The 288358-nt window shown below is 33.1% G+C and overlaps 13 protein-coding genes across 19 annotated transcripts; 8 read left to right on the top strand and 5 right to left on the bottom strand.

Moving 5' to 3' along the window:
• Positions 1-32153: 32153 nt before the first annotated feature.
• Positions 32154-33164, bottom strand: LOC131623305 (uncharacterized). The gene is made up of 2 exons (XM_058894303.1): positions 32834-33164; positions 32154-32224 (listed from the first exon to the last, which is right to left on the bottom strand). Exons 1-2 carry the CDS (start codon positions 33162-33164, stop codon positions 32154-32156), a joined length of 402 nt encoding a protein of 133 aa, XP_058750286.1.
• A 14228-nt stretch (positions 33165-47392) lies between these two features.
• Positions 47393-48375, bottom strand: LOC131623276 (uncharacterized). Its single transcript, XM_058894277.1, has one exon. The coding sequence runs from the start codon at positions 48307-48309 to the stop codon at positions 47659-47661; it is 651 nt and encodes a 216-aa protein (XP_058750260.1). The 5' UTR covers positions 48310-48375; the 3' UTR covers positions 47393-47658.
• A 33043-nt stretch (positions 48376-81418) lies between these two features.
• LOC131623275 (uncharacterized) lies at positions 81419-82826 on the top strand. 2 transcript variants are annotated; one of them, XM_058894275.1, is made up of 2 exons: positions 81419-81572; positions 81927-82826. In XM_058894275.1, exons 1-2 carry the CDS (start codon positions 81468-81470, stop codon positions 82650-82652), a joined length of 831 nt encoding a protein of 276 aa, XP_058750258.1. In that variant the 5' UTR covers positions 81419-81467; the 3' UTR covers positions 82653-82826. The 2 variants fall into 2 exon arrangements, with proteins under 2 accessions (XP_058750258.1, XP_058750259.1); XM_058894276.1 differs by having other exon boundaries at positions 81420-81572; positions 81922-82826.
• Positions 82827-110564: 27738 nt separating this feature from the next.
• On the bottom strand, positions 110565-148373 carry LOC131623372 (midasin-like). 2 transcript variants are annotated; one of them, XM_058894390.1, is made up of 77 exons: positions 147980-148373; positions 147070-147389; positions 146185-146251; positions 145861-146096; positions 145564-145773; positions 145173-145342; positions 144430-144539; positions 144200-144319; positions 143228-143303; positions 142570-142692; positions 142362-142458; positions 142190-142283; positions 141973-142107; positions 141841-141897; positions 141567-141743; positions 141347-141472; positions 139471-141204; positions 139101-139168; positions 138825-139020; positions 138591-138695; positions 138087-138398; positions 137599-137792; positions 137444-137519; positions 136372-136522; positions 135124-135197; positions 134610-134757; positions 134168-134266; positions 133778-133878; positions 133320-133409; positions 133171-133236; positions 132816-132980; positions 132353-132560; positions 131340-132226; positions 129502-131004; positions 129256-129427; positions 129096-129161; positions 128351-128439; positions 128019-128270; positions 127605-127740; positions 127430-127515; positions 127244-127338; positions 126449-126590; positions 126246-126335; positions 124912-125035; positions 124639-124799; positions 124344-124457; positions 124016-124165; positions 122329-122508; positions 122067-122249; positions 121864-121962; positions 121539-121763; positions 121319-121441; positions 120293-120374; positions 120065-120195; positions 119793-119957; positions 119497-119572; positions 119302-119414; positions 118663-118724; positions 118447-118560; positions 118123-118185; positions 117864-118020; positions 117266-117354; positions 117074-117186; positions 116757-116968; positions 115905-116150; positions 115343-115564; positions 115082-115240; positions 114771-114992; positions 114385-114690; positions 114165-114311; positions 113789-113992; positions 111979-113688; positions 111588-111869; positions 111294-111473; positions 111116-111214; positions 110912-111037; positions 110565-110815 (listed from the first exon to the last, which is right to left on the bottom strand). In XM_058894390.1, exons 1-77 carry the CDS (start codon positions 148082-148084, stop codon positions 110783-110785), a joined length of 16200 nt encoding a protein of 5399 aa, XP_058750373.1. In that variant the 5' UTR covers positions 148085-148373; the 3' UTR covers positions 110565-110782. The 2 variants fall into 2 exon arrangements, with proteins under 2 accessions (XP_058750373.1, XP_058750372.1); XM_058894389.1 differs by having other exon boundaries at positions 111294-111869.
• A 13045-nt stretch (positions 148374-161418) lies between these two features.
• LOC131623274 (U-box domain-containing protein 35-like) lies at positions 161419-164977 on the bottom strand. Its single transcript, XM_058894274.1, has 9 exons — positions 164688-164977; positions 164247-164350; positions 164017-164144; positions 163666-163923; positions 163281-163563; positions 163075-163182; positions 162547-162975; positions 161958-162312; positions 161419-161871 (listed from the first exon to the last, which is right to left on the bottom strand). Exons 1-9 carry the CDS (start codon positions 164854-164856, stop codon positions 161528-161530), a joined length of 2178 nt encoding a protein of 725 aa, XP_058750257.1. The 5' UTR covers positions 164857-164977; the 3' UTR covers positions 161419-161527.
• Positions 164978-167615: 2638 nt separating this feature from the next.
• On the top strand, positions 167616-170260 carry LOC131623273 (large ribosomal subunit protein eL20z-like). 2 transcript variants are annotated; one of them, XM_058894272.1, is made up of 4 exons: positions 167616-167789; positions 169319-169445; positions 169541-169658; positions 169781-170047. In XM_058894272.1, exons 2-4 carry the CDS (start codon positions 169327-169329, stop codon positions 169823-169825), a joined length of 282 nt encoding a protein of 93 aa, XP_058750255.1. In that variant the 5' UTR covers positions 167616-167789; positions 169319-169326; the 3' UTR covers positions 169826-170047. The 2 variants fall into 2 exon arrangements, with proteins under 2 accessions (XP_058750255.1, XP_058750256.1); XM_058894273.1 differs by lacking the exon at positions 169781-170047 and adding an exon at positions 170075-170260 and having other exon boundaries at positions 167623-167789.
• A 5311-nt stretch (positions 170261-175571) lies between these two features.
• On the top strand, positions 175572-180186 carry LOC131623371 (large ribosomal subunit protein eL20z-like). The gene is made up of 4 exons (XM_058894388.1): positions 175572-175793; positions 178746-178878; positions 178974-179091; positions 179869-180186. The coding sequence occupies exons 2-4, from the start codon at positions 178760-178762 to the stop codon at positions 179920-179922; spliced, it is 291 nt and encodes a 96-aa protein (XP_058750371.1). The 5' UTR covers positions 175572-175793; positions 178746-178759; the 3' UTR covers positions 179923-180186.
• Positions 180187-185433: 5247 nt separating this feature from the next.
• LOC131623272 (aminopeptidase M1-like) lies at positions 185434-191141 on the top strand. Its single transcript, XM_058894270.1, has 19 exons — positions 185434-185727; positions 185802-185944; positions 186062-186164; positions 186253-186439; positions 186588-186681; positions 186805-186958; positions 187049-187153; positions 187242-187358; positions 187678-187791; positions 187884-188066; positions 188158-188449; positions 188553-188674; positions 188772-188869; positions 188962-189139; positions 189226-189340; positions 189464-189531; positions 189624-189701; positions 189820-189897; positions 190208-191141. The coding sequence occupies exons 1-19, from the start codon at positions 185503-185505 to the stop codon at positions 190388-190390; spliced, it is 2637 nt and encodes an 878-aa protein (XP_058750253.1). The 5' UTR covers positions 185434-185502; the 3' UTR covers positions 190391-191141.
• Positions 191142-192633: 1492 nt separating this feature from the next.
• LOC131623304 (uncharacterized) lies at positions 192634-194433 on the top strand. Its single transcript, XM_058894302.1, has one exon. It carries the CDS (start codon positions 192634-192636, stop codon positions 194431-194433), a length of 1800 nt encoding a protein of 599 aa, XP_058750285.1.
• Positions 194434-197954: 3521 nt separating this feature from the next.
• Positions 197955-200883, top strand: LOC131623369 (mitochondrial import inner membrane translocase subunit TIM23-2-like). Its single transcript, XM_058894387.1, has 2 exons — positions 197955-198750; positions 199451-200883. Exon 1 carries the CDS (start codon positions 198193-198195, stop codon positions 198745-198747), a length of 555 nt encoding a protein of 184 aa, XP_058750370.1. The 5' UTR covers positions 197955-198192; the 3' UTR covers positions 198748-198750; positions 199451-200883.
• A 7952-nt stretch (positions 200884-208835) lies between these two features.
• Positions 208836-215410, bottom strand: LOC131623368 (dihydrolipoyllysine-residue acetyltransferase component 2 of pyruvate dehydrogenase complex, mitochondrial-like). 4 transcript variants are annotated; one of them, XM_058894384.1, is made up of 19 exons: positions 215196-215410; positions 215015-215111; positions 214723-214799; positions 214556-214635; positions 214407-214447; positions 213268-213323; positions 213112-213186; positions 212911-213003; positions 212493-212738; positions 212315-212387; positions 211385-211485; positions 210814-210899; positions 210662-210737; positions 210093-210160; positions 209939-210005; positions 209757-209852; positions 209570-209672; positions 209374-209469; positions 208836-209234 (listed from the first exon to the last, which is right to left on the bottom strand). In XM_058894384.1, exons 1-19 carry the CDS (start codon positions 215226-215228, stop codon positions 209164-209166), a joined length of 1635 nt encoding a protein of 544 aa, XP_058750367.1. In that variant the 5' UTR covers positions 215229-215410; the 3' UTR covers positions 208836-209163. The 4 variants fall into 4 exon arrangements, with proteins under 4 accessions (XP_058750367.1, XP_058750369.1, XP_058750368.1 ...); XM_058894386.1 differs by having other exon boundaries at positions 214556-214614; XM_058894385.1 differs by having other exon boundaries at positions 214407-214450; positions 214556-214614; positions 215196-215409.
• Positions 215411-239145: 23735 nt separating this feature from the next.
• LOC131623367 (seed linoleate 9S-lipoxygenase-like) lies at positions 239146-243056 on the top strand. The gene is made up of 8 exons (XM_058894382.1): positions 239146-239462; positions 239925-240211; positions 240304-240544; positions 240676-240978; positions 241076-241161; positions 241267-241679; positions 241778-242041; positions 242135-243056. The coding sequence occupies exons 1-8, from the start codon at positions 239225-239227 to the stop codon at positions 242886-242888; spliced, it is 2586 nt and encodes an 861-aa protein (XP_058750365.1). The 5' UTR covers positions 239146-239224; the 3' UTR covers positions 242889-243056.
• A 19613-nt stretch (positions 243057-262669) lies between these two features.
• LOC131623366 (seed linoleate 9S-lipoxygenase-like) lies at positions 262670-267402 on the top strand. Its single transcript, XM_058894381.1, has 9 exons — positions 262670-262983; positions 264163-264449; positions 264527-264767; positions 264997-265317; positions 265427-265512; positions 265586-265693; positions 265795-266096; positions 266199-266462; positions 266547-267402. Exons 1-9 carry the CDS (start codon positions 262752-262754, stop codon positions 267298-267300), a joined length of 2595 nt encoding a protein of 864 aa, XP_058750364.1. The 5' UTR covers positions 262670-262751; the 3' UTR covers positions 267301-267402.
• Positions 267403-288358: the final 20956 nt, after the last annotated feature.

The following is a 288358-nucleotide window of genomic DNA, read 5'->3' as shown; positions in this document are numbered from 1 at the left end:
AGCATTACCAACCCCTAACCCGATAATAGATGTTAATCAGACAAGTCCCCCCTTACCTTAGATAATTCTGGATTCTTGGTCTCTCCCTCTATCGTTCTCCTTCACGTTCCTCGTTCTTCAGACTTCTTTCTTTCACGCTCTTTCTTTTTCCCAATTCCAATGTTTATGAAATAATAAAATTAGAAAAAGGTTTTTCAGAATTACCCCCCCTTCTTCCTCTATTTCCACATATGGCCCAAAAGCCAAAACCTCATTTATTCATTATTTCCACAATTTCTTTAATAATTCTAATTATTAATTCAATAATAAAATTAAATTAATATTAAAATTATACAGGCGTTACAACTCTCCCCCACTAAAAGAGTTTTCGTCCTCGAAAACATACCTCAAGCAAAGAGCTCCGGGTAGGAATCTTTCATCTGGCTCTCTAGCTCCCAGGTAACATTCCCTTCAGCTGGTCCTCCCCAAGCTACTCTGACTAAAGCTATTTCCTTGCCACGCAATTGCTTCAGTCTTCTATCTTCAATCCTCACAGGCAATGTTTCAACCGTTAAGTTGTCTTTTACCTGTACATCGTCTACTTGGATCACATGGGACGGATCTGGAATGTACTTCCTCAATTGAGACACATGAAACACGTCGTGCAAGTTTGCAAGCATCGGCGGCAAAGCGACACGATATGCCAATTCTCCCACCTTTTCAGAAATTTGGAACGGTCCAATAAAACGCGGAGTCAATTTCCTTGACTTCAATGCCCGACCAATTCCTGTCATAGGAGTAACTCTCATAAACACATGATCTCCCTCTTGAAACTCAAGTGTCTTCCTCCTTTTATCATAGTAACTCTTCTGACGACTCTGAGAAGCTCTCATCTTCTCCTGAATCATCTTAATCTTCTCTGTAGTCTGTTGTACAATTTCTGGCCCAATCACAGCACTCTCACCAGATTCATACCAACACAACGGCGTCCTACATCTCCTACCATACAAAGCCTCAAACGGAGCCATACCAATGCTCGAATGATAACTATTGTTGTAAGTAAACTCGATCAAAGGCAGATAGCTATCCCAAGTACCTCCTTTTTCCAGCACACAAGCACGTAACAAATCTTCTAACGACTGTATTGTCCTCTCCGTCTGTCCATCCGTCTGCGGATGATAAGCAGAACTCAACCTCAGTTTAGTACCTAAAGCCTTCTGCAAACCTTCCCAGAACTTAGACGTAAACCTCGGATCTCTGTCTGACACGATACTGGAAGGAATACCATGAAGACTAACTATCTTCTCGATATACAACTGAGCTAGCTTCTCCATCGGATAATCCATCCTCACCGGTATAAAATGTGCAGATTTCGTCAACCTGTCTACCACGACCCAGATAGCTTCATAATTCTTGCCAGTCCTCGGCAAACCCGACACAAAATCCATTGATATGCTATCCCACTTCCACTCAGGAATAAACATCGGTTGCATAAACCCAGACGGTTTCTGATGCTCAATCTTTGACTTCTGGCAAATTAAACAAGAGTACACAAACTCGGCAATTTCTTTCTTCATTCTCGGCCACCAAAACAACTTTTTCAAATCATGATACATCTTGGTAGCACCAGGATGAATACTCAACCCACTACGGTGTCCTTCTTCTAAAATACGTTTCCGGAGTTCAACAATATCAGGGACACACACTCGATCACCAAACCTCAGTATACCATTTTCATCAATTCTAAATTCACCACCCTTGCCTTGATTAATCAAAGTCAACTTATCTATTAACTCAACATCATCTTTCTGACCCTCTCTGATCTCTTCAAGAATGCCACTAGTCAACTTCAACATACCCAATTTGACACTAGTAGGAGTACCTTCACATACTAAACTCAAGTCTCTGAATTGTTCAATCAAATCCAATTCCTTCACCATTAGCATAGACATATGCAAGGTTTTCCTACTCAATGCATCAGCAACAACGTTTGCCTTACCCGGATGGTAATTCAAACCAAAATCATAATCTTTCAGGGATTCTAACCATCTTCTCTGCCTCATATTCAACTCTTTCTGGTCAAAGAGATACTTCAGGCTCTTATGATCACTGAATACCTCAAATCTTGAACCATACAAATAGTGTCGCCACAACTTCAAAACGAACACTACAGCTGCCAACTCCAAATCATGAGTCGGATAATTCCTCTCATGCGCTTTAAGTTGTCTCGACGCATAAGCAACTACTTGCTGATTTTGCATTAACACACCACCTAAACCCATTAGTGATGCGTCACAATAAACCACAAATGATTCTGTCGGACTTGGTAAAATCAAGATAGGAGCACTAGTCAATCTCCTCTTGAGCTCTTGGAATCCTTCTTCACACTTTGCATCCCAAATAAAGGCTTGCCCCTTCCTGGTCAGTTTAGTTAACGGCAATGCTAACTTTGCAAATCCTTCAATAAACTTCCTGTAATAACCTGCAAGGCCAAGAAAACTACGAATCTCTGATACTGACTTCGGAGCTTCCCACTGAGACACGGCTTTTATTTTTGTAGGATCAACAGCAATACCATTCTTAGAAATCACATGTCCAAGAAAACTAACTTCTTCTAACCAGAATTCACACTTCGACAGTTTGGCAAAAAGTTGCTTCTCCTTCAACAGTTCTAACACAGTTCTGAGGTGTTCGGTATGTTCTTCCTCATTCTTAGAATATATCAGGATATCGTCGATAAATACCACCACAAACTGGTCGAGATAAGGATGAAATATTCTGTTCATATACTCCATAAAAACACCAGGTGCATTAGTAACTCCAAACGGCATTACAGAATACTCATAATGTCCATACCTTGTTCTAAAAGCAGTCTTCTGAATGTCATCATCTTTTACACGTATCTGGTGATACCCAGACCTCAAATCAATTTTACTAAATACTCGCGCTCCAACCAACTGATCCATCAAATCATCAATCCTCGGCAATGGATACCGATTCTTGATAGTAACCTTGTTCAATTGTCTGTAATCTACGCACAGCCTCATCGAACCCTCTTTCTTCTTTACTAGTAACACAGGCGCACCCCACGGAGAAACACTAGGACGAATAAATTTCTTCTCCAGCAATTCTTCCAACTGCTTCTTCAGTTCGGCTAGCTCAGACGGCGACATACGGTACGGTGCCATCGACACTGGACTGGTTCCCGGAATTAAATCAATAGAAAACTCCACTTCTCTTTCCGGTGGTAATTCATTTACATCTTCAGGAAAAACTTCTGGAAATTCACACACCACAGGTAATTCGCTACTAGCCACCTTTTCTTTCACATTCATCATTGCGAACAACATAAATACTGTTGCACCATCTCCGATAGCCTCATTCACCTGCCTAGCTGTCATTTCCAGATTATCAGCACAACCCTCTTCAGGAAAAATTACCGTCTTCTCAAAACAGTTGATATGAACACGGTTGAACTCCAACCAGTTCATTCCCAGGATTACATCAAGTTCTTTCAACGGAAGGCACACTAAGTCCATCCCGAATTCTCTACCAAAAATGTCAACCGGACAATTCAAGCATGCAGACGAAGTAGTTACTGAACCCGACGCAGGAGTGTCAATAACCATACTTCCATTTATATCAGATATCCCTAGATTCAACCTCATAGCACAATCCAAAGAAATAAAAGAATGAGTTGCTCCCGTATCAATAATTGCAACTAAAGGTGTGCCATGAATGAAACACGTACCTTTAATCAATCTGTCCTCTGGAGTAGTCTCTGACCCGGTCAAAGCAAAAACCTTTCCTCCCGATTGGTTCTTCTTTGGCTTAGGACAATTAGGACTGATGTGACCTTCTTCACCACAGTTGTAACAAGTCACAACCCTCTTCTTACAATCAGCCGCGACATGACCCACTTCCTCACACTTGAAGCACTTCTTCTGGTTCAGCTTACACTCATTCCTACGATGTCCCATCTCACCACAATTGTAGCATCTGATACGAGCACTGGAATCTCCCCCACTGGGTTTCTTCCAATCAACAGGTTTACCTCTACCATATGGTTTACCTCTGTCCATAGGCTTCTTCCCCTTTCTGTCAACCAACTCGCGAGAGTGAGATGACTTCAGCTTGACGCTATCTTCCTCGAAAATCCTGCTACAATCCACCAGATCCACAAATCTCCGGATCCTCTGGTACCTGATACCCTGCTTGATCTCATCACGAAGGCCATTCTCAAACTTGACACATTTCGAGAATTCACTGGCTTCGTCGTTGTTGTAGTGCACATAGTACTTTGCCAGTTCCACAAACTTGGCAGCATACTCTGGTACAGTCATGTTACCTTGAACCAACTCCAAAAATTCCACTTCTTTTTTGCCCCTGACATCCTCAGGAAAATACCTCCTCAGAAACTCCCTTTTGAATATAGCCCAAGTAACCGCTATACCGCCGGCATCCAGTTCAGCTTTTGTTGTCAACCACCAGTCATCAGCCTCCTCAGACAACATGTGGGTACCAAACCTCACCTTGAGATTCTCAGCACAATCTATGACTCGGAAAATCCTCTCGATCTCTTTGAGCCATTTCTGAGCACCCTCAGGATCGTGCGTGCCTTTGAACAATGGAGGATTGTTCCTCTGAAAATTCCCCAGTTGCCTATCAGCACCAATCCCTGCTCCTACAGTCCCTCCTCCAAGCACACCAGCAATCATGCCCAGAGCCTCAGCAAGAGCATCATCGTTTCTTCCTCCTCTTCCAGCCATTTGTTCTGCTTAAATGCAACAATCCAGTCAGAACAAAGCATCGACAAATAACTCGTATTAGTCGTATACACAGGAAAACTGACACTGACACTAAGACTCTGGTCACAACGACCGACTATGCTCTGATACCACTATTGTAACACCCCTCTAAATAACCCGCGGCAATTAAACAAATTATTAAATCAGAGTAACATGTAGAGAGGTATCACAATTCATAAATAACAAATTACACGTCACATAAGTCATGCATCATTGGAACACCTGAAAATCATAACTCATTATCCAAACCATGTTCTACGCAGCGGAAAAATACCACATCAAGTCTACATTATTATTAAATGTATCAGACTCCAACCAAAACAGATAAATATAGAGTTACAATCAAAACTACAAACAAACGTTCCCAGTGTTACAACTACCAGAGCATGACACCTGACGCTAACTAAAACACGGACTCATGAGCTAATCCTCACCGAGTCGAACAGCCGCTATCCTCAGTCTGAAAATGACAACATGTAAGGGTGAGTCTCGTCATAATTAACAAATGTTATAAGGTTATAAAGCAATAACACGTCACAGTTGCATCATTCACCCAATTGTTTCATAAACAGACAATCAAAACAAAATAAATAACAACCAACGCATCATCAGCATTTACAACACTGGAATACTTCCAATCATGTCATAAATCGTGCATATGAATGAACTGACACTATGCATGTGGTACCAACGTCATCCAATGGGAATGACCCATGACCGATCTATCATCATCCAGATACGGCCCTGCCAGCACAGATTCCACACAATGGGAATCATGCCCTTCACTGATCCAACACTTCCCTTATGGATACAGTATCAACAATGCACATGAATGAATGCAACATATATAACATACTTATATCATTATCATCATCATCCTCAATAATCATCATCATCATTCAAGTATGTTCATATATATTAACATCATTCAACCACAATTCTATCATCATCATGTCGAAAACATGCACATATTTACTACAATCATCATCATCATCAAGAAATAGCAACATATATTATCATCATTCTAAAATCAGTCAAATCATCATCACATAGATCGTTTAATAAGGTTCATTTAGCCCAAAACGGCGCATCAAATGAACCAACGGTTAGAAAGTTATGCCTCTTTGAACTTTCTTAAAAAAATCACAAAACATCAACAGCACGCGGCGCCATCACACATTCGCGGCGCGGAACGAATCGAAACAACGCCATCGCGGCGCGGCCACATGTTCGCGGCGCGGAACGAATCGGAACAACGCCTTCGCGGCGCGGTCACCTGTTCGCGGCGCGTACTGAACGCAACAAGACTTCCTTACCTTATGCCTTCAGGTTCGCGGCGCCTCCCCTATGTACGCGGCGCGAACCGCGATTCTAAAAACCCCAATCTGCAGAAAAACAGCATTCCATGTATCCCAAACACCCCAACACATACCAGTGCGAACATGGAGAATTAGAATGCACAAACAACACAATTTACGTCTCGTAATGCACCAAATATACATCAATTGAGATTATAACAACACATACATCATAGATTCAAACACAGGGGTCAAATATCATACAATTGACACAATCCCTAAACCTATCATATGACTCAATTGATCCGAATTCTACATCTATTCAGCATTACCAACCCCTAACCCGATAATAGATGTTAATCAGACAAGTCCCCCCTTACCTTAGATAATTCTGGATTCTTGGTCTCTCCCTCTATCGTTCTCCTTCACGTTCCTCGTTCTTCAGACTTCTTTCTTTCACGCTCTTTCTTTTTCCCAATTCCAATGTTTATGAAATAATAAAATTAGAAAAAGGTTTTTCAGAATTACCCCCCCTTCTTCCTCTATTTCCACATATGGCCCAAAAGCCAAAACCTCATTTATTCATTATTTCCACAATTTCTTTAATAATTCTAATTATTAATTCAATAATAAAATTAAATTAATATTAAAATTATACAGGCGTTACAGTTCTTGGCCACAAGGTTTCTTCAAAGGGGCTTGAGGTCGATCCGGCAAAAATCGAAGTTATTGAAAAGCTACCCCCTCCGGTGAATGTGAAAGGCATAAGGAGCTTTTTGGGACATGCTGGGTTCTATAGAAGATTCATCAAGGATTTCTCCAAGGTTGCAAAGCCTTTGAGCAATTTGCTCAACAAAGGTATGGAATTTAATTTTGATGAATCATGTCTAAAAGCTTTCCTAGAACTTAAAGAAAATTTGACCACCACACCCATAATTGTCGCTCCTAATTGGTCGCTTGAGTTTGAACTCATGTGCGATGCTAGTGACTATGCGGTTGGTGCGGTCTTAGGCCAAAGGAGAACAAGCAATTCCATGCTATACATTATGCGAGCAAAGTTTTAAATGAGGCACAGGTTAACTATGCCACCACCGAAAAAGAATTGCTCGCAATTGTATTTGCATTGGAAAAGTTTCGTCCTTACCTCATTGGTTCTTAAGTTGTGTGTTATACTGATCATGCCGCAATCAAATATCTTCTCACCAAGCCTGATTCAAAACAGAGGCTTATTCGGTGGATTCTTTTGCTTCAAGAATTTGATCTTGAAGTGAAAGATAAGAAAGGTACAGAAAATTTGATTGCGGATCATTTGTCTCGGTTAGTGAATACCGAGGTAACAAACAATGAAAAAGAAGTGAGGGAAGAATTCTCGGATGAAAAACTGTACATGGTACAGGAAGTTAGACCCTGGTTCGCGAATATGGCTAACCACAAAGCATCCGGCTGGATACCTGAGGATCTAACTTGGAATCAAAGAAAAAAGTTTTTGAACGATGCTAATTTCTATGTTTGGGATGATCCTCACTTGTTTAAGTTGAGTAGTGACAATCTTTTGAGAAGATGTGTCGCGGATGAGGAGACAAAAAGTATTTTGTGGCATTGCCACAATTCGCCTTATGGTGGTCATTTCAATGGTTTGCGTACGGCCACAAAAGTCCTTCAATCGGGATTTTGGTGGCCTACTTTGTTCAAAGATGCTTACCACCATGTTGCCTCATGCGATAATTGTCAAAGAACTGGTGGAATTGGGAAAAGAGAGGAAATGCCCCTCCAAAGTATTGTAGAAGTTGAGGTATTTGATTGTTGGGGTATTGACTTTGTTGGACCATTCCCTTCCTCAATGTCAAATGAATACATCTTGGCAGCTGTGGATTACGTGTCTAAGTGGGTGGAAGCGATTGCTTCACCCAAAGCGGATGGTAAGACCGTGATAAAGTTTTTGAAGAAAAATATATTTTCGCGGTTTGGCTCGCCAAGAGTGATAGCGCGCCGCACCCATATGCGCGCGTCGCGCGCTGTGTGAACTCAAGGACCCCTTCCAGGCAGAGATGAGGGCGCGTCGCGCGCTGTACATATTTTTGAAAATTTTTTTTTTTTGGTTTGGGCCTACCCATGCTGGGCCCGACCCGGTTTCGTGGCTGAAGAGGTTCTTTGGGTTGTTGGAGGTTTTGCCTCCATTCTTCCCTTTCTCCTCTTTGTTCAAAGAAAAGAAAAACAACACACACACTTGCTCTTTTAATTCTTGCATTTTCCTCACTCAAATTTTGTCTCTCTACCATCATCAATCATCAAGGTTTGTTCTTCTTCTCTTATCTTTCCATTAACTTAGGTTTTAGAAGTTTAGGTTTTAGATTTATGATTTTTTTTTATAGAATTTGAAAAACTAGGGTAGAAATCAATCGTATTATGTATATATTGCTTGCTGGAACCTTTAGAAGGGAGGAGAAGTTTGTCTCCTCGTCTGTTTTGCAGTTTTAATGAAGAAATTTTCTGGGTTTCGCAGAGCGCGCGTCGCGCCCTGTTCAGCGCGCCTCGCGCCCTGGGTTCAATTTTGAATTTTTTTTATGCATTCTGTGAAGTTGTATAGGGTCTGTTTTGTGATTGATGATGAATGTGGATTGATGTAGGCTATTAAAATAGAGGTTATGCTAACTTTGTTTCAATTTGTGTGTGTTTTGTTTGATTTGAAATTGTGCAGGAATGGCACCCTTTTTGAAGAGAAAGAAGACTGGTTCTGGTGAGGGATCTTCCTCACAGTCTGGCAGGTTTGATCGGATGAAGTTTCTAGGTCCGGAGCAAGAGGCGAGGTACCATGAGCTCGAAAGCCGAGTTGTGTGGAGTGAACGCACTGTGGTTCCTATTGACCACGACATCTTCCAAAGGGCGTGGGCTGCTTTGTCTGAGACATGCTGGGACAAGTTGTTCACTCCACCACAATTCTATCAGGTTGAGATTGTCAGAGAGTTTTATGCAAATGCCTTGCCTCCGAGCAGTTGGTCAGGTACTGAAGCTTACCCGTTTAAAACATGGGTGAGAGGTAAGGCCATTGATTTTAGCAAAGAGGCTATTTTTGATTTTCTGGATAACCCTCTTGCTTTGGTAGAAGAGTGTGAGTACCATCCCAGGTTGAATAGAGGAAATTGGGATGCAGAGAGCATTAGGGAGAGAATTTGCAGGTCTGGTTTCACCTATACTCTGACTAAGGCTGGGCTGCCAAAGACTTTTACTCGTAGTCAGTTGACGGAGGAGGCTCAGTTGGTGACCTCGGTGGTGCTTTACAACATAAGGCCACGAAGTCACACTTCCTCCATCACCATTGATACGGCAGGTCTGGTTCAGGGTATCTTGAAAGGTGATAACATTGATGTGTCTCGGATTGTGGCGAATGAGCTGAAAAGAGTCGCCCTGAATGGGACTCTTCATGGAGATGGGGTGAAATGTAGGTTGATTTTTCCTGGTTTAATAATGGGTTTGTGCAGGAAGGCTGGTGTCTGGTTCCCATCTGGTGGGATGATCCCCATGGATGGTGTTATAGATGATATTTTTGCTAACAGGTACTGTTTGCCTGGAGGTCGTCCTTTCGGTGCTGCTCGAAGTGCACCTGACCTTCCCGATGCTTCCGAGGCAGTTCCTGTTGCTGCTGCACCGCCTGTTGGTTCTCAGTTTGGTGATGCAAGTGACTGGAACTATCAGATGCATATGGCGCATCAGAGAGCATTTATGTTTTTGCAGGATTCTATCCGGCAGCTTTCTCTGCAGCAGCCTGTTGGTACCCGGGATGATTTATCTGCTTATGCTTTATGGCCTGAGGGCAGGCCAGATTCAGAGGAGGGGATGGAGCAGGATGATGATGAGACTTCCGATGCTGAGTAGCTCTTCTGTTTTATTTTTATTGTTTTTAGTTTTATGTTAGAACAATTTCTACTTTGTTTTTAATTTAATTTTGTTCCATCCTGTTGGTTGAGGTACTTTGAAAGGCTAAGTTTACGCCTTTGGATAGTTAACACCATTTGGTGTGGTTTTTGCTTTATTTAAGTTCAGTTTATTTTATTTTTGCATTTATTTATTTTAAGTAGTTTTAATTTATTTAATGTTTTTAATGAGTTGCCCTGATGATGAATTAGCTGGAACACGACTTTTTGTTGTCACGATGAATTTGGGTGATTCAACACAATTTGAGTGGTGATGATATAAGTTGAAAACTGTACGTGCAAGGTACATCCTTTATCGTTTTGTTTATCAAGTACCGTTGATTCTGATGCTTTTAAATTGTACAAATTAGTTGTCATTAATTTCTGTTGATAAAATTAGTTCAATTGTGAATCATTTTAGCCTAGCTGTAGTTGTGAGGAGACTTTCCACTGTGTAGATATATAATAAATTGTGCTGGATACCAGCAATGTGCGTTTTAACTCGTTTTTATTATGATTAATCTTGCATTTATTATTAAATTGTGTTAAGCATGAAAGTGATCAAGGCGTTTTGTTCTGCACTACGAGTATAACTTCTCTACCATATATAACCTACCCGGTGAGTGTGTGAGCATTTGATAACCATTTTGAGCCGTTTTTGCCAAGATTCAATCGATATCAATTCCTTGTCTATATTTGCCGATTTTTGATCTGAATCTTGATGATTTTCTTTCAACCTTGAAGAGCACCATTAATTGTGGTTAGGAATGATTCCTTTTCGCCTTAGAATAGAGAGCATTCGTGATTATGTGGTGGTAATATTCAAGTTGGGGAGAATAAAAAATTTTGGTTGTATTGGTAATGAGAAGTAAATAACTGATTGCTCAAGAAAAAGAAAAAGAAAAAAAAAGAAGCTTTGTATATAGCTAGTTCCTTTATAATAAAAAGGTGAACTCTTGAGCAATGAAGTTGTGTGATCTGTTCATAAGGTGGTGTGGATGTAAGTGTATTTGAATGTTCTCTTAGGTATTTACCCTTTCGATTCAATGGCCGTGAGATATGACACTTCGTTGTTAACCAAGCCAAGCTACAACCCGAAAGTCCTTAGTGATTCATGCTTATATACTTTTTATTTATTTTGTGCTTAGATGAGTTCATAATTAATTCGGTATGTTTGCGTCATTGTCTGGTGAGTGTTAGGATCCTCCATTTTTGTTCTCTCAGAGGGAAGTGCTTAGGTGTGATTCATTTTTGAACTTCTTTTGCTTGTGGAATTTTTGACATAAAATTTGTATATAGGACTAGCATTGTTATCATGGTGCTTCGATGGAAACTGGTAAGGATTGATCTTTCTGTATTGTTGGAATTTGAACCACTCAATTGTTCTTGTTTCTGCCTGATGGTTTCATTTGTGAAATTTTGTGTTCCCGGTAAGTTATCATTGTTTTGTTTGAGGACAAACAAGAGTTTAAGTTGGGGAGAGTTGTTAGGTGCCAAATATTGTTAATATTTAGTTAAATTAGTGGCACCTTTTAACCGATTTTATCGAGTATGCTTTTAATTCTCTGAAGTTTTAGATAATTATTTATAGTTTATAATTTTTAGCTTTCATTTTATGTTAATTTGTGTTTTTAGTTCTGATTGTGTAGGTTTTGGCTAATTTTGGGATGTTTGGAGCTTACTTTGAGCTTGGCAAGAGAGTTCCTGGCAGAAGTATGCGCGCGTCGCGCGGACATGTGAGCGCGTCGCGCCCTGGGAAAGATATTTTGGAGCTTCAAAGTAGAGATCTGCGCGCGTCGCGCGCATGGGCGGTTTATATTTTTAAGTGTAATGGCGCGTAGCGCGCTGGAGGGCGCGACGCGCCCTGGACAGATTTCAGAAAAACTATATAAAGAGATTTTCAGATATTTTAGGTTGTGTGGTTGATTTTGAGAGCTCAAGAACACTTGTCTACTGTAGCAAACATAGAGTTGAAGATTGGAAGCCTTGATCGTCGATTAATCGCCTTTGATGCTTGTTGATCTTCATCCTTTCCTTCTTGTGCAAGCTACCATTCTCATGGATAGCTAAATCCCTTTTGTATCAAGATAAGATGTAATCTTCCTAGCCTTTTGTATGTTTTTCTTGTGAATATATGTGTATGAACAAGTGATGATCAATATAGATGGTTTAGTTTGTTTATTAAAGCTTTTCTTTGGTATAAATGTTTGAGACATCAATGTTTGTATCTAGACCTAACTCATCATCTTTCAAACTATAAGTTGCAGACATGGATTTAGAGTTTGATGTTTACTAAGTATCGGTTTTAAAACGTTATTTGTATTGTTTAAACGGTGGAGAAATCGTCGGTTAAACAATACGGTAAATCTAACTATATCGTTGCGGACACGGACGATATAGGTGTCGATACGTAATTATATTGATCGTTAGCAAGTTCATAAGCATCTATTTATAAGGAAACATACAAATTTAGGTCGATGAAATCGAATCTTGATACATTTTCTTTAACTTAGAACTTTCATTAATTTACTCTTTGCTACTAAAGTGATTGAATGATCTTTTGCAAACCTAAAACTAAAAGTAACATTAACTCAAGACAAAATAGGCTATAGAACGGCGGTGATATCGCAATAATCCCTGTGGATACGATATAAACGAAAAGTAAACCACAATACTCTTTCAACACATTGATGTGAGGGATATGTGGTGATTCTGACGAGTATTGTAGATTGAGTACGGCGGAGTGATAAATCTAAGTTTGTGAGGAGTAGTTTAGATTCAAACCAAATAAGCTATTCTCTATCAAGAATGAATTCTTTTTATGTTCATATGTTAATTTTTACTTGTTTGCTTAAAACCCATTTAACCCAAACTCAAGAACTAAGAATCCGTCGAACGGCAGTTCGGTATCACCAATCTCTGTGGACACGATAATTCCCGGATAAATATTTCCAAAACTTTTGTTGCTTTCCGCTTTACCGCTTCAACAGTGATCAAATTTTTGAAAAGGTGAAAGATGCGAGCACTCATTTTGGCAAGCCTTTTGCACATTTACTTATTAAGGGTGGGTGGAAGAAGAAGTCAATTTTTTTTGAACTTCCATATTGGAATTCGTTGTACGTAAGACATTTCCTCGATGTTATGCATATTGAAAAAAATGTATTTGACAGCGTTATAGGTACGTTACTTAATATATAAGGAAAGTCTAAGGATGACCTTAACATAAGGAAGGACATGGTAAACATGGGAATGAGAACTGAATTGGGACCCGTGACGAAAGGAAGACGAACACATCTGCCACCTGTTGTTTACACTCTATCTAGAAAGGAGAAGAAAACATTGTGTAAGTTTCTCAGTGAAGTTAAAGTTCCAGAAGGCTACTCATCAGATATTAGAAGACTTGTGTCCATGAAAGACCTCAAGTTAAAGAGTTTGAAGACGCATAATTGCCATGTTATAATGGAGCATTTTTTACCAATAGGTATACGTTCTATTCTGCCAGAAAAAGTAAGAAGCGCAATAACTAAACTGTATTTTTTCTTCAGGTCAATTTGCAGTAAGGTGATTGATCCCGCGATCTTACCAACATTGCAAAAAGAGATAGTTGTTACTTTATGTGATCTTGAAATGTATTTTCCTCCCTCCTTTTTTGACATAATGGTTCATCTAGTCGTTCATCTTGTGAAAGAGACACAATTGTGCGGACCAGCTTATATGAGATGGATGTACCTTGTTGAACGTTTTATGAAAATATTAAAAGGGTACGTGAAAAACAGAAGTCGACCGGAGGGTTGTATTGCCGAACGATACATTGTTGAAGAAGCGGTTGAGTTTTGTACTGATTTTCTGTCAAATGTTTAATCAATTGGACTCCCCAAATCTCATATTGTTGAAAAAAAAGAAGGAAAAAGGCTAATTGGAAATAAAGTTGTGACAGTATCAATGGTCGAGCGGGATCAAGCGCATTTGTATGTTCTACACAATGAGATTGAGGTTGAGCCATGTGTTGAAATGCACAAGGTTGTTCTCCGAGATTTAAATCCGAATAGAAATGAGAATTGGATAGTACGAGAGCACAATCGAAGTTTCCTACCGTGGTTTAGAGAACATATTTATTCAAAGTATCGTTCAGACCCTGCTTCAGTAACATAAAGGTTGAGATGTTTAGCATATGGTCCATGTATAATTGTGTTTTCTTAGAGCGCATACGCAATTAATGGATACACACTTTATACCAAAGAACAGGATGATAAAATTACTATGCAAAATAGTGGTGTTACCTTGGTAGCTGAAGCAATGCACATATCAAGTGCGAATGACTTAAATTCGAAATTTGCAAATTTGTCATATTTTGGGGTTATCGAGCGCATTTTGGTGTTTGATTACGCGAACTTTCAGATTCCTATATTTGGTTGCAAGTGGGTTGAAAATAATAATGGCATACGAATGGATAAGTCCGGATTTTTGCAAGTGGATCTCAATAGGGTGGGGTACAAAGATGAGCCTTTCATTCTAGCCTCTCAAGCTAAACAAGTGTTCTATGTCAATGATCCGACAAGTACGAAATGGTCTATAGTGCTTTTATCTAACAAAATAATTGATGAAAATATTGGAGATCAAGATGATATTGGTGTTGGCATTGAATCTTGTACAAGAAACAATCAAAATGAGAATGAATCTTGTACTAGAAATGATCATAATGAGGGTATTTGGACCAATCCAACCGCCCGCGTTGTTAAGAGACGAGTAGAACACAATCCTACCAAGAAAATAAAGAGACGTTAGTGAAAAAGATAACAGTATACATATTCCGACTAATGTGCTTTATTCAATTTGTATAGTTGTTTTCAATTTGTATTCCGATTGTTACAATACTTATTCAATTTTGGTGCATATTTTCATTTTGTACATAACTTTTGAACCATAAATCCGTACAAAAAAAGGCGTTTGGGATATGCACGCTTAGAGGAAAAAATTGTAAGTAAATAGAAATGCGTTTTAATTAATTGTCTAAATGTGTTTTAATTGACGATTCTATCATTTGTGTCAATGCATAGTTAGAGGAGACGAAAAGTGAGGAAACCTCACTTCCAGTATATGAGTTGTGGAAGGAAGCTCGTGTGGGCAAGAATCGAGCTGTCGATCCCGATGTTCAAAAAGTTTATGAATCAGTTAGACAACACTTAGTCGATAGATTCCTGTCCACCGGCAATACAGAAAGTCTGTTTCTTTGGGCGTATAATACCCGACCAGTAGGGTTAGTTTCTCATTCTTGATTCATCTAATCTTTGTTTCTTTTGCGTAGCAAAATTTTCATATAAACTTTTGTTTTAATTTATAGAGCACACTAGTTGTTGCTTGCTATCAACCCTATAAGAGAAGTGGTATATTTTCTGAATTCGGTAGATGGTGAGTGGAGCAATTATCCGTCTATGAAGTTAATGATTGATACGTAAGTGGAATCGTTCTAAATATTCGTGTATATTTATATATTTAATTATTTGTGAGATAGATCTAAATATATGCTTTTATATTTTTGTTAGATCAATACAAGTGTTCTGAAGTCAAAGAGACGCACATGTATCCCGGACTAAATCAAACAACATTACTTGGATCAAAGTGCAGGTACATTAAGTTTCACAATTTTGCTTATAATAGTTATGCTACTTGATAAAACAAGCCAACTATAAAATCTTATTTGTTTTTCTATGTAGTGTCTGCAACAGCGAAACAGTTCAGATTACAGATACTTTGTTTTGAGGTTTATGAAAGAAATCATTCAAACAAATCAATTAGAGATTCCAATCACGGTATGAATTTATAACTTAAGGTAATTTCTTATAATTTATTACATTTAACTAAATCATTCATATTATGTTTTTGTTATGTAGTACTTTGATGACTTCTATGCTGCTTCTTACACGAGACTTAAGTTGGAAGAAATCAAAGAGGAATTTTGTTAATTTTATATTCAGCAACTATTCATATAGGTATGAATACATTATTGTGTGAACAGTTTTATGAATACATTATTTTGATAATGACTTTGTGTTTGAGTTTCTTTGGTGGATGTTGGTTCATTTGCGTAATATTAGTTGACGATGATGACGTTGTTATATGAATCAAGTTTGTTTTTGTTGTTGTTAAGTGGTGCTGATAGTTTGATTTGAGGCTGGATTGGTGACACATTACATTGGTGGATTGAGTTGCAAATCACATGAAATTGTTGCTAATAATATTGTTGATGTTACTGAATGACAATTTGTTTTCTTGGAAAATTTGAAGTATAGATGTTGGAGCCTTTAATTGACCGTGTTGTTCTGTTCATACTTTGCAGGACAAGTCTGTGCGCTCGTCGAGTTTTTTATATTTCGGGCTTATATTCAGATTTAGTTATTGTTAGAGATGAGTTAGTTATACGTATCTGATTTAGTTTGTTTGACATGAGTTAGTTACATGTGAATTGAACTATAATGATGTATATATATTATTTTGGATTATAATGGTATTATATTAGTGTGTATATATATATATATATATATATATATATATATATATATTCCTAGCTATGGTTGAAAATATTACTGGTTAAAAATATATTATAGGTCGAAAATAAATATAGATTGAAAATAAATATATTTCAACTTGTAATATTTTCAAAAATTCACCATCTTCAAAGATGCTTTTTCCATCGGGGAACATTCGTCTCCTTCAACATGCCACTAGACTCGTATTCGTCTTCTTTGCAAATCTAACAAAGGACCAAATCTAAATATTTCATCAATGATAAGTCATATTTTTTTTATTTAATATGAATTTTTTTATGAATTTCTTCAAATCCTTATTTCTTCATTATTTGTATGAATTTCTTCATGGTTGTGGAAAAGTTCAAAATACCCTTAATTGATTTTTTGCCACCACATTAAAATTGTAATTTTTTTGTCTTTGTACCATAAAGTTCTTAATTTTATTATTAAAATAATACAACTCTTATATTTTATCAAACTTAAGAAATCTCTCTCTATTCTCTATTTTTTTCCTCTTTCATCACTTTCTCACTTCTTTCTTCCAAAAAAATCTATCAATCTATAATATAAGAAAATGAAATTAATGGTGTAGAAAAGTCTAAAATACCCCTATATGATTTTTTGCCACCACATTAAAATTATGGTTTTTTTGGTCTTTGTACCATAAAGTTCTTAATCTATAATATAAGAAAATAAGTGGCTCTGGTTTTTACAAAATTACTCATCCTTACTTTTTGTACACCTATTAAAATTGTTGGTTTTTTGGTCTATCCACACAATTGTCTATTATATCTTAATATTTTATTCAACTATATTATAACTTATTTTCATCATTCTTTCTTTCTCTTCACCTTTTTAGTTTTCTACCCTAATTTCTCTATACTCCATTTACTCTTTAAAAAAATGGTATTTATGATCCACAAAATTTTAATAAAAAATAATATAAGTTATTATTGATCGTATACAAAAATTTACTATTCATTCAAATATTTTTGTAAATGATACCTAAACATAAATAATATTTGTATCAGAAAAATCTATTATTGATCTAAATATTTTTATATAAGAAAAATATTATTTATGATTAAAAAAAATGTATTAAAAAATGGTATACAAGAAAAAATCTATTATTGATCTAAAAATTATTATATACGAACATTTACTATTAATCCAGATATATTTATAAACGATACCTAAATGTAAATAATATTGTATACGGGAAAAAAATCTATAATTGACCTAAATATTTTTCTATATGAAAAATTAGTATTTATGATCCAAAAAAATTTAATTCAAAAATGGTATACGGGAAAAAATCTATTAATGATCTAAATATTTTTATATACAAAAATTTACTATTGATCCAGATATATTTATAAATGATACCTAAACATAAATAATATTGTATACGGGAAAAAATCTATAATTGACCTAAATATTTTTCTATATGAAAAATAGTATTTATGATCCAAAAAAATTTAATTCAAAAATGATATACGGGAAAAAATCTATTAATGATCTAAATATTTTTATATACAAAAATTTACTATTGATTCAAATATTTTAGTAAACGATACCTAAACATAAATAATATTTGTCTACGGGAAAAAAAAATTTATTGATCTAAATATTTTTCTATATGAAAAATGGTACTTATGATCCAAAAAATTTAATTCAAAAATGGTATACGGGAAAAAGTCTATTATTGATTTAAATATTTTTTATCCGAAAATGTACTATTCACTCAATATTTTTATAAATGATATCTAAATAAAAATATTATTTGTATACGGAAAAAAGTTATTATTGATCTAAATATTTTTATATACGGAAAATGATATATATGATCCAAAAAAATTTATTCAAAAATGGTATACGGAAAAAAAATCTATTATTGATCTAAATATTTTTATATACGAAAATTTACTATTGATATAGATATTTTTGTAAACATTACCTAAACATAAATAACATTTGTAAGCGGAAAAATCTATAATTGATCTAAATATTTTCTATATGAAAAATGGTGTTTATGATCCCAAAAAGTTTAATTCAAAAATGATATGTGGGAAAAAATTTATTATTGATCTAAATATTTTTATATACGAACATTTACTATTGATCCAGATATATTTATAAACGATACCTAAACATAAATAATATTGTATACGGGAAAAAAATCTATAATTGACCTAAATATTTTTCTATATGAAAAATAGTATTTATGATCCAAAAAAATTTAATTAAAAAATGGTATACGGGAAAAAATATATTAATGATCTAAATATTTTTATATACAAAAATTTACTATTGATTCAGATATATTTATAACCGATGCCTAAACATAAATAATATTGTATACGGGAAAAAAATCTATAATTGACCTAAATATTTTTCTATATGAAAAATAGTATTTATAATCAAAAAAAATTTAATTCAAAAATGATATACGGGAAAAAATCTATTAATGATCTAAATATTTTTATATACAAAAATTTACTATTGATTCAAATATTTTAGTAAACGATACCTAAACATAAATAATATTTTTCTACGTGAATTTTTTTTTTATTGATCTAAATATTTTTCTATATGAAAAATGGTACTTATGATCCAAAAATTTTAATTCAAAAATGTTATACGGGAAAAAGTCTATTATTGATTTAAATATTTTTATATAAAAAAATTTACTATTGATTCAGATATTTTTGTAAATGACACTGAACATAAATAATATTTAAATACGGGAAAAGTCTATTATTGATCTAAATATTTTTATATACGAAAAATGGAATTTATGATCCAAAAAAAATTTATTCAAAAATGATATACAGGAAAAAATCTATTATTGATCTAAATATTTTTTTATACCTAAATTTACTATTCATTCAAATATTTTTATAAATGATACCTAAACAAAAATAATATTTGTATATGGAAAATAATTATTATTGATCTAAATATTTTTATATACGTAAAATGGTATTTTGATCCATAAAAAATTTATTCAAAAATGGTATATGAGAAAAAATCTATTATTGATCTAAATATTTTTATATACAAAAATTTACAATTTATCCAAATATTTTTGTAAATGATACCTAAACATAAATAATATTTGAATACGGGAAAAAATATATTCTTGTCTACATATTTATATATAAGAAAGATGATATCTATGATTCTAATATTTATGATCCAAGAATATATAAGAGGAAAAAAATTATTATTGATATAAATATTTTGATATACGAAAAATTTATTATTGATCTAAATATTTTTTTATTTTAAATATTCTATTTAAAATAAATATATTATGTAAATAAATGCGCGTATCAGACCAAAACCCGTGCGTATGCACGGGTTTGTTACTAGTTTTATTATTAAAATAATACAACTCTTAAATATTTTTATATACGAACAATGAGATATTGATCCAAATATTTTTGTAAATGACACCTAAACAAAAATAATATTTGTGTATGGAAAAAAAACCTATTATTTACGAAAAATGGTATTTATGATCCAAATATTTTTATTCCAAAATGATATACGGGTAAAATAATCTACTATTTATCTAAATATTTTTATATACGAAATTTACTATTGATCCAAATATTTTTGTAAATGATATCTAAACAAAACTGAGGTCTGTATACTGAAAAAAAAATCTGTTATTGATCTAAATATTTTTATATATGAGAAACAGTATTTATGATCAAATATTTTTTATCCAAAAATGGTATACGGTAAAAAATTTATTATTGATCTAAAAATTTTTTATACAAAAATTTAATATTGATCCAAATATTTTTGTAAATGATACCCAAATAAAAATAATATTTGTATTATTATTTACGAAAAATATTATTTATGATCCAAATATTATTTATTCAAAAATGGTATATGGGAAAAAATCTACTATTGATGTAAATATTTTTATATACGAAATTTACTATTGAACCAAATATTTTTGTAAATGATAACTAAATAAAAATGAAGTCTGTATATGGGAAAAAAATCTATTATTAATTATTTTTATATACGAGAAATTATATTTATGATCAAATATTTTTGATCAAAAAATGGTATACCGGAAAAAATATATTATTGATCTAAATATTTTAATATAAAAAAATTTAATATTGATCCAAATATTTTTGTAAATGATACCTAAACAAAAATAATATTTGTAAACGGAAAAAATCTATTATTTACAAAAAATGGTTTTTATGACCCAAATATTTTTTATTTAAAAATGATATACGAGAAAAAATTTTATTATTGATCTAAATATTTTTATATACGAAATTTACTATTGATCCAAATATTTTTGTAAATGATACCTAAACAAAAATGAAGTTTGTATACGGGAAAAAAATCTATTATTCATTTAAATATTTTTATATACGGGAAATGATATTTATGATTAAATATTTTTAATCCAAAATTGGTATACCGAAAAAATCTATTACTGATCTAAATATTTTTATATATGAAATAATCAATTATTTATCTAATTTTTTTTTTCTTTTTTAACATTTTTATTTAAAATAAATGATGTATCCAAATTCGCGTAACCGAGTAGAACCCGTGCACATGCACGGGTTTTTTTACTAGTTTTATTTTAAATTAAAATAAATTATAAGGATTAAAAATGTAGTTTAATTAAAATAATAAGGATAAAAAAGGAAGAAAAAATAATAAGCTATAAGACATAAACTAAAACGCTATTTGAAATAACGTCTGAAAAATAAGCTATAAGCTAGTAAAATAAGCTATAAGCTCGTGATGAAAATATCGTTTTCAAACGGGTCTAAATTATCATATAAGCTTATAAGACATAAGACATAAACTATAAGTTCAAAAATATGTCTTACCAAACAGAGCCATTAACAAACCACACAGGACTTAATCCTAATTGGTTATAAATGAAATTATGAAAATTAATATAGTAACATCTAACAGAAACATTACTCACGATCTCTGCAACCATAGACAGTACTTCAGTAATGATTACAAACTTACATGAAATTATACTGAATTTCACACAATTATATTTCTTATCTTAATTAAATAGGTACAATGTACAACTTCTTGACATTGATACAAAATATTACATTCCAATAATCAAAACATTTGATAGTAAACTACATTAAATTCAACTAAAGATACTAGAGAATCATCATTCACCTGTCTGATGAAAGACTTCAACTCTAAATCTCTCTAGTTCCATAAACACAACAACCCTTGACATGTAACAACAAATTTCATTCAAGCTCATAAGATAAAGCAACCTAACACATGCTTCTCTATTTATGTATAGCTTGCATTCTTTGAGCAGCAACAGCAACACAATTTCAGTAGCCAAAACACAAAGCGACAGAAAAAATAGAGAAGAAGCAAAACAATCAACCCTCCCCAAAAATATCCATAACCAATTATGATATTAGAAATTGGACCACCAAGTGGACCTAATACCATGTTTATCGAAATAATATATGCCCCTGCTAAGAAAAGCACTGAAACACCAGTTACCATTCTGAGCAACCACACAACAAACCTATTACCAAATCCAGATATCAGCAACAAGATTATTGTCAGAGAAGCAGAGAAAGATATGGTACATAATAATATGAAAATTTCATATTTAGCTTCTTGGTTATTATCACCAAAAGCAAGTACTGAAGTACCAGCTATGCATGTTTTGTTTTGCTTTCTTCCACATCCTTTCGAGCTATCTGTGTTTTCTTGCCAAACACCTCCTGGTGGGTTTATTGCAATTTGAAAAGTTAAAGATGCAATAACTGTTGCTACCACCATAAGTGAACCTCTCATTTGTTCCATCCAATTTCCTCTTTTGTTTTGATACCCTGTGAATAAATGTGCTCCATTCTGATTCGCAACACCCTCCATTTTCTTCTATGTTTTTTTTCCATGCTAGTAATCTTCTTTTATAATGATAAGTAGACCATTGGGTTTGGGTCAACATGACTTAGAATTTTCCACATGGGTCAGAAGAATCAATTTGGGGCAAAATTTTAAAATGAGATATCATATCATTAGTATGGCTGGATGTAAATGGTCCACACATAATTATCAACCCCTAAAATACTTCAAGAATTTAACTTGTATAACATTGTAATTTTCTTACACCTCATACTTGAATTATGTTCACACTATGGTTGTTAGGGAGTTAATAAATTGAATAAATTTAGAGGTGATGTTCTCATATTTTCTAAACTTTTAAATATAATTTAAAAAATGTTTTTTATTTGGAAGTCATTCATACACTAATTTATAGATATTTTTAACTACATCATCCTTTTTTTTTTTAATTTCTTTGGTTCTAATTAAAATAATTTATCGATCTAGTTACACTATGAGAAAAGATAATCACAAAATTAAATTAATATGAATAGATACATTATGTCTACATCAAAATAAAAAATGCTATGAAAAGATATATGAAATTTTTGAATGCATATGGGCCAGAAAGCTTGACGTTTTCTTTTCTCACTCATTATGTTTCTGAAAATCTATGTATGCATACTGTCCTACATAAACTACATTATTGGTACTTCTAGTTTATTTCTTTGCTTTGGCAGAGAATAACAAGTAGAATAAACAAACAAAAAACAATTATTTTCCGGTGCCTATCATATATCAAATTCATTTGTTTGCTAGGGGAGAGACGTCTAACTGACCCTCACATGCCAATGTAAGATTTCTTGTATTAGACCCTCACTCGCCAATGTAAGATTTCTTAGGAATATTTTGTTGATACAGTGTTGCTAATTAATTAAGAAAAATGCTATTCTTACACTCAAAACATACACTACATTGTATTTGTATTTACTGTATACCAATACATGAATAATATTTTTATTAAAAAAATAATTTTTTTTCTTCAAATTCAATGCCAAGAACAAAGTATAATGCAAGGAAAGAATAAAGAACAAGGAGGAAGAAGAAGAACACAAGAATTGGTTATAACTGCTATTCTTTTACTTTCTCTTGGAAAACAAGATTACAAGTTTACAAGAATAACCAATAACCTCTCTCACCCTAAATCAGGATTTGCTGTGTACAATGATGAGAGACTAGTATGCTATTTATAATAAAACCTAACATACTAACTAATGGGCTTTTTCCACAAGGCCCATTACACAAGCCAACTAAATAAACAAGCTAACTTAACAAATTAGGGTTTAAACACTAAAACCTAATTTAACATGCTAACAACCCTAGCATCTTCGACACAAGCATGTGAACATTAACCTTCGACTTCATGCTTAATCCTATCGAACGAAGAAGCTACCCTTCGGCCATACTAGAGTTTGATCCAATTTCTCACAAATCTCCACCTTGGACCTAACTCTAAAACATCAAGGGAACAACTAGCTTTCTTCATGCAGCTTTATCATCTGCATACAGTGGAAAAACTTGCAACTCGGCAATGTCCTGGTGATCATATCAGCAGCAATATCCTCAGTCGAAACCTTCAGCACTTGGACTTCTCCACGCTCGATTACTTCTCTGAGGAAATGCAACCTCACATCAATGTGCTTAGTTCGCTCATGATATGCTGAGTTCTTCGACAGGTGTATTGCACTTTGACTATCACATTTAACAGTGATACCTCGACCTTGAAGTTTCAGCTCCTTCGCAAAACCTTCAAGCCAAAACGTTTCTTTCACAGCTTCAGTTAGGGAAATATACTCCGCTTCAGTGGTTGATAGAGCAACAACCTTCTGAAGTGTTGCTTTCCAACTAATTGTCGTGCCAAACATAGTGAAAACATATCCAGAAATAGATTTTTTAGAATCCATACAACCTGCATAATCAGAGTCGACATATCCTTCGATTACTACTTTACTATCTTCACCTAAGGCTCCACCATAAATTAGGACTATGTTCAGAGACCCATTTATGTATCTTAAAATCCACTTCAATGCTTGTTAGTGAGCCTTTCCAGGATTCGCCATGTACCTGTTTACAAGACTTACTGCATATGCTATGTCGGGTCTAGTACAGACCATAGCATACATCAAAGAACTAACTATATTAGCATATGGGATGCTATTCATATAAGCTCTTTCGACATCAGTACTGGGACACTGATCAATACTCAGCTTGAATTGAGGGTTTGTTGGAGTCACAACTGGCTTCGAATTCGACATACCAAAATTTTCGAGAATCTTTCGTAGATATGCCTCTTGAGATAAGCATAACTTCGACTTCTTTCTATCTCTTCGAATGTCAATTCCAAGAATCCTGGAAGCAGCTCCCAAATCCTTCATATCGAACTCCTTATTGAGTTCAGCCTTCACCCTCATCACATCTTCAACATTGTTGCTTGTTATGAGAATATCATCCACATAGAGCCACAAAATAACAAATGAATTACCCGGTCGAAATCTGAAGTAAACACAGTGGTCGAACTGACTTCTAATGAAACTTATGCGTGCCATGAACTTATCAATCTCCTATTCCACTGCTGAGAAGATTGTTTCAGTCCATATAAAGATCTCTTTAGCTTGCACACATAATCGTTCTTTCCCTTTTCGACATATCTTTCAGGTTGTCTCACTAGGATTTTTTCATTTAGATCACCATACAAGAGCGCACTCTTCACATCCATCTGTTCCAGTTCAAGGTCGAACTGTGCCACCATGGCAAGCAACATTCGAATGGACCTATGCTTCAGAACAGGAGAAAACACATCATTGAATTCGACACCTTCTTTTTGAGTGAAACCCCTTGCAACTAACCTTGCCTTGTATCTTTTCGAAGTTACTCCTTTGATTCCTTCCTTAACTTTGAAAATCCATTTACAGCTAACTAACCTTGCCCCAGCAGGTTTCTTGATCAGTTCCCAAGTGTGATTATCATGAAGAGATTTCATCTCATCATCCATGGTCTTCAGTCATTCAGTCTTATTTCGACTCCTCATAACTTCCTTATAGTCTCCAGGTTCTTCGTCTAGAACCTCACTTGTAGAGATTAAGGCATAAGCTATAAGATCTGCATACCCAAGTCTCTGAGGTGCCTTGATGACTCTTCTCGACCTATATTTTGACAATAGGTAGTCATCGACAGTTTCCTCATCCTCAGCATCTTCTGCTTCTTCTTCGACTTCATCAGGGATATGCAATTCAGCATCGACATGCTCCACCTCAACAGGAATCTCTACCTGTTCCAGCTCTTCATCAGATGTTTATGTACTTTGACCAACATCATCAGTTTTCTTAAAATCCATTTCAGCTTCATTGAAAACTATGTCTCGACTGGTGATACACCTTCTGTGACCTGGCTCTAGGCACCATAGCCTATAAGCTTTGACTCCTTCAGGATATCCCATGAACATGCATTTCAGAGCTCTAGGTTCGACCTTGTCTTGCCTAATGCGAGCATAGGCTACGCAGCAAAATACTCTCAGTTTGTCGAGATCTGGTGGATGTCCCGACCAAACTTCTTCATATCTAACGTTGTCGAAGGACATCTGTTTATCAGATATGTTGCTGTCGAAACAGCCTCAGCCCATAACACCTTCTTTAACCCCGCACTAGTTAACATGCATCCGACTCTCTCCAAAATAGTTCGATTAAACCTTTCAGCCAAACCATTTTGTTGTGGAGTACCTGTAGTAGTTCTGTGCCTTGCAATACCAGAGGCCGCACAAAAACTGTCGAATGCCTCATTGTAAAATTCAAGGCCATTATCAGTTCTCAACCTCTTGACCTTTCCAGTATGATTTTCAACCAGAGTCTTCCAACTTTTGAAATTCTCAAAAAGTTCATCCTTAGTCTTCTGGATGAATACCCATAATTTTATGGAATAATCATCTACTATGGATAGAAAATACCTTGCTCCTGAATGTGATGGACACCATACAGGCCCCCAAAGATTAAAGGAACATGGGCCTACGCACCCTTTTTCACCCTGCCCAGGCCCACTTGAGGAAAAAGGAAGTGAGTCATTCAGTGTTTGCCCAACTTTCATAGGATAATTAGAAAACAAGCTCCCCACGTCTCTATCCTTGGTCCCACCATCATAAATGTTGTTAGCTACACACTCATCCTCTCCTGAATCTCCTACGTCCCCTACATTTACGTTCTCCATAATATTAGGTAAATCAATAAATGCCTCTGCTTCTCCTTGCATAGAACCCGCCTCCTTATCCAAGATTGATAAGTCAAAAGACTCCTTTTTGCCTTTATGCTTCAGTGACTCCTTAAAAGGTGAAAGTTTCCTAAAGACTGTTGTACAAGCAGACTGTGAACACTCCTCTTGCCTATGCCCTACTTGAGTCGTCTTTGTCAAACTTTCTGAAAACTTTTTAGAGATTTCTTCCTCGGTATTTTCCTTCTTGTTTCCCATGCACTCCTCATCGGAAAAATCACCGTCCGATGAATCGTTAGAATCCGAACCATCTTCATCCATTCTCCTTCGCACCGTCGTCATATCCTTAAGCGAAGAATAATCTTCTCTTAAGCTTATAAGGAATTGGACGCCGTCAATGACTGCCTTAACTGATTCATTGATTAACTCCCTACTCCCTGTTTTGATACAGACTCTCGCCTCGTCCATACTAATGCGTGCCTCCGTCGTCTCTTCACATTTGATGTAGGTTCCTACGGATTCTGCTACCACCTTAAAGAAGCATTCGCCCCAAGCCTGGCAAGGAATACCAGATATTCTCAACCATGTGATTCTCTCTACATCTACATCATTTGGGGCCCAAGGTCTGACAGATAAGAACCAGTTCTCCCACCACCCTCTTCGATCCTCGATAAATGCTTCCACCTCACCACACACCAAGTCTTCGAGTAAACATAAGTTAGGTCCTAACAAAGTGATCCTGATGGAGAAGAGACTTTCTTCATGGAAATTCTGTTTGATCTTCAGAGCAACTTCCGCTTCTTTGATAACACCGATAAACGCCTTTTTATAACATTCTGTCTCTTCCTTAGCAGCCGCGAAGAAAACTGCTTTGATCCCCATTGCTTCTGCACCTCTATTAACCTTCGCAAGACGATTGTGAACGACATCCGCAAAGGATCTCTTATCCACCTAAGACTTAGAACTATGACCTTGCACCATACCTTCATTCATCTCCATGACGACCTCGTTACCTCCCCTACCTTTCTTCCAAGACATCTTTTCCGTCTCCTTCTCTTGACGTTGAAACCTTGGGGGATTCGTGTGCAGTTTTCACCCTTCAAGAATCATACTATCCAGTTTGATAGCTAGAAGTTTCTCATCCTTAACGTTGAAGAAACGTAAATACCCGTACCTCCTTCCAAATTTGTCCCTCTTCGGTGGAATAACAACTTCATCGATATCCCCTATTTCCTTGAACTCATACATCAGGTCCCTAGCCTTCCATCTACTCCCGAACTCTGTAAAGAAGAACGATGAAACCACCGCTCCCTCCATCTTCCTTCCTTCTCCTCTCGCAACATCCCATTTGCCTACTCATCCCCTTCTGAAAGAATTCCTTTCTACCATCGTCCATCCTCCCCCGAAGTTATTCTGCGTCCTCATCCACGACCTACACGTAAAGATCTAAAAGAGCTAGAGAGATGAGAGAGTTTCTCTCTCTAAAGGCATTTTTTAAGCAAGTTCTTAAAGTTTGTTGTCACCACGAAGTATTGATGAACCGTGATGATTTTGGCGTTGTTGTATGTGCGTTTTATAGTAGTGATATCTCGATTCCGAATACGTACACCTTCTATCATGTCCGATTTAGTGTCTCAACTCCAATTACCTGCCTAAACTCCCAATTATCAGCTTAAGCTCTCAGTTTGTTCGATCATACATCCCTTGTCCTGCTTATAAAGTGTCTTAAGAATTTTAGGTTATTCAAAGTACACATGGAGGACATTTTTTGTTTCCAACTTCAACCATAGTAAGGGGTAGCAATAACATCATATGTTGGAAGTAATTGTATATCCACAATGACTCTGACAAAGTCAAAGTATCAAAAATAAGGTTGTGAAATTCCGAAAAATCATGTAATACTGTGTTACAAAACGAACGTACATCAATTGTTGAAAAATCTCGATGGAATGTTGAAAATGATATTGAGAAAAATAAGTGGTTAATGAAGTAGTGAAAGAAGTTAATGAATTATAAGTAAAATAAGTGGTTAATGACATACATTTTTGTGGTTAATGCAATTGTGAAGTTGATTAACGACACAACCTTATATTTTTGTTATAAAAAAAATTTAAAAATAATATATTTTTAAAAAATAATATTATTTTAATAGAAAAACATTGTTCACTGTATAAATACGGTGAACAGTGATACAGTCTAGGTATTTGTTATAAGAAAGTGTGTCAAAATAGCATTCGAACCACTACCACTTTATACATTAAGTCCAAAATTTGTCATTGCACCAATAACACAGTCCTTTGTCTTTTCATAATTGCATTTCAGCATGCACAATTCTTTTGATGTTTGGGTTCTTTGGTCTACGAGGACGTGTTTGTAGTAAGGGTGGGTTGTTTGGTATATTTGGTTGATTTCTTGTTTTTTGAATTGAAGTGAGTTATATTTTGGTATTGAGTTTTTTGTTTTGGTATTTTTGTGGTTTGATGGTGGAAGTGTATTTTGTTTCTCATAAACTTTGGCTACGGACATAACTTTCACAATTTTAATAGGAGTGTGAATCATAACATCTATCCTAAAGTCAGGGTTTAAGCCACTAAAGTAGTCTACAAGAGCATCGATGCTGAAAAGATCATGTTTGCTAAAGCAGTAAATTGCAGATAATAATCCCTCACAGTACTAGTTTGGATAAACTTAAACAACGTCGCTCTAAGACAATCATAGATTAAAGGTCCAAAATCTAGTTCCAAAGCTCTAGTGAGTGCAACCCAGGAATTAAAAGGATTTGTTATCTTAATCATTTTAAACCAAGGGACAACATCTTGGTCCAGATGAATAGATGTGATAGTCAATCAATCCTCATTAGAGGTTTCATAATAATCGAAAAATTGTCCAGCGCTAAAAATTCATTCTAACACATTTTTTCCATCTAAACCGAGAAATCGAGCTTGATATTTCTTACTTGAAATGAAGCTTTGTTTGAGTTCCCAACACCATGGAAAGAACTCTGATGAGTGTTGTGCAAAATCATAGAAAGAGCTTCATTGATTTGATCCAATTTGTCATCTATTGACGATTGTAGATCCTCCATATATTGAAAACGAGCATGATTTGCTGCACCAAAGTGCACAAGTTGGATCTAGAAATCATCATACACCTGGCAATGTACTCTCTCCTTTTTAAGTGAATGTCGTTTTAGTAAATAAATTTTATTTTAAAATGAATGTTATTTTTACTTAATAATAATTGTTATTTTTTCAATTCTAGTTTCAATCTTGTTGTAACTGACTCATTTAATTATTATTCTATACCCTGCTTCCAATACATTTATAAAATTTTTAATACATTTATAAAGTTAATATAATAAAAATACAATGTCTTATAACAATGTTATTATATTTCTTAAATTGTGTGAAAAAATCTTAAATAACATTCATTTTAAACAGAGGGATATCTAACATCTAATACACAATGTTGAGAAAAACTTATTTGGATACCATTCTAAATTTTTAGTGTTAAAAACAATCAATTAGAAGAGAGAAAATTTTAAATTTATTTTAAATTTAATGTCTTTTAACTGGATTCGTGGGGTGGTTGTGATTGAGTAGGAGAGAAAAAAAATTGTTTTCCAATTTAATAAAAATTGTGATTGTTTGTTTGTAAAGTTATATATTATTTTGTTTTCGTGCAAGTATTTTTCCACAATATTTATCAAATATAAAAATACAATAACAAACCGTATAGGTCATAATCCTAATTGATTATCAATGAAATTAGGAAAATCAATATAGTAACATCTACCAGAAACATCTCATGATCAGAGCCAGGGCCGTCTCAAACAATTTAGAGGCCCTGTTCTAATATTTAAAATGATCTCTAATAAAAAATCCTACATCAACATTAACAATATTTTTATTTTTAACAAAAAAATTATAATTTTTTATAATAAATTTATCAATTTTTTTTTTAAGATTGAGTAAACTCATCGATTTTATTATGCTTTTCATATTTTGAATCACTCTAATTTTAGAAGACAATTTAGGAGGCGTCGAAAAGGAATAAAAAGAAGACGACAAATTAAAATTGAATTTTTAGTGATTTGTATCAAATTTGCAAAATCAGAAAGACAACATTGAAGTTGAATCAGTTAATAAAATTAAGAGATAATCAACGATTAACAAATAATATTACAAATTAAAAATTAACAATAAAAGAGAAGAAATTACTAATTATTTTTTTTATATAAAATAGAGACAATGAGAAATTACGATGTAATATAATATTAAAAAATATTAAAAAAACTGAAGTTTCATAGGAGCACCATAATATTTTTTGCAAAATTGTGCAACCATCTTAGAAATTAAAAATTTAAAAGATAATAAGAAATTAAAATAATAAATTAAAAAATAATAATAATAAATTAAAATTGATTAAAATATGATATGAATTAATTAATTGATGAAAAAAGAAACAATTAAAATAGTGCATTGATATTCTATGATAAAAAAATAAAAGATATTGATATTTAAATTATCTCAATTCACAACCCCTATACATATGGATATTACACTAATTAAACTCTTTAGAGAAGAATTAATTATATGAACCTCTATTTAGAATTTCTGGAAGAAGATTTGATAGAAAAATGATAATAAAATATGTATTAGTTTAGGATTTTGCTTGATCACTAGATTTGATTTGAAGAAGTAATTTGCTGCATATAGTACCTATGTTGTCTAGGAAGAAGTTGTATAGAAGTCAAATTAATTTTGGCTTAATTTAATGCAGTACAAAGCTTTATCCCTCTCTTTTTTGGTTTTTAACATTTTTAGTTGGACTAGCTTACGAGAATTGTGAGGCCCTTATTTATGTAGAGGCCCCGTGCAGTGGACCAGACTGCACAGGCTTATAACCGGCTCTGATCAGAGCTGTCAAATGGGCTGGCCCGGCCCAGCTCGCTCTGGCTGGTGGGCCAATATGTTTAAATGGGCTGGTCCAGACCAAATGCTTAATGGACTACATAAAATGAGTCCGGTCCATTTTTCAAAAGTTTGTGCGGTCCGATAGGCCAACCCAGCCCGTATTTCAATATTATAGTTTTAATTTTATAAAAAGAGATGTAATAGATAAATACAACATAACATAAGTAAAGAGTCATCATAAACGAGTGATGTTTAAAATATTTATCCATAAATATTATGAATACCACAAAAACATTCATATAAAAGTACAAAATAACTTAATATTATCACCAATACTTATCAAATTTTCTCTTCATCTCACAACTATTTCCTTGATCACATCATCTTGAAAATATATATTCATCCTTTTTAACTTTTCTTTATCATTTGAAAACACATTTATGCAATCATATCTTATCTAAATCTTTTTTCCCCAAAATTTACCAAAATCTTTTTTTAGTGGGCCAGTCTGAATCCCGACACAGCCCATGAAAAACATAAGCCTGATGGGCTGGTCCAAAAAGACAGGATCGTGTTTTTTGAAGATATTTTACGACCTAACTCGTGCCAAATTGTTGGACTTATGGGCCGATCCCATTTTGACAGCTCTACTCGCTATCTCTGCAACAATAGACAATACTTGATTACAAACTTACATGAAATTATATTGACTTTCACACACTACTAAAATTACTAACATGAAATTATATTTCTTATATTAAATAGGTACCAACGATGAACGAACAGCTTTTGACATTCATACAGAATAAAATTACATTCCAATTATAAAAATATTTGATAGTGAACGACATTAATTAAATTCAACTAAAGATACTAGAGAATCATCACTCACCTAAATGATGAAAGACTTCAACTCTAAATCTCTCTAGTTCCATAAACACACAAACCCTTAACATGTAACAACAAATTTCATCCAAGCTCATAAGATAAAGCAACCTAGCACATGCTTCTCTATTTATGTATAGCTTGCATTCTTTGAGCAGCAACAGCAACACAATTTCAGTATCCAAATTACAAAGCGACAGAAAAAATAGAGAAGAAGCAAAACAATCAACCCTCCCCAAAAATATCCATAACCAATTATGAAATTAGAAATTACACCATCAAATGAACCCAATATCATCCATATAGAAATAATATATGCCCCTGCTAAGAAAATCACTGAAACACCGGTTATTACTCTGAGCAACCATATAACAAACCTATTACCAAGTCCAGATATCAACAACAAGATTATTGTCGAAGAAGCCGAGAAAGATATGGTACATAGTAATATGAAAGCTTCATATTTAAGTTTTTCGCTCGCAGCAAGTACTGAAGTACCAGCGTTACATGTTTCGTTTTTTGGACATCCTTGCGCGCTATCTGTGTTTTCTTGCCAAACACCTCCTGGTGGGTTTATTGCAATTTGAAAAGTTACAGATGCAATAACTGTTGCTACCACCATAAGTGAACCTCTCATTTGTTCCATCCAATTTCCTCTTTTGTTTTGATACCCTGTGAATAAATGTGCTCCATTCTGATTCGCAACACCCTCCATTTTCTTCTATGTTTTTTTTCTATGCTAGTAATCTTCTTTTATAATGATAAGTAGACCATTGGGATTGGGTCAACATGACTTAGAATTTTTCACATGGGTCAGAAGAATCAATTAGGGGCAAAAATTTAAAATGAGATATCATATCATTAGTATGGCTGGATGTAAATGGTCCACACATAATTATCAGCCCCTAAAATACTTCAAGAATTTAACTTGTATAACATTGTAATTTTATTGTATGTATTTATAAAAAATTATGGAAGTTAATTTATGCTATAAATTGTATGAATAGAAAAGCAAGAGAGAATTTTCTTATTGATGTCCAGTAGTAATGTAAATGAATAAGTCAAAATAAACTACACTTAAAAACATGATTTTTTCTTTACCCACCTCCCTATGGGGGTCACCCCCAGCGAAAACCCCATTTTACCCCGCTTCGGAAATGCATTTCCGAAAATTTTTTTTTTTCTAAATTTTTCTAGAATTCGGAAGTGCATTTCCGAAAAAATCCCAAAAATTGGGATTTTGACTAATTCGGAAATGCATCTCCGAAACAACAAAAAAAATCTAAAAAAATCCCAAAAATTAATTTTAGGATATTAATTAATTCAATTATCATAAATTTGATATAATTTATGAGTAATGAATAATAATAATTATATATTTTGATATAATTTATGAGTTATGAATAATAATTATTATATATTTCTATTTTGATTCATATTTTAAAATTTAAAATAATTTTAATTAAAATAATTAAAATAATTTCACTTACAAAATGAGTTATAATTTTTTATTTATATATTTATATATTTATATATTTATAATAATTATTATATATTTATATATTTACAAAAATAATTAAAAAAAATGAGTGTTTTAATTTATATATTTATATATTTATATAGTAATTATAATAATTATTATATATTTATAAAAATTATTATATATTTATATAATAATCATTATATATTAATTATAAATATATTTATACATTTATATAATAATTATAAAAATTAAAACAATGAGTGTTTTAATTTATAATATATATATTATATTTATATTTATATATTATATTTAATTTTAAATAATTCAAAATTTACTTATGAAATTAAGATGTTTTTGATTTATATAAGTTAGTAAAATAATTTTTAACTTTAAAATTGTTTAGGAAATTTTTTACCTATTAATTGTATTGATTCACCTTGATTTTATACCTATTAATTGTATTGATTCACCTTGATTTTAATTTTTTAATAATTATTGAATTCTTTCGGAAGTGTATATCCGAAACATTCCAAGACCAATTTGGTTTTGGAATATTTTGGAAGTGTATATCCGAAGACACCCCCTCCCAAAAAAAATTAGGAAGTGTATATGCGAAGACACCCCCTCCCAAAAAAAGGTGTTTTCGGAAATGCATTTCCGAAAACCCAAAAAAGGGGTGTTTTCGGAAATGCATCTCCGAAAACACCTTTTTTTCGTATTTTCGGAAGTGTATTTCCGAAATAAGACAAATTTTGAAAAATAAATAAGTGTATTTTGGGTTTTTCACCAGAGGTGACCAAGAAAAGAGGGAGGTGGGTAAAGAAATTTCAAAAACATTCGGTAAGATCTTTTTCGGCATAGTTAAAAAGAAGTATCTAAGAAAAAGACATGTGTATTGTAACTTTTAGATTCACAAATTTGTGGTCACAAATTTGTTTTTCTAGTTATATACAATATTTGTGATCTGTACATGTAAAGTTAATAAACAACAAAACCGATTAACTTGTTGTTTGTTGCCTATGGTTGATGTGATTTGTTGTCTGCCCATCGGTCATTTAAATGCGTCACTGAGAGACGTACTAGTTATTTGCATTCTGTGGTGTTAACATTTTTCATATCAATATATAAATATGAATATGATAATATGGTGAGAATTATTATAATAATAAATTTGTTGACAAAGATACTTATGAATGATATTAGAGTAATGCTATTCTTACACCATATTTATACACCAATACTTACACCAAACACTGTTCAACGTATTTATACGGTGAACAATGTTTTTTAAAATAAAATAATAATATTTATAATTTATTTTTTAAATTACGAACAACACTGTTCATGTACGGACGTGCATTAACCAACCTTATTACTGCATTAATCAAGTTTTTATACTGCAATAATCAAGTTTGATGACTGCTAAAAAATGTTTTTAATACTTGAATGTTGCATTAGCCAACTTCATTACTGCATTACTCAAGTTTTTATACTGCATTAACCAAGTTTGGTGACTGCTAAAAATTATTTTTAATACCTGGATGTTGCATTAACCAACTTCATTACTGCATTAACCATGTTTTTACACTGCATTAACCAAATTTGAGTAATGCTATTTTATTTTTTTATTTCTAATAAGCAATGATATATATATATATATATATATATATATATATATATATATATATATATATATATATATATATATATATATATATATATATATATATATATATATATATATATATATATATATATATATATATATATATATATAATAAGGAGTACAAACTGTACTCGAAGAAAACAAGTACAACCAATCGAGATTTCCTACACTAGATCCAAACCAAGAGATTAGTTACAAATTACAATACTCTAATGGTGTATGAAATCATTCATACCAATTACACAAGACTTTCTTCTTCGATCCAATCCCCAACCACCACCATGTATGCATTTTTATCTTATGGACAGCTTTGCCTACATCTAGAATACCGTTCTTGAAGATAATAGTATTCCTTTGGTTCCATATACACCAACAGGTAGCTAACCAAAAGGCGGCAACTCTATTTTTGTCACAATAACCCTGCAACTTATACAGCATACAAACAAAGTGTGAAACACACCCATTACCTTGAATGCTGCCTATCCCCAGCCAATTATACACCATATCCCAAACTTTTATGATCACATGGCAAGATAAAAACATATGATTACTATCCTCAATATGCAGAAAGCAGAAAACACATACACATTCGACGTCCTCCTGCAGAATTCCTATATCAACCAGCAATTCCTTTGTTGGCAATCTGTTTAACACCAAACGCCAGTCAAAAATTCTAACCTTTGAAGGAACACTTGTCTTCCAAATCTTCCTTAAAGCCTCCAAGGAATCAACATCCTTCGACTCCGCTAGAAAACGGTTGTTTTCACGCTATATGAGAATATATTGGGAAGAAGTTGAGAAATTAGAAAGCATTTACTCACGTTGGATGGAAGTTTTTCATAAGTGATATTGTAGTTATTATTCTATTTTATTATTGAAAAAATTGTAGTTAGGAGTATATTTGGAAATGTAAAAAAGAGCCGAACTAAAAAGGTATATCTCCTTTATGTATTGTTATAGAATAGAAAATATGTCAACGTTACGTATGAATTAAGAACAATTTGTAATTGTTGAAAAAATAGAATATGAAATAAATTATATGAAATATATTTTTAAAATAATAAAACATCAAATACACAGGAAAAACAAGATAATAGAGAATACACAAATGAATATAATCACTACTAAAAAGTTCGCTTTTAGTGACCGGAAAATTTTGGTCACTGTAGTGACCGAATTAGCCACCAAAATTTTATATTCATGAGAAAATTTTAAGAGGTCACTAAATCAGTCACTAAAATAAATCAGCCACCGATTTAGAGACCAAAATTTTGTGACCGCAATTTTGGTCACTATAGTGACCGAATTAGCCACCAAAATTTAATATTCATGAGCCAATTTTAAGTGGTCACTAAATCGGTCACAACAAATATTTTTATATACAATTTAATTTTTATATATAAATTAGAGACCGAAATTTCGGTCACTAATATTTTTTATTTTCTTTTTCTATTTTTAATCCTCTTTATTATTTTACTATTTCCTTTCCATTTTTTTAAAGATTTTAATTCTTTTTCAAATTTAAATTTTTATTAAAATTTTTATATTTTTATTGTTTTAACATATAATATATTTAAAAAAAAAACTATATGTATATATGTTTAAATATAAAATATAACAATAGTTGTTAAGTGGTATAGTGGCAAGTTGTTATTTAAATACACGGAGGTCACAAGTTTGATTCCTAGGTATCATAATTTTTAATTTTATGTTATGAAAAAGAACACTAAAATCGGTCTCTAAAATCGGTCACTGAATTCGGTCACAAATTCGGTCTCTAAATTTCGGTCACTAAATTTGTCGCAAAAGCTTAGCGACTAGTACATTTTCAACCGAAAAGTAATGGTCGCTAAATCGGTCTCTAAACATTTTAGTGACCGATTTTTAAGCTTTTTCGGTCTCTAATTCGGTCACTAAAAGCGAATTTTCTAGTAGTGAATGTTATAAAAAAATTGTTAACCAATCAAATAATCTTTACAAACCGAATTCGATTTCATTTTTTAAAAATACTAAAAACCAAATCAAAACAAACCGATGGAGATATCATAGGATCATTTTTTTAATAAAAAATGGTCCAAAAAAACCAATTACATTATCACTATACCAAATAAGACCTTAGGCAGTGCTTATTTGGACCTCATGCAGCACTTTTAAGCGTTGTCTATTCTAGTGCTGCTATAGGTATAAACAATGCTTTTTTTAATGTAAAAGCTCTGGCTTAAGTGCACTTTACACATTACTTTTTGTTAAAAGCGTAGGCTTAAGTGCACTTTAGGCTGCGCTTCATGTTAAAAACGTTGGCTTAATTGCACTTTATGCAGCGCTTCCTATTAAAAGCAATGGCTTAAGTGAATTTTAGGCAATACTTTATGTCAAAAGTGTTAGCTTAAATGAACTTTAGTCAATGTTAGATGCGCTGGCTTAGATGCACTTTAGGCAGCATTTTCTATTAAAAATGCTAGTTTAAGTATACTCTAGACTACGGGTTTTTGTTTAAAAATGCTGACGTAAGCCCTCTTTAGGCAGCACTTTCTGATAAAAGCGCCGGCGTAAGTTCTTTTTAGTTTCAATATCAAATTTTTCTCTTCTATTCAAATATCATAAATTCTACAATTCTCACAATCATAGATCAATATTATATCGTGATCAACAATAACCACAAGTGAACTAACTTGAATTTGCATAAATTTCCTAATCTCTATAATACAAATTCAAAATTACATATATGGAGAATAATGATAACCTATATTTATTTAAAATTATATAATCTCCATGATATATTGAAGTATAATTCATTCCTTTTAGATAATACAGTATGTAATTACTTCAATAATGTCTTCTTTCAAATCTTTATTTTTATATACATTGCACATAAGATATTAATGTGATCAATCCGCTTATGTCATATATATATATATATATATATATATATATATATATATATATATATATATATATATATCATATTTATTATATTTCAATCAACCTTTGAGTGAGCAATCATCATATGTGATAAAGAAATTTTGAAACTAGTGAGTATCATATATATATATATATATATATATATATATATATATATATATATATATATATATATATATATATATATATATATATAATTTGAAAATTTTGGCCTATGCATATTTTCAATGGTTGCATTTAAAGTGGTGGGATATTTTTTTTTGAAAGTAAGCCAAAATTACACTCATATATTATATTAGTATGATATTTTTTTTGAAAAACCTATTAATTATTCTTTAAATTCTAGGATCACAAATGATAACTTACAAACTTCTCTAAATAACTATTATATGACTTATCTGTACTCATTCCAATCCTCCTTAATTTCATTCAATTTATATTTCGAGTAAGAAAAACCTGAAATCATCAAAGTACTGCATATTACCTATCAAGTTTTCTTTGAAAAATAAACGTATCAGCTGAGTTGTCATATATACATATATTATATAATTAATTAACTTAATTATTAGCTTAAAAATTAAATGTATAAGTTAAAGTGAAAGGTCAGTGTTACATACTGTCAAAGTAAAAAAAGAAAAAGCATCTGCTACACTGTCACAATGAAAAGAAAAGACAATAAAAAAATATTGTGATATGAAATGTACTTTAATAATCTGACATGTTGAGACTTCGAGTACATAAAGAAGTAATGCATATACATAAAGAAGTAACGTATATACATAAAGAAGTAACCCTTACCCATCATATATACTGCTCTGAATATCTGAGTAGTATCACTTCCAAATCTCACATCACATTGTCCTCGCCGCTTTACCCATCCACTCCCCACACAGTGTCACTTACCCGTGAGTGAAACGATTGCATGCATAGAGTTTTCATAATTACTCCTTTCTTAGGATAAAATATATTATTCAAAAAATAATTTAAATTTAGGTACCACGTTAACCAAATCGTTTAGTTACATATAGAGTAATAATGAATAAGAAAATTAAATTAATTATTAATCAATAATTCATTCAAGAGTAGATCACATTTATTATAATTATATGAATGTTTATGTTATTTTTCTTAATATATTTTCTTCAACTGTCTAATAAAATAAATTTTTGTATTGTGGTCAACTACACTAAAACCTCCTCTCTAATCTAAGATAAATTGTTCCTCTCCTTATTAAAAATGGATTAAAATAATGCTTATACTAATATTAAATCATCATGGTATATAATTTTCAATCTCTTCTTTATGGATCACTACATATAAAAATCAATCAAATAAATGAAATCATAACTAAAATTTACAAAATCATTAAAGTTTTCTTGGATGTAAAAATTAATCTTTTCTACACAAAGTAAAAAATTGATAAGAAAAAAGTATAACTTATAAATTAAAAAAAAAAGGATCATCCACTCATAATATCATCACCATTTTCTTCTATTTTCCAAAATAGTTTAGGTTTTGTGTGTTGTTATAGATCTATCATCCCCTTTGCATCAATATTCTAAATCACTTTCCACACTTTCCATAGCCTTCAATTCTCTCGGCCTCTGCATTCAAAACCCAAAAATCAAATTAAAAAAACAAATAAAAAAGGTTTTTAACCTTTAAAATACTAAAACACAACACCATTAACCATTTACCTTGTTGTTACTTTTCTTCTCCCTAACTTCATATCTTTCTTGACACATATTTGTCATATACTCGGCCGCAGGAGTCAGAACAACCATGTCGGAATTCCTATACACGAATTTTTTCATCAAAATTAGAAATAACATATAGAAAAATAACATAAATAAAAATAACATATTTGATCTTATGTTTTCACAAACACTGTTGATGTTGTTTTACTACCCGTTTTCGTGTTCTTTTCGATAGATCTATGTTGAAACATATTTTGTTAATGTTTTGAATATTAAAAACTATTTTATCAAAGAAACTCCAAAGTTATTTCATCATCTAATCAATCTAAACATTTCAATTAACATTGTGTTTCAAGACTTAACTATCAAAGAACAAAGCTTTCAATACATAAGTAATCCTCATAATCTATATAGTAAGTCTCAGCATCAGACTTAGAAGATACAAGAGTTACTCTCCCAGAAGAAAAAAGGAAAACGCATTGGGTTAGTTGGAGTGATGTGTGCTTACCGTTTGAGAAAGGTGGTCCTGGAATGAGAATAATGGAGGAATTTAATATGGCACTTCTGTACAAATGGAGATGGAGAATTTTGGAAGAGAATAACTCTTTATGGTTTCATTTGTTGAAGGCGCGTTATGGCGATGTAAAATTACAAGCGATTAAGGAGGGAGGAAAAAAAATAAATAAGAATTCTTGTTCGGTGTGGTGGGAGGACCTTTGCTCTTTAGGGAAAAACCTTCCCGAGGAAGTTTTTGCAAAGCATTGTTTATTTCGTTTGGAAAATGGTCATTTGACATCTTTTTGGCATTCTTATTGGCTTGAAGGAGGCTCTCTTAAGGAGCGGTTTCCGGCATTATACAATGTTTCTATTTTACAGGATGTTTCTGTTGCTTCGATGGGTGGATGGAGAAATGAATCGTGGTGGTGGAGTGATTTTGAAAGGCAGCCCGATGCTTTTCTCACCGCTGCAGCGTCGATACAGAACCTATAGCAGACGTTGTCGCTGCTGGATGTTATGGGAAACATCACCGATAATGTTCGGTGGTTGTTGTCTGAAGATGGATTTTATTCGGTTTCGTCGTGCTATACGGCGTTATGCTTGAGGTACGGGAATTTTGGTCCCTCCAATTGTTTTGATCATGCTATTAATTCAATTTAGAAAGTTGAAGTTCCTCTTAAAGTTAGAGCGTTTGGATGGAGATGTCTCCTTAATAGAATTTCTACCAAGGATTCTCTCATTCGTAGAGGAATCATTCCTTCTTCTTCGAATTTTCATTGTGTGTTTTGTGAAGATTTTTCCGAATCTCCGTATCACTCTCTTTTGGCTTGCCGCAATGTGGAATTAATTTGGAAGGAGATGGCGGATTGGTTGGGTTTTATTGAAGTTTGGTGATTGAATATTATTCTTGAATCTCTGATTCATGTAAAAGCAATCACAATTTACACTCTGTGTAAAGTATATTATTCTCACTTACCATTCCAATGGAATAGTGCAGAACTATATAATAAAGTTGTTACAAGAGATGGGCTAAACTAGTACAATCTTATTGGGCCTACACAATAGTTGGTTAACTAAGTTAACCCCCCTTATAACATATACTCTAACACCCCCCCTCAAACTGAACAGTAGTGCTTAGCATGAACAACTTTCAGTTTGTTTCGCAGATCTTGAAAAGCATTTGTGCCTAGAGGTTTGGTGAGGGTGTCGGCAATTTGTGTTGCAGCTGGGATATGTTGTATCTTCATATTTCCAGCTACTACTCTTTCTCTAACAAAGTGGATATCGAGCTCAATGTGCTTTGTTCTAGCATGCAGAACCGGATTGTGTGAAACCATCACTGCGCTGAGATTGTCGCATAACAGAACTGGAACATGAAATGGAATCCTGAGCTCATTAAGAAGAGATTCTAACCATGATAATTCAGCAGTAGAGTGAGCTAGAGCTCGATATTCAGCTTCAGTGCTTGAACGAGCTACAAGTGTCTGCTTCTTGGAACTCCAGGCAACGAGATTTGAACCAAAATAGAGGCACGATCCTGAGGTGGATCGTCTGTCATCTGGGTCGCTTGCCCAATCTGAGTCACTGTAAGCACGAATGGAAAATTTTGGAGCTGAGGCAGACGGTGATAGAAGCAGACCATACTGAAACGTGCCACTAAGATACCTAAGAAGCCTTCGAACCATAGCCCAATGAGTGTCCAGAGGGTTTGCCATGAATTGGCAAGCTTTATTTACACTATATGCGATGTCTGGTCTTGTTAGAGTAACATATTGTAGAGCTCCTACAATGGACCTGTATTGTTGAGGATCTGACATGAAATCAGTGCCATGTTTGCTCAATTTGCAAGTGCTAAGCATGGGAGTAGGTACTCCGTTGGCAGCTGACATATTTGCTCTTGCTAGAAGGTCTTGAATGTATTTTGACTGTGTCAATATCATAGAGCCATTGTTGCAGAAGAGAACTTCAATGCCAAGAAAGTACTTGGGTTTACCAAGTTTCTTCAGTGCAAACCTGCTGTGCAGTTTACTAATAAGATCATGTATGAGAGAAGAGCTGGAACCTGTAAGTAGAATATCATCTACATAGACCAGAGCATAAATAGTAACCCCTTGCTTATAGTACACAAATAATGAAGTGTCACATTTTGAAGAAGAAAAACCAAATTGAAGTAAAGCTTGAGTAAGCTTTTCATACCAGGCTCGTGGTGCTTGTTTAAGACCATAGATAGCCTTATTCAGTTTGCATACCATGTTCTTGTCACTACTCACAAAACCTGGAGGCTGTACCATATATACATCTTCTTTCAGACTACCATTCAGAAAAGCATTATTGATATCTATTTGTTGAATGTCCCATTTGTAGGTGATAGCTAGAGTAAGAATTACCCTGATAGTAGTTGGTTTTACAACAGGAGAGAATGTTTCAGTGTAATCAAACCCATGCTCCTGATGAAAACCTTTTGCTACCAACCTGGCTTTGTGTTTAAGTATAGAGCCATCTGCATTTTCTTTAATTTTGAATACCCATTTGCAGCCTACAGGGGTTCTGTCAGGTGGTAATTTAGTGAGTGTCCAAGTGTTATTGATCAGGAGAGCATTGTATTCATCTTTCATAGCTTGAAGCCATTCAGGTTTGGACATTGCTTGTTTAACACTAGTTGGTTCCACTTCTGTGTGAGCAAGAAGGGCTTTGGGTTTGGAATGCCCTGTCTTAGCTCTAGTGAGCATGGGGTGAGCATTCTCCACAAGAGGCTCTATAGCTCTACTGGACTTGATTGAGGGAGAGAGAGATGAAGTAGACACAGGGCTGACTGAAGCAGGGGGTGTCTTAGAAGTCTGTTGACTGGTTGTCAACTTGGGGATGTGAGGGGCATCAAGGGTTGAGTTACCTGAATTTTGGTTAGTTTGTAGATTTGTCTCACCTTGTGGTGATATATCTGTGGGATAGCCCTCTGAATAGTGCAGCACCTCTGGTGCATGGGGGTTTTTATTTTGATCCACAGAATTATTGTGTTCAGAGGGACTGAAGTTCTGGTTATTGTCCAGCAGTACATCTCCATATGCTGAGACAGTAGTACTGGTAGGTGTACTTTTGTTTGTAGACCTTAATGCAGTACTTTGGGCAGACTGACCAATGGCAAGACTGGGACTGGACTGGTCATGATGGCTAACCTGAGTTTGATTGCCAGCATCAATATTGATGTGTTGTTGCTCAGGGGTATCAGGTATAACCAAAGGTTCATAAGTGGTGTTTCTATTGGACTGTTGGACTGAAGACTGCTTGGGATTTTCAGTAGTGACATTAGTAGGAAAAGAGAGAGACAAGTTATTTGCTGGACTGACAGAGAGTTTTGATGAGTTAGAGCAGTTGGATGTGGGAAAAAGTTTAGAAAAGGGAAACTGTTGTTCATTGAAGGTTACATCTTTAGAGATAAAGATTTTTCCTTCCTTGCTAAGGCATTTGAATCCCTTATGTTGAGGTGACAGTCCTAGATATACACATTCTTGACTTCTCAACTCAAATTTGTGCTTATTGAAGGGCCTGAGTAGAGGGAAACAGGAACAGCCAAACACATGCATAGCTTTGTAGTCTGGTTGGGTGTTATATAAAGCATGGTATGGAGAGTTAGATGTAGGGAGAGCTGAGGTGGGTATCCTGTTTATGATATGAACAGCTGTAGAAAAACTATGGTCCCAGTATGTTAAGGGAATTGAAGCATGAGCAAGTATGGTTAAGCCCATTTCCACTATGTGCCTATGTTTCCTTTCAACAGACCCATTCTGGTGTGATGTATGAGGGCAAGTCAGTCTATGTGTGATGCCTAACTCAGTTAGGTATTTAGTGAATGGTCTATATTCTCCTCCAAAATCTGATTGAACAGATTTAATGGTGACTTTGAACTGTGTTTTGACAAATTGGTAAAACAGTTTGAAAGCATATAAAGCCTCTGACTTTTGTTTGAGGAAATACAGCCAGGTGTATCTTGTATGGGCATCTACAAAGGCTATATAGTATCTAAACCCAGACTTAGATGGATTAGGGGTAGGTCCCCACAGATCAGTATAGACCATGTCAAAGGCTTTGTGATAGATAGTATTAGTAAGTGGAGCATGTATTCTATGTGCTTTACCAATATGACAAGAATTACAAAACTCAAAACTTGATTTATTAGAAACATCAATATTACACAATTTGAGAACAGAAGCAACTGAGGAAAAATTAGCATGTCCTAGCCTATGGTGCCAGATAGTACTACTGCTACACTTATTTGGTGTGTGCATTTGTGAATGAGAAGCTACATAGGTATGTACTTTAGTACCAGTTGCAAGGCTTTTATTTGAGCTGGTTTGAGTTGCTGATTCCAACTGGAGCTGGGGGAAGCAGTAGAGACCACTAGCATCTAGGTTTCCTTCAACAAGTACTTGCTTAGAAGCCTGACATTTAATGTAGCACTTGTCAGCCAGAAATTCAAAATTGACATGATTATCTGCAGAAAACTTGGAGACAGATAAAAGATTCTTAGTTATAGAGGGGACATGTAGAATGTGTGACAGTTTGAGTTTGTGACTTGAATTAAATTGTGAGTGGAACTGAGAAGAACCTATAGACTTTATGGCTAGAGTTTGGCCATTGCCAACATACACACATTTTGAGCCATCATAGGGCTTTTTGTGTTGCAACAGAAATTCATGAGGAGTAAGATGGTGGGATGCACCTGAATCTGCAAACCAAGATTGAGACTCCAGTTCTGTTGGGAGAGAGTACTCTTGAGTGTATTCAGCTGGATGTCTTGTAGTTGCCATCATTGCCATTGCCTTTGACTTTTGAGCTCCTTCTTGTGTTGAGGCATGGTTTTGAGAGGAGTTGGTGTTAGTTCCTTGTGAGTTGTCTGAACTTTGAGGTGCAAAATTCTCATCGAACCTGTGCCAACAAGATAACACAGCATGGCCATATTTGCCGCAAAGTTGACAAGTAGGACGATTACCTGTGGTGCCAGTGCTGCTTCTGCCTCTGCCACGGCCACGGCCTCGAGTAAATCTTTGTCCTCTACCTCGATTGCCATAGGAACCTCTAAAACCTTCATCTCTTTGACCAGCTTGAGCTACATTAGCTGAGACTGTGGTGGCTGCTAGCTCTTGACGAAATTTGTCGAGTTGTGCTTCTTGCACATAGAGGAGAGCTTCGACATCACAAAGCGTTGGAGGAATAGGACACCCATACATCTGCATCACAAAGGGGCTGTATTCTTCCGGGAGGCCATTGAGGATGGAATCAATCTGATCTTGTTCAGTGATGACATCTCCTACTGCAAGTAACGAATTTGCAATGGCTTTGATACGTAGCACAAACTCAGTGATATTCTTGTTACCTTTCTTGGTTGATTTGAGTTCAACCCTCAATTGACGTACCCTAGCCTTCATCTGCGCATTGAAGTATTGATGAATGCGATCCCAAACTTCGAAGGCATGTTTGCAGGCAAGAACCCTAGGTAGAACTGCTTCAGAAATTGTGGATAGGAGCCATATGAACACAGCTTGATCTTGAACTATCCAAGCTTCATATTCTTCAGAAATCGTATCTGTCATACGATCTTGATCCGTTTTGTACTTCTGTGGAATCTGAGGATTGACAACGAGCTTATGCATCTTCTGAGTGAGAATAACTCCTTCTACTTGCTGATTCCAGAGTAGGTAGTTGTTTTCTTGGAGTTTGATTGACAATTTTGGTCCAAACATATTGCTTGTTTTGGTGGAAGCAAAGATGGTGGAGACTTCTGTATCTTTGACACCGGATCCATCACTTTCAGAGGACGCCATTGATGAACCTTGATGCGCACCAAATCTTGAACGCAGAGAGAGCTTCGAGGTGAAGACGACGACGTGGTGATGAATCACTGATAGCGGAAGCGAATTAGATCGGAACACGCGAATGATACCATATTGAAGTTTGGTGATTGAATATTATTCTTGAATCTCTGATTCATGTAAAAGCAATCACAATTTACACTCTGTGTAAAGTATATTATTCTCACTTACCATTCCAATGGAATAGTGCAGAACTATATAATAAAGTTGTTACAAGAGATGGGCTAAACTAGTACAATCTTATTGGGCCTACACAATAGTTGGTTAACTAAGTTAACCCCCCTTATAACATATACTCTAACAGGTTTGAAGCTAACCAAGTCTCGTGATCTAAAAAAAAGTTGTTGTAGGTGGAGTTGCAATAGTGGTAATTTGAGGATCAAGAATAGTAAAGCAAGAAGAATTTGGTTGGCCAGCATTTGGAGACTTTGGTTAAGCCGGAATGGTATCATCTTTAAGGGTCATGGTTGGAATGCTAGAGATGTCGTATGGGATTGTAAAGCTTTGTTATGGAGGTGGTCTTATATAGGGAAAATTTCTCATTCCAATTATAACTTTTATGAGTTTTGCAAAAACCCTTTGCAATACTTAGGATAGGTTTTATTTGGTGAGCAATTTTTATTTGTAGGGCTAGTCTTTTAGATCCTCTTTTGTAATCGTGTTTTGACTTTCGGTTCTTTAATACAACTTGATTAAAAATAAATAAATTGATTAAATATTTGCATGAGAAAATAAGGGGTGGAGTACTAACTATAGTCAATATTAAAAAATAGCTATGAATTATATTGTAAAACTTGAAAGTTTCTCCCATTTATTCCACTAAACATTTACATAATACAATTACATGATTCTTTTTGATAAATAAACCGAATTAGATTACATAACATAGGCCTATTTTAACCAAACACTGAATTCAAATTACAAGAAGTACTAGTACAACATCAATGAAGTCTTATCGACTACATGATACAAATTACAACCAATACAAATACATAATTGAATTTTTTTTAATAACATAATTGACACTCTTAAACAAACATATTATTGTGAAACAATCTGAAACCACAAAGACTGGATTAATTCAAGTTTCTCAGTTGCGAAACTTTATGGACACCCCTTACAATAAGGCGAACAATGAAAAAAGCAGCAAGAAGTACAACAAACGAAGCCCAAACAACAATAACAATACCAAACACATTTTCTAAAAGAGAACTCCAAATGACTTTTGGTGTGACCATATAAACAGCAAACATGTAGGTAAGAGCAAAACTTGTGAGTATGACACACATTCCAAATGACAAAAGCCATAATAGAAACGTTTTTCTTATAGGAATTCCACTAACAAGCAAGAGAAGAACACTAAGTGATGAAATGAAACAAATTGTATTGCATACCAAAAATGCAAGATAATCTTCCTTGTTTGAAGTAGCCAAGATAGATTCTCCAGCACATATACGATCTCTGGACGTCGTATTCAATTTCAAACAAAATGTATCGTTTGTAGAAAAGGGAAAATCGTCAGGACCCGCTTGCACGACGCCACCGGGTGGATTAGTGGCGAGTGAAAATGTTACGGTTGCGATTATAGAAACTGCTATACCTATGCTATTTTTCATATCTTTTATCCATTCTCCTTTATCTTTGTATTCAAACCACTTTGCTGCACGCTCAAAGAACTTCTTACCACTAGATTTCTGAGAATTCTCTTGATGAATATTCATACTCATTTTATTGATTTGATTCTTGATTATCAATATCAATTCTCTAACCTTGCTTGAATGTTTGTTACAAGTTAGAAGATAGCATGTATATATAGATGATTTAATTTTGGCTGGTACAATATGTAGTGTCATATATGTTGGTATTATGTGACAAGTTGAGAATTATTAGTTTATTACATGCATGCATGTGAGCTTCAACTTGTATTTCCTGTAACACTATTATTATTTAACTTTGTTCTTTATTATTACGAAGTCAAAATTTTAGTGACAAGTTGATTAGGAAGCAAATTCATTTTTTGTTCAAAGTAAGTTGAATAGAAGAAAGTGTGTTTTTAATTTTATATTTACAAGTGTACAAGTTGTATTTGTTTATACTTGTTTTAATCATAGCAGCCCAGTTTGAAAACATCAATCATATAGTATCAAAATGAATCTTTTCCAAACAAGTGGAGTTTAATCTAGTTCTCATCTGCCCCACTTCAAATCAGTGTGCTTTGCGGTATTATTGCCATGGTATGAGACCCATGAGTAGTGCAAATTGATAGGTAAGAATAAGATAATGTCTTCAGTTTTATGGTAGTGATTTTTTTTGAATGAGTGAAAAATTAAATTTAGTGAATTAATTGTGTAAAATCAATTTTAATCATACGTAAGTTAAATATAAATTTATCTATGTTTAACTATACCAATCGTTTCTTCTAATGTCAACTATAAATTAATTTAGAGTGTTTAATTTAATTTAATTATAATTTTTAAAATTAGTAAATTTTATCAAAATTATTTATGATCTTATATAATTAAATAAATAGAGAAATAGAGGAAATTGAGCTTTGGTGAGGAAAACAAAATTTTAATTAGAATTAAGGTGGAGAGGTGGAATTAGTGAGAGTTGAGGGAAGTTAGTAGATTTAATAAAAATAGTAGGGTTTTATTCAAATAGAGAAGGAAATTAGAGTTAGGAGTTATTTGGAAAGAATAAGTTGTCAGCAGAGTCAGAGAGAACCGTAACATAACAAGAAGTAGGAGAAAAGAGAGATCTCATTGCTGTAACTTGAAGTTTGTTGCGAATTCGAGGTAGGGGACTATTCATACCATGGGTGTTTAAGCATGAAGGATAGAGAGGATTCCTTACCCTCTTATTCCCTTTTCTCTTTCTAATTGCTTTCATTGATGAGTTTTGTGAATCTTGAGATGATTTGGGCAAAACCTCTCTTGATTGTGTGATATGATGTCAAATTCGTGCTCTGCTAATAATTGATTTTTGTGCAAATCTACTTGAGTAGTTCTGAGTTTGATGTTCATGTTGATATGTTTTGATGTGATGAACTTGATGATGAATTTGTCGCTTAATTGAAGAAATAAATGATTTACCATTGTAGTATCATGTGTAAAATGTTATTTAATTGATGTATGATGTTTAATCCATGGTGTGAAATGCTTAGGCATGTTAGAATATGATTGGATATGATTTGAAATGGTTGGAGGTTGAAGAAGATGAGTTTAGAAGTGAGATTTTTGAGAAAGTTCCAAGTGACAATCGATTTGTCCCCTGTAACAATCGATTAGCTCCCTACTTCGAGTAAAAAAATGTTGGAGAAAATGTTCATAACAATCGATTAGCTCCCTACTTCGAGTAAAAAAATGTTGGACAAAATGTTCATAACAATCGATTACCCCCTACATCATTTGATTTGTTCCCTTGTTTTCACCATAACTTAAATTTCATGACTCCGATTGAGGTTAGTTTGAAGCGTTAGAAAGTTGACACGTATGACTACCTTATGGTAATGTCCTAAGAGGCTAAATATGCCCTGGAGGACGTGAATTCAATGTTTTACTTATTTTGTGATGTTATGTGATCGTTAATAACGATGAAAGAACTTTTAATAGTCGTGATTGATTGAATTGACGAATACCTCATGAGGAGTGATGTTGATGTTGAGTTGAGTATTGATGTTGAGTTTTAGGTTCTAGAGGAACTAGTGATAAGGATTGTAGATGTTTATTTTATTGTGATTTTCATGCATCATATATATATATATATATATATATATATATATATATATATATATATATATATATATATATATATATATATATCGGAGTTTAAGTTGCAATGATGGTCCTACAATGATGTACCTGACTTTGCGATGATATTCCTACAGTAATGGATTTGGCTTTGCGATGATGGTCTTATAGTGATGGACCTACACTTGTGATGATAGTCCTACAATGATGGAATTGACTTTGTGATGTTAGTCCTACAGTGATGGACTTCACCTTGAGATGTTGGATGTTTGAGTAATACACCTCTGAATATCTGAATTTTGGTGCCACATGCATTGTATGATTGATTAAATATATATGTTATATGAACTATCTTTGTTGTTGTATGCACCGTTAACATATATGAATGTACTCTCACCTGTTGTTTGTTTCATGTGTTGTTCTTTACGCCTATGATGCAGATACTCAGGTAGAGCCTGAGGAGCATTAGATGTTGCTTGTTAGGAGGATGGCGTAGTTGGTCTTCTTTATAGTTTATCTTCTATGTTATTTAGTTTGTGTGTCGCTATGATAGTGTAACACTTAGTCTGTGAGTTATTGATGTTATTTGATTCGTGATTTGAATAAAGTTGATTTGATTTTATGAGACAAAATAAAATGTGTTTTAATTGTTTAATTCCCCTGCTATCTTATTTTATGTCGAGAAAAATGTTTATGCTAAAAAAATTTAACACCCTTTTTGAGTAATTATTTTTGGCATGTTTTATAAATTAAGCGCTTGGAGTTTAGGATGTTGCACTCACAACTAGCATTTGTAATCTTCTTCATACTTCTCAAACAAAGTGTGTTCATAAGAATTTGAAATTTGACCAAAATATAACTTAATCCTTCTATACTAGGACCTTGGGCCTGTTTAAGCCCATATAATACGTTGTTCAGCTTGTAGACCACCTCACTATTTTTCACATTGATATTCCATTGGCTACTCAACAAATACTTCTTCATGAATCTTAGTGTAGGAAAACAATTTTGACATCAAAATGAAATACATGTCATCTCTTGCTAGGAGCTAGGGACAATTTAATTCTAATAGTATCCCACTTTGCCATTGGCACAAAAACTAAATTGTATTCAAACCATATTATTGTGAATAGCTTTTAGCAACTAGTCTGTCCTTGTGATTTTAAACTTTTTCATTCTTACTGTACTTCGTATTATAGATCCATGTGTCCCAAATTTTCTTTGCTCCATAGGGAAACATAATAATCATTTGTTTCACATGCAATTGAGGTTGTACCTAGTGATTTATTCCAATTCCAGAATTTTGACTCCTCAAAGATAACATCACTTCTCACAATCATCTTATTTGTAACATGATTATATATTTTATAGGCCTTTGATTCACCACTCACACCTAGAAGGAAATAACTTGTGCTTTTCCCATCCCATTTCTTTATTTGTACATAGGGGTGGAAATAGATTAGGCCAGACTAGACTTTATAAGGTTTGGGTCTGGCGTATGATAAATTTGAAAGGCCTAAGTCTGGCTTGTGACCTATAATAGACTTTTTTTTTTGTCTGACTTGACCTTTTTAAAAGTTTGGCCTGCCCCGAAAACCCATTTAAAAGCCAATTTTTTATTATGGTTTTCAATTAATCCATATTATTTAAGGAACTATATAAGTTGTCCTATTTAGCCTATTTTTAACATACATGAAAATATAGACCGATCTATAAGGCTTCATAAGCTTTTTTAATAGCTTAAACTTGGTCTATTATATTAAATAAACTTTTAAAAAAATCTAAACTTGACCTTTTTATTAAATAAGTCTGACCTGACTTGATCTAATATAGGTTAGATCATAGGCCCCTGTAGGCCGCCTGACATATTCCCACCCCTATAGATACATCAGAAATATGTATATTATACAACCAAAAAATCTAAAATGATGCAAATAGAGATTGACTCCACCTTAGGCCTCTTATGGTGTGACATCTTTGACGGAAAAGATGAGACATATGTTCAACATATACACTGGCCACTTCAAATTCAAAGCTTATGACCAAAACACCTTTGGAATATTTCTCCCATATGGCATACTCATATTCATCAGTCTTATTATTCATTTCATATACTCCATTTTTTTGTATAGTAACACTACAACGAGGAAGGGCTTTTAAAGCGCTTTTTTTGGCCTTTAACAGCGCTTTAAAGCGCTGCCAAAGCCAGCGCTGGCATAGGCTACGAAAGCGCTTTTAAAAGCGCTCTGGTAGGCCCCCCTATAAGAGCGCTTTTCTGGAAAAAAGCGCTCTTGTAGGCCCCCCTTTAAGAGCGCTTTTCAGGAAAAAGCGCTCTGGTAGGCCCCCCTTTAAGTGCGCTTTTTCCAGAAAAGCGCTGTGATAGGCCCACCTGTGAGAGAAAAAATTAAAAAAAAAACGCAACATACTAAAGCGCTTTTGTAAAAGCGCTCTTATAGGGTGGGCTTTAAGAGCGCTTTTTCCAGAAAAAGCGCTCTTATAGCCCCCCCTATAAGAGCGCTTTTACAAAAGCGCTTTAGTATGTTGTTTTTTTTTTTTTTTTTTGCTTTTTTAGTAATCTTTGGCAGCGCTTTTAAAAAGAAGCGCTTTAGTATGTGGGCCTTTAAGAGCGCTTTTTTAAAAAGCGCTTTAGTAGCTAAATGAGGTATTTTAATGTGCAGCCTGTAATTTAATCCTCCCAGTCGACCTGTAATATTTTCGACCTGTAATATGTTTTCAGCCTGTAATATTTTCGACCTGTAATTTATTTTCGACGATATTATTTCAGCCATCAGTAAGACAATATATATATATATACTAATATAATACCATTATAATATCCAATATTATATATACATCATTACAACATCAATAATATTATAGTACTTCAATTCGACACAAATCCTACATGAAAAAGCGCTTAATATAAAAATGACACAAATCCTCTTTTATTTCTTCCAACTTAAGTCTCGGGTATCCAGTGGCACGGAATTCGTCAAGGTACTACAAAACAAAAACAAAATATGAATGATACATTTAGTTAAATGTAATAAATTATATGAAATTATCTTAAGTTATAAATTCATACCGTGATCGGAATCTCTAATTGATTTGCCTGAAGGATTTCTTTCATAAACCTCAATACAAAGTATCCGCAATCGTAACTGTTTTTCTGTTGCGGGCACTACATAGAAAAACAAATAAGATTCTATAGTTGTGCATTGTTTTATCAAGTAGCATAAATATATTATAAGCAACATTGTGAAAAATAATGTACCTGCACTTGGATCCAAGTAATGTTGCTAGATTTAGTTCGGGATACCTGTGCGTCCCGTTGACTTCGGAACACTTGTATTGATCTAATTAACAAATATATAAAAGCATATGTTTAGATCAATCCCACAAATAAGTAAATATATATATAAATATACACGAATATATATTTAGAACGATCCCACTTACAAATCAACGATGTCCTTCATGGCCGGATAATTGGTCCATTCACCATTTACCGAATTCAGATAATACACGACTTCCCTTATAGGGTTGATAGCAAGCAGCAACCAGTGTGCTCTATAAATAAAAACAATAGGTTATATGAAAATTTTGCTATACACAAAAGAAACAGAGATTAGATGAACAAAGAATGAGAAACTAACCCTACTGGTCGAGTATTATACGCCCAAAGATGCAGACATTCTGTATTGCCGGTGGACATGAATCTATCTACTAAGCACTGTCTAACTGATTCCGGTTCCGAATCAATTGCCATTCCGCTGCAGTGGGCGGAAGACACGAAACGGAATCTGTTAGACAACGGAGTCCCGCGCAACACTCTGTCATACAACAACCTTAAATAAAAACATAATAAACATTAGATTATTTTCATTGAAATGTGTAAATAAATTATATTGTGGGACTAATTAAATAATATATCGGATGAGGGAATATTACCGAATGTATGAGTGCATGTTATTGACGCCTAGTTGATCATGCTTAAAAATCTCCTCCAAGTCATCAAGTGTAATAAGTGACTTGAATTCAATACCGAAGACACTCTCATCCATAACGATTTCACGTAAAGCACCATCCGTCAAATCGGACATATCAACCATTGTTGCGAGCGTCGACCGGTACCGAGGCACAAAAGCACCGCCTTTTTTTCCCGCTGGCTTCGGAGGACCAGTGGGTGGTACGGTACGAACTTGCTGCGTCACTTGTTGTGACTCTCGAGCGGATGCCTAAAAATCATATAAGTTATGTAAAATATAAAATCATGCAGATTTAGATTCAGATTAATTATTAACACTTTAAATGTACCTCTTTTAGTGATGCAACGGACTCCTCCTCCTGTAAAATCCCTTTACCCTTAACTGTGGGTTTTATAGGAGCAGTCTAAAATTAAAATGTAAAAAATAATTAATAAACGGTTTAGAATTGACATTCGAAAACTAAATGATTCATAATCGTTTTCAATATACCTCATCACTAATGGTAATGAGCTCCGAGGGCCATGCAACAAATGATCCTATTGCATCTCGCAGCAATGTCGTCTCTGAGACCATGTCAGGTACCGGTAGCATCGCATCATGATCTACTACAACATCCACCGATACTTTCAGGTGTCCATCCGGGAGCGGTCTATGGTGAAGTAAATCTCCCAAAGTGTTGTGCACTTTTCCCTTGCCAACTAGTCGATAACTCGGTTCCGATAAGTATAGTTGGCAAGATGAAATGCCCTAAACCAATAGTAAATATAAAGTCATTATCATTAATAAAATAGAACAATTTAAAAGGAAAAAATGATTATAATTACCTCGGGAAATTTCCTTTGATAGTTGATACTAGCCTTATCACTAGTTTCTTTCACCGATGAAGTGTTGCACTTTTCTCTCATATACGCCTCTTTATCTCTTTGCAATTCAGAGACTTGTGCTTGCAATTCCGCCAACTTTTGCAACACTTCTTCATTTGAAGGATTTCTTCTCCTAGGACTCTTGTAAAAAGAGGTTGGAGTCACACCATGACCCTTACCCCTCACCCGACCGGGATACTCAGGAGCATCTAGTGCTCTACTAAGTATGCTCCCCTCACCGGTGGATGCCGATTGCGACAAGGTCTCCTGTAATTCATTTACATTAAAAAATCATTTATATATTAAAAAACATTTGATTTAATTAAAGACACAGTATTATACTTACACATTCAGTAAAAACTCTCTGAACTTCGGGATCGACAGCATGATCCTTGCCCACACGAGCTTCCCTCCACAACACATGTTCAGGAAGTGAGGTTTCCTCACTTTTAGTCTCCTCTAACTATGCATTGACACAAATGATAAAATCATCAAATAAAACACATTTAGACAATTAATTAAAACGCATTTCTATTTACTTACAATTTTATCCTCCAAGTGTGCATATCCCAAACGCCCTTTTTTGTATGGATATGCGGGTTTGGATGCTCTCTCACTATTCTTGGCACTCCTTTTCCGAAAATCTTCATCTCTTTGCTCTACAAACTTAGCCCAATCTTCTTCACCAATGAAGATCTCATACTTTTTTGGCCGTCCCGGTGCCTCTTCAAGAAAGTTTCCATCTTTATCCTTAAGATAAGTGTTTGTCAAAAAAGCTTTCCACCCTCTATATCTTTTGCCGGCCAAACCAAGTATGTAGCGTCTACGATCATCTGGTATCTCAAAAGTCCTCTGCAAAAAAACATACGCATAGTGTGTTAGTATAAGTAATTTAAACAATTTATCGTCAAGATAATAACAACAATTAACCATATATGATATATACCTGAAGCTCGTCCCAAATCGCGTCTTTTTTCTCATCCAAGTCTTTGCTTTTCATATTCCATCTAGCTACGGAGACCGGAATATGCATACGAACAAGTGTACCAATATAACTTGTCAACTTTGCAGAATTAGGACCAATTGCTTGTTTATCAGAATTCCATTCCAATCGGTATACTAATCCTTGGTCTCTATGTCGAACGATTCCCTTCATGATAGTGATGCCTCGTGCAACTTCTTTTGCTTCAGTATCAGGTGGAGCATTTGTATCCGTGGCATCTCTTTCTTGAGCATCTCTTTCTTGTGAGTTTTCAGGTGGAGCATCTCTATCCGGAGCCATTTAACCTGTATCAAACAAACTAAAGCACATTAGTACACTATTAATAAGCTAACAATCTATACAAGTAAAATGGAAGTCAAACCATGCATGTACAAGTAAATCGGAAACGAAATCGGTACAAATCAAAATAAGCGTCAAAAAATAAAGTTGTCGGAATTGAACGAAATTTACATGGCTATGGTAAAACGTCCCCACGGACTCAAAAATAAAGTCGGTTTTCCGAAATTCAGACCCTAAGCCCGACTTTTGATTACGGGCAGAAGCAAAACCGATAAAAAAACAGTCCCGAAATGTAAAGATAAGTGCATGAGCAGCTCCGGAGTCGTCAAAATAGTATATTTACATGTAAAGAAGTCGACAAACGGATACATGGTTCAAAACAAATTAGTCAGTAAAAATTGAATAAAATAATCGGTACAAATTGAATAAAACAATCGGTACAAATTGAATAAAACAAATTGAATAAGTACTATACTATTGAATAAAACAATCGGTACAAAGTGAATAAAACTATTACCTTTATCACTAACGTCTCTTTCTTTTCTTGGTAGGATTGTGTTCAACGCGTCTCTTAACAACACGGACGGTTGGATTAATCCAAATACCCTCATTATGATCATTTCTAGTACAAGATTCATTCTCATTTTGATCGCTTCTTGTACAAGAATCAATGCCAACACCAATATCACCTTGATCTTCAATGTTTTCATCAACTATTTTGTTAGATAAAAGCACTATAGACCATTTCGTACTTGAAGGATCATTGACATAGAACACTTGTTTAGCTTGAGAGGCTAGAATGAAAGGCTCATCTTTGTACCCTACCCTATTGAGATCCACTTGTAAAAATCCTGACTTATCCATTCGTATGCCACTATTATTTTCAACCCACTTGCAACCAAATACAGGAATCTGAAACTTCGCGTAATCAAACACCAAAATGCGCTCGATAACCCCAAAATATGACAAATTTGCAAATTTCGGATTTAAGTCATTCGCACTTGATATGTGCATTGCTTCAGCCACCAAGGTAACACCACTATTTTGCATAGTACTTTTATCATCCTGTTCTTTGGTATAAAATGTGTATCCATTAATTGCGTATGCGCTATAAGAAAGCACAATTACAGTTGGACCATAGGCTAAGCATCTCAACCTTTCTGTTACTGAAGCAGGATCTGAACGATACTTTGAATAAATATGATCCCTAAACCACGGTATGAAACTTCGATTGTGCTCTCGTACTATCCAGTTCTCATTTCTATTTGGATTTAAATCTCGGAGAACAATCTTGTGCATTTCAACATACGGCTCAACCTCAATCTCATTGTGCAGAACATACAAGTGCGCTTGATCCCGTTCGACCATTGATACTGTCACAACTTTATTTCCAATTAGCCTTTTTCCTTCTTTTTTTTCGACAATATGAGACTTAGGGAGTCCAATAGATTGAACATTTGACAGATATTCAGTACAAAACTCAACCGCTTCTTCAACAACGTATCGTTCCGCAATACAGCCCTCCGGTCGACTTCTGTTTTTCACGTACCCTTTTAATATTTTCATATAACGTTCAGCAGGGTACATCCATCTCATATAAGCTGGTCCGCACAATTGTGTCTCTTTCACAAGATGCACGACTAGATGAACCATTATGTCAAAAAACGAGGGAGGAAAATACATTTCAAGATCACATAAAGTAACAACTATCTCTTTTTGCAATGTTGGTAAGATCGCGGGATCGACCACCTTACTGCAAATTGACCTGAAGAAGAAACACAGCTTAGTTATTGCGCTTCTTACTTTTTCTGGAAGAATAGAACGTATACCTATTGGTAAAAAATGTTCCATTATAACATGACAATCATGCGTCTTCAAACTCTTTAACTTGAGGTCTTTCATGGACACAAGTCTTCTAATATCTGAAGAGTAGCCTTCTGGAACTTTAACTTCACTGAGAAACTTACACAATGTTTTCTTCTCCTTTCTAGATAGAGTGTAAACAGCAGGTGGCAGATATGTTCGTCTTCCTTTCGTCACGGGTCCCAATTCAGTTCTCATTCCCATGTTTACCATGTCCTTCCTTATGTTAAGGCCATCCTTAGACTTTCCTTGTATATTGAGTAACGTACCTATGACGCTGTCAAATACATTTTTTTCAATATGCATAACATCCAGGAAATGTCTTACGTACAACGTCTTCCAATATGGAAGTTCAAAAAAAATTGACTTCTTCTTCCACCCACCCTTGACAAGTGAATGTGCAAAAGGCTTGCCAAACTGAGTGCTCACATCTTTCACCTTTTCAAAAATTTGATCACCTGACAAAAAAGGCGGGGCTGTACCGTGTTCGGCCTTTCCGTTGAATGCTTTTCTCCACCCACGGTAGTGATGATTAGAATTTAAGAATCTACGATGGCCGAGAAAGACATTCTTCTGACAAAGCTCCAATCGTGTCGTATCGGTTTCATCTTCACAAACGGGACACGCCTTTTGACCTTTATTGCTGTACCCGGATAGATTTCCGTATGCTGGAAAATCATTAATTGTTCCAAACAACATCGCCCTCAAGTTGAAACTTTCCTTCCTATACCCATCGTAAACCTCCACACCGTTCTCCCACAAAAACTTTAAATCTTCGATTAAGGGTGCCAAGTATACATCTATGTCATTCCCTGGTTGTTTAGGCCCAGAAATTAGCATAGATAACATCATGTACTTACGCTTCATACATAGCCACGGAGGTAGGTTATAGATCATAAGAATCACAGGCCATGTGCTATGCGAGATACTTTGAATACCATGCGGGTTCATTCCATCAGTAGACAATGACAACCGATGGTTTGTTGCTTCTTTTCCAAATTCAGGATATTCAGTATCAACTTTCATCCATTGTGGTGAGTCTGCCGGATGTCGCAACTTTCCATCAATAATTCTTTCATCTGCATGCCAAGTCAAGTGTCTTGAATCGGTATCACTACGATACATGCGTCTAAATCTCGGAATTATAGGAAAATACCATAAGACTTTAGCAGGAGACAACTTTTTCTTATATCGAGGGGCACCACATTTAGGACACTCATTCAACGCTGCATACTCGTTTCGAAACAAAACGCAATCGTTTGGACATGCATGTATCTTATCATAGCTCATGCCAATAGAGGACAACATCTTTTTGGCTTCATACGTTCGATTGGGAAGAACATTATCCTCTGGTAGCATATCTTTCATAAGGGCTAATAACTCTGTGAAACTTTTATCCGACCATCCATTGTCCGCCTTTAAGTTGTACAACTTTAACACCGCAGACAATCTTGTGAATTTTGAACAACCATCATACAACGGTTTCTCTGCATCGCTTACCAACCTCTCAAACATTTTGGGACAATCCGCAAGATCTTCTTCAAGCGCTTCTGCAATCTCTTCGACTCGATCGCAATCGTATGTGTCTGTGCAATCGTCGTTTGAAGCATACTTCCTATTACAACTCGACCCAGCATTCCCGTTACTTTTCTCACCATGCATTGTCCAACATGTATAACTTCTATCAATTCCAAACCGTAGTAAATGGGATCCCAACTTTTTCCCGTCAACCTTATCCCCATAACAGCAACCCAAGCAAGGACACGGCATTCGAAGCGGGTCTTCGGAGTGCGCAACCGCAAACTCAACGAATTTCCATACCCCTTTCTCGTACTCTTTCGACAATCGGTTTGATCTCATCCATGTCTTATCCATGACTTAATTAAGCTAAACAAATGCTTCTTGGTTTCTCTATCAGGTACTAAGGAATTCTGTCAAGATAATAAATAGCTATCATCATAATAGAATACCTAATCAGAATACCTGATTTCTTAAAGAAGACATTACCTTATTTCAAGGTAATATAAGTCCACAAACCAAAAAATTGGTTGAGAGACACTAAATTGATATTAAAATTTAAAAAGAAGAAAATAACAAACTATAACAAACTATAAATTTAAAAAGTGAAATTTCTTTTTATATTAAAATTCAAACATTTTCTCATGAAAGCAAATTTGAACTAAAAAATAGAGAAACACATGTTCCTTATATTATAAATAAAGATAGAGAAACACATGTCACAACTCAAACCACCTAAACTCTCATAAAACTAATAAGGAAGATTCAAAACTCATAATCATACATGTAAGATTTACTAAATCATAATTCTACCATGATTATCCAAACAACAACACAAAACATGATCATCCAATTTCATCAATTCACCATAACTATGAAACTCCCCAGAATTTCAGAATTTCCTCAATCTTTCCACCAAAACTCAGTGTTGTTCCAAATGTCAGTGTTGTTCTAAATGTCAGTTCTAAAGATTCTAAATGTTCCATATAAAATTCCAAACAAATTCTCATAAGCATATTCAAAAACATATAGCAGTATGAATAAGAACATATAGCAACCCACATACAGCATATTCAAAAACTTAGAAATTACCTAAAGGGATGCAGGGAGAACGGAGAACGGAGGGAGAACGGAGAACGGACGGAGGCGGAATCGGCGAACGGAGGCGGAGACGGAGGCGGAAACGGCGGCGGAGACGGAGGACGGAGGAACTGAAATTGATTTAGGGAAGAATCTGAGATTTAGGGATACTGAGAATAAATATACACAAATATAATTGCATGTATCTAGTTACATATAAATAGACATTTATATAAATAATGCATATATGCTCCACTGTACCAAACAAAACTCATGTAACTAATGCATGCTAACATAAACTACAAGATATTTATGTAAGAGCATCAATACAAAAAGAATAAGTCACAAATCTATAACATTGACAATACTAGAAATTGTGTCAATGGAAAACTATAATTTCAATTTAAAATAATGCAACCAAATTTTAGTATATCTTCAATCCATTGTCAATAACATGTACTTATTAACAATAACACATAAATTAGTAGAATCCATTGTCAATATCATGTTCTTTAACATCTTCAAAGAGAGTAATTAATGCATAAATTCATCTTCAAAAACTCCAAAACATATTAGAAGTTGTATCTGACAGAGTTGAAAAGCTTCAACTCATTGGAGAACAATGTAACTACTGGAACAACCTTCTATTAGACTCAATCAACATGACTACTCTAACAGTTACAACCAATGTATGGTGTTGCTGCTGTCACAAGTGGGGAAGGTGCACCACTTTTGGCTCTGAAATAATCTTCTACTCTAAATTGTTGAGTAACTTAATAACTCAACATAACATGATTATCTAAATTGATAAATTTGACACTGACAATAAGCTTGAACAAAACCCTAAATATGGAGAAGAAGATTTTACCTGAAAACAGTGATGCCGGAGAAGAGAGGTAACGGCCACGACGGCTGGAGACGGACGGAGGAGAGACGGACGGAGACGAGACGGACGGCGGCGATGAGACGGACGGCGGTGACGAGACAGAGCGAGTAGACAGACGGAGTTGGTACGAAGAGATGAAATGCTGGAGATCGAAGATAATGAACAGAAGCGTATCTGAAAGAATAAACCCTCAATTTTATTAATTTTAATTATAACATGGGGTACCAAAGCGCTTTTAAAAAGCGCTCTCATAGCATGGGGTACCAGAGCGCTTTTAAAAAGCGCTCTCAAAGCATGGGGTACCAGAGCGTTTTTTAACTACAAAGCGCCGTCGTATCATGGGCTATAAGAGCGCTTTCAAAAGCGCTTTCACAAGTCAGTCTATAAGAGCGCTTTTCAAAAGCGCTTTCGTAGGGTATGCACATTTTTAGCGAAATTTTTTTAAAAAGGCTATGAGAGCGCTTTCACTAAAAAGCGCTTTTAAGTTTCCACCTATAAGAGCGCTTTTCTAAAGCGCTTTCGTAGGGTATGCACTTTTTTTAGCAATTTTTTTTTTGAAAGGCTATGAGAGCGCTTTCACTATAAAGCGCTTTCGTAAGGGCGCTTTTAAAAACCATTTTTGGCGTAGTGTAAGCATTAGTCAATTGAATTTTAATTCCATTTAGAACTTTAAAAATCACTATATTAGTTTATGTGGACTACTCATACCCTCTATTAGTTCTTAGGTATTTGATTTCACAATTTGATTCCCTTTTTTCTAGGACATTAAATTTTTCAGAATGCTTCAAAAGAGCTTGACTTATCATAAACATCACAAGCATTCTATTTGGAAGACAGTTTAGTGGACTTGAATAGCCCTCTTTTTTCATGACACATTTTACATGTATCTCTTAGAAAAATTAATACCATATTCTTTTCTTGATGTTGACCAATAACTAGTAAATTGTTCCTCAAGAATGAAATATACTACACCTTAGTCACAACTTGAAAATTCCTTCAATATGAAGTTTCAGATTACCTTTTCCCATATTTTCTATATTTGATGCATCTCTTAATTTTACAGATTCATACAAATTGGTCATCAAATTCAAATAACCATTCTTTATTGCCCAACTATGAGTGATTCATCCTAATTCATGAAACCAAACTTCTTCTTGAAATCCATATCGAACACCTTTGTGAGAAATATTTCTTCATCATCAAACACAACATAGTTATCATTTTCCTTCTATATCTAAGACATTTGTTTTAATGGTGTATCCACCTTATGACATTTGTAACATTCCACAACCTTGTTACTTCTCCTTCCTCTACCACGATCTCGTGAGGGCACCATATCATGAACAAAATAATGTCCACCACTTATCATCTTAAGGAATTGATTTTCTTTTCTATGACACTTCATATGTAACTCATGAACTAGTAAGCTACTTTGGAGTTCTTAAAGTAATAAGGTGGTTACACTGTGGGATTCGTTAATTTAACAAATAACTTAATCAAATTTTGATATCATAGACCTAAGAATCTTCTCCATAATCAATATTTTGGTTATTTTTTCACTTGAACATTCACAATTATAAGAGTTACTCATCCCCAATCCATCTTTTTCATAGCGGGAACTTAAAATTCTTGTCTCAAATATTGCAATTGATCTTCTGAAGTTACTTTTGAATTGGACCTTTGGATTGAGTGCATTTTGTAAAACAACAACAATGGAAAAGTGTTCAAAGCGTTCAAGATTATTCTAACTTGTTTAAATTGTACGAAGGTGTAGAAGGGACACATGTTAGACACGATGTCCCAACATGTGGGTCTTGCGCATCAGGTCATTGTTGTTGCGCTTTGGAAGAGTTTCTGGTTAAAATGAATCAAATTTTATTGCTATTGATTTAGCAATTTGATTAGATATTTTTTTGACAACTGGAAAAATATTAATTAAGGTTTAAATGGATATCTAAATTTGAATTTGAATTGTAACAAATCATATTTTGTTGGAGAGTTTTATGAAGCAAATAATATTCAACACATTCTGCATTATTTCTGGGCGAAGTCAAATCAAATATCAATGAAGAAAAGCCTAAAATTATTATGCTTTATAAGGAGCTCAAACCTACATTGGAACTAAAGCATTCACAATGAAGATTTTAGAGTGTTATAGGTTTACAGAAGTCCTTGTTATTTTATGTAAACCACATTATGTTTCGGTAACTTGACATAGTTGTAGGTTTGTCTAGTTGAGTTGTAAATTCAACATCGCTAATCTTGTTGATTGAAGCTGATCACTAATGTTTAGTGATTGAAACCCAAACACTAAGGGGTTAGTATTTGAGAGAAAAGAAAGTGAGAGGGTGTCTCATATTTAGGGAGAGTCATAAATAGAAAATCATTGGATAGTGTTAGGAAGAGGCATTGAACAACATAGGATTTTTTTGCTTGTAAGACTGATTGTACTAAACTACTAATAGTGAATTTTCTTTCTTGGGTTGGAAGCCAACCCTCTTAACGTAGGTGCAGGTTGCATTGAACTGGGTTACCATTTGGTTGTGTTATTTATTGTTTTTTTGCTCCATCATCTAGTACGAGTTATGGTGATTCTTATTCAATTTGTCGAACCAATTGTGAAGACATCGTGTTCGACATTTGTCCTCTGAGGAACATAATTTTAGTTGGCATCAGAGTGGTGAGGTCCATGGAAGATAAATTATGCTCAAATGGACAAAATGAAAGATGAAGGATCAGTCAACAAACCACATGTTTTGGATGACACTAACTATGATTATTGGAAGTCTATGATGATTGTCTTTCTCAAATTCATGGGCAACAAAGCATGGAAAGCTATGATAAAATGATGAAAACATCCACTAGTTACTGATGATTATTTTAAAGATTGTTAGAACTTGTGTTGGGGGTCTGCTGCAAAATATGAACGAGAAGAAGATGAAAACGGTACGATGAAAGTTGCACAAAATAAACTTCAAAGCGTGTGTTTACACTAATCTTTAGGTTCGATTTTGATTTTTTGATATTGATCCATACTTTATTTATAATTAATATTAAACTATGCAACTTTAAAGAAGATGATAACAATTTTCAATGAAGGAGTAAAGGTACTTGGATCATAAGAATAAATGTGGTAGGATGAAGTTTCTTCTTAATAGACATATAACATATGTTTGCTGAAATGCATAATTATGGGTGCATTTCTGATATAGTCTACTTATATGGGAATGAAGTGGTACCGGCTTCAAAGAGTTCAAGGGCTTAACTCTTAAATTCTCATGAAAAGGATATGAGACACAAGGCCATATTAAATGTGTCATATTAATAATTCGATCAATGGTACCGAGATTTCATGTGTGAGTTATGTACTCTTGTTATAGTGAATAAATTGTTTAAAGCTTGTCTACCAATCTATTCGGGGATGAGTGAAAACTTAACTTACTAAGTAATAGTTCAAATCGTAAGATACCTTTATTTGAAATCATGAAATTTTCAAAATAATGGATTTAGATATATATTGAAAATGGTGGGGGATTGTTGGTAAATTTTCATAATATATTTTAAAAGTTGCAATGGTTAAAAAAGACCTTTTAGAGAAAAGGTACTGTAATACTTTACAATTGAAGCAGTGTAACCACTCATAAACAAAATCTTTCAAAGAGTTGTTTCCCTTCACCAATAGACATAAGTTTATCTATAAATAGAAAAATTTGTTAGGCATTGAAAACATACGAAAATAATATATTTCAAGACTCAAAAATCATGTCTAAGTCATTTCTTTATTTTTCTAGTGCACAAGAATAAATGAGAAAACTTTATTCGGTAAAATATCGTTGGTCAATATGCTTAATGTGAATGTTCGATTCATATTAAGGTTTCCAAAGTATCCTAAAGGGGATTCGCCGGTTAATCCATTTGCATCCAATTTAGATTAATTGATGGGGCCGAATCGAAGCTAAAGCTTAGTGTAAACACACGCTTTGAAATTAATTTGTGCAATTTTTATCGTACCGTTTTCATCTTCTTGTTCATGTTTTACAACATACCTCCAACACAAGATCTAACATTATTTGATTTGAAAAGTTGTATTATATTAGTACTCGGCCCAAGTTAGAGCATTGTAACATGTTTAGAGATTGGCTAAAGTGAAGCATCATAGAAACATTTCTAGGAATTCATTTAGCATCTATTACTTCTTATTTGTTTGGGAGTGATATACAAAACTCATGGAAGTGTAGTACGTATCATTAAGAATTAAATTAGGCAAACCATGAACTTCTACAATCATAATGACTTCTGGCACTGACATACTTATAGTCATTTTTTAAAGAAATAAATTATGCATACTTTGATAATATATTAATGGGTGGCGTTTAGTCTAAGACATGTAAAATTTTTCTCAAAATGGGCTAGTAAAAACCATGAAACAGTCCTTGTAGGTAACCTTGCTTAAATAACTAACTACAATGGCATCGTTTCAGAAGGATGCTAATTTAACCATCACTTCATCTTGGATACAAAAAGAGTAAAATAAATGTAAGGAATTGGTAATTCAGTTTTGTGCAATAACACCTATGTCTAGAGGACGTTAACTCAAGAAAGAATTTCACTCGTAATAGTAAAAGTATACATTAGTTTTTGAAGAACTCTTATAATTCATTGTCTTTTTTCTTAATACTACCAGTAAATTTCTATTTAGGATTCTCCCTTAATATGAGACCCCTCTTATTTTCTCTCAACAATTATCTCTAGTGTTGGACAAGAACATAACTGTTTGAATGAGAAATTTGTTATAACTAAAATACATAACTATATTCCTTAATATAGGAATGAATAACGAAGAGTTTTACAATGTAAACCGCAAAAACACAAAGACTCAATGAATACAAAACGCCTTGTTACTCTGTTAAGGTTGAGTCTTCTGCCAAGGAATATAACTTCTTGAATAACCAAAACATAAGCTGCAACGAAATCTTAGGGTTTTTAAAAATTGTTGCTGAAGTAAAGATATAAAAAAGCGCAAATTCACATAGTGATGTAATGTGATTTTCAATCTTCCATAATTAAAACCCAATCACTGATTTGGTCTCGTTCTGTTATCATTTGTACCAACCAAAAAGTACAGTTATGTGTGTGTTCCCCTTTTAAGGGCTAGGAGACTCAGAGGCCCTAATAGGTATATTACATATTGGGGGTGAAAGCTAGCTATCGGAAGCGAGTAGCCATGTATAGTGGTTTTTGAGGTTGTTTAAGGGACCATCTCACGTAATGTGAGATACCCTGGTGGCCCGGCGAGCGGCCGGATTAATAGTGTTAGAGCTACTAGGAGCAAAGTGCTATCTGAGTAGTTGTGGGTCATGTAAAGTGTGTATGACTTTTGGATCCCTCTATCCCTTTAGGGGATTGTGTATTTATAGGATTCCCTAATCCCCAGGGTTTTCTTGGAAATGATCGCCTCCCACCTAGTCCAAAGGTGGATATAGTTGAATCTCTATTCTCAATGTAGACGTGAGTCAGTGATGACGATTACTCTCTCTTTATCTAAGACACGTCTTATCCCACGTTTTTCCCTTCCTTTGGCGAGGAGAACTTAAGGGCGAGGAGACACCTCCCTTCTAGCGGCCTCGTGACATCGCCTTTTTCTAGGGCGGTCACAAGTTATCACCCTAGGCAGGGTTATTTGCAAATATAACACTACATCATTTTTTAGTATTATTTCCTTATTTTAAAAAGAGCTTAAACATGTAGACAAATAAGGAAAAAAATCTGGCACTTAATCTTCGCTAGGCTCAATAGCTTCTGGTGCAGAATATTCCAACATGTGTGGAACATTTCACACCACATATTTACAATCTATTTTGAGTGCAACAGAGACCATATGTCTCTGTAGCATGTCATGACATCTTGCATCACATGTTGACCATAAAAATGTGACAATCATTTGTAACAACAAAACTGTTTGTACATATCTCATTTTATAGATTTTATGATACCTCATATTTTTAGAGAAGGCAATGCTTGTGTTATCAAGCTTGCTAGACATGGCTTTAATGCTATGAAATTTATTTTGTTTTAAAATGTCCATGATAAAATTTTAGGGACTTCTTAGAAGACAAGTAAGTGATGCTTAGGCTTAGAATCTCTTCTTCTTATGGGCAAAGTCAATAAGAGCTTTCGTCTCCTTTTTTGACTCGCTACAGTTTGGTGAATTTGGTTAATTAAAATCATATTCTTTTTAATAGGGGCATAAAGGCGTGAATGAAATTATATCTCTGAATTAAATCTCTTTCTTGGAAATGGTTAGGTGTTAGATCTATGGGGTTAGTGTTCGTGATAGGATGGACTGACTTTTAAATTTGTTAACTTGCACCTGTTTAATATTTGGTCGGACTTTTTTGTCTCGGTTGCTCTCCTTTCTATTAGGGTAGAGTACACCTCTTACTCGCATTGATACATATAATTGCTTATATAAAAAATATTGTATTAAACATTTAATCATTGAATATCATATTACACTAATAAAAATATTATATTTTATGACAATACTTTAACGTCATCCAATAAAAACCGAGGTAAAATTTTTAGATCCGTTGTGTTTTTTTTTTCAAAAAATATCATCTATTCCCTTAGTTATAGTACATAATCGAAGGATAAAATAATTCTGGGCACATGATTCAAATTCCGACAACTGAAGTTTTTGTTTTCAGTTCTTTAAAGAAGACATCTTTCTTTTTATTTTAGTTTTTAGTTAATTATTAAATAATTTATTTCATCGGTTTCTCTAATAATCGAGGGGTATGATACCCATATTTATATATAAAAGAGTTCGTTCACTAGTTTTACCTTAAATCTAACTTGTATATATAGAAACTTGATATTCGTGAATGTCGTTCATTGGGATTCTAACACCAATTTTTCGGTTATGTGTTATTGTTATTCTAACACCAATTTTTAACAAATCATTTTTCTATTCTTGCAATCTATCTCACTTAATGGTATTGTTTTTGTTGTTGTTGTCAATGTTGTTGTTGTTGTTGTTATCGTTGTTGTTGTTGTTTCAACCTCTTTCTAATGTTGAATGGTAAAAGAAAATATTGTTTTATTTTAAAATAACTTTTCAATACTCCCAATCGAATAAAACATTTCATATAACATATTTCTTTCTTCGATTAACAACATTGACAACTTTATTTGTAATCATACTGCAATGTTGTAGTTTCACAAAACAAGATGTTAAAAGTTTTATTTAAAATATAATCCTCTGTTTGACTATTGCAACACATAAAGAAATTGGTGAATGGTAAAAAATTGAAAAAGGAAACAATAAATGTTATTTTTAATTTTTTCCATTCAGCTTTTTTTTGGATATAGTTAATCTATACTTCGGTGGATTTAAAAACTGATGGGAAAAATCTCTATTTTATTATATTTTTTATTTAAAAAAGAAAAAAAACTTTTTGTTTCGATTTTTGTCACAACCGAAGGATAAAATAAACGAGTTTATTGAGTTTCTTTGTCACTCATAAATAAATCTTTGTTTTTTACTTATTCAATATCAATGCTCAAGACATTGTCAATACATTAATTTATAAAAAATATTAGTGGTGTGTGTGAAACAGTCACGACAACTATTTAAAATGTTAATGCAACACTATAAATGTGAATCACAAATATTTTGAATATCAAATATTAATAATAAAAATATTAAAATTGAGTAAAATAAAAACAAACTTTGTAATAAATTACATGAGAAAAATAATATTGGTTAAAAATTTGTGTTATTTACATAATCTCTTATCTATACGGTAAATTCATTTTCTTATTTAACTTTGTTAATTTTATATATCACAATCAATTGAATGAAAAGTCATTGAGGAGAAGTCATTGAAGGTACTAACTATACTAAATAATTGTCCATATAATTGAGTGTACTACTAATACGAACAAAACTAATAATTGTCCATATAATTGAGGGTACTATTAATAAGAACAAAACTATACTAAATAACTGTTCATATAAAATTAAAGACCAAACATAGTACTGATCGATCGCCTATAAAAATATGACACGTGGTATATTCCTGAAAAAGGAATGTTTGAAGGTAGTGACTAGTGACTATCTTCTATCTGTATGTACAGTTAATAAATTAACAACAAAACAGATCAACTTGTTGTTTGTTGCCTATGGTTGTTACCTATGATTGATGTGATATGCTGTCTGCCCATCGTCATGCAAATGCGTCACGGAGAGACGTACTAGTTATTTGCGTTATGTGGTGTTAATATTTTTCAAATAACATATAAATATGAATATGATAATATGGCGAGAATTATTAGAGCAGCCCAATTTGAATATTTTCTAAACATGTGGAGTATAATCTAGCTCTCGTTAGGTCCACAGACTTCGGTTTTATGTTTGTGATATTATCTATTTTTGAATTTATATGAAAAATTATATTTAGTAAATTAATTTTATAAGATAAATTTTAATTATATTTAAGATAGATAAAAATTAATTATATCAAGAAGTAAAAATCATATGAAAACTCATTTGTATAATTCAAGTCAAACAATTTATGATTTAAATCGCATGATTCGAATCATGATAAATATTGATTCGAATCAGAGTTCCATAAGCAAATCAGAAAACTTTTAATTTAGTGTGATTCGATTCAAGTAGTATTGTGATTCAAAATATGAAAATGATCCTTTAACTTCTTGTAAGTGTGATTCGAGTCAATAGAATAGTGAGATTTGAATCACCCTACCAACATCTCATTTTTATAAAACTTCATGTGTGTTTTGAGATTCCAATATAGTCATGACTTAAACCATTCTTAAATATAGTTTTTGACCTAAAAACTTAATACATTGACTTGAAACATATTGCTTAAACTATAACCAAATATTTTAATTTATGCATGCTTAAAAACGGATTTAAAAATGTAATCGGAGAGGATACTCAATATCTAAATATAAAAAACGAAAAACTTAAAAGACAACCAAAAAAACTTTTAATGCATGAAACAAAGACATGTGACATGCAACTTTTAAGGTAAATTAGTCGTATCGATTAAGTTTATAATCTCATAAGAACTTAAGTTCGAATTCTACCAGTAATGTGAAGACCTTATTGATAAATAATATGTAAGTATTTCTGTAGATATTGTTGAGCTTTGGTGTTTTTCTTTGTTCTATGAATCCGGGAAAATGTATGTGAAAAAGAGAAAAAAAACATATTGCAAAAAATTATATCACCTTAATGACAATTGAATAATCGTTGGGAATTTCTTTGTACTTCTTGTAGGGGTGAAAAAACTCTGAAAATCTCAAAATATCTTTTAGAGATGTATCTTCGAACTTACCTCAAATCAAATTTTAAAATATTCCAAAAATTCATCTCCGAAAACATCATGTGCAATATAATCTTATATTAAATGCAATATAATCTTATATTAAATGGAATATTTGTTTATATTTTTATGGTGATGTGGGATCTGTTTTATTTTATTTATTTCCTTTACATTTTTTGTTAACAAATTGAAATTAATTTTATCTTCTACTTCTTTATTAATTTTTTTTGGTGCAACTATTAACTATTTTTCATATTTCTTTTTAACAGGTCTATTTTTATTTGTTTTTAGATCTAAAGTATTGGTATAGAAAAACATTACTTCTAATTATAAAGAAAAAATATTTTACTTTTAGTCTATTTATCTTTTTCTTTCTCTTTTGTTCTTGTCTCAGTATATATATTTTGTTATTACATTTTTATAATAAATTATTATTTCAATTTTAATTTAATTATTTTACTTTTTTATTTATTAGTATGAATAATTATAAATAATAGTTATATGATTTTGTGACATCTTTGTGTTATTATGTCTTCATCTCCATTTTAAAGTTAAAATGAATTAAAGATGAATAGCATAAAGATTTGAAAAAAAAATGCTTTAGTACTTTGATAAAATTTCCATGATAAAATTAGAAAAAAAGACAGATTGCATAATATAATATAAAAAAAGAAAGTTATAAGAATAAGGAAGAGAAATAAGTAAAAAAAATAAGATTTTATTTTGGATATATTTTCTCGAAACTCACTAATGGGTGAATTCAGAAATAAATCTCCGAAAACACCCCTAAAAAAAGATATGTGATGCGTTTGGATATGCATCTCTGAATTCAAGAGGTAAAACTGAAATTTTGCCAGAAATCTTTAAGAAGGTTAAGCGGCGTACAAATAAATTCTCTAATCATTTATAGTTAAATGTCGACTTATCATGATCTTGCATCTCTGGCCCATGTGCTCTTTTTGTGATTACTCATCCCTTTATAAAGTTGTATTCTCAATTCAGTATCTTGTAAAAGCTAAGTACCTCTTCGCATCATTACAATGTTATTACAATTTAAGACAATCAATTTTCGGAAAATTAAATTTTGTATCCTTTAGATCTTTTCATGTTGCATTTTCATTGGATTTGTTACACGTGGCTTTATTATCTTACGGTGCATATAATTGACATTGTTTGTATGTGTATATCATGTGTGAGTATGAATTCCACATCAAATGGAAAAGATAATGTTGAATAATTTATAAGTGAGAAGACTCATAGATATGATATCTTAAGGTTTTGAGTTAATATATGGTGTATATCTCACATGGGTGGTTGCTCTTAAAACCTGATATGATGATCTCAAACCCTTATGACCCAACAGTTTGAAACAAAACTACAACATGCATTAGAGGTCCTACTCAGCATCCTTTGTGTATATTACACCAATAGTGTTGTTAATTATGAGGTGATTCGTAGTGACAGTGTGGATGAGTTTGAAGAGGGTATTCTTCTTTATTGTTTTCAGTGTTGTCGGTGTCTGTTCTGATGTGTAACACTAGGGGGTCGGACGCTTGATTTGTTATTAGAGATTTTGTGATATATCTTAAGTTGCAATTTTATATTTATTTTATAACATAAACTATTTGAATAAGTATTACAATAATTGTTGATATTTTCCGCTGCAATAAAATGGAGCCACACTTAAGAAGTTTATTATTTGTTGTTACTATTAGATTAAATAATTGTATGTGTTACATGTTATTATAAATGAGCAGGTTTTGTATTGTTGCTGAATGTTACATCCTAATTTGGTGAAGTTTTTAATTTATTCTGATTTTTATTTAAAATTATTCAGATGAAAATTAGGGTGTTACATAGAGGTATCAGAGAACGTCGGTCCGTCCGACCAAGTTTTCTAATGTTATTTATTCCTTAGTACGTGACATGTGTGTGAAACACTGTCGGTACCTTCTTGTTTTTCTAACCACTTTTCTGCAGGAGTGGGATTGAAACAAATGGAGGAGAAGCTTGTGCTTTTTTGAGATGTTTCGTGTATGGGGAGTTGGTATAATGTACCGTTGACTGCAAGAGTACGGGTGTTGTTGAGGTGATGTTGTTTCCCAAACCCGAAGAGAATATGGATTTGTGATTCTTGTTTCCCGGTCAAGTTGGGATGTCTAAGGTTCAAGAGATTGTTTGCTAATGTTAGTGACAATGGTACTCATCAAATGTGAAGAAACTTGTGTCAGAGAATGATCACAAATTAATTGGCTTAAAATCTCATGATTATCATGTCTTGATGCAACAACTTCTGTCAGTGGCTATCCATGATATCATACCATGAAATGTAAGGGTGACTATAACCAGATTGCGCTTATTGTTCAATACTCTATGTACTAAAGTTATAGATCCTGGAAATTTAGATGAATTGGAACACAAAGTTGCAATTATCTTGTGCCAATTAGAGATGTTTTTCCTCCATCATTCTTTGACATCATTGTTCACTTAGTTGTTCATCTAGTAACGGAATTAGAATTTGTGGTCCAGTTTAATTGCGGTGGATGTATCTGATAGAGCGTTACATGAATATTTTCAAAGGGTATACAAATAATCATCACTGTCCAGAAGCTTCGATTGTAGAAAGGAACGTCACAGAAGAAGCTATTGAGTTTTGTGCAAACTATTTGTCAGATGCGAACTTCATAGGAGTTCCCGAGTCTCGTCATGATGGATTTTATAATGGTAAATGTATTCAACGTTTAAATGTTAATACATTTAGTCGCCAAGTAGTTTTTCAAGCACATTTGTATATCTTAAAAAACCTTAGTGAAGTTGATCCTTACTTGACTGCGCACAAAGCTCTTATAAAGGAATAATACCTCTGGATGAATGAGAAATGGTTGTTGACGGAGGATAATAGAACTTCCATATATTGGTTTAATGAAAGTATTACTAATGGGAGTGATGCATCAGATAATTGCAACTGGTTGTCATGTATGCCTAAGTTAATGTAATTACTTGGAGTGCATACGACATTAGAAAATACTCGTTCTGTAGAAAATCAAAGGATGATCGTAGCACCATGCAAAATAGTGGTGTTATGGTTGAGGCTGAATCCATGTACTTTTCTAGTTCCAAAGATAATAATCTCGTACTAGCATATAGAGCGTACTATGGAATCATTGAGGAGATTTTGGAGATTGACTATGTTTTTTTAAAGAGCCTTTATTTAAGTGCAGGTGGATTGACAATAAAACTGGTGTAAAACTGATGAATTAGGATTCATAAGGGTTGGTCTTTGAAAGGAAACTTACAAGAACGAACCATTTATCATGGCAAACCTAGCAGATTAATTCTTTATGTCACTGATGAAAATCAAGATTTTAACTATGAAAATCCTTGTTTATCAAAACCTATAAGTCAATCATCTGAAGAAAATAATTTAGATGATATGCATGATATTCGACATGATCATGAAGTGGGCATATGGGAAAACTAGCAAGTAAATGGTTTTTTACTTTTCCTTCTTAATCATTTGTTTTAGTTTTGATGTAAAATCATAAAATGTGTGCCATTTTAGGTTTGCATTTGGTATTAATCAATGAATATTTTTGTTTCAGATTGAGAAATGGGAAATGTACAATGTCTCTGTTTCAAGATTCTGCAATATATGATTCTGTATTCTGTAATATGGTTATGTAATTCAGGTGTAGACGACAGTAGAAAAAAAACCACAACCCCTCAGTTTCTAAAATAAATAGAGGAAATAATATTGATATATTACCTTGGTTCTTAAAAACACGAGTGTTAATATTGGGCATGAAATCCAGTTAAGAAAATAATAAAAATACTGACGTTGGGAATCGAAACCATGTGCAGTTAACTTAGCCCCTCGGCATTTTAATAACCGAGGTGATAAGGGGTAACCTTTTATGACGCCTTTGTTTACCTCACTTCCGTAACCGACATCCAATGCATTTTGCGTCTGTCATTAGATGTGTTTTTTGAAGTAGTGTTGGGTGAAGTTTTGAATTTACTCTGATTTTTATTCAAAATTATTCAGGGAACAATTATGAATTTACATACCACACTTATGCTTGTTAATACCTCACATTAACTATGTTTTGTTTTCCCATGCAAGCCTTTTATCGGTGTGTGTTTTTTACTTCGAACTCTTTCCGAGTAAACTGTTTGCAGCCATTACTTAACTATAGGATATTTTATGAATAAATCATCAACATAATTCACAATAACATAGAATTTAAATTTGAATAATATCACAATATAGATTCTTGTTTATGCAACAGAAACGCTGACAATTCAATTGAAACCCTAAATTGAAACCTTGATCCCCATTTCATAAAACCTGGGTAAGAATTCGATATAATGCAAGCCCTAATCCCCAATTTCATTAATTCTACGTAACAATTCAAATCAAAATTCAATTTTAAATACAAACCTAATCACCAAATCCCTTGTTTCTGGATATGAATTTGAAATACTATTTCAACTTAAAATATAGACTCTAATTCCCAAATCGACCCTACTACGGAAACCCCTTTCACAATGGTTGGAAAAGGGGTACCATCACGCGTGCCATACTGTTGTTAAGTAGGGTGTGTTCGAAAACCCCTTAGACTCTATTTTCTGCTGATAGGTTCGAAACCCATCAGCAGCAAATAATTTAAAACATAAATTACTTTTGATCACGGTTACAATAGTTAACCGTTGTTGAAAGTACCCAAAGTTTATTATATAATATGTAGATTTCTTGTTTTTCCAAACACCTCACTAAAGAAATACAAGCATTCAAATTTTTAAGAAGTCTATTATCTGAAAAATTAACTATTCTTGAAAACCAATTTAAACAAATCACTATTTTTTGATTGCATGCGTCTCATCATTCATTTCATGCTCGTTCATCATCAATTATCATCGTAATTTTTAGGGTTAATAGTAATTCACCCCCCTGTAATGTTAGTGAATTTTGCTTTTCCCCCCTCCCTACCTTTAGGCAACGGTTTTTTAAAAAAATTGTTGCCAAAACCTACCTTTGGCAACGGTAGGGGGTAAACCGAAACACGCTCATATTACAGGGGGGTAAACTAGTATTAACCCTAATTTTCATGATGATAGATCATCATATAAATTACCATTATAAGTGTTAATGACGAGATAGATTATCCAATTAACTGTTGTTATGGAAATTTAAATATAATCAAAGTTAGCAATGCATCGGAGGAGCCATGTCATTATACCATATTCTATATGTAAAAGAGCATGAAATGAAAGATAAGACGCAAGCATTTCGGAAAACATTGATTGATATAAGTTGGTTTTCAAATACAACTTAATTTTCATATCCTAAGAATCTATTTCAATTTAATTGAATGTATTTTAACTGAAGGTTAGTGAAACAAACAATCTACATAGAATATAATAATGTATACCTAATCTTCTTTCTTTGAGAACATTAATCAACAACAAAAACATACAAAAGTAGTTATCAACAAAACAACATCATACAACAAAACCAGATATTATAAAAATATTTCTAGGATGCACCTTTTATTGAAATTAATCATAAGTGAAACAGGAATCAATTATGAGGTTCATCTAGGTTGTGAAGCTATGAAAGAGAAATATAAGGAGTAAGAAGTTTACACAACAGCTTCATAATTCTTATATTTCTTCTCATAGTTTCTCAAACTAGATGAAATTTATTGTTGTTGTTGTTTCTTCATTTACTTTTCTTGTGACTTAACAATGTATTGTTCTTGTTTTGAGTCCTACAAACACCATGAAAGTTATCAAGGAGTGAAACTGCAAACTTAATTATCAACAACAAATACATGCAACAAAATAAAAACACTAACAGCTTATATCATCAATGGATATACATGAAGTCGTGGAACTGTAACAAAGTATGAAGTTCGTATTGTTTGTGAAGCTATGAAGAAGAAGTGCAACGTGGGTGAAGTTTTCAACATAGCTTCATACTTGTTGTACTTTACTCTGGTTAATGTCGTGAAGACGAATCTAAAAAAAGAGAACATTCAATAAGATGCAACAAAAGAGATAATCATGAATTATCTAATAAGAAGATGGAAGAAGAATAAGAATACCTTATGTATGAAGAACAAGAATCACGGCTAATGACAAAGAAGAAGAGAAAAAATGGGTGCTAGGATTTACCTGCGAAGGATACGACGCTGCTGTCAAAAAGTGAGAGTTAATTCACTTATATATGTGTATATTTTTTCACAACGCTTAAAACTATCAACCGTAGTGATATCCTCTTTATTATTTATTTAAATATAAATAAAAAAGAAAATGCGCGTCTTAATGTTAAAGGAATAAAATATTTGAGGGCGCTGAGGTTCGAACCCATGAAGATTTCATTTTATCACTACGGTTAAACCACCCACTACTATTATATGCTAACATTTTTTAAGTAAAAAAAAAAATTGTTAGCGCCTCAGTTTAGATATGTCACCACGGTTTATTGATGAACCATGGTGACTTTGGCATTGTCGTATGCGTGTGTTAGGGTTGGTTGAAAATATACATGTTTGAAGAAGTCCCACATCGCCTAGTTTTCTAAAGGAAGAGGGAGTCCAAGGCTATATATAGGATTAAAATTCTTCTAAGTCCCACATCGATTAGCTTAGTTATGGAAGAGAGAATTCAAGACTATATATAGGATTCAAGTTCTTTGTTACAAGATGCACCTGTCAAAAGCACTTTAAGCTTGTATTTGACTTTGTTTGTTCTCTTATGCTCTTGTTTTAGAGTGTTGTGAGATGTAGTTAAACATTTGTTTTGGAGGGTGTGGGTGTACTGGGGGCCGGGGGTATTTAAGGGTATATTATGTGTTGTAACAATTTTCACACAGTGTTATTCTCTGATTGTGTATTGACAACGACCGTGATTTTTTCTGCGGTTTTGGAGTTTCCACGTTAATCTCTTGTGTTGTTATTGTGTTCCTTTTTTCTCTATGTTTGTTATTTTCCCAACAACTCATATCAGAGATTTTGGTTCGATCTGAAGATAAGTGTTCTTAGTATGTTCTGTGGTTGCAGCTTTGTATGATCTTCCACATCAAAAAAGAAGGGCAGTATTGTGAAAGAGCTGTTAAGCTGCAGTCGTAAGTTCCGCTGTGCAGTTTAGGTTAGAGAAAATTGATGGAAGGATTATTTTTTGACTTGTGGAAAGTTCAAGTCAAAGATGTGTTGCTACAATCAAGATTACACAAGGTGCAAGATTATGTTGGTGGTTGAAGAGCTTCCTACCAACAAGGAAGTTACACCATAAGTTTTCAACCTAGTTTTCGGCATGTGAAAATTCTTGGAGTGGTTTAGCTTCAAGTGAAATTTATTCTTCATGATAAAGTATATTATTGTCGGTGATGACAATGTGAAATTCTTGAAGTGATTTATCTTCAAGTGAAATATATTTTTCATGAGAGAGTATGATAGTTTTTAAAACTATGATTGTCGGTGAAAACAATATGAAAATTCTTGAAGTGGTGTAGCTTCAAGTGACTATACTCTTTATGGTGGAGTATGATTGTCGGTGAAGACGATGAAAGCTTATGTATTATTTTCAATCAAGGTGGAGATTATTGGGGTTGGTTGAAAATATGCATGTTTCAAGAAGTCCCACGTCGCCTAGTTTTGTGAAGGAAGAGGGGGTCCAAGGCTATAAATAGGATTAAAATTCTTCTAAGTCCCACATCGCTTAGCTTAGTGATGGAAGAGATAATTCAAGGCGATATATAAGATTCAAGTTCTTTGTTATAAGATGCACCAGTCAAAAGCACTTTAAGCTTTGTATTTGACTTTGTTTGTTCTCTTATGCTCTTGTTGTGAGATGTAGTTAAATATTTGTTTTAGAGGGTGTGGGTGTACTGGGGGGCGGGGGTATTTGAGGGTATATTATGTGTTGTAACAATTTTCACATAGTGTTATTCTCTGGTTGTGTATTGACAACGACCGTGATTTTTTCTCCGGCTTTGGAGTTTCTACGTTAATCTCTTGTGTTGTTACTGTGTTCCTCTTTTTTCTCTATGTTTGTTTTTTCCCAACATTGTAGTAGTGCGATTGTTTCTGGGTGAGAAGGATTTATCAACTTCAACTTCAAATACAAACCCTAATTACCAAATCGATCGTTTATAGATAAGAATTCAAATCAATTTCAACTTAAAATACAAACCTAATACCCAAATTGAATGATTCTCTATAATAACTCAAATCAACTTGATTTTGGGAAAATATTAGATTTCGATATGAATAACTACCACCTGTGAAAGGAGGGACTATTTTTAAACCATTGGATGAGGGAATTGAACAAGGAAGATGGAGGAGATACGATTCAAGTCTACCATTGATAGAATATGGATGATGATCTGTGAGAAGGAAGAAGAAAATGGAGGACGAATGGATTGATTAAGAATTTAGGATTTTTTAATTTAAAAAAAACATGTCGAATAAAATGAATTTTTTATTCAAATCTTTGTTAATTGATAAATTATTATTAAATTAATGAAGGACTGATTAACAATAAATAAAAGAGAGATGATAAACTAACACCAAAATATTACATGTACACCGTACATTTATACCATTCCATCTACTTTTTTGATTTTTTATAATATATGTATGTATTTTAAGTTGGGCCCCACTTGCAATGAAGTGTAAATCATAGGGTGTAAAGGATACGGTGTCAATCTGGTGGTGTAAATATAGCATAGCTCTAAATAAAAGTTTCATTTAAAAACTAGTAAAAAACCCGTGCATACGCACGGACTCTGTTCGGTTACGCGAATTTGGATACATAACTTATTTTAAATAAAAATGTTAAAAAAGAAAAAAAAATTAGATAAATAATTAATTAATTCATATATAAAAATATTTAGATCAATAATAGATTTTTTTCCTGTATACCATTTTTGGATTAAAAATATTTAATCATAAATATCATTTCTCGTATATAAAAATATTTAAATCAATAATAGATTTTTTTCCCATATACAGATTTCATTTTTGTTTAGGTATCATTTACAAAAATACTTGGATAAATAGTAAATTTCGTATATAAAAATATTTAGATCAATAATAATTTTTTTCCCGTATACCATTTTTAAATAAAAAATATTTGGGTCATAAATATCATTTTTCGTAAATAATAGATTTTTTTCCGTATACAAATATTATTTTTGTTTAGGTATCATTTACAAAAATATTTGGATCAATATTAAATTTTCGTATATAAAAATATTTACATCAATAGTAGATTTTTTCCCGTATACCATTTTTGAATAAAAAATATTTGGATCATAAATAACATTTTTCGTAAATAATAATACAAAAATTATTTCTATTTAGGTATAATTTACAAAAATATTTGAATCAATATTAAATTTTTGTATAAAAAAATATTTAGATCAATAATAGATTTTTTCCCATATACCATTTTTGGATCAAAAATATTTAAACATAAATACCATTTCTCGTATATAAAAATATTTAGATTAATAATAGATTTTTTTCCCGTATACAGACCTCATTTTTGTTTAGTATCATTTACAAATATATTTGGATCAATAGTAAATTTCATATATAAAAATATTTAGATCAGCAGTAGATTATTTTCCCGTATACCATCTTGCAATAAAAATATTTGGATCATAAATACCATTTTGTAAATAATAGATTTTTTCCATATGCAAATATTATTTTTGTTAAGGTGTCATTTACAAAAATATTTGGATCAATATCAAATTTTCGTATATAAAAATATTTAGATCAGTAATAGATTTTTTGGCATATTCCATTTTTGAATAAAAAATATTTGGATCATAAATTACATTTTTCGTAATAATAAAATTAAGAACTTTATTGTACAAAGACCAACAGACCACAATTTTAATGTGGTGGCAAAAAATCAAATAAGGGTATTTCGGACTTTTCCACAACCATTAATTTTCTTATATTATAGATGGGTTATGATAGACTGCCTGTATGGTACAATGACGTGACATTCTCGAATTTTGAAGATTTCTTTTATTGGCCAATTAAAATGACTTTTTCAAAGAGTCAATTTGCACAATTTGGAGACTTCACAAGTCCCCCTTTAAATATTTGGCCATCACTATAATCTCTGCTTCTATTTAATGGAGCCATTCATTTATTTAACAATAAAAAATATCTGCGGATATTCACAATGTATGGCTGCATGAAGCAGGCACATCTTAACCATTTAAAAAGCATCTCAGTAATTAACTCTGAAATAATTTTATGAAAAATAAATAAATACCTTATGACAATTTGTTTTGTATATATACGAGCCTTACTGGGCTTCAAAACCATACTATCTCTACAAAACACAAATGCCATTTTGACCTATCATACTAAACTAATCAAGGTACGTATGTAAGATATTCATTGTCCTAAGGTGATTAACAATTTTGTAGTGTTCATCCTGCATGTTTTGAGAGTTCTTTACAATAACTCATGACGGTTTAAAAACATAAAAAGTTAACTAACATACTTGTTTTCGATAGTGCTTGAGAAGAGACAGACGTGTATTAAAAATATATTAGTGGAGTTTTGTAATTTTCATTCATGGAATATCCTACCGCTCATTTGTTTTGAGTAATAGGAGTTTTCCGTTTGTTTTTTTGGCGGAGTATCTCTTATACTCCCTTTGTTTAATTCCATAACCTATTAAAAAAAAATATATTGTGCAAACTAATTTCATGGTTGTTTTGAAGGAAAGACAATGAACAACGAAGTGAATAACCATGAGAGATATGTTGAACTGTCAAGGACTGAGAGAGAAAAGAAAGGGTGGAGAAATGTATTAGAACGAATAAGGAGTTGGATGGCTTTCAAAGACAAGGATGAATGGCTGGAACAAATGAGAGGTAATTTGGGATTAATAGCGACAGTGATCGCAACAATTACATTTCAAATAGCTCTTAATCCACCTGGGGGCGTTAGGCCGGTTAAAGATGACGGAGAAAACAATCCAGATGTTATAGCATGTACTCTCTATAGCAAGGATGGAAACTTAACTAATGGTTTGAAGCTATGTCCTGGTGAAGCTGTCTTAGCCGTTATATATCCAGGTTCTTATCTTGAGTTCCTTTTTTGGAACAGTATATGTTTTGTTTCATCGCTAACGGTTTTACTCTTGCTTGTGAGTGGATTTCCTTTGAAACATAGGTTTCCTATGTGGCTTTTATCAATCGGAATGTGTCTCACTCTCACAAGTCTTGCTATTACATACATAACTGCAGTACAAATGGTTACCCCGGATCCTGTTTGGGGTCCAGCAAAAGATTTTCAAAGAACATTGCTTCTGACTTGGGTTGCAATGTTATTCCTTTTGGCTTTGTTCCTCACACTACGTTTCATTATGTGGGTAGTTAACATTTTTCTCAAAATAGGTAAAAGGGCAATCACTCAAAATATTTCGAGGGAGAATACTCCAGCCCCGTGATTCGGTATGTTTCACCATGCATCTGCTACACGTTCCATCCCAAACCACTTCATTCCGCATGTGTATTTGTGTGTAAAGTGTTCTTTTATATGTAATAAACGTATGTTATAAGGATATTTATGTGTAATGTTATCTTTTGTATGGAATTGTTTGTATGGTTGTCTTTTATGTTAAGGATATTTGTGCGTATGGCTGTCTTTTATATGTAATATACATTATGATAATTATATTTAGAGTAATGCTATTCTTACACTCATATTATACACTAATATTTATTTTTATTTTTAAAATTATGGACGATACTGTTCATGTACGGACGTGCATTAACCAACTTCATTACTACTGTTTTGGATTGGGCCGAGCAGGCCCAATCTGCTTGGGCCCATTTCCCATTTACCGTTACGAACTGGTCCACGCAAAGATCACGCTTTAGCGAAGGATTCGGTCAACCACCTCTGAATCCTATGCCACGCTCACCTAGAACGTGAGTCACCTGCTGACTCGGCCCTAGCAGAGGTTGTTCTGGAAGTTTCCTAGCACGTGGGCCTCCAATTGGATTTGGCCCAAATAGGAAACCTTGGCTCAGCGCTGGGGGCTATAAATACCCTCTTTCAGTAGAGGGTCATGTATTCATTCTCTACTTCTTAAACTCTTGCTCTTTCTCTGATTGCTACTTACTTTAGCATCGAAGAACCTTGCAGGTACCCCCCTCCCATTCTGTCCAACCAGCCAGATCCAGTCGCCGTGACAATCCACTCTGATCAGGTTAGATCAACTACATTAACCAGGTTTTTACATTACATTAACCAAGTTTGATGACGGTTAAAAATTATTTTTAATACCTGAATGTTGCATTAATCAACTTCATTAACTGCATTAACCAAGTTTTTACATTGCATTAACCAAACTTGGTGGTTACTGTAAAGTACTGTTCATGGGTGTAAGAATAATATTACTCAAATTTGGTTAATGTAGTGTAAAAACTTGGTTAATGCAATAATGAAGTTGGTTAATGCAACACTCAGGTATTAAAAATAATTTTTAGCAATTACCAAACTTGGTTAATGCACTGTAGAAAATTGGTTAATGCAGTAATGAAGTTGGTTAATGCAACATCCAGGTATTAAAAATAATTTTTAGCAGTCATCAAACTTAGTTAACGCAGTGTAAAAACTTGGTTAATGCAGTAATCAAGTTGGTTAATGCACGTTCGTACATGAACAGTGTCTTCCGTAATTTTAAAAATAAAAAAATATTTTTTTATAAATATTATTATTTTATTTTAAAAACGCTGTTCACCGTATAAATACGGTGAACAGTGTTTGGTGTAAGTATTGGTGTATAATATGGATGTAAGAATAGCATTACTCTTATATTTATATGTATGGTTGTATTTTATATTTAGAGAACAAACCATGTATCTCCTACATGTCTCAACCCATTTCACTTCGTTGAGGGTTGTGACTACTACAGGTGTAGCATAATGTTCTTTTGGTAAGTACCCGAAGTTACATTTTTTATATGAGAAAGCAGAAAAAACTGACTAGAAATACAGCAAATTCACAAACTCAAATTACCATAATTCAAACATTGATAACATAACAAGCAATACATTAAGGATTTTTTTTAACATAATTTAAACATTACACTTCAACGTTCAGGTGGACGTTGCAACATGTTGATAATATCATCAACTGATCTCGCCATAGTTGCATCTAGCTCGATCGAAACTTTTGCTTCTAAACGGAAAAAGGTTATCCACATAGTCTGTAAATCAGTGCTCGTCTTTAGCTCATGGTTAATGAACTCAAGCTTTCCTTCCTTGTCAATGGATGGGGAGGGGTACTCGATCTTCACAATTTTTCGATTGTAGCCATATGGTAGAGCTTATGCAGTGTGTATTGCAGATCTTCAAGAGGGGTGTACTCGGTGATATTAAATTCTCGTGATGGTGTATTATTGGTAAAGTGAACATTTTCAACATGGCAAATAATGCTCATTCTGGTTTTGGTGTTTTAGTATGAAGCAATATGAAGAATGAGATTATATATAATAGTTGGAGGATATTATGACCATATAAACCCTAAATGATTACAGTGTGTGAACCAGAAATGCATTTCCGGTTCCAAACCGGACGTACATTTTCGGTAACTGCCCAGGTATCAAAAAACAGAAACAGAAGCATAATATATAACAGAAACATAAGCAAGAGACATATTCCAACATAGAGACATAATAACAAAATGTTTTCATTCAATATCATAATACGCTAACAAAATGTCACATACAATAATATGATAAATAATTACTTAAATGACCCAAAATAATTATCGTTCGACAAATCTACCATTGGTATCCCCTTTGACTTTTCCCTATTTTTTTGCTATTTCAATGTTGTTCAATTTGGTGTACTCTTCAACCTTTCAGTATATTGGTCCGGCCAAATTTCAGATTCATTTGTAAAATGATTTGCCCACTCGTTGATGTAACTTGTATAAGACATCCCGATTTTAAATAAACTTGAAGAAAATTAAATGTGCGGATTAGAAATCCACCCAACACAGATAGAACGATCATTTGGATTTGTAGGTGGAGCAGTGCGCAGTGGGAAATAAGTGTCTGAGAAACCGTATCTTTTAAGATTAATACACGGTCTCTCATACGCACTTGTGATGAGATGTCCCATCTTGGTCTTCTCATCTAGTGTAAGCTTTGCATGCATTAATGTCTATCCTTTCAAAGTTTCAATACACTTCTCTTTAGTTAAATTGCTTGCTTCTTCACTTTCCACAATCCAAAATCGTTGTCTTCGAAATTTTTTGCAATCTCCCATTTAGCCATGATGCTCATTTGTAAACAATACTCCTATGTCCCACAGTGGGTGCCACTTGCTGTGAAAATGATAAGGTTCAATTTACATCGAGAAATTTGATGTGTGGGGACAAAGAACAGTTGCAACCAAAATAAATGGCCTTCAGCAGTAATAACTAATAAATAGTGAATTTAGTAGACAAATTTTAAATAAGGCGATAACACAAAAAGTTTGTTTACCTAGTTCGATCAAATGATCTACATATGAGGGAGAGAGCAGCTCTCCAATTCATTATACTTTAAAAGTTGTTACAAGAGATAACAAATGACTTACAAGAAAATAGTCTTCCAAGTTCCCAGGAACAAACCCTATTTTCTATACCCAAGTGTTTTCCAATCTCTCTAACTCTCAATTTAAGAATCACACAAACTCAATGTGTTTAGAAGTATTTTTCAGTCACCTTAGATAACTCAAAAGTTTCTCCAAAACCCTTGTCTTTTCAAAGTTCTCCCTTACAATTCCCTAAACTTTCATTTCTCAATTTTATTCTTAAATACTAAAATTGACAATGTAATCTTGCCTTTGTGACCCGTGTGCTCTCTTTGTGATGAGTCATCCCCTTCTAAAGGTGTATTCTCAATTCAGTATCTTGTATAAGCTAAGAACATTTTTTCACATCATTAATTACAATGTCTTTCCCATTTAAGACAATCGAATGTCGGAAAATTGACCTTTATATCTTTTACACATTGAATTAACACACGGGGCTTCATTATCTTATGGTGCATAATTGACATTGTTTATAACACAACTGCAACTATGAACCAATTTGATTGCTCCATCCCTTGTACGATATTTTAAAAAAATTTCAATATTATATCAACATACTTACTATGCATATGATTCTTGAACAACTTGATGCTGGAACTATTGTCATATTAGAATTAGATCACAATACAACTTAAATCATTTTTTTAACCTTCCATTTGCTTCATCACCTTGGAGCCCCTACTATCTAAATTGTGTTTGAATTTCCTGATGATCCTTCTCTGTCAAATACCCTGACAAACTCAATTTCGGTTGTCGACAATGTCACATTTATTTGTTTCTTCGAGACATAATGAAATGTACTTTTTCTATATCACCTACATAATTAATCATCATCATCTAAGAAGATTTTTTCCCTTATTCTTTTCACACAAAATTTCATAGTTCGGCATGGTTTTAAATTACAGTTGCGGCTATGGATGTGGATGTGAATGCGGTTGTGACCATTGCGATTGCGGTTATTATGGTTATTGTAATATAATACAGATTGCGGTCGTTGTGCCGTGAATTTATATTTATGAACAAAGATATTATGTGTTATGTTAGATTTTACATATCTTCCATTTTCACTCTAAATTTTCATATATATATATATATATATATATATATATATATATATATATATATATATATATATATATATATATATATATATATATATATATATATATATATATATATATATATATATATATATATATATATATATATATATATATATATATATATATATATATATATATATATAGGAGCATATCCGGTGAGAACTAATATCTTTGTGAGAAACGAGAACCATCCATATCAAGCATCAGATTTAATTAACGTTCAAGATTTAAAAATTACATATAAAGATCACTATACTGAATTATTTACTACTAAGCTTATTATTTTAAAACTCCATAAAACAATATTCTTACCAAAAATACTTTTATTTTATAATTAAATTGTTATAGATATATTGTTAAAATATTTTTTAAATACATGTTTAATATTTAGTTAGAATATGATTATTAAAATATTTAAATGTAATAAATATTTTTATTTAAAATTAAAATTATCTAAACTATAAAAAATTTCATGACTATAGTAAAAATTCCAAAATAAAATTAGAGAAAATACTACTAATTTTAAAATAATATATATCATTAATAGTCTGTATCATTTTAAATATCACTAATCTTTTCAAAACATACCTTAATTATATCTACGATATAAATAGAAAGGAATGTAGTATTAACAGATGAAGACCACAAGCTAAATGAAGAAAAAGCTCACGCTGCATGATTCTATTTGCATGATATGCATGCTTGCCCACGTACCTTATTCTACACCATCCTACATGAGATTCCTCATTCTATTTTGGTAGTTACAGTTAGTTTGTATATAGTTAAGACTTTGTAACTAACTCTGATTACTCATTGAATCAAGATTACACTTTTTCTCTCACTTTCTCTCTTTCTCTTGTGCAGCTGCATTTTTCTTTTCTTCTCCTTCAATGGAGTTTTGCACTTGCTTAGATGGTATCAGAGCAGGATAATTCTGTTCTGTTTTCGCTGCAATCGTTCTTTTCCAAAGGCGCAAGCTTTAGCTCTTGCTTCTTTGATTCATCATTCGATTTGTATCGATTGATTTTTCGTTGTTCTTGATTCTTTGATTCATCATCGTCACCATCACGATGGCTAGGAGAAAGAGTAGCAATAATCAGATGCAGGATCAACTTGATCCGTATTACATTCATCCTTCTGGAAATCCTTCAACAGTTTGTGTAACACCAGCTTTGTCTAGAGAAAACTATCACGCTTGGTCTATGAAGATGAGAAGAGCCCTAGCGATGAAGAACAAATTTCAGTTCGTTAATGGAACAATTGAGGTACATGATAGTAATGATCTCAATTACGTTGCATGGCAAAGACAATCTTGTTCACACATGGATCGTTAATTCGATAACACCTTCAATAGCTCAAAGTGTGGTGTTTATTGAAAACGTTGTAGACGTGTGGAATGATCTTAGAGATCGATTTATGAGAGGAGACAAGATTCGGGTTGCACAATTGTATCAAGAGATCTCTAATTTGAAGCAAGGAAGCAAGAAGATCTCTAAATACTTCACATAATTGAGAAGCCTGTGGGAGGAGCTGGATCAATACCGGCCAATGCCAAACTGCACATGCCTTGTGACTTGTGCTTGTCTTGCCATGAGAAATAGTAGGAGTTTTAGAGCTGAGGATCGTATAATACAGTTGTTGATTGGTCTAAATTAAGAATTTCATGGAGTTGTGTCTCAGGTACTACTCATGGATCTGTTACCTCAAATTAATAAAGTGTTTTCTATGGTACTCCAACAAGAAAGAAAAATATGTGGAGCTAGAGTTACACTAACTGGAATCACTAAAGATGGAACTGGAATGGTAAATGTGGTTGATATTTCAAAACAAACTGGAAGAGGCAGAGGTAATGGTGGATCTGGAAGAGGATCAAATAGTGGAACTGGAAATGGTAGAGGTAGAGGCAACTTCAAAGTGTGCACTCATTGTGGCAAAAATGGGCACATTATTGATAATTGTTACAAGAAGCACGGATATCCTCCTAATTTTGGTCGAGGAGCTTCAACACACATCAATCAAGTTGAAGCAAATGGCACTATAGGAGTTGGATCTTCTAATGATGATGGCAACATGACTTTAACAAAGGAGAAATACAACAACTTGATGATGCTTCTTGAAAAGAATACATCTTCAGCCTCAGTGAATATGGCAAAGGGAGGTAAACCTTACATTTCTAGTTTCAATGTTATTAGTGGTGCTAGATGGATATTGGACACAGGTGCAACATATGGTTTGGGGTTTAGGGTTGAACCTGTGTCCAATATCCATCTAGCACCACTAATAACACTGAAACTAGAAACTAAAGGAATGGGAAATGCCATTGTGAAGTTGCAGAATTGCAAAGCTGCTTTATTCAAGGATGTATGGTATGTTCCTGGCATGAAAAGAAATCTAATGAGTCACTACTACAAAACGCGTAAGCAACAATGCCATGGTCACCACGGTTTTTCACTACACCGTGGTGACATCTTTAACATAAGGCACTACCATATTAATTTTTTTATTAAAAATTAATTGTATATAAAAACAGTTAAGCAGCAAATTATGGTAAAACCATCAAGCTTTCATGGGTTCGAACCTCAGCGCCATCATATGTATTATTCATTTAATGTTAAGGCGCGTCTTTATTTTTGTATAAAAATCTTAAAGGGATATAACTACGGTTGGAACGTTCCACCATTGTGATATATTTATAATAAATAAATACTTATCAATAAGGTTGACATATAAACGTTGTGAAATAATTTACTCATATACATGCGAATTAACTATCACTTATTGACAGTAGCGTAGTTTTCTTCACATTGAAATTCTAGCACCCATTTTTTCTCTTTTTCTTTTTCGCCGTTAGCCGTGAACTTGTACTTCATACGTTCAGGTATTCTTCTTCTTACATTTTATTGTTAGATAGTTCCTCATTATCTCGTTTGTTGCATGTTGTTTTTGTTGATTAATTGTTCTCATTTTTTCAGATTTGTCTTCACTACCTTAAGAAAGACCATACTTTGGCTATGGTATACATTGTTTGTGTAGCTATGGAAAAAAGTACAAAAAGCATGAACCTATGATGGAAACTTCATCCACCTTTGTACTTTTTCTTTATAGCTTCACAAACAAGATGTTTTTTTTGCACATGATTTTCATAATATTTTTTCGGGATAATCAACATTTACCCCCTACCATGTGTCCTTGGAGCTAGTGGTGGCAAAACGGGTCCGACTCATGGGGAAAGCCCGTTTTGTCCTCACTTTTTCGCGGGGCAGGGCAAAGTTTTAGGCCTGCTCTCTTTAATGTGCCTTCCCATCCCCGCCCTATTTTTTGCGGGCATGAGCTTTTTCATACAACTTTACTATTTTTAGGCATAAAAATTTCAATGCTCGCGGGCCTTCCCTTCCCCGTCCCATTTTTTCGCGGACTTTTGTGCGTTGGGTCCAAACGGGATGGACATGCCCGTTTGTCACCCATAATTGGAGCACAAGTTAGCAGGACCTATTAAATAATTAATCTAACATTGATTTCCTAGTACCAGATGTTAGGCTTTTCCTCCTATTTGGAGAGACTCAATTGGATGTGGGTTAGTGACTCATGTGTGTGTAAGCCTTTGTTATTATCTAAAAAAGAGGAATATGGTTTAAGTGTGAAAAACAACAAGAGAAAAGAAGTGAGAAGAGAGAAAAATCAGTAGCCACGTCAAAATCCCGCGGCCCCAATTTTAGCACAGTTCAGTCTCACGATATCGGAGCTTGCGTAAAATCCAACAGTTGGATCGTCTTGGATTCAGAGCTTTCTAAGTCGGTATGTAGAGTCCATCTTTGAGGTCATAATTTCGTGGTGTTTTTGGGTTGTTTTATCTCTCTCAATTCTTGTTGTATTCAAAGATTGATTGCAAATCTTGATGATGTTGATGTATACCTCTAACTAGGGGTGGCAAAATGGGCAGCCCGCCCCGCCCGCCGCCCACCCCGCCGTATGCCCGCCAAAAAACGAGCGGGGCGGGCATGCCCGCCAAGTAAAATGGGCATAAAAATCATGCCCGCCCCGCCAAGATGGCGGGTTGGCGGGCGGCGGGCTTACCTGCCTATTTTTATTTATATTTTTTTAATAGATTAATAGGCTTTTTTTACCTTTTAATTAAACTTTTCACTTATTTTTTAAAACAATTTTTTATAAAAGTAATTTTTTAACAAATTTACTCAAAAAAATATTACATATATTTATAAATAAATGTATTAATTAAACCATCAAGAATTGCAATTACTAGAATTAACTAAAAAAAGAGTGAGTTTTGGAGGAGGAGCGGGCTTTGGTGAGCGGCGGGCTTTGGCAGGGAGGGTATGGCGGGCGGCGGGTTTTGGCGGGGCGGGCTTTGGCGAGCGGCGAGCCTAAAATCCCAACCCAACCCGCCATTTTTTGGCGGGTGCGCAGGCAGCCCGACGGGCCCCGGCCCGTTTTGCCACCCCTACCTCTAACTAGTATTAGAGAGAACCTTGTTTGTATCCATTGTTGATTATAGTTTAGATTTTAAGTGGCCTACGGGTCCCGTTGTTTTTTACTCCTAGTTAACAGAGGTTTTTCTGCGATAAAATTGTATTGTGTTGTTTGATATGTTTTTTTGTTAATTGTCGTTGTATGTGATATTTGGGAGAGTTTATCTTGTTGAATTTTTCGGTTGCGTTTGTGATTTGCTCCCAACACTGGAAGTCGTTTATCTTGTATAGAGAATCCAAAAACTTATGAATAAAAATGTTGTATCTCCTTAATCTACAATAATTGTAATTTTTAAAACAATCGATTTTGTCATTAAAAAGAAGTAGTGACGCAATATTGCATGTTTGTTTATATATATATATATATATATATATATATATATATATATATATATGACGATTCAAGTGAGAACACTTGGTTATTATGAGAAATGAGAACAATGAATCACGACCATTAAATTTTGATTTTGTTGATTTTAATGGACTGGATTGGTTTCTCTTTCTAGATCCTTAATATTTATTTTAAATCAACATAGAAAGAGAAACCAATCTAGTTCATTAAAATCAACAAAAACAAAATTTAATGGTCGTGATTCATTGTTCTCATTTCTCATAATAATCAAGTGTTCTCACTTGAGTCGTCCCTATATATATATATATATATATATATATATATATATATATATATATATATATATATATATATATATATATATATATATGGGTCATGCTAACATGTGCCCTTAGGGCACATGTTAAGGATACTATAATTAGAAAAAGTTAAATGTAATTAAATGTAATAAAGTCAAATTTAAAGTTTCGATACATTGAATGCACGCGTTTCAATAAAATATTTATATAAATATCTCATTAACTTGTGTCATTGGAGCACTTGTTAGCTTTTCCCTATATATATTTCGGTTTGGAACTTCTATCATAGTAATGCTATATGCCGAAAGTAGGGCCGGAAATGAGTCGAGTTGAGTCGAACTCGCCTCAGCTCAGTTCGACTCGTTAAGAATTGGCCGAGTTCGAGTTCGAGCACGAGTTCATGACGAACTTTTTTTTCAGCTCAAACTCGACTCGCTAAGAATTGGCCGAGTTTGAGTTCGAGTTCGAGTTTATCTCGAACTTTTTTTTCAGGTCAAACTCGACTTGTTAGAAGTTCACGAAAATCTCGATTCAACTTGTTAGGTTTATCTTGTTAGGTTCAACTCGCTTATTTCACGAACTTAAAAGTAATTTTTTAAAGTCTATATATATATATATATATATATATATATATATATATATATATATATATATATATATATATATATATATATATATATATATATATATATTTGACATTTTAAATTAATATTTTTTTTAATTAAAAAATATAGAAATAAAAAAAAGTTATAAGATTAGAATTTATACGATGTTAATTTTATGGCTAAATTACAGTTTTGGTCCCCCAGTTTTGGTATTTTCACGGTTTTAGTCCCTCCATTTTCTTTTTAAACAGTTTTGGTCTCTCATTCCAATTTTGATCCAACTGTTCATGTACTGTTCATGTACGGTCATGTACTGTTCATGTACGGTCATATACGGATCATGCACTGTTCTTGAACAAAATTGAGATGGGGGACCAAAACTGTTTAAAAAGAAAATGGAGGGACCAAAACCGTGAGAATATCAAAACAGGAGGACCAAAACTATAATTTAGCCTAATTTTATTTGTATAATTATTTGTAGAAATATTTTCCTCACTAGAGAATATAAATTATCAATTAAAACCGTTAGATTAAGATAAAATATGATACTAAGATTTGGAGCAAATATACAATCGAGTTGACTCATGAACCTAACGAGTCGAACCATGTATAGTTCAAGTTCAGCTCATTTAGTTAACGAACTTAGTTTTTAGCTCATACTCAGCTCATTTGGTTCATGAACCTAGTTCAACGATTTAATTTTCGAATCGAGTTTCAAACTATTTTCGAGTTAGTTTGGTTCATTGCCAGCCCTAGCCGAAAGTAATCGGATATCCGGCCGCAATGACTGACAAAGTCAAAGCTATCGTAAATAAGGTTGTGAAATTCAGGAAAATCATGTAATATCTAATTACAAAACGAACGTACACCAATTGTTGAAAAATCTTATGGAATGATGAAAATGACATTGAGAAAAAGAATGGTAGAATAGTATAGATTTAGAAAAGTCATTAGAAACTTTGTGCGAGTCATTGTGGAATTTGTATGGATTTCTATGTCGTACTTTGATTGATAGTTGAGCACGTTTGGTTTCATATGATATTTGAAATTACATAATTTTGGATAATTTTAAATGGCTGTTTGATTTGGATCACAGATTTAGATATATTTTAGATTAGCTTATTTGAAGTTGAACTCATAGTTTTGTAACACAGTTTACAAGATAGTTTATTTTTCAAAAAACACAGTTTACAAGATAGTTTATTTTTCAAAAATACTTTTAAATTAATACTAAAAAAATATTGCTTGGTTGTGGCACATTATTGATTTAAATTCTAGAAAGTGTTCTAATTTTTACCATTGAAGCAAGGGTTATTTGTTGTATTTTAATTTGTGCTAAACTTTTGTAGTACTCTATTTAATTCTATTGTTTATCTCAAAAAAATGTTAGTTTTAATTCAACGATATTGAAATCGAGAAAAATTTGCATGAATACAAGGGAGGGTGCAGGAAGTCTTGAGAGCTCTTCAGAATTTAGAATCTACTAGAAAAGATATCAATTCCAATCGCCATTGTTATTGATACCATCAACCACAAACAAACTCTTTAGCTCATCAGTAGTTTCCAGAGTATGATCCTTGATTATAAAGCTTTGTTGTAACCACCAGTCCTCCCAAAACCTGATTGTTTTTCCATCCCCAGTTGTCCACATAGCCATATCATCCAGCATCTGCCAGTTTTCCACCATTTGCTTCCAAAGGCTCGAGTCCTCTGCCATGGAAGAGAAACAATGCAGATTGTTTCCACAATTCTCATATTTCCCATGGCTGAGAAACAATGCAGATTGTTTTCCATCATGTACTATTCAGCCTTTCCCCAGGTTCTTCTTGCTTATCTCTCGTCTAGTGGAAGTTCGTCAATCTGTAGATAACTTAGTATGGGCGACATCCAGCTAGATTTTGGGACAACTTCGAAGGATCTTGTGACCTTGAAAGTATGGTCTTAATTTCCTCGCCACCACGACAACAGTTAACAATAGTTTCTCAATCTTCTGATAGCGTGCTTTGGCATCGCTAAACACCTTACTTAGGAAATACACAAGTTTCTACGCCCTATATATTTCTTGGACAAGGACTGAGCTCATCTTTTGATTTGGGAATGAGAGATAAAGAAGTAATGGAGACTCGTCTCTCGGGAGAGTTATGATACAAGGTGATGTGAGGAATTCTTAACCTTGGTGAAAACCTCTCCTTCTTTTTAAGGCGAAGAATAAGAGTAAGGTTTTTCCACCTACGCAGGAGTAGGAGAGGAAGCAGAATAGGGCGGTGAGGTGACCTATAAGTTGTTGTACTTCCTTCACATTAGTGGGGCTTTCATGGTGATAATTGTTTGGTACTTATCGGGGTTAGCTTTGATGTCTCTCCGTGTCACCATGAAATCTAGGAATTTCCCCGACTGAATCCTAAAAGAACACTTAGCAGGGTTTAGGCACATATCATATTCACTGGATGAGTGCAAGGCATCCTCTAGATCTTCTGCATGGATGCGCCCTTCGATAGTCTTAACTATCATGTCGTTAATGGAAACCTCAAGGTTTTTCTATCTAGTGGGCAAATACATCATCCATCATCCCCTGGTCGTGGCACCAATGTACTTGAAGCCAAAGGGTGTGATGATGTAGTAGTTGTTACCATGATTTGACATGAAGATCACTTTGGGTGCATCTAAGGGGTCCATCTGAATCTGGTTGTACCCTAGGTATACATCCATGAAACTAAACATATGGTATCCTGAAGAGCTATCGAAGAGGTGATCAATGTCTAGTAACATATATGAGTCTTTAGGGCATGTATAATTCATATTAGTAAGTCCACACACATGCACCACATGCTATTATATTTTTGTACCATAACCACGTTGGCCAACCAGGTAGAGTTTTTTGTTTGTGTGATGAATCTAACATCACATAGTTTTCCCACCTCCTCATTAATAGCGGCCCTTTTTCCTCTCCTACTTTCTCTTCCTCTGTGCCAATAGTTTAAGGGAAGGGTGGGGATGACAAGGTGGTGGCTCACTATTTTAGTGTCTATTCATATCATGTCGAATGGATCCCTTGCAAACAAGTTGAAATTATTGATGAATTGGTCGACTAGTTCTTGTTCCTCCTCTATGGATAATGAAGTGCTTATCTTCTTCACTTGATGGGTATGAGGACCTATATGTACCTCCTTTAAATGTTCTGTGTACGTGAGCCTTTCTGCTTCGGCGGCAAGTCTAGGCTCCCAACACTTGAAATCAGTAGTTAGAACTTCTAAAGGAGTGTCATCAACAAGGGCGAGCTCTTCTCTAGTTGTCTTCAAACTTTTTTGGTAGCACTCTCGAATGATATTATATGACGATAGGGTGTCCACAATAAAGTAGCTTATGTAAATCTCCTTGACGTCCACTCCATATCCACATGTTGTTTCCAGGGTTATGTGGCCCATTATTTGTACATGATCACCTAATAACCCTGTCAAAGAACCACTTAACATTTTTCATATTGTTTGGGTCAAGTTGTAGATTATGGAAGGTATCCTAGAATAGGACGTTGCAAAACTACATGGATCTATCAAGATGCGCCTGATATCACAGTTTCCATGTTGCATAGTAATGACCAAGGGATCACCATCATGAGGGTTGATGTCGAAGGCTGATATCGAGGGCGTCTTCCTCGAAATGATAGGGGCGTCCTCCTCGAACTACAATCGCTCTGATTCTTCCATTGAAGATATGTAGGCACAAGACGCAATGTCTTGGCGAACACACTAATAAAAATATAATTTCGTAGCTTCGAACTACAATCGCTCTGATTCTTCCAATGAAGATATGTGGGCACAAAACTCAAATGTCTTGGCAAGCACACTAAAATAAAAAATATGATTATGTAGCCACGAACTACGACGCTCTGAATTTCCCATTGTACAAGGGAATACATAGGCACAAGATTCAAATGTCTTGGCGAGCATAATAATAAAAAATCTTATCTTTTTTCTCAATAATAAAAAACCTAAAATTATGTTCTTTCTCTTAATGAAATAAACGTAGACTTAAGCAAACTTTCGATTGTGAAACGACTAAATGGGTCCCATCGAGTACGATGGAGGTAAGGGGTGCTAATACCTTTCCCTTGCTTAACCGACTCCCGAACCCAAATTTGGTTGCGAAGACCATCCTATCCATTGTTTTCATTTCCCATGGGTTTTATCAATATTTTCCCTTTCCCTTTGGAATAAATAAAATTTGGTGGCGACTCTGTTTGTTATTTTCGTGGCGATTATTTTTTGACCCGCGACATCTCTCTGTCCTAGGAACGTCTCTTCCCACATTTCTTATATCAGGGCGATGGGAAAACTTTTGGGAGCGAGACGATAACTCCCCTTTAGACGGCATTAGGGGTGGCCCTGAGCACGGGCTCGCGGGGCGGGAGCCCAGGGCCCCATAATTTTAGGGGCACCAAAAAACATTTTACTACCCCTATATATATTAAAAGAGAATTTTCTATGACAAAAATATTTGCTAAAAATATTATTTAAAAAAATACTGGTTAACAAAATTATAGGGGCACTACGTAATAAAAGAATGTGTTATACCCCAAAATTTGCCCGCATCTTTTTTCAAGAAAACTCCAATCTAAAAATTAGGAGTTTCATATAATCATGGATTTTTATTTCATAAATATCCTGACATATGAAATACTTAGTTTTTAGAATTTTTTTTCTTATACAGTATTTTGGCTCGCTGTCGAATTTATTCTTACGCAAACGCCAGTTACTGTTTATTACTTCACACACGCTATTTATTTGATATTTATTTACAGATAAATAGTACTAACGCAATTGGTACAGAATTAAATCTTTTGCAGACGCAGAGTCGAGGGTTCATACTGTACTGGTAAACAAGTAAATTATTATTAATTTTTGTTTCCCACTAACTCTTGTACTATATTCCATTATTTTCAAAATCTTTTCAAATCTTTTTTTTTCAAAAATCAAATCTTAACTTTATTCTATACATCTCTTTTTCCCAACACTATCATACACTTTCTTTCAAATCTTACTTCCACTCAAATTTTCCTTTTTTGTACGGAATCACTTCATTCCCCAACGTCTCTATCCTTCTTTTCATTCTATAAATACCTCTCATTTTTTCCATAAAATCTCACATCAAATTCTAAATCATCTCTCAAATTTTTACTTCATATCCATTCTTTCTTCTTCCCCGACAAAATGGCGAAGCGGTGGGAAACGTGTTTTCTTATGGTCATCACCGTTGTGGTGGTAATCATGTCTTTCTTCTGTCTACATAGCCCTGAAAACTGTGGACCTGGGATGCTTGCACTCCCAATCATCTAAATGTTATTGTTTGTAGCATGGGTTATCAATCGTCATTCTTAAAGTTTGTCGTATCTCTTATTTCTTAAATGTACCGTTTACTCGTCGTACTGTTCAATATAGTATGTAATATTTGTACTGTCAGTATTAAATGTTGTACTATTTGTCATACTATTTCTTAATTATTCAGATAATATTTTGTGTGTTTTCTTCCAGTCAAATATTTATTTTTCTGTGCATTAAATGTTTTTCAGGGATATTATCGATAATTTTGCTCGCATACAGTAAATATTAGTTATTTATTATGTCTGTGTTTTTAACAATTCTTTTATTTTCTTGCAATTTAAATTCCTAGATAAATGTATAGGTTGCCAAATTCATGTAAATAGCGTAGTTTACATTTCCTGCACAATCGATGTAATAGCGTAGATTTATTTTCCGCATTTTTACATTTCCGCATTTTAAATTCCAGCACATATAAACTGCGTACATGCCAAAGATAAAATTGAATCGTTAGATCACTAACTTCAAAGATAAAATACCTGAATCAAAACACAATCACATTTGCACCTCTTAAGGTAATCCCTTTCTCATTCTTTTCAAAATCAAAGTCAAATTCTATTATTTCAAACGCAAAATCGAACTTTTTGTTTATATCCGGTGAAAGGATAGATTTTTAAAGGAAATAGGATAAAGACCTTATAACTCAGGGTAGACCTCCTAATTTGCTTGCTCAAATCAAAACAAACAAATCTCTCATATATCATTGTTTTTTTCAAAATAAAACTTTCAAAAAGACAATACTTTGTATATATCCAAACAAGGATCATTACGAAGTTAATGCTCTTTTTTCCAAAGCATCTTTTGAAAGATAAAAACACTTTGTATACATTCGCACAAGGATCATTACAAATTCCATTTACAAAGGTATTTGAAACCACATACGAGCATTTAAAAGCAATTGAAAACAAGTGAGCTAAGCAAATTAAAGAGCCCATGGATAACCATGGATACAAATGGTGCTAACACCTTCCCTTTGTATAACCTACCCCCTTACTCAGAATTTCTTAAAGGTCTTTTTTCTGTTTCTTTTATAAACCTTTCCTTAGTTGGATAAAATAAAAGGTCGGTGGCGACTCTCTGATTTTCAAATACGAAAGCAGAAACAAAAAAAAAAGAGTCACTTCACGTATCTCTCCGCGAGAGGTATGGCCAAAAACGGAGGTCCACAGAATGTAATTTCTCATAAATAAAATATAGAGTAGAATAAAATCAATTAATATATCCATAATTTTAGGAACTAAAGAGTTTAAATGAGACACTAAAATTAAAATAATGATATAGAAAAATATTTTACATATTATTTATCCCAAAATTAAGAGTGAAACACTACTTCAACTAGCTGAACAAGATAATGATCCCTAAAATAAGAGTAAAGTCGAATCTTTTGCAACTCATGAAATTGGAAACTTTGAATTTTTAGTAGCTATGATTGTTTGGTTTGAATTGTTAACTGTTGTTAATGAAATTAGAAAAAGTTCGCTCAAAAAAACACGCATAGATTATAGAGTAATATTGACTATTTCTATCAATGTTGTATCTGTTGAAAGAAGTTTTTCTAAATTAAAATTATTAAAATCTTATTTAAGGTCTATTATGCCACAAGATAGATTAAATAGTCTTATGTTGATTTCAATTGAAAATAATTTTTTGAAGAACATTGATTATGAGCAAATTATAAACTATTTTGCAACAAAAAATGCTAAGAGGATGATATTTAAATAATTTTAAAGGTTTGGTCAATTTTTTTATAGGAAAAAAGACGGGATCAAGAAGAAGAAGAATAAGTCTCTTTATAGTGATTTATGTTTTGATGTAGTATAAACATTGATTCAAAGATCTATATTTCTATTCTTTTTGCACAAAGTCAAACGAAAATATGGTTTTTTATTCAATTATTTTTTTTATCCTTATGTGTTTATCTTTAAAAAAATTATAGGGGCACCACTCTTTTAATTCGCCCAAGGCACCAAAATTCAATGGACCGACCCTGGACGGCATGTTAACGTCGCCTCTACTAGCTAGGGCGACCTATAATCATCACCCTACTAGAGTCCTTTCATATATATATATATATATATATATATATATATATATATATATATATATATATATATATATATATATATATATATATATATATATATATATATATATATATATATATCTATCTTTCATAAAAAAGTGAGAGCAAAGTTAAGCGAGAGTTAATAAAGATTTTGAAATAATGATTTAAAAACATAAATGTAAAAATTATGATATGTGGTTAAATATAAATTAGTAAACTAATTATTTTTAGATATATTATTTTAATACTCATTACTTTTATTTAGGTACCGATATTTTTAATATAAATTGATTTAAAATTTTAATTTGTGTTAAACTAAAATTAAAAAAAATGAAATATTGAATAATATTTTTCACTTTTAGATAATAGATATGTATCCAACTAAATTCAAAGAGTATCATGTTCTTAGTTTTATGAGTTAAAAATTTAAATATACTAAGCCTTATATAAGTGATTAAATATTTTCCGGGAACAGATAAGGAAAGGATGAATTACTAACTATATTAGTAACTACTGAAAATAGCTATGAATTGTATTGAATAACTAGAAAGCTTCTGCCAAATATACAATTGAAATTACATTTAATCAACCAAATATACAATTCAAATTACAACAAATACAACATATTATTGTGACATATTCTGAAACCACAAAGACAATTAATTAAAATTTCTTTGACAAATAAGCTATCTGTCATTGTTCCATAATTTATGGACTACCCTCACAATAAGCGAACAACCAAAAAAACACCCAGAGCTGCGACAAAGATAGCCCAAACAAAAATAGCAATTCCAAACACATTAGCTAAAAGATTATTCCAAATGACATTTGGTGTGACCATGTTTACCGCAAACAAGTAGGTAAGAGCAAAACTTGTGAGTGTGATACTCATTCCCATTGATAAAAGCCATACCGGAAATGTTTTCTCTATAGGAATTCCACTAACCAGAAAGAGAAGAACACTAAGTGCTGAAATGAAAACAAATTGTATTGCATATCAAAAATCGAAGATAATAATTTTCATATAAAGTAGCTAAGATAGCTTCTCCAGCACATATATAGTATCCGTTCTTATTCGAGCAAAGTGGGCCATCATTGACACTCACTTGCACGACACCACCGGGTGGATTAGTGGCGAGTGAAAATGTTACAGTTGCGATTATAGAAACTGCTATAACCCATGCTAGTTTTCATACCTTTTATCCCATTTTTCTTTATCTTTGTATTCAAACCACTTTGCTACACGCTCAAACAACTTCCTACCACATGATTTCTGAGGATTCTCTTCATGAATATTCGTACTCATTTTATTGACTTGATTCTTGAATATCAATATCAATTCACTAACCCTGCTTGAATGTTTTGTTACAAGTTAGAGATAGCATGTATATATAGATGATTTAATCAAACAATGAAAATAGTACAGAATATGTTTTATCAAATAGACTTTTCAATAGCAATTGAGATTAATAATTATGGTTATCATAATTTGGATTTAAGTACTTGCACTAAAAATTAATTTTTATGATTTTAAAGAGAATTTGATTTTTGTCTCGTATATATATATATATATATATATATATATATATATATATATATATATATATATATATATATATACTATATATATATATATATATATATATATATATATATATATATATATATATATATATATATATATATATATATATATATATATATATATATATATATATATATATATATATATATATATATATATATATATATATATATATATATATATATATATATATATATATATATATATATATATATATATATATATATATATATATATATATATATATATATATATATATATATATATATATATATATATATATATATATATATATATATATATATATATATATATATATATATATATATATATATATATATATATATATATATATATATATATATATATATATATATATATATATATATATATATATATATATATATATATATATATATATATATATATATATATATATATATATATATATATATATATATATATATATATATATATATATATATATATATATATATATATATATATATATATATATATATATATATATATATATATATATATATATATATATATATAAAAGATGTTTTCAGAGATTTTGGTATTATATGACAAATTGACAAGTATTAGTCTATTAGTTTTTACTAAATGCATGCGTGTGAAATTAGGGATAGTAATGGATATGGTACTATATTATCCATCTTCATATATGTGGTTTGAAAAAATCCTCGTAATCAAGCCCACATTCGCATGTGCACCAACGTTTATACCTCTATTCGTACCCTTTGGGTACCTATTCTAGGTCAGCCCAAGGTGCAATAAGACCAAACCCACTCATTTTTCCTGCTCCATTAAGCCCAAGATATAAATTCACATCCAAGGGGGGTTTCAAGTTCACAATCTCTAATCTCCACTCTCATTACAATTATCTTAAACCCTAAATTAACTTGGGTGTTGGGCTGTTAATCATGCAGGCACCCCGTTCGGTACACCGTATTGGAGTTTATCAACATCAGTTCAAGATCAACGACTCCGATTCAAGATATGTCACGATCGTAACCTTCGATCCAATATCTCACATCACTGAATTGATTACGAAGCTTTATTCCATTGTAGCTTATATAATCTCCTCCATTCATGTATCTGCAACGGAAGAGTGGCACCCAATGTGAGAATCGACATCTGATTCCTATGATTTCAACGACCTTACATTTTGGAGGTTTAGATCCAGATCTCAGATTTTCTAGCTTACAAGCCACCTAATTTAGAGGGAATCAACCTCTGGTTCCCGCATTTCCCTTCTTCTCCGTTCGCGACCTTCTCAGATTTTAGAATCAAGAAATGTTCTATGGATAATACAAAGATCCTCCACAGTCGATCCAATCAACTATCGCCTCTCTATCCTGGCATGCCATAGACCAAATCTCTAATTCCCATGAGAAATCTGAAAATTAGAGAAAGAAGTCTCATGCACGGGTCTAAAGTTATGTCAGGGTCTAAAGGTGACTTTCATCAATACCGAACCAATCGCAATTTGTCTCCAGACTTAGCGTCATCCCTGTGTTTCCCTTCTGATGGAACTCTTACCATAAAAGAACTTTCAAGATACGATAAGTTAGTCGTTAATGACGCCTGGATACTAAAAATTCATAGTTAACGTCAAACGTCAATCAAATACTAAGGTGCATCTTGTGAATACCATGGGAATTCAGTTGCATGCACCGGGGTTTCCACCTACCGAATTACGAAGCAGGGGTCCACTAATAATGCCTAGTGAAAGATGTTTTGGATCTAGGACGCCAAGAGACCTAGTGGTATCCGCATCCAACCATTGTCTGAAGCTTTGGATTTTGTTTGAAAATGGAATAAACAAACCGCGACTCTGAGCTCCTCGCCGGTCTACCGAAGCAATCAATCCTCCAAGACAAATCTGCATGGAAATTCAAAGCAAAATTCCTCAAACACCTCCATCAAAGGCCGACCTAATTAGAAGTCGAAGGCCCTATCTTCTAGAGTGGCTTGCGGTCAAGCCATCCAGAAAACACATCCGAGGGCGAGCGACTGGTATAAACCTGTGGCCGATCATAACATTTAATTAATGTATTTGTAAATTTATTTCCTAGTTGCAATTATTAACATAATTGTTAAATGGAAATAATATATATATATATATATATATACATATATATAAACCAAACAGGTCAAACAAATAAACTTTTATCCTGGTTTGCTATTTATAAAGATGCTTCTTCCAAGTCTTCTTTATATAGACATAGAAAGATCTGTTGAAGGGGGGAAGATGGAATTCCACAATTTCTTAGTTGTATCCTTGCATTATCGTCAGTAGAAAATGATGGACCAAATGGTACAATTTTATTGTCCTTGCGCCACAAAATCAGTGCAGTGGAAGGAATATTTGATATTGTACCATGTACTATTTTCTCACATAAAACTTTTCATTTTATTTTTTTATCATTTGGTTTCCATCTTTCATTTTTTTTAAACTAGACCTCCTATATTTAAATTGGTCTAGCTCCCTCAACATAATCAGTCTTTCAAAAACTTATGTGATTTTTTTTCTTTAAAAAAAACTCCTTTCTAACCTGAGATGATATTTGGCCCAAATCTTGGTCTGAGAAACTAACTGGTGGTCATCAATGAAAGGATTGTAATTTTTGAAGAAATGGGTGCATCTGAATATGATCCTCATAGGTGTGTTTCTAGACAAGTTTGGGATGGTTGCTTTAAAAAAGTCTATGATCTCACTTATCCATGTTTAATCAAAGAGTTATGGATCAATGCTTCTTTTAAGCTCAATCTAAAAAAAGCATCCTCTCCAAAGCTTTTGATGAACATTTCAACAATATCTCAGCCACTTTCACTAAAATAAAAGACTATGAAGATGTTAAAGTTATTTCAAATGCCTATGTTTGGAAACAAATTCGGTGCGTCTCTGAGAATACCTCTGATCTATTAAAGATACCTAATCCTGGATCTCAAAAAATAGTTTAGAATCAACTACTGATATCAAACTCCCTGAGAATCCAGATTTATGGTGAAACTTCATTAAAATAGAGGAATGAATAAAAAATGTTCATTATATTATCATTCCTAGATCTAAATGTAAAAACAAAGAACTACTTCTCTAAACCCTTAGTTTCTGCACTTCTCTAATATTGGCGGGGCTTCTCATGTCGATGACATCTTGACACGTATTTAGAATTTATTCAATGCTTCTCATTGTTAACATGAAGTCAAGGAAATTTCCCTATTGCACCACAAAGGAGTACTTAGCGGGATTCAGACACATGTTGTATTTCCTAATTGATTGTAGGATGTCCTCTAAGTCTGCTACATGACTATGCCCTTTTGCGGTCTTCAATATCATGTCATCAACATAGACTTCCAAATTCCACCCAATCTGGTGGGAGAATTTGGCATCCATGAGTCCTGGTAGGTGGCACCTGAATTCATGAATCCGAAGGGTATGACGTAATGATAAAGTTGTTATGGTTTGACATGAACTCCGTACTGGGTTCATCAAGGGGATCCATTTTAATTTGTTGTACCCCGAGTAGGTGTCCATGAAGCTCAATGTTTGGTAACCCGAGGAACCGTCAATTCGATGACTGATATCTAGAAAGGGATAAGGATCCTTGGGATAGGTTGTATTAATATTGGTGAAATCAATGAACATTTGTCACTTGTTTGATGCCTTCTTCACCAAGACAACATTGGTCAGTCAGGTGGGGTATTTTATTTCTATGATGTAACTACTAATTGCTAGCTTATATTCCTCCTCGTCGATGGAGGCTCTCCTCTCCTTACCAACTTTCATTTTCTTTGAGTCACATGTCTCATTGAGGGGTTGATAGCGACACGATGGTACACCACTCTAATGTCTATACATGGCATATTGAAGGGGATCCAAACGAACAAGTCGACGTTCTTTCTGAGTTGGTTGACTATTTCAAACTCTTTTTTTAAGAACGAAGTGTCTGTCTTTTTTACTTGGTGACCCAAAGAAACTATCTGAACCTCCTTCAAATCTTTTGAACCTCCTTCAGATCTTCTGTGGGCATGTGTCTTTCATTCTCCACGCCCAGCCTAGGATCCCAACTCTTGGTGGCTATGCTATGTGATTCGAAAAAAGGGTTATCTTGTGGGGGAAATCATATTTCCTCATTGACGGGCTACTCTGGTAACATTCTTAGGTGCTTTCCTGGTCTCCTCGAACCGTCTTGACTTGCCCGCTAGGTATCGAGTATTTTAGGACGAACTATTGGGTGGATATAATCGCCCCAAACAATTTAATGGTCGGTCTTCCAAGGATGACGTTATAGGGAAATAAGACATCAACCACGAGGTAATTGACTTCAATCGCCTTGGAATCTGCTCCAACATCTTACGTTATCTTCAGGGTTATGTAACCTCTAACTTGTATTTCTAGTGTCGAGAGAGTAAGCTCACGTGAGGTGAGGGTATTTCGTGTGTATTCTGAATTGTTTCCTCATTTGAGGGATAGGTTATTTATAGAGGCCAATTGTTCTGCATTTAGGGATTTTCAGAATCACAACCACCCACTTAGTCATGGTAGTGGACCATTGAATTCGTATTCTTAGAAAGATGTGAGGAATACATTGTAGGTGGTAAAAGGACGCCACCTCTTGCTGGCGGCGTAGCCTCCTCGCAATTGGGGTCATTCGTGAATGTATCACTACAAAGGTCAGTCAAAGGTATAATTAGAAGTAGTCTCACATTTAACTTAGGCTATGAATTTCTATCAACCGTTGAATATCATCTAGCTGTTTTTCACATTTTAAGCATTGAAGGAAATACCTTTTAACTAACTTTCAAATATAATATAGCTATCGTGAAGGAAAAGATATGGTTTAAATTTGTTATTCTCTAAGATATTAGAGTGTTAACCTTGCATATTTTTCCTTCTTCGATATATCGAAATCTTGTTCCATCAATTTGAAATTTTACCTCACCGATCATTTTAGTATTAAAGATTAATAACAATTATTATTAATTAATAAATTAATTAAAATAATATTAATTACTATTTATAATTATTTTTGATGGAGTTTTTAACTTTTTTTTCATTATTATTACGAAGTCAAAATTTTACTATAGACAAATTGATTAGTATGCAGAGATTGCAGTTTTGTTGGAAGTTAGTTGAATAGAAGAAAATGTATCTTTTTTTATTTTGTATACACACTAAACAAAAACCGAAAAAAATTAAAGTAACCATGTTTTAAAAAAAATATTGGGAAAATTTACGAAAGTGTCTAGGTTTGGTAGGGCACCCAGGTGCATGAGCCACCTGGGATGGCGCCTACCCTTAAAAATATAGTGAATGTGCCATCTGGGATGGCGCCAATGTTGTGCCCTTTTTAGGGTTGTCATCTCAGATGGCACCTATGTGTTAGGGTTTACACATAGGAGCCATCTCAAATGACTCCTATGTGTTAGGGCTTTTTCTATAAAAATACCCTCATTCCCTTTCATTTCGCACACAGTTTTCTCTTCCATTCTTTCATTTTCTCTCTGACTTTTTCATCATGTCCGATTTTCCAATTTTTTGGAGAGATGGGCATGTTGCATTCTCACCTGTGAAGCCCCGATAAAAATGAAATTTTGGAACATTCACGACATGGACCATCTGAAGAGGTCGTTGATGCGTTGGTTAGAAGGGGAGTACGCGCCCGGTGAAACCATTTGAACAATCCAAAGGGTTAAAACGAGGACGTGTATTATCACAGGAAAAACTAAGAGTTGGTTGGATGAAGTGAAGACTGACCAAGATGTCTGTAACATGATGCATGGGACAGACGACATTGCGTTAGTTGTTGTGATATCGTAAAACTCTCGTTAACCCTAATTATGTTATTTAATGTCTGCGTTGTTGATGTAGTGTTGTTTATGTTTATGTTTATGTTGATTTTGTGTTGCTTGTGTGGTTGTATGAATGTTGTAATAAATATGTTGCGCCATTAAATAAACTAAAGTTCATTGCTTCAAAATATTTTATAAAGTTGTTACACAATAGGTGGAGGGCATACAATTAAACATGCATTGAGGTTGTTCCACAACTATGACATTTGTGTTTATTGTGCCCTAGCTGACGACAAATGCTACACTTTTCCATGTTATCATGAACATTCATTTCGGTTCGAATACGAGTACTGTTTGGCGACCCTTTTTCTTTCATCGCATCATATCATTATGCCAAACTACTTCCCCATCATACTCAGGCAAGTAATCCTCCTTCGCTATCACTGGAAATGCGGCATTGTATACCTCGAGCAAGGTGTCAGTCTTGTAAATTGGAGATAGTAGTGACAATGCATCTCGGTACGCATATGCACATGTTGCTATAACATGTGAGCAAGGCATACGAAATGTTTGAAACTTTCCACAGTCACGCCAATGATCATCTTGTATAACCCTATATTGTTGTCTCGGTAATCCATCATTGTAGTCAATTGTTTCTTTAACACTGAAGGTGCGGTTGAATCGATCGAAAGCAATAACAGGATGACTGTTGAGCTTTGCTTATTGTTCTTTCAAAATTTTCATGCAATTATCGTTGAACAGTTGTCCCAATTCTCTAACAGCACTCCACCTTTTACCTCTTGTTGAGAATAGTGGAGTCATCCTAAAGTAGGTTGCATCCACCAGTGCAATAATAGGAAAGTTTCAAATGCCCTTAAAAATACCATTCATGGATTCCACAAGATTTATTGTCATGTGGCCCCATCGTACACCATTGTCATAAGCCCTATGGACTTCCTATCAAGGTTCATTTAAATCAATCAGCCAACACAACGAGGTTGGTTTCTCAAGAATCAAACCAAGTCCCGACTTGGGCCCACAAGATGAATGTGACAGCCGCGACCCATTAATTTCACAAGCCTCTCACCACCGTAGCCCATATGACTACGCAACACCAACCAAAACATTTGCCTTTTATCAAGGCAGTGCAAGTGTCGCCGAGTGCTACCAACCAGAAATCATAACTGCACCTCCTTCCCCACCACCATTTCAAAGTTATGAAGGAATGAATAACCAACTTTACGACAATCAACTTCCAAGATGTACGGTGGCCTTGACGATTTCCTTGACACCAACCTTATTGATGACACAATTCCAGGACCATCCACACAGACACAATAAAACCCACAGAGGAGAAGGGGTGGGGCTCGCGGCGTTACACGTGTTCCACGTGTTCGGCAAGCTCCTAGAAGCGGAACCGACGGACGCTACGGTGATGAGAGACACTGATCGTATTTTAATTTTCTCTTTATCAGTTGTTGTTTTCCAATGTATTTGTCTGTTTAAATTAATGAAATTATTTGTTTCTGACTTTGTTTTCAATCGTTCAATCAATATTCGTTAAAAAAACAAAAAAATTAACTAACACTAAGGCGCCATCTGAGATGGCAACCCTAATTTAGGGATACACAATGGCACGATGGTGCATATGCACAATTTTTAAGGGTAGGCACCATCCCAAGTAGCTCATGCACACCAAACCTAAACACTTTGGTAAATTTTCTCAAATTATAATTTTTTTTTTAAAACCTGGTTATTTTAATTTTTTTCCCACAAATACCCATATGATGCATGAATTTATCTTGTACATTGTTGTCTTGTCTAATGTTAATGAAATATATAATAAATAATAAATTTGAGTAATGAAAAAAACATAATATAAAATTTGAATTATATAATTAAAATAAAAAAAATAGTACAGAATAAATTTTAACAAATAGATTCTGCTATGAAATTGAATTTAATAATTATGATTATCATAATTTGATTTTCTTGCCCTAAATTGCCAAAATTATTTTTTATAAATTTAAGTGAATTTGATTTTTATCTCTTATTTACTTATATATGAAAGATAAATATGGTCCACATATTTTTAATAAGTTTATCAAATACAGATATTTGTCTCTTTCTTTTTTTAATAGCTATCAATGTCAAGTTTGTTAAAAAAATTATCCTAATCAATAATAAATATTTATTTATTGACGTATTAATTAAAACATGTGTCCACAAAATTTTTTTCTTTGGTTGCTATATAGTACAATATTTGTTGATAAAGATAATTATGAATGATATTCTTAAATTAATTTGATAAAATAAAAGATATATTATTATTAAATTAATATAATAGATTATCAACAATAAAAAATCCAAAAAGTCTACAAAGAGAAACAAAAGATAGGGAAGTATATTCCATAGCAATCATTTTCTTAAGTCTACAATGAAGTGTCCATGTTGTATTTGCTTCCACGTGATGCTATCTTAAGATTTTTCATGTTAATATATGGTGAGAAATTATGAAAATAACTAATAAATTTGTTTTACGTATTTTAATTAGAGCAGCCCAATTTGAAAACGTCAATCATATATTATCAAAATGAATATTTTCCAAGCATATGGAGAGTATAATCTAGCTCTCCTCTGCCCCACTTCAACTCAGTGTGCTCTGCAGTATTATTGCCATTGTATGAGAGCTCTAGATAGTGCAAATTGATAGTCGAGATAGGCTAGTTAAAAATAAATCAATAGCGATTAATTAAATATATGTTTAATAAAGTATAATATATACATTATCATGGAAATTAGATAGTCATATACATATTTATAAAAATTGAAAATTTTATAAGTTGATGTTAAATTTAAATTATCTCAACATTTCAATTGAGAATATGTAATCAATCATATCCTCCATCTTGTATAAATATGGTTGTAAAATTCTTTTATACAAAATTATATATTACAAAATCATTTAAAAAAAAATCAAAACAAACTGGTCCTTAGTGAAATTGACTTAGTTAAATTTTGAAGAAAACTACAATTTTAAAAATTATCTTACCTCGTCACATAAGCCTTGAGATCATGTCGATAAAGTTTGTTCAAAATCACTTCATAATATGTTTCTTCGAATGCAACAACATGATATTTTTTTATCAAAGTAGAAGCTATACATTGGATTTCGTGTACTTTTTATATACAAATTTCAGACCCAAGTACCCCCAATGACTTTTTCTAATCCCTCTTCAATATAAACCAGGTTGTATCTGCATTCTTGAAACTAAAAATGGATTTTGAACATCTTCAATAATTTGAATGCTGCATAAGCTCCAACCACTGAAAAATAACACAACAAAATAGAACAATGTTTTAGTAATAATATTTTCTTTTCCACTTCTTTTTTCTGCGTCTTAAAGGAGAACTCGAACTTACCTGTCTCAGTAGGTTTGCAAGAGTCCTAGGCAGTGCTTCAATGTTCCTCAACACAATATAATAGGGAAAGGGAAAGTTGTCCATGTACTTTGAAAATTTCATCTTTCCGCCTTCAAAGGATGCTTCCTGGTGTACAGAAAGTCGAAGGTCAAAGAAAAGAAAAATTTGATATCATAAAAATCACTTGTGCTGAAGAATAAATACCATGAGATCCATTATTGACTCCTGAGAGTTATCAAGAAGCAAGAAAGCGACCATTCTGTTACTGGCTAATGCATTTCTAACACACCGCTTTAAGTTATCCTGAAAAAAGATATAATTGAATCAAAGAGAGCTATTGTTATGAATATATAATGAGGGAGACAGATTGTTAATTATGTACCTTTTCATGAAATCGACCATCTGCAATGATTAAAACAAGTTGCTGTAGGGGGTTACGTCCAGATGGAAGTCGTGCTTTTACAACTGCTGCGTCTAGCTTGTTGGTCAAAAACTTCAACAGATCCACAACTGGCTCATCAGCTATAGTATTCTCTTGCTTGAATGTCAAATTGGAAATCATCTGTTCCTCAGTCAAAAACAAACAATCAGATCCTTTCAACAGATTAAACAAATGTACAAATACTAATGTCAAAAAAGAAAAAAAAGAAACTAGATCTACGCTAATCCTGCTAACCTTAACCCCGGCCTCTCCGGTGAATGGCATATCAAAATCATGTAGCAAATTTATGTTTCCTTTTGTTCCGAAGCTCGCAACGGCCAAGCTCCCCATTTCCAGTTGAGAAACAGCGCGACATACTGTAACCAAAGCTTCAACTGCAACATCACCACTGCAGGTCTCTGACATGCTATGTGAATCATCAACAGCGATCACAACTTGGTAATCACGTTTATTGGGTCTGGTCCGTCTAAGCCATATTTTATCCTTACGATAATAACTTGCTATGTATTGTATAACCTGGCATTATTTTAAAGACAAAGGAAGACAGTAAGCACCAACATTTCATCAACAGATTCATACTATTTATTATAAGGCTCATACATATTAATAAGAACACATCAATTACCTTTTTCATATTTATCCTTTTGCCGGTTTTATAATCCCCTTGAAGCTTGCTGGCCACTGTGGGCTCCAATACAAGACGCAATTGCTCGGCCAGTTCCTGAGACAACTTTGTAGTGCTAAGTTCATATCTTCTCCATAGGGCATTAGCATTATCTTTCACATGATCAGGAGCCTCACAAGGTTCATGGTATTGTCCCATTTCCTCATCATGCACAGAAAGTTGACTTATTTTAAGTGTGTTCTCATTCAAGTACGATCTGCTGAAAGAAACTTCATCTTCCCTACGACTCTCAGGATCAATATTCTCACCAACAGGTTTTCCTGATCCATCCTCTTGAGAGTTCTCTATGGCTGACATATTCACTTGATCCCTTTTTTCATTTCTAGGGAGTAAAGAAGAATTACTTACAGAATCTATTTCTGATTTTTCCTTTTCAAACTGCAAATTTGCATCATCTCCAGCACGACATTCTGTATCAAGCTTATCACCGTCAATGTTTCTATCAACCTGTTCCAACGTTGCAGGTCCCAAAGCCTGAGTTGTCCCCTTTTCGAATTCAGAAACATATCCATACTCATCTGCATTATCATCATCCATTTCACCATGATTCTCTAAGTTATCCTCAGGGAGATCACCAGATACTTTTATTCTTTCTTTCCTGAAATCAAGCGCATCACCTGTACTTCGGGAAGGATTAGTTTGTTTTTCTTGAGAAAATGTATGCTCTTGCTGTGGAAGATGTGATTTAGGTTGAGTTTTACTAATTCCCCCAGTATTGGATGAGTCTGGCATCGTAAGATTCATCTCAGACATATCACTAGAAGGAAAGCCTCCCGTGAGAGCAGGGTTGTCAAAGTCCTGATGGCTATTTGACAAATTTAACTCTGATGCTATATTTTGGGAACCAGTTGCCTGCAAATCACCTTTGGACTGTGATGCTAAACCAACAGTGGTAACTTGTGCATTAGCCACATCAGAAGACTCAGATGTATCTTTCTCTGGTTCCATGGAATTCATATCACCATTTTCTTGATGTTCCGGACCTGGATCATCTTTTTCAGAGGATGCATCAACTTCAGTACATGCTTCTTCCATTACTTCATCAGGTGAGCATTTCTCACCGTCCTGGTTCTCATTCTCAGCTGAATCATCATGCCCTTCCGGATCTCCCTCTTCAACAGGATCCAAATCTTCATTTGCATCCAAATCCATATCCAAGTCAGAAGGGTGATCCGGTTCATCAGGCTTCAATCCAGTAGCATCAGAATACGCTTCTTCTTTGTCCATATTTACCTCGTCTGCATTTTCTTCATTTTCAAACTCATCCTGGGTTGCAGCTTCATCATTCTGAGCATCGCCTTCATCACAACTAGCATTACCGGATTCATTGATGGCAGAGTCATCCTTGGCTCTTAACTCTTTGTTGCTTTCGTCTTTATCCTCAACTGAAGGTCCAGATTCATACTTTTCTCTTGTATCATTGGGAGTCTCATCTTCATTCTGATCCCAAATTTTCTCTCCAACTGCTTCACCATCAGGTCCTGTGGGACCCATTTCGGACTCAGGTTCCTCATTCTCACCATCTGAATCTTCATTTTCTTTAGACTCTTCACTAAGACTTACTGCATCAGCCTGAAAATCCTGATCCATCTCAATGCCATTATTATTGTTGTTTGGCACTTCCATGGAGTCGTCTTGTTTTTCCTTTTGCTGCATCATTGACAAAAGAAAATGACACATAGCTTGAGAATCTATATTTGAAAGAAATTATTTGTAAAAACACCCAAAAGTATAAGACTCATAAAAAAACCTGTTCACGTGTTCCCAGTAGCTGATCTTCATCAGTAATTTGATCACTGACATCATTCAATCCAACACCTTCCCCCATGCCAGTCCCACTTGCATCTTCAGATGTATTGAGGGTTCCATCGTCCTCATTTTCGGTTGGTGTTCCAAAACCTTTTGAAAATACAGAAACTAAAATATTTGCAATCACGTGAGTTGTTACTGATACCTGCAAATCAATATACAAAATAAGATTATCCGACTCAAACGATAATGAGATACTGACAATGGATAGAATTTTAAAAATATTAAAAAATATGCCAATTGCACAACATATAACATGCTATCAGAGAGAAAAATATGCTGATTCGCAGAAAGAGGTGAAGGAGTATTAAGCTTACTGATCTGTGCAAAGCAAAGAAATTTTTCAAGAGCTCGTCACTGAATTCCAGTAATAGACCAACGAGCATATGTAGATTTTGGAAATGGGCTCCTACTTTGCAAGAATAACTGCTAATTTTATCGTCACAACAATTCACCAGCTTCTCCTACAAGCAACCATAGTATTTTAGTCACCTAGCAAGAAAGAATTAAAATAACCTGTGATTAAACAAAACTTACTCCAAAAGTGATTATTTTGAAAAGATCATCACACAGCATTTCCAACTTGAGATTTGAGACAAATGGGTGTAATTTACATTCACCAATGTTAATCTCTAACTCTTCATCCATTGTCTCTTCATCCATAGGCGCACATAAATTTTGCAACACAGATGCAATGTGTTGATATGTAGACTTAAGGGCTTCATCAAACCTAGCATTAGGCTCCGCACACTGCCTTTCGCAAAAACGATCCTTCTTAGATGTATCTACATGTCTAGAATTTGCCTTTATTGCAGTGGTATATTCTTCCTCAGTTGATTTTGCCTGCAAAAATAATAATTGTAAGACCCAGTTTCTCATTCAAATTACTGGACTTCAGATAGTTAAATCCAATGGTTAAATACCTTGTCGATTACTTCTTCAAAATGATGAACCAGAACATTTTTAACTGAGCTTCCATATGTACCCTGCTCTTGTCGTACAACAAACTGATCATTAAAATCCTTTATGGCCTTGAAATTTTCAGAAACCAGCTGCTGCATTTCTTGAGTAACAACAGAAAAATGTGAAGAAGCCATTGCAGTGACAGCTTTTGACCCCCCAATTAGGTAATAGTCCAATGATTCCTGTGATTATGTTTACCATGAATACAAGGCCTTATGTAAAATTGCAAATTTAACGAAACTCGCTCCTAAAAACCATTATGTATTCTCACCTTTGATTTATAGAACACTGGTAAGAATTCTTCAATGGAAGCACTCATCATTCTTACTGAAGGGCTTGCTTTTTTACAAGTGTTTAAATGGCTATTTTCTAAAATCCTTAGTAAAAGCAATTCTCCATTTGATATAGCACACAGATTATCAAATATTTGCTGCATAAAAGTATATCAAATAGATAAATATAATTAATATAAGATGCTAAAAATACTGTAGCAAATACAAGCATCTAAATAAAATCGTCATCACAATTTTACCTTTTGTTGCCACAGGCATTTGTAAGTGGCAAACTGATTCGGAACAATAGAGCACATAAAGTTTGTACTGTTATCAGTGGAAGAGGAAAATGAAAACAACTTTCCCATAGTAGATGCACATTCTCTGAAGTGTTTCAATTTCTCGCCAAATACACTGGCAGCAGCAAGTTGCTTCTTTTGTATCTGGATAAGCTGACTGAGGAAAGAAATGGACCTATGAACCTAAAGATAACCAAGTTCACATTCAATTTACCAAATCCATGACAACAAAATAAACTTATAAGGCACACAAAAAGAGGATGGTTATCATATTCAATCCTACAAGATAGTGACGAAAGCAATTAAATAGACACGAGAACCAATCTTTTGCAAAGCAAAGAAAAGGAGCAAGGTGATGAGATACAATGAAAAATAGAGGGGAAAGAAAAAGACGAAAACCAAAATGAAACTACTAAAGTAAAAGAATAAAGAGGATTATTGATCATGACATTAAAATTTTATATGAAACAAATCAGAGACCTTGTACAGTTATACTACCAATATTTAGAAAAAATATGTTTACCTGTTGAGAATCTATATCACCGTGAGGCTTGATGCATATCTCCTTTAGAAGGCGCACAGACATAACACTCTTAAAGTAATGCTCAATAGCTGTCTTCCACTCCATTAGGGAGCTTTCTTCAGTGGCATCATTATCTTTGAGTTTAGCATCAATTTCCAAGGATGGACTAGTGAACCTACTGTTTTCAAGAAGTAGACACTCCATTTTTCCAGAAAGCTCAATGAACCACCAATCTTCATGTTGAACCTGTATTTTTTAAATAAAAAGATAGGAAGAAAATTTAAAAACAAAAAAAAGTTTGTTGTTAATGCCGGATAGCACCGCGAAATGCAATGGCGGTACAGCGGAGTGGGTGCTATTGCAAAAACTAAAATTCAGTGTGCAAAGTATACATAAATACACAAAATTAAAGAGACCTTCATACTCAATAATTAAAGAACCAAAACCAAAACCATAAAATTTAAACAAAGAAAAACATCACTGCACCAAAAGTAGGAAGAAAGTAACAATTGTTTCTGAACATAATGAAGAACATAATTTTACCCTTAAAAGGTCTGAATTAGCATTTAAACTCTTAAAAAAAGACAAGGTTTGAAAAAGGGTTTTGAGGAACTTCGCTCCCAAACCCCAACAGTGGCTGCCATAGCGGTTTGGGGGCGCAGTAGCGGCCGCTACACCCGCAATTGTTAATGGCGTCTCGTGGGCCAAAAGTGCCGCACAAACTCTACTACCCAATGCTACTCTGCTATAGCAAGCTATTGACAACATAGGAAACAACAAAATATTTTCACCAATTCTTAATGAATAAGTAATCTAGACAATCATGAAAAGAAACAGCTAAACTTCACCCACCTTGTGTGAAGTCAACCCACTAGCTCTGAAGAGGTTGAGAAGATGATCAAAAGCTTTTCTCTTCCTATAACTACTTTTATCGTCCTTCCAAATGTTACTGAAGTCAACTGCTTCAATATAAAGATTTTCAACCATATGCCATGCATCTTTCCATCCTTCTAGGTTAAGTGTATGCTGGGAATCGCGATAAGATCTCAATATGCTTCCATATTCTGCACAACATACCAGTTTCTCAGTATTTTACAATAAGAAACGAAACTGACAAAATAAGACTAGAAATACCAAAAAGAAAGTGACAAGAAAACAAGAAGGAAAACCTTCAACATTTTTCTGTTGTAAAAACAAAACATTAAATGTTGATGTTTTCTTAAGCTGCAAATTCTGAAAAGCATTGTCCAGCGCCATGCTGCAGTTTTCAAACCATATCGACCTACACCAGCAATTTCAATTTAAAAATAAAAAACAAAATATTAAATTACAGAAGTCCATGAGCTGTCAGATAAGATAACCTGTTTTCATCACTGAATAATGGCAAATCCGTAGCATTACTGACTGAACCCTTAATTAAAACTTCACGAAAAGGTTGTTGCAGAATATCCTTCACCAATAAGAAGAGAGCACCATATAAAAAAATAGATCCAAAAAAATTATAGCAATCACTGAAAATACAAATTATGAAAACACCGTAATATAAGAACTGATATCACTACAAAAATGCTCCGCGATTACATAATGGATTTATAAATATTATGGATACTTGTAGGTATCCACAATCCAACAAAGACTTCACTTTTAATATGTATTTAAAAACTGATGCATAGATACAGTTATATAAAAAAATTTAAATTGGGAGGAAACCAAAATCTAATATGAAGCCAATAAAGCTAGATAAAAACATATCTAGATAGAGTTCTAACATAAAAAATACATACCGAATACTTAAACGATGTACTATATCGCAAACATGAAAGTCAATTCAAGGTTCTTGGAACGTATTGAAATTAGAAAAGAGGCCAATAGTTCACATCAAAAAACTAAGCCAAGGGAAGGAACAGTGAAATAAGGTTAAAAAAAAATCAATCATCATTATAAAAGTTTGATGCTTACGGTATACTTCTGTATAAGCTTTTTCAGCTTTTGCCGACTCTTTTTCAATTTTTCAATTGATGCATAAGTCTTATCATCCTCCCATCGACATAGTTTCACCAATTCTTTCAGTTCAATTAAAATTTCTTTCCTGCTAGCATCAATGTACTTCGATATACTGCACAATTGCATAATTATGTATTCAAACGCATAATGAGCCCAATGAAAAAAATAAATAAAAGAAAAGAAACTGGACAAACAACAACTGAAAGGAACTCACTTTGGTAAGAACTGCACGTAATATCCAAAAGTATTGTACAAGAATGTTGGCATCCGACAAGGACTGCAGTGTTCAGTAATGAAGAAAAAACACTATTATATTTGCAAATAAAAGTAATTTCACAACAAAATACTAAACACTTGCAGCAAAATATGATGTGCCAGGAGATTTTGAAAAAAAATGTATGTTTTCTGGATGGGGGGATGGGCAAAACATAATGTACTAAATCATTTACTGGCATCCATAAGCGCTTTCATTGTTTTTATATAGAGGAAAACATTCCTATTCTATTGAACACTCTAATAAGTAGAACTAAAAATATACCTGGAATTAATTTTTAGGGATGCACTGATATGATTTTGACCAAGGAAAGCATAAAGAAGCTGAAGACGCTTTCTAAATTCCCCAATGCTAGACAACTCAATGAAATCTTTCAGGCTACAAGATTCATATGAAAATAAAAGTTACTCTACAAACAAGCAACAAAATCTAAGAGATGAAAAAACAAATATTAGACTGAGTCTTAATTACATAACTTACCTTTCGACAATTGATTGATCAGAAGTAGTGGATGGAAGAAGAGAGTACAGAGGAAACCACAACTGCAGCAAGAGTGAGATAAAAAGAAATAAGCTATTGCTAATTTAGAACAACAACTTCCCCAGACTCTGATGTACACGGAGAACTTTATACATCATTATTTTAATATGACTAGAAAAAGAAGCTAATGATAATTTCCTGCCCTAGAGTAGTAAGTCAAATATTAAAATTTCACCCCTAAGGTACTAGATTCGTGATTATAAATTTATTATTAACCATACAGCCCATTCTCCTGTTTTCATTAATTAATAATAGGTACAGGAGCAATCATTTCGGAGATTAGGAGTTGAATGGTCTAACATTACGTGTGACCAGTACAAGGTTTTATTGCGCCTATTGGTTTATATGGCCAATCCACCTAAAGTGGGAAAAGCCTTTCGTCTTTTAAAGTGCAACTCCTAGCAGGGCCATCACTAGTGTTTTCGGTTCTTTTTGTAGACTATCATTTCAAAGTACAAATATTAAAAGAGAAAAAAGTGACCTAGCACTATAAAAGCTTTCAGGCGACAAACTATTGTGGGATCCTACGATACAAATATAACAAATTATGATAACAAAATGAAGTGACGTGCCACTTACTTTTTTAGCATTGTTTTCGTACTGATCCGTCACCTCATCAAGCAACGCAGGCCAAGAACCCAGTTCTATCTTTTGCCATGATGACATCAGATCATAAACAGACCTCAACTGATCTGCAGATGATTAAAACCAGAAAAATTAGTAAAAACACAAAGTAGACAATTGCAGATACATTAGTTAAAGGAAAGTGCATACTTGGAAAGGAGAACTTTGAATGATTTTCTTGCATAACTTGAGCCTTGTGAAGTAAAAACTGCAAGCCTGAAAAAGCCTGTAGAGGAAAGAATAGATGAAGACTAAACCTGGATGAAATTATTTTGCTTTCAATTCTTATCAACACATATGTTAAGCGGAAAATTGTGGTAGGGCATATGAGTATATGACAACTTCATTAGCACTAGAGGTTCAAACACCTTTCCAATTATATTAATCTCTACATAGGAAATCAAGTTTTGTAAGAGATGGCAATCTAGTCAGTAACGTATTATTACCTTTGCTAGAGGGATATCAGATGGAAGAGTCAGGAGCATGTCAATGACAACCAAAAAATTTTGAAGATCATTCTGTTCTTCCCACTCATTTAGATTGGAGAGAATCTGCTGTCTTAGGGGTGCAAGTACTTTCAGCATTTGTTCAATCTCGTGAGCATTTGAATCCTTGTTCCATAAAGAATAAAAAGATAAACATGTCATAATGCAACCTTAAATAAAAAGAGGAAAAAGTCCAAGGCTCCAAATATAAAAACAACAGAACTGGGAAATACCTTGTAAAAATTGTATCTATTTGTAGATTTGGATGACGAAAGAAACTTCTTTCCATAGTCAATAGAGAGATAAAATAAGTGCTCTGGAATAAGTTTAGCATCTAAACTGGCCAAATTTGGAGAATGGACACCTGAGCGGACGAAAAATATTTAGAATTAGAAAATATTATATAAAATCATAAGCAATGTTAGACACGAGTTCAAATTATATCCAGAACTTATTATTACCTTCAATTAAATTGATACCCAATTTATATGACTCGCTGAAGGAATGCAACCAGTCTTCATCAGAAATTTTAAAGATTCCAGGCTGAAAAAAGAAGTCATATAACTATGAGATACAAAAAAACTGCAAATTAAAAAATAAACAGCACTAGTATAGATGGACGACCACTGAAAACAAATTATCAACACACAAGTTATACACAAGTCATATCACTCACTCTGTTGTATAAGGTGATCATGAGAATTACATGTTGAAATAATTAATCATTAGACTCGATAATATTTGATTCTATCTTTATTGTGCTTTTATTTAACTCCTGAAGTCACGCCTAAATTAGTGGAGCGTTTTTATGTACTCACTGCTATAAAAGGAGCACCTTTATATTGGAATAAACATACTTTATTAGAGTATGGTGACTTGGAGAAGGGGAATTACATGGAGCAACCTCTTGGGAGTGTAACCTACTATGCAAATTGCATAAATCTTTATATGGCTTGAAACAATCACCTTGGACATGGTTTGAAAGATTTAGCAGAGTATTGCATCAATTAGGGATTGATCTGCTGTGAAGCAGATCACTCTGTATCAAACAAATATATCTATCTAGTGGATTATGCTGATGACATTGTGATTACTGGTGATGACTCTGAAGGCATCAAGGCATTAAAACAACACTTATATCAGAACTTTCAGACTAACTCATCCTTACAAGAAATTCAATCCCAATCAAGTCTAACTCAACCTTACAAAACCGACATGAAAGGTGAGCAGTGCCACTATTTATAAACTCATCTCAAGCCTTATATTTATCCTATGTGAGACTAGGGTCTTCCCAATATCGATAAAAAACTTAATTAAGATAAAGCCACAGAGACCATTATTATAAGACTCTTATCATATTTACAAGAAGTCTCCAGTTAAACAATAAGGCATAAAGTCTTTCAAACAATAAGGCATTAAGACTTCTTCAGCGCAATATTGCAAATCATATTCCAACTTAAAAAGAAGTCAAGGCTACACTAACTCACAGCTTGGACTAGATCATCAGATCCAAATAACTGATTATGAATGAGAACCACATTGTCAAGGATAGACTCTTCCAGATGCTTCCATTCTTCATCCGATATTTCATATACCTCTGAGGACTCCATCTGATTAATTGAACAGGATTCATTTCAGATGACTAATATATACAACATAGAATCCATTTATCACAAACAGGCATCTAGCAAACAAAACAAATCTTACCTTGTCAGTGGATTTTTCTTCAAAAGAAAATTCTTTCCATTCTGAAAATGCTTCAGCTGCAATTGAATTTGCAAGAGCTGGTATTTCAACCTCAATAACACTCTCAATTTGGAATTCTCGAGACTTAAACTTGAACTGTTGAGCATCATAATCGCTTTTTGATTTAGCATCAACTTTCATTTTCATCCAAAGGCTGGAAAACTCATCAAAGATTCTTTGCAAAAGCTGGTAGAGAAGATATAGTGTGTTATAAGCAAAGAATGATCTCAACAGATTCAAATAAAAATGAATAGTTGGCACAGAAAAACAGAGCATGGAAACTGACCGTATAAGATTTACAGTCAATCATTTTTGCATTTGCTACAGAATATGCAATTTGAACAAGAATGTTCCAGTAGATGGTAGCTCTACATCGCACAGATACCTGATTTCAAAATCCAGATAACAACTAAATAACAAAACAAAACAAAACTTGTACAATCAATATTTATATATTAGAATTTGAACTTAAACCTATAATGTTTTTACCTTCGTATCGGAAGAATTGCCACTTGAAAGAGTAATAAGTCTTTCCATCAAACCCACATTCAAATAAAAGTCTGTCCCAAAATCAAGCTTATAGGACGGATGCAAGTCTAACCCAACATACTCAACGGAAATGAACTTGCGTGAAGCAGCTCGGGGGAAGCGCATAAGTGCATATATCGTTTCCTGAAAAGCTCATGATGTCAGCTTTCAAATGTAAAATAAATGAATTTATACATGAAAACATTCAAAAAATGACAATTACCATAACCAGGTTGATGTTTTCATGCCCGACTTTTCTCAAATATTCTTTTTCTAAAGTGCTTGACAGAACAAGTGATAACCCAAATTTCATCTCATACACAGCAACTTGAATTGGTTGAATAATGTCATTAAATGCTGAGTACTCATCCATCAACCGATTAATGAAAGACATTGCTGTTTCCTAGAATTCAAAATAAGAAATAAAAATAAATGACAGCACAAGGATAATAACTTTTGGTAAAACCTTCGAGAGGTGGGTCTAAGAATATGACAAATGAATATAAATTTAAAATTTGCCAGTGAAATTAGTATTGTTTTTTAACTTCCGTCCTTTCTTCTACCATGATAAATTTTATGTAGTTTCAAGAAGAACATAATGAACGGGATTATCTGATTGCTTAGATGGAAGGTTAGCCTCAAACCAATAACCAAGGGTGAAACTAAGAATCGGACTGGTGCAAATATATGGCTTGGCAAGATCGCTGGGATGCAAAATAACTGATACATTTACTCTAGTCCTGGAAAATTTATATCACAATTGTTAGGATTTTCTAAATTCAAATATGAATCACATATCAGACTTTGGCAGGAATTGCAGGTTGTGGATTTCAACTGCTTAGTTTCTACCTTTGTTACTAGAATATCTGATTAGAGACTAATTTTACAAAATCCTTCCTTTTCTTTTGAATTCAATTTTTCCCAAAATTATATGACCACTAAACTTCATAATTCAAATCTCATGTGGCTTGATCGATTCTAAACAGCTATTCATTTCTGTATTGTCACCATGTTTGATAACATTGGGTTTACTTGATGACATTTTGACTGGACATTACAACAACAAACAACCAAGCCTTATCCTACTAAGTAAAGTCGGCTACATGGACCAAACTATGCCTTAATGTTCTATCAAAACCATGTTTCTATCCAAAATTTTAACATCATCCAGGTATGCAATGATCATGCAACACATTGTTTCCAGACAATGACTTAGCATTCACTTTATTACGTATCTGATTCACATCATAGAGATTTGACAGTTTTACGTAGGTTGTCTAAAAGATAGTAGAAATAATAGTAGAAAAGATAGTAAAAACTGACTTAGGTAGTTTGGAAATATAGAGAGAAGACCTAAACATTTAATAGTAACGAGAGTAGATAAAAAAGTGATTAATCAAACAACTAGATGAGAGATGAATGATGGTCCCTGTCCCGGGTCCAAGAAGTAGATTCCCTTAAATTTCTAATAAATTCTCATGTGTTTCTATTAAATCTAAAGACTACTATATTCATTTCTTAATCACTTCAAAATACAATTGAGATTGATAACTTTTACTTTTATTATAAATAAGACAGATTTACTAACAGCTTTATGATATTTTTAAATCTAATTACAGCAAGATGATTCAAATAAAATATAAATTTATTTTCAAATATTATAAACAAAATATGCATTTATCATATTCATAAGACTATAAACTAAATATTAACATTTAAATGAGAAAACTAAAAATATATATACACAGTAATCCAAATTAAGTCAACCTTTATGACATTCCTAGATAGTTATACCTGCCAACTGTGAGTGCAGTCAATAACTTGTTGTATTTAAAATGAGAAAACAAAAAACATTTATACACAGTAATCCAAATTAAGTCAACCTTTATGACATTCCTAGATAGTTATACCTGCCAACTGTGAGTGCAGTCAATAACTTGTTGTAGATCCTCTGCGTCAACATTACTCACCAAAACTTCCAAAGCAGCAACATGTTTGAGAAACTCGTTACATTCATTCATCAACTTCTTGTATTTCCAGGATTCAGAGCGGAACACAATCTGAGTACAATACAAATATAATTAAAAGAAATGGAAAACGCAGGGAAGGACACCCACAAACATAAAGATCATTTACACACTTCCAGTCAAATTGTAAATTATTGATAGAAACTGGGAAATAAAAATTTGAAAGATATCTTTGAGAAAATAACAAAACATTAACTAAGATTATAAAAACCTTTCTTTGCAGCTTTCTACGCTCTGCCTGAAGCTTTTCTAGCCTTTCAGCCTTTCTTTTATCAGCTTCTACTGTCAAAAACTGTCCTGCTAAATACCCGCACTCTTTCCGCACCTGAAAAGAATTTAATAAATGAAAACAAATTCACTTTACAGATGTACAGAGCTATATACCATGTAGGAACTGTGATGATGATGATGAAAAATATTGGGTGATGTATTAAATACTAAACAAGAGCTTAATATAATAGAAAACCAAAATGCTATCTGTCAAATCAAAGCAATTTTTGGAATACCTGAATTTCAAGTTCAAGTGATGATATTGTTTCTTCAAGCTGAGTGTACTTGCAATAGTACTTCATGGCAGGATCAACTTCATTATAGCTCAGCAAGAGATGAATGCGCAATGCTCCAATGTGCGCCCATGCACAACCAATAATATAATTGAAATTAAAATCTGTTACATATGAAGAAGAAGAAAAGTTAGAAGTGGCATGGTTTAAAATCATGAACCAGAGAGATTGTAATTATATATTTTGATTAATTGAGGGGATGAGACAAATAATTACCAGCAGTAGCGGACTGAAGATACAGCTTTCTAAGCAGGGGAACAATGAACTTATTCACTGAGTTTTTCAATCTGTAGTGTCTGGATGAAGTAACAAGAGTGCTCACCAAATGGATGCTTTCTTCCTACACTCAGTTAACGAGGGAATGAGAATAAGACCACCGAAGTATTCAATACAATCAATGTACTTTTATATACACATTTGCATGTATTCTCCAACTAAGAGCATCAATAGTACAATATAAATTGGAGCAATATATGTCCTACCATGTATTCTATGATTTCCTTGTGCTACGAAAACCTCCCCCAAAAGCCTAACATATTAGTTAACTAAGGGATAAAGCTCATGACTAATTTTGAGCCAAATGTCATCCCAATAGTTGATTAGCACTAAATGTTCAGAATATCAGAAGAACACGGACAATTCAATGACATCAAAACATGTTTTTCTCATTTTCTGAACATACTAAAATGAATGAACATTGTAACTAAAATTTATATTTATCACAAAACATCCCGGAGTTAACACTTCAATTAAAGAACCATTGAGATTTATGTCGTAAATTTGGATTAAGTTCATTATTTTTTTGGTGTTCTTCAAAAGCAAATTGTGAATTGTTTATATAAAATAAGCACATGCACATGTGTGGTTTTATCAGAGAACAGCCTCATAGACCTCTACGACAGCTTCACTTCATTTAGCATTATCCTAATAAATAAGTTGTGTAGGTATTCATCATAAGGGCTTAGAATCTGTGATTGAGCCTAACTCATTTATACAAAACCGCCTTGTGAGGTGAGGATTGTCCCCGCTTAAAAACACAGCACATGTCATATCTCTAAGCAATATCTCTACGCAATGTGGGACTAAATCCACCCCTTCAAACCCAACGCAATGTAGGTGTTGGACTTGGAGGCTGCAATTAAAGCAAGCCAAATGCCAACCGCAATGAAGGCGGAATTTCTAACACACCCCCTTACGCCCAGGTCTCAATGAGCCTGAAGAGTGGACAATGCAGAAAACCCAACAATAGATCTAGGATAGGCTCTAACACCATCTTAGAATGTGTAATTAAGTCTAACTCGCCTCTACAAAACCAGCTTGTAAACTGAGGATTGCCCAAATATCTCTACGCAATCTACTCCTTCAAACCCAACACAATGTAGGTGTCCGAAGCTACAAATAAGGCAAGCCAAATGTCGTAATTAGGCGACTAGGGGCGGATCAAATGTCGTAAGTAGGCGACTAAGGGCGAACCATGACACTCTTCCTTTTCAAAACAACAAAAGAAGTCGAAACAAAATCAAGAATTTAAATAAATAAAAAGAACATACTGTAGCAACGTTTCTCTCAAAAGAAGAAAAGTGTAACTTAATTGCAGCATATTGTTCAGCTTCAAATGATTTCCTGTGTGCATAAATAATCTGCATTTAAGCAAAGCAGTAAACATTAATTAGTTGAACAATTTTAGGTAAGTTATGTGCAATCTGTTCAATGAATGATGAATGATAAAATATATAAAAAAAATTAATATTACCTGCTGGAACAGGGCACGAGCACCAGACATAAGAAACTTAGGCAAATATTCCCCATGATGAGAGCAATTCCACAAATTGGACAAGGACACTCTACACTTGAGACATTGCACCCAAAATTCCTTGATAGCGTGTGAGCTTTTCCTGAATATGTGATGAGCAATGATGAGAAATTCTGTAGGACGTGTAAAGATGGGTGTGCCAGTCTCATGACTCTCAATATCCACAAGTAACAGATAACAAATACTCATATCCAACAAATAGATACAATCAAGAAAAAGATGCACATTGACTAGTATTTAACCAGAATGTAATTGAAGAAAAATAGCTGCTATCAGTTTTAAATTCAATAGTGATTTGTCTACAAAAGTATTGGTAAACATCTTGTATTTAGAAGTGTTCAATTATGGTTGTTAATTAGGAGTGTTAAATGGTGGTTGTTACTTGTGATTTCTAAGATCCCCAATTTATATAGTTTTCAAAAACTATGTCATGCATATTCGTTGCAGAGAATTTCCTCAATCAACTTACTGTAGAATATGCTACGATGTGTATTGGTTTTAATAATCCAGCTGTAACTGTGTTTTACATGCTGTTCTTGAGTAAAGTAAACACTATTCTTTCTCTTACTGAATCTCTATACAAAAGAAAAACCTTCTCATATTTCATGGGCAAAAGCCCCAAAATTGAAATTACTAATGATATGTACCAAATGAATGTTTTCACTTTTGTTGTGTATAGCTTCTGTTTAAAACAGCAGGTAGTGCAATACTAAATAACAAATAAAAAGAACTCACGTGATCTGTAGCACAGTTGCAGCACACACAGGCTGAATGAGCATGTGGGGTAGTGCAATACTAGTGTTATCAAAACCTTCAATCTTGGAGAAATTCTGGTGCAAGAACAAATAAGATTGATGGCTCAAAAAGCACACAACCACGAAAAACTAAATATGCAAAAAGAGAACTTGCACGCACACTAACCTTAACAAAGTCAGGAAAGCATGCCCACAAAGACTCGTGCCAGTTAAACCACATCTCGAGAATAAAGCTTGCAATTTTCATATTCACTACAACAAAAATAAATTAAATAATCTTGTGAGCCTATTCACAACAAAAAAAAACGTTAAATGAGACAAGTCTGATTTCGTGCACCAACCTGCATCCATTGAAGTCCATGCATTCAGGGTCCACAAGATTTTTTGATGTGGTGAAAACATTTGTGGGGGTCTTGAGGAGGAACTCAACGAAAAGTTTAAAGCAGCATCCAAAAGGTTGGAAAGACGTCCCACAACCTATAACCAGATAAGCAGAGAAAATTAGGTTTAAAACAATCCATTATGCATACAGCCTACTTTAATAGAAAGAGTGCGATCTAATAAACCAATTCTTCATTTAAAATCAAAGTGTAGATTCTCTTGGAAAATACAGTAAATACCAGATAAGAAGGAATTACTATTAACACTGAAACAATTTACCAATAAATAAGTATTTAGATACGCATACTTATTTGAGTAGCTGAATAGACAATCTACCAATAAACACATAAATAGCAAACTGTTATGAATATTACTTTCTGTAACCCTTCAAGTTCGTCCAAAGGCACAGATGTGAGCTCCTTTAGTAATTCCATGTCCCAGAATAGACTGGTAGCATCAGCTGGAGGCAACGTATCCTGCCAGCCCTCAAATACAGTCTTTTGGCACAACAATTCCGATGTAGATGAACAACAAGAAGCTAGACTTTCTGCATAAGTTGAAAGATCTTTGGATCCAGTTTTCATTTTCAACTTGTTCTGTTCATGTTCTAACCTTCCTAACAGCACCTGTAAATCAAGCACAGTTAACAGATCAAAGAGAAACACATGCATTTAAAGTTTTCAATGACAATATTAAAGACATAAACCTGATATGCTTCATCTAACTTCTCAATAATATGAGTACCATCATCTTCATGGCTCCGTTTCGCTACCATAAAAGAGGAGTTGGACATATCTACAGGGTTACAGAATAAAGAATGAAATAATAGTCATTCTTAAATAAACATATAAGCTATATATCAAAGGCAAATAAAATTGGCATGTGTGCACAACCAATCAATGACAGAACCAGAAACATCCATGCTACATATTTTAAGAGACTATCACACATTCCATAGATTTTGATTATCAAGCATATATAGGCCGACATTGGTAAAATTAACAATCATCATAGATGGGTATAACTTTATAATCCATTGGGCTAAAACTTCTCGAGAGAACTATGATCTATCATGATTAGGACAGCACATTGCCATAGAATTATAAAGCATATACGCCAACAACAAATAAACAATTTGTTTGTCTGGTTGACCAAATTCTGCTCTAAACATGTGTTTGATGAAAACTTTCAAACATGAAATGAAGTCAACCACATATATGCAGAATAAATATTTAATTATCCCAAAACGAATAATAAAAAGGATAGATGCTGCAACGCCAGAAAACTATTGGAACTACAAAACTATTTGAAAAGATGAACCCATCTATGATAGCTTTAAGGAAATTGGAAATTATCATGGCGTGTTGAGATTTGAACTACAAATGAGTGAGTGAGGAGACCCCAATTAATTGCCTAGAACAATAATAAGGGAAAATATATTACCAACATACCTTGCATTACAAGGAAGCGAAGATCATGATTCAATGCCACGATAGCATCGGCATGATGACTCATTCCTGAGTTTTCCCAACAGAGAAGTTAATTGGTTGCTAAATATATACTAAACTTTCCCATGGAAAAAAGAAAAAAAAAAGGAATGCATAAGTAAACCTTGATTACTAATGTTTGCTCTCTTCCTTGGCCAGAGTGATTCCGACAGTTTTAAAAGCTGCTGATTTTTATCATGTAAATCAGACGAGGAGGGCAAAAATGGATGACCACCATGAATCCACAGCAAAGATTTTTCTGAAGATGAAAATCTTTTCAAATTTTTGCTCTCCATCTATTTAAGGGAAGAGAAAAAAGTTAATTACTTTCTGAAAATAGTAGAAAATATAAACATTATGCTTAGCTTACCAAAAAATGGTTTGCAGCTTCAGGACAGATAGTCATAAACTTCTCGGCATCTTTCAGCAATGAATGCCAAGAAATTATCATCTGGTCAGACATTGAAGAACTGAAGTATCGCCAGAATAATACATGATCCTCAATAAGGTCAGAGTATAACTGTATTATATCATCAAATGATGTATCTTCAATGAGCTTAGGAGTTGATGCTACGAGTTTCATAAGGAATTCATCTTCCAACACATGAAGAGACTTCAAAACTGGACGAAAGTAACTCATTGCATCTGTAAAATTATACTGAATCTCAATAAACCGTTGCTGGTAAGTTAACCTTAGCGGATCAAAGCAACGAATGGCATTACAGAGATATTTAACTTCGCTGTTTGGTGCTGCCAAATCAACAAAATCTAGGGATAACAATGGCCTCAACTGCATATCAACATCTAGTTTGCTACGGCATAAAATATATTCCCAAATTGGATGTTTAATCATATCTCCTATCAGATTATGGAAGTTAGGGAAGAACTTTTTGCAGAAAGGGTGCAGCTGAGAACCAAACCAATCAAACCTGAGAAGATATAACTTCAAATCACTTTCCGTTGCTTGTTCAATTGTCCAATTAGCTGCAAATAAGAGCCTTTTGTTTGCCAATTCTGAATTGAATACAAATTCACTTTCGCAGTGTGACATTGTCCCAATTGAAGTCTTAGGAAACTGGATATCATGCAACAGCCTCATATCCATCAAATATGGCCTGACGTGACCACCAGTAGTTTGCGAAATATCTCCCGAGTGCCTTCTCTGAGCATTTTGGTATTCATGTGATGCATATTGAGATCCCAGGAACTCCAGATACATGCAATTCTGTTTGATTGAAGCTTCTTTTGAGTAATATATATAATCTCTTAACCTTAATGTAACTGGCCATCCTCCTGGTAAGCCCAAAGGACATTCTGCCAAAGGATCATATCTAGACAAACCAGTTACTGACAAATATTTTGATTTTGCAAAATTGATAATTTCTTCCCCTTTGACATAGAATGACGAGAGATATGTATGCTCCCAACTCAACTGTAGACTCCAGATGGGACGGCATCCATTCATGAGAAGCTGCCAAAATAGATGGACCCAGTGTGAAAGTTCAAGATATGTAATGTGAATATTAAGCTTGGAACCTTCACTTTTAGCATACATGTGGGCTCTGGCCATTGAATCAATCAATTGAGCAACTGGGATACCAGATAAACTGAGAAATCTGTTTACATCTTTTAGTTCAATAATCTCAGGACTTCCACTTCTATCATCCAAAGCCCAGTATGGCTCCATCATAAATATTTCAACTCCTCTGTTACGCATAGCTCTAGAAACCTCACCATAGCGAGGATTAACTGTGAGAAACATGCGGAAATTTTGGTGTGGGTGGATAACCAACGGATTTCCATCAACAATTCCACGCTCATTGACCGTGATTGATCCATTAGGTTCAACTAAAGAGTTAATCCTATCAAGAACCTAGAAACAAAAACAAGTAGCAAAAAAAATTATAAGTACAGATTGATACTGCTATCCACAATAACTTATGACAAATAATTTATATCAAATATTTTCAAAGGCTGATAGTGGATGATGGTGGTCAGCCAAAAATCTGCCATAATAATATGGTAGATGGCACCGTGGCCTATGACACAGAAGCATGGCTGCTACAATAAAAGTATAATACATAAAAACTACCAAAATAGAATTGCGGAATATAATAAAAATAACTAAAAATAGAACATAAAAATACACACTGATAAGCACAACATCACACCCAAATAAAAAGTATCAATATTATATGCATCACATACCGTGGGATTACATAAATTTGCATTCTCCAATACAATCCATTCCCCTCGCTCTATAGCCTTGATCAGTAATCCTGTAACCCATTCAAATTTTGTGGAAGCCAACCTTTTCTGATCATCTGCTTTGAGTTTTAAAATTGTATGCTTGACCAAATCAAGATCCCGGATTGAATAAGATAAGAGAAGAGAATTCTTTTCAATATACAACTTTAATTTTTCAATGATCTCGTCTAACAAACTAAGAGAACAAATTATATTCTTCCAGTTTTCAAGATAACTTGAAGCAGAAGTTAAGTTCTCAAATTTAGATGAAAAAGCAACCCATCTTCTATAAAAATCTGTTTCCATAAAAGTTGCTCCATTTGAAACCTCCAGTTGCAAACTACAGAACTCATTAACATAGCTCTCGATTTTAGCAACAACTGTGCGAAAGTTACGCAAGGCATCATATTGTTCAAACGATCCCAGCAATTCAGAAATATCAGTGGCGGATGAGAGATTTACTTCATTCAGTACATTTCCTGTTAGGGCAGCAAGTAATCTTAACAATTTAGTTTTCCCTGAGCATGATGGGCCAACCAAGATACATAACCATTGACGCTCTACACAAAGAGCTGCAGCTTCCAAACTTTGACAAATTTTAGGTTGTATCAGGAGATGATTGCTTGAGGTAGTATAAAATTGGGTGATATTCCTCTTAATAGCAACATTCCCCACAAATAAATTATCTGAATTGAGTTGAACACGAGGATATGGATTTATAGATGGTGTCGCCTTAAATACCTCCTCGAAGACCCGTAAGACTTCTTTGCGATCAGCTGCCGTACGCATTCTTTGAATATAAACAATGTTCAAGAAGGAATGTAATGCCTCCAAATGCTTAGGTGCACCTAAATTAAATACAATGAAACATCAAGATAAAAGAAAAGAATTCAGCATGGGATATCGGTAATAAAAGGAAAAGCTGGAAAAACAGAAATGTCAAATCAGAAGCATAATGAATTCAAATAACAGACCTTCAATTATCTCACAAGATCGAAACACATCGCGAAGATTAAATTCCCATGGGAAGCCATCCTTTGCAAATTTTTGATTCAGCATGATTTCTTCGTGCATCCTTTTATTCAATAAGATCAACATTGAAAGTAAAGGCTCCGGGATAGCTGGAAATTTTGATTTGCAAATTGACAGATAATCATCCTCAACTAGCTCATCCACATATACCTATCATCCACGACCAAAGAGCACTTAATGCATCTTGTATATTTAGCACATAAAAAACATGTCTACGAACAAAAAAACATATTTTTACAAACATAATAAATTTGAAAGAAGGAAGTAATAAGATTTCCCTATGGTTTTACAAGATTTTTAAGTAACTTGGAGTTTGGATTTTTCTAGTTAAACTTGTTTTGAAGTCCTCCTTCCAACTTCTCGAGGACCCCATTTAAATACAAAATTAATATTCAACAATCATACCTTGGTAAATCGATTTAGGAATGATCTTGGAAGGCCTTTCCGGCCACCTCCTTGATGTGATGGATTCTGACACGCAAAAATTCTAAATGATGGAGGACACTTATAAGTATTACCCAGCTCCGGTATAAACACCTCAGCTCGATGGTCCAGAATAGCATTCAAACCCTGTGTCAAAGAGTTGTGTTACAACTCATTCTGTATGCTGGTAAAACCCTTACTCCCACAACACAAAATTTGAAGAAGAGAAATCGGAAAAGCAATAATTAAGGTAGAAAGAATATAATGGTGCTGATAAAGAGGTGATGAAAATGAAAACAGACGAACAGGTAGAGGTTAACATTTATCAAGAACTTACTTCTAAAACAGATTGTGGGGCAAGATTAAGCTCATCCAGCAAAACCCAACAGCCTTCCTTCAAGGCCTGCACAGACATGATAACTTGAAGTTAAATACATATCAAAAGCAGAGAAGAATGCAATAACTATCACTTTAAGACTTTTCAACCTGCAATAAAATCCCATCAGACCAAGAAAACTTCATCCCTTCATCACTTTCCACAGGTAAATCAGACCCCAGCAGATCCATCATATCAGTCTGCACCAAAAATACATAGAAAAATAAAATTCCACAAAGGACTTTGCAAAGACAGAACATGTTAGGAACCCAAAATTTGCATTGAAAAGATAGAACACTTTTATTAAGAAAAAAGAAAAATAATATGAGAGACCTCTCCTAAAAGGGTTTCCCCTTGTACAATAAAGTCACTACTCTATTCACATTCACAAAGATTACAATAGTTTGTAATACCATCTCTAACTTCATAACCTGCCTATTTATACACAATAATCTTAACTACCCCATTAGCTAATAACTTCCCAAACTAACTCCTTATCTCAAATTCTAACACTCCCCCCTTTATTTTCTATCCTAACAGAAAAAAAGTTGGGTAAATTATTACTGACCTGTTCAGATAAGTTTATTCGCACAACTCTATGCCCAGAATATTTACCCAAGGCAGTGATTAGACTTGTTTTCCCAACACCTGGACTACCTTCAAGTAAAACTGGTAACCAGCATCCAAATAAAACACAAATATAAATATAATTTAAATGAGAAATTGCTGATGGAATTGAAAGAGAAAATAAATAGAAAAAAACAGTAACCCCATGCAATAACACTCCTCTCCATTCATGGTGGATTCAAGAGAGAAGCGTCAGACACATTGTGGATTTAAGGTTAATGTGGACAGACTTATCTTGCATTAGCAAGAGACTGGTGGTAACACAATAACATAACCAGTAGATAAGATAACAGAATATAAGGATAACCAAGATGTAAATAAAAAAACATACCAGGCTTTGGAAGCTGCATAGCCCGCAAAACTCTAGAGGCATTCCTGCGGGTGGTCGGCGCTTTGAATTCAAACCCACCGTCCTCACAACTGCTGAAACCTATATAAGCAGAAAACAAAAGTCATGCAGAATAAAGCACATGTGGCTATCTATATGGTTGTATTTCAGAAGAAAAAAATATTTAAAAAAGGGAGCAAAAAAAGCTACAGTGTGGGGGAAAAGTCAATCCTTGTAAACACTAAAAGAAAACAAATAATTAAATAAAACCGAAAATAAATTCATCCATGATATCTCTCTATCTCTTCAACAGTAACACAAATTCAGTAGCTAGATGACTAATCTCAAATATATCACTACTTGGACCAAATTAAGCTTTAATGTGACAACAAAGAACTGGGCAAAAAAAACTAAATCAAGCAACAGTATAATATATATTTATTACCTTTCTTGATATAGAAAGGATCAATGCCAAATAAATCATCATGTTGCTTATCATCATTATCTGGTACATCCAAGTATGTGCCAAATTCACCCCAACCATAGTTCCCCATTCTTGAAAGTTTTGAATATAGTAAATTACTTTCATCGACCTGTAGCAATAATCCAGTTGCCATTTACAACAAATTTTTAAAAATAACAATATGAAGAGCATGAATTAGAAACAATAAAATGTTGATTTCAAGAGAAACAGGAGCACGTGTATAAAAAGTAGCAAGTAATATTACTCTTCATAAAAGTGATTCCGATCTAAGACATTATACATGTGCTGAGACATTAAACATTTCGACAAATGTCACACACCAAAAACAACAGTTAAAGAGCATTATATCTCCTAATAACCTTCAATAATACATCAGTGTTGGTCTTAATAGTAGCACTGCCCAATCAGATGACTTCGTCTTAGAAGACTTGGAAATGAGAGATAATGTAGGATGATAACAAGGAGAGAAACATACCCCCAGCTTTTGTAGAAGAAAGGATAAACATTTCTCCCTTAGCTCTCCAGCATCCTTTTTTGAAATTCCTGTCCCTGATAAGTTGGAAAACTCTCAATAGATCAGAAACAAAGAAAAAAATAGTGTAATTACTCGAGGACTTCAAAGCGTGTATTAAAATTATTAAAATATGTTGTGTCAACACAATTTGTGAAATATCTATGTAGCTAGATAGTGTCTCTGTCTTTAATATCTTGTAGTCCATAAAATGGAGCTTACATGAAAGATTGCATAAACATTATTCCCTGGATGCCACTGATATTTATTCTTGTAAAATACAGTACTTTCAACATCAGAAACATTCTCTCCCAAGAAGTTTATTTTCTGATTAAAAAGCTTGGCAATAGCTATGCATATTCCGTTTCTTTGTGCTTAGTGACTTTTGTTTGGAGGAAGTTAATTGCCCTTTGGATTGTTGATGAATTATAAAAACCAAAAGGTTTATTTGCGAGTTGGTTTTTGGAGGGTTTTGGAAGGGAAGACTTTGGAGGGCTACATCTATATTTTGATACAAATTTAATACTTTAAAAAAATTTAATTAAAATAAACATGATACATTAGTATATATTATCATATAGATTTTTTTATTTTTTAAAAATATCAAATTCATATCAAAATATATATATATAGCCCTCCAAAGTTTTTTCCTCCAAAAACCAACTCGCAAACAGACCCTAAGGAACTTTGGGGTTGTTCTTGAATTATAAAAACCCAAGGCATTTCATGACAGCTCTAGCAACCTAATTTCCAAATCAACAATCGTATCCATCACAACTACAGCAGCCATCCCCCTAAACACCGTTGTAAACCCAATCCTTTAAACAAAATATCTCTTTACCAATATCAATAACACGACCACAACAATCATAACAAAATATTAATTTCATGTACTTTTAAAATTGTGATACTTCGAGAAGGAAGATATTGCAGATTTCCTCTAGAAAATGTAGATCATGAAACTAAAAAATACAAGATGCCATATTCACTCAAGTATGGAGTAAATTATTCCAATAAAAACAGCATTCATGCCTCAGCTTCAATATACTAAGCAAACAAACAGATGCTAAAATTGAATGAAGACATATAAATTAGTGTAAAGTTGCGTAAGATATCAAACATAAAGTAATCAAAGTCAATGATTCAATATAGTAATGAAACAAAAAATAATAGAAGTTGAAGAAATGAGCAATCACTAGAAACTAAGCATACCTAGACTTAACCCATCAAGCAAAACAAGAAATGCTCCATGAAGAAGTGCATGTTCGGGTCCTAAGCTTCCTTCCATTACATCGAAAAAGGAAACCCAGGAAATGAGATCTCTGACAGTAAGCATTCTCCCTGGATGTAATTTGTTGAACCACTGAAAAATATAAGAATAATAAACCAAATTAACAATAATATGTGACAAATCAATGAGCAGTAGTAGAATAGCAATATACAAATATACTTATATGCTGTAAAAATGCAAAGCAAGAACCATAACCCTGAGCCTTTTTCATAAGGAAGAGCAGTTACATGGTTCAATCTAAGATACATAGAAGGAAGGAAACTAATCATCCTAATGTCCACTCTAACAAATTCAAAAGGTGTTACTGAAGACATAACAAAGCTCCATCCATACAACAACAACAATAAAGCCTTATCCCACTAAGTGGGGACCGGCTACATGGATCAACATGGATCAACTTTCTACAAAGCTCCACACATAAAGTTGAAAATTCAGCCTTCATTGTGGTCCACCCCTAGTCGCCTAATTGCAGCATTTGAATTGCATCTGAAATTCCACCAACATTGCGGTCCGCCTCTAATCGCCTAATTGCGGCATTTGAATTGCAGCATTTAATCCCTCGTTGAATGAGATATAGCCCGAACATATGTTTTTAAGTTGAGGCAATTCTCATCTTACAAGTCGGTCTTATAAGGTTTAGCTAGGTCCAACCATAATACTAAGACATAAGAAATGTGGAAACTAAAGAATATTTTATAAAAAACTAAATAAACAATATAGGGGAAAACGGAAAATGCAAAATAAAACAAATTACAGATTTCGTAAGAAAATAAAGTAGAAAGAGAATGAACTACAACTTAGCCTAAATAAATGTATATGATATGATAAGGACAAGCTTCTAATTAACTAGCCAAACAGCCATGTAAAGTGAATGGCTTGTTCAACATAGGAGACAAACACATTGAATGGCAAGGGTGATCAGCAAAGTGGGGAATATTGTACAAGTAAAAATGTCTGAATAATGACTACAACAGTAATTTCCATGCAACATACCTCCCAAAAACTAATCATAGCATTAACAATGAGTAATAGTCTCTCTTGATATGTGGGGTCTCTGAACTTGGAAATTCTGCATTTAAATCAAATAAATCAATAATTAAATGTGTTCATCAAAAAGCCTTTCCTCTAATAGTTAAAAATAATGGTACCTTTCCAGAGCAATTCCTTTCAGGTCATCTAGATCAATAACAGGGGGAACCCATATCTCTGTGAAGCGATTGCGTAGTGCTGGAGACAGCTCTTTCTTACCATAATCACCACCAGGGTTCATTGTTGCAAGAACAAAGAAATTTGAATGTGCCACAACTTTCTCAAGATCAGGTCCTCCTTTCTCAGCCAAAGACTACAGCCAAAGAAATCAAAACTCAGAAACTAAAAGAGTGAGAGGAATTATGACAAACAATAATGAAAAGAAAATATCTACCACCAGCAATAAATAAATTAAATTTACATTATCAATTATTATGTACATGCTCGTGTCAAAAATGTGCTCAAAATATAATATTTTAACAGAGATAAGTATTGAGATCATCATTCAATACACCATGAACAGTAAAGCTCTCATATCCCTAGGTAAATCTTCCTGATGCGCCTTTTGGGCAAGCAGGGAAAGGAGCCTCATATATAATTGACTTACTAGTGTCCTTTCTGGCTCCAACACACTATTCAATCTCTCAAGTACGCTATCATCCGCCAAGGATATCTCATCCACTAGAAAGAGATCACCATCTTTCATTGCTTTTATAAGAGGACCATCCTGCCATTCAAATATGCTCTGCCACTTATGATGCAAGGCATCAAGGTCCAACTTTAATTGCTCAAAAGCATAAAGGTCTTCTTTGCTGACATCCACGCTACAAACTCGGCCTACTTTATATTTCATTATCATAATATTCAGTAGTTCAATAGTTGAAGAAGCTTGATCTATGCCAGAAGAAATTAATTGTGCCTGAAAATGACAAATCAGCACTTGCTTTGTGAATAATGACACTGAAAAAGAGAAGTGAAGAAAACAAGTATAGAAAGGAATGGCTTTCTGAATGCAGTGAAATATATTACGTATATAAAAGTCAACTTAAATGCTAAAGGTCAACTTATAATCTCATGTCTGGTCTGGTTGGAAAATAATCAAAACACTCACATGGTCTTCAGGATAGTGTGTAAAAGCCTTTAGTTTCTTCAACTGTTCAATAGTCTCTTCATAGTTAGAAATCAATCTAAATTTGTCTCGTATAGGACGAAAACCCTGCAAAACATCTTCTAGTCAATACTTCTGATAGTAATAGTGCATAGAAATAAACACAAATCCAACTCCCTTTTCAAGTGTCGGTATAAGTTATATGAATACTTGGACGAAAAAACATAAAAAACCAACCCCTATAAAATCAGATGTTTCTGTATACTGATGACAATTCAAGATATGTAACTTCGACTGCAAGTGAGCATTTAACAACTGACAAACAGTGGTCTTCCCTCCACCTGTTTCCCCAACAAGTAGCACAGGCTCACGTAATTGAAAGCAACGCTCCACGAGGAAGTATAGCTTCTTCATACTTTTAGTCAAGAGTACCCTGCATATGCAAAACCATCAGTAAGAGATAATGAGCCAAGGACTTTAGTCAACACGAAATATGCAACAATAAGCCAATACCTCCCAAGGCTCTCCGAACCCCCTAAACCAATAATTGAATTGGAAGAAGAGCTGTCTCCAGACAATATCTGAAAAACAGTTAAGAAGCTTGCTGAGGATATATTTATAGTTCATCCTTTTCAATCCTTAGACAACAGAAACTACCATAGATTGCCCGTAATCACTAAAATAAATAGGTATTCTGAATTTAAATCCAAATAATGGAAAACAAATAGAGTGAATCTTTACTGGAACTACACAATAAATGGCTTGTTACAAGTTGAACTATTTCATGCAAAGATAAACTGTAGTCAACAAGCATGCACTTTGCAGTAAAGGGTAGGAAAAAGCAGTGGCAGCTCAAAGCATACAGAAAGAAAAATAACCATACCTGACCATATAAATTCTGTATGTTTAGTTTAACCCGAAAATGTTTTTCTAGAACTACTTGAACAATAGATTTCTCATCCTCGTCCCGGAGCCGTTCTGCCAAAAGATAATAACCGTCTTTTGCCAAGTCTTCTTGAGATTTACAAAATCTTTTGTAACGATCAGCCCAACGAAACAAGTCGCGAGGAGTTATAAATCCATGTTTCCCAGCAAAGACTCTGCTACTCTGTCTGTGCATCCGAAGCTCCTTCATTACTTCAACCATTTTTGAGGCATAACTTAGGGGAATTTCACATCTCTCCCCCAATATCTTGCTCAGCTCGTCATCAGGAATCTCACCAACTTGAATCTCTATGAAACGGTTGCGAAATGCCCGAGACAACATTTTTCGCCCACCATAATGTGTAGGCGGATTTTGAGTTCCAAAAAGCATGAAGTCCGGATGCGCTTTAATTGTTTCTTGCAGTTCAGGAACAAAAAGCTCTCTGTTATCATCAAGTAATCGGTTCAATGCTTCCAGCACATCAGATGGAGCCAAGTTAAGCTCATCCAATACAATCCAGTAGCCGTTTCTTACAGCTTTTACCAAAACACCTTCATTGAAAACAAGCTTTCCACTAGCATCAGTTACATAAGAACCTAGATACTCTTGCAAGTCGGTGTGTTCATGATTATTGATTCTTACAAACTCATGCCCAGTTACGGAAGCAAGATAATGGACAAGGCTAGTTTTCCCACTAGATGTTGGTCCCTGTAAGAGAACAGGGTATCTCTTTATTAGAACAGCTCGAGCCAAATTACCAAGATGCTCCTCGACACTTTTAGTTTTGACATAGTTTCCAGAATATCCATCGGATTTGAAGGTACTTAAATATCTGTGAAAAGGTACATTTGAAGGCTTATTTCCCCCCAATAAAAGAGACAATATCTTTTGCCTCATTAAGTCCGCACTAGATCCATCCAACAATGTGAGGAAAAACAAACTAAAGCCATCATATAAAACCTTCTGAAATCCAAAATCTCTCTCTGCTTTCCTTGTATACTCTAGAGCACGATAAAGGGACCTTAAACTGTATTGAGGTTTCTGATTAGCACCATCCTGCAGCCTCTCTTCAGATTCCTTTTTTGATTCTTTATAGAAACGCACAATTTTATTCACCAGCTGTATATGGCCACTATTAATGAACTGACTAATAAATAGACTTAAATCATTATCATCCAGAACTTCATCGACAAAATATTCAGTAAATCTACTCCTTAATGACAAGGGCAAATCCCGTTTCCCTGCGTCAGTTGCTGGATTCATACAAGCAAATATACGAAAGTTTGGATGACGGTGTATATAATCAATATCACCTCTTTCAGCTAAACACAATGCCCCATTCTCCCCTTCTAGAACGCCAATTATTCTCTGCAAGGTTTCTGGAGGAGCCAAATTCACCTCATCAAGCAAAATCCACCCACCATTTCTAAGAGCAGTTACAAAACTTCCTTCTACAAATGAAAACATCATCCCAGAAGATGGATTATTTTTACAGATACTGTCAAGTTTTAAAGAAAAACTCTCCCAGGCCTGGAAAATTTCTTCTCCTAAAGGTCTTTTACGCTTTTTGGATGGTCTAGCTCTGATATGCTTTTGTGACCCCTCAACTGTTAGTTGCATTCCTCGAAGTAGACCTACCCAATCCTTGTTATTTAAACTCTTCTCTAGATAACTACGAACTTTTGAATTTTCCTGTACATACCAAAAAACAAATAGAGCTATTAACAATAGTTAAACACAAATAAATATAAAAAATACCTCTATAGAAAATGTCCCAGCGAATAGAGCCTTTAATAACAGCTAAACACAAAACACAAATAAATATAAGAAATACCTCAATAGAAAATGTCCTAGCGAATAGAGCCTTTAATTCCTGATAAAGGTGGGAGTAGACAAACTGTTCATCCACAGGCTTGAATCCTCCAAGTAAGTCAGCAACATCACTTTGCTGACTCATGTTCTGGAAAAAAATGATAAACAACATCATGTCTCACCCAAAAACTTTAATACAATTTCAAAAAATAGAGCAAATAATAGAGCAATATGTAACAGACCAAAACAGTAAGCTTCTGACCAAGCCTTAAAGCCAAATTTTGAACAAGTGTAGTCTTTCCGGTACCAGTTTCTCCAACCAAGAGTACAGGTTCATTATGCTTGACAGAACAAGCTATGCGCTCTAATATAAACAAAGAACTACGGATCTCAACAAATGGTATTCTGCGTTCATGTGACTGCATATGAAAAATAAAAGTAAAGTCAAGGAAACATGAGACCTTTCCGGAGATGTTATATCATCATTATTAAAAATTGTCAGCAGACTATACTTACTGGTTCTTTTTTGTATTGGAGTAAAACCCGGCCTATTTTTAAACCTGCGACAGAATCCTGCATTTACCATCATAAATTAGAAACTGATGAGGCAAAATAATGAAGCAAAGGCTAAACATCAATAAATAAAACCTGATATATTGGTTTGTCAAGGGGATATAAGGTCTCAGCAGCAGAATCCCATGTTTTCCACAACTTTCCTATCTCTTTCATTATTGATAACCGGTTATCAAATGAAGCTGGAAAGGCCGCAAATACATCAACAGCCTGAGATGAAATACAAGTTACACACATGAAGTAACTCTGAAACATGTGATAAAAAAGTTAAGAAACAAAAAAAAAAACAGACCTCTGTGTATATATAATTACATTGCTCTTTTGACAAGCTACGATCAGAGCAAAAACCTAACCCAGTAATTCTTTTACACCATTTTAAGAGATCCCTGCCATGGAGAACCAAATGGACATTAATCAAAAGAAAAGTAACAATAGCACAGGCAGCTTATAATTATTCTTAATACCTTAACGAGAACCTGCCGAGACAATAAACAGAAGAGCTTTCAGGGTGAAAACCCGCTATTTGAAATATTGAAATATTGTTGACCCTTTCAAAGGTTTCTGCCATAAAAATATTTTATCACAAGATATTAAAAAAAGGAGTTTGAATAAACGGCTATGATTAAGAAAATAGATTGCCGACCATATATTATCAAAATTGTAAATCAATACCTATAAGTTCGCTTGCATGAAGCTCCAAATCAGGATACCTCACTTTGACTATATGTTGCAGATCTTCATTTTCTGGTGGTTGAATTATTATTCTTTTCCAAAGGACACTAAGTGAACCTTGACCTTAAAGGACAGCCAAAGTCAGGATCTAGTTCATAATTCCAACACATAAAACAATAGAATTTTAAATCAACAACAATAGTAACCTATAATTCCCACTCCATGAACTCTACAACATTGATCAAGAGATATCATTAGGCTATATCAAAAAAACAGGCTATTAATTGTTTAATTCTTTTAAACCTACTATTTATTAGAACTTGTAGATATTTATATTAATGACTTGATACTATCAAGTGATGGCTTCACTCAAGTTTGGGTAGCATTTTATTAACAATCTTTGGGAAGAACAAGAGGTACCCAATATTTCTGTATTTTCTTCTAGTCTTGTTTGCACTTATCCTATTAGAATTACAAACAAAGAGTCGTTTTCTTTCATCTGACATTCATCCATCTCTTGAACAATACATAGTTAGCACTCCCAAACTTCAAATGAATTTATGGTGAGAAAGTAAACGAATAAACAACACAATATACCCCAACATAGAAAGAAATAAAAATATTGCAAAATAAAAACATGAATGGTTAATGTAAGAACCTGCACTCTCAGAAGAGTCAAACTTAGAAACAGCAATAGTAGAAAACATCCTAAAACTCTCAGCCACCTTTATTACCTGCATTTGTAATACTTAAACAATTGATGACCAGTAAAGAGGAGTTGAGACATAATAGGCATTGAACGATAGAATTTATCCATCTAGAATTCTAGTAAGGTGTGCATTCATTTCCTAGAGAAAATATTTATCGTATAAAATATGACCACTAGTAAAGCAAGAGGAGTGGAAAATGCTGAGGGATTTGGCCATTGTAGAGCATAAACCAGACCTCAATGTTGCTTTTATTCTATCTCTTACGCATCAGAATGATCGATGTTAAGGATGCAGCCTACAAAATGCAACATGCGATTTGATTGACCAACTGCTTGAATAATTAGACCATCGCATACTGCTAGGTGAAAAGGTAAAGACCTAAATTTTCGGTTTTATGCAAGTTTGGAAAAGGCCTCGAACTTTTCAGTCAAGAAAAAATAAAACTACAAAAGTTAGAATTTTATGCATTTGCATTTGAGTATGGTCTTATGCTAAAACCTGTTGGCTGACCTACCAGGTTACCACATGCTTAGCTGATTGACATAAAACTTTCGGATTTTTCTAGGGGTGTAGTGAACAATGCTTTTTTCTAGTCATCATAAAAAATAAATGGTCTAGCATACAATGCCATAATTGCTTCAAAACCAAACATTTCATCACCCAAATGTTTGTCTGCTTTAGTTGTTACTAGTATCACTTCAATGATGATGACTTAGAAGGCCATATTTTTTATTAAATAAGGTAAGAATAGAATGCAACATGGAATCCACACAAAAGTAGCATAGAACATGAAAGAATTAAGATAACAAATAATTATTGCTTCTTATGAAATGATCTGGTCGTAGTTCATGGACCAAAAACCAAAAACTGAATACAATTTACTTTATTTAAGAAAAGAAGCAAACAGCAAAAAAAATCACCTCCCCTCGTTCTGTCATAAATGAATCTGCCCCTTCTAATAAAGGCAACAAAATGGAGTGTACATCAGATGGTGCTTTGTTGATATCCTCAAAAACAATCCAAAATCCGTTCTGTACAGCCTGCAGTAACAAAGACAGTATACACAGATGAAATTCTAGTTAAGTTGTCTTCGGACAGATATCAAAAGATCTGCATGAGTTAGATATGAATGCAATAGTCATGTCCAAACCTGAGTAAGTGACCCAGGCTGCCACCTAAACTCTCCAGGCCTATCCGTACAGACATATCCCCCAACCAATGTTCTACCATCAATCTGATCGTCCATCTGGATAGACAGAACTGCATAAGAAGATAAGAGCATAAACAATTATTAACATAAACTGATAGGAGAAGAAATTTATTGAGTTGAAGAGAAAGAATTATGAGGACTAAAGAGGATAAGAAATCCTCGTGAAAAAGAACAAAACATTAAAGATGAAAACAAGCATTAAAAAGGAGACAGCGGTGAAATATTTCCAACTCCTTGCACCCTCAACGTATCTGTTAGAGAACCCCGTAACAAAGACCATAAGCATTCCACACCTTTGTATTGCACCATGAATTCACAAAATGAACAATAATTTCCAAAAAAAAAATACTTAAGGTGGTTTAGAGGATAGTGCATCTGCTTACATCCTATTTTTTTTGTTTCTGTTAACTGTATTTGAGTCCTAATGGAATTTTATTTGACTGAGAATTTAAAAAACAAGCGGGTTTGAACTAATTCCACCATAGCATGATTATAAAACCACATTATTATCATTTCCGTAAAAGATATCATGACTAGCTAGCCTTCAAAAATTGAGGAAACAAAAGGAAAAAAAAAAATCTAAAAAATATGATCTTCCAACTAGTCATGCTCAGTCAAATTAAAGCCATGAGCAAACAATAAGAATAAACTACTAACGTTAAAAGGTATATATTACAATGTACCTTGGTTATGACTATCCTCAGCCAGCTTAGCTATAAGAGCAGATTTTCCAGAACCAGAGGGACCGTATAACAGAACCGGCCACTTCTGACTTGCAGCTAGTAGAACTCTTTCATAACTTTTCTTTACAGCTGATGTCAATACGAATGTATAACTTACGGATATATCATCCCTAAAATTATATACAGGATATCAAAATTAAGTGGTAAAATGAAAATAAAGTAAGAAATCAGTCCAAAGAGAAACTACAACAACAAAAAAGTAAAATAAGGGGCATTTAAGGAAGTTCAAACAGTATGATTGGAAGCAGCTGCATGGTGTTTAAGTTACACTACCGAATAAAATTACACAAGGCACAAAATAGACCAAAATATAGAGTAAAATAAGGTGTACCTTGTGACAGCACGCTTGGTCCTAAAAGGTGGTTGCACCTCGTGGACCTTTGGTGAACCAACAGGATGATAATTACATCTTAAAGAATTTAAACAGTTCTCTTGATTGAAATCCATGTTTCTATTAGGAGAATCTGACATGTAGTCTGCTGTTGGTTCAACCAACCAACCAGCTCTCTCTAGTGTTGTGTCCCCACAAAACTCTTCCCAGCTGAATAAGGCAGGTTGAAGATTATCATTGAACATGCATTGCATTTTGAGTACAACATCAAAGCAAAAAGAATTCTACAATACTGACCGCAATAAACAGGCAGATGCTTCCTGAGCTTCAATATTCGAGCTTTCAATGGCTCTTGAAGCTAATTTGAACACAACTTTTAATATATGAAACCTGCACCATATCAGGTCTGATTCACAAGGCTTTTTTAAGGGTTCTAGAAAACAAGACCAGTCCCAAAGCTTTGAGAATTTTTCAGGTTTCAAAAGAAGGAAGCGGTATGATAAGCGAGCAACATGCAATCCATGGGGCTCAACCTGAAAAAAGAGAATAGTACCAGGTAATACACAGAAGCATATCCCAACCCTCTTTCTCAACAAAAAAAAACATCACAGATGTACTGACCATAACTTGCTCCCCTGAAAACCTTTCAAACGGAGCAGGTGCAAAATGGAAATAGCTTAATACAGAACTGCACAAAAGAGCAAATTAAATCACAATTTTGTAACTTATTAACAAATAACAAATTAATTAAGAAATGGTATATTCAGATCACTATAAATTCTATATTCGGATTATTAGAAATTTTCAGTAAACAACGAATATTATCCATTATGAAAAGGGTAAGCAGTATAGCTTCAAAAATTAGAATTAATACATACAAGTATATGACCTTCAAAAAGAGCCAGCAAATTATAATACAAATTTCCAAATATAAGAGGAAAACTATTACAAGGGCTCAATTGCTGTTGATAGTAGTCATCACTTTTCTTTTTATAAGTAGTTTTCTTCAAAATGCTAAAATGGAAGAATTATTACAAATAAACATCAATACTATCCATATGCTCATGTATAAACTGCACACCCGCACACATTCGATGATGTAGCATTGTTGTTCTTAACATTATTAAATTATTATAGAATTATCGCCAAAAAAAATATATGATATCCTCCTAAAAGAAGGTACTGAAAAGAGATATAGAAATGGAAAACAAAAATAATCATGCAATAAATCTCTCCCCAGTTATCCACATGCAGGAGTATGCAGCTATCTATATTTTTGTATTTTAAATATAAACTTTCCATGTAATTGCAATATAGGAACACCGCATAAGCATTTAGGAAACAAAAGAAGTAACTATCAAAACTTCCAATAAAAGTGTTTAATTATTACACGAGGCTATTTTAAAATCCTAACAATTTTTCTACTCATTCCAAAAACAGCATAAAAGGTACATTATAGATGGCTCTTACTAGTTACTACCAATATTTTAAAAGAAATATACCAACCTCAGAGGCACAAGACCCATTTCAAGAGCACGACAAAAGGCAAAACAAGCATGCTCGTGAAGATCAAGACCCATTCCCCGTTCAACACAGTACTCTACAATATTGGCAACATCATCCAAGACAATGTCAGAATCAATTTCCATAGCATCATCCACAGTATTAGACCTCAAATTTGGTACAAGACGAAGTAAAGCAACAGCTTTATCTACAAAATTTTGAACAATTGGCCGGAAACATCCCGCCAATGGAATTGTATAACTAGGATGCAGAAAAACCCCCACTAGCTCGTTAACCACTTCCTCTTCTGTTACCAAACTCCCCTGTACACAACAATAAACAAACAAATAAATACTAATTTAAGCAAAAAAGTTCCATACTAATAACAGCTTATATAAAATCGTAAATGCTCTTGTGTATTTAAAGCAGGGTTTGGATTAAGATATCAAAAGAAATTATGATAGTAGTTGAATCTTCTGTAATATCAACACCTCTGGAAAAAAAACGTGTGTGTACAGGGACACATACACTGACACTTGCGATTATGAATTTATTCATTTTTTTCAAATTATTACTGATGTCAATGTGTCAGTGGACGTGCTTCAGAAGTTGAATTGCATGAATTCAAATCTTCATTTTACAATACATATACAAAAGAAACAAACGAAGTGAATTGGCCACGTATGATTACGTTCAATTTATTCATTTTTCTCACATTATTACTGATGTCAACATGTTAGTGTCTGTGTTTCTTAGGTTGAATTGCATGAATTCAAATTTTCATTTTACGAATAATTACATTAATTAAACACTTGAACTTATATGGAGTACATATACAAGAGAAAAAAATTAAAGTGAATTGGATATATAAAAAATAAAAAAAATAAAACAGGATTGAAGATTGAAGCTATGCCTTCTGAGCTAACGAATCAATCTGAGGAACAGACTGAAGCTTCGGACAACGATCAATCAATCTCCGAAGCGAAGAATGAACGCTGAAACTTCCGTCAATTGACATTTGAACCTAAAAACACTGTTCTAACAAGATGAACTGTTAATAGATTAGTGTATATAAAAACAAAATCGAAAATTAAACAAAGATAAATTGCTTCTGTTAGATGAAATTCGGTGTTGAGATCGTGTAGAAGATGATTGAAGATGATGAATTCGAGAGTCGATGATATTCAGAGGCTCCGTAGGAAAAAGCTGTGAAGTGAGGTGTGGTGTTCAGCGGTGAAGGGTTTAGGGTTTAAGCTCTGTTTTATAGTTTTCTTGCAAGTAGGTAATGATGGCTTAATAGCACGTAGGGAAAATGAAAGGGGTCACTTTAGGTAATTAAAAAACATTTTTTTCAACAGAACAAAATAATAATAAAAGTGTGTTTAGATCAATTAATTAAAAAGATTTTAAAATTTTAATCAATTAATTAATTCCAATGGTATAAAATTTTCCTTTAAGAAATATTCTACAATAATTATTGTTTAAAGATTTAAATTATATATGTATACTAATATGAGTTTTATTCTCTCAAATAATTAATGGTTGGTTAATGCTATGAAATTTGAATGATTCCATAATAGGTCTATTAAATGCATAGAATTATTCCATTTTTTGGAAAAAAATAATCTTATAAAGGTGGTTTTTGATTAATTTATTTTGTTCTTTTTAAAATATTTCTACTAAAAATACATTTTAAAATTAAATTTAAAAATTTGGGTGATATTTATCATATTTTAAATTTTTAAAATAGAATTTGAAAAGTTGGGTGATACTTATCACGCTTCCTCTTTCAAGAAGCAAAGTTGAAATTCACATGATACTCTAAAAAAACCGTTTCAATTAAGTTTGTCATTAATAAATCATTATTACTATACTGAGAAAGTTTGTAATGATTCTTCATATACTAATGTACTCTCTATTAGTAATTATTATATTTCAAATGATTCTTCATATATACTTATATAATGTACTCTCTATTAGTAATTATTATATTTCAATTCCGTTTTCACCGCGTGTTAGATTATTATTATTATTATTATTATTATTATTATTATTATTATTATTATTATTATTATTACTCTAATAAAAACATAAGCAAATTATTATTATTATTCTATTTTTTTCTTTTTGTTTGAGGATTGTTTTTATTTTGAACAAAATTTTTTTTAGTTTTGGTTATGAAGTTATGAATATGATGATGAATGGTATATCGAAAAGTTTGAGTAAAAATAAATAGATTCCTTAAAAATATGGAAAATTTTGACTATAAAATTTGAATGATTGTAATTAATGGAAAGATATCTCTAAAATAAATAAATAAATAAATGAAACGATATCACATCTAATATGTCTACTTTCATAACTATTGTATTTAATATTTTTTATATTTTCAAATATTGTGTTTACTAATTAAAATCTTACAATTAAATAATACATTAATTTAATTTTAAAATTTTCCAATTATTGTGTTTAATAGTAAAAGATGTTGATAGTAAATGTACATTTAATTAGAAAGAGTATTATCCAACAAAAAATATTGCAAAATTTCAATCATTAATTTAATTTTTTTATGCAAATCAATCCGTTTATGATGTTTTTACATAGACTTTATTACTAAAATAAATATTTTAGTCATTTACTAAAGTTTTATTTAAATTTTTCTTTTGAAAATTTAGTAATACATTAACTATAAATAAAACTACTACTAAAATATAATAAATTATATTAAAATTTCAATTTATTAAAAGATGTTAGTTTTTTCTATGATAAAATTATCATTTATACTAAAAAGTGTTATAAATATTTGTATATGATAAAAGAACATGAGACAATTATGATAGAAACATACATAAATTTATTATGAAAATTTGAAAATTGTCATTCTTTTTACATTTCTACAATTATATATTATCATTTAATTAATTAGTACACATAATATAAAGTTTTATCACCGCATCAAAAATAAGTTTTGACTCTTTATAAAAATGTAAAAAATAAAATACATTAATTATGATAATTTTAATTATTATAATAATACATTAAACATAGAATTTTTTAAGCATTTGACGAGAGCTGTCATACATTTTAGGTTTGAAAAAATGAGCTAATATCTCAAATAAGTTTAATAAATTTTATTCTCTAACTATGTTTAATTTCTTAATTAAAATTATATTTTTTTAAACTTATAAATAATATTTTTATATTATAATAATATGCATTAAATGTAGAAACTTTTAAGCATTTAACGGTAGCTGTCATACATTTTATATTTGGGAAAATGGGCTAATATCTTAAATAGGTTTAACTCATTTGGATTAAACTGAAATTTCTTAACTCATTTGAATTGACGGGTAGGCGTGAAAGTATTTATGAGATACAATTCTTGACAGATCATTTTGACGGGAACTGTCATACATTTTAGGTTTGAAAAAATGAGCTAATATCTCAAATAGGTTTAATAAATTATATTCTCTAACTATGTTTAATTTCTTAATTAAAATTATATTTTTTTAAACTTATAAATTATATTTTTTATATTATAATAATATGCATTAAATGTAGAAACTTTTAAGCATTTGAGGGGAGTTGTCATACATTTTATATTTGTGAAAATGGGCTAATATCTTACATAAGTTTAATTTTCTTATAGAATTAACTCATTTGGATTCAACTGTAGTTTCTTAGTTCATCTGAATTGACGGGTAGATGTGAAAGTATCTATCCGATACAGCTATTAACATATCATTTTAATGTATATATTTTAACTATTTCTTTTGTTACTGTTTTATAAAATTGAAGTTATAAAAATAATTGACGGGTAGATGTGAACGTATCTATGAGATACCAATTATTGATTGATCATTTTAATGTCTATCTTTTAACTATTTCTTTTGTTACTTTTTTATAAAATTGAAGTTATAAAAATAATTGTACGTTTTATTATAAATATGAAGTTGGTACATATTATTAATATAAAATTGAAATTACGTGAATATTTATGAACACATAATAAGTTATATAATATTTGATATTCCTAACACGTGAATTAAAATTTGATAAATGATTATAACTTATATATATATATATATATATATATATATATATATATATATATATATATATATATATTAATGTTACCCATTCTTTGTATCTATATATGTTACACACTTTATTTATTTATTTCCAAAGTTTTGATAAATATAAATCTTATTTTATGCATTTTACTATGTAGGTATATGATGCATGCTTTGTTACTGATTGGTTCTGATAATTTAAGAATATAGCATTTGAAGAATATACCATCTATATGTTTTATTGTTTTATTTAAAGAGTTAAAACTAAAAGTTCAGATGTATTATTAGCACTTTCGTTGTTAACTATTAAGCTTTAGGGATTAACATGACTAAGTTTGGGTTACATTTTGATTAAATATATATGTTTGATATATATAAAGGAACTTTTCAGGTCATAATTAGATACATGTAATGTGAAGTCCCGCCAGACCCGTGCGATAGCACGGGTTTCCTACTAGTTTTAATCAGTTTAAATGATTTAATTGGAATTATTTATTTTTTATAGAGTATTAAATTATTCATTGGTAAATTTTTTGAATTATTTCTATAAATTTATTAAAAAAAATGGTCAAATTAATATTTGAAAATTAGGGATCATTTTGTAATTTTAAAAATTTAAAGGATTAATTTGTATATTTTGAAATATATTTAAAAATTAATTTATAATTTTTGAAAATGTTTGGGATTAATTTTAAACTTTTTGAAAATTTAGAGACTACTTGTTTTAATAATAATAATAATAATAATAATATAATAAAATTAATTTCTCGAGTTAAATCAACATATTTTACATTATATCTCACCAATTTAAGTCATTGAAGAGTTGTAGTAATGTAATTGAGGAATGTCATAGGACGAGGGAGACAAGCATGCCCTTTGTCCTTCCAGAGTCATACATTTACTAATTCGATGGCCCTTCCTTAGGTTTGAGCGCCATTAGTTTGGATTCATCGCCCAACTTCCCATTTATCCGTACACAACGCGCGATTGTGGAAGGAGTGTATATTGGGTCAATAATCGGTATTTAGGAAGTTGTGGTATTTAACTACACCTCTTAAATTTATGGGTATTAACCACTCACTCTTGTTAAGATTGTCATATTCTATAGAGACTTGTCTCACTCGATTTAAGGCCTTTGGGGGACAATAAATGCAACAGTACCACATTACTTCGAGAACAACAAATAACACAAAGAAATACATATATACAACAACTTCTCATCCCACATGAGCTACCTCTCAATACCCTAACAACCTTAAAACCTCTGACAACCCTTATCTACTAAGGGTTGTCACGTATATTATACTTTTATACAATACAATTGACGACCACTATAGGGCTCAGCTAAAATTGACTTAGGTCATCCTCTCGACATTCAACCAGAGTATTGTCTTTGTGCTTATCCAACATCATGGTGAATAAGAAGACAACTATTTTGATCGGCGAAGACTCTAATATTAAGGAAATTCTCATAATAAATATGTATGGATTACATTTGTCGTCATAATCAAACTTTATAAGATAATGTTCATTATATCCAACTGCGTCAGAAGGGGATATGTATGGTAGATGAGCTGAAGCATTGGATCCCCAACCTCTATCAAACAAATATGAAAGGTGCATGTCCTAAAGAACTTTGAACAGCCACTATTGGCCAAATTTGATGGATGCATCGACTAGTACGAGCATGTGGCCTCCGTTAATACTTAATTGGCCATCATTGAAACATCGCACTCTTAGAAGTGTAGTATTTTATCTGAAACCTTTAGAGACACATCCCTGATATGGAATATGAGCTTCCACATGCTCCCTGTCATAAGCTATCAAAACTTGGTGAGAAAAACTCATCCCTCAATTCGCCGCAAGCCGACACTGAAAGCTAATCATCACCACTTTATTCAACATAAGTCAGGGTCCATCAGAATCATTCAGGAATTATCTTGCCCGCATCAACGAATATACCATAAAGTTGATTGAGGTAATGCACGAGCATAATGTTACATCAAGGGCGAGGTAAGTAACGTTAAGAAGAAGGTTTCTAACACAAAAGAGTGAGCTATGGGCACAAACAACTCATGAAATAGCTATAGTATACATCACATATTAGAGACAAAACCTCCTTTAAGCAAATTGGAAAGCTTGTGGAAAGCTCCACGCCTCTAAAAACTCACCGAGATGAGATATGGCGTTAATTAATTCACATATATGACATTGCTCAATGATAAGTGCCAAAATGTTGTTATTTTGAGTATATAATTGTGGCACTTATCGATTCTATTCATTCTGATTTTGTAATAAAATCCCCACTTTTGTGTATATATTCGCATACTTTAGTTTTCATTTGTTTTATGTATCATTTACTAGCTTTTCTTTATGTTTTTGTAGGTATTTTATATTTTGGGAAGCTTGGAATGAAGCGGGCAAGTTTGGAACACTTTGGAGTAATTTTGGAGCCATTTTGGAGAAGTTTTGTTCAGCAAGCTCCGCTGAGCGCCCGTCCAGCACGCTTTCCAGTGGCGAACCAATTTTCCTGGCCGCTAAGCGGAGGTTCTGGCTGCTAAGCGGAGCCCTGTTTACTGTTCTAGATATTTTTGTAATAAGTGTAGTCCGCTCAGCGAGGCTTGCCCGCTAAGCGGCCGTAGCAGAAATTGTGTTTATATTTCTTCATTTGTAACATTTATAGGGTATGGTTTTGGATAGTTTTTGGTTCCAACTCCATCATTTTCATTCTTAGATTAGGATTAGCTTGGAAAATAACATTGGGTCATGCACTTGGAAGATCGGAGGTGGATTTCTCATTAACCGGAGCTGACAACCCGTGAGATGTTTGGTTTATCTCTTCTATTCTCTGTGTATTTCTTTTGTGCTGGGTTTGTTTGTATATTTACTCTAATCTTATGTATATTTACTGATTATAATGTTATATTTAACTTGCTTTACATATCTGTGTTGATATTATCTTGGATTTTTGCTCTATGCTGGGATTTAGGTTGCTTTAGAGATAAACTGCTTGAATCTTTATCTAGGATGATAATCTGTTGGTTCTGAACTCTAGAGATATATTTAGAGCTAGCATTCACTGTTTGTATTTGTTCTTAATGCTTTCGTGTTAAAGTGGCGCGCGAGAGATCGCCAACGCGGGAATACGGATGTTCTCGTGAATTCGCGTTAGAGATAACCTTAGTTGTGAGATGATCTCGTTTGTGTTCCAGAGATGGACGCTTATGTGAGAGATACGTGATGACATATATGAGTATCGTAGGTTGAGTATAACGGGTTGGTAAGTGTATGTTTGTGAAGAGTGAATATATTTACATTCCTGATAAGTTATTTCTCTTCTAAGAATGTGTTTATTCTTTTCCTGTCTATATCTTTGTTTACTTTTTGCTCATTCAATTCAAAGCTCGAAACCATAGAAACTGTTGAATGGCATCTCTCCATCTCTGAGGACGATAATTTCCGGATCAATATTTCCAAATCTTTTTTGTTGCTTGCCCTATACTGCATTCAACACTCAACTACCAATACCTAAGGCAGATATCATTGGACCATAGCCTAATAGTTTGTGTAAGTTCCACAAAATTAAGGGGCACCACACAAAGAACTACTTGCAACTCAAGTAGGGGATAAAACATCTTATATAGGAAGGACATTTAGATAAATATGTCAAGTGTAGCCCTATTCAAGAAGTAGGATGCTCTTGTTCTCAGGGGCGTGAGGGTCACAAGAGTCCCAAAGCTAGTCAAGGAAATGAGGCAAGTGGGAAGGAGAACAATGGGACCGTTTGCTACATGCTAAGCACCATCGCATAAGAATTCACTGGTGGCGAAGAAACTAGTTTCACTTAAAAAAGATACTCCATAGAAATTCTAGTCATCTACAATATTCCAATTGGCCACCAAACAGGAAACATCGTTGGTCTAAGGCCTAAGTTAACCTTCTTCAAGGAAGAAGCAATTGTCATTCTCACTCACAACAATGGTTTGTGGGGATATTTGTTTGATGTAATGAATGGGAAATCAATAAAGTCCCGATTGATCAAAGAAGCTTCGCAGATATCCTCTATTGGGATGCATTCTAGAGGCTTTGATAGATTTGGACCATCTTAAGCCCTTTAAAGGATCTTTGGTAGGAGTCTCAGGCGAGCTGATGCAGGTGAATGGGTATATAACATTGAATGTTGTTTCGGGATGAAGGAAAATGTTACACAGTTCAAGGAAAGATATTTAGTCATTCATATGCCCTCGTCATATAATATAGTTATAGGGTGACCGACCATTAACCAATTGGGGCCGCCATATCTACCATGTACCTATGTATGAAGTACTTTTCACATATGGGTGAGTGGGCGTCATACAGGGGGTCAGGAGATTTCTAGAAAATGTTATGCAGAAAGCTTGAAGTTGAAGAAATCCATATTAGTAGGGGTGAACATCATAGACACAGAGGCAGAGCCGTCAAGAGTATCTCCCATAGAATATGAGCTCAATAAAGTCTCATCAAAAGGACTCAATAAAATCTCCTTAAAGAGACTAAACAAAGTCTGGCCTAAGGGACTCAACAAAGTCTTGTCAGAACGACTCAACAAAGTCCCGCTTGAAGGACTCAATAAAGTCTCCCCTGAGGGACTCAACAAAGTCTAGTCAGAGAGACTCAACAAATTCTCATCAAGGGGACTCGACAAGCTCGCTTGAGGGGCTCAACAAAGTTTCTCCTTAAGGTCTCAATAAAGTATTGTCAGAGGGACTCAACAAACTTTTGCACGAGGGACTCGACAAAGTCTCGTCCGAGGGACTCAATAAAGCCTCGCTTGATGAACTAAATAAAGTTTTGTCAAAGGGACTCAAAAAAGTATCATCAAAGGGACTCAACAGTGTCTCGCCCGAGGGGCTGAATAAAGTATCGTCTGAGAGACTAAATTGTGACGAAGATATTCATCATCTATCTTAGTTTAGTTTTGATAAAGACAAAAGCTTATCAAAGTATAAAAAGATTAAAGTTTAGCTCAAATAGAATTCGCGTTATGTATATCCTTAAATGCTCATAAAATCACTCATCTTTTTATCTCTAAAGTTTCTAAGCATGAATGTATCAATATTACCCAAGTCTAGCTTTTTCAAAAATGAATTTCTAATTTTCAAAGTACTGTAACTGGTTACCACATCAGGTAACCGACTATAGAACCATTATGTTTCGTATTTTTTAACTCTAATGGAGTGGTAACCGGTTACACAACTCAAGTAACCGGTTACATGGTGTTTCTGCTTGAAAAAATACAAATGTTATTAAAGTTTGTAACCGGTTGCACCATTTTTGTAACTGGGTATAGCCTTCAAATTTTGAAAAATCTAAACCAATATCATTCCAAATCATTGCAAACTTTTATGGAAATAATTCAGTTTTGAGTGAAGACCCATTTTGGTCCCTCACAAAAACTACAGAACCCAAATTAGTCCTCCACAAAAAATAGGACCCGATTTAATCCCTTACAAAATATAACCGGGTCATATTAGTCCTTATGGGAATGTTTTTTTCAAACCAGTTTTTTCTTCTACTTTTAAACCGTGACTGGACCGCCAAGTCGTATTTTATTTTTCATTTTAAATACTAAATAGATTTTTATTTTTAATTTTGATTTTATTTTTAAACAATTCAGATTTTAAAATATAAAAAATATAAGATTTGTTTTGAGAAGGAATAGAACTCAAGACATTTAGGTCACATCCTATGTCTTTACCACTATGTCAACATACATTGATGACAAATAATTGACATGATTTATCGTAATATTAAACAATTCTGAATTTAAAACAAAAAATATAAATTTTGATACCTACGGGGTCTCAAACCCAAGTCCCTTCAAATTAAATGGTAGTCATTTTATTGTAAATATGAAAAGTAATCTAAGAGGGGTTGCATGAATTAGATTAATTGATATTAGTGAATTTGTCTCGATAATGAATGTTAACAATGTTTTGATTTTTTTTAAACTATTATAACAATTTCGAAAAAATTAGAACAATATTGCTAACATTCATAATCGAGAAAAATTCACTAATACCGATTAATCTTGATTCACCCGCTCTTAAATCACTCTTCATATTTACAGTACAGTGAAGTGACTATCATTAAATTTGAAGGGACTTGAGTTTGAGACCTCATAGGTACAAATTTTATATTTTATATTTTAAATTTATAATTGTTTAATACTACTATAAATCATGCGAATTATTTGTCACAAGTGTACGTTGGCATAGTGGTAAAGACATAGGATGTGACCTAAATGTCTTAAGTTCGATTCCTTTTCAGAATAAATCTTATCTTTTTTTTGTATTTTAAAATCTGAATTGTTTAAAAATAAAATTAAAAATAAAAATCAATTTAGTATTTAAAATATGAAAAATAAAAAATAAAATACGACTTGGCGGTCCAGTCACGGTTTAAAAGTAGAAGAAAAAACCGGTTTGAAAAAAACATCCCCAGAAGGACTAATATGACCCGGTTATATTTTGTAAGGGATTAAATCAGGTTCTATTTTTTGTGGAGGACTAATTTGGGTTATGTAACTTTTGTGAGGGACCAAAATGGGTCTTCACTCTTCAGTTTTTTACATCAATTCATAGAGGTGTATTAGGGTGTATTTAAGGAAAAAATACACATTTGTCAAAAAAAAAAAAAGGAAAAATACACATGTATTTAAATTACCTCCTCATTCAAATTTAAATATAGTTCAAATATGTTTTAACTTTAAAGTGATTCATTCATCCAAAATTTTGAAAATTTTTCTACATAAATTATCACATCTTTGCAAAACATTTTTGAGCAATTAAGATTATTATATTCCGATTGTACATTGAAAGAGAAAATCAAACTTTATTTTTGAATTCTTTCAAGATTCAATTACTTAAGATTATTCAAACGTGTGTTGTAACTTTATCACTAAGGTTGTGTTTATAAGCTATTTGTCGTAAAAGGTTATATGGGTTGGTGATAAGTTATTTTTTGTAAAAAGTTCAGCATAATGTTTGGTGTTTGTGGAAAATGTCTTTTGATTTGGGGAGATTTAAAGTCCACCATAATTTTTGGTGTTTTTATTAGAATATTATAAGAAGGGTTTTAGTGTCACGCTTATAGAAAGATCTCACATAGTGAAAATCTTTCAAGGTATGAAAGGACTAGATGTACCATTGGTTGATAAGGGGAACTAGAATATTTCTCGTGTTCATTTATTTTCTACAATTCACTTTCTTCACTTTATATTGCTAAGAACATATCATTTTCACATCCAAATAAAATTAACAACATAGTACAAAATTGAGAAAAACCTAGCAACCTTTTTTCACCACTCATCTTGCATCTCATAGTTACATAAACAAAATATCATTAGAGGGACTCAACAAAATCTTGCTTGAGGGACTCCACTATATATCGTCAGAGAGACCTAAAAAGTCTCGCCTGAGTGACTCAATAAAGTCTCGTCAGAGGAATTCAATGAAGTCTCGTCAAAGGGACCCAACAAATTCTTGCATGAAGGACTTAACAAAGTCTCGTCAGAGGGACTCAACAAAGTCTCACCTGAATGACTCAACTAAACCTCGACTAGGCTCCTTCTTTTTGGAAGGTTCAAAGTTGAGGGGTAAAACATTTCAGCCTTTATGTGCCTCGTGCTCGAGATACTATGTGGTTGCAGGTTTAATCACGAAGTAATCAAAGCTAAATATGCCTAGCCCTTGTAATTATTATGTTTTTGAGGATGGGGAAAATACCCTTTTTCGTCCCTTAACTTTATCTCGGGGTCCAATTTAGTCCCTTAACTTTTAAAAAGTTCAAATTAATCCTTTAACTATTAAAACAGTGTCACGTTAGTCCTTCCGTTTGAGTCTGTTAGTCAAAGTCAAAAATAAATCCAAGTGGCATTCTAATATGTTGACATGGCATTGTAATATTCTGGAGAGAGAGTCTGCCTGTGTTGTTGTCGGAACATAGTGAGAGACAGTGACACACAGAAAAAAAGAGAGTTTTTTCATGTCATTTTCTTTTGTTGAGATCTGAAAGATCATAAAAAATTCAAAGAATGATTCCATATTTATTCTTGTTTCCAGTTTTAGTTTCTGCAAAATAAATAAATAAATAATTGAAGGATAGTGAAAAAGGGTTTTTGAATCCATAGTTATGACACGCTTGTGCTGGTGGAATGGTTCAGATACCTCAGGTGAATACCAAAGTTTTCTACTTTCCACAAGGGCATGCTGAATATGCTAACACAAACATTGATCTGGGGTTTCGGTTCCTTCGTTGATTCTGTGTAAAGTTGTTGATGTTAAGTTTATGGGGATGATGATGGGATCTGGCTTGAAAAGGGGAATAGAAGAAGAAGAAGTGAAAGGAAACAGAAATGCAGCGAACGAAAGAAGACCGTCACTTGAGCCATCGAATTGGAGATAGTTTTTCACTTCCTTTTCGTTTCTTCAATTTTATTTTTGTTGTTCATGGAGTTGTTCTTTCTGATTCAACTTGCTTTCACTATCGCTATAATGGGATTGTGTTGAACACAATTGAAACAATCATCAACCCAGAAATACAAAAATTCAAATTGGGGCTTTTTCAATCGCAACCCTAAATCGCCAACACTGAGCAATCACGACAACCCAGGTGAACAAAATTTGTTGAACACAATTGAAATTTCTTAAAGGCTTCAACTTGATGAATTCTCGAGAGTTTCGCACTCCCACGATGGTTGAATTGAACCTTGAAAGCTTTAAAATTGAAAGATTGGAGAAAAATTAGCAGAAAATTGAAATGAAGGTTAGAGAGATTAAGAGTTCATAAGAAACAACTTGAGTTTTTAATGAGTTTCTGGGTTTTTTTTTTTTGACAAAAGTTTCTGGGTTAATTAATAAGAATTTCTGGTTTTTGGTGGCATGAGAAGGAAGAAGATGATGACTAGATGCAAACCAGAATGCCAGATATGCAAAAGTAAACACCGTTAGAGGAAAATAGACGGAAAGGACGTAAATGGGACGGTTTAAAAAATTAAAGGATTAAATTGAACTTTTTAAAAATTAAGGGACCAAAGTGGACCCCGAAGTAAAGTTAAAGGACTAAAAAGGGTATTTTCCCTAGAGGATGACAACACCTAAATATGTAACCTCCTTTAAAGTTATTTTGATGTCAACAACACATGAAGACAATCAAGTGTTAAAACTTGTGCAAGCAGTCAAAGATGCACATGATAAATGATCAAGCTATTCCTCCGAATAAAGCTAAATATTTAAGGTTTCATAATCACCAGTGATATCCTCTGATGATGGCATCTAACTTGAAGATATCTCAAGCCTCGTCCACAAAAAGATACAAATGAAGTGCTCATTTAATTGGTATACCCGAAAAAAAGGACTTCAAACTTCAGAGTGTGAAAGAGAGGAAGTGTGAAAACTCATTTGATCGTGTCTGTCTGACTAATCAGTGTTTTGTAAAAACACAAGGGCGTTTTTGTAAAGTAATATAGCTAGATCACACACTCATAAAATTTAACTTGGTTATATTGATTGGTTTGAGAGTGGTGATATAATGGAGGAAGTTCAATCTTGTTCTGTTTACAGTTTTATTGTAGGCAGTTGGCATCAAAAAGTACTTAAAAATCTGGCATCACATTTTTTGTACCAGTCTCAAGCTCGTTCTAAGGAAAATTTTGTCGGCAAACTTTGCCGTTTCCAGCCATTTAGTTGTAGGCCTACAAAGAGAGTCTCAGATCGTCTTAAAGTCTTCTTTGTCAGTTTTCTCATACAGGTTGATGGGAACAAAAACAATGATGGTGGCACAAACCCAACAGTTCTCTCATCTTATCCTAATCCAAATACATCAACAACTTACTCAGCATAACCAACATGATTGGAGCTAGTCTCGTTGCAACTCGTATACTGTCCACTATAAAATATGGTTATTTTCTTTCTCTGACTGCACATTTTTTACATTGGGAAGATCTTAAGTGTGACTTAAAGTCTAAAATGTTGGAATAACCAAATGTCTTTAGAGTTAGAGGAATGTTCTAAGATTGACTAACTTGTCTTGTAGATGATGCAAATGTTTTAATTGACAATTCACGCTATGTAATTTCAACAAAATCACGTTACGGAATTCTTCGTCAATCCAAACATACTGTAAAATATCATTACAAGCAAGACACCACCTCAATAACAACAACATAAACATAACATATTTACTTTTATTTTGTTTTGTTTATGATATACAAAAAAGAAGATAATAAATAAGCCTTAATAAAAAAAATATGTACTTTTGTTTAACATTGCATCAACAAACTACATGGTCATTAAGTTCTTTCAAAACTTCAGAAATATAAATTTCAATCAATGAATCTGAATAGTTCCTCAATCCTCATCGCTGTTCCAGATATGTGATATTCTATTAAGCTCTGGCAAAATAACAGTACTAAGATCAGGTCTATCGCGTTTTCGCAACTCACAACACTTTATCGCCAACTTTGCAAATGCCAAAGCCTCTTCAACAGGACAATCTGGTACACTTTGATCAAGCACTTCTAAGAAGTTCCCTTCTCTAATAGCCTCTTCAACCAAATGAGACAATCCCATTGGAGGCTTTGCAGTAATAATCTGTAGTAACACCATGCCAAATGAATATATATCGGATTTCACACCTAATAATCCCGTTTGTTGATACTCCGGATCAATGTAACAAAATGTTCCGGCCGCACCTGTTATTAGAGACATAGTTAGCTAGTTAGTTACGAGTTCGCAATATTTTACATGGAATCTATATATCATGCATGATTCTTAATACCTGTTAAGCGATATTGAGTGGTTTTGTTGGCTACGGATGGTGGAACTAGTCGTGCCAAACCAACATCACTGATCTTGCTGACACAGTTTTTGTCTAAGAGAATGTTGGCTGGTTTCATATCGCGATGTACTATTGGCTCGGGCTTTGCTTGGTGAAGGAAAAGAAGGCCGGTCGCAATCTCTGATGCGATTCTGAAACGGTTTTTCCATGGAATTGGTGGAGAATCGTCTTTTCTGAATAAGCGATCTTCTAAACTTCCGTTTTCCATGTGTTCGTAGACAAGGCAACCATACTCTGGACATGCACCTAGAAGGAGCACCATGTTGGGATGTCTTATGGTGCTCAAAACAATAATCTGCATTTGAAACAATGAAAATGTAAATCGTCTGATCTTCATTCTTTTTTTTTGGTCAACTAGTCTAGAGGCTGAAATTTTATTTTTTAACGGTGAATAAGTGGGATGCCGCAGGTTCAAACCCGCGCCCCTGCAGTCTGGTGTCTCTGCACAGCTACCAACTCACTTGTATAGAGACTATAGTGACTAAACATATTCATGCTTATGTATTTGCTAAAAGAAAAATATAGTTACCTCTTGTTGAAATTGTCTTTCTCCATGAGCTAAATCGGGTCGAAGAACCTTTATGGCAACAACGGTGTGATCAAGGACACCTTTAAAAACAGGTCCATACCCTCCTTCACCGATTTTGAGAGCATTGTCGAAACCATTAGTTGCAACTTCAATTTCTTTAATATTGTATCTTCTATACGGAATGCTATTGTACACAACATCTTGTAACGTCCTTCTCCTCTCTTCTTCCTCGTGTTTCGCTTTTAATTCGGCTAGCTTTCTCTTCTTAGTTTCCATTTCTGCAAGACGCTGAGACACTTCTGCTGATTCCATAGCAACTTTAGCTTTCTGTCTCTCTACTTCTGCTAAAGCTAATGCAGCCTCTTCTGCAAGCCGTGCTTTTTCGACGTTTCGTTCTTTTTCTTGCCTAAACTTTTCAAGCTCAGTCGTCTAATAAAAAATAAAAATTAGTCTTTTTTAGTATTTTTTTTCCGGCTATTTATAATAAAGTTTGAGTCCTGCATAATTTTCATAACTCGATGTTGTTACCTTCTGTTTCGCTAAAACTGCTTCTCTGCAAGCCATACCATACTGCTCCGACGTTTTCTTCAATTCTAGTTTTAATTTCTTTATCTCCGCCTCAATGATCGCCTGTATCTGTAACGCGAAAGGCATAAGTTTTAACCGTTTACATTAGAAAAATGAAATTATTTTTATCTCTAACTACTCATTTACATAAGAAAATGTATACTTACCGGTGGTTTTGGCGAAAATAAGCACTTGAAACTGTCCGAACTTATTACTTCATGGTTTCCAGATGATATGTCGCTGAAATGACGACTATGTTTCCCTAAACTGTCATAACTAGTGGCAGGAGAGCTTCGATTTGATGAAGTTTCTGTCGAGAGGCTTCCCGCCGATAATCTTGGACCTCTTGGCGAATTATCATCTTTAACATTATTTGACGTAGGCGGTGTCACGAGTATAACATCTTTAATATCTAACTCCCAAACTTTGCCTGCATCTCTCAACGGTTTCCTACATATTCATCGGGATCACGAAGTTAGTATAAATCATTTCACTTCGAGCCTGGACAATCTTTTCTATGTAACATTATGCAAGATAGAATTCATGTCATACCTGTTTGAATCATCAGAACTAGGGTTATGATGAAGAAACTTTTTCGGTTGAATCAATTGAGCCTTCTGCAAGAGTGTAACGATATCTCTTATAGATTTAGGCGGAGTAGCTTCGATGTTCTTAGACTGATCATCTTTTGGAATCGGAGGACCTGTTGGTCGAATCTTTTGTACTTTTCCTTTTGATATAACATACAATGTCGATGATTCTGGCAATGTCTTAGCTAAGGTAGATGCAACATCTCCATCTTTAAATTTTCTAAAGATTCAAAAGAGAAATAGTTTAATCAAGATTTCATAATAATCATGTAATTATTATAAATAAATGTAGATGATTATATGAGATTAAAACCTTATTAAAGCACTCCATGGGGAAGAACTAGCACCAACAACAACATTGTTGACAGAGTTTTCGATAGCATAATCAGTAAGTGCGCTCGGAACATCAATGTCGTGTAAGACCAATTCCTTTGCTTCAATCTGAAATTATCAACATTCATAATTATAAACTATATCATCATAATCATCATAAACATATATAGATTATTATTACACAAACATTGGAAATTTATGAATACTCACCCCTTTTCTAGCACAAAATCCTCTAAAGGGAAGAAAGAATTGATGCAATTCTTCTTGAGTTGGCGGACGGCCATGTTTAGGAACATCGTCGTCGATATTATCATCTGCAAAACCAAATTCAAAAGGACATAATACAAATTATTGATTGCATGTTATCATAAAACATCTTAAATTTCATATCAATGCATGCTCTAGATCGCGTCATGCAACCCTAATTGCAATAGCGTCAGCGACAACGACCACGATCTAAAATTCAAATCCTAATAATAAATCTTAAATATCATAAGATTATATCATTGCATTCTCTCTAAATTGCGGCATGCAACCCTAATTGCAACAAGCCACAACAACCACAATTTAAAATTATTATCAATTCAATATTTATAAATATATTTTTTTCAATCCTAACTATACATAATATCAAAGGAGAAGAATACCTACTGGAATGGGTGATGGGTTTGGTACGAACATGAATAAGGATACAATTGGAATTCTTCTTTAGAAGATGATCCACGGCCCATTTGACGGCGACTTGGCTATTCCGGCCGGCATTGATTGGAATGACGGTGGTTTTGACGGTGGATTCGCATTCTGAGTTAATCCTTTGCATGGGAAATTAAGGTTATTGATCTTTTTCTGAGAAAATAAGATTGTATTGTGTATGTTTACGTTTCCCATTTTGAATGTTTTATTGACCAAACCGTTAGTAACTACTTTTTGAAATCTCTGTCTGTTCCTCTTGATCTGGCTGAAATGCAAGTGCGAAATTATTAGTTGGATTTTGATTTCTAGAAACACTTGTTTACTACGTATCTGTGGATTCATGTGTTGAATCTAATAATAGTAAATTCAATTTTAAATTTAGTCTATGATTTTTTTTTTGTCTTTCTAAAGCTTATTATTAGATGATTAGGAATCTGTGACAAAAAATACACTATGGATTGTGTTGTGTCTCATGCTTTGCAATGCAGGATCCTCGTCACAAGAAATATTACATAAATATCCTTTTTGTACACACATGTTTGATGTATTATAAAACAATCAAAACAATGGGAATTTTTTTCTGGCCGCACCATAAAAAGTATTCTATTAAATTTAACTTTGATTAAAAATAAATAAAAAATTGTTTTTATTTATGTAAATTTAAAAAAAAAATCTTTTCCCTCTAATAGTTTAAAACCCTGGTCGTTTTAGACGATCAGACAGGTTAGAGCGAGAATCGAAAGGTAGAGTGAATTAGAATAAAAATACAATTGACCTAGTGATAGCATGTTTGACCCGACTGATTTACCGATCAAATAATCAAACTAGTAGGTTTGATTAATTCTATGAATTGTACTTATTTTACCAACATTTTGCGGGGAGTGAAAAAAATCTGAAATTGAAATAATATATCTTCCCTTGCGTCAAAATTTATTATATGAAACTTTCACAACCTTAGGAATCCATCGTAAATGGAATCCATCCATCTTACACAGCCTTTCAAAATCAATATTCTTCCTCAACATACAACTAATTATTGTTATTATTGAATTTATTTGCTAGTGCTTGAAACTACTTCTTTCATCTACATTACGATAATCATTATTCCATTTTGATGTTATATTTTTACTTTGCATTTATCATTTGATTTGAATAATTTTGTTCAAAGTTTATGATAGGAAACCTTTATTTTTGTTTTTGGTGAATGTATTTGAGATTTGTACATAAGACGTGGTTCTAGATAGGATATGATGATTATATATTAATAATTTTGCATTAGTGTCTTTAAGAAAATAATTTCTCCTTACATTATTTCAATTTGATTATTGGGTTCTTTGAACTCTTCGACTTGATTTTTAGTTTGTATTATAAACATCATTAGATTTTATAAAGTTTTTTTATATTATTTTATAACAATTGTTTCCTTCGGGAACTAAACATAGTTGATGACAAAGTAAAGTAGGACTTAGATGTGACATAAAGTATTTTCAATACAACTGAGGGTACATCGCAGATTAGCACTCAACATACAAGTTAGTGAATGAATGAAGAATAGTATGAGTGTGAGAATGATTAGAATACCTGATATATGAATTTTGCGATTCTCGATTACAATGCACGAGTCTGCTATTTATGCTAATTTGAAGGTAACCCATCTCCGACAGTTTATTCATTTAAAATGAAATGTATCAAGAGCATGCAATTCAGTCTTCTGAAGTACTTTCACGCCGTCAGAACTTGCAATTGTTAAAAACTACTATCCCATGTTCCTAACTGCTCTAAGCAAATAACTGCTTTCAAGAATATCTAATTTAATAATTGTCGAAACATTCCTTCACTCAACTGACTGTTAGACTTAGGAAATAACTAAATCCTCAATAACTAGTGACTTTGTTGAATCCAACCGTTTTGTCGAAAATCTTTTTCGAGATTTTGAACATGTTTTGAAAAGAATGATCATAATCTTGTACATTTGTTCTTGTGATTCTTCCAAACCATTGCTCACCATGCTAGCCGAGCTACTTTAAATCTACGCGGCCATTCTTGTCAAAACTTGTGAATAAATGCTTTTTAACACTTAGCATTTTTCCAACGTAGCTTGCTTTGACTTTTCCTTTAATGGATTTCCTTAACCAACGATATGGTGATAACATCTGGATTTGTATTATTGTTTGAATATATATCAGACCTTTTTGAATTGCATTAGTATAATTAGAATGTTGCTAATATATTCTTAATATAATCATTATTGGATAATCATCATTAGTGTAATAATTATTGGATAAAAAATATCAACTAAAAACACTATCTCCCTAGATAAAATCTCTCAAATTCTTTTTAAAAGTTATTTCAAAGATGCACCTACTAAATCATAAAAAAATTATAAATATACATCTCTAATACATATTTTAGCCCTTGTAGAACACTATATCACCCAAAAAAAATTATAAATATACATCTCTACTACATATTTTAGCCCTTGTAGAACATTATATATATTTTAGGTGTGTTTGAAGATGCTTCTTCGAAATAACAAATTTTATTTTGATTTTCAATTTGTTCACTTTCACCCATTGAACCTATGGAACCGGAAAACTATCCGAGAACCGGTTCATTGGAACCGGACCAATGGATCAGCCGAAATATTACTCAATTTTGGAATAAATAATTTTTTTATCCAATACAGCAAATGGATATTGTATTGGATATTTATTAGATACTTTTGTCAGATATCCGAAGTCCGATTTCAATTTAAAAATATAATTCGAATTTATCCGATTACTATTTCGGTCCAATTCTCGAAATAACAGATATCCGAATCGGACCGGAGGAGTGACCTCTGGCTCTTAAGCATTCAAACTTTTTACACTAAAAAAAGAAAATAGTAGTCATACGACGTCGTATCCAGTCGTGATTCTTGACATTTGGAAAGAGAAAACCGAGAGTTTCGACTTCAACTGCACTCTACTGTAGTTATTTGATCACTCTTTCCATTAATACCCTCAAAACAATCAATCCTCAGAGTCCAATTTCTCTGTCTTCCTTGCGTTATTTTCTCAGGTAACTCTTTACACCTTCAATTTTAATTTTACTCTTATTTCTGCTTTCATTTGAATTATTTTTTATTGAATGGAATTGTTTGATTTTTGTATGGTTTTTTTCTCTTTGTTCTTAGATTCATTCTCAAGTTTGGGAAGAAAGGGACACTTGTGATTTTAATTTACTATTTTTAAAATTATTATTATCAGTTTTCTAGTTTTAATCTAGATGTTTTCACTGGCTAGAGGTAATATATTTATACTCTGTTAGTTTGACCTGTCCCTTTTCTGAGCTAAGCCTTGGATTCCTTTTGAAATATCTTCAATTTTATGGATGATTTACATCTATGATGTGAAGCTGATTAGAATTCAGGAATGAAAAGTATAGGTTGGAAACTGTTCTTTCGAATTAGTTCTGAAATCCCGTATTTAGCTGTTTTTTCGAATGAAAAGTTTCTCTCCTCCGCTCCGCTATTGCGGGGTAGCGCCGCTATTGACTACTCTGGATATTAGTATTGAATATTAGCTTTCTTCTTACCTTGGCTTTTATTAATGTATACACTGTCTTAGAAAATTTTGGATATGCCTCCCTCGACGGTTAAAGGTCAAACTATTAAGAACAATACATGCATCTCAATCAATGGCCTAAAACACGCCTGCGTTTTTCTCTTTACAAGTAGTCAAATAGAGTTTGGAAATGAACCTCGGCATCAAGCTAGAAACCGTCTCTTGAATTTAATTGCGTTTATACGGTGCGTTTTAGAAATCCTTTTGATCTTATAAGAAGAGTCTTGCTTTTTGTAAACAGTAGTTATTAGGCCATATGAGGTTGTTTTTCCTACTTCTCTATCATTCAGGATGAAGCTAATCAATACACTTCAATTTCTAATCTAGATATTTCCTATCAATAGAGAAACTGTAATCATGTGTCAAAAAGCCATTGGTGTTACAAAAACTAGAACTTATTCAGTTTCATCTCTGCATAATGATAGAATAATGATATGGTGAGATACCTTTCTGAGATTTTAATAATGACTAAGCTATCAAGTATCAACATCTAATTGACTAGGATGTTCTCATTCTAGTTGGAGATATCTCATGGAATGAGATGTAGCTACCGTTCTTATTATGCTTTAAAGCTAGTAACTAAGTTATTCAATATTTTCTGGCAATTATCAGAAGCTTTGGAAATTTGCTATTCAGTTATTTAACACTCATGAAACATGCCATTTTCTGCGGTTTTCTTTTTGTTTTTGTTCTGGTTTCAATTTATTCCTACCACTTATGATGGTTATAATAAAATTCACGCCTTTATTTTTTTCTGGAATGATAGTAATAAATTTTTATGAAATTGTTAATTTAGTTCTTTATTTCTTTTAAAATTCTTTCTTTAATGTTTAGTTTTAGTTTGACACGAGTCTAATTTTAGGAGCCTTACAACCAAACATGCTTCTTTTATGAACTTTACATCCAAACACGTGTGAATAAGAAATTATGCATCTTATCTGTATAAAAGTGGGCTAAAGTTGAATTTAATTTACATTGGGATAGGACTCTAGATGGATACAAGTAACGAAATAAAGGGCGACTATGCTCCCATCAGAGATCCAGAGCACCCACAATTGGGAAGATTCGACAAGCCACTTCCATGTTTTGGCTGCGGTATTGGATGGTTCTCGTAAGTTATTTCGTAAACATTCATCTTTCTCAATTCTTTAGCCTTCATAGTTTGATGTTTGAATCTTCTCCTTTTCCCTTACTTTTGTTTGGCAGTTTTCTGCTAGGATTTTTATGCCCATTGATGTGGTATTATGCTACAATTCTCTACTTAGTAAATTACTATCGGAAGGATCCAAGGGAACGTGCTGGACTCGCTGCTTCTGCTATTGCTGTAAGTGTTGTACTTGAGAGCAAGTTTACATTAGTACTCCCCTTTTTCAATAACTGGTGAATTGAGTAGAAAAATGTGAAAAGTAATTTGACTGATTCTGTTTTATGAAAGATTTGAATTAGATTACAAGAACTCAAGACTTAATGATAAGTGATGGAAAGATTTAACTGTAACAATTGAAAAGTTGATGGACTAAATTCACTCAAGAAATAATTAGAGGACCAAATTGCAGATAAGGTATAGTAGAGGACTAAAAACTGTTATGCAAATAAAAAGTGTATATGTCATAATTGAATGGAAGATGTGTATATGCATACTGTGTTTTTTTTTTATAATTTGTGATATTGTTTTGTTTTTCTCATGGAAGTGAATAAGTTACTACTCTTTTTTCCCTCCTAATTTTGCTGATGTTGCAGGCTCTGATCTTCACAATTACTGTGGTGATAATATTCAGATGAAGTCTTGTTTGGTAAAAGAAAATAAAGCTTGAAAATAGTTTTTTTTGTTTGTTTTGAAAATGTGTATATATTTTTGCATTAAGAGAGATTGACACTATTACAGAATAATCATAAATAAAGTAAAAACACTTAAGCTTTATATCATAGATGTGCTTTAATATCCAGGTTCTTTTCTTTATAATGTTCATAATATTTGATCTTGTTCAATCAATCAACATAAACTTTTGACCAGTTTAGTTTTTAGTTAATACATGTTAGGAAAGTCCAAACAAGTGTTCTATTATTTTTTATAGATAAATTGGAGGAATTTTTGTATTAATTGCTTGTAAAATAAGTTAATAAGTCCCTAACTATTTTACGTAAATTTGACACTTATTATGTACCAAACTCCAAAGTACAAAACCTATTATTCCCTAAATTATCCAAATGTAACCTAAACAATATTACAACCTTTAAAGACATCAAAAGTGTATTCTAGGATTGATTTGATTAACAGTTTAAAAACTTTTCAACTCAGTGGTGAAATGATAGTTGTGTGTAGGTTGAGTGATCAATTTAATTTTCACTTGAGCGGATTGGTGAGGAAGAGAAAAAAAAAGTTGACTAGAACTGGAAATCGGAAATATTTCTTTGGACTTGTTCATCATGAAGTTTGAAAATGAAAGTAACATCCAAACATGATCATGGAAGTATTTCGAAGAACCATTAAACTTGGAATCCAAAAATGATCATGGAAGTATTTCGATAAGAACCATTAAACTTGGAACTCATCATTCGTCGAGTAAGTTTGCTATTTTACTATAGTTTCTCATCTTAGAAGCTCGTTCCTTGAGGATAAATAACAGTTCAAGTTTGGAGTTATGAAATTGAAAAATATTTCTTTGGACTTGTTCATCATGAAGTTTGAGAATGAAAGTAACATCCAAACATGATCATGGAAGTATTTCGTTAAGAACCATTAGACTCAGAATTCATCATTTGTCAAGTAAGTTTTCTATTTTACTATAGAGTCTCATCTTACAAGCTCGTTCTTTGAGGATAAATAACAATTAAAGTTTAAGATTGTGATGACATTTAGTTATTATGTTTTTTTTAAACATTTTTATATATTATTTTAAATATATGTTTGACTAACGATGCATAAATTGTAGTAAGTTTTAACATGATTCAAGACTATTATTGAATGTCCAATTTCATCTCAAACCAAACAACTCTACAATATTCTTATATGGTGAAGGTTACAAAGACAAGGAAATAAAAAGTTTTAACATGATTCAAGACTATTATGGAAAGTCTAATTTCACCTCAAATCACTCAAACCAAACAACTCGACAATATTCTTATATGGTAAAGGTTGCAAAGACAGGAAATAAAAGAGAAAAACTTCATGCTAAAATTTCCCCACAACCATGAAGGATCGTTGTGCGATGCCAAGTTGCACAAAACCAATAAAAAGTCTATACTTAAATCGTGTACCAATTAGTAGGGGATTGTGGCGCGATTCATCTCAATTTAAACACTTACACATTGGATCAGTGACAAATCACCACATAATTAGAACAAATTATAACATTATAAGTAGTTAAGTTTCCCTATATTAGGACTTTTAGATGATTTCATCTATAATTTACTTGAACTATGTAATTTGATTTGTCCTTATTTATGCAATTGATACCTCATATTATTCAATAAAGTTCACTCTTAATGCCTTTCTTTATTAACGAATAATTGAATCGATTCTAAATTGTGAATGAGTATTAACCATATCTTTCACAACTCGATCTACTCTTATTGTTCAACCTATAATATTGGTGTACATAGGGTATTATTTGATTGTGATAACAAGGGTTAACAAAATCTTCCTCAATTACGAAATCACCTTAAGATATTAGAGGATTGTAATTAAAGAAGAGAGTTATGAACCAAGAGATTCGTCATAACTATTTTGTTAGTTCATCATAATATTAAGGATGCACTTATAGGAATTAGACTGAAATACCAAGCAATGATAAATAGATCATTTGAAAAACCTAATTTTTTAATCAACAATTTTCTTAAAGTTATTTAAAATTTGCGTTTACCAAACATATGCTATGTACATCCCCTCAATTATATTATATCGTATGAATTAAATTAATAATTTCTCAATATAAATTGTAACAATCCTCGTAAATACGAATCTTATAAATTATATTATTTGACAATTCATCAATGATTGTCGTGAAGATTTTGCTTTATTACATGTTGGTACATGATTTCAATCTTATCCTTTTGACATGAACTACTCAATGAATCGTCATTTTTCTCGATCAACTCGATACCACAAGTCATCTCTTTAATAATCTATTAGAACATCACGTTGTCATAATCTACTGAGTTAGTTCATTTGACAACCATCAGTGAAAAACTTAGAAGTTTATTCTTTAAAGAATAGTTTAGGTGATTTCCCTTTCAATATAAAGAATTCAAATTTGAGATACAATTACGTAATAACACACAAGGTACAAGATATGTGCGACAATATAGTATAAAGTAGGGCACAACAATTTCTTTTGTAAGTGCAAGGTCGTTGAAATAGTCTGCTGCAATAGTACAAAAATCACAACAACTTTTTACCACGTGTGTATGAGAATCGACTTGAGAGAAAATAAGAAACTTTTAAATAAAAAACATCTAGAGAAGAAACTCTACTCAAAGAACGAAACAAACTTTAAGTGACTTTATTGTATACATAATTTGTGCTGAAAAATTATACACTTTGTATTTGTAAGCACCCAAATATAAGTGGAGAAAGTTATAGGGTGAACTATGATAAATTCTTTGTGCTAATATTGTTATAATTTTTTTTTGATCATAAATGTAATAAATTAATGTTTTGCGACCATTAACTAATTAGGAAAATTAAAGTTATCTATTTAACATTAAGTTTATGGCTAATGATAAATTGTCATTAAAAAATATTGTGTATATTCCAAAAGTCTTATTTCTATTTTGTGATGGGTAAATAGAAATAAAAAAACTTGAATAATCATAACCTTTTATAAAAGGGCATGAGAAACTTGAATAATCACGACTCTTCATGAAAGGACGTGAGATTCTTATAGATAAGGGGTTATGGTCCTCAATTGTAGTAGTAAACAACATCACAAAATATTAATTATTTCTCTTTATTCTATTGGAAGATGAACTAAGAAATTAAGGAATCTACATTTGAAAGGTTATTGTACTATCAAGATCTTTGTCTTCTCATTAAGGTTACAAGGATCCTAAATGTACCTTTCTACTTTTCATTTCATTTTGAGTTAAGGATTGTGCTATTTCTGAATTTCTACATGGGTAGAAACACTAGTAACAACTCTGAATTATTAGAAACTAACAAATATATCTCCCCTTATCACTTTCTATTCAACATTTATGATTGACTTAATTTTATTTTATATATATATATATATATATATATATATGTATATATATATATATATATATTAACGTCAACATAATTTAAACCCCTTAGGAGACAACAATACTCCTTAAAGTCACGTGCTTGATTTCAAGTGCTTTTGGGATGAGTATAATAAATTAGTATCTTGGTACTCATAAGATAATTCAACACATTTAATCATTCTATTTGTGACTCGTTCGCTTTTGTCCTTTCTCATGACAGACCAATCACTTTTGACCATTGTGATTCACCACATCAGTTTATAATTATGTAGTATGATAAACCTGATGTTTCATTCGCACATAAAATTTGGAAAAGGATGGTTGGTTTTGCTCAGCTAGGGTTATCTTTTTCTTCTCTCCAGGATATTTGGAGTTTTATGGCTGGTAACTTTTCTATTTAGGCAAAAGATATCATTTTCTCCGCTTGTATGCATATTATTGATGAGATCTGGAGAGCTAGGAATAGTTTTAGGTTCTTGGATAAGGTTTCTCATTGGAGATCTTGTACTGCGTGGGTCATCTCTAAAGTTTTTTGAGTTGGTAAAATTATTAAGTAGGGATCACAAGTTAACTTGCAAGTCTTTTACTCTTCAATGCTTTCAACATCAACATCAAACCTCCTATTCCTTAGAGAGTTATTGAGGTTCTCTGGACTCCTCTCTTGATGCTTTGGGTTAAAGGTAACACTAATGGGGCTTGTGTTGGTATCCCTTCCAGGGCGACTTGTGGGGGTATCTTCCGGGATTATCGCGCCAAGCACATTGGTAGCTTTGCCTGTTTCTTATGGAATGGCAATGCCATTTTAGTAGAGCTCATGAGGCTATCTTGGTAATGGAGTATGCTAATTCTATGAATTGGACTCACTTTTGGTTGGAGTCTGATTCCAAGTTGGTGGTTATGGCGTTTTCTAAGCCTTCATTAGTTTCTCAACTGATTAGAAATAGATGGAATGGATGTCTACTAGGCGTTTTGTCTAAGAATTTTTTGTATTTCACATTTATTGAGAGGGTAACAAATGTGCATATAGGTTATGTAACATAAATCTTACTTTAAACACTTTTTCTTGGTGGAATAATGTTTATATTAATATTTGTAGACTTCAATAGAAATTTGCAATACATTCCTAACTTTAGGTATATTTTTTCTTGAGGTTTTGACCCTTTGTATTTATCTTCTTTTTATTCAAGGGACTAAGTCCCACTTTTGAAAAAAAAAATTAAATTAATTTTTTTAGAAATGAATGAATATAATGTTTGCATATTGGAATCTATATTTTTTTAGGCATTTATTTATAGGTACCTACCAATAAAATTGTCTTAACTTGAAGTCTTAATAAACATAATTTATGGGTACATAAGTCAATTAAAATATTAACATGAATATTTAGATATTTAATTAATAATTTAATTTAAATATACTGATAGGTGTAAATTTTTTTACACTGTCAATTAGTCACAACCGTTGGTTAGTTTGAAATGTTTGATTTTTTAAGTATTAATGGTGTAAAATATTTTATAGAGTGCATAGAAATTAAAGGGCAAATCATTCGGATACTACCCGAGTTTGATTCTTGGTGAAAATAAGACTTGGCCAGTGAGTTGTTCCTCTAAACTACGAAACCAGAGTAGTCGGTTCACTACATGGAACAGATCTGGTTGGCTAAATCAAAAAAAAAAATTAATGAGTTTAATTGATATGTACTAACATTATAAAATAGTTTTACATTGTCATCTAATAAAACCTCAACGGTATATCATGTCAAAAAATAATTTTAAATTTAAAGTGTGATTTGACAAAATATTTGATAGTGTAAAATTATTTCAAAATGTATATTCTATTTTCTCAAAACTAATTTGATACTAACATCTGAATTATTCTAAATTTCTCATAAAGAAATAAATCATGTCATATGCAATTTAGAGCAAGTTTTTTGTAAGGAAAGAAAATCATCAAATATGCAATTTATAGTAACTTTTCCCACTAAAGTAAAGTGTGATCTGTTAGTAAGTCATACGACGTCGTATCCAGTCGTGCAAAGGCAATCCCGTGTGTTTTGAAATTTGGAAAGAGAAAACCGAGAGTTTCGACTTCACCTGCACTTCACTCCACTCCACTGTCGTTTTTTGTTCACTCTTTCCATTTATACCCTCATTCCTCACCGTCATGTAGATCAGAAGAACCGCTTCTTTCTTCACAATCCAATTTTTCTTGCTTCGTTGCTTTGTTTTCTCAGGTAACTCGTTAAACCTTCAATTTTATTCTTACTGTTATTTTTTCCTTTCATTTTAATTGTTTTGTATTGATTGGAATTGCTTGATTTTTGTATGGTTTTGTTCTCTTTGTTGTTCGATTGATTCTCATGTTTGTGCATGTATCTTGTTTGACTTTTTTGTATGTTGTAATTTGGTATTATGCAAATGAAATCCCTCTTTTGTAAGGGTTTGGAATTTCAGTAACAGCTTAATTAAGTGTTTATCATATAGATCTGTTGCTTAATTAACTGCTTATCATATAAGTGCTTATCTAGTTATATGTATAACAAATCAAATAAAGTCAAACTGTTTTTACATAAGCTATAAGTTGTTTTCATTAGCTGTTGTGTGGAGAGCTTTTGAAAATAAGCTGAAAACAGCGTATAGACACCGTATAGAGCTTTTGTGGATGATTGACATCTATGATGTGAACCTGATTAGAATTCAGGAATGAAAAGTATCGGTTGGAAACTGTTCTTAAGAAATTAGTTTTGTGTAATCACTTATTTAGCTTGAACAAATTTTTTTAGGGTGATTTTAACCTAGTGTTGAAATTTGATAGCATTTTGTTTTGAGTTGTCATGTGAAGGAGGCAATTTGTCTAGTTTTAAGGATGTACGGATGCTGTTTGTAATGGTCTATTATTTATGATGCTGTTATGATAAGTATATTCTTTTTAAATATTATGATCCTTTGCATAAGTCAAACACCGCTAAATTTCCTTTTGTTCAGTTAGCTCTCTAGGTTTGAGCTCTGGAAGTTTACTCTGCCTATACACTTACTGCCCGTATTACAATGAGGATATCGACTTGTATGCAGATGCCATAGACTTTTTATGGTGATAGTGGGATAACGTATAGCATGATGACTGCTCTTTAATCATTTTTTAGATAAATTACATGAATAATAATTATAAACATATGAAATGGGAGAGGTGAGGGAGGAACTTGTGATTTTTCTTTGGAATGGCTGAAGTGCAGAAATGTTAGTGAAGGAAGGTTAGGTTGAGTCTCGACTCAAATCTGATCGAAAAATTCTAAACTACCCTTAAAATTTTCTAAGTGTAAGGGGTAATTTCGGTTTTTCAGAAGGGAAAAGAATAGCGAGACAAAAACCGCTCCGGGCCAGGAAACGCTCTGCCCCTGCTACCCGCTATTTATCCTATAGCGTCTGCTATAGTGTTCTGAACCGCTAAGGCTCTTCCCATAGCGGCTGGCCCGCTCCGCTATAGTGGGATACCGTTGCTATTAACCGCTATTGACTACTTTGGAATATATTGTATCAGATATTAGTATTGAATGTTTGCTCTCTTTTTTACCTTGGCTTATATTATCGCATACACTGCCGTAGAAGCTTTTGTACATGCCTCCCTCAACCGTTAAATGTTGAACTATTAGAACAATACATGCATCTCAATCAATAGCCTAAAACACACATGCATTTTTCTCTTAATAAGTAGTCAAATAGAGTTTGCAAATGAACCTATGCATAAAGCTAGAAATTGTCTATTGAATTAAATTGCATTTATACGGTACGATTTATAGATCATTTTGACCTTATAAGAAAATTCTTTGCTTTTTATAAACAGTAGTTATTAGGCCATAAGAGGTTGTTTTCCCTACTTCTCTATCATTCAGGATGAAGCTAATCAATACACTTCAATTTTGAATGTAGATATTTCCTGTCAATAGAGAAACAGTAATCATATGTTAAAAAGCCATTGGTGTTACAAAAAGTAGAACTTATTCAGTTTCATCTCTGCATAATGAGTAGCATCCCTCACCAGAGAATGGGTTTTTGTTGCATATGTTAGAACAAAAAACCTTATAAAGCTAAGCATTTTAGCCCCGTGAGTTGGCTGTGAATAGCTTCCGGGTTTGTGGTAGCTTCGTGACATGCTTATGATTGTGGTTAAAGATTATTACAGTACAAGGTATGATCACATAAGACTGAGGAAGTAGGAGCAGAGACGTCTCAAGTTTTTAGAGGCTATGTGTAGATCAGTTGCAATTCAATCATGACAAAACAAATAGTGGCCCTATTTAACTATAATTTATCTGAGACAAACATTTATCAAGGTCCTTTTTGACTTACCGTTTAATCGTAGCAAATTTTTGGTCATGTGCGGTAGCCCACCATGCACACCCTCAAAGACGGCCTTGAGTAGGGGAGAAGCCTTTCCCTTTTTGTCATATAGTTTTTAGCTGTCAAAGTTTAAGCTTTAGTCATTTTGGTGTATAGAAGGAAAATATAATTATACTAATTATATTAGTGTAATTGCTATGTTGGATGTTATTCCAGAAGGGAAAACGGTAATATTTATTGATAATAATACTAGACTCTTAATCCTAATTAAATAAGGAAACATATTATAAAAAAGTAAGGAAATATGAAAACTAAATCTACGAAATAATGTAACATATTTTATGATAGAATAATGATATGGTATACCTTTCAGAAATTTTAAGAATGACTAAGCTATCAACATCTAATAGACTAGGATGTTCTCATTCTAGTTGGAGATATCTCATAGTGATATGTATACTGTTCTTATTATGTTTTAATGCTAGTAACTAAGTTACAATAGTTTTCTGGCAATTATCTATAAACTTTCGAAATTGGCTTCTACTACTAAGTTATTTAACACTCATTAAGCATGCCATTTTCTGCAGTTTTTTTGTTTTGTTTTGGTTTTTCAATTTATTCCTACCACTTATAATGGTTATAATAATATTCATGCCTTTACTTTTTCTGGAACGATAGTAATAAATTTTTCTGAATTTTTTATTTAATTCTTTATTTCTTTCTTTAATATTTAGTTTTAGTTTGACACGCGTCTATTTATAAGAGCCTTACATCCAAACACACACAAATAATAAATTATGCATCTTGCGTGTATAAAAGTGGGCTAAAATTGAGTTTAATATGCATAGGGTTAGGACTCTAGATGGATACAACTAACGAAATAAAGGGCGATTATGCTCCCATCAGAGATCCAGAGCACCCACAACTGGGAAGATTTGACAAACCACTTCCATGTTTTGGCTGCGGTATTGGATGGTTCTCGTAAGTTATTTTGTAAAGATTCATCTTTCTCTATTCTTAAGCCTTCATAGTTTGATGTTTGAATCTTCTCCTTTTCCCTTCCTTCTGTTTGGCAGTTTTCTGCTAGGGTTTGTATGCCCATTGATGTGGTATTATGCTACAATTCTCTACTTTGGAAATTACTATCACAGGGATCCAAGAGAGCGTGCTGGACTCGCTGCTTCGGCAATTGCTGTAAGTGTTGTACTTAAGAGCACGTTTACATTAGTACTCCCTCTTTTTCGATAAATAGTCTTCTGAGTATTTTCTTGTATATTTCACTTGGGAAAATAAAGAGCTAGCGTAATTACATTTTATTCTCTAGTTTAGACCACATGTAATTTTGGCCTCTCAAGATGTTGTTTTTTAATCTATCGAGTCCATCTACTCCAAAATTAAGAGAATATAGTTGTATTGTGAATTTTATTTCGGTAAACCTCATAAATTCTCGTTTTTTAATTACAATTTTTGGAGGTTTATGATTGATTCCAGATATAAAATACTTTAGAAGTCTGAAATTAAGTGAGATTTATATAAAATTTAAAGGGTTTTGTAAAAGGTAAGATAAATTATTAAAGAAATGAAACATTTGCAATCTTTTTATTGATTGAAATTTGATATTTTAATTGGTGAATTGAGTAGAAAAATGTGAAAAATAATTTAATTGGTTCATATATATTAAAGTTTTGAATTAGATTACAAGAACTTGAGACTTCATATAAATGAAAAGTGATGGAGAGATTTTGTTATACTTGAAAAATTGATGGACTAGATTCACTCAAAAAAATAATTAGAGGACCAAAAATGCATATAAGATATAGTAGAGGACTAAAAACGCAATTATGCAACTTAATAGTGTACATGCCATATGTTATAATTGAATAGAAGATGTGCATATACTGTTTTGTTTTACTCATGGAAGTGAATAAGTGACTACTCTTTTTTCCCTCTTAAATTTTGCTGATGTTGCAGGCTTTGATCTGCACAATTACTGTGGTGATAACAATAATTGTCATCTTCTTGTAACTTTACTTTCAACTATCAACTAACCTGAATGTAATCAATTAGCTGCGGAAAAAAGAAAAGAAAATGAAATGAAAATAGCTTCTAATATCAACTTCTACAAGGAAAGCAAGGTAATTCATATTGGCATGGAAAGCTAGTTCAGTTCCTTTTTATGGGGCTTAAAGCTCTGCTGCACCTTATTATAGGTGTGTGTCTGTATACAAAGGATGATGTAACTAACTAGATGTATTTATTTATTTAAAAAGGTAGTTGATTTTCATTAAATTATTTTGGTGTGCATTATCTTTGGGAATATGCTAATTAGTTGCTAACGTGCTATCATGCATTTGTTGTGAAAATGGAAAAAATAAAATATCCATTGCTTTCTGGGCTGTGCTATCCTTTTTTTTAAAGTTTGTTACATAATTATTTTTACATAATTAATTCATTCAAAATTAACTTGTCATTGCAAAATCAGACACTTGATATTATGATTTAAAATGAAGTTTTTGTGTTGTGATACCACTATGATCATAAGTTTAGGAATAGGTGGAATTGGTGGCGTTTTTGTGTTGTTGTACCACTATGATCGTATGTTTAGGAAGGACATTGCTCTTCCACCCTATAGGGTTATCACCTACTCATGAAATTCAAAAACATGTTTCGCATGTTTGGAGATTGAAATTCGGGCGCACTAATTTAATAAAAAACGACTTCATCATAGAGGCAATTTTATATCTCCAAAATTAATTTGGAGATTAATATTCTGATAAACTCAGAGATGAGTCTCGATAACAATCTTTGGACTCGGGATAATAAGTTATTATGCAAAAAGTTTCTTAATAATAAGCGTTATATACAAAGTATGCTACCATATATAAACTTTATATACAAAGTATTAGGTCAAAATTGATATTTTTTAATAAATATTAAATTAAAATACTACATATTGAGTCAAAGGGTGGTAAAGATGTTACAGCGATACATTTGCATGACTCGCTCAGGTAAATGTGGATACACTAGTTGTGACCCACATGCTAGCATGTCAGAGTAGAAGGCTATCACATCCAATGTGTGTATTTAACGGTGATTAGCATATGACATGACACAAATATTGTATGCCATGATGCAGTCAAGATAAACTCAAAACTGATTGATCGACTGATTTCTTCTAAGCGGGATGATGGAGAAATCACGTGGCAAATGTTCAGAGTAGTCTTTCGCACATGTCCAATCGGAGAGACGTGGAAAGTACTGATGGATTCATGCCTGAAAATGGTTTAGATGAAATATTCGTAACAGAGTAGCACAAATATTATGAAATATTAGTAAATGTGAAAAATATTATCGTAAATAGATAGTTGTTATTGACAAAAAAATAGACAGCTATTTCCCGTCAATTATCTTGTCTTTCATATACAAGCTTCACCTAACTTGAATTAGAGGTAGACCAAACACTAGGTCTTCAATTGTACTCATGAATTCTTTTTAAGACAATGAAGTATATAATATGGATGACATCGACATAGGTTGCACCTTTATCCACAAATATGGACGTGTCAACCAAAAACATGAGGTATGCCCTAAATACACATCCTCTACGATACATAACCCATACATCATCACCATCGGCCTCTACTACTGCAGCCATGTTGTCTCTATACAGCGTCTCAAATAATTGAAAACTAGCATGACATCCTCTGGTATCATCTATCTCCTTTTGAAAATCACCCGAGTCTGCTCCCAAGTAGGTCACCATCATCTTCAGTGCCTCTGGTCTACTGCATATCAAGTAGTTTAATAATCATCATGTGATTAGAAGATGTAGGAGGGATGACACATCATCAAGTGTGATGGACATATCACCGATCGGAAGATAAAATGACGATGTCTCTGCGTGCCATCTCTTCATAAAAGCAGACAACAAGCTATGGTTAATGTAACCGTACCCAGTCCTGGATAAATCTTTTAGCCCAGATAAATGCATGACATCCTGAAACTATGGTTCATCAGGTTGCGATATTTTTGCAATCTTTCTACCATGATTGAAACATTTCATAGTATCACGGTACTGTAAGAAAAATCATTATTAGAAAGTTCAAATCTTATAACACAAATGTTTAAAAGAATAATTACAGATTTATGTTACCTCCCCATTTCACACGTGCCTAACAACATATTTTGAATACAAAGGAAGTAACAAAAGGTATGAGGGGCTTTTTGGAAAAACATCAAGAACAAATGTAGTAAGAGGTCCAGTAATAAGGACTTCTGGGACATCATGGACAACAATGTGGTAAGAGGTCCAGTAATAAGGACTTCTGGGACTCTCGGAGGACGATGTCGGATACACATTAACTTTGGAAGACAATGCTTCAACATCAAATGAAGTGATAACAACGACTGGACAAGAGGATCTAGCTTTTTTCAACCGAACGCAAGCATGCTGAGCCATTCTACCATGTCTTAATCTGTCTTGGTTGTCAGACGTTTTACCTAGAACTACACCAAAAAAATCATATCATAATCAAAGAAGCAAAACCCAAAGAATATAACAGGAAAAATAAAACAAACCGTGCAACATAATAAAATCCAATTTTTTTAATTCGGACTCAGGATCCATATTCCAATCTCCGGACGAAACCAGATAAGCAGAAACACAAGCAAGAAAAACAAAGCATGCCCTAAGCTCTAAAATTAAAAATATTGTAAACGCATGCATCACAAGTCAATCTATTATTCTTTTAATTATAATCTAGTGTATCATAAACAACTTATTTAGATAATGTGTTCTTCACAAATAAAAAAGGAAACAAATGAAAAACTTGCTGATGTGTTCATAAAACACTTACATGGATTTCGAGAAAATATTCAACAGAAAGTCACGAAATACTTACATGCTATCTCTTTTCAATCTTTTGTATCTAAATTAGGGCTTTATAATCTTCACATTCCAATTTAATTTGAGGGAGGTATCACATTTATTCAAATTAACTATAATTAAAGTAGTCTTTTAACTTCAACTATATTTAATTACTCAAGTTAATTTATATAGTTAGTTAGATGTTAGCTTAGATATAAATATATTAAAAGTGACTCTCATAAACATTCATTCAATGTCATGAGCAAAGATAATGTTTTATACTTTCTCCCTTCTTCACACATGTGTTATATTAGGAAGGGGTTGTTCTTTCCACTTTTTGAGGCCAGTCTCATACCTTGGAAAATTCGAAAATGTTCTTTATACATCCGGAAATATATTTTTAAACGCACATAAAATCACACCCAACTTTATTTTTCTAAAATCCATTCCATTTATAAAAAATATGGTTCGGAGATGCATCTCCGTATAATACTTAGGTGTATTCGGAGATGCATCTCCGAATTATCCTCCTATACTCATTTATGGTATTTTTATTTATTAAGCCGATTTAATTAACGATACAGTGATGTTTCCAAAAATGTATATCTAGAAATGTCAAGCGGAAAATGGAATAAAACACCGCCTTGCATGATCTTCTTCTCCATGCTCAAGGAACACTTCATTTTCAAAACTCTTAAAAAAATTTCTTTTATTCTTTATCAACTTTTCAACACCAAAACATCATTCTTGTATTTCATCACACCAAAGGGAGAAAAACAAGCTGGAATTGTAGGTAAAGTTCATTTATTTCATCCCATTCCTTACATTATTCTGGTTTTTGAGCTGAAAAAATGAACGTTGAATCCATATATACATCTCCGGACAAAGTTGAATCTGCACATGCTAGATTGAAGAATTGTTTGAGAAACAATAAAGGAAATTTTTATCGAGATTGAGACGACGTGAACCAAATGCTCAGAAACTAACATAATGAGATACAAACATCTTTTGGTCGGAGCATTACTGTGTTAGAACACCGATTAAAAGACAAAAACCTTTATTCATAATTGGTTGAAAATGGATCCTTTGCTGCTGAGCAACAGTCCATCATTTGTTTTGTGAGAGTAAGAAGAGAGAAATTGGAAATAAAAAAAGAATTGGTGAAGATGAGAGAGAGAGTAAAAGGAAGAGAGAGATAGAAACAAAAGTTGGGCATGAGGTAGAGCAGCAGAGATTTAGCAGTAGACGATCCAAATCCTAATTGGTTGGCAACGTATATCGGGCGACATTGCATTTTATTTTTCACGAAGCCAAGCAAACAGATAAAATAGATTCAGATAGCTCAAAGAGTGGATGTACACATAGGAAAACTTACGTTCTTCCATGTGCTTGTTTAATTTCAAAGAAGATGATGCTTGAAAAACCAATACGTATGGATGAAGTTTGCACTCACTGAAAAATGCTTCGTTTGGATGATGATGTGTGATGAAGGATGATAAATCAAACATATCTATCATGACCGAGTGAGAAGTGATCCAACAAAGATTCATGAAAGCTGATGACATAATTAAATTACACATCAAAGAGCTATTGAGGAAGATTGAATATCCAAAAACAAAGGATTTGAAACCACCGTTGGAACTAGCTAAAATAAAGGGTGTCCTTAAAAAAGTCAACCCGACACAAAGTGACAACTCCACGAGACGATCTCCCTGACTCTAAGATCCCAAAAAAGTGTTTTCAAGGGTGCTGCATTAGCTATCCATCTCCTCCACCTCTGCTACTAAAAATCAAACATATTAAAGATATGTCATTTTTTATGCACAAATACATTTAACGGATTGTAAATGTTGAAGATGATGACAAATGTGATTTTTGAGTTGTTTTGAGTTTGCTCAGTAAAGAAGACGATGACTACCAATTTGTCCGTCGTCATCTTATACAAGAGATGACGAAGCATAGAGAATCATACACAAAGTTATACAGAAAGAATTACGATGTTATTATCAATGCTCTAGTTCCTTGTCTTAGTAGTCTGGCTCTGTTTGACAAATGGATGTGCTTCTCGGAAATAAGACATCGTATAACAAGTGCTTATGATATGGTGTGTATTGATTTAATGTTAACAATTATCTATGTAATATTTATTTTGATGTTAATTTATGTTGTTTTTCCATTCTGTCATTGTTTCAGCTTGTTTCTGTTTTGAACTAACATAGTATATTTTGGAGTTACATCTCCGAAAATATCACTTAATATTGAACTAAGGGGGATTACGGAGTTGCTTCTCCGGATTAACATTTAAAGCATACAAAAATGCATTTCCAAATTAAATTTTATTTAAATAAGAGTTTCTCTGTAATTTTATCTGAAGTGTGTGAAAATAGTGCGTCCGGAGATATTTCTCCTGACACTAAAGACAGATATGACTTTTCACGATAGTGGAAGAGAGGATTTAAGAATGTAAGAAGCAATCCTACGAACCTATCTAATACTACTCATTTTCGCTATTTAGGAAGAATCAATGGATCACATGGCCCATCAAGCAGACTACACATGATTTCATTCTTGTATTGTACCACTATATTCTATTTTGATTATACAACAATATCTTGCCGAAAGTTATGGTTGGCAGATTATATTATATAGTGATGCATTACAGAATACAACAAAATTGTTATCAATAATGTTTCACTTTAAAATACAAGAAATAGAGAGTGAACTCTCTTTGAAATAAAATGGAAAAGAAACATAACATAGATGAGTTCAAAGGCAAAACAAGATTACCCAATTTTGCAACTCCAAAAAAATATGAACTTCACTTAACACCTGATTTTTCAACATGCAAATTTTCAGGCATAGTGCAAATCAACCTCTCCATCAATGAGAAAACAAAGTTTCTTGTCTTAAACTCCTTGGAACTTGTTATTCAAGATACTTGGTTCACCAACTCTTATGGCAAGGTGACTTTTTTTAAGCACTTTTTGATTTTGATTAGTTTGGTTAACTTAAGGGATTTAATTGATTTGTTTAACAGTATACTCCATGTGATGTTGTTGTGGATGATGAGGATGATTTACTTGTACTTGTGTTTGATGAAACAATTTGTGTTGGAGAAGGAGTTTTGGTGGTTGAGTTTTCGGGTGTCCTCAATGAGCATCTTAGAGGATTCTATAGATGGTGCATACTTTTTTCCCTTTTCCTTTTTTTTTTTCTGTTGTATATATACTTTTTAAACATGTTTTAAAATTACGATTATTCTTACACGGTAAACCCTAAATTCGATTATTGCAATAGTACTTATCTTGATGGAGAAGTAAAGAAAAATATGGCAGCAACACAGTTTGAGGCAGTAGATGCAAGAAGGTGTTTTCCATGCTATGATGAACCTGCTCTTAAGGTATGTATGTAGAATTCATTCATATATTATCATCAATTTATCAGATTAATAATAGCTTTGACAAGAATTTGATTATTGTGAATTATAGGCAACTTTCAAGGTAACAGTTACTGTGCCATCGGAGTTAACAGCGTTATCTAATATGCCGGTTGAAAATGAAAAGCTAGATGGTGAGTTAAAGACTGTTTATTTTGAGGAATCTCCTCTCATGTCAACTTACTTGGTGGCTGTTGTTGTCGGCTTATTTGACCATATCGAGGATACAACTACTACTGGTATGTTCATCAGTCTCTTTTCAGCTTATTTTCATAAGTTCTCAGAAATAACTTACACAAAAATAACTTTAAATGATATATGTGTATGTTATAAGGGCTTAATTAAGCTGTTTATCAAAAGAGGGTCTGAACACATTTTTTTCTGAAGGGGTTGTGGTTGGTGTATATTGTCCGGTTGGAAAGAGCGATCAAGGGAAGCTTGCATTGGAGATAGCTGTGAAGTCACTAGAAATATACACCAAGTAAATCCTTTCCTTTCAAATTTGAGAAGAGATCGGTGTCATGTCCAATGTCCATGTCTGTGTCAGTGTTTCATAAATATTCTTCTGTTGCGGTTGGTTGATTTTTTCTTTGACATCATATAGGTACTTCTCAGTGCCTTATCCACTTCCCAAGCTGGACCTAGTTGCAGTTCCCGAGTTTTCTGCAGGAGCCATGGAAAATTATGGTTTAATCATATATAGAGAAAGTGATCTCCTTTACCATGACTTGCACTCTCCACCTTCTAAGAAGCAAAGAGTATGTTTCATAGTTGATCCTATTTTTGGAAATTTTCAGTGTTTTTGAGAACAACATGATTATGCAGTTAGGTTCATTTGTTTCTTTTAGATAACAATTGTGGCAGCACATGAAGTAGCTCATCAATGGTTTGGAAATTTGGTAACTATGGAATGGTGGACTCACTTATGGCTCAATGAAGGTTTCGCAACATGGGTGATAATCGAGACTCTCATAATCTTGTGGACTTGAATTACAATCATTGATCTAAAAATAATCTTCATACTTGCTAACATGTTTTCAGATAAGTTTTATGGTCACCAACATCTTATATCCAGAATGGAATATTTGGAGTCAGTTTCTTTTCGAAACTTCTAATGGTTTACAAATGGATGCCCTGGAAAAATCACATCCAATTGAGGCAAGAACTTTACAAATGCTTTTCATTCTCTTTTTTTTATTTGATTTGATTTTGCCATTATTAGTCCTAATTGTGAAATGAGTTCAACGAGCATAGAAATGCGTGTGGGACAACAGGATAAAATTTCAGTTGATTCTGATTTTCAATACGAATATGAACGTGAAAATATGGTCTATGGATTCTTTAGCCTACGGAATCTTTATGTTAGCGAAAAGTTACCACATGAATATCTGGCTTATGACCGTCAAACATTCATAGCGGCGTTGCTTTTTTGTACTTCAACAAATGAAACAACTACTCTTGTATGACATATTTTCAGGTAGAAATACATCATGCACGCTCGGTTATCGAAATTTTTGATGCTATAAGCTATGAGAAAGGATCTTCTGTAATTAGAATGTTGCAGGGTTACCTTGGAGATGTTACATTTCAGGTAACATCTGGATTATCGAAGTGGCGCTAATTATGTCGTCTTCCTGTAAAAGTTTTATTCTTTCTGATTTCATTATTTTATTTTCAAATAAGAAATCGTTAAGCACGTATATAACAAGATATCAAGCCAAAAATGCGAGAACAGAAGATCTATGGAATGTTCTTTCAGAGGTATCTGGTGAACCGGTGAACTTAATGATGAACGCTTGGACAAAGAGCACAGGATATCCAGTTATCCGTGTTCAATTAACCAATAACATTTTGGAATTCAAACAGGTATTATGTACTTGCAATCAAAAGCACCATATATGGGCCTTTTTCAACTTTCACCATTGAAAGTAACTGTCATTGGCATTTGAATTTGCAGTCGCGATTCCTTTTATCTGGTCTTCAAGTCGATGGACAGTGGATTGTTCCGATAACGTTATGTGTTGGTTCATATGAAAGACAGAAAAAATTTCTTTTGGAGAAAAGCGACGGAAGAGTGGATATATCTGAACTGGTTCAAGATATTGGCGATGAGGATAGTCAAGAAAATCTATGGATCAAAGTTAATGTTGATCAGAGTGGTTTTTATAGGGTAAATTATGAAGACAAGCTCGCAATTCGATTGAGGAAAGCCTTACAAAACAACTACCTGCTTCCTACTGATAAATTCGGTGTGTTTGAATTCATAATGATAAATAAATAGAATCTATAAATCTACGATACAATTTTTTTCTAGGCAGTTTTATTTAAGAGAGGTGAGTTTTAATCTTACAGGCATTTTGGACGATGGAAACGCGCTATGTCAGGCTTGTGGACAATCACTGTCATCTTTGCTTATGTTAGTGGATGCTTATCGAAAAGAGTTAGATTATGTTATTGTATCGAGACTGATCGAAGTAAGTATTATACGTCTTTTCTACTGTACTTTCTCTAATAACATCAACATCTATCTATAGTGACAAATCACAATATTGTAATTCTTTTTTACGACAGGTTTGCTATGATGTTCTGAATATCGCCATTGATGCCATTCCAGATTCGGTGAATGAATTGAAGCAATATTTTATCAACCTTCTCATCTATTCTGCAGAGTAAGGCTGTTACGTTCGTCTTCACGCAAATAATTCACCATAAAGTCGGTTGCTTCTCTTGCAAGAAAATGACGTAGTTACTGTTTATGCAGACAGTTAGGTTGGGATTCTATATCCGGAGAAGACCATTCTAATTCACTTTTGAGGGGAGAAGTTATTAAGGCCTTGGCTACCTTTGATCACGATAAAACTCAACAAGAAGCACTACGCCGTTTTCAGATTTTGTTGAACGACAGAAACACTTCTCTGCTTTCAGCCAACACCAGAAAGGTAACATTTTTTCCCACAAAATTACTTTTCATCATTGCTTTGTTTCAATTTACTTTTGACATGTAAATTTGAAAAATATTTTTCAGCCTGCTTATGTAGCTGTAATGAGAAGTACTTCTGATGAAAGTAGGACTTCATTTGAGTCCCTATGGAGTTTCTATCAAAGCAACGATGTTTTGCAAGAAAGGGACGATATATTGCGTATGACAGTAGCATTTAACCCTTTCTTACATAAACAAATTTATCACGCGCTAATAGCAAAAGCACTTACCAATATAGTACTAAGTTACTAGATTAAACGTGTTTATTTATGAACTCCTGCAGGTTGTATTGCATCAAGTGCAGACCCAAATGTTGTTCTAGAGGCTCTGAATCTTTTGTTGTCTGATGAGGTATTATAAATTTTTTACGCAATGTTTGGTTATAAGTAAATGAAATGAAATTCCTTCTTATTTGGCATTTTTTTATTGAAATGATTTTTCAGATTCCAGATCAAGATATCATTTACGTACTAGGAGGAATAAGCTTAGAAGGCAGTGGAATTGCAGTGAGATGGTTGAAGGTATGTGCTTCCATGTTAACAAGTTTAAAGTAACTCATGTTTTTGTTTTGGATTTACATATTTTGCTTATAATGTGTTTGAAAAGGATTTACATATTTTGGTTTGATACCTAATGCAGGATAATTGGGAAAGAATCTTGGTAAAATATGGTGCTGGACTCTTACTCACCAACTTTATGAGCCAAATAGTTCCATTGGTAAGGAAATGCAGAGAAAGCTGAGTTAGTGGACACGTTACTGAATTTCCAATTTACTTCAATCTACTCGTAACATGTTTCAAATGTGGGTTCTAATAAGTTGGTCAGTCACAAAAATTCAACTTCAATTATAAGACTATGGACCGATTGCGAGAACCTATATAGCACCGACACATATGTTTATCTGGCACAATACTGATACCGATAATAATTTGAAAAAAATATGTAACCACACGTGTCAGTGTTGTATCAGACACAAACATATTTATATGTTTTCAAAATCTCATTCCTTGAAATCATGATGTGGCAGGTTAACAACAATGAGGACGCAGATGACCTAGAAGCTTTTTTTGGCAGCCGTGTGAACCCTTCCATCACTCTGAACTTGAACTTAAGCATTGAGAAGATCCGTATCAAAGCAAGGTGGATTGAGAGTGTTAAGCAAGAGCATTCTCTGCCCGACTTAATCAAACAATTGAGTCAGAGGAAATGATAGTCTTGACAATTGGTAAATAACAAATCCAATAAGCATTATGTTTGCTCTAGCAATAAACTAAGACATTCCAAATTCTTGTGTCTAGTATGTCAATAATTTGGGTAAGAACAAAGTTGTTAAACTACTAGAGCTTAAAGTTTGTATCTATGAAACACTGACATGAAACATGTATCAGACTTGGACACCAACATGCTTCCGTGCCAGTGCTACCTAGGTTTGTATCTTCCTCATTTGTATGAACTTTAAACTATGTACTTGTTGTTTGTAAAATGCCAAGCCTTTAGCAACAGACTCTTGGCTATCTTAATAATGCAGCATTCTTTCTAGGTCTTATTTTTCTTCCTTCTAATTCTCTGCACAAGTTCTCTCTCCGTGCCTATAGCGACAATGATTGGGCAAATGATTTGGACAATAAAAGGTCCACTTATAACTTATGTATTTTCTTTGGACCAAACATGGTCTCTTGGAGCTCTAAAAAGTAATCCCTCGTGGCCAAGTCAAGTGCAGAGGCGGAATACCGCTCGTTGGCTCATAGCACTTTAGAGCTCCCTTGGCTTGAATCACTTCAAATTAAACTTTGTGTTCGTTTTCTTCCTCCCACATTGTTATATGATTATCTAAGTGATGTTCATCTCTCCCACATTTTGGTCCTTCATGCACGTACAAAACATGTGGAGTTGGACCTCCACTGTGTACGAGAACAAACACGCGGTCTCCAAGAAACTTGTCATCCAACATGTTTCGACAGCCTTTCAAATTGTGGATGCCCTTACAAAACCATTTAGTTTTACAACCTTTAATGATCAGTGTGTCAAACTTAAAATTGGTTCTCCACCATCTAAACTCGAGAGGGAGTATTGCAAGTATTATTAGGTTAGTTAGAAGTAGTTCCTATTATTAGAAAGTTAGTTAGAGATTACTTAAGAGTGGTTATGGTTGTTAGAGTTTGATAGAACCTAATCAACTTCAACTAACCTTATATATATAGCTCCTCTCCTTTTTGTAAAAGCTTTTGAACTTAAAATCAAAATTAACAAAAATGAATCATAGATTCAACTAATTAAGCTATCCTTGAATTATAACAAGAAGAAACACCATTCTAACGCTTTGATGAACTGGTTAAAACAAATCGTGTTATTTATCATTGTGAGTAGATGAGTCTTAGCGCCTCTTGGAACAAATTTGTGATCTTCGCTAGAGAATGTCCCAAAAATTAGACCAAAATATTTGAGCCATTGAATGCCTAGAATAAGGTCAAATAAACCAAGAGTAAAGCAATACCATATATGGTGAATTAGAACCGTTGGAGAATCCATTGGACAAATAAACTCCAATTTGTTATTATCTTGTGTGCAAAATCACTACTATGGTGATAGCAATATTTTGTTATTACCTTGTAGTTTCATAATTATCATGTATTGTTGGAAAAAGAAAATATCCACCACTTTCTATGTGTCTTTTCCCCCAAGTTTATATATATTATAATCTATTCTTGCAAGTTTGGTTAACCGCTTCTTTCTCCTAGTCGCCTCAAATTGCACTTTATTATTTATAATAGAAGAAAGAAGGAACAAAGAAAGTGACAAGAAAGTGTCTATATATTTTCACGTAGTGCCAAAAATTAATTCAAATGTAAAACAATCTATCTTTGCAAACATAACATAAAATGAATTTAATAATAAAATCAGATCGTAAAATTTAATTCTAGAAGCAAAAGTTTCAAACATAGAATTAAATATCTCTCAAGAGAAACTTAAAATAAAACATGATAACCCACCATTAATTAAATATCATGAGCATGATGCATAAATAAATTAATAACATTAAGAATGTTGATGCCTCAAATTGATTAGATAAATCACGTTACCAACAGTACTTCATCTTAAGGGTAAAGTCAAGTCAAGCCCAAAGCCAAAATGCACATGCTTTACCTTACCTTCTTCCTTTTTCCATCTCTCCCTTAGCTGTCTTCATTTCATACAACCTTTTGCCAACACTCTTTCCTTCCCTCTTTTACACATCCCAACTGGCACACCATCCCTAAACATATTCATCTTCATATCATATCATATAATAATATATATACTCATTTTTAATCATCACAAACCATAACTCATACTCACAAAAGCAACAAAAAAAAGTTCATTTTTCACTTTCTTCCAACCAAAACACAAACAAAAACATCGTAGTACATTATTGACACAAAAACATCATAGTACATTATTCCATTATACATTCCGATGGAACAAGAAGACGACAAATCACCACCTTTCTGGCTTCCAAAAACCAACAACCACCGCCGTCTCCGCCGCTCTTACTCCATCTTCCTAACATCAACATCCTTCCTCGTACTCCTCTTCATAACCGCCCTCGTTTTCGCACTTGTCGTGGTCCCCACTTTACGTTCTTTCAGTTCCATCCTCTTCAAACCTCAAACCGTTAAACACTCTTGGGATTATTTAAATCTCATACTCGTTCTCTTCGCTGTCGTTTGTGGCTTTCTTACTAAAAACGACACCAACGAAACGCAAACGATGCAAACGCATACTCCGCGTTTTGATAGAAGCTTCTCCAACCCTGATACACCGCCGTCGTGGTATGAAAATTCTAATCGGTCGTTTAACCGGTTGAGAAGCGTTGGATCTTATCCGGATCTTCGGCAACCGTCGGAGTTGGTTACCGATGATGAACGGTATCGGTTTTACGATGATACTTATGTTCATTTCCGTCATCGGTTCTCGAGACTTGAAGATGAAGTTCAAGTTCATTCGGAAACGGTTACTTCCGGTGAAGTTTGTTTATCTCCGATGAGGAAACCGGAGATGAAACCAGTGCAGGATTGTGGAATTGAAGATGTTCGAGAGCGTGTATATGAGGTGGAAACTATTGAGAAACCGGAAATCAATTATTCCGTTACTGAGAATTCACTACCGCTGCCTCCGCCGCCTCTGCCGCCGCTGCAACCGCTATCGGTTCTGAGGAAAAAGAAAACTAGAAGTGCATCTACAGAAAACGCAGCTACGGTCAGTTATGAGGAATTTTCCTCGTCGGTGCTGGAACAGATTCCGGCGGTGAGGAAGAAGAAAACTAGAAGTGCATCTACAGAAAACGCGGCAACGGTCAATTATGAAGAATTTTCCTCGCCGATGCCGGAACCGGAACTGAATCTGCATTCTCCGCCGCCGGTGATGACGAGAACGAAACCTGTTCGAAGAAATGTCAATCGAGCATATCAATCGGAAATGATCGATAAATTTGAACGTAATGATTTTGTGGCACAGAGTTCTCAACCGCCTCCGGCAGTGGCTCCGCCGTTAACGGCGGAGAGGAAGATTGGGATTCCGGTTAAGAAGAAGAGAGGGAATGCAACTAAGGAGTTTTTAACCTCATTGAGAGGAAAGAAGAAGAAACAGAGACAAAAGAGTGTTGAAAATTTTGAAACCTTTCAATATACTTCTCAACCTTCTCTCTATGTTTCACTACCACCGCCACCTCCTCCACCGTCGGTTTTTCAGAACATGTTCTATGCCAACAAGAGCAAACACAAGAAGCATTACCATGTTCCTGTGGCAACATATAAACCTCAGCTACCAAACAAGAGGGAACATTCTAATTATAGATTAGAGAAGAATGTAGTGATTACTGGTAATGAGTCACCCTTGATTCCTATCCCTCCGCCGCCACCACCTCCACCATTCAAGTTACCGGCGTGGAAGTTTAGAGTTCAGGGTGACTATGTTAGGGTTGATAGCATTGGAAGTTCAAGGAGTGGTTCACCAGATTCAGATGAAAATGTTGAGTCGCCAATTAGTCGAGATGAATCAAGTAGTAATAGTCCCTATGCTGGAGATGGTGAAGAGAGTGTCACTGAAATTGGAAATGCAAGTGAAGCTTCAATGTTTTGTCCTAGCCCAGATGTTGATACCAAAGCTCACAACTTTATTCTGAATTTCAGAGCTGGGTTGAGGATGGCCAAGATGAATTCCTTGAGGGAGAAGCAGGGAATTGGGAGGTCTAATCTTGGTCCTATACAAAAGTAGAACAAGTTGAAGTTACAGAATTGATATTGCTTTGTTGTAGTTTATTTATTTGATTGATTGTTTTTAAGAACAGGTTTGTTGATTATATATAGATTTCAAGTTCATACAGAGGAATTGGTTTTGTAAAAGAGAATTCTAAGATACAGTTCTTGTATTAATATAGTGTTGTTTTTCTTTTCTATGGTGGGGTGGTGGTTTTTACTTTGTATGTTTGTTGTGTATATAAAATGACCAGTTTTGGGTGTGGTGAATGTAAGGTTGTTGACAGTGTTTTTCTCCTAGCTATGGTTCAAACATTGTTTAAGTAATCAAAATTTCAAAATTTATAGGACAGTTAACATCATCTTTTTGTCACTCACTGTATTACTATTCATAATTTCATGTCACATATTTATGCAACTGAAACATTGCCAAGAGTCTTTTGCTAAAGGCTTGGTGGCATTACACAAACAATAGTACATTGTTTGAAGTTCATGCAAATGAGGATTTAGTGACACTTCATATTGAAGGCATGTCAATATCCAACCCTAACTCGTGTGTCCGAGGATTTAGTGACACTTCATATTGAAGGCATGTCAATATCCAACCCTAACTCGTGTGTCCGGTATCCGTGCTTTGTAGATACAAAATTTAAACTATATGTATTATTAGCTTTATAACTTTGTTCTTATCCAAATTATTGACATATTAATACTTCACTCAATGTTTAATAAAATGCGTAGAAACAAAATTAGGGATGTTTATTATTAGAGAAGAATAGGAAATTGATGTCAAAGTTATCATTTCCTCTGACCCAATTGTTTGATATCATATAGATACTGACACATATAGATACATTTAATTATTTTATATTTTTAATTTACTATCTTCATGATGTCGCATCAGACAGATACTCTACTGTATAGAGAGTCCATGTCACCCGTTCATCATTAATTTTGATTCCAGAATTAAAAAGTGGTGCAGTATGTGGAAAATTCAAATTTGAATTCCAACGAATTTCTACAACCACATCTCTTCTGATCCAAAGTCTCGATCTCTATAACAGTTACGCTGAGATGGATGACGTAAATGCAGATCTCGTTTCCAAAAGCACCTTAGAATCATCCAATCAATAATCATCTCAGATCTCTGTTGTAGATACGGCCGACGAAGAATTACCTCAAAATTCCCTCGAAATAACACGAATTCAGAGGCGAAAATAAGATAGACTGATTTTAGGGTTTCGAGACCACGAGAATGTGGATGGAATTCTTAACACTACTCTTTCGCTAGTTGTAATTGCTACCATAGCAAATCATGTCGTATCAGGGATCCTCGTTGACGATAAAAGCTCAAGCAACCTGATGTACCTCAAAATCATAATGAGGTTAGGCTTAAACGAGCTAAATCTGAAGCCTTGCGAAGCCAAGAGTCTCATAACATTTAATGATTCTTCTACTTGTCCATGTGGATGCATAAATATACTACTTTCCTTTGGTGTAGGGAAAAATAAGAGGATAATGGAGAATTGCTTCTTTGTGTCCCTTGTGAAAGCCAGTTGCTTTGTCGAATTGGTTTGCTAATAAGAAGTTTTGTTTCATGCATGAGCTGATATTTCATGGAATATTAACTATGTCACCCTTTCTGTGTTGACTTCCTAGGAGTTTCCGGGCCTAATCTCCTTGAACCATCGTCCGAATCAGTCCTTTGCATCAGTTGTGAGTGCTTCTAGTTCCCCGTCTTCTTATTCCTCTAATAGTGCAAGGTTGGCTCTGAGTGATATTACTATTATTTTAAAATATCCTTCCCTATGAAAAGCTTCATGGGTGTTGTAAATCATTCCATATACATCTACTTGGCTGATGTAAGCTTTATAGAGATTTGCACTTTCTTCTTCCTTCACATTCTGCTCTGTCTTATTCTCTCCTCTCGATTCGTGTTATTTCGAGAGAAATATGAGGTAGTTCTTCGTCAGTCATATATACAACAAAGATATGAGATGATTATTGATTGGATGATTTTAATATGCTTTCGGAAATGAGATATGTGATTACGTCATCCATCTCATAGTAAATCCTAATCAAACTTAACCAAAATGTAATTAAACTTAATAAAATAACAGACAAGATATTGTACATATTGCGTCTTGACAGAGTGTCATCAGTCATTTGGTGGCGTGGTGCTCAAGCCTTTTCCTCCAAAATCATGAGGCAGAGTATAATGTTCATGACATAGAATGCAACATGGTGTTTTAGGGGCCATTCTATATGGTGAAGTAGTGGATATGTTTTGGTTCAGTTCTTAGCTTGGTGCGTGAAGCATTCTCACGCACGAAATTATCCCCGGGGGGAGCAAATTGGATGTTTTCTTCAATCTGAAGTATCCTTTTAGCAAGGAAGTGTGAATTCTAATGTTGCAGTAGATTATAAGCATTGTTCAGCAAATCATGTGCATGTTACGTGCCTAAAGTAGCTTGTAGTTGTTGCAAACTCTGGAGCATTTCATGCTCTAGAATTATAGGTTGCGATGAAGGCTGCTTCAATGTTTGACCTTGCAATGGCAGTAGACGGGGTTTGATGGTTAAAAGAACTTTGAAGGTCCTTTGTCAAACTATTGGAGGTGCTAGATTTTGTGATGTTGGAATTGTAGGAGGAGTTACTAAGATCAGAGCATCTTCGGTTAATGGAAGAAATGGAGTCTCCTTCACTGGACCGAGAGAATACAATGGTTGTGGCATTGTTATGTGTGGCGACCGAACAGATGGTTTTTATGCTGCCATGACAGCAGAAACTGAATCGGTGATTTGTACGAGGAAGATATTACTGCTTTGAAAGAGAAAAGATCAGTGATCTGAAAGAAGTAAGGTCTATGATTTGAATTCTTGGAAATTTGTGAGAATCAGATGTCTATTCTCATATACGGTGTCATTGTTTCGTACTAGAACTTGAATTAGGTGGAGATAGAATGAAATAGAGTTTTAGTGCAGTGAAACGGGGGTGGACCTCCAAAGTTAACACTCCAACATTCAATTAGTAATCGAGTGATAAAGTAGTTTTAGCGTATGAATGAGAGAATATCTGAAATACACATGTTGTGCTTTATTTAGTGTAAGTGGTTAAAATTGATTTCATGAGATCGGAAGTCTGCGAGTTTTTGTCTTATTATATCCAACGGTAAAAAAATGGTGTTAGAGTCAGGAATCGTATGTTTTTGGCCGTGGTGAGGCCTAACATATTTCTGACTTCTTTCCATTCAATGTCTGTTAATGAGTCTATCATCGTGGATCCTACCAATGATCCGGAACAATTTTTAAAAATATATTAATTTCCAATGTTAATGGTTATTAATGAATAGTAAGCTGGTTAATCCTCCTTCACGTATTTAGATTATTTAGATTTTCATTATTTTTTCAATTACTTCAAATATATTTCTTGATAAGAAAGACTTCTGAATCCGTTATAAATTTTCGTTCTTCCATAACTTTCTCTCATAAATAAAACCAAACTAACAAAAACAAAAAATTGAGCCACTGGTTCATTGAACCAACCCCACTTTGATCAGAAAAAACCAAATCCGGTCCATATTCCAACCGAATCTCAGAATCTAATCACACAGATTCTCTAACCCAAACCAAACCGCCTCGTTTTTTTTCCCTTTCGCAATTATAGAAACTTTTCTGTCTCTAAGGTGAGAAACTCAAAATAACCTCAGCACCGTTGTGTGCCCTCACACAATTCCACGAAACCCTAACCCTAATTCGATTCTTCAAATCCCTCTCCAATGGCGCAAAACGATTCACAATCCGACAAAAACCCCCAAACCCGATTCTACAACCCATACAAAGACCTCGAGGTTTCCAGCCGAAATCTCTACCAGCTCCCAACTTCCCCGGAGTTTCTCTTCGACGAGGAAGCTCTCCGTAAACGCCGTTCCTGGGGAGAGAATCTCACCTTCTACACTGGCTGCGGTTACCTCGGAGGTTCAATCGCCGGTGCCGGAGTTGGGCTCGTTGAAGGAGTTCGATCTTTCGAATCCGGCGACACCACGAAGCTCCGAGTCAATCGTATTCTCAACTCATCCGGGCATTCGGGTCGGACTTGGGGGAACCGTGTTGGGATCATTGGGTTGCTTTATGCTGGAATCGAAAGCGGGATCGAGGCTGCCAGAGACACCGATGACGCCTGGAACAGCGTTGCGGCCGGGCTTGGCACTGGAGCTTTGTATAGAGCAGCAAGAGGGGTGAGATCGGCTGCGGTGGCTGGAGCTGTGGGTGGAGTTCTTGTTGGAGCTGCTGTGACGGTAAAACAAGCATTGAAACGATATGTGCCGATATGAAATGTGAGTATGAGATTTGAGATTCACTCTTTTAATTCAAAGAGAAAAAAAAAACAAATTTTGAGAGATAATTGGTGTTAGTTTTAGTTAGTAGAATATATAGAATTATTTAAAGAAGTTATATACCATATATGTTATGGTTATGTTAGTTAGTAGTTAATGCTTCCGATGCGAAACTATTGGTTTAATGCCATATTTTTTCAGTTGGATTCTAGCTTTCTGTTCTAAAACTAATGTGTAACTTTGTGAAGTTGTCATCGAATAAATAATTATAATTATTGGGACGAAATTTAATTTGAAAGTGTTTATAGCATCAATTAATCCTTTGTTTTTTGCTTTGAACTTTATTATGTGATGGGTTAGCTCGGTCAATATGTATGATTTTAATGGTTGGTTTGAAAGATTTTGCATGTGTTTGATCAGAGTTGAACAAGTTTTTTGGATGTAGAGTTTTCTGTGGAAGAGATTGTAGGAACCTTATCGTGGGAGTTTTCAAGATTTTGGTTGCATTTAGTGTAATGTTTTGCTTGTATTGATCTTCGGTCAGTTGATTGTGGGTTCTTTCAAATTTTAGTCATATCATGTATGAGCTTCTTTTCGGCGATGTTGATTACTCTTGTTATGTTGCAATGAGCACATGAACAAGAGGTACTAAACAACTGTTATTATATACTTACATTTTCCAAATGTTGCTTTGTTTCAGAAAATCATGCAGACTTGGGGTTGATTATTGCAGTTTGCCTCTTTCCTTTAATGAGTGTGTTGCCTTTGCTTTTGGCAAATGGGAACCGCTATTAAATCCGTAGTAGTTCGGAAAGGGGTATTTGATTGATCATATGTCAGAAACTCAGAATTTATTTGTGTCCTGGTCATGGGACTACCTTTCCGGGTCAATAGGGAGTAAACCGTCAATCTAGTCCCCTTAGGATCTCTCTTTCCTACCTAGTCTCAAAAGTAAATAAAAATAGTATATGAAATCTATCAAATTAAGTCTTCGTGTTACATATATGTTGATGAGAGATACTAGAGACTAAAGAGATGAATTTCATATAGGTTAGGCATTAGTTTGACAGTTATGATATAGTTTAAGGGTTACTTTTTATTTTCATATAGTTTATGGACTACATAGAAGAGAATGTGAATCTGCAAATCCTAGCTCGATTGGCAAAAGCCGATACTGTTGGGTTGAAAGTCAACACCGGGGTTATGACCACTATCTATATCATTTTTAAAGGAGAAATGGTGATATTTGAGGTACTAAATAGGCAGGCAGCTATCCTTTAGATCAAGAAGTGTTGCATGATGTTATTATGGTTTTCCTGCCCTTGTTTTGTTCCCTCTCACCCCTACTAAATGATCCCCTTTCATTATCCACCGTTTCCTCACCTCCGGTTCTTCCTCTTATGCTTTGACCTCTGCCACAAAGACAACATACGCCGTCAAATTTTCCTTTACTTGAACAAACAGAACAAACATGGGCAGCGTACCTATTTTACAATTCTAATTTTAATGGATCAAAATTTTGAGCGTGTAAGTGTAAGGGGTTTGTGCTGTGGTTTGTTTGTCAATGTGTTGGTAAAACCATTGTTAATATCTAGAGCTAATTTAGACTTGAAACAAACGGAAAGGGAAATACAAGAACAAAGCATCAATGCTATATTTATCTAGCCTTACTAAATGGGATTTGCTTAAGTTCTCAATCACAGAAATTCCCTGGCTATTGTTTCATACGGATGACTGTGTCTTATCTCATGCTTCCTTAACTTATGTCATTTTTGTCTTTTGCTTTTTTATCATTCATGTTTCCTCGAGTTCAGTAAGAAATTTCAAAGATTAGGTCTTCCATGTTGCTTTTGTACTCGATGATGGCTAGTTGTGTAGTCCTTTATCCGACTATAGTATTAAGAGGGCAATATTTTTCCCATACCGAGTGGTGGATAAGCAATTTATCGAAATTCAAAAATACATTTACAAATTTGGAAGTGCATTTTTGGATGTACCCATTTCACATCAAATAGATGCATAAATGAGTCACGCTTCTTTTTGTTACTAATTAAATTAGTCTTCAGATGTACTTTTGTATTTACCCTATATGCATCTCTTCCATTCTTTATTGAGACATTTCTATTTTAACATAATTTTGTTCGGAGATGCATCTCGGTAGTAATATACATATATAAACTTCCGTATTCATTTTATGCAATCAATTTTAATATTTTTTTATATAAAAAAATATTGATTCATTTTATGCAATCAATTTTAACATTTTTTTATATAAAAAAACATTGATGCAATAAACCATGGATTATTATCATACTAAAATTTTATAAATTAAATAACACATTTATCAAATATGATGAAAATGTCGTACATAAATGAGTCAATATTGAATCTAGAATACAGTCAATAAATTCAATAAATTACAAATGATAAATATTATCCCTAATACAAAATACTATTATCCTGCTTATGTCGGATCCCCTTGCTCCTTTGTTGTTTCTTGTACTGTAATGTCGTTCGTGTCTTAGTAAGAATGACATTTACAATGGCCTTCCCAAGAGAGTCTTTCGAAAAGACTCCTCTGTCTAATACCTACTTGCGCAAGATTCACAATATGACATGCAGGCAACACATCCACAACATGATCTACTCTAGCCTACTCCTCCCCCAATATTTCCTGATGAGGTGGCCTAGATGGATCTTCCTCTACATCTGGTGTCATATAAGAATGTGACAATGTAATACCATTGAATGTAGTTGTGCTTCATTTGATACCAGATGATTAAAGAAATCTTCATATATGGCATCTATCTGAACTGGTGCATGACTTATTCAGGGAGATGTGGATACATCATACGTGACCCACAAGCCAACCATCCAGAGTATAAGGTTATGTATTCCAAAGGACGCGTCTAACGGTGATCTTTGTACAATTGAAAGTGTATATCATTGTGTATTGTACGATAAAGATACACTTTAAAGGGTTCAGTCGACTGATTCCTTCTAAAGCACGTGGTATATCCTCATTGTAGTCATCAAAATATGACCAGTCATTGATGTGCGAGAAGTGCTAGAGGATCTATGTTTGAAAATGCTACATATGAATTATTAGTAAATGCGTAGCACAAGTGTTATGAAAATGGTACATAAACAGTAAAGAAAATAAATTTATTATCGTCAGCAGCGTGCAAATAGTTGTCAGGTATTTGGTCTTCCAAAGACAACCTTTAGCTAACTTGGAGTATAGGTATACGAAACAAGCGGTTGTTCAACTGTACTCATGAACTCACTTCAAGTCAGCGAAGTATATGAGGTAATCGACATTTGCGTAATAGACACTCTTGTCCAAAAATATTAATGTGTCAACCAAGTACAATGGCTATGCTTTCAATGCATATGCTATATGTTGCATAACATGTTCATCGTCATCATCGACCTGTTTTGCCTCAGTCAGTTGGTGTGCATACGTCCTCTCCAAGAATTTAAATATAACTTGACACCCTCGGGTGTCTTCTAACTCCTTCAGGATATCCTCTGGGTCAGCTTCCAAATATTCAATCATCATATGCAATACATCAGATATAGTACTCTTGAAGTGGTCTAATAATCTTTCCCTGATCATAAGATGCAGTAGACATGACATAAAAAGATGGTGCCTTAGAGTGTCGTCTCTCAATGAACATTGATAGCATACCATGGTTAATAGTAGTATAATTGGTCTTACATAAGTTTTGCAACTCAAATAGTTGCATCACATTGTGAAACAACTACTCTTGATGTTGTTGCAGTCTCGCAATCTTCCGATCATGGTTGATGCATTTTAAAGCATCACAGTACTGTAGAAAATAAATCATCGTTAGAACTTTGAATGTTATAAATGGTTTATGCATGGACATTATTATTTGTTATTTAGTAATAAATGAATGAGTAGGTATAAAGTTATGTTGTCTTATATAAGTGTATCTATGGCTTAAGAAAAATCTTGTAAAATACTGAATCAACTCAAATTGCATTGGTTTGATTTGATTTGGTTTGATTTATTTTTAAAATTCAACCGAATTAAATTGAATCACATTATTTTCTCTTTGCGCTTCAGATAACTTTTAGCATCAAAAACACTCAAACTGCACTGTGAACATCTTTACATGCATTAGTCTTATAAAGCCGTGTGTATTCATTTTTATGAGTTGTTAACTCTTTAATAAGGTTATGATGAATATGAGTCCAATTGTCCCCGCCCTTTCCAATTAAGACTGGAATAGCGCAAAATCTACGGTTGCCTATAACTTTAACATCTGCAAAGACTGCAATATTGTCAATGTGTTTGTGCATTAAAATATACATCTCTTCATGTATTTTATTTTTGGTAAAGGTGGGAAACTTTATGCTTTGCTAATTTGTGCCTCATTTCTAGCCGGTTTTTAAGACTATGAAAATGAAGTATCAAGATAAGTGAGTCGACATGCTCATAAAATGATGGTGAACACTTGGTTTAATTATCATTAAGAGTTAGTTTGACCTTCTTTGGAGCATATTATTTAATAGTTGTGTATAAGGTGTCATATTAGAGATTTGGGGATATAATATATGACACATTTGTTCTTTGATGTACAACTTCATATTATAATCCGCTTTTTGAAAACTTTTCTAAATCACCTCCCACTATGTCATAATATGCATATCTGTTTTATAATTCTTGATTGTAGCTGCATATTCTTAGGGGGGTTGTTGTAGCACATCTTCATCTTATGCAGGGGGAGAAATCTCAATACTGTTATGTTTTTATTGCTTGTCTTATCGTTTTTGTATTTTATCGTTGTTGAGTCTCCCTCGTAGATTTCTCACACATGATTCATATCTTTTAGCATGCATAAAATTTTTGGTTATGTTCGAACTTGATCAAAATCCTATTACTCAAGTCTATGAGTTTTTGGAATAAAAGCTCTGCGTGTTCTTTTCAGATCACGTGCAAAGTTAAGTGTTTAAATAATGAAAACCTAGTTTTGAGGTATTTGATTAGAATCAAATCAAACATAAGTGACCAAAATATTTCCAAAACCATTTGATTGGAATTAGAGTCTTCACACGATTCAAATCAGACCTTTCTTATGTCACCTCTGTCCAAATTGATTTGAATCACTCCTTACACATGATTCGAATCATGCAACTTTTCTGGTTTTTCATTTGATCCTTGGAGCAATTAATTCGAATCACAAATTGCACATGATTCGAATCATGTGGCCTATGATTCGAATCACATACTGCACTTGATTCGAATCAACTGCAAATGGGTCAAATTTTCATATTTTTTTATTCCATTCTCTTGCTCATTTGACATATTACATGTTTTGACCTTGATTCGAATCTAACCAACTTTTTTCAGTCTTTTGTGTGCTTCATCTCAAGCACATTATAAGCATTTAGTTACCCTTTTTAAGTAAAGAATTCATTATCGTTCATGAAAGTTTTCATAATTGTTTTGTGAATTTTCTTGTTAAAATCAACCACCTCTTGGAAACTCTTGGATTAGAAATCTTTCATATTCAACCTCATTTCTTTTTCACATCTTAATCATGAGTGGATGTTAACTTATTGGGGGAGACGATGTCTTGAAACTAATCGTTCTTGGAGATTTGTTCAAAGATTTTTATGTTCTAGCAAGATTGGGGTTGTTGTCATTGGTGCTAGAACATTTCAGTTAAAAGAAGGCCTTCTCTCCAGAATTGTTTTAGTAGTGACAGTGTTGAAGGCTATGGATAAGGCAGAGTTCTTTTTACATCTTTGTACAATTACACTGCTCAAAAAATTAGTAGGATCAAGGGGTTGATTGCCAAATATGAAGGCTTGGAGCAACATTGGTGTTATTGGAAGATTAGAAGCGTTAATTGAGTGAAGATTGTGCATAAGGGTTTGGCTGTTGGCCATCTATACAAGTCAAGATTCAAAATCAGAGTTTTATTATCTTTAACATTAATATGAATAAGTGATTGTATGAATTCTTTGTATATTAGTCAAAATATAATGGAATTATGCAGGTGCTTTCAACAATGCAAGTTGACTCACGCGAGGACGAAAGATTCAAAGAACTTTAAATCACTATGCCATCTCTCTCTCTCTCTCTCTCTCTCTCTCTCTCTCTCTCTCTCTCTCTCTCTCTCTCTCTCTCTCTCTCTCTCTCTCATTTGCCTTTCGTAGAACATATGTGCTTAGGTTTACATTTTGGTAATAGAGATTTAATTTGAAATTTTTAGTTTTTGTTGGAATTGGAAAACCATTAAGAGCTTTAGTGGTGATTAAAATTTGCAAAACATTGTGCTTTTAGAATTCAACTTATTGATTAATTGCGTAACCACATCTCATAATTTATTCAATTGCATACATTGTGTTTCCTCATCTAATCATTACAATATTTGTAAAGTGATTTGGGTTATTATCTAATAATTGTCTATTGAGTATAATTTTACATTTTTGCTCAACAATCTTCTGCGCGCAAACTCTCAAAAACCTCTGATTATTCTTATTTGATGAATCAGTTGACTTTTTTATTCTATTCACCCCCCCTCTAGACTATTTTCTATTATCATATTCGCACCTAACAATTGGCACCAACAACTGGTCTTTTGATTAAGTTTAATTGACTCCAAAAGTTTTGTGAATCATAGTAGAGGATAACGATCCAAAGGGAGTGTACAATAGAGCACAAAGGTAAAAGTTATACTTACTGGAAATCAATTATAAACGTGCACTTATTATTAGTTGATAAAAATCGATGGTGTGTCATCTCCAAAGGACCTTTCATCCTCACAGGTGTTAATGGTGTTGTAAAACATCCTAAGGGTTGGACGAATGATGAAATTAAAAAGGCTTCATATGATTTAAAAGCGAGAAATATACTTATATCCGCTTTAAGCGCTAAAGTATTCTACTCGATTTCACATCATACGAGTGCTAAAGGTATGTGAGACACGATATGTGGGACACTCCCCAAACACTTTATGAGGGTACGGAAGATGTCAAGGATTCTAAAATCAATATGTTTACAGAGGAGTTTGAATTGTTTCGTAAGAAACCTGGACAATTCGTGGAATCCATGCAAACTAGATTCCTCTGCTTAATCAACAAATTAATCAACTTGGATAAAACTTATTCCAACAAATATTGTGCTAATAAAATATTAAGTTCTATGTGCAGGGAGTGGCAACCAAAGGTTACCACTATCAAGGAAACAAATGATTTTAGTACTTTGGACATTACAAAGCTATTTGGAAAGTTAGTCGAGCATGAAAATGTGTTGAAATGACCTGCCCCGTTAGCGAAGTAAGGTCGAAAGTTAAAGAGAAAGTAAAATAAGAGAAACATGATATTTCTTTGAAAGATTCATCATCGAAAGCTAGTAAATCAAATTAAGAAGGTGACAATTCTGACAAAGAAGCTCCTAAGAAAGAGGAGATGGATTTATTCGTCAAGCGCTACAATAGATATTTGAGAAACAACAAGCTCAAACACACTGACTAGGGTTTAATAAACTTTAGAAACACTCACTCGCCTAAGAAAGAACACAAGAAAAGGATGATGATATTACGTGTTACGAGTGTGGTAAATTGGGTCATTGCAAAACAACATGTCCTAGTCTCACCAAACCTCATAAAAAGAAAGATAAGGAATTCTACTAGACGAAGGGAAAAAGTTCCAAAGGTCTTCGAGCCTACATCGAATGGGAAGAAGAGGATGAGAGATCCTCCTCAGATTCATGCTTAATTTCAGATGATGAATGCGTCAACCTATATTTGATGGCACGTAAGAAAGGTGATTCGTCAAAGGTATATAATTGTGACTTAGAGAATAAATTTTCGTATAGTGAATTATCTTAAGCTTTTAAGGATATGTATGATGATTTCATAAATGCGTTTAAGAATATTGCTCTCCAAAAGGAAATAATTTTAGCACTTGAACAGGAGATCAATAATAAGATCAAATATTCAAACAAAATGCTTGTAAACCAAATATCAGTATTTATAAAATACAAATAGTATAAAATTTCAAATTGTTAACATCAAAATACAAAGTAAAATACAATTACTACATATATCTAACACATCTTGTTCCTCATCTACCTCTACTACAATGCATGTTGTGCCTCTAGTAAGATGCTCGGTAGAGTAACCTCCTCAAGAGTACCTTCATGAAAATCCCCTCTAATTATGGCCTCCCTCCCAATAGCTACAATATGGTGACATGTCGACAACACATCCACGACATGGTCCTCCCTTGTATGCTCATTTTATAGTCACTCCTAATGAGTTGGCTTTGGGGATCTTCTTCTACATCTGGTGTCATGTGAGAACGTGACACTTTATAAAACAGTTGGATGTAACTGTATACCATACTCCATGGACAAAGAGCTGGCACACGACATACATCCTCTGGAACAAAATGCTCTTAGTACTCCGCAAATATACCATCAACATCTCTCTAGAATACAATCGTAGGAGAAACAACTATGGGAGTCTCTGGGTAATACCCTGCAAATACCTAAAATGATGGAGAACTTTCCTAGGTAGATGAGTCGAGACCCATAAGTCATCCATCCAGAGTGCAAGGTTATCACCTCAAAAGATTGTATCTCAAGGTGATAATCATACGACGTGAAACAAGTAGCATTCGGCACGATGTGGTCAAGAGAAATTTGAAACAATTCTGTCGTTAGATTCCCCCTGAGTGGGATGATCGAGCAAGCACATGGCAATTTCTCATAGTAGTCTTCAACATATTCCCACCTGAAGAGACGGGGAAAATGTTGGTGGATCCATGTCTAAAGATGGTTCGGATTAAATTTTAGTTAAAGTGTAACACAAGTATAATGTAGTTAATATTAGCAATGGTGCAAAGAAATTATCGTAAATAGACAATTGTTTAGTGTCATATGTCTTGTCTTCCATAAACTAGTTTTAGCTAACTTGGTCTAGAGGCAAACCAAACAAGTTATTAGTTATCTCCAATTGTGCTCGTGAATCCTCTCCAAGTCAATGAAGTATTTAATATAGACAACATCGACATTTGTCCATAAATATGCATGTGCCGATCAAAACCATGAAGTATGACCTCAATGCACATGCTCTATGATATGCAACGTGAAAAATGAAAAGGGGAAGGGAGAGGAAAAGGTATGGGCGCGAATACTTAAACAGAAGTGTCGAGATTTTAATTTCCATAACAATTTCGAACATTGAAATCTAAAAAGAATTAAATGTGTGTGTATGTTATTCAGAGATTGAAAATGTGCACTGAGGCACGCCCAACATTAATCTCGGTAATTTATTGATTCAAATTCTAAAATTCAGACTTCACTTAACATTGCTTAACATTGCTTTGACGTGTTTCAAAGAGAATTTGCTACATATTTGGTGTGTAATGATGAGAATATGAAACTATTATATATCTTGTCGTCTATTTGGATTGACAAACTATAACTATGAGTTTGAATGAATGAGTCTGTACATTAAATTGACGAATAATTAAAGGGAAATGTTATTGCTACACCTATATTGACACCTACACCATATGATTATACGGTTTTGCTTTTCTTTTTTTTTTTAATTATTTAATAATTATTTTTTCTTTCTTTTCACAAAAACAACACAAAGATATGCAGTATTTTCTATGGTGTAGGCAATTGATATCATTTTATAGTGTCAAAATAGCAATCCTATACTTTATCTACTAGGAAACCCAACTAATACTATCTAATAGGGAATTCAATACTATCTAATAGGGAATTCAATCTATTAGACACAATGAAGGTGGGAAAATTAATGGTTTAGTAATTATCATCATTTATAGAAAGAAAGAAAGAAAAAAACACAAATCAATTAGGTTCAACAAGCCTGTAGTACAACCAAGAGCAAACCAACTGTCAGTTCAGCCTATTGAACAAGCCAATTTTGTCCAATTTTTAAAAACTAACTTGAATCGTCTAACACTAGAAACAAATTACTCAACCTACAATGAATTATAATTCGAAAAAAATTTGAATACTTCATTTGCCCTATGAGATAAAGACTAGCTCGATTAACACAAGGAAGGTGAGATGCCAAAAAAATAAATTAGTGTGTTGTTTGAATTATTCACACCATCATCTAACAAAGAAAATGTTAGATCCTCATTTGCTTGTATATCGGGGTAGCATCCTCTTCTATCGACACAATTTCAGGGCTCGAAATACAATAGCTCATCTACCCTCGCTTATTACAAAATTTATTTTTAAGAGAATAAATACTTAAATCAAAAATTGGTCAGGGATATACAATCAACCAAACCCAAATGGGAAATACCAGGTGATCAGAATCTCATCCACCCGCCTAAAATATCACTCGAAAAAAGGAATTGACAGTACTTCACGGGAGTCTTCTATTTACTTTACAACAACATGGTTTCTGGATTCTCAATATAGCCTTTGAATGCTTTTAGCCATTCAGCACCAATTGCCCCTGAACATAATCATAATAATAAAGCATATTGTTAGCATGTTTCATCGAGTGAATTACCGGTTTGGATTGTTAAAAATGTAGATATCAGACATTTTAGTCTCTTAAATTAAAGCAACAGCGTCAGATTAAGAATGATTACCATCTATTACACGATGATCGCAGCTGAGGGTTACGGCCATGAAGGAAGCAAATTTGAATTCTTCAGCACCTGAACCTGGAACGACCCTTCTCTCGGCTGCTCATGTAGAAGCAAAACAGAAAGATGGTCATCATGACAAACAAGCGAAAGCAGCTAATAAATAAAAAAGTGGGAAAAACTAATAAATTTCTCCCACCAGATCCAACAGCGAGAATGCCAGATTGAGGAGGATTGACAATGGCACAGAACTGTTTGACTCCAAATGGTCCTCCCAAGTTAGACACTGTAAATGTACCTCCCTGCAATGTGTACCCAATAATTCATAAATTAGTACAAGACGCCGTCGTTAGCAGATGAATAGGTATGAGCATAGTTTCAATAACCTCATAATCTTGGGGTTTCAAGCTGTTTTCTTTAGCTTTCTTAGCCAATTGTTTGACCTCTTCGCCTATTTTAGAGAGGCCTTTCTTGTCCGCATCCTGCAAATATTACGAATAAAAGGTTGAGTTGGAACTGGTAAAGGCTTTGTATGTCTTTGAACTGTTAGAAAGAGGTCCTCACTCACCCTAACAACCGGAACAAAGAGTCCATGTTCAGTCTGCACGGCAACATTAATATTCACATTATGAAACCTGCAGAAAAATATAATAGCAAATGTTACATTTAAGGTCATTCCCAAATTTTCTGGCAATCCTTGCATTTAAAAATTGTTAACTTACTGGCGAATATAGTCATTTGTCCATGAACTGTTACACTGAGGAACTTTACGGAGAGCCAAAGCAGCAGCCTGAAATGCAAAAGACAAGCATCAAACTTAGTTTATATTGTACACAATACTCTCTCCTGGACAAGGCATATTGTTTAAGTTAAAGAAATTTCTTTTTTGTAACTTAAGAAAAAACTTTAAACAAATTGCAACTCAGATAATTGTAAAAGCCCTTGCTAAAAGTTGAGGAGCAATGATGTAACAGTATTAGGCTACAACCGATTGATAACCACTAGCAAGTTAACAACCTAGCTTTTCTACTGACAATGTGCATAACTGCACACAAACAAAAAGGAAAGAAGATTCATGACGTTCTATAATTTCAGTAGCTGTTTGAACTTTAAAAAAAAAAAGGAAAGAAGATTTACAATTTAGAGACTAAATAGAGAGAAAGCAGAGGTCTCAGATATAATGCCCTTCTCTACTAAATTAAACACCTAATTACCAACCAAAACACAGGATAAAATGAAGGCCACCTGCAACTTAAAAACACACATATTTTGGTCAGAGAAAAATTGATACCTTGATTACAAGGTCATTTACTGATATGCGGGAACCGCCAGTGGCTTCCTGCAATGAATTGAGTTGGGAACGCAAACTGCAGATAGAGTTTTAATTATCAGAAACTATTTGTATCATCGGTAAAATATATTGACAATATTGGAGAAGCTCACCTCATGAGTTTGTCAACACAAGTATCTACTGTTAAATAGTAATGAGGAATAGTTTGTTTTGATAGCAACAAACGTGAAGCCGTGATCTGTCAAATATATAGTTAGTTAGAAAAAAGCATCCCCTATGCATGCACAATATACCACCAGATATATTATGATTGGGATATTACTTAAAACAAAACAAAAAAAAAACACTGAAAGAAGAAAAAAAATGTTCCGGCAATATTGAGCAACACTATCAAGAAGCATACACAACTTTTGTTCACAAATTGAGGACATATGTGTCATGGTCCTAAACATATAGAGTTAGTTTCAAGGAGAAAGAATCACCCATGCATGCACAATACAAGATATACTAGGATCGGGAAATTACATAAAAACCATACAGTGAGAAAAAAGTTTCAGGAATATTGAGCAAGACTATCAAGAAGCATGCACAATTCATATTCATAAATTGATAACATATGTGGCATGGTCCTAACAAATGGTCTTTGGTTCATGTGGGAGGCGAAGAATCATTGAAGATAAATTTCATAAACATAAAATTTAAAAGACTAGTTTGATAAACTACCTTTCTTATCTGAGAGACAGGAATGTCGGTATAATCCAATGCCACATCCGTTGCAGCCTTGGTCTTTGAGGGTGCTGAAACTTCTTTAACACCACTAGAAGCTGCATTAGATTAGATAGTAAAAAGGGTTATAATTTAATCAATACAGTTAATGAATCAACTAAAGATGAAAGTGATTACAGGCACAAGGCTGAAATTGTCACTTAAATGAATCAACTAAGCAAATGCACAGTATTTTATTAAAGCGCATTATTAACTACAGCTCTGATCATTTGCTTTAGAAAGGAGTTAATATTTGGCCTTGTGAGAAAAATGAAGTTCCAAGTGGGTGACTGGGTTTATCTCATGCTGCAGGCTTATAAAATGAGGTTGCTAAATACAAAACACCCATGAGAAAATAAGTCTCCATTTTTTTGGGCCTTGGGAGGAACCAGATATAGTTGACCAGGCTAGATACAGGTTACAATTCCAAGAACACATCCAGTTTTTCATGTCTTTTTGTTGATAAAAGCCCTACACCAAAGAGGGCCAACCTGCCCCAAATGCTATCAGATGAACGTGAACTACAGATATAACCTGAAGTGCCGGTTGACATAGAGGAAATTCTTCAGGTGAATGACAGTTACACAGTGTAACAGAACAGCTAATCAAATGTTAGTTGAGATGGTAAGTAGACGAGGAAATCAAAAGACGAGAGGAAAAAGAAGAGACATTGAGTGTAATCATTGTCGTGAAAGAGTTCTACTACCTACCCGGTAGAAATTTTGGGGGTAAAAAAAAATCCGATTCAATTGTTCTCCGGATCCCAGTTCTTATCAGAAAATATATCCTAGAACTAGCAAGAGAGATAGAGGAATGAATTGGGAAGCATGTGTTTCTACTATACTGTGTGTATAATACAGACATACATATAGAAAATTAGAATCATACCCAAGTAATCGTCAATGTCACCCTTGACAATGAGCCCATCAGGCCCTGTTCCTTTAATGCTGGAGAGAGTCACCTACATACATGTGGTAAACAGGTTATCTAATGAAATAAAAATGGCTTAATTGATTTCTTTAACAGAAAGATTTTAACCCTTAGTATTTAAGTATTAGTAACTGACATTTTTCTCTTCGGCCAACTTTCTAGCAAGGGGACTAGCAAATATCCGATCTCCGGATGAAGGCGGAGCATTAGGCTTGGAAACCTTTGGCTCAGGTTCTCGGGCAGGCTCCTCTGCCACTTCTTTCTTTGGTGGAGGTGGGGCAGGTGTTTCTTTGGCCGGGGGCTCACTAGATTCAGATGCTGAAGGTTTGTAATCTTTAAACTTTGCAATGTCCCCCACTTCTTCAACAGTGATGGCAATTACCTATGAAAGAAATTCTTCCCGTTACAAAGATAGACTTTTCATAAGAGAATAGAGTTTAGAGTGCGAAGAAAAAAATAATTCAGGTAAATTCAAACTGTGGAGCAACCGCATAAAATGCCCTTTTTAAAATAAGAGGAAAAAAAAAGTGGGAAGAGCTAGACAATATCAATACCTCGCCAACTTGAATTTCTTTTTCCCCCTCCTGACGAACTATTTTGGCCAGAAAACCATCCTCCATGCACTCCATTTCAACAGTAGCTTTATCCTTCATTTGAAAATTGAAATTTGAAATACAATTCATACATCATTTCACACAAGAATCTAAACAGTGATATTTTATATGCAATGTTTATTTCTGCTACAAGAACCATACAGTTTCAACTTCACAGAGCACTTCACCAGGAGAAACTTTATCCCCTTCTTTCTTCAACCATCTTGCAATGTTACCCTGCATATCATTGGGAATCAGTTAGTGTAAATCATTACCCACACTATACGACAATCTCACAGGATTCACAAAAGTAGAAACCTCTGTCATTGTAGGCGAGAGAGAAGGCATTCCAATTTCCTGATGTGGGGGGAGATCTGAAAAATATTCACCATTTTTTGGTAGCGAAATCATTAAGCACACAATCATTGATACTAATATCCCAAACTTTACTATTTATTTAATAAAGAAAAAGTAGGGACTAAGGAAAAATGCAAGGCCCTCTTAACTATTGGAAAAATACCATTTCTTTCTCTAAACAATTATATTTTTTGGTAACAACCAACCAACTACTTAATCTAACCTCTCCCTGTAAGGGGCAATATAAGATACAGCATGGAGTGAAAGGTCTCATAACCACTCATGACTTAAAAGAAAGTTATTCAAGAGGTGTAAGAGCATTCTTGTATCTCCACCAAAAAGCCTAAGGTTTAAGAGAGTTGGACGGCCTATTATTAGAAAACCAATTACTGTGTTTTTAAGAGCTTGAATCTTCTACAATATTCTTTGTAAATAAGTTAAATGTAGCACAAGGTATAACAGGTATGTGCACTACCCATGCTTCAAGCTCAGAGTTCTAATGTAAGGAAGCATGTTAAAGATTAAAAAAAATATATTACCTCTACCTATTACCTAACAACTTGCTTTTAGGAGAATAGTTCTCCACAGGTTATGGTGTGTATTAAGGTAGGTATACTTAACATAATGTCCATACTCCATAGCAGCCCATTAAAAAAGCCTCATAGCTCAAACCATGGTCAAGAATACAAGTCAGAAACTCATACACAGTTGCTCAGTCAGCTCAACATTTACTGAGCAGACTTTCTATCCTATTAATAATCTACAGTAGCAATGAAGCTGGCACAACAGGTCAAAAGAAGCGGTGGTTCATTTCAGCCTAATAGTATTGAATGCATGTTCCTATTTGGTTAAGTTTCCGAATTCATTATGCTGCCTGAACTGCAGAACCGAAGTTTCAGAGATATAGTGCTGCTAGATACCCACATTGCAATTCCTATATCTATGGATGGTGGTTCCCTCAAAATCAAAACAACTGAATACAAAACCAAAGAGATACAACAACTCAAGAATATTTTATCCAGGGTAATTTAGATATAATCATACTACGTCAAATAACAGAGGGAAAAATATCTACAATGCCAAAAAATAATGAATTGTACCTGAAGCTGATGAATAGCTTCTCCTTGACAGAACCTGTGAACTTCTTTTGAAATGCAAGGTAGGATGAAAATGAATAGGTTAAAAGCAATCCCATATTAAAGCAAGACAAATATAGGGAAAATAAAAAACTAACATAAAAACAACTTACTGTAAAACCTCTCCATTCAACCTCATATAACCCCTTTTCATGGTGGACATGTTTCTCTTCTGTACACCAAATGAAGGTTTCTATGAAAGCGAGAATACGGGTCAGCAGAGAACGTTAGCGAAGCCAGAAATAGCATGATCCATATAATGTAAATGAGCTTTACTCACAGTAAAGTTTGGGGCCGATTCAGAGACACGGTTTCTCGCTGAAGACTCATAATCTTGTATTCGGGTTTTCAACATATCTAAACAATAACCAACTAAAATTATAATGCTGAATAATTGATTCCCATCACACAGTTTAAGACAAATCTGGATTTTTTATCCCAACTAAAATTTTTTTATATTTTTTATAATATTATTAAGCTGTTTAATACAATAACAATCGAACCCAGAAGATGAAATCGAATTAGAATTTAGTCACAGTTGAAATTAAACTAAATAAATAAACAAAAATTACCACGATTTCTGTTGATAGATAAGGGTTGAACATCGCTGCAAAACCATCGAACCAAAAGTGCACGGTCATGGTGTAACAAGCTCGAAGCGTTTCTTAACTGCAATCATATCATAAAATACATCGATTTAAATCCAAAAATTTAGGGAAAAAAAGCAAATTGTGAAGAGGAAAATTGACGAACCTTTTTGGAGTGATTGAGTAAATGAGAAGCCATTCTGAATTTGATTAACGGCGGTGAGATCTGAGAGAGACGACAGGGGGAAATTAGGGTTTTGTGGTGAGAGATCGGATCAAGTAGAAGATGAAAATGGCATGGCAGCAGCCACGGCAGCAAACCTACCCAGAATATTTATTCTTTCTTTGCTTCTTTTTTTTTAACTCGTTTTTAGTTTTTACTAACTTTTTTTTTTTTTTCTTTCACGTTATTGTTATTTTATTGTTTAATTATAACAAATTTTTATAATTGTAAATGAATAAATAAAAATTAGCATCTGCCCACCTAATGTTGATCCACTTGTAAACGGGTTGGGTTTAAATGGGTTGGATCGGTTTTAACATCAATCTCTAATCTATCAAATAAGCTGGTGCATATTATTAATGTATTTTTAAAATTATTTGAATATTTATGGACTAGAAAACAAATTTTAGAGCTGACAAATGAGATATCACAACGTGTAATATAAACTAGACGGAATCCGTGCGATAGCACGGGTATCTTACTAGTAAGAATATAATATGTTCTGAAAAATATATAATTGTCCTTCTTGCTATACATTTTGTCATGTCATTTGCTTTTAACTATTTCTAAAATCAATGCATTATGACTTGCATCATTCTCTCTTTCTTTCACTTCTTACTTCTCTCTCTCCCCGTCTCTCTTGCACTTCTTCCTTCTTCCTCTTCTTCTTTTTTATATTTTTGAAATTAAATAGAAAGAAGCGATAATCTACGATATTGATTTACTAATCGCTTTGATATTTGCAAGCGATGATTGTTTGTGTATTGTTTTGTGCAGCAATAGAATATGGAAGAAGACTCTCAGATGTTGGTTCCTCACTCTGAATAGGTTGTTCTTGAAGGCACCAAACCTATAGAAGGTAATTTGCTTTTTTTCAGTTTTAGAATCTTGCATTTTGAATATTACTTTTGATGTTTAGAGTTTAGTTCATACTTTTTAATTTTATGGGTTTGGATGAAAAATAGTTGAAGTTGTTCAAAATGTGAACTTTTAATTAGGGTTCTCTTCCTTAGTAGAAAAAATGTAAATTTTTTAAGGTTATGCTGTGATGTTTATAGTTTTTAATATTTTTATATTATGAGTACACTTTATGCAGGTTTTTCCCTTTACCTTCAGTTAACAAAGCTTTTCTGATGTGATTTACAAGTATTTGTGGTTGCAACATATTACTCGGTTATATGAGCTTTGGTAGAGTTCAATGTATGTTGAGAGAGGCGTATTTGCAAGTGATTTTAAATTTGGTTATTTTGTTATTGAAATATTTGAGACAATGGAGTGAAATGTGCTTTGAAGTTTGTTGATTTAAAATTGGTGGTGTTTTTCTTTGACGTATGAAAAATGGAAATTGCTATAGATATTTCAATTAAATTTCAAATTGCTTACACACCCAGATGATTAAAATATCGCAGATCACTGTCATATGCTTGAAATTCAAAATAATACACAATTAAACAAACCAGAGTATTTGATTATTGACTAATAGTTTGAGGCTTATCAACTTACAGTATACCAATATTCATCCTTCTTGTCAAATCTTCCACTTGTATTTTCACGACATCTCTCTGCATTCCAATGTCAGCAACATACTTGTTTGAACAGAAAACACAATGGTTTAAGCTGTAAGGTTAATACTTTCCCATAATGCTCCTCATAATAGAGAAGAAAAACACACCCATAAATAAATTTTACCTTTTGAAGATTCTCTAAGGCCCCAACATCTTCAAATTGTTCTATATCATCCTGGTTTATGAAATTATAGTGTCAAAAATACGACAACTTGTTTAACTTATAACTCAACATCACAATAAAACACATTTACTCAAATGTTTACATACCATTTGAAGTAACACCTTGATTCCATTCTCAACTCAATTTTAGAAGTTCGACTACAACAATAACAAAACCATACAAAACCCTAACATTTGAATTAACTTAACAATTAACCAACTATGGCAGAACCACGTATGCAGCTTCTGATCTGTTAACCCTGTACGAAGCAGCAACTGTGAAAGATTTTGAAGAAGCCATGAAAACAGAAGAATCCAACAAAACCTTAGTCAATGACAACATAAACCAAAAATATTAAAATAATAATAAGAAAACATATATGTTTGTTTCACCTTGTCTAGACATGTGGAAGTGGAAGATTAGTACAGAGTTTCGAATAATTTCTGGTTAGGGCTTTGTTCAAAAAAGCATATATGGATAGATGAAGAAAGAGAAGATGAAGATGATTGCAGAGTAGATATAAATGAAATCGAAATACAAAAGGGGATTTCCGACGAGAAAAAAGAAGAAGACGAAGATAGAAGAAGATAGAGAAGAAGAATCAGGAGAAGAGAAGCGAAATAGTAGTATCAAGTTAATAGAAAGGTAAGAGAAAGCAATATTAGAGAAAATAGATAATTGTAAACCAACTAAGTGAATCAGCAACAAATCAAATCCTGGCAAGCCAAGGCACATTTCATTAATCAAGTAGTTGAAGTAGAACAAAATGATATCATTGATTGGAAAAAGTAATTTTTAGAATCAAATTGCCCTCAAAATGAATAGGTGGCATAAATAGAGTAAAGACCATAAGTGTGATTTCTAGAACAATTACTTTTTCTTATATTTTAAAAAAAAATCACTCACGATTTCATCCTATTAGTTTTTATTTAACAACACATGTTATCTTAATTTTCATCATTTTACTTCAAAATTACTATTATTTAGGTTAAATGATTATAATCAATATAATTTTTAATAATCTATGTTTCATCTCATGTAACATTATCAACACCCTAATCCTCAAAATTCTCCATTCCTCTCTCACAGTTTCATTATTTTACTCTTAATTTTAAATTGTTTCTCTCATAATTTTATCATATTAGTCTTTATTTAACAACACATTTTACCCTATTTCTCACCTTATTACTTCAAAGTTACTATTGTTTAGGTCAAATGGATTATAATCAATATAATTTTCAATAGTATATGTTTCATCTCATGCATAATTATCAACACCCTAATCCTTAAAATCCGCACTTTTCTCTCACTCCTCCCTCGTTCTTCTCTCATTTTTTCTCTCGCTTTAATATATTCACACAATTTAAATGATATCAATAAACTCTTTAGGGATTTGATAGAAGATGAATTTATGGACAATAGTGATGAATAATTACTAATGTCAATACTCGAGAAGGAACACCAATTTGGAAGTTCCTCTAGACCAAAAAGAAAAGCTGAGATAGATCAGAGTCGTGAAGAATGACATAACCGGTTATTCAATGACCACTTCTCAAAAAATCAAGTATACACAGATGCTCCATTCCAACGAAGATTTCAAATGCATCGACACATGTTTCTTCGAATTGCATGACAAACTTTAAATTTGATTAATTATGTGATGTTATTTATTTTTAACATTTTTAATTATATATGTCATAAGTTAATTTTTATTATTATTGTAAAAATTTAAAGATAAAAGTATAAATTACCATTAACTTCTTTAAGTATAAAGTCCGCTATTGTATGATGAAGAAATTTAGGGATAAGGACTTTTTTGTTTTTTGTTTTTTGTTTTTTGTTTTCAAATAACCACATTTAAAAAAAAAACTAAATAACCACCTTTTGAAATTAATTTTCAAACTAACCACCTTTCAAATAAAAAATTTTTGTGACACATAGGATGCGCCACTATATGTGGCGCATGCACTATAGAATACAATGAGGTACCATTGAGCATGACGCATGCATCCCTGTCAAGCCATAGAGGATGGTGCATGCACTATACCATTAGGTGCATGCACTATAGCATTAGGTGCATGTGCCACAGACACTGACTACTCAGTTGTATTTCTTTTCTTTTTTATATATACACAATAATTTTACAGTGTCAATCCTCATATAAACGGTGAGACATTCAATTGTGAGAAGTTCTGGTATTAATTTTCGTAATACCAATATTACTCGGTTTAGAATAAACAATTGATTAAATTTTGCACATTTCAAATAAAAACTAGAGGTAAAGTTAGAGTCTGGTCTGTAACACCCCATATTTTTCTTTAATTAATTTAAATTGAAATTAAATTATTTATTAGAATTATTTGGCATTTTATAGGATTTATTGGAGAATTATGGAAAACGAGACTATTGGGCTTGATGTCGTGTTTAGTAAAGGGGGGGGGTCCTAAGTGTTAGGCCCTTACTAAAGTGAATTTTAATTTTTCATAAAATAAGGAAAAAGAGGAAAATTGTGAATTAGAAGCAAAAGAGCAAAAAGAGAAGGAAGTAGAGAACGTGAAAGCGGAAAAAATGCGAAAGAGCGAAGAAGGGGAAGAACCCAAAATCAACCTTTGAGGTAAGGGGGGGGGGGGGCTCTTCCAATTAATCTCTATTATCGGTTCATAGGTGATAGGATTGATTCATTTGATTGTGTATTATTTGTTTCGATTGGGATATATGTTAGGTTTTGGGGTTTGGGAGATTTTATGTTCAGATTCATGATGTTTGATGCAATTGATTATTGTGAATTGGTGACTGATGTTAGAAAGGATGGTAGTGTTATATAATGGTGTTTAATGATTGAAATTGGTTCAGTTATTCGTGTTCCACGTATTGGTACGATTTGGAAACATTTGGAATGTACTGAGTTGCTATCAAACTGGTTTTCTGCCGCAGGAGGGGTGTAATCGGTTACGGTAACCGGTTACACTGAGTATTATTTTCAAAAAAAATCATGTTCGAGCTCGTAATCGATTACGGTAACCGATTATAGCTGTTTTCAAATAATAGCGTATAGGTTACGTCAAGCATAAGTGGTTACACCATTTCCTGTAACCGGTTACACTGAAGTTTTTTTTGTAAAATATGTGATTTAGATGGGTGTAATCGGTTACACCATTTTAGTAACCGGTTACACTATAGCATTTTGAAAAAAAATTAATATTTTCTAACACTTGTAACTTTCAAATCGTAAGTCCTTTTTAAGCGCCGTTTTGAGCGTCATGAAGCTAATCAAATATTTTATATACTAAATAGTGTGTTAGACAGTTTCCGACTTTATTTTAATACCTAGATTTAAAATCTGTGGTGTTGTGTTTATACATTGTGTGTATGAATTGGTTAGTGTGACAATGTGGATGTGTTGTGACAACATGTTTATAATGAAATGTTGTCTTTGGCGTAAATTATATAATGTAATTGTTTGAATTATGTTGAAGTGTGAATACATTATCCATGATTATTGTTCGGTGTAGAAATATGATAAAGATTGTTCATATTGTTTGGTGTCGATGATTAGCATACTTAAGGTGGTGCAGGCATACATAATTATCATTGTGGTTGTATCCTGGTGGTGTTGGATCAGCGATAGCTAATTCCCATTGTGCGGAATTAGTGAGTAGAAGTAGTCGTATCCTGTTGGTGGTGGATCGGTGAGATGTGTTAATCCCATGGATTGGTACCACATGCATGTAGTTGCATTGCATTAGTATGTATGTATTATTATAACATGAATGAAAGATGTCCAATGTTATAATGTGATGTGATTGGTTTATTTGGTGTGATTGATGTATATTGGTTGTAATATGAATATATTGCAATTGGGTGAATAATATACATGATATTTTATTGTTTATGAGCTTATAATATTTGTTAATTGTGAACGAGACTCACCCTTACTGTTGATATTTTTCAGATTAAGGAGTAGCGACTTGTGCTTGGTGAGGATAACTCGTAGAGTTACTTCGTTTAGTTCGGTGTTGTCGGTGTCATGCTCTGGTCTTGTAACACTGTGGGATATTCATTTTAGAGTTGTTTGATGGATTATTTTCCATGTATTGGAATAATGTTTTGTTGGGTTTAAATCGGCGAATTCATGGTGTTGAATACCGATGTTTTATGTTATTCATTTTTTGAAGTATTTATTATTGTGTTAACATGATTACTGGATAATATGTTTTGATGTTCCTCATAAGGCATGACATGATTTAATGTTTTAAATATTTTGGAGTTGTAATGCCCTTGTTTATGTTTTACTCTGAATTTATTTGATATTCTGCGAGGGATTTAGAAGGGTGTTACATGGTATAGTTTACCAAATTATTTACAAGAGTCCATTCGTATTTGACAATAACCAAGTCAGATATTTCGAACTAAAGGTTAGCGACGATGATGTTCAAAATATGTTCTGAACGCACAAACATTCCATGCACAACGAGATTGAGTTGTATGTTTTTGTACAACAACCTCGATAGACTCAATTTGTTAATCTGTCACAAGTTTTTAAAGAAATCGACGATGATGACCACACTGAGGTTAATGTTATCGACGATGCAGAAGAAGATGAGACACTTGTTGATTTTATGGTCAATGATGACTTTGTAGACCACGAGCATAAGTCATTACATACTAGCCATGTGTATTGTCCTCTAGATCACATTACAAACTTGAACTTATAAAAAGACAAACCATCCTCAGATATCTTTCACATCTCGTATATGCATAACGAGGGAGCGCTAAAAGTTGGAGACATATTTCATATAAGAGAAGACAGTGTGAAAGCTATAAAAAAGTTTAACATGGAAATGTCAACAGATTTCGTTGTAGATCGCACTAATTCAGGGAGGTACATCGTTCTATATCGTTAAAAATAGATTTTCCCGTTTCGGCTATCTGCATCTTACACGAGGAGAAATGATTTTTAGGAAATAAGTTCTATTGATCCACTTACACCTGCATTACAACCAATCTGATGCAAGATAATCGGAAACTTAGCTCTAAACTAATATGTCAGTAAATACTGCCTCTTAATAGCAAGGATCCATCAATAAAGGTGAATATAATAATCTCTCATATTGTTATAAGATTCAATTATACTCCCTCTTACAGGAAGGTATGGATAGTGAGGACTAAATTCGTTGAACTAGTATACGACAATTGGGAAAATTCATACAAAGGACTTTCAAAATATTTGGTGGCACTCAAGTATTATGCTCCAGGAACTGTTGTAATTTTGGAGACTCTCTTGACATTTACCCCCAAACAGAACTTGTGTTAGTGGAAATAGAATATTCTATCGTTTCTTCTAAGCGTATGAATCATGCATCAAATGTTTTGCATTCTGCAAACCTATTATACAAATTAACGGAACATGGTTGTACGGGAAATATAAATGAACATTACTCATGGAAGTGGCACAAGATGACAACAATAATATCCAATTGCCTTCGCTCTTGTGACAGCAGCTCAATAACTCTTTCACAACACCACCCTTCTTTTCTGATGTGGAAGATCAGACAAAGCTGCAACCACATAGCATATTAAGAACTCTTATCCTTGGATCGAACCAAATGCTCTGATACTAGTTGTTGGGAAAAATAAACAAAGCATTGAAAACATTTCTTTTCAATATTCATCGAAGGCTTTGTTGACGAGAAATAAGTTGAACATTTCTTTTGATAATTGAAAATCTTGGAACCATTCTTGAAGACATATTTAAGAGTGAAATGAGAAAATGTGTGGTAAATGGTGGAGATGGATGATGTATTTATAAAAAAAGCAAAACAACTAAGTAACCACTATCTGTGGCGCATGCACCTAATGCTATAGTGCATGTGCCATCCTCTATGACTTGACAGAGATGCATGCACTACGCTTGATGACAAGTCTTTGTATTTTACAGTGCATACGCCACATATAGTGGCACATCGTATTTGTCATGATTTTTTTTAAAGGTGGTTCGGAAATTAATTTCAAAAGGTGGTTATTAGGTTTTTCTTATAAAAAAACATAGTTATTTGAATAATTTTTTTTTGACTTTTTAACTTTTAGGAAAAAAAGTTAGAGTAATTTTAAACAAAATGTGGATGAAATAAAGAAGAGAATTTCTAACTATACCCCCTGGATCTCTCACGCACATGTGAATTAGCAAAATTGTTCATCTGCTTCCGTAGATGTACCTCCAGAAGCACTTTTTTTTAAAAAAAAATTGGTTTTTTCTGTAGATGCATCTACGGAAGCGTTAAAACATAGTTAAACTTGAGATTTTTTCAATTAATTGGGAAAATGAAATCTTCTGTATCTATATCTACGAAAGGGTTTGAAAATAGAGTGTTCCGTATATGTACTTACAAAATATTCTCTTATATTTTAAAATTAATTACATTTCACTCCTAAACTCCAATTTTGTTAACAAAAATGGAACATCAAATTATAGTAAATCAAAGTAATTGGAAAACCTCAATTGCACTACTTTGATTTACTATAATTTGATGTTCCATTTTTGTTATAAAAATTGAGTTTTGGAGCGAAATGTAATTGATTTAAAATATAACAGAATATTCCGTAAGTACATCTACGGAAATACTCTTTTTCAAACCCTTTCGTAGATGTAGTTACGGAAGATTTCATGAACTTAGGATTTTCCCAATTAATTGGGAAACTCTCAAGTTTTACTATGTTTTAACGCTTCCGTAAATGAATTTACGTAAAAAATCAAATTTTTAAAAGAAAAATGTGCTTCCGGATGTTTACTATGTTTTAACGCTTCCGTAGATAGATCTACGTAAAAAAAATTAAACTTTTAAAAGAACAAATATTTTCGGATGTGCATCTACGGAAGCAAAGACATAATTGAAATTGCGTCAAGTGGTTAAGAGCATACAGATATAATCAAAGTTAAATGTTCAAACTTTATCAAAGTTAAATGCACTTGTAAATAGAGCATATAGGTAGAGGTGTCAATATGGGCTACCCGGTCCTAAACGGGCCGGTGCTAGCGGGCCCTGGACTTTTTAGGACTGGGCCAAAAAGGCCTTGTATGATATGGAGTCAAGATTTTTACTACCCGAGCCCGGCCCTAGATGGGCTTCGGGCTCCCCGACCCTAAATGAGCTTTTTTTTATTTAAAAAAATTAAAATAAAACTCCATAATATTTATTATAAATAAAATTAAAAATTATGTTATTTTAAACATAATATATTTTTAATTACTATATTATCTCTTATAAATACTACAATATGTTTCTAAATACAATATATGTCTAAATTGTATAAAATAATACTTGAATATTTATTATAAGAGAAAAACTAATATAATATGATGAAAAAATGTTGATTATATTAATGTATAATATTTAAAAGAGAACAACTGAATAAAATAAAGATAAAATTTAGTGAAGTGAGAAAAATCAATATGCTATTTTGGAGTAAGATAATATAAATATTAATATATTTTTTTAAAATTTATAATTATGCGGGCCTGATGGGCTACCCACGACCCATATGGGCTCGCCATAATGAGTAACAAACTTTTTAGGGCTAGGGTAAAAAGGCCCTGAAAAATATGAGCTCTAATTTTAAAGCCCAAACCCTATAATTTTTCGGGTCTGACGAACCGACCCATATGTGCTAGCCCATTTTAACAGTTCTACATATAGGTATAATTTAGGGTTAAATAAGTTTTTAGTCCCTATAAAATTACCAAAAACTACTTTTAGTCCCTATTAAAAAAAAGTCGACTTTTAGTCCCTATAAAATTACTTTTGCATTCACTTTTAGTCCCTGTAGAGGGACTAAAAGTGAATGCAAAAGTGATTTTATAGGGACTAAAAGTCAACAATTTTTTTACACGGACTAAAAACCATAATTGAGATATTTACAGGGACCAAAAACTTATTTAACCCTATAATTTAAACTAGTGCGTATACCCGTGCGAGACACGAGACAAAATTTCTTAAATTAAAAAATGTTTTACCATTATTTATAATTCAAAAATAAAGTTTACGCTGACATTAAAATTAATTGAATAATTTAATATTTTTGTTAATTGAAAACAATATTAAAAAAATATTGTGCACTAACCTTTAATAACAAAGGATTATTAAGATACTAATAAAATTTTGGGTTAATACCACTTTACCCCCTGCCATATAAGCGTGTTTTGCTTTACCCCCTCTAAAAAAACTTATTGGACAGACCTTGCCAAATAAATATTCCAAAAAACTTGACCCTGGATCAAAATTCCAAGAGAATCTGCATACGTGGCATGCGTATGTGGCATTTTTTTATTTTTTATTTATTTTTAATTTCCGCGTGGAATTTTGTTTTTTTTTCAATTTTTTTTATTAGGGTCAAATTTGACCAGGGACAAATTTGATGAAATCTTTATTTGGCAAAGGTTTGTCCAATAAATTTTTTTTATAGGGGGTGAAGCAAAACACGCCTATATAACAGGGGTAAAATGGTATTAACCCTAAAATTTTATTTAATTTCAAATAATCTATAAATAAAATGTACATAAAAAATAAAAAAAATGAGTCATGAACAAATTAAGTAACATTTAAATATTGAATACAAAATATTTCGGAAAAAAAGTGATCAATAAATAATCATCAATAGAAAAGAAAATATATATTAATAGTTGTTTTACTATAAGAAAGCACAATTTTATCCATAAACAATTTTTTTAATAAAAATAGTACATTTACATGAAATAAAAGCGAAAAGTGAATATTAATGTAAGCAAAAAGTATAAAAATTTAAAACGGTAACTGCAGAAAATCAAAAGTTCAAGAATATCTAAAATTTCAAAAACACAAAATTTATTTTTCTGAAATATTTTACTTTTCAGAAGAAAATTTTACAAAAGGGAAAGGGGTGCTCACGGTTCTAAAAAGCCGAATTATTATTTTGTTATTATTTTTTTAAAAGAAATAAAAAAAGACCAAATCCTAAGTATTGTGATTTATTTATTAATAAAAAATTAAAACTTATTAACAAAATAAATGAAATGAATAGAAAATAAATAAAACAATATTATATTAACAATATATAATTTTGGATGTTAACAAAATCTTACATCATTGATAGCTTAAAAAAATATGTTAAAAAAATATTTTATATTTTATTTTAGTAAATTATCATCAACTATGATAAATCAATTTTAAATTCTTTCTTATTTTTCTTTTTTTTTTATTATTTTAATTTCTAACCATTTCCTTATTTTTATTTCAGTTTTTATTTTTTTATTTTTTTAAGTATTATATTATTAAGTAGAATGATTATTATTAGTATTATTGATTGTTATTATTTACTATTGTCACTATCTATTAACCATAAGAAAAATACACCAAAAACCTTTCCAAATAGACCTTCAAACATTCATAAATTACCAACCTATTATATATAGGATAATGCTAACATGTGTTCTAAGGGCACATGTTAAGAATAAGAGCTAAATGTGAAAAAAATTCTTAAAAATTATGTATTGTTTTTATTAAAAGTTGGTAATTAATATGTTTATTACGTTTTTCAATATTTAGGTTTCTTAACATGTGCCCCAAGGCACATGTTAGCTTTATCCTATATAATATTTCCTATCACATATAATCTTTTTATACGTATAAACTTGAGCTTCAAGATGATGAATCAAATTCTAATCAAATCTTCATAATTCCAAAACCAATTTGAAAATAAAATCAAATCTCAACCAAAAACCACACAAAATCATAATCCCATTTAAAATAAACTTCAATCATGCCTAATTATGTGACCTTCCTCTAAAATATTACATTGAATATCAAACAGAGGGAAGACAAGAATAACACATTTCAATTATTATAAATTATTATAATAAAGCTTCTTTTTTTATTAAAAATCAATTGTAATAGTGGTCATAAGTAACCAAATTAAATTTTTCAAAAGCAATAAATAAATGATATGACAAATTAATTAAAACTACTATAAATAAATAAAAGTACGAAATAAATTCTTAAATTTATTATAAATTTAAATTTAAATTTTGTTAATTATGTTTTAATATCAATATAAGTAATATATGTCATAATTTTAAAAATAAAAAAATTAAATATATCCTATATAGTATAAACTTATGTTATTTTGTTGTTAATTGTAGAAAATGGTTTTTTTAATTAAAAATAATTTACTAATTTTATATTTTTTAAATAAAAAATCACTTAATAATTATTTAATATTAATGTAGTTGTTATTTTAAAATTAGTTATTCGTAAAAATAATAATTAAAAAACAAACTACTTTATTTCCCGTGCTTGAATTTATATGAACAATTATTTTCAATTATTATAATAAAATTTTTGTATTTATTAAAATTAAATTTTAATAGTGGTCATAAGTAAACAAATTAAATTTTTTAAAAACTATAAATGAGATGATAAATTAATTAAAACTACTATAAATACATAAAAAGTATGAACTAAATTCTTAAATTTATTATAAATATAAATATAAATTTCATTAATTATGTTTTAATATCACTATAAGTAGTAATAGAAATATTACTATAATTAAGTTTAATTATTTTTTAATATTTAATTAATTATTTTGTTAATTCTTAATTACTCATGATGATTAGATACACTTTACATGGCAATTTAATCTCACATTGAAATATATAAAAGTATAAGAATCAATTAATATCAATTGGGAATCCAAACATAGCTATTGGGAGAAGAATAAAACTTTTAAACACCTTTTATCTTTCTTCTTAAGCCTTATTGTCATTTCATCTCTTAAAAATCTCATTAATTACAAAATAATTCCTAATTATTAATTATACGATTCTTTACTTTCTTCAAGGTTCTAATAACACGTACTGTGAATACCAATGCTACTAATTTACTGCTGGTATCATAATTATCAATCCATCGTGTAATATCCAATGCATACAAACTCAACGATTCATAAAACATAACTGCAATCCCGCCATTCACACAACTTGATTTCCCATGTGGATTTGGATGTAAATGACTTGAAGCAATTGCCAAAGCTTGCACAAGGGATAGAGTTATTCCCACAAATAGTTGCAGTGGCGGAGCCAGGAATTTTAGGCAACCTGGGCAAAAACTTTACACTATTGATTATTCATCTGTTTTAATTTTTACACTATATTTTTACTAATTTTGCCCATAATTTTACCCCTGATTTTATCTTAAAATCGACTATTAAAATTAAATTGGAGGAGTAAAAAGAAAATAGGGGTTGAGCCCGGGCACCTGCCCGGGCTCGCTGGGCCTTGGCTCCGCCCCTGAATAGTTGGTGTGAAATGATTTTTAAACAATTTTATGTTGTTTATAAAATTACAACTTATTTGAACTTATAACTAACCAAAATATGACCTATTTGGGTAATATATAAGTCAAATGTCATTCATTGATGGGGAGGGACCAATTGATAACCGCCCATGACCAAACATGATGGAAAAAAAGGAAATTTTTTAAGATTTGTATCATATCTTCTACCGCTTCATGCAGCCACCAAAACCACTAAAATCTTACCATCCCCTTTGCTTCACGTTTTTTTACCAAACATTACTGTAATACAATCTTTTCATACCACCCAAACCTCCTTTGTATATGAATACCATATCTTCACCATCATACAACTTATGACTCCATCAAACCACAAACCAAAATCAAATCCAATATTCCATCATTCAAACATAAGCTCACACTAATCTTGATCCAAAACAAACTATAACTTTCAATTCAAAATAATTTGCAAATAATCACCTAATAATAGAAAGATTGGAAGAGATAGCAATAACAACGCCACTGAAGCAGCATAAAAAACGCATCAATAATTTCATCCATCATCACCTTTTCACCGACAAAAATCGCATCCATCACCATCGTCGCACAAACTGAATCGACTCATCATCAACCACAACTTCTCATTCCCAGCAAGCCACACAACACGATATCGTTCGAAAGCTGTCAAGAATCTGCGGAAATTGGAAAATGAAGATTGATAAGTAAAGGGAAAGGTGTGTAGTAGAGGTAACATAAACATACATATTATGGAGATGTTGGAATTAGGATGGATAATTCAGCGACAGACATTGATTTCAGTGCTTCTACGACTGCCGCTTCTTCTACAGCTGCCTCTTCTTCGGCCATTTGGGAAGATCAGACAGTGGAGATGAAGTAGGATTAGCATTAGGTTTTGAATTGTGATAGGTGAAAAGAGATTGAGAGTCAAAGTGAGAATTAAAGTGAACGAAGAAGGTGAAGAAAAATAGTGAACAAAGAAGATAAAGAAAAATAGTTTTGAATTGTTGTCTTGTTGTGTTTGAGAAAAATGAGTTCAAATAAAAATGAAAAGTTGGAGGATATGTTCCAGTAGGGTTGGAAAATGGAATTGCTGAGAAACCGAGGTTGAAATTTGAAGGAGAACGTGCCAGTTGAAACTTTCCATATAGCCCAAACAAATTAAATTTATAAGATGGTGACCCACAATGTTTATATGATTTATTATTTAATTAAATAAAATAAAATAAGATACTTTTCCTTTATAGAAAAAAATAAAATATAGAAGAAAACATGAGAGAGTGTCAAGTGGCAAACTTGCCAAAATACTCATCTTGCTTTTTTTCTATTGTATGATTGTATGATGGAAAGTTCTGTTTGTGGATAAAAAGTATCTTATCTTCAGCCAATGTCTCCATCTCTTTAAATGGGCAGCAACACGGATATTTTAAGTGTCAAAGGGGTGTTCGGCAGGGCGATCCGCTTTCTCCCATTCTGTTTTGTATTGCTGAAGACGTTCTTAGTAGGGGGTTAGCTAAGCTTGTTTCAGAGAACAAATTCAATCTTATGAAGGCTTCTAGGAATGTCATGGTCCCGTCTCATACTCTTTATGCTGATGACATAATTCTGTTTTCCCGTGGCAGCATTTCGACGTTAGATTCAGTTGCAAATTTATTCGTCTTATATGCTGATAGTTCTGGGCAGGTTTGCAACCTTGAAAAATCTGTTATTTATGCAGGTTCTATGAGCAATGAAAGACACTGTTTTTTAGCTAGCAGGATTGGTTTCACAATGGGGCAGCTTCCATTCATTTATCTTGGGGTCCCTATCTTTAAGGGAAGACCTAAAGTTTGCTATTTTCAACCTTTGGCGGATAAAATTAGGATTAAACTGGCAGCTTGGAAGGCCAGCTTGCTTTCTATTGCGGGTCGTATTCAGTTGGTTAAATCGGTTATTCAAAGCATGACTATTTACTCCATAATGGTCTACTCGTGGCCAGTTGGTCTAATTAAGGAGGTGGAAGGTTGGTGCAGAAACTTCATTTGGAGTGCGGATATTTATAAGCGGAAGATGGTTACGGTAGCTTGGAAGAAGTGTTGTGCTGATGTGAAGGACGGGGGGCTCGGGATTAGATCTCTTAGAGTTCTCAATGATGCTGCTGACCTAAAACAGTGTTGGAATATTATAAATGAGCAAGAGGACTGGGCAAGGATTCTGAAATCTAGAGTGTTGAAGGGCGGGAGAAAGGTTAAGTATCATGTCTTCTCTTCCATATGGACTGACAGCAAAGCTTTCCTTGAGGTGATCCGAAATAATTCGATTTGGATGGTTAGTTCTGGGGAAATCATTAATCTTTGGCGGGATAATTGGTGTGGTCAAGCGTTGAATGAGTTACTTCACATCCCGGAAGAAATTCTTAAGCAATTACAAGCTCCTTTAAAAGATATTATTCACAATGGTATTATCGTTCCTCCTGACGATCTTCTCCGATTATGTCCTTCTATTTCTCAGCTGGCAGCTAATATAACTGTTAACCAACAGGGAAATGACAAGCTGATCTGGAAACCATCCACCAATGGTTTGTTATCGATTAAAGACGCGTACAAATTCTGTTCGGCCCCTGTGATTCGAGTATGGGGAAATCAGGTTTGGAGTAATGTCACTCCTCCTTCAAAATCCTTCCTGTTTTGGAGATTAGCTCAGGGGAGGCTGCCCACGGATGAGAATTTGCTGCTGCGTGGCCAGGTTTTCCCGTCGGTATGTAATCTTTGTTTCAGCAGTTCGGAGTCTTCGCAACACCTTTTTTTTAACTGCCCTTATGCTGAGAATATTTGGAATTGGATCTGTAATATGTTGGAGCTAGGTCAGTCCATTACTTGTTTGGGGGATTGCATCTCTATTTTGGATGGTGGCTTCTCAGAGCAATGTCGGATAGTGGTTAAAGCAGCGGTAATTAACGTTGTCGCTTGTATTTGGTATGCTCGAAATCAGGCAAGGTTTAAGGATACTCATGTTCATTGGAAATCTAGTTGTTCGACTGTTCATTCTCTTACTTCTTTGTCGGGTAATCTTACTTCTAAGAGAGCGAATGCTTCTATTTCGGATTTTGTACTTCTAAAGAAGTTTCAAGTATTGCTGCACCCTCCTCGTCCTACTTCTGTTCAGGAAATTTTATGGTCTCCTCCTCTTTTTGGCTGGATAAAGGTGAATGATGATTGGGCTGCCGGCGGATTGCCATCGATGGCTGCGTGTGGCGGCATTTTTCGGAATTGGAAAGGGGAGCACCTTGGTAGTTTTAGCTGCTGCTTAGGAGAAGGAAATGCTTTATTTGCGGAGTTCATGGGGGCTATTCTGGCTATGGAGACAACTTTTAGCAAAAATTGGACTAATTTGTGGCTGGAGTCTGATTCCTTGTTGGTGGTCTCTGCTTTCCGTAACTCTTCGGTGGTTCCGTGGTTGATTAGAAGTAGATGGGATAATTCTATGCTCAAAATGAGAAACTTTAATTTTTTTGCCACTCATATTTTTAGGGAAGGTAACCACTGTGCTGACTCTTTAGCTAATTAAGGTTTTAGTGTTCCCAATTTTACTTGGTGGAATGATATTCCTTCTGAAGTTCAGTTGTTTTTTAACAGGAATTTGATAGGTTCTCCTTATTATAGAATTAGATAGGTTTGAGGTCTCTATAGCATTAGATAGGTTTGAGGTCAGGTGTTGCCCCCCTCATTTTTGTACCTATTTTTCTCTTTTATATCATGGGTTTATGCCCCTTTTTTCTTAAAAAAAAATAAAAAAATGTATGATTTCATTTTGAATTTTTTTTCTTCAAAAGTGATTTATTTATAAAAATATCCTCTTATTTCATCCTTTTTAAAACCCAGAACCCCCTTCTCTTTTCAAAACTCCAGCGTTCTTCTCACCTCCCTGAACACTCACCAACTCTCCACCAGTCGGCCCCACCTCACATGTTTCATCGCTGTTTTCTTCCTCTTTCGACAAATTGGTGGCCTTGGTTTTGATTCAAGATGCGGTGGTTGCTGTTTCTCCTTATTTCAGACCAGACGAACGGAAATGGTTGCTTCAGCGGCTAAGATTTTGGATTGTCAAGGATTCCACGGCGGAGCGTCTTCTTACCGGTTGAGTCTTCTGATTAGGTCAATTTCCTAACTCTTTTACTATTTTTTTTGTTATCATTATTCATTCAATTGCTTTTTAAATCTCAATTTTCTGGTTACAACTTCTTATAATATCAATTATTACAAATTCTTGTTATATCAATTATTACAACTTCTTGTTATCATACATTTCTTGCTTATGCTTTGCTTATGGCTATGGAGTGTTGATGGATTTAAATGCAAATGGTATGAATAACTAATCATTAACCATATATGTCTTTTATTCAGTCTTGTATAGTTTCTAGTTTTTGCACATTAAGATTTAAGAACTATGTATCATGTATGTGTGGCTAGCTTTAGTCATGGTTTAAGGGTTGAATTTTTTTAGTATCTTTGCTCTTTCTTTTCCCATGAAATAGAAACACTGACTACACGTCTAGTCGACACTATAATAATTTGAAAACCATGTGAGTTTGGAGGATTAAATGCCAAATCAAATACTCACTAAAATTTTTCCTTCAATGTCTAAGGATATAAATTATTATTTTTTATCCAAATTTTGGAGGGTATAATACAGAATCATAACATTTGATTCGACAAAACAAATAAGACAATAACTTCCTAACATGCTTAAGTGACTATGTGTGTCTCGTTCACAACCTTAGTTATAAATAATTTTTTTTTAAAGTTCATTACTTAACTGATATATATCTATATAACCCATACACATAAAATTCATAATTATTAAAGTTTTGCTGATAAAGAGCCTATTATTATAGAAATCAACTATTAGAAAAGGAGCCGGTTATTATCTTGCTTGGCCAGTGTGCATGCCTCTCCACACGAGCCGGATTAGTGGCCCACCTGTGGTGGGTCGACACCGGTGCAAATAGCAAAAAAAAAAAACTATTAGAAAAGGAAGAAAAAGATAAAAAAAATATAAACGCGTAAATAAACAAAACAAAAAGAAATTCCAGTATTAAAAGGACATCAAGTTAATTAAACTCTTCATGATTCACCATTATAAAATAAACATAATATGTAATAATGATTTACATTTTTGAAAATGTTGAAAAGGAAAGCAGTGAATTTAACCTCAAAAAATCAGACCAAAGTGACAGTTTTCACATCCTAAAACCAAATTTGTTAATATACTACCATTAAAAAAACATCAACCATTCCCAACCGTCGATATCATTAGTGGTCTGCATCGTCTTCACCATCATCATCTTCAAATAAATCCAATAAATCGTCCCGAAAAAACCATCATCATCATCGTTCTCTTCAAAATCAACATCTTCACCGTTGAATACGATTAAAATTGATTGATATATCTTTCAAACCAATAGGTACAAGGAATATTCCCGAACCCAAACTATTGAATGTGTAACTCTAGTATAAATGAAACAACCAATGAGAATTAACTATTGAATGTCAACTCTAAAAGCAACACCAATCAACCTAAAAAGAAAACAATATGCCAAATTATACTATAATACAAAATAATTCATCCAAAAAACCTTAACCAAATCAAGTTCGTACAAATATACCTGAATCACAAAACGATAATTATCCACAAAATGAAAATGAAAATGATGCTCTACAAGCTTTGTCCCCATGGTGAACTTGATCCACATTCTCACAATTTTACACATTTCATTTTCCACCAAGCGATTGGTGAGTAATAACCTCACTTTATAAAACTTCCAATCACCACATTGTGTAAAGAAAGTGAGGTTATTACTCACCAATTACATGGTGAAAAATGAAATGTTCAAAATGGAGAGAACCTGGATCAACTCAACTATGAGGTCAAAGCTTGTAGAACTCCATCTTCATTTTAATTCCGTAGACAATTATCGTTTTGTGATTCGGTCAAAGCTTGTTTTTGGATTAATTATTTGTATTCGATGGATAATGTATAATTTATCATATTGTTTTCTTTTTAGGTTGATTGGTCTGGAAAACGCTTCCTTTACCGTCAATATATCTTCATGCGAGGTTGTTCACATGAATAAATTTCTCATTGGTTGTTTCATCTGCAAGATACTAGAGTTAACATTCAATAGTTTGAGGTCGGGAATCCTCTTTGTATCGGTTGGATTGAATGCTATATCAATCGATTTTAATCGTTCGCCTATTCAAATTAATTTAGAAAATGTTTGATAGGGAATGCAACACATTGTTCCTAACAGGGAGGTTGCTAATGGCGAAGGTGCTGATTTTGTAGAGGATGATGATGACGTTTTTTTTTTGAGGGATTTGTTGGATTTATTTGATGATAATGATGTTGATGACTTTTTTTTAGGGATTTGTTGGATTTATTTGATGATAATGATGTTGATGGTGAAGACGACATATACCATTGTTGATGTTTTTTTTTCTTCTGAATTTTAGTATATTGACAAATTTGGTTTTAAGTACTCATGTGAAACGATCACTTTTTCTCAATGATTTGCCAAAAATATCAGTTCATAAGTTAAAGTTAAACTAAATTTAACTCACCACATTTTCAATGATTTACCAAAAATATTAATTTGTAAGCTAAAACTAAATTTTGCACACCTAATTTTCCAAAATTATCTTTCCAACTCTTTAAATAAAATTGTAAACTATAAATCTCATTCACTATATTTACGACTTGTTATGTTTATTTTTATAATGATGAATCATGAAAATTTTAATTAAATTGATGTCCTCTTTTAGACTGGTTTTCTATTATGAGAATATATATGTTTTTGGGACTCTTTTTTTGTCTTGTTTGTTTATGCATTTACATCTTTTTCTCATAATTGATTTGAGTAATAATGGATTTCTTGTCAGCAACATTTCATATTTAGGTTCATTGAATATTTTTATGAATCTTATGTTTATATAGACCATGAACTATATAGATCATATGCATCCGTTATCTTATGAACCTAACAACAATTTTTTATTTATAACTAAAGTTGTTCCCAAAGTACATATCATAACTAAGGTTGTTCGCAAAGTACATATCGTCGTGCCTTTGTTTTATGTTAGCCTTTCATATTGTGTCATGTGAAGTCTTCTTCTTCAAATGGTGGAGAAAGTATCCGAATGTGCACTAAATGATTACCCACACTCAAACCCACAATATTTAAATATTAACCATAAGTGGGTGAGAATAACCTTATCAACATTTTAATGTGTTGATTTTTGTTTTGTTCTTCTGCTATGGGCACACCTTTCACCTTTCAAGTTAAGTAATTAGGTGCAACTTGTTATTATTCTTTTGGTATGACTTATAGCCTCTCGAGTTAAGCTCAACGAACTCTGTGAATGGCTCTCCTTCCTTTTGAGTTGAAGTGGTTTGGTTTTCTTGACAATAATATCATTATATTCTTTAATGACATGCATGATCTTGATGACTAAACATACATGCTTTGAGAAAGGCTGATGAGTTATGATGTTTTACAAATGTTTTTTACTCTTAGATAATCTACACATAATGCTTTGGGATCTTCTTTTAGATATAGTCTACAATTCTAGAAATTTGATTATGTATGGCTTGTGATTTTCAAATTGATTAGAGAAACCATAGTTATTGTTGTATAGAAGTAAGCGCATTGAGACACTTTAAAGAAAGGCTCAAGTCTTGACTAATACTATAATAGTTAGGAAACTATTTCTGTTTTTTCTTTTGAAGACTATTAGGAAACTTTTGAACTTGCATTGTTAACTAAACACTTGTCATAGATTGACTTGAAGCTTGTAAATTAGGTACCATTTATATGCTTTTCTTTTGTATTTGTCTTTTGAAGATTCAAAATGGAATATAAGTATTTATACAAACCAGCATAAATGAAAAATTTGGTGCCCAACAAAAATGGGGCCTTGCATAGAGCCACCACAATCTGGCTTCACATAGAAAACTAGTGTCTTCAACAAGCTGCATTATTTTTACACAACAAACTGAATACTTGTTCATTTTAAAAAAGTCAATTCTTAATATTTAATGATCTATTGATTACTTTTAAAAATGATTACAATTGGTAGCTGGTCAACATCAAAGGAGTATTAACTGAGAGGTTCAAAATAATCCCTCATTATTCACTCCTCATTTTTCGTCTCTGATGTTAAACTGAGATGATAAGTCATTGAAAATTGATGTAGTCTATGTTTGGAATTATGGTAAAATTGCGGTAAAGCCGCACGGTAAGTAAAAGCTACTACTTGTAGCTTCTCAAAAATCACGGTGGAAGAGTGTGAAACTTAAGGTGGCGGTGACCCACCACGTTTCCAAACACACACGTAGTGTGAAGGATAAGTGGACAATAGTTTTCTTGTAAAAAGCAGTATTTTTATGTAGAAAATGACAAATGGGTTGGAAAGGAATAGAGAGTTGTCAATGTTCAATGGGGAAGAGCAGCATAAAAAATGAGTGAGATGTAATAGCTTGAAATTTTTTATTAGAAGGGACAAACAATTGTTAGATTTCAGATTGAAATGGAATGGTAGTTTTAAGCCATTGTGAGGCTGTAGAGAGCAGTAGGTAAATGCTCCTTGTTGCAGAAGCACCATTGCCTCTTCTTTTGAAAAAGCTTTGTCTTCTTCATCTTTTCATTTTTGTTTTTTTCCTATTTTTTTCTCTTTTTCTTTTTCTTCACATACTTGTCTTTTATTTTGTTTTTCGTTTTAGCAATGAATGTCAAGGATCTGATCCTTACCTTTTTTTTTTATAGATTATGCGTGCGCAGAAGGTTTAGGACAAATTTTGAATCACTTCTTTATTTGATTCTCTCTAAACCAAATTTAACTATGATAAATTTATTTTAATTATTTAGATACCTTCTATTTGGCTATTTCTTAACCCTGTTTTTCTTAAGCATCACGCTAATTTCCAAAAAAATCTATGGAACCCTGAAATATATTTTCGGGATACACCAAAATCTTGGAAACCTGGATTTTGGTGGACAAGGCCCTACGTAACAATTTTAAACTAATCGAAAATATAACTACGGGTAGGAACCAGAGATGTATATCCGGAAGTGCACATGCAGGTATTTAATGAAGGATTGTTTCCTGATGGGTCTGAAGTTAGAGGTGTACAGGAGACAGGGAAGAACGCCGGGAGGGTGATAGACTGACTCATAGTACGCCATACTAAGTAGACTTCATATATCTTTATGTATTTTGATTTGGATATTATATTATGTGCATTGACTTTTTGAATTGTATTTGGATATCATTTGGGTTACTGACAGAACAGAAATGTATTTGCTGTAAAATTGGAAATGTATTTTTCGGTTCTAAAACAGAGATGCATCTTCGAAACTAATTAAAATCTAACAAAAATGAGCATTCAAAAATGCATTTCCGATTTCTTGGAGGCATTTTTATAATTCCATAGGATGTTTTTCATCCCTATAGAGTGGAGTAAGAAACTCCCTTTTATTTATGCTAGTCAATAAATTTATTCCTTTAAAATTTTCATTTTCTGAATCAAGCTTTCTATATTTTTTCAGAGTTTGAATGGAGGTTTGCCTCTTAAATTGTCTAGTTAACTATATTTTTTCAGAGTTTGAATGGAGGTTTGCCTCTTAAATTGTCTACTTAACTTAACACAATGAGTGACTCTACCCACTATATTTCATATAGATTAAAAAAAATGTATAAAAGTAAGAGAGAATAATGTTTTTATTATAATACCCTATCATGAATTAAAAATGAGATTTTTTTATTAATAATACAGTAGAATTGAAAAAAAAAAGTATATTGAAAATTAAAGTAAGTTAGTCACTCATTGTAGGACTGTGAGAATATTATTTTGTAAAAAGTCAAAGAACTAGTTTTCAAATAAAAAACATGATTATGGACGGTTTGTTTGTTTTATCTTTTAAAAAAGATATCGTTTTTTTTTTTAAAAACGATTTTTACAATTCACAAACCAAATTTATACGTTAAAATATAACATAATATTCATTTATATTTGAAACAGTTAAAGTATAATGTATCATCTTAAAGAAAGCGATAATGTATTTTATTCTAAAAAAGCAAAAAGAAAGGAACACAATTCTTTTCCCCTTAATATAATAGAACTTTTATCCCAAGCCAAACAAAAAAGAAATTGTATTTTTTATAATATATTTATGAAAGATATCTTACTTAAGAGTAAAAGTTCAATCGATTAAGTATAGGTAAAAAAATATTACAGCTTAAAGGCAAACACTTTTTTTTTTAGTACTTGTTAGTTTTGTTGGACATACTATGAAAGAATTAATTTAAAATTAAAATTTAATCTAAAATATTTAATATAAAAAATGAAATGACAAAGGAGAACAATGATACAATTGTTTGTTGGAATACTCCCAAAAATGTACATCTCAAAATCATTGATCGTCATAATTATAATAATAATTTTTTTTTTTTGCCTTATTAAACTTTTCTCATTTGTTATTTTTTTCATGTATTAAATTACTCATCATTTTATATTTTCAATAAAATATGAATTATTTTTTACATTATTATATTCTTATTTATTATATTGCAAACCATTTAATTATTCTATTAACATAATTAAAAAAATATTTTAATAAATAAAATTCATTTTATTTTTAAAATCAATAAAATCAATTATTTAGTAAGTACATTCCACGTTTGGCACGTGGAGCTCAATTTTTTATTAAAATAATATACATGACATGGCAATACTTATACTTTATATATTTTCATCTATAAATACCTTATCCTCCCATTAAACAAATCACTCACCAATCTTCTTTCTCCACCACACTATATCAAATATTTAGCATTTCTTTAATCCCACAACCACAAGAGTGCAAAAATGTTTGGCATCTTGAACACTAACAAAAGCCAGAAAATCAAGGGAACTGTGGTGTTGATGCCCAAAAATGTTTTGGACTTCAACGCCATTACTTCCATCCCTAAGGGCAGTGTTCTCGACGCCCCCGGAAAAATCATCGGCGGCGTCACTGGCATTGTTGGCGGAGTTATTGACACCGCCACCGCCTTCTTAGGCCGTAATGTTTCCATCCAGTTGATCAGTGCCACTAAAACTGATGGTTTGTTTTATATCTTCCACAAAAAGAAACCTTCAATAATTCAACTCATTGTTCATCTTTAATGTTCCATATCTATATTGAGAAGTTTTTTTATGGACAAATATTTAAATATATCTATACTTTTAGAATGACCACACAATTATTTAATATGCTTCCAAGCTAACTTGCCCCACCATATCCTTGGTGTTAGAATTGACAAATATATTTATTATTTAATATATTATATTATACTTACACAATAATAATAATAATAATAATAATAATAATAATAATAATAATAATAATAATAATAATAATAATAATATACTGGAGTACTATTTACATACAAGTGGTATTTATGTCGCGGGTTTATATCCGTGTGACATTGTTTGTATACAGCTATCAACTGAGTTGGTTTCCGTTTTATATCATATTTATTAGATTTATTTTTTGGAATTTTATTTGTGTGATTTAAATTTGTAGCTGGTGGAAAGGGAGAAGTTGGAAAGGAGGCGTTTTTGAGCAGTCATCTGCCTCGGTTACCAACATTGGGAGCAAGACAAGATGCATTCAGTATTTATTTTGAATATGATGCTAATTTTGGAATTCCTGGAGCTTTTTACATAAGAAACTACACATCAGCTGAGTTCTTTCTTGTCAGTGTAACTCTTGAAGACATTCCTAACCGTGGATCTGTTCAGTTTGTCTGTAACTCATGGATTTACAATTTCAAAAGTTACAATAAGGACAGAATCTTCTTCACCAATGATGTAAGATTTGAATTCTAAATTAAGAATATAAACAACAGATAAGCGGACAACAAATTGTGCTACTATTTAATATGTTAAAATTATTGTTACAGACTTATCTTCCAAGTCAAACACCAGCTGCATTGACTCACTTTAGAAAAGAAGAGTTGCTGAATCTAAGAGGAGATGGAACTGGTGAACGCAAGGTTTATGATAGGATATATGATTATGATGTATATAATGATCTTGGAAATCCTGATTACGGCGACAAATTTGTTCGTCCGGTGCTCGGAGGGTCTAGCACCTATCCTTACCCTCGTAGGGTTAGGAGCGGTAGAAAATTTACCAGAAGAGGTTAGTTTTATATTTTTAGATTTATTGAATAACTGATGTATTTGATAATTGATATATACTAAGTGTACATTTTTATATAACAATGACACTTTTGGTGTTCTGATTTTTTTATGGTATTTAATTCATGACAGATCCTAAGAGTGAAAGACCGGGTGAAATTTATGTTCCGAGAGATGAAAATTTTGGTCACTTGAAGTCATCGGACTTTCTTATGTATGGAATAAAATCAATTTCCCAAACTGTCATGCCTTTGCTTAAATCTGTGATTTGTGATGAGTTCGGTAGCTTCGATGAAGTACGTGGCCTTTTTGAAGGCGGGATTAAGCTTCCTACTGATATTCTTAGCCAAATTGCCCCCTTACCGGCTCTTAAGGAAATCTTGCGTACAGATGGTGAACAAGCCCTCAAGTTTCCACCACCTCATGTAATTAAAGGTACATTATTCGTCTTAATCGCATTACTTATAGATAAAATGTTCCTCGCATTCGTGTATTGTAGCTTACATTAATATTAGTATCGTTTCTTGAACAGTTAGCAAATCTGCATGGATGACTGATGAAGAATTTGGGAGAGAAATGGTTGCTGGTGTAAACCCTTGCGTGATTCGTCTTCTTCAAGTAAGTACCAAATGAGTTCTTAATATTAGTCATGATATCTATTTTGTTGTCAATCGCCAGATATTTATATATTTCTTTGCATCGAAATGTTCTTTGATATGGCAGGAGTTCCCGCTGAAAAGTACTCTTGATACCGTTGTATACGGCGATCAGTCTAGTACAATAACAAAAGAACAGTTAGAGACTAACCTTGGTGAGCTCACAGTAGAACAGGCACTTAACGGAAAGAGATTATTCGTCTTAGATTACCATGATGCTTTCATGCCGTATTTGGAGAGGATTAACATAAATGCAAAGGCTTATGCCACTAGGACAATCTTGTTCTTGAAAGACGATGGAACTTTGAAGCCAATAGCCATTGAATTGAGTGTGCCACACTCAAATGGAGTTCAATATGGTGCTGAAAGCAAAGTAATTTTGCCTGCAGAAGACGGCAGTGTCGAAAGTACAATTTGGCTATTGGCCAAGGCTCATGTAATTGTAAATGATTCATGCTATCATCAACTCATGAGCCATTGGTATGAAATTGAACTCTGCTAAGTTATATCTTCAAAAATAACTTTAGTATATGCAAATGTATGACATGATTATTAATAAAAAAATTACGGTGTTGCAGGTTGAATACTCATGCGGTGATGGAACCGTTTATCATAGCAACAAACAGACATCTAAGTGTGCTTCACCCGATTAATAAGCTTTTATATCCTCACTTCCGTGACACAATAAATATCAATGGACAAGCTCGACAAGCTCTAATCAATGCCGAAGGCATTATTGAACAAACATTTCTACCTGGACCAAGTTCCGTTGAGATTTCTTCGGCAGTTTACAAGAATTGGGTTTTCACTGATCAAGCGTTACCTGCCGATCTTATCAAGAGGTAGTGTTTTTTTTTTTTGCCAAAACACATAATCCAAAAAATCAGGAGAAATTTGTGAATTGTTTTTGTTAACAAATTGTTTGCTTGACTCAGAGGATTAGCTGTCGAGGACCCTTCTTCGCCCCATGGTCTTCGTCTTGCGATAGAAGACTACCCTTACGCTGTTGACGGGCTAGAAATATGGGATGCTATCAAGGCATGGGTCCAAGAGTACGTCTCGTTGTATTATCCAACGGATGAAGCAGTGCAAAAGGACACTGAAATACAACCTTGGTGGAAGGAAGCTGTAGAAAAGGGTCACGGTGACTTGAAAGACAAGCCATGGTGGCCTAAGATGCAAACTATTCAAGACTTGGTTCAATCTTGCTCCATTATCATATGGACTGCTTCTGCCCTTCACGCAGCTGTTAACTTTGGACAATATCCGTACGGAGGATATATCCTTAACCGTCCAACTAATAGCCGAAGATTCATCCCAGAGAAAGGAACTCCAGAATACGCCGAGATGGAAAAAAGTCCTCAAAAGGCGTATCTGAAAACAATTACATCTAAATACCAGACTCTCATTGATCTCTCCGTGATTGAAATATTGTCAAGGCATGCTTCTGATGAAGTGTACCTCGGCGAGAGGGATAGCAAGTATTGGACATCTGATTCGAGGGCGGTTCAAGCCTTCACAAAGTTTGGAACCAAACTTGCTGAAATTGAAGGGAAAATCCATAGCAGGAACAAAGACTCTAGTTTGAAGAACCGCTACGGACCGGTGCAACTGCCCTACAGTTTGCTCGTTGGAAAAAGTGAGGAAGGGTTAACCTTCAAAGGAATTCCCAACAGTATCTCTATTTGAAGAATTTGTGTGGTTTTCTTATCTTTTAATGCACTTGTGCTTTCCAATAAATAACATTGATGATGTGATGAATGTATGTTTATGATTATTGTCTTTGTTTTTGTACTACTACAACTATTGTATCTGTGTGCTCTTTGAAATATAATAATGTCTGTGAACTTTGCACTATGTTTTGCTCTTTCTTCTTTCAACTACACCAATTGCATTTGTTAATTTGCACAGAATCTCAAGTTTCTGAATGTATAAGATTAAAATTAACACAGCATTGTGATGATTATGATGATTATACCTTCAAATATAAAAGTGTTAATATGACAAGTAAATAAAAAGTTGAAAAACACTAGAAGTTGAAACACTAGTGTGAGAACTCCCCTCACGTGCCTTGCTATTCATTAGGGCTGTAAAAAGCCAAAATATGTTTATTTACATGCAATATTTTCATGGAATTCAATTTCAAACACTTAATATTTTAGGTTGGATTGTGAGTAGTTAGATACACATGATTATGATTATGAATGACCTAAGTGTTGAGTGATGTTAATTATATATCTAATATTTTAAAATTTTGGGTGGAGATATATCATCTCACTCTCTTGTGGTCTAAAGCATTTTCCTTATTGCTTTATGCGCCCTTTCAAACTCTTTAACAAATGATATTATAGTCATGACTTAACTTGGTGAAGGATTATTCCCTATATCATAGTCATGGTATGAATTGGTGAAGGATTTGGAGTGAAGCATGATGATTATGTCTTAGAATGTGACAGACTCACAATTAAGAAAAAGATTTGATAGGCTACAATGAGTTAAACATTGAATATATAAGAAGTGACCAAAATACTTATGCCATAAGGTTTAGTGTTAGAAATGCGACATAGTAGTTTTTTATGCTCATAAAACTTTAATCTTCTCTCGAACTCTCCAACAAACTCTTTAAGTCTTTAAATATAGGACATATTTTAATTTTTTTAGAGGCACAAGACAAATAATAAAACTAGATTCCTAATAGAAAATACAATTAAAAAAAAGAGAGAATATCATCTATTTAAATTGTAAATAGCATTAACAATATAAAAAAGAATCATTTATCCGTGTAATTAACATAAAAAAGATCATATTCTAATCAATACCATCAAAATAAATTCTAGCTACTTAAAAAAAAAAGCCTCTCTTCTAGTATTTTTGAAGCAAATTCTTCAATCAAGGTTTTATATTGTATATTCTCCAACAAATTATTCTCAATTGCTATAAATGCTAATCTATTAAGCCTTTGTAACATGGTAGACCGCAAGTAAGACTTCAACAACTTCAATTTTGAAAAACTTCTTTCAGCAGAGACAACTGTCACATGAATAGTCCATAAAATTCTATATGCAATAATTGTATTAAGAAAAATATCCATGTCTATCAAAAATCTTAGGTACAATATTTCTTACAGGCAACATATCTCTTAGTAACCTTAATCTCACACATAATTCTTTTTCATCAATATCACGTTGCTCATTATGTTTCAATGTCTCTTCAAAATGACTACAACAAGGGTCTTAGCAGGACACTGTTAAAACTTTTCCAAATCTACAAACAAAAGTTGTGTCGAGGTTTAATAAACCAATTGAGAATGAAGAGGTCAAACAAGCAATTTTTGACATGGCTCCTTGGAAGGCCCCTGGTTGATATGGCTTCCCGACGAATTTTTATCAAAAATAGTGGTCTGTGGTGGGAGATAATATCTATAGGTTTATTAGAGAGTTATGGGAAAATCCATCTAGCATTGAAGATGTCAACCATACTGATATTGTCTTAATCCCTAAAGTCAATCACCCTACACATGTTCATCAATTCTGTCCCATTTCTTTGTGTAACTCTATGTATAAGTGCTTGAGCAAGGTAGTGGTCAATAGATAGGAGAAGTGTATCGATAAGGAGGATGGCCTCTATTGAACTGGCTTTATCTCGGGAAGAAGTATTCAGGATAATTTTGTTCTGGCTCAGGAGTTTGTTCATAGCATGAATAAAAGGCAAGGGAAGGTAGGTTCATTTGTCATTAGAATGGATTTGGATAAGGCGTACGACAACCTTAGTTGAAGTTTTGTCCAAAAAACTCTTACCGAGGTGGGGTTCCCTCACTCTTTAGTCCGGTCATCATGAATGCTACCTTCCCCGTGTCGACGAGCATAAGATGGAATATAAATCAATCAATCTATTTCAACTCTGCGAAAGGCCATAGGCAGAGAAATCTTATCACTCTATCTCTTCGTTCTTTGTATGGACAAATTGTCCCACATGATAATGAATTCAGTTGATTGTGGTTGGTGGAAAGGAGTCAAGGCTGGTAGGAATTGCCTAATGATATCACATCTGATGTTTGCCGATAATATCCTCTTATTTGGAGAAACATCTCCTCCCCATATGGAGTGTTAAGGAAATGTTGGAGAATTTATGTAATATTTCTGGGCAAAAGAGTTAGCAATGAGAAAATCAGAGTGTTGTTCTCTAACAATATGCCAAAGCTAAATATTTTAACCATATTCTTGAGAATATTAAGAATAAGATATCAAACTAGAAAGTGAATCATTTAACTTTTGCAGGTAGGACAACTTAGGCGAAGGCGATAGTGGAAGCAATTCTAACTTACTCTATGATTACATGCTCATTACCTAAGAAGTGTGTCAAGGAGATTCATAAACTTCAGAGATATTTCATATGGGGTCATAAATATGAGGATAAGCATAGTCATGGGGTCATATGGAATAATATCATGCAACCTAAGTAGGTTGGAGTCTGGGTCTTAGAAATTTAAACCATATGAACCAAGCATGCCTTTCTAAGTTGGGTTGGAAGCTTATGTTAGGATAGAAATGCCTGTGGTACCACGTAGTGAAATCGAAATATGATAGATATAATAGCACCCTCGCAATTGTCAGTGCTAAATCTCATGACTCCTGCTTGTGGAAAGATTTAGTCAAGCTTTAGACTGAGTTGCCAAACTTGTCCATTTGGGATATTGGAAACAGTTATATGGTCAACATCTGGAAGGAATGTTGGTTATAATATGAGCGCATTTAAAATCATTTGGAAGCCGACTTCAATGCTCTTTAGTTGGCTTAAGGTGTTTGACTTAGTGGATAGTAACCAAGAGTGAAACTTAGGTCTCCTAAACAATGTATTTAAGAGAAACTACTGAAGAGATCACACCAACTCACCCCCTAGAATATATCACGGGGAAGATGCCTATTTATGGAAAGGAACTCATAATGGTTTTTTCTCAACTTCTAGCGCTTATAGATACCTTAGTACTGAAAATCAAGATGGAGGAATTAATAATGTGTGGAAGATTATTTGGAGACGAAAAGTTCCAAAAGAGTCAAAACCTTCATATGGTTGGTTAAAATGAAAGAGTTATGACAAATGCGTATCTTCATAGACTATCCATCTCTGAACCGTGGTGTGACAATTGTGTTGGTTTAAAAGAAGATATCAAGCATGCCTTGCGTGACTGCTACATGGCTAAAGTTGTGTGGATGCGTTTTATTAGTGAGCATCATTTGGCTGACTTCTTTGGTTGCAACCCGCGGGATTGGATATCTAGAAATTCATCTAATCAGTTTCATACAGATGACTACAAGCTATTAGGAGAAATTTGGGCAAATACATGCCATACTTTGTGGAAATGGAGAAATATGAGGAAACATGATGAAACCATTGTTATGCCTAGAAATCTTCCTCTTCTGATTAACAATAGGGCCAAAGAGTATCTTGTGAGTGAGACTCTTAATATAAGTATTTTTGCAAAGCCTTGGGAGGTTAAGAACATAAATCGAGTCCACCATCTCAGGGTTAGGTTTGTGTGAATGTGGATGTGGCAGTCAATAAGTCTCTCAAGGAAGCTTTTGGAGGACTTATGAGAGACCGTAATGGGGTTTGGTGCGAAGGTTTCTCCAAATCTATTGGAACATGCGACATCGAAGTAGCTGAAGCTTGGGGGTCTTAGAGGGTATTAAGTATGCAGTAAGCAAAGGGTTAATTATGATAGATGTACAATTAGACAACAAATTGGTGGTTGATAGAATCAATGGTAAGAAGTCTTTCATTGGAGCATCTAATAAAGGGCTGTTATGCCAAATTATTCAGATGTTAACGAGCAACGTTTTGGTTAACTTCATTCATGTCTATAGAGAAGCCAATCGACGTGCTGATGCTTTGGCTAAACAAAGTTTTCGTCATGATCCTGGACCTCAAGTGTTTGGTGAATGTCTAGATGATTTAGTTAATTTGTTTGTTATTGATTTGTCTGGGGTTTCCACTCCGTGTGTTATTTCCTTGTAATTTTTCTTCTTATAGGCTTAGGCTCTCCATCTTATTAAAAATAAAAAATAAAATAGAAATAGTGTTGATAATGACATGTGAGATAAAAAAATTATTTGATACGATACAAATTATATTTACATACACATGCAAAATTTGAAATGATTTACTTAATAGTAAAATGACAAATAATCATATAAGTTTAATTGTATTAATAATCATAAAAAAAAAAGGAACTATGAGATGGAGACTTTTTTTTTAGAAATATGAATTTTGTTTCTCTAGCTAAGGCAGTGGTCTATTAAAATAAAATAGATATTGTGTTGATGGTAACGGTGAGATAAAATAAATTGTTGATTTTATTGAAATTAAAAAATATATTATTATTTATAGTGATAATAAAAAAGTGATTTAAAATTCTAATAAAGAAAGATAATAAGTAGATGTAATATTTAATTATAATTTAATTGGTGAAAATTAGAAAATGAATCTGACATGTAAATCTTAAAAAGAGTTATATATTCAATTTCAATAATTAATTTTATATATATTAAAATTGAATACATAACATAACATGCTGTACATAACAGTGTAGTAAAAGATAAGAATGAAAAATAAATAAATATTATTTAATTATTTAAATGTTATTTTTTAGTGTATATAATTTATAATAAAAGAATACTAATTTATACAATTAATTTTTAATGGATTGATAGTAATACAACAAAATTGTTTTTTTTATAAACTACAACAGAATTGTAAAAACGATGCCAAACATTAAAAACAATGCCAAACATTAAAGTGAGTTTTTATGGAGTGGCAAGCTTGAAAAAAGGAGTATTCATTGGGTAAAGTGGGAGGTGGTGTGTAGGCCTAAGGCGAAGGGTGGTTTGGGGGTTAGAGATGTTAGATAGATGAACAAAGCTCTTCTTTTGAAATGGAAGTGGAGAATCCTTCATGATAATGAAGCTATTTGGTATAGATTTTTTAAGGTGAGGTATTCATGTACTAAAATTAGAATTCAAGATAATGGGGGTGCTTTACATAGAAGCGATGATTCCATTTGGTGGAGAGATATGTGTAAGAACAATTTGTTGGACGACATTATAGATAACGGTTTCTCCGGTTGTTTCAAATGTTGTTGCAAAAATGGTATGGATGTTCTTTTTTGGCTCAATATGTGGTTGGGAGAACAACCACTTGCATGGAATTTCCGGACTTGTACGAATTATCAAACTTGAAGCATTGTACGGTGGCGGAGGTTTTAGAGTGGACCGGAGGTTCGTTTAGGTGGGATTTTGGAGGCCTATTCTCAGCCAGCTCTACTCACGGCTCTTCTCCCACTGCCGCGGCAGCAGCCAGCCCAAACTGGCCTCGGTTTTGTGACCGCATTCGTGGATTCACTCCTAGTGCGAACGGTTGTGACACTTTCTCGTGGTCTTTAGACGAGGATAAGGATTTCACCGTTGCGAGCATTACTTACGCGATTGATAGTGCCAAATCTTTTGCATGGGATTATCATTTGATTAATTCTTTGAAAGTGATGTGGGAGCTTAAACTTCCGCCCAAGATTAAGGTATTTGCTTGGAGATTCTTTATTGATCGGCTTCCTACTAGAGATCAATTATTGAAAAGAGGTGTTGCTAATGTTTCGTGTCCGGATTGTGTGATGTGTGGTTCTTTTCTTGAATCATCTTCCCATCTTTTTTTCAATTGTCAAGAGGCGAAAACAATTTGGAAACACGTTTTTATTTGACTCGGTATTTCGGAGGAGATTAATGAAGAGGAGATGCTTTGTTTCGACGTTATTCAAGACAAGGTGAAATGTTGTAAGCGAAGAATTTTAATCAATTTTGTTTGGGTAGCTACTATTTGGAGCCTTTGGCTTATGAGGAACGCCATTATCTTTAAGGGGGAGGTGTTTTGTTTTGATGTAATTTGTTCTAATATTGTATTTCTTTCTTGGAGATGGATGTATTGTGGATATACTAAGTTTAGACCAACATATTATGAATGGTTTAAACTTCCTTTATCCGACACATGCAATCTATAGTGCCTCGTGTTTTTGTAATGGTTGCACCCCTAGTGCGAGCTTTTCAATGAATTGCTTATTTTAAAAAAAAAAATTACTCATTTTCTTAACATAGTGGAAGTTGAATTTATTATCCATAGAACATGCATTCTTTTTTATAAAACATAGAGACCATAAACATGGGTTGGCATTGATACGAATCTTATTTTAAAATGTGTGCATTAATTTGCATATTAAAACCTTACATATATTGGTCCTTATCCAACATCTCCTGCTCCACAAATCATTTTTTATGATCCATTATTCATCCACCACCTACCAATAAATTAAATGAGAAAGAGCCATCAAATCAAAATATTACTAGCACTATGATTATTAAAAAAAAATGCAAATGCTAACTAAGTTTAGACAAAAAAATAAGGATATTAAAATAAAGTAACTGATCTGGACCAAAACAAATAAAAGTAGAGAACGATATGTGAGCTGGTGAAAAAAGAAAGATTAAAACTGAAAAAAAAAATAGATATTTAAAATATATTTTTTAATTATTTGTATTCTATTATATTGTTTTTATACATTTATTTATTTTATTAATTTTTTAAAACATTGACAATTAAGTGGTTCAATAATATTAATTTATTTATTGATTTTTTAAAACAATTTTTTAATTAAAATATAGTTAATAGTGTTTTACATATGGAAAATACTAATTGTTAAGAAAATATAAAAACAAGAAAGACAAGAATAAGGGTCTGTTTGAAATAGTTTTTGTTTTTAGTTTTTAAAAACTGAAAAGTAAAAATTAAAACACAATTTAGCCATTTCAATTTTTTGCTTTTAAAAACTGAAAAATTGTGAAGAATTTTTAAAAACACATTTGTAAAATATTATATTCAAACAAGTTTTTAGTTTTTAAATTTTCAAAAACTAAAATAGAGTTTTTAAAAAGCCTTTCAAACAGGCCCTAAATCTCAACCATTTATTATCACCACCACTCCATGATTCCTATTAAAAAGGAAATTAAATTAAAAATAAATTAAAAATTTCTGTATAATATAGTGATATGTGTTCATTCTTGCATTTCTTCTCCAATTTCCTTCGTACTAAATATCATTACTCTTTACATATATGTTTGAGTTGAATAATACTTAAGATATTATGTATTGAAGAGCAACGAGGGAAGGAGAGAAAGACCATGAACCATAGGAAGAAAGATAGTTGAACTTGAAAGTACTTGATATGCAACAAAATTTGCAATTTGGATCTCAAAAATTAAAATCATAATTAAATATGGCTGCTATCAACGGTGAACATGTTGAAGGTTACGTGGAAGATGTTGATTCCACCTAAGATTAAGATTTTTTATGGAGGTTGTTCATCTCTAGACTTCCTTTTAAAGATTTATTGTTAACTAGAGGAGTTGCCAACATCTCTTCAAATCCTCTGTGGATTTTGGAACTTTACAAGAGATCAGGTGAAGAACGGTAATGACAAGTTGAAGATTAACACTATTTGGATCGCTACTACTTGGAGTTTATGGATGATGAGAAATGCCATTATTTTTGAGCAATTTTCTTATAGTTTTGATGCGGTGTGTTCCAATGTCATGTTCTTATCTTGGAGTTGGTTAGCTAGTAGTAAACCGACATCTTTCTCTAGTTTTTATGATTGGTACAAGTTACCTCTAGGATGCTTTAAATCTTTGTAGTCTGTTGTAAGGGTTGCACCCCTAATGCGATTACTTATATCAATTACTTATTGAAAAAAATATATTGAAGAGAACCAAAGAACAAGAGTTATACCATGAGTAAAAAAAAAACAAGAGTTATAATTAAATATGATGAATATTTTTAATGATAAATATTTAAAAGGAACTAATTAAATAAAGACAACAATAAGATTATCTCACTACTAATTCAATGTCAAAAACTTCGATTTACTCAAAGTCACAGGAAACTAACCATAAAGGCAATGTATTTTTTCAACCGTTTTTGATGCCAAAAACTTTGATTTACTTAAGTTATAAGAAACTAATTAAATACAAACAACGTTTTTTCCACCACTAATTTGATGCGAAAAACTTTGATTTACTTGAATCATAAAGAACTATCAATAGATTCTCTAAAGCAAAGGTGGGGGTCGTTAATATCCCTGGTTCTTATAGGATGCAATATGTTATGGAAATGGAAGGTTATTTCAATATCAGAGTTTTTGCCGTGGGTCCGAATCTTGTCCTTCTTGAGGCAAATGAAATAAGAGCTTTAAAGGAATTTCTAGAGGAAGACGATTTGAGGTAGAAGGGTTGGTTCAAGGAGGTCAGGGGGTGGAAGGCGGAGGAGGTGGACGACGAAAGGATAATGATTGTGAGAATCTTTGGTGTTCCATGCTTTGCGTGGCACAACGATTTTTTTGTGGCGTTGGCGAACTCCTTCGGTTCGTTGGTGAGTATGGACAAGAATACCTCTAACGAAATGGATTTTGATTTCGCTAGAGTCACGTTGAAAGTGAAACTTCTTTTCAAACTCCAGCAGTCGATTTCGACGGACATTGATGGGAAGATTTTTATGTTAACTCTCTGTGAATATTTCTTCAATCAGTAGCGCTTTACAGGTATTTCTGAATCTCAAATTACTGGATCGGTTTTCTCTGAGTCCTTGGATTCGAATGAAGCATGGACGAATGATTCAATTAGGGAGAAAGATTTTATTGGGGGGGAGGAATCTGATGACAATATCGAAGAGTTTTCGGCACTAAATGTTTTAGCTGTTCCTGTGAAGAGGAGTTAAATGAGGAAGGACACAAGAGTGGGAAGCAGTGGTGATGTAGTTGACGTTTCTTTTCTATCCAATACCCGTAGCATTGCTAAGAAGGATGTCATAACAGGATCTTTTGACAGAACTATTCACAATGTTTCTTCTCAGACTTCTTCGTTGCATTCCTTAATTCCTCCCTGTGATCAAAGCAACTCATTGTCTGGGAAGAAGTCGAAGGAGGCAAAAATTTTGTTGGCTTCTAAAAAAGGGGTTCGGTCTAAGAGAGTGAAGTTTAGAAATATGGTGGAGTTCGGTGGTGTGTTGAACAAGGGTTCTCTTAGGGGTATGAAAAAGAGGATCAAAAGGAAGGGACAAACCAATACGATGTCGAATTCGTTGGGTAGGATAAAATCTAATTCTTTTCCTTTTGTGGTGAAGCCCGCAATCAATTTGTCTAACAATTCTTTTGCTTCAATTGGCCTTAGAAGCAGATCTGTGTCGGTCGGGCATGGGGACCAAAACAAGTTTTCTGACATTTACATAAATAATTTGAAATAGTGGGAAGACTTGGAAGGAGATAGTGGAGGAAAATTATGGTTGACTATTAAGGCTTTGGGTGTGGTGGAAGGGGAAGAAGAGAAAAAGAGTTTGTTTAATAAAATAGAGAAGTTGGTGAAGGAGGACAAAGGGAAAAAGGTTGGAGAGAAGGAGAATTTAACTTGTTCATAATGATTATAGGTTCTTTGAACATTAGGGGGTGGTAATGCTCTTAAAATAATAAGAATTAGTTCTATGACTATAAAAGGTGGAGCGGATGTGTTCTTGATTCAAGAAATAAAGATGGCAATTATGCAAGATTTTTGTGCTAAAAGTTTATGGAGATATCCGATATTGGGTACTTGTTTTCTAATTCATGTGGCTTTTCAGGCGGTTTAATAACTTTATGGAAGGAAAGGGTGATGGAGGTTTTACACAGTTTCAAAGGAGAAGGGTATTTGGGGATAAATTTTTTATGGAATGTATATTCGTCTTATATTCTAAGGAAGAAGAAAGAATTTTGGGGTAAGGGATGGGGAGTGGATTATTGGAGGAGATTTTAATGCTATTAAGCACCAAAGAGAAAGGAAAGGGAGAAGGTTAAATGAAAATGAATCTTTTTTCGAAATTTATAGTGGAAAGTGGTTTGGTGGATATTCCTTGCAAAGGAAAAAAGTTTTCTTGGTATAGTGGTGACAGAAAGTCAATGAGTCGTATTGATCAGTTTATTATGTCAGATTCAATAGTGAACGCATGGGGTGTGATTGCTCAAATGGTAGGATCTAGAGACATTTCGGATCATTGAGAGATCTGGCTTGTTTTGGATAACAAAAATTGGGGACATAAACCTTTTAAGTTCAATAATGAATGGGTCTCTTTCAATTTATTTATTCCGTTTGTGGAGAAAGAGTGGAAAGAGACTGCTGAAGCGGTAAAGCGGCAAGCAAAAGTAAGTAGGATATTATTCCCGGGTGACATAGTTATATCGTATCGTAGTCCAGAGAGATGTGTGCCATTCGATCAATTAATTCGTTCTTGAGTTTGGTTTAAAATTGCACAAAGAAGTAATCTATAAAAAATGAAAAATAATCATTCCTCAATAGAATAGAATTGTCAAGCAGTTATATAATCTACTTATCACACACTTAAACTTATTGACCGAATATACTCAACTTGTAACCTATCAATGTTATCACATGTCAACAATACTACCCACAATATTATCTAAGTGACGATCTCTCAACCACCTAAACAACACATGAGATATCTGAACTTCCCGTAGATGCCGATCTCTCAGACAAACACGACCATTCAGAAGCATTAAGCACTGACACTAAGTGATTATCAACCTAATCCATCTATGCAATTAAGTCAATAGAAAATTATCCTAGATAAGCATTAGAGCCCTACGTCTCCATAGCGACTCAAACACATAAGCAACAAAGCAAAAATCCAAGATAATAATCCACAAAGATATGAAAGCAAGCTTTATACAACATAATGATCAACAAATATACATGAGTTCAAAGGAGATACATACAAACAACCCAACAATGGAAATTACAAAGAGAAGAGAGAAAGAGAAAGCAAACATGTCTTGGTTGTCAACACCAATTGATGAAGAATACACCCCCAATCCACCAATTGCAAGATCCAATGTTGTTATCTACTCCTAATCTAACAAGAAATGAGGTGATGGAGTTGAGAGAACCCTAAAATTGGCCTCCCAAAACCATCAAATGAAGGTTGATGGAGTTGGGAACAAATACCCCAAAACCATAACCCTAAAAATGAAATGATATGAAACTATATACACAAATCTGCTACGCGACTTTCGCCCGGCGAGCCAATTGCTCCGCCCGGCGAAACCTTTTATTCTGGCCACACAGCCTGCGCCACGTCATCAAGTGGGCAAAATATCTTCTTTCGCCCGGCGAACGAATGCTTCGCCCGGCGAATCCTTATTCTTCCGCCCGGCGACCATGAGGCGACCCCAAGCAGAAGCAAGACCAAAATTTTCCAACGCTCGCCCGGCGAGCCAATTGCTCCGCCGGGCGACTCACACCAGTCTGCACTTTTTATTTCTTCAATTGCTTCTCTTTTTATTGATACAAAATTGCATCCTTGAAGCTTTATTACTCAATGCTCCAAACATGCTCAAATACCTACAAAAAGAATAGAAAACTATTAGTCGGTACATAAATGAATCAAAAACTCGATTAAATGCAAAGTATACGTATTGTATGTAATATACACTAAAACGCGTCTAAATTGAGGAAAAAGAGAAGATAAGTGCAACAAAATTATACGCAAAATAACTACAATTTGGCACTTATCAAACTCTCCCCAACTTAAACTTGTTTGTCCTCAAACAAGAAACAAACAAAAACTCACTCAAAAGAAAGTTTGTCCTCAAACAAAACTAAACAACTCGAAATGACAAAAACGATCAATCAAAGAATCACGATACGACAAGTTTTAAAGAAGGAAACAAATGTATGGCTCAAGTGAAAAACGGTACACACAAAGAAACATACTTACCACTAACTATGATGATAACATAAAAACATGAAACCAATGCTAAATACAAAATTTATGCCAAACATTCTAAAACAATGCAAGTTCAGAAATGAATCACACCTAGCAAAAAGAATCATCGGTAGATGAAAAACACAAAATGAGGAATTTTCACTCATCCAACAATCTTGCAAACAATATACAAAATTATGCATTTATCTCAAAAATTAACTTTGACACATGAAAACATAAATCACAAGGGCTTTTCAAGGTTGTAATGTGGTCGGGAAAACAAAAAGGGATGACTCCTAAAGCTAATTGAAACAAAAATTTGCCTAATTCTAAGGGAGATATAACTTCCACAAAGTTTCAAACAATACAATTTCAATCCACTTCTTCTTTCACACCAAGTGTTACACCAAACACACCACTTATTAACACAATTTATTCCAGACTCTTTTTGTCTTACTATTTTTCAAAGCTTTTCCTCTTTTTTCTTTCTTTTTCTTTTTCTTTCTTTTTTTTTTCTTTCCTCAACACATACTCAACTAACCAAATAAGCACATAATCAATGCTCTCCCCAACTTGAATTCAACCACATCATAATATGAATACTCCCTACTTTCTAAGGCAAGGTAAAAACTCATACAACAACAAGAGGATGAGGGTTCAAGAAAAAACAACAATCAAAATCCACCAAAAAACGAACTAATTCTCAAGTTCAAAAAGCGAAATGGATAATGACAAAAAGCTCAAAGGGGTTAATAAAAGATCACACACTCACAAGGTGAAATGAATATATGGCTAAGGTAGTTGTGCTCAAAATCAAACAAAATGCCTTGATCATTTTCATGCTTTCACAAAGTCAATACAAACAATAGATTAAACATAATAACATCTAGTTAAAACAAGAATGTCGGTCTCCCGCATATGTAAACAATGGAAAGCTTCCTCACAAAAAGGTTGGGAACTAAAGTGATTCACAAATGAACAAGAATACGAAAGAATGAATGGCATACAAGTTGCAAAAAGCCTAAGTATCATGAATATGCTACAATCTAGAAAGCGATAAACACATACCTCGAACGTGTACAAAATGTTAAACTCTATCATTACCATACATCCGCAAGTCGCAACGATCAAACTTGACAAATCACCAATTGCGACCTCAAGCTATCGAGCCAAACTTTGAACACAAACAATCAAAAACAAAAGAAAAATTATACAAAATTTTACAAACGTTGGGGTGCCTCCCAACAAGCGCTTGTTTTACGTCGTTAGCTCGACGCCTTTATTGAGCTCGGTTAGTAACTTCCTCCATCATGCCATGGTGAGGATTCACCGCGCAACCTAAGAAAGTGTCCTAACAAAAACTCAACAAACATTAAAAAAAAAACAAGAATATTTACAAAACTCAAAAACAAAGAAACAATCGCAATGCAAAACACATCCCCGGAAACGGCGCCATTTTGCTGAAGCGGTAAAGCGGCAAGCAAAAGTAAGTAGGATATTATTCCCGGGTGATATAGTTATATCGTATCGTAGTCCACAGAGATGTGTGCCATTCGATCAATTAATTCGTTCTTGAGTTTGGTTTAAAATTGCACAAAGAAGTAATCTATAAAAAATGAAAAATAATTATTCCTCAATAGAATAGAATTGTCAAGCAGTTATATAATCTACTTATCACACACTTAAACTTATTGACCGAATATACTCAACTTGTAACCTATCAATGTTATCACATGTCAACAATACTACCCACAATATTATCTAAGTGACGATCTCTCAACCACCTAAACAACACATGAGATATCTGAACTTCCCGTAGATGCCGATCTCTCAGACAAACACGACCATTCAGAAGCATTAAGCACTGACACTAAGTGATTATCAACCTAATCCATCTATGCAATTAAGTCAATAGAAAATTATCCTAGATAAGCATTAGAGCCCTACGTCTCCATAGCGACTCAAACACATAAGCAACAAAGCAAAAATCCAAGATAATAATCCACAAAGATATGAAAGCAAGCTTTATACAACATAATGATCAACAAATATACATGAGTTCAAAGGAGATACATACAAACAACCCAACAATGGAAATTACAAAGAGAAGAGAGAAAGAGAAAGCAAACATGTCTTGGTTGTCAACACCAATTGATGAAGAATACACCCCCAATCCACCAATTGCAAGATCCAATGTTGTTATCTACTCCTAATCTAACAAGAAATGAGGTGATGGAGTTGAGAGAACCCTAAAATTGGCCTCCCAAAACCATCAAATGAAGGTTGATGGAGTTGGGAACAAATACCCCAAAACCATAACCCTAAAAATGAAATGATATGAAACTATATACACAAATCTGCTACGCGACTTTCGCCCGGCGAGCCAATTGCTCCGCCCGGCGAAACCTTTTATTCTGGCCACACAGCCTGCGCCACGTCATCAAGTGGGCAAAATATCTTCTTTCGCCCGGCGAACGAATGCTTCGCCCGGCGAATCCTTATTCTTCCGCCCGGCGACCATGAGGCGACCCCAAGCAGAAGCAAGACCAAAATTTTCCAACGCTCGCCCGGCGAGCCAATTGCTCCGCCGGGCGACTCACACCAGTCTGCACTTTTTATTTCTTCAATTGCTTCTCTTTTTATTGATACAAAATTGCATCCTTGAAGCTTTATTACTCAATGCTCCAAACATGCTCAAATACCTACAAAAAGAATAGAAAACTATTAGTCGGTACATAAATGAATCAAAAACTCGATTAAACGCAAAGTATACGTATTGTATGTAATATACACTAAAACGCGTCTAAATTGAGGAAAAAGAGAAGATAAGTGCAACAAAATTATACGCAAAATAACTACAATTTGGCACTTATCAGAGACTAAGGTGGATGGTAGAGGTGATTTTGTATTGAAAGAAAAACTTAGAATTCTTAAAGAAAGACTAAAGTGGTGGAACGAGGCTGTGTTTGGTAAGATAGACTTGGAAGTGGAGGGAAACGCAAGGGCTATTAATTTTGGGGATGAGCGTTTGGAAGTAGAGTTAGACAATTCTCAACCCGATAGCTTGGAGAATCGGAAGGAAGCGACGGGGAGTTTTTGGTTGAATTTGAGTATAAAAGAAAATATGCTTGCTCAAAAATCGAAAGTTAAATGGCTTAATGATGGTGATTGTAATAGTAGATACTTCCATAAGGCGATGAAGGAGAGAAGAAGATATAATCATATTGGCCTAATTTCTTCTTCGAGTTCTCTTTTTGAGTCAGTTACGGATGGTAAGGAGGAGGCGTGGAGGAAATTATCTAACAAGTTTGTAGAATTGGAGAGAGAGAAAGAGAGGATAGTTTTGGAAGGGATCACTTTCAATAGTATAAGTATGGAGGAGAGGTTGGTTCTTGAGAATCCCTTTCAAGAGGAGGAGATAAAAGAGGATATTTGGGGTTGTGGGAGTTCTAAGAGTCCGGGAACCGATGGATACACCTTTTTGTTCATTAAAAATTGTTGGTCTTTCCTTAAAGAGGATTTTATCCGCTTCTTCAATTGCTTTCACTCTGGTGATGTGTTGTCCAAGGCGGTAACCTCTTCTTTCTTGACTTTGATCCCTAAATCTCCAAACCCAATTACTCTAGATGATTATAGACCAATTTGTCTAGTTGGTTGCTTGTATACAATGATTTCTAAGCTTTTGGCGGGGAGATTAAAAAGGGTGTTTAATTCTATTGTTTCTCCGAGCCAAAGTGAATTTATGCCGGGGAGACAATTACCCGATGGTGTTTTGGTGGCTAATGAAGTGGTGGATTATGCTAATAAGGAGGGAGAGGAATTGTCTATTATTTAAAGTGAACTTCAAAAAAGCATATGACAAAGTGAATTGGAATTTCTTAAGATTCATGTTGGAGAAAATAGGGTTTGGCAAGGTTTGGAGGAGAAGGATGAATCTTTTGATTTTTCAAAGAAAAATGTCCGTGTTAGTCAATTGTAGTCCAAAAAAGGAGTTTGTCGTAAAGAAACGGTTGAGGCAAGGAGATCCCTTATCTCCTTTTCTTTTTGTCTTGGTAGCGGAAGGCTTAACGAGGTAAGTGAGAAAATATATTGAAAGTAGGGGTATTGTGGTTTTGTCATTAATGGGAGGTGCCAAGTAGACATCCTTCAATTCGCAGATGATACTCTTTTGGTTGGGGAAGGTTCTTGAAAGCATGTGTGGGCTATAAAGTCGGTGTTAAAAGCCTTTGAGTTAGTCGAGGCTCGATATTAGTTATCATAAAAGAAAATTGATTGGTATTAATACTAGTAGTAACTTCGTGGAAGCGGCGACTTATGTTCTTTCTTGTAAGGTGGAAGCTAGCAACTTTACTTTACATGGAATTTCGATTGGTGTCAATCCGAGGAAACATTCGACATGGGTACCTCTTTTGAATAAAATGAAGAAACATCTTTCGGGTTGGAAAAATCGGTTTCTTAATCTTGGTGGTAGGATTACTCTCTTGAAGTCTATTCTTTGTGCTCTTACAATTTTTACTATGTCTTTCTACAAAATGCCACCGAGGATAGCTAAAGAGTTTACGAGTATTCAAGGCAACTTCTTATGGGCGGGGGGGGGGGGGGGGGGGGGGCTCGGAGGGTAAGAGAAAGATTCATTGGGTGAGTTGGAAGAAAGTGTGTCTTCCACGTGAGAAAGAGGGGTTAGGCATAAAAAACATTTTGGATTTTAACTTAGCTCTTCTTAACAAATAGAGGTGGAGAATTTTGCAAGGCTTCGATAATCTTTGATACGGTTTGTTGAAAGCTCGTTATGGTGACATTTCTATGAAGATGTATTGCAATGGGGCTGGTGGTAAACTTTCTTTTTCCCATTCATCTTAGTGGAAGGACATCCTCAAAATCGGTTCCCTTTCTCTTAAGGATCCTATTGTGGCTTATAATAAGTTCGTGATTAGGAATGAATTTAATATTCCTTTTTGGGAATCTTGTTGGTTGGAGGAGTCTAGCTTGAGGGAGGAGTTTCTGTTGAATGCAGTATAGGGCAAGCAACAAAAAAGATTTGGAAATATTGATCCGGGAATTATCGTCCTCAGAGATGGAGAGATGCCATTCAACAGTTTCTACGGTTTCGAGCTTGGGTTTGAATGAGCAAAAAGTAAACAAAGATATAGACAAGAAAAGAATAAACACATTCTTAGAAGAGAAATAACTTATCAGGAATGTAAATATATTCACTCTTCACAAACATACACTTACCAACCCGTTATACTCAACCCACGATACTCATCTATGTCATCACGTATCTCTCACATAAGCGTCCATCTCTGGAGCACAAACGAGATCATCTCACAACTAAGGTTATCTCTAATGCGAAGTCGCGAGAACATCCGTATTCTCGCGTCGGCGATCTCTTTGCGCGCCGCTCAAACACGAAAGCATTAAGTACAGATACCCACAGTGAATGCTAGCTCTAAATCTATCCCTAGAGTTCAGAACCAACAGATTATCATCCTAGATAAGGATTCAAGAAGTTTATCTCTAAAGCAACCCAAATCCCCAGCATAGAGCAAATATCCAGAACAACATCAACACAGATTTGTAAAGCAAGTTAAACATAACATTATAATCGGTAAATATACATAAGATTCAAGTAAATATACAAACAAAACCCAACCAAAGAGAAATACACAAAGAAGAAGAGAAATGAACTGAAAATCTCCCGGTTTGTCAGCTCCGTTCGACGCTCAATCCACCCCCAATCATCCAAATGCAACCTCCGAAGTTGTTTTCTAAGCTAATCTACCCTAAGAATGAAGGTTTGATGATTTGGGAACAATTACCCCAAAACATAACCTAAAAATGTGATTTTTACCCCTATTTAACGAGCTGATATCTGTCATGGTCGCTCAGCGGAGGTACTCCCGCTTAGCGGCTGACAGCAAAAGTGAAATCTTGTTTTCGCCATAAGTTGAGAACCGTAACTCCGAATTGCGCCCGGTTCGAAGCGTTGGAAAGCTTATTCAATGCTCTATTCAATAATGAATGAATGGAGACCAAATTGATGATTTTGATTATCCTTATTTTGAGTCTTTGGAAGGCCGCTTGACGGTGGCTAAGCGGGCTTGCAACAAAACTGCGAAATCGAAGCCGTGCCTTTGACACTTTATTCCTCAAGGCTTCAATAAGCATGAATACCTATAAAAACAAAGGAAAAACTATCAAATGGTATAAAAGTATATGAAAATACAACTATTCACGAAGTATACGTATTTATACACAAAACGGGGAATTATTCAAACGGTATTAACAAAAGTATCGATAAGTGCCACTATTTACATACACAAAATAAGTACATTTTGGCACTTATCAGTTTCTGGAATTATTTATGCTATCTTGTTTGAAAGAATTTTCGGTGGCCTGGATGAGGGGTTGAAGGAATAGAGAGTGGTGTTGGGGTGATTTTGGTTTTAATGCTTTAACATTGTCTCTGGTGAATCAGATGAGACTTTCTTCCTTCAAATCATTACTAGGGGGCGTTGTATGGGGGGGGGGGGGGTCCGACTATGACAAGGTTGTTTGGTCCGTGGACCCGGGAGGAGCTTTTTCGGTCTCATCTTGTTATGTTTTTTATGCTAGCTTTCAAATTCCTTTTGGCCACCGCAATAGGAACGATGACTTGTTGGACAAGGTTTAGAATTCGGAGGTTCCTTTCAAGATCAAGGCTTTTGGTTGGAGACTTTTTGTTAATAGACTTCCAACGAAGGATCTTTTGAAGATAAGAGGTATTGCCTTTTCTTTAAACTCTTTAAAGTGCACTTTTGTGGTATAGATTTTGAGGATAAGGATCATTCTATTTTTAATTGCAAAGTGGTGAAGATTATTTGGAATGATATAGCTTTATGGGTTGGTAAACCGGTTGGTATAGATGAGGAGTGCTTATCGAATTTTATGGATTGATACTTGTTTTGTAAAGGAAAGAAGGTTAGGGAGGACAAATTAGGAGTTGTTTGGCTTGCAACTTCGTGGTCTATTTGGCTTTTGCGAAATGAGATTTGCTTTCGGAACGACGGTTGGAATGTTGATAATACGGTGTGGAATATAAATTTTTTGGTTTGGAAGTGGTTGTTAATAGGAGATATTACTAATTCCAATTCTAGTTTTTACGAGTTTAGCAAAGATCATTTGTTATTTTTATCGTAATTCCAATTGGTTGGTAATCTCTTTCTTTTTGTTGGGTTTATTTTCCCGTTTTGTCGTGTAAACATGTTGGAGAACTCTTAATTCCCTCGTTAATATAATTTTAGGAGAACATCATTAATTCTCTGTTATGCAAACTATCTTTTTCACTAACCAAGAGAAATTCGTCTATCTATTAATCGTTTGTCTTACTGGTTTTAACTATCACATAATTTATTTTTACGTGTCACCAATCTCTAATCTCTAATCAATATATTTCAAAGTAAAGCATTATAATTTAATCTACAATGATAAACTTATATTATTATAAAAATACTTACCCATCTCATCGGTTTTATAATTCATGTTTAATTAATATTTCACGTTTGGCATGCGAAGCTCACCTTCTGATTATAAAAATACATGGCATCGTGTTCATACTTATATCTTCCATCTATAAATACATTAGCTTTCTCATAAACTAAACCAAGCTTCTTTCTCCATAACTACATCAAATATCTAGTATAAATTTGTTTGATCAAGTCATAGAAAATGTTTGGCATCTTTGATAAGGGCCAAAAGATCAAGGGAACTGTGGTGTTGATGCCCAAAAATGTTTTGGACTTCAACGCCATAACGTCCGTCGGTAAAGGCAATATTGTTGATGTTGCCGGAAATATAGTCGGCGGACTCACCGGCATTGTTGGCGGAGCTCTCGACACCGCCACCGCCTTTTTAGGTCGTAACGTCTCTATGCAGTTGATCAGTGCTACAAAAACTGATGGTTTGTTCTCTTTTTCAAAATTATTCAACTTATTCATCATTTTCATGTTCTATATTTATATAGACTTATTTAAATTTCACTAAATTATGTTCATCTATATATATATATATATATATATATATATATATATATATATATATATATATATATATATATATATATATATATATATATATATATATATATATATATATATATATATATATATATATATATATATATATATATATATATATATATATATATATATAGGGGACGACTCAAGTGAGAACACTTGGTTATTATGAGAAATGAGAACAATAAATCACGACCATTAAACTTGATTTTAATGGACTGGATTGGTTTCTCTTTCTAAGATCCAGTCCATTAAATATTAAAGATCTTAGAAAGAGAAATCAATCCAGTCCATTAAAATCAAATTTAATGGTCGTGATTCATTGTTCTCATTTCTCATAATAACCAAGTGTTCTCACTTGAGTCGTCCCCTATATATATATATATATATATATATATATATATATATATATATATATATATATATATATATATATATATATATATATATATATATATATATATATATATATATATATATATATATATATATATATATATATATATATATATATATATATATATATATATATATATATATATATATATATTAAAGACAAATTAAAAGTGAATAATGATATAAAAACTACTCAATATTTATTTATTTATAGTTCTTATTTAAAATTATTTATTTTTGAAAAAACTTATTAATGTTTTATAGTTATTATTAATAGTTCATATTTCACTTATTTCTTTTTTAAAAGAGATAATTATAATTATTATTAATAAAATAATATAGTTATCATTTTTTTAAACATAAGAAATAAATAAACAACTGTGAAACTGATGGCATACAATTAAATACAAGGGAAACAATAATATAATATTTTGGGTAAGCAAGTGCTAATTGTGATAGTTTTTCACTAATTAAATATAAAGTGGTTGGTGTGATGTACTTTATTATTTATTTGGTCTTGAATTTAACAAGAATAATATATTAGAGTATAGTATATTATTTATTTTCAAGTGTCTCATTTTTTAGTGATTTTATTAGATCACGGACTCATGTTAATTATATTTTTATTTTTGAAATTTTACCTATGTGATTTATATTTTAATTTTTAGCAAGTGGAAAGGGACTAGTTGGAAAGGAAACGTTTTTGAGTAGTCATCTGCCTCGGTTACCAACTTTGGGAGCAAGACAAGATGCATTCAGTATATTTTTTGAATATGATGCTAATTTTGGAATCCCTGGAGCATTTTACATAAGAAACTACACATCTGCTGAGTTCTTCCTTGTTAGTGTAACTCTTGAAGATATTCCTAATCGTGGATCTGTTCAATTTGTTTGTAACTCATGGATTTACAATTTCAAAAGCTACAAAAAGGATAGGATCTTCTTCACCAATGATGTAAGCTTTGAGTTATAGATTTATGGTTAACCATATAAATGAGAAAATAAAATAAAAGTTAAAGTTATAATTTGCAGACGTATCTTCCAAGTCAAACACCGGCTCCATTAAAGCAATTTAGAGAAGAAGAGTTGCAGAATCTAAGAGGAGATGGAACGGGAGAACGCAAAGAATATGATAGGATATATGATTATGATGTTTATAATGATCTTGGTAATCCAGATAAAAGTGACAAACTTGCACGTCCGGTCCTTGGAGGGTCTAGCACTTATCCATACCCACGCAGAGTTAGAAGTGGAAGAAAACCAACGAGAAAAGGTTAGTTTTATATTTTATAATCATTGAAATATAATGATTAGAAGTTATTCACATATATGATTTCTGATTACTATTATCAATAAAAATTCACTTTTTTAGATTTATTGAATAATTGATATATTTGATCTATATATAAGAAGTGTACATTCTCACCTAAAAAATGTTGTCTAGTTTAATTTGTTTGACATATTGATGTTCTAATTTTTGCATGGTATTTGATTCTTAACAGATCTTAAGAGTGAGAAACCGGGTGCAATTTATGTTCCAAGAGATGAAAATTTTGGCCATTTGAAATCATCAGACTTTCTTATGTTTGGAATAAAATCATTGGCTCAAGATGTCATGCCTTTATTTCAATCTGTAATTTTTGACCTTAATTTCACACCAAATGAGTTTGATAGCTTTGATGAAGTGCGTGGACTTCATGAAGGTGGAATTAAGCTTCCTACAGACATAATTAGCCAAATTAGCCCTTTACCCGCCCTTAAGGAAATCTTTCGCACCGATGGTGAACAAGTACTCAAGTTTCCACCTGCTCATGTAATCAAAGGTACATTTTAATATAACTAAGATACTATATTAATATATTTTTAAAAACCTCGTGTATTTTTTATTTAATTCTAATTGACTATTACTTTCTTCTTTATTATTTTGAGTAGTTAGTAAGTCTGCATGGATGACTGATGAAGAATTCGGAAGAGAGATGATTGCTGGTGTAAACCCTTGTGTGATTCGCCTTCTACAAGTAAGTATTATTGGTTGTGAGTAACCAAATATTCATAAATTAATTTGAATATAATTATTCAATGATATGACAGGAGTTCCCGCCAAAAAGCACACTAGATGCCACAGTCTATGGTGATCAATCTAGTACAATAACAAAAGAACACTTAGAAACCAACCTTGGTGGACTCACAGTAGAAGAGGTAATGATATCCATATGTTTTAGTTAAAATCAGTGAGCTTGTAAATCAATCAAATCTATGAAATCATATGATCATGTGATTGAAATTGCATTTTGAAACAGGCACTTAATGGAAAAAGATTATTCCTCCTAGATTACCATGATGCGTTCATGCCATATTTGGAGAGGATAAACATTAGTGCAAAGGCTTATGCTACTAGAACAATCTTATTCTTGAAAGATGATGGGACCTTAAAGCCATTAGCCATTGAATTAAGTTTGCCACACTCAAATGGGATCCAATATGGTGCTGAAAGCAAAGTATTCTTGCCTGCACAAGAAGGTGTTGAAAGCACAATTTGGCTATTAGCCAAAGCTCATGTAGTTGTAAATGACTCAAGCTATCATCAACTTATGAGTCATTGGTATGCATTCTCCTTTACAATTGGCATGCATTTTATTAGTGCTTAGTATAAGGTTGTATGGCATAAACATAATTATTAATACGATTCGTTATCGCGTTACAGGTTGAATACTCATGCAGTTATGGAACCATTCATCATAGCAACAAATAGACATCTAAGTGTGCTTCACCCAATTAATAAACTCTTATATCCTCACTACCGCGATACTATAAATATCAATGGACTTGCTCGACAATCTCTAATCAATGCTGGTGGCATCATAGAACAATCATTTTTGCCAGGGCCAAATTCTATTGAAATTTCTTCAACGGTTTACAAGAATTGGGTTTTCACTGATCAAGCATTACCAGCTGATCTTATCAAGAGGTATATATTAAAGTACATTACTATTGAAAAAACAAGGAGAAAATTCTTAATTGTTATTGATAACATACTATTTTCTTGACTCAGAGGATTAGCAGTTGAGGATTCTTCTTCTCCACACGGCCTTCGTCTTGTGATAGAGGACTACCCTTATGCTGTTGATGGATTAGAAATTTGGGATGCTATTAAATCATGGGTCCAAGACTATGTCTCCTTATATTATCCAACAGATGACAGTGTCCAAAAAGACACAGAGCTGCAATCTTGGTGGAAAGAAGCTGTTGAAAAGGGCCATGGTGACTTGAAAGACAAGCCATGGTGGCCTAAGATGCAAACTCTTCAAGACTTGGTTCAATCTTGCTCCATTATCGTATGGACCGCTTCTGCTCTTCACGCAGCTGTTAACTTCGGACAATATCCTTATGGAGGATACATTCTGAACCGTCCAACACTTAGTAGGAGATTTATCCCAGAGAAAGGAACTCCAGAATACGATGAGATGGTGAAAAATCCTCAAAAGGCATATTTGAGAACAATTACTCCGAAATACCAAACTCTTGTTGATCTTTCTGTGATTGAGATATTGTCAAGACATGCTTCTGATGAGGTGTACCTTGGAGAGAGGGATAACAAGTATTGGACATCTGATTCAAGGGCAGTACAAGCCTTCACAAAGTTTGGAACCAAACTAACTGAAATTGAAGGGAAAATCCATAGCAGGAACAATGAGCCTAGTTTGAGAAACCGCTATGGGCCAGTGCAGTTGCCCTATGGTTTGCTGCTTCGTTCAAGTGAGGAAGGTTTAACTTTCAGAGGAATTCCCAACAGTGTCTCTATTTAGAAAAATGCATGTATGGTTTTCTAATCTATTGTGTAATTTTTATTTCGAATAACATCTATGTGATGATTGTAATGTAAAATTATTGTCTTTGGGTTTGCATTATCACTTCTTAATCTATGAGGTCTCATTCACATGCATATAGTAGAATGTGTAAAATTTCCATTATGTTTTTCATTTTTTACACTACTAAAAATAAGACATTTGGTTACAGGATTTTACATCAAGTATCAAGATAACTAATGTAAAAAATATTTGTCAAAAGATTTTACGTCAGATTTCATAACAATTTGAAGTGAAAAATATTTGAATTTAGGATTTTACATCAGATATTTATTTCCACTGATGTGAAAAATCATGCGGTGGCAGTTTTGTAAATAAAATAAAATTTTGTTATAAATGATTTTACATCGGACCTAAATTTTATCTGATGTGAAAAGCCCACTAATGAGAAAAATAAGAAAGGTGACAGTTTTAAATTTAATATGAAGTGGGCCTTTACATCCGTTCAATAAGCAACCGACGTGAAATGTCTCGCATCATTTTTCACTAAAACCCTTGTCCTCCTTACAAACACAAAAAATAATTTCTTTCTTCTGCTCTACAAACCCCAGTAACACAGAAACTGCTCTTTCTTCATTTCACCGAATCCGACCGTTCTTCATCACCGAACTCCTTTGTTCTTCATCGTCGACCTTCACCATTCGACCGCAACGAATGTTGCGACGATACTCTTCGTGCCCATCACCACTACTCGTGCCGGAACGACCGTTCAAACGCCACGAGGAGACTCTCAGTGGCCGTCACCATCACTCGCAACGGAAAGTTCGTTCGACTGAGACAACCGCCACGACGAGACTCTCTGTGGCCGTCACCACTACTCGTGCAGGAACAAGCCAGCCACCGATCTCTTCTGTCAATCACCACCACCACTCTCTGTTTCTTCAAGTTGTTAACGTAAATTACTATTTTCTTAACGTTTGTTTCGACTTTGTTTGTGATTTGAAATTGTGTTGTTTGTTGATAGAAATTGATTTATTGTTTGTTGATAAAAATATTATTAGAAGCTTCTTCTACATTTTTCACTTTCCCTAAGAAGATATTGTATGCAGTAAAGGTGTGTAGAAGTTGTTTCAAAATGTTGATGATATCTTCTGAGCAGTCTTTTTTCAAAATGTTGATGAAATCTGATGGAATAAAATGGACGAGAAAATAATGAATAATAAATATGAAAATTTTCATGGATAAATATAAAAAGTGAAAAAACTTGCTTACATGAAGATCATTATTGTTTTCCATTAGAGTAGAGTATGGTAAAAATTGCTTATGAATTATAGAGAGTGAGATATCTATGAAGAGTGAGGTTGGCTAATATAAGCATAATTAAAGATACAAATTTTCTTAATAATAAATTAGAACCACCGACCTTATTATCATTATTATTAATTTATTATTAAGATAATTTAAATGTGTATCAAATATTTTCAACTTATATTGTATCCGCCAATTGATTATGATTCTTATAAAATAAATCTCCTACTTACGTTATATACAATTGTATCTTTCCATATCTCCTATTCTAATGTTTTTATTTATACAAACTCAATTTCTGTTGTTCTGTTAGTGTTGTACTCCTTAATTTGTGAATATTATTTGACATTGTGCAACTTGGCTTATTTGACATTAGTTAATTTCATATATATATATATATATATATATATATATATATATATATATATATATATATATATATATATATATATATATATATATATATATATATATATATATATATATTGTTACTAATTATGTAACAAATTTTAATTTTCTTCCATGTATGATGGTCATATGCAGTTACAAAAATTTGTAATAACTAATATACTATGGTGGAAAGGCCTTACTTGAATTTTGGAAGCTAAAAGATATATCAGAGTAGGAGATAACAAGTAATACTTGCTTCAACAACAAAAATTAAGCTATCCTTACCTATTGATATTAAAATAGCATGTTCATAACTTTAATTGTTGAAATTATTGATGATAATATTATAATGTTGGAGATCTTGTGACTTGAGTTTTCTATACGAAGATAAATACCTATCAGGTGGAATAAATGAGTACTAAAGCTAAACTTAAAATAATTTTATTAGAAATAATGTCTGGACCCGTCTTTTGGACATGCATCCTAAGAATGTTTGTATCCTAAAAATGTGGAGCGCCCGTGGGCCTTAAATTAATTTTTTTTGAAATATATGTAGTATAAATATTTAATGTCAAATGTAGTGTCATAATTATTTAACTCTGTATGCATTAATTTAGGAACATAGGTATGGATCATAGTTAGATGAGAGCTAATCGATTATGTGATGAGTACGACCATGGAGTGATAGAATTTCTAAAGTTTGCTGAATGTAATGCTAGAAAAAAATTTCCTCCTCCTAAAAGTAATGCTGAAAAAAGTGTTCATGTGCTTTTTCTCTATCCATGTGTTAGTTGTGCATATCAAGAACCAAAAATTAATAAGAAAGAAATTATGGATCATCTAATTTGTGAAGGATTTGTCAAAGTTATACACAATGGATATGGCATGATGAAGTCGTAGCAAAGTCAAATGTGTCCCAAAGAGATAATGTTAGTGTAGAAATGGATAATCATCTGGAAGACATGATGCATGATATTGGACAAGATTCGTTTAAGAGGGCACATGTGTACGATACTTTATACAGTGACAAGGATATACCTTTGTACCTAGGATGCACAAATTTTACACGTTTGTCAGCTGTGTTAAAATTGTTTAATTTGAAGGAAAATAGTGGGTGGACTGACAAAAGTTTTACTGAATTGCTTGAGTTGTTAACACAAATGCTTCCAGAAGGTAGCGTAATGCCAAATTGTTATTACGAGGCAAAGAAATTATTGTGTCCGATGGGTTTGGAGTATGAAAAGATACATGCATGCCCTAATGATTGCATATTATACATAAAAGAGTATGTAAACTATAATCATTGTCCGAAGTGCAAGGCGTCTCGCTACAAAAAGAAATATGGTGATTCTAGTGATGATGAGGTGGTTAAAAATGGTCCTCCTGCGAAAGGGGTATGGTACCTACCATTAATGTCAAGGTTCAAGAGATTATTCGCTCATGCAAATGACGCAAAGAATCTTAGATGGCATGCAAAGAAAAAAATGTGAAGGACAAATTTGTCACGTAGCCGATTCTTTGCAATGAAATAAAATGGATTCTTTGTTTCCAAAATTTGGTTAAAAGTCGAGAAACCTTAGACTTGGACTTTCTACTGATGAAATGAATTCATTTGGTAATTTAAGTATTAACCATAGTTCTTGGCCTGTCATCTTGATGATTTACAACCTATCTCCTAGGTTGTATATGAAGCGTGAATATAACATGTTCCCTGATGTTTCATATCTTTCAGTCGTGCATCTTTTGGATGATGTATTAGTACTATTTGGGATTATGTATTTTTTTTGGCCATGATACATTCGGCTCTTGTACTTGTACTAATACTTCCTATATGTTCTGCTGCTTATGTATGACTTTCGTGTACCAATTAATGTCATATGCATGTTATCCTAGGCAATGATATGTGTGGGGTATTACAAATGGTATCAGATCCAGATCTCTCCCAGAACGATGTGGTTCGAGGACGAACCATGCGGAAGCTGGTGGGCATGTAACACTTGAGGCCGAAGAAAGCGAGGGGTGGTTGCACCGTATGTAACACCTGAGGCCGAAGAGAGCAAGGATGGTCGCCACATTGAAATGAGAGGGATCCTTAGGCCGTGCAGGTATCAGACTGCATGGTTGAAGGAAAGCTTAGAAGGATTGATGGGTACTACCTATACCAACAAGATGCATCTTCTTTTCGGTAGCCCGTTCCATAAGAACTCCATAGTTAAGAGTGCTTGACTTGGAGCAATTCTAGGATGGGTGACCTTCTGGGAAGTTTCTCGGAAAGCGTGCGAGTGAGGTCAAAGCATGCTGAAAAGAACCATGTTGGTTTGTAGGGTCAGTCGATATTCCTGAAAGCTGTCTGGTGTGTTACAAATGCTCGGGCCCAAAACAACCAGGAAATGACATAGACTTTATATCGTTATCATCTGTATCGTAGATTACGGAAAGCTTTCAATGGGGAAAAAGAGCACGGTATTGCTCCAAAGCCCTTAATTGGAGAGGAAGTTTATCAACGACAACATGGCATTAATGTTGTCTTTGGAAAGTACCAAAAGTAATCTATTGTGAAAAGTATATGGAAAAAGAGGTCAATTTTCTTTGATCTTCCATAATTGTCTAGTCTTGATGTAAGATATTGTATTGATGTGATGGAGGTGGAGAAAAATGAATGTGATAGTGTAATCAGAGCACTTCTTAACATTCAAGGCAAGACAAAAGATGGTATTAATGTTCGTTTGGATTTGGGTTTGATGGGTATACGATAAGAGTTAACTCCATAACATATAGGTAACAAGATACATTTGCCTCATGCATGCCACACTTTGTCTAAAAAAGAGAAAAACAAGTTTTTGTGTGCGTTTACAAAGTATCAAAGTGCCGCATGGTTACTCATCAAATGTCAAGAGGCCTCTATCAGTTACAGATCTCAAATTAATTGGCTTAAAATCTCATGATTGTCATGTCTTAATGCAACAACTACTACCAGTTGATAATGTGCCAAAATCTAAAGCAGATGTTAAAATATACATACAAGATAAGTTACATGACAAAAACAGAGTGTGTCACTTAATACCATTTATTCATGGGTAAGTTTTTATGAAATTGTGTTTTCTATTTTTTTAATTTTGATAACATATAAATTTTATGGGCTTTTGTATTTCCACACACACGTACATAAATCATTGGCAATTAATAGTCATTTGCCCAACAGACAATATTGTGGTCGTCTTTTGTTCACTTTATCGGGAAATTAATCAAATCACGAAGAAAATTGTTATAAAGTAAATTTATCTTTTATGTGACTTTCATATTTTATGTGGCTTTATCTGGATTTTTTTCTTCTGAATTAGTGCTTTTGGGGTTCATCAAATGGCAAATGACAATAGAAAAGGGCTACATGGCTTCATCCTAATGTAAGCATGATGTAAATTATATATATATATATATATATATATATATATATATATATATATATATATATATATATATATATATATATATATATATTGATAAGTGCCAAAATGTACTTATTTCGTGTATGTAAATAGTGGCACTTATCGATACTTTTGTTAATACCGTTTGAATAATTCTCCGTTTTGTGTATAAATACGTATACTTTGTGAATAGTTGTATTTTCATATACTTTAATACCATTTGATAGTTTTTCCTGTGTTTTGTAGGTAGTTATGCATATTGGAGCCTTGAGGAATAAAGTGTCAAAGGCACGGCTTCGATTTCACAGTTTTGGTGCAAGCACGCTTAGCCACCGTCAAGAGGACTTCCATAGGCTCAAAATAAGGATGAACAAAATCATCATTTTGGTTTCCATTCATTCATTATTGGATAGAGCATTGAATAAGCTTTCCAACGCTTCAAACCGGACGCAATTCAGAGTTACGGTTCTCAACTTATGGCGAAAACAAGATTTCACTTTTGCTGTCAGCCGCTAAGCGGGAGTACGCTCGCGGAGCGACCATGACAGATAGCAACTCGTTAAATAGGGGTAAAAATCAAATTTTTAGGTTATGGTTTTAGGTTATTTGTTCCCAACTCCATCAACCTTCATTTTTTGGATAGATTAGCTTAGAAAACAACTTCGGAGGTTGCATTTGGATGATTGGGGTGGATTGAGCGTCGAACGGAGCTGACAAACCGGGAGATTTTCGATTCAGTTCTATTTTTCTTTGTGTTTTTCTCTTTGGTTGGGTTTTTTATATGATTTTACTTTGAACTCATGTATATTTGTTGATCATGACGTTATATAAAACTTGCTTTACAAATCTATGTTGATTGTTGTCTTAGATTTTTGCTCTGTGCTCGGGATTTGGGTTGCTTTAGACATAAACTTCTTGAATCCTTATCTAGGATGATTATCTATTATTTTCTGAACTCTAGAGATAGATTTAGAGCTAATAATCACTGCTTGTATCTGTACGTAATGCTCTCGTGTTTGAGCGGCGCGCGAGAGATCGCCGACGCGAGAATACGGATGTTCTCGCGACTTCGCGTTAGAGATAACCTTGGTTGTGAGATGATCTCGTTTGTGCTCCAGAGATGGACACTTATGTGAGAGATACGTGATGACATAGACGAGTGTTGAATGCAGTATAGGGCAAGCAACAAAAAAGATTTGGAAATATTGATCCGGGAATTATCGTCCTCAGAGATGGAGAGATGCCATTCAACAGTTTCTACGGTTTCGAGCTCGGGATTGAATGAGAAAAAAGTAAACAAAGATATAGACAAGAAAAGAATAAACACATTCTTAGAAGAGTAATAACTTATCAGGAATGTAAATATACTCACTCTTCACAAACATACACTTACCAACCCGTTATACTCAACCTACGATACTCATCTATGTCATCACGTATCTCTCACATAAGCGTCCATCTCTGGAGCACAAACGAGATCATCTCACAACTAAGGTTATCTCTAACGCAAAGTCGCGAGAACATCCGTATTCTCGCGTCGGCGATCTCTCGCGCGCCGCTCAAACACGAAAGCATTAAGAACATATACAAAAGTGAATGCTAGCTCTAAATCTATCTCTAGAGTTCAGAACCAACAGAATATCATTCTAGATAAAGATTCAAGCAGTTTATCTCTAAAGCAACTCAAATCTTCAGCACAGAGCAAAAATCCAGAACAATATCAACACAGATTTGTAAAGCAAGTTAAATATAACATTATAATCGGTAAATATACATAAGATTCGAGTAAATATACAAACAAACCCAACACAAAAGAAATACACAAAGAAGAGAAGAGATAAACCAAACATCTCGCGGGTTGTCAGCTCCGGTTGATGAGAAATCCACCTCCGATCTTCCAAGTGCATGACCCGGTGTTGTTTTCTAAGCTAATCTTGATCTAAGAATGAAAATGATGGAGTTGGAACCAAAAACTCTCCAAAACCATAACCTAGAAATGTTACAAATGAAGAAATATAAAGACAATTTCTGCTACGGCCGCTTAGCGGCCAAATCTCGCTTAGCGGACTACACGTATTACAAAAATATCAAGAACAGTAAACAGGCCTCCGCTTAGCGGCCAGAACCGCCGCTTAGCGGCCAGGGAAATTTGGTTCGCCCCTGGAAAGCGCGCTTACACGCCGCTCAGCGGCGCTCTCTGCACAAAACTTGCTTATTTGATCCAAAATCGCGCAATCGGAGCCGTGCCTTCGACACTTTATTCCTCGAGGCTCCAATAAGCATGAATACCTATAAAAACAAAGGAAAAACTATTAAACGGTATATAAAACATATGAAAACTAAATAATGTGAATATATACACAAAAGTGGGGATTTTATTACAAAAACGGAATGAATAGAATCGATAAGTGCCACAATTATATACTCAAAATAACAACATTTTGGCACTTATCAACGAGTATCTTAGGTTAAGTATAACTGGTCGACAAGTTTAAGTTTGTAAGAAGTAGATCATATGCAAAGCTTGATAAGTCTTATCTTTCCGAAGAATGAATTCTTTTCTGTTCATATATTTTAATTTTCCATTCTTATACTATTGTCATTCAAACCCAAGTTCGAAACCGTAGAAACTGTTGAATGACATTCTCACCATCTCTGTGGACACGATAATTTCCGGATAAATATTTCCAAATCTTTTGTTGCTTGCCGCTATGCCTGCTTCAACATATATATATATATATATATATATATATATATATATATATATATATATATATATAATTTTATGATAAGTATTCACTAATTATGTCATTCATTTGTAGACAAGGCAACAACATAACTATAATGATTGTGGGTACTATGTGATGAAAAATATATTGGATATTGCCTTTGTCAATATAACCGAGTCTTGGATGCAGGTAATAAAAATAAATTTACTTTGTTATTTACTTTGCGTTATGCAACTTAATGTGAATTTTTAAAGAATAACCCTATATTGTTATTTACGTATTGTAGGTATTTGATGACCCAACAGAATTAACACAAGATGATTTGTATGATTTGCGACTCCGTTGGGAAAAATATGTCTTTGAGTTATATAAAAATTAAACTTTATCTGATGAGTTATATAGAATTGTCTATACACTATTAAAAATAAGACATTTGGTTAAAGGATTTTACATCAGGTTTCAAAATATATGATATGAAAAATATTTGTCAAAGAATTTTACATCAGACATTTATTTCCAATGATATGAAAAATATCTGATTTAGGAAAAATATAACACGGTGGCAGTTTGGTAAATAAAATGAAATTTTATTATAAGGATTTTACACCGGGCCTAGATTTGCCCCAATGTGAAAAATATATTGATGGAAAAAAATACAACACGGTGCCAGCATCGTAAATAAAGTGAATTTTTGTTATAACAAGCCTTTACATCGGTCCATATCCCCAACTGATGTAACTCTCACAGTCACGTGGGCCTTTACATCGGTCCATGTCCCCAACTGTTGTGAAATTCAATTTTCGTTTTTCACAAAAATCCTTAGTTTCCAAACTCATTTCCTATAAAAGACACTCCAAACCCATTTTCTCTCGCCGTCACCAAACTCCCTCCGCATCCTCCATCGATTCCAGCCAGAATTCTTCACCAAACGCCATTTTCTCTCTCCAGCCAGAACCCCGCATACTGTTTCAAAATACTAATAGTTTTCGAGTTCAAGGGAATTCATTTTTAGTACTTGTTTTAGTGTTAATTAAACTTAGATCTTGTTTGCGTTTTTGTTTCTATTGATCTGCACTTTTGAACTCTATGTTGATTTGAGTGTGCTTATGGTGTTAAGGATAAGAAAGTGGTCTAATTTTCGTTTATGTTATTGAAATAGTTATAATACTGTTAGTATTGAAAGTTAGGTTTAAATCATATATGAATTTTTTTTCGGAAAAAATTGGGTTGGAACTTTGTAAGTCGTATGAACATGTGATTTATAGTGTTATAATATAGGTTTAAGTTTCTTTAGATTCCTCTCCATATACAAATTTAAATAGGTATATACTACTTAGTACTACTCAGCCTTTTTGATTTGATATAATATTTTGTATGGATCATCTTTATTTTATTAAAATTGGACTATATAAAATTCACATTTCTACAAGTGGTGGCATAATTAACTTTTTATGTATTAATAATTTTATTAATAAAAATAATATTAATGATGCTTTCGTCAAATAGAGGCATATCCATGCTCTTTAGGACTGAGATGTTGCATTGTCAATGTTAAAAGAGTATTAAATAATTATAATATAAAATTTTATAGATTATAATTCTCTGAGACTAATTTGTATTTTCTGTCTAAAAAATGTAGCTAAAGTTTTGTAATATAAAAATTAAATTTATCGGGTGACTTAATTTTGGTGTTGTGTACTAATGTTAATTGGTGTTATTATTTATTGTCAGCAAATATGATTTTGGTGTTTTCTACTGAAGCTACAACTCATCTTCTTGTGGATTGTCTGTTGGTATTTCAAGTGTGGGAAATGACTTATAAATGGTTGAATATTTTTTGTATGTTTTCACTGGTTTTGTTGTTGTAGTAGTCCACCGTGTGTAAACTTCCTTATAATTTTGTACACTTGTGTGTATCCTATATTAGTACTTTTGTAAATCAATTGTTCATTTTGAAAAATATATATCCGTATCCGAGCTATTTGGTGCAATGAAATTACCATTCATTGGTTAGAAAAATATGAAAATAGCGACCTAAATATGGTACGTGTGATATTGAAAAAATATGACAAATAGTGACCTAAATGTGGTTTGTGTGATGTTGGAAAAATATGAAAAATTAGTTAAAAAAAATTACAAGTTATCCAATCACCTCGATTTAGCTAAAAAAATAGCCTAATTTTCATAGCAAACATATTACATCGGACGCGCCAAGCAAACGATGTAAAGACCTATATTTTACATCAGGCCATTAACGCAACCGATGTTAAAACCTACATTTTACATCGGGCCGTTAAGGCAAACGATGTTAAATATTGCAGTTATATTAAAAATAAAATTAATCCACTATTTGACATCAGACGTAACAGTCAACCGATGTGGTAGGTGTATTTTTCACATCAGGCTGCTACTTGATGTAAAATGTCTTTGATTTACTACATCACTTGACTTTACATCAAACGCAGACCCGATGTAAAATGTGTTTTTTGTCTGATGTAAAAAGTCTTTTCTGCACTAGTGATATATATCTGATTTGAGTTTCCTGACTTTAGTGTTGTCTGCTAATGTTAATTGATGTTATTATTTAATGTCAACAAATATGATTTGGGTGTTGTCTACTTAAGCTTAAACTTATTTTTTGTGGATTGCATGTAAATTAAATATTGTGATGTATAATCATCACATATACTAAAAATTTACTTTCTCATTACTTTAAATATTTTGGGGGTTGTATAATCATCACATATACTAAAAGTTAAATATTTATTTTACATGATAAATAGTTTAATATCATTTTAATTATTGTCTCTAGTGGTAAAATCATCATTATTAAAATATTTTGTATGTGTTTGATTTAGCGGTGAAGAAAATTGAGTTTAATTAATTAATTATGATTAAAAGTATGTTAAAAAATAAAGTGATTTATTTTTGGAGGATAAATACTATTTTGGTTAGTGGGTGGCTAATAAAATGATTGAAAAGAGGGTAATTAGTGTTTTAAAACCGGACCTCAAATCGAGAATTTGAAGAGTTATCGACCTAATTCGATTGTTGGATCGAGTAAGCTATTGAACCAGTAGGAATCGGTCAGAACTTCCAAAGATTGAAAAAAATTGATGAACCGGTAGTTTGGAAAAACTGACAGATTAATTGTATGGTTTTTTTAATAAATAAAATTAAAATAAGTAAACTTTGTTAAGAATTTATTTGAAACAATTTTTCCTTGTTGGAATTAAACTTATTTGACACTGCACTTATTTTATTATTCAGTTTATGTTGCAATTATACTTTATTCAAAATATGTTCAAAATATTTTATAAGATTTTGTTGTGTGTGATTATTATGTTTAGAATTTAAATTTAAAGAATAAATTTGTGAAATTATGAAATTTTGAAATTTTGTAGGTGTCGTAATTTTTTAAAGACATTGTCATCTGGTTCGACCAATTTAATAACTATATACTTTTGTTATAGATTTATTCAACCGAATTATATAGTTTAATATGATTTGATCATGCAGCTCGACCAATAAATTAGTGACCTAATATTCTCATCGGTTTGATGACCGCTCAAAATTTTTAAATATTAATTGTAACTCTAATCCATCAAACATTAGCGGGTAACCATCTTACCTTCTCATTTATTTAGAAATAAAGATTTGGTCATAATTAACCATAGTTATCGATTATTTTAAATAATCTTGAGAAAAATGAAATGAAAAACTCTCACCCTCTCTTCTAAGGGGTGTTCGCGGTGCAGTTTAGGCGGTTTTTACGCAAAAAGTCATCCGAACCGTAAGAGAAAAAACGTGGAGTTTGGTTTGGTTGATTTTTTGGAATAAAACCGAATCAACCCAAACCAAACCAATGCGGTTTGGTTGGTTTGTTATTTTATTAATTTTATTGAGCCATACATACTCATTTAGATGATAATATAACTTTGTATTTAGTCATTTATAAACTATCAAATAACGATAAGATTTATCATATTTGGACTACAACTTCTCATTTAATATGTAAAAATCATATCAGACAAAAGTGAAATAATAAACATAAAACAATATCAAAAGTATTATAATGAAACAAAAAATAGAGAAGATGAGAGATTAGTGAAGATGAAAAAGAAATAACAAAAGAGATGGGAGATTAGAGAAAAAGAGTTACAATAAAAACAAAATTGAAAGAGAGAGCAGTAGCATAAAAAAGAGAAGGTAAAAAAGAAAAAATAATAAGAGATTAGAGATTAGAGAAGAAGAGGCAAGGTAGATTTGGAGAAGAAGACGATATACTGCTAGGAGAGATTTAAGAAAGCTGAAATTGAAACCCTAAGTGTGAGGAAGAGAAAATCATCTGTAATAGTAAGGTTAAAACATAATAGATTTAAGTTTGGATTGAATGTGAGTTAAGTGAAATTTAGGTTGTAACATAATGCGGTTTGGTTCAATTTGCAAAATACAAACCGCAAATCAAACCGAACCGCATATTTTTGTTATAATGTGTCTCAAACACATCCGAACTAAATGTGATTTTTGCAGTTTTTGATTTGGATTGGTTTGATTTACAATTTTATATTGGATCGGTTGAATTTTGAACACCCCTACTCTCTCCTTCTCTGCACGTAAATCTCTCCCTACTCCGTTTAATTTAAAATTCCAAAAAAAATATTTTAGTGATTTAAAATCTATAATATAAGAAAATTAATGGTTGTGAAAAAGTCCAAAATACCCTTATTTGATTTTTTGCCACCACATTAAATGTGTGGTTTTTTGGTCTTTGTACCATAAAGTTCTTAATTTTATTATTAAAATAATACAACTCTTATATTTTATCAAACTTATCAAATTTCTCTCTATTCTCTATTTTTTTCTCTTTTATCACTTTCTCACTTCTTTCTTCCAAAAAAAAATCTATCAATCTATCTATAATATAAGAAGATTAATGTTGTGGAAAAGTCCAAAATACCCTTATTTGATTTTTTGCCACCACATTAAAATTGTGGTTTTTTGGTCTTTGAATCATAAAGTTCTTAGTTTTATTATTAAAATAATACAATTCTTATATTTTATCAAACTTATCAAATTTCTCTTTATTCTCTATTTTTTTTCTCTTCCATCTCTTTCTCACTTCTTTCTTCCAAAAAAAAATCTACCAATCTATCTATAATATAAGAAAATTAATGGTTGTGGAAAAGTCTAAAATATCCTTATTTGATTTTTTGCCACCACATTAAAATTGTGGTTTTTTGGTCTTTGTACCCTAAAGTTTTTAATTTTATTATTAAAATAATACAACTCTTATATTTTATCAAACTTATCAAATCTCTCTCTATTTTCTATTTTTTCTCTTTCATCACTTTCTTCTTTCTTCCAAAAAAAAATCTATAAATCTATTATTGATATACATTTTTTTAAATACGAAAAGTGGTATTTATGATCGAAATATTTTTTAGTAAAAAATGATATACGGGAAAAATTTATTATTGATCTAAATATTTTTATATACGAAAATTTAATATTGATCCAAATATTTTTGTAAATGATACCTAAATAAAAATAATATTTGTATACGGAAAAAAACTATCATTTACGAAAAATGGTATTTATGATCAAAATATTTTTTATTCAAAAAGGATATTGGGAAAAAATCTATTATTGATCTAAATATTTTTATATACGAAATTTACTATTGATCCAAATATTTTTGTAAATGATACCTAAACAAAAATGAAGTTTGTATACATGAAAAAAATCTATTATTAAACTAAATATTTTTATATGCGAAAAATGTTATTTATGATCCAAATATTTTTTATTCAAAAATGGAATAGGCCAACAAAATGTATTATTGATGTAAATATTTTTATATACGACAATTTGATATTGATCCAAATATTCTTGTAAATGACACCTAAACAAAAATAATTTTTGTATATGGAAAAAAATCAATTATTTACGAAAAATGATATTTAAGATCCAAATATTTTTATTCCAAAATGATATACGGGAAAATAATCTAATATTGATCTAAATATTTTTATATACGAAATTTACTATTGATTCAAATATTTTTTTAAATGATACCTAAACAAAAATGAGGTCTGTATACGGGAAAAAATCTGTTATTGATCTAAATATTTTTATATACGAGAAATAGTATTTATGATCAAATATTTTTGATCCAAAAATGGTATAAGTTAAAAAATCTATTATTGATCTAAATATTTTTTATACGAAAATTTAATATTGATCCAAATATTTTTGTAAATGATATCCAAATAAAAATAATATTTGTATTATTATTTACGAAAAATATTATTTATGATCCAAATATTTTTTATTCAAAAGTGGTATATGAGAAAAAATCTATTATTGATGTAAATATTTTTATATACGAAATTTACTATTGAACCAAATATTTTTGTAAATGATACCTAAACAAAAATGAAGTCTGTATACGGGAAAAAAATCTATTATTGATCTAAATATTTGTATATACAAGAAATTATATTTATGATAAAATATTTTTGATCAAAAATGGTATACGGAAAAAATATATTATTGATTTAAATATTTTAATATACGAAAATTTAATATTGATCCAAATATTTTTGTAAATGATACCTAAACAAAAATAATATTTGTATACGGAAAAAAAATCTATTATTTATGAAAAATGGTATTTATGACCCAAATATTTTTTATTTAAAAATGATATACGGGAAAAAATTTATTATTGATCTAAATATTTTTATATACAAAATTTACTATTGATCCAAATATTTTTTTGTAAATGATACCTAACCAAAAATGAAGTTTGTATATGGGAAAAAAGTCTATTATTGATTTAAATATTTTTATATACGAGAAATTATATTTATGATTAAATATTTTTAATCCAAAAATGGTATACGGGAAAAACCTATTATTGATCTAATTATTTGTATATATGAAATAATCAATTATTTATCTAAATTGTTTTTCTTTATTAACATTTTTATTTAAAATAAATGATGTATCCAAATTCGCATAACCGAACAGAACCCGTGTGTATGCATGGGTTTTTTACTAGTAATATAAGAAAATTAATGGTTGTGGAAAAGTCCAAAATACACTTATTTAATTTTTTGCCACCACATTAAAAGTGTGGTTTTTTTGTCTTTGTAACATAAAGTTCTTAATTTTACTATTAAAATAATAAAACTCTTATATTTTATCAAACTTTTCAAATTTCTCTCTATTCTCTATTTTTTTCTCTTTCATCACTTTTTCACTTCTTTCTTCAAAAAAAATCTATTAATCTATAATATAAGAAAATTAATGGTTGTGGAAAAGTCCAAAATACTCTTATTTTTGTAAATGATACCTAAATAAAAATGAAGTCTGTATACGGGAAAAAATATATTATTGACCTAAATATTTTTATATACGAGAAATTGTATTTATGATCAAATATTTTTGATCAAAAAATGGTATACGGGAAAAAATATATTATTGATCTAAATATTTTAATATACGAAAAATTTAATATTGATCTAAATATTTTAATATACGAAAAATTTAATATTGATCCAAATATTTTTGTAAATGATACCTAAACAAAATTAATATTTGTATATGGAATAAAAGTCTATTATTTACGAAAAACGGTATTTATGACCCAAATATTTTTTATTTAAAAATGGTATACGGGAAAAAAATTATTATTGATCTAAATATTTTTATATACAAAATTTACTATTGATCCAAATATTTTTATATACGAGAAATGGTATTTATGATTAAATATTTTTAATCCAAAAATGGTATACGGGAAAAAAATCTATTATTGATCTAAATATTTTTATATATGAAATAATCAATTATTTATCTAATTTTTTTAACATTTTTATTTAAAATAAATGATGTATCCAAATTCGCGTAACCAAACAGAACCCGTGCGTATGCACGGGTTTGTTACTAGTTATTTATCAAAATAAAATTTGTTTTAGAATCTTAGACTACTTGAAGATATTTTCTACTATGGAAGATAATTTATATAATTGTAGAAGATATTAGTTTTGCTACAATCAAGTTGTAGAGTTAGAATTTAGTGAAAAATATGTTTTTTCTTTGTTAAAAAATCATTAACTTTTTTAAAGTATAAATTGTAAAAAAAATTCCTATTTTGTTTGAAAAAGGTTATTGTTATTGTTTTGTGGTGTTTAGATTACTATAATGATTTAATATGAAATTAAATTATTAGAAAGGTCTTCTACATATAATTAATTATGATTGAAGATTTTTTATTTTAAAAGTAACTTGAGAGTGTTAGGGTATATAAGTTTTGAAATGTTATCATATACATGTAGAATTACGATTGCTAAAAACGGTTTTTTTTTTTTAAATATTTTTTGCACTTTAAAATAATTTTCTTAAAATATAAATAAGGTATAAATATTTATTTTTTGAAAGATGTTATAAGTGTTATAAGAGGCTAAGAGAACTGTTTAGAAAAAAATAGTTTATTTACATAATTTTTAGTATGATAATTGATATAAATATATTTTAGTGCATAATTTTGTTGCATTTCATGCATTGCAAAGGGCCTTCGTGACATATGTCAATTTGTAATATTAGCATAGTATATAGTGACATTCATTGTGACTATAGGAAAAAGTTTAGCCGTAGCTAAAAGTTATTGTGACATTCCATTTACCGTCACATTACACCCCTTTATAATTGACGCCAAATGTGGGTGTCACTCAAAATCGTACATACGTTTACCTACAGAACATTGACATTTAGTGACAGATTTTGAGTGTCACGAAAAGTCAATTTTTTTTTTGTAGTGCATATAAATTATTTTCGTGGTGTTAACCTTTATAGCGGTACTATAACTTACCTTCGTGGCAAAAAACATTATCTTTGTGGTGTTAAATATCTGTATCAAGTCGAAAAAAAATTAAGAGCACTCATTTATATTGGAAATTGATTTGTGTGTTTGTTTTTTTCTACCAATTAGTAGTTTTGTCTTTTTCTATCAATATGGGGATCATAAGTTATTATGCTTTCTGCCACAATCTGTTATTGCAAGTAACTAAGAATGGAGTAGTAAATTTCAAGTAATTATGTTTTAGCAACATATAAATTGGAAATGAAAATGTAGAGGGTGTCATTTTAGTATTTAATATTTTAAAAAAAGTAAAAAATAAAATTGGATTTTCACACTAAAATAACTAAAATAATAAAATAAAGAGATACATATTTAAAGTTAAAATTTAACGAATAAAGTCTAAAATAAAATTTATTAGAAACTCGATCCATGTCGTGCACATACAAGTCAAAAAGCATGCAAATCGAGATAATTGCCTAATTTCTAAATTCAGGAAATTGAACGAATTCCAGCAGCTGCTGACCGTTGGGATTCAGGCACTGCCGCGTTCTAACGATCGCCGCCGTACTCTAGCGACCACTGTCGACGCTCCGCCACATTCCTATCGATTTTCGTCGTGTTTCTATTTTGTCCCACTGCCTTCGGGATTCGAAAATCGCCGCTCGTCAGAGCTCCACTGGTCACCGCCGCGACCGCAACTCAAGCACCTCCTGATTTTTTATTTTTCGACTTTTTGACATAATTTTTTAAATTTCTATTTTTTCTTGTTCATGCAATGTTCAAATATGTTTTCTTTCACTTTATCCCCAAATGTTTTAGTATTTATATATATATATATATATATATATATATATATATATATATATATATATATATATATATATATATATATATATATATATATTTCAATTTTTTCAAAAGATAATTTTATTTTCTCTTATATGTCTACGTATAAATGAATTATTTTGAATGTATGCATTAAATTCCAAGCTAATATACTTCTTGGTTCTGTGTATAAATCTTGAAATTCATTTTAATTCTTTACTTTAAAAAATTAATATTTATTTCTTAACTCTTTGAAACATTTCATATCAATCTTTTTATCTGATTAACAACAGAAAAACTCTTAAATCAATTGTTAAATTTATAGTTAATAGTAAAAATATGCATCTGGTATTAAACCTACTGAGGTTAATAAACTACAAACTACTGAGGTTAATAGTAAAAGAATATTAAACCTAAATTCTAGTGTAGGTTTGTTTTAAATGGAATTAATAGTGTAGGTTAAATATGCATTTGGTATTAAAAATATTTTTAGAAACATTGTTATATTCTGATATTTTTATAATAAAATTCAATCAAAAGCGCTTTTTAAAAGAGCACTTTTAATAAATGATTTAAATTTTAGTAAAATAAATTTTTTTAATTTATAAATTAATTACAAAGATTTATTGGAAAACTTTGTATTTTTACGGCCAATTGATGTTGCTTTTGTTCAAAAACATTTTCTTTTTCTTACTACAATGCTTTAAAAATATTATTGTTTTGTCATGATTTTTAAAAACTCTATTTTTAAAACGCTTTAGAAAGTAAAATAAAATGTTCTTAAAAGTTGAATATGTATGTTAATTAATTGAAAATAAGTATTGTGTTTTCCTTAGTTTCTTTGAAAATAAGTTGAATATTGTGTTTTATATGATTTAATATATTTGTTAGAATAAATATTTGTTAGAATAAATATTTGTTTTTATATTGATGATACATACTTATCTAACTTTTTTTTTCAAAAATAAAAGATTTGTTTGACTTAAAATAATTTAACAAAAAATATTTATTTTGTTATTAAAATCAACACTCACACATAAAAAAAAACAAAGAAGCCATTAATGTGAATCAGATTTTCTCCTTATCTTCTTCATTATGTTACATTTATTTTTTCATTTTTTAAATCGATTAACTTTTCCTTTTAGATTTTGTTTTGTTTGAAAAAGAGAATCCGATGTAGACAAATGCCATATCAATCTGCATTTAACCTAATGGCCCTAAAATATAATTACAACAATGATTTAATTAGCTAGAAATTAAGTTAACAGAAAATAAATATGAAATTGTTTTTTTTTTTAAATTTTTTTAGTTAAGTATTCTAATAATTTAAATATTTTTTTTAATAATGAATAAGTGAAATATCAATTGTATAAACATACACATTTATCATCTGATACCATACACAATTACAACATGATCACATTTCAACATGTTGCAAAAATCAATAGTCAACTGAGATATTTGTATATTTGATATTTTAATTCAACATTTCATTTCTTTAAATCTCTTACTACCTCCATTTTTTATTATAAGTCGTTTTAGATTTTTTACACAAATTAAAAAAAAATAATTGTTGTATGAAAATAAGAAATTATAAAGGTTTTTACAAAATTATCCTTCATTAATAACATGTGGAAGATAAATTTATATAGGCTTAATTGCAACTTTGGTCCCTATATTTTGTCTTTTTCTCGATTTTAGTCCCCCTATTTTTAAAATCACGATTTTGGTCCCCCTTTTGAGTTTTCTATTGAAAAAGAGATAGGAATAGGGACTAATTTTGCAGAAAAAAGCAAAATAATATAGGGACGAAAATTGCACAAAAAACTTAAAAAGGGGACTAAAATAGTGATTTTTAAAATAGAGGGATCAAAATCAAGAAAAAGACAAAATAGGGGGACTAAAGTTGCAATTAAGCCATTTATATAATTAAAAGGTGGGAAAATAATAAATATTTAAAGATATAATAGAAAAAATAGAAGTAATTATTCATTAAAATTGTAAAACGACATATATTTAAATACAATTTTTTTCTAAAACAACTTATATTTTTTCACATGCATCGCATTATTTAGTTGAGTCATGCTATATGTACACCAAAATATAACCTTAGATCTACACCTTATCAAAATACAGCATGACCCATATAATTATTTGTGTTATAACTAATAAAAAATAATTATTAAAGATTTAGAAAAATCAAACCGTAGTATAATTATACGGTATATATGTATGATTAAGTGTAAACATAATATTTCTCTATTTAGTTTTGTCTTTCTCTCATAATCATCAATCAACAACAATAAATGAATTGTGACTTTAGATAAGAACGTAAGCTTAGACCAATAAAGAGAAAGCTTGTTGAGATGTTGAAAACAACAGTTGATTATTTTAAATTCATCTTCTTCCATGATCACTGAATTGTTTATTCAAAGCGTGGCTCGCGTGTGAATATTATAATACTAGTACTATTTTCTATTATTATAGCAAAGAAAAGAATTGATGCAAAAGCCAAAAATGTATATGATCATAATTGCATGTCAAAATATAATTGATCATGCAGACAAGAGAGGATAATATATTTAAACTTGTGTCACAACTACTACAACGACAAATATAAAGTGGAGATTTTCAATGCTGTTTGGAATAATGGAAGGGACCACGATGACACAACCATCTAGACAATATGCAACATATCAAAAAGATTAGAGAATCACATTATTCGGCAAACAGAAACAGCTCACATCACATGATTCACATTTTGTAATTTGTATAATCGACTTCAGATAATAACTACTTTATAAACAATAAAAATAGAGAAAATGATTGATGCATTGACAGTGTAAAATAGTTTTACACTGTCAACCAATCACAACTATGTATCTAATTAAAACACTCTTTTAATTTTGAAAAAATTTAATGACATGATAAATTGATGGTTGTTTATTGGATGACAGTGTAAAACTATTTTACACTGTCAGTGTATATCCATTAAACTCATAAAAATATTTTTCAAAAATTTTAAATATAAATAAAAAGCATCTATAATTATTACATTTTGATGTCATTATTTAAAATATTCTTAATTTTTTTACATTTCTAAATTTTTAATGATTTTTAAAACCAAAAATAAAAATAAAATTAAAATGATTATAACTTAAATGTATTTAGATATATTCTTAAAAGATAAACTTTCTTATAATTTTTTTTATATGAAATCGGAGGGAGTAGTTTACTTAGTTTGAATTTCAAATAAAAAAAAAATTAATGATACAATTAATGATTCAATTATATATATATATATATATATATATATATATATATATATATATATAAATATATATATATATATATATATATATATATATATATATATATATATATATATATATATATATATATATATATATATATATATATATATAACAATTTTCAATTATTTATCTTTATATAAAATCATTTATAAAATTCAACATAAATTAATGATTCGCTTACAAAAATTTCATACTTAG

The sequence above is a fragment of the Vicia villosa genome, unplaced genomic scaffold (assembly GCF_029867415.1).
Source record: "Vicia villosa cultivar HV-30 ecotype Madison, WI unplaced genomic scaffold, Vvil1.0 ctg.000060F_1_1, whole genome shotgun sequence".
NCBI classification, from domain to species: domain Eukaryota; kingdom Viridiplantae; phylum Streptophyta; class Magnoliopsida; order Fabales; family Fabaceae; genus Vicia; species Vicia villosa.
Note: the sequence above shows the minus strand (reverse complement) of the source record. Positions and strands in the feature narration are given on the sequence as shown.

Bases quoted from the DNA above. Each gene is read 5' to 3' on its own strand.
- LOC131623305 (XM_058894303.1), bottom strand. From the start codon at position 33,164: ATGGAGGGTGTTGCGAATCAGAATGGAGCACATTTATTCACAGGGTAT. The intron at 32,225-32,833 runs GTAATAGGTTTG...CTATTGTTGCAG, and splicing joins GTTGTTGATATCTGGACTTG to AGATAGCGAGTAGAGCTGTC.
- LOC131623304 (XM_058894302.1), top strand. From the start codon at position 192,634: ATGGAACAAGAAGACGACAAATCACCACCTTTCTGGCTTCCAAAAACC.
- LOC131623369 (XM_058894387.1), top strand. From the start codon at position 198,193: ATGGCGCAAAACGATTCACAATCCGACAAAAACCCCCAAACCCGATTC.
- LOC131623367 (XM_058894382.1), top strand. From the start codon at position 239,225: ATGTTTGGCATCTTGAACACTAACAAAAGCCAGAAAATCAAGGGAACT. The intron at 240,212-240,303 runs GTAAGATTTGAA...TTATTGTTACAG, and splicing joins GAATCTTCTTCACCAATGAT to ACTTATCTTCCAAGTCAAAC. The intron at 241,162-241,266 runs GTAAGTACCAAA...TTGATATGGCAG, and splicing joins GCGTGATTCGTCTTCTTCAA to GAGTTCCCGCTGAAAAGTAC.
- LOC131623272 (XM_058894270.1), top strand. From the start codon at position 185,503: ATGGAAAAGAAACATAACATAGATGAGTTCAAAGGCAAAACAAGATTA. The intron at 185,945-186,061 runs GTGCATACTTTT...TTATTGCAATAG, and splicing joins CTTAGAGGATTCTATAGATG to TACTTATCTTGATGGAGAAG. The intron at 189,341-189,463 runs GTATGACAGTAG...GAACTCCTGCAG, and splicing joins AGAAAGGGACGATATATTGC to GTTGTATTGCATCAAGTGCA.
- LOC131623273 (XM_058894272.1), top strand. From the start codon at position 169,327: ATGGATACAAGTAACGAAATAAAGGGCGACTATGCTCCCATCAGAGAT. The intron at 169,446-169,540 runs GTAAGTTATTTC...TTTGTTTGGCAG, and splicing joins TGCGGTATTGGATGGTTCTC to TTTTCTGCTAGGATTTTTAT. The intron at 169,659-169,780 runs GTAAGTGTTGTA...GATTTGAATTAG, and splicing joins TCGCTGCTTCTGCTATTGCT to ATTACAAGAACTCAAGACTT.
- LOC131623366 (XM_058894381.1), top strand. From the start codon at position 262,752: ATGTTTGGCATCTTTGATAAGGGCCAAAAGATCAAGGGAACTGTGGTG. The intron at 264,450-264,526 runs GTAAGCTTTGAG...TATAATTTGCAG, and splicing joins GGATCTTCTTCACCAATGAT to ACGTATCTTCCAAGTCAAAC. The intron at 266,097-266,198 runs GTATGCATTCTC...ATCGCGTTACAG, and splicing joins CATCAACTTATGAGTCATTG to GTTGAATACTCATGCAGTTA.
- LOC131623371 (XM_058894388.1), top strand. From the start codon at position 178,760: ATGGATACAACTAACGAAATAAAGGGCGATTATGCTCCCATCAGAGAT. The intron at 178,879-178,973 runs GTAAGTTATTTT...TCTGTTTGGCAG, and splicing joins TGCGGTATTGGATGGTTCTC to TTTTCTGCTAGGGTTTGTAT. The intron at 179,092-179,868 runs GTAAGTGTTGTA...CTGATGTTGCAG, and splicing joins TCGCTGCTTCGGCAATTGCT to GCTTTGATCTGCACAATTAC.
- LOC131623372 (XM_058894389.1), bottom strand. From the start codon at position 148,084: ATGTCAATTGACGGAAGTTTCAGCGTTCATTCTTCGCTTCGGAGATTG. The intron at 141,898-141,972 runs GTTTTATTTATT...TGGTAAATGCAG, and splicing joins TTGACAAACCAATATATCAG to GATTCTGTCGCAGGTTTAAA. The intron at 141,473-141,566 runs GTCTGTTACATA...ATTTTTTTCCAG, and splicing joins GTCAGAAGCTTACTGTTTTG to AACATGAGTCAGCAAAGTGA.
- LOC131623274 (XM_058894274.1), bottom strand. From the start codon at position 164,856: ATGCAAAGGATTAACTCAGAATGCGAATCCACCGTCAAAACCACCGTC. The intron at 163,924-164,016 runs GTTTTAATCTCA...TTGAATCTTTAG, and splicing joins CCATGGAGTGCTTTAATAAG to AAAATTTAAAGATGGAGATG. The intron at 162,313-162,546 runs GTAACTATATTT...TTTCAAATGCAG, and splicing joins AAAGACAATTTCAACAAGAG to ATTATTGTTTTGAGCACCAT.
- LOC131623275 (XM_058894275.1), top strand. From the start codon at position 81,468: ATGACAATTTGTTTTGTATATATACGAGCCTTACTGGGCTTCAAAACC. The intron at 81,573-81,926 runs GTACGTATGTAA...TTTGAAGGAAAG, and splicing joins ATCATACTAAACTAATCAAG to ACAATGAACAACGAAGTGAA.
- LOC131623368 (XM_058894383.1), bottom strand. From the start codon at position 215,228: ATGGCTTCTCATTTACTCAATCACTCCAAAAAG. The intron at 212,739-212,910 runs GTATTGATATTG...TTTCTTTCATAG, and splicing joins AAGAAATTCAAGTTGGCGAG to GTAATTGCCATCACTGTTGA. The intron at 210,900-211,384 runs GTAGTTTATCAA...TATATTTGACAG, and splicing joins CTGTCTCTCAGATAAGAAAG to ATCACGGCTTCACGTTTGTT.
- LOC131623276 (XM_058894277.1), bottom strand. From the start codon at position 48,309: ATGAGTATGAATATTCATCAAGAGAATTCTCAGAAATCTAGTGGTAAG.